This window comes from Bos mutus, chromosome 17 (genome assembly GCF_027580195.1).
Source record: "Bos mutus isolate GX-2022 chromosome 17, NWIPB_WYAK_1.1, whole genome shotgun sequence".
In the NCBI taxonomy this organism is placed as follows: Eukaryota; Metazoa; Chordata; class Mammalia; order Artiodactyla; family Bovidae; genus Bos; species Bos mutus.
The window spans coordinates 15534141-15822498 of record NC_091633.1 but is presented as its reverse complement, the minus strand read 5'-3'; the positions used below and the strand labels follow the sequence as shown (position 1 = coordinate 15822498).

Here is a 288358-nt window from a genome sequence, read left to right as displayed (position 1 = left end):
TCTGAGTTACACAAACTGACTTCTTCCCAACATCACCACAGTGAAGACAAAAAGCTCATGTGAACATATTCAGTACACGCACTCCAACTAAGTGGTGAATTCTACAGACAGAGATGAAGAAAATGTAATCTAAAGCCTCCAAGAAGCCAGGCTTAAACAATACTGTTCAGTAGAAAAATAGCCAAAAAAGCCACATTTGTAATGTGGGGGTTTCTAGTAACTATATTAAAATAAGTACAAAAAGGAAATTTCCTGGTGGTCCAATGGTTAAGCACCTTGCAAGCAGGGGATGCAAGTTCGATCCCTAGTCTGGGAACTAAGATCCCACATGCCATGGAGCAAGTAAGCCCCCATGCCACAACTAATGAGCCTATGTACCACAGCTAGAGAGTCCATGGGCCACAAGAAAAATCTCACATACTGCAACTAAGACCTGAGGCAGCCAAAAAAATGAGTGCAAAGAAACAGGTTCTTCCAGGCACTTCACATACATTATTTTCTAATTTAATCCTCACAGCAAGTGTAAAAACCATGAACTTTTATTCCCTCATTTTGCAGATGGTAACACTGAGGACCAGAGAGGTTGAAACTGCTCGGGATCTGACACTGGTAAATGGCATGAGGGGAACTTAAACCAGACAATTTAGTTGCAAACTCAATGTTCTTGGCACACTCGATTGTTATAGAAAAGTTGTTATTTAGAAAGGCCAAGCGGGTGGGTCCCTTCCAAAGCAAGAAGTCTTTTTTCTTTCATCCTTTAATCTATTTCTAACTTATAAATTTAGATTCAGAAAAATCTAGGATTCCCGCCCCCCACGGCAAACATGTCAAGCCAAGAGATTAAATTCTGACCTAACCAAATATGTTTTTTGTCAGTGCTATAAACTCTCTGCTGGTTTGGCCATGTCTGCAAATTACCTTCCTTCCTACTTTGTATCTGTTGCTGCCACCTAGCAAAGGCACAGAGAGGTTGAGTAACCAACTACGGGTCACAAAGATCATGGTAGGTCATAATTAGAGGCCCTTCTTGGGGTTCCCAGTCCATGTTGAATCGAAAGGAAACTCCTCTTGGATCTAAACAGCCTCCCAAAGAAGGAGATTCTCCTCAGAGAGACAAAGGATTAAAACAGACTGTCATCAGGCATGGCATTCATTTGTTGTCAGTCAGTCAGTCAGTTTAGTCGCTCAGTCATGTCCGACTTTGTGACCCCTTGGACTGCAGCACACCAGGCTTCCCAGTCCATCACCAACTCCCAGAGATTGTCCAAACTCATGTCCATTAAGTGGGTGCTGCCATCCAACCATCTCATCCTCTGTCATCACCTTCTCCTCCTGCCCTCAATCTTTCCCAGCATCAGTCTTTTCAAATGAGTCGGCTCGTCTCATCAGGTGGCCAAAGTATTGGAGTTTCAGCTTCAACATCAGTCCCTCCAATGAACACCCAGGACTGATCTCCTTTAGGATGGACTGCTTGGATCTCCTTGCAGTCCAAGGGACTCTCAAGAGTCTTCTCCAACACAACAGTTCAAAAGCATCAATTCCTCTGTGCTCAGCTTTCTTTATAGTCCAACTCTCACATCCATACATGACTACTGGAAAAACCATAGCTTTGACTAGACGGACCTTTGTTGGCAAAGTAATGTCTCTGCTTTTTAATATGCTGTCTAGGTTGGTCATAACTTTCCTTCCAAGGAGCAAGTGTCTTTTAATTTCATGGCTGCAGTCACTATCCACAGTGATTTAACCTCAATTACCTCTATAAGATGCTGTCTCAAGTACAGTCACATTCTGAGGTACTGGGTGTTAGAACTGCAACATACAGATTTGGGAGGAGACCTAATTCAGCCCCTGACACCCAAAGAATGCACAGTTGCACTCATCTCACACGCTAGCAAAGTAATGCTCAAAATTATCCAAGTCAAGCTTCAACAGTACATGAACTGAGAACTTCTAGATGTTCAAGGTGGATTTAGAAAAGGCAGAGGAACCAGAGATCAAATTGCCAACACCCATTGGATCATAGAAAAAGCAAGAGAGTTCCAGAAAAACATATACTTCTGGTTTATTGACTACACCAAAGCCTTTGACTGTGTACATCACAACAAACTGTGGAAAATTCTTAAAGAGGTGGGAATACCAGACCACCTGACCTACCTCCTGAGAAATCTGTATGCAAATCAAGAAACAACAGTTAGAACCAGACATGGAACAACAGAATGGTTCCAAATTTGGAAAGGAGTACATCAAGGCTGTATATTGTCACCCTGCTTATTTAACTTATATGCAGAGTACATCATGCAAAATGCTGGGCTGGATGAAGTACAAGCTGGCATCAAGACTGCTGAAAGAAATATCAATAACTTCAGATATGCAGATGATACCACCCTTAATGGCAGAAAGGGGAATTAAAGAGCCTCTTGATGAAAGTGAAAGAGGAGAGTGAAAAAGTTGGCTTAAAGCTCAGCATTCAGAAAACTAAGATCATGGCATCCGGTCCCATCTCTTCATGGCAAATAGATGGGGAAACAGTGGTAACAGTGACAGACTTTATTTTCTTGGGCTCCAAAATCACTGCAGATGGTGACTGCAGCTATGAAATTAAAAGATGCTTGCTCCTTGGAAGAAAAGCTATGACCAACCTAGACAGTATATTAAAAAGCAGAGACATTACTTTACCAACAAAGGTCCATCTAGTCAAAGCTATGGTTTTTCCAGTAGTCATGTATGGATGTGAGAGTTGGACTATCAGGAAACCTGAGCACGGAAGAATTGATGCTTTTGAACTGTTGTGTTGGAGAAGACTCTTGAGAGTCCCTTGGACTGCAAGGAGGTCAAACCAGTCCATCCTAAAGGAAATCTATCCTGAATATTCAATGGAAGGACTTATGCTGAAGATGAAACTCCAATACTTTGGCCACCTGATACAAAGAACTGACTCACTGGAAGTGACCCTGATGCTGGGAAAGACTGAAGGCAGGAGGAGAAGGTGATGACAAAGGATGAGATGGTTGGATGGCATCACCCACTTGATGGACATGAGTTTGAGCAAGCTCTGGGAGTTGGTGATGGGCAGGGAAGCCTGGCGTGCTGCAGTCCATGGGGTCGCAAAGAGTCAGACATGACTGAGCAACTGAACTGAACTGAAGGTAATTTAAGAAGGGTAGTAGAGAAGTCTTACCTGTAGATGGACCTTACTTTAAGAGAGAACTCAACTTAAAAGAAAAAAAAAAATTTACCTGAGTAGAGAAATGAGAGGGCGATTATTTGAATGACAAATCTTTCCTTTTACAAAATGGCTCGCCACAGAGACCCTTTAGATTGAGAGCTCCCCTACTGAATAAGTGCCTAGTACAATCATTAACTACTTGACAGAGCACCTGGGGGTAGCTGGGGAGGAAGGAAGGGGTGGAGAGGAATCTTAAAGCCAAGTTCTAGCCCATTTAAGACCAATTTGAAATGAAGATTTCAGAAAGTCTGAAAGTATAATTTAAGTGAATGGGCTAAGTTGGCTTCCTTGAATAACTCTTCCACTTAGACTATGTTACTCAAGAACACACTACTCGGCAGCCATTAAAAAGTGTGTTTTAGGAGGACATTTAATGACATTGGAAACATCTCAAAAGCAGGTGGCAAATCAGCATGTACAGCATGATTCCAATTTCAGATTTAAAAAAGAAATTCTATACATGGGTTAAAAAAAAGACTAGGAGTCTACATTAAAATGTTAACAGTAGTTATATTTAGATGGTGGGATAGATGGATGATATATATTTTTTCTCTTATTCTTGTCTGAATTTACTCAAGTCTCTGATAATTTTTTGAGCAGAGAAGAGTGGTTTTTCAAGAAGAATTCAATGACAGTCTATTATAAATTATACTAATTTCTTATTGACTAAAAACATAAAATAGGAAAACTCTTAGCAGAAGGGCCGAATCTCATATTTCAAATATGATGATATAATGATAGATAACACTTGTAACCACTTATTACATTCGGAGCTCCGAAACATGTATAATTATGTCATTGACAATGATTCCATACAACCTCTCTATGAGATGGGTATTTTTATACCCCCCGACACACACAATTTTCCAAACAAAGAAACTGGGGCAGAGAGCAAAGACATAAGCCATTCAAGGTCACTAGCTAGCAGGTGACAGAGAATCCAGGTCTCCTTATTTCTAATTCAGGGCTCTTTCTCCTCCATAGCACTGGGTTTCTACAGATGCCCTAGTTTATGGGCTGAAAATATCCCATAATTACCCCATAAATAAGCCATCAAACTTATTTATTCCTTGCATTTAACTTATTATTTAGCATTTAAAGGACACATTACATTGAGCAAGAATCATCAATCTTTCACATAATGCTCTGGTTAATAACTTGGTAATTATAATCCGCAGTCACAAAGCTGAACACACTTGTTTCCATGGCACCAGAACCCCTTTTAAAGAAGAGAACTCATCAATTATTTCCGGCCTGCTCACTTGGTGAATTTATACCCTCCCAAACACCAGCACTTACCCTGGTGGTTGGAGAGTTCAACAGTAATTGCAGAGGCCCTAAACCTAAGGATTTGAAAGCTGGGTATCCATAATCCCCTTTAATATGGTATCAGAATATCATTTAGCAATGAAGAGCAGAGCAGCCAAAAAGAAAATAAATAAACTTTAAAAAAAAAAAAAAGAATATCATTTAGGCATTCTATTGAAAAGCATCCACTCTGTGTGTTCCAAGACTTAAAGTAACTGCTTTGTATACAGGAAAACAGTAGAACACATTGCTTATCAATCTTATCAGACTCAACATCTCTTTGTATCAGTCAGTTTCTGGTGCATAACAATCTCGAAATCTCAGTGACTCACAAGGAGAAGTGAAGTCATTCAGTCGTGTCCGACTCTTTGCGACCCCATGGACAGTAGGCTCTTCCATCCATGGGATTTTCCAGGCAAGAATACTGGAGTAGGTTGCCATTTGAAAAACCTTATTTTTATACTCATAAGTTTGTGGTTGGCTGTCATTCTGTTGAGCTCACTGCCGCACCATGATCTTGGCTCCAGGTGGGGCTCAGATCTGTTTCAAGTGTTTCTCCATTCTCCACAGAGCAGTGGACACACATTTTTCTTATAGCAAGTGTCAAAAGAACAAGAGGATGAGGGAAACCATGATGATGCCTTTTGCGGACCAGGTTCAAGACTGGCACATTTCCATTTCTTTCCAGGTATCACTGGCCAAAGAAAATTTCATATCTAAGCCCCAAATCAATGAGGCACATAAATACTCTCCACCTACTCTACTGAGAAGTACTACAAAGTCACATGACAAAATGTGATGATGTGCAATTCCATTATGGGAAAGAAGGAAGAAGTGGGAGCAATGATCCATTTTATCCACCCTTTTATAACAAACATATTGTAATGTGCTCTTTACATTATCGCAAACTGAAATTCAGAGATAATATAACCTGCATACATGTATATAATTTCCAAAAATCCATTTCATATGTAAATGCTAGAAGACATAGTTAGGTAGCCTGATGATGGCACACAAGCAAAGAGCCACTGTGTGTATAACAGATAAAATGCAAGCTAACTCGGGGGTGTGATGCTGGCCTCTCAAATACCTTGAACAATGTTGCCACTGGTGATGTGATTTTTTTTTTGGAAATGGTACACACAACGGATAACATTTTGAGCAAAATAAACTAAAACCATCCCTTGAGGCACACTGTAAGCTGCATTCCTAGAAAAATCAGAACCTGTAGTTTTAACTACACAAAATATACTCTGTATATAAGACAAGCTCAGACGATAATAAATGAGTTGTTTACCTACACGAAGGTCTGGCAGGGCACTAAAAGGTTAAGCAGGACACATAACAGATCTTCCCCACACATTGCTAAATGTTTAGCTTGCCTTGTCCCCTAAAGCAAATCACCCAATGCCATGATTTTGTAACTTCCCATCACCATCATCACCAAAACTGTCCCCACAAATTTCTGAAAAGAGCCCTAAGAGGCAGTATTATCTCAGTGAGAACTTCTGGAGTTGCATTAGAGTGAGATCTTTGATGTTCTATAGCTTGATTCTGAATCCAGGCTCTGCTGCCTACCTACTACCTCCTACCTACTGTGTGACTTTGGACAAGTTACAGAACTACTCTGAGTCTGCCTTACTCATAATGTTGCTTTAAGAATTAAATGAGAGCATGCAAATGGCAAAGCATTTAGCATAAGCCTTACACACACGAAGCACTCAATAAAAGTCAGCATACATGTTATTTTCTTGGGCTTGAAAAACACTGTAGATGTTGACTGCAACCATGAAATTAAAAGATGCTTGCTCCTTGGAAGAAAAGTTATGACCAACCTAGACAACATATTAAAAAGCAGAGACATTACTTTCCCAACAAAGGTCCATCTAGTCAAAGCTATGGTTTTTCCAGTGGTCATGGATGGATGTGAGAGTTGAACTATAAAGAGATGCTTTTGAACTATGGTGTTGGAGAAGACTCTTGAGGGTGCCTTGGACTGTAAGAAGATCCAACCAGTCCATCCTAAAGGAAATCAGTCCTGAATATTCATTGGAAGTACTCATGCTGAAGCTGAAACTCCAATACTTTGGCCACCTGATGTGAAGAACTGACTCATTTGAAAAGACCCTGATGCAGGGAAAGATTGAAGGCAGGAGGAGAAAGGGATGACAGAGGATGAGATGGTTGGATGGCATCACCAACTCAATGGACGTGAGTTTGAGTAAACTCTGGGAGTTGGCGATGGACAGGGAAGCCTGGCATGCTGCAGTCCATGGGGTTGCAGAGACTTGGACACACCTGAGCGAATGAACTGAACTGAACTGAACCGACATGTTACATTATTCAATTAACTTATTCCCATTTTGCAGATGAGGAAACTGGGGCTCAACTGAGATGTCTTTGGAGGTCATTCTTCCTCCTCTCCCTGCTGTCTTTTAGTCTGAAGATGGACATTCACTGATGTTCTGCTGAGGGTCAGTTTCAGAAGAAAGGTAAGACTAGAAAGGTTGTGGGATTGACAGGTGAGTCCATGAGTGGAGGGGATCCAGATTCAAATTCCATGCTAGGATGTGTAATTAGTGGTTTTACTCTGGAAAAATAAAAGCACTTACCAGACTTCCCTGATGGTCAAATGGTTAGAACTCCATGCTTTCACTGCTATGGGCCTATGTTCAATCCCTGCTTAGGGAACTAAGATCTTGCAAGCTGAGCAGCGTGGCCAAATATGCCTATGCATATAAGCAGACAGATAGATAGATAGACACGGAATGAAGAAAGCACTTCCCTTATAACCACATCAGTGTCACCACTTAGTACACTCAAGAGTTGTGGCAGGTTAGAAGCACCCAACAGTGGTCCAGAGAAGGATATGGTCTTCAGTAGTAACATCAGGAGAGGTTAGAGAGGCAGAATCAAAGACAGGCTCTGGATCCAGATGCCAGAGTGCAAATCCCAGCTCTCTCACTTACCATTCAGGCATCCACGTGACCTTTGGGTAAAAACACCCCCGTGCCTTAGTTTCCTCATCTGTATAAGGGGGAATATTAGTACATACTTCACTGGATTGTTGTGAAGACCAATGAGTTAACATATGTAAAGCACATAGGGCAATGTCGGCATTTGATAACCTCTATATAAGTGTGCACTACTGCACAACCGGTGTCCACTTGTAGGTTTAGTGCAGTCACACAGAGCCTGACCCATGGTGGATGATAAAAAGTGGTAAAAAGAAGAGATGAGTGGGTGGACATGGGTTGGAAATAACTGTGAACTTTGGAAGCATGTAATTTTCAGCATCCTATTTTGGCATCCTATCTGGGAAGCTGCAGCGGAGTATTTATGTTTATAGGCATGCTCTCAGCCACTAGACCGTATGGTCTTTCAAAAATGCAGAACAAAACTGAGGTGTGGCAAGTTGTGCTCACAGCAGTTAACATTGTAAATGAACTAAAACCATCAGCATCAATCTTATACAGACTTGCCCTAACAAGTAATTAGTTGTTTTGTTTTTTTTTTTAAACTCATACTTGTCCACATTCACAAAGGAGAACAAAGGAAGGAGGAGGTATTGATGAGAAGAAGAATGAGACAACAGGATGAAGGAACACAGACAGAAGCAGAATGCCGAGTGCAGTCCTGAAGCAAAGCGTGACCTCGGGCATTATTTGATTTTTTAAAAAATTTTACTTATTTATTTTTAGCTATGCTGCATCTTCATCGCTCTGTGTGGGCTTTCTCTAGTTGTGGTAACCAGGGGCTACTCTTCCTTGTGGTACACGGACTTCTCATTGTGGTGGCTTCTCTTGTTGAGGAGCACACTCTAGGGTGTGCGGGCTTCAGTAGTTGCAGCTCTTGGGCCTTAGAGCCCAGGCTCAGTGGTTGTGGCACATGAGTTTAGCTGTTCCTCAGCATGTGGGATCTTCCTGGACCAGGGATCGAACCCATGTCCCCTGCACTGGCAGGTTGATTCTTATCCACTGCGCCACCAGGAAGTCTGGTCATTATTTGTGGAATGAGTGGATAACTGAATGAAATGATGAATGGATGGATGCCTAATCTCCCCTTTTGTCCTCATTTCAAACCTCACACAAAGATAGAAGATTTCCAGAGATGAATGATCAACTCTATTCATTTTTTAAAGTCAACAGCTTCCTCAGGAAGAGATAATGAAAATACCATGCTTTCCTGTGTTAGACCAATCATAAATATCTCCAGTTCTGGTGAAGCTCTGCCACCTACTACCTATGTGACCTGCAGTGAGTCGATTTGATTCTCTGAGTATCATTTTTCTCACAAGGTGGTCTCTAAGAATCCACATAATGCAGACATTGTATCATATCATGAATGGTTTATGTACATGAATGTAGGCTCATATTATAGATTATAACCAGGGCCCAATTCATTAGTTTTATTCATGCCAACTCTCTTATCATTATTATTACACAGCATGTCATTGTATATTGATGACTCTTTACTTCTACACAGTATTCAAGCATTTATAAAGCACTGTGATGCCAAAGCCTTTGACTGTGTGGATCACAATAAACTGTGGAAAATTCTGAAAGAGATGGGAATACCAGACTACCTGACCTGCCTCTTGAGAAACCTATATGCAGGTCAGGAAGCAACAGTTAGAACTGGACATGGAACAACAGACTGGTTCCAAAAATACATCAAGGCTGTATATTGTCACCCTGCTTATTTAACTTATATGCAGAGTACATCATGAGAAATGCTGGTCTGGAGGAAGCACAAGCTGGAATCAAGATTGCCGGGAGAAACATCAATAACCTCAGACGACACCACTCTTATGGCAGAAAGTGAAGAAGAACTAAAGAGTCTCTTGATGAAAGTGAAAGAGGAGAGTGAAAAAGTTGGCTTAAAGCTCAACATTCAGAAAACTAAGATCATGGCATACGGTCCCATCACTTCATGGCAAATAGATGGGGAAACAGTGGACACAGTGGCTGAGTTTATTTTTCTGGGCTCCAAAATCACTGCAGATGGTGACTGCAGCCATGAAATTAAAAGACGCTTACTCCTTGGAAGGAAAGTTATGACCAACCTAGACAACATATTAAAAAGCAGAGACATTACTTTGCCAACAAAGGTCTGTCTAGTCAAGGCTATGGTTTTTCCAGTAGTCGTGTATGGATGTGAGAGTTGGACTATAAAGAAATCTTAGTGCCGAAGAATTGATGCTTTTGAACTGTGGTGTTGGAAAAGACTCTTGAGAGTCCCTTGGACTGCAAGATCAACCAGTCCATCCTAAAGGTGATCAGTCTTGGGTGTTCAGTGGAGTGACTGATGTTGAAGCTGAAACTCCAATATTTTGACCACCTGATGAGAAGAGCTGACTCATTTGAAAAGACCCTGATGCTGGGAAAGATTGAGGGCAGGAGGAGAAGGGGACGACAGAGGATGAGATGGTTGAATGGCATCACTGATTCGATGGACATGGGTTTGGGTGGACTCTGGGAGTTGGTGATAGACAGGGAGGCCTGGCGTGCTGCGGTTCATGGGGTCGCAAAGAGTCGGACATGACTGAGCAACTGAACTGAACTGTGATGCCATGGCCACCATTTATTTAACATTTATGTGCTCTCACACAGGTCCTCACAACTCAGGGAATGAATATTTCTAACCCCATATCAGTTACATATTTCCCCAGTGATGCTGAGTAACAAGCAAGCACAAAACCCCCAGAACATTTAGCAATAAACATGTGGGGTTCAGCCATCCCAGGCAAGGTTCATCTGATTTTGCTGCCTCCCTCACGAGCCTATGGGTAACTGCAAGTTATCTTCACAGCTCTGCTGATTTTGGCTGGACTCACTGACATATTTGATGTTGGTTGATTTAGGATAGCCTCTGCTGGGATGCCTGGGAAAACATGGGCCTCTCCTTCTCTAGCAGGCTTGCCTGGAAATTTTCGAATAGCAATAGTACAAACACTTTTGCAGACTTTTGCTTGCATCGCCTCTAACACTCCTTTGGCCAAAGCAAATCATGAGGCCAGCACAGATCATTTAAAAGATGGGAGGGGAGGGCTTCCCTGGTGGTGTAGTGGTTAAGTCTCCATGCTTCTTGGTCAGGGAACTAAGATCCCATATGCCATGCAGTATATTCAAAAAAAAATTTTAATAAATAAATACAAGATGGGAAATACACTCTAACTTTTTCATAAAATGAACTGCAAAGGTTGTGGGTACAGGAAGGGTGTTATCACTTGAACTGTATATCCTCAAAGTTCATTTATCAAAGTACTGACTTCAGAATGTGCTATTCAGTCCTATCTCAGAATGTGACATTATTTGGAGATAGGATCTTTACAGCGCTAATGTTTTATGATAGGCCCTACTCCAATATGACTAATGTCCCTATAAGAAAGAGAAGTTTAGGGACTTCCCTGGTGGCCCAGCAGTTAAGAATCTGCCTTCCAGTGCAGGAGACGCAGGTCCAATTCCTGGTCAGAGAACTAAGATTCCCACATTCTGTGGAGCAACTAAGCCTACATGCCACAGTGAAGACTCAGTGAAGCCAAAAAAAAAAAAAGAAAAAGAGAGAGAGAGAGAGAAAGAGAAATTTAAACACAGACAAACACACAGGGAAAGAAGTCTGGAAAATGCCATCTAGAAGCCAGGAAGAGAGGCCTGGAACAGATGCTTCCTCACAGCCCTCGTGGGTACATGCCCAGTCGCTCAGTCATGTCTGACTCTCTGGACCCTTTGGACTGCAGCACACCAGGCTCCTCCATCCATAGAATTTTCCAGGCAAGAATACTGGGGTGTATTTGCTGTATGACTCAGGGAACTCAAACCGGGGCTCTGTGGCAACCTAGAGGGAGGGGTGGGATGAGGTGGGAGGGAGGTTCAAGAAGGAGGGGACACATGTATACCTATGGCTGATTCATGTTGATGCATGGCAGAAATGAACACAATATTGTAAAGCAATTATGCTTCAATTAAAAATAAATAAAAACAAATCAAAGAAAAAATACTGGAATGGGTTGCCATTTCCTCCTCCAGGGGAGCTTCCCAACCCAGGGACCGAACCCAAGTCTCCTGTGTCTCCTGCATCGCAGGCGTATTCTTTACCTGCTGCACCATTGGGAAAGCCCCTCACAGCCCTCAGAAGGAACCGACTCTGCCAACACCTTGATCATGGACTTCTGGCCTCTAGATGTAAGATTATAAATGTCTGTTGTTTAAGCCACCTGGTCTGTGGTACTGTGTTAAAGCAGTCTTAGCAAACTAACACAAGAGGTAAAAAATCAGGGCATTAATGCAATCAATCCCCAATACCTTATTTAACAGTGGGGACACTGAGGCTCAGAGTCTGGTTAAGGTACCACCCAAGATGCACCAGAATTGTGAGTGGAACCCAGGTCTTCTTTGCCAGACCTAAATCCTTACACCTGCCGTAGAGACACTTCAGGTCCCAATCCTTCGTCATTTCCTAGGTGGTTTCCAACAGGGAGGCACTGGCACATGCAGGACACTGTTCATGCCCAACTAGGCAATGCTGTGCATGTTGCTTCAAAGCTTCTGTTTTACTATTCTTAATGATCTAGTAATTGTGTTTATGGCTTTCCAATGAAGTGTGCAGAGCTCTGATAGCCATCACTGGTTTCTTGAGGGCCTTTATTTGATCTGAGACTAAACAGAGCTTCTGATAGATTTAAAAAAAATGGTGTATGAGGCAAAGAGGAGAAAATTCTAGTCAAATATTTTTCAAAATGGTTTTTGACTGATCATTCTACACACCTAGGCCACCAACTATATCTGCATTGAATATAATACTCAATTATCTGAGATAACTCTGAAGCCATTGGAATTATTTCTTTGGACAGAATAAAATTAAACGAAAAGAATTGGGTTATTAATGCATGTGTCAGTCAGGTTTCTCCAGACAAAAAGAACCAATAAGGTGGGATGGGATGGGAGGTGGGAAGGAGATTTAAGAGGGAGGGGACATGTGTATGCCTATGGCTGATTCCTGTTGATGTATGGCTGCTGCAGCTGCTAAGTCACTTCAGTCGTGTCCAACTCTGTGCGACCTCATAGACAGCAGCCCACCAGGCTCCCCCATCCCTGGGATTCTCCAGGCAAGAACACTGGAGTGGGTTGCCATTTCCTTCTCCAATGCGTGAAAGTGAACTTGCTCAGTCATGTCCAACTCTTCGCAACCCCATGGACTGCAGCCTACCAGGCTCCTCCATCCATGGGAGTTTCCAGGCCAGAGTAGTAGAGTGGGGTGCCATTGCCTTCTCCGTGACGTATGGCAGAAACCAGTAAAACATTGTAAAGCAATTATCCTCCAATTAAAAATAAATTTAAAAAGAAATAGCTTTAACAAAGAAAGAACCAAAAGAAGAGAGAAAGATAGATAGGTAGATAGATATGATATGATATTTATTATGGGTATTGGTTCACATGATTATGGGAGGCTGAGAAGTCTGCCATCTGCAAGCTAAAAACCCAGGAAAGCCAGTGGTGTAGATCAAAGGCCCTGGAGCCAGATAGCTGATGGTACAGATTCCAGTTCAGGTCCAAAGGCCTGAGAACTAGGAGCACCAAGAGCAGAAGATCAATGTCCCAGTTCAAATAGTCAGAGTCAATCAACCTTCATCCACCTTCATATTCTATTCAAGTCCTCAATGAATTGATGAAGCTGCACCACATTGGGCTGTTTTCTTTACTCAGTTCGCCAATTTGAAAGCTAATCTCTTTCAGAAGCACCCCCATAGACACAATTGGAAATAATATTTAACCAGCAATCTAGGCATCCCATGGCCCAGTCAAGTTGACACATAAAACTGATATTTATTGGATACCTACTATGCACCAAGCACTATTACAGGTCTTAGAATACAGACATGAGTGAGGTACAATCCACACATACACAAGAAGCTTCACTGCCTCATTCAGTGTTCACTCATCAAATACTAACTATGAGCATCTACTGAGATGAACCAGATACACAGTCACTGCTCTCACAGGGATCCACAGGTGAGCTGGTGAGACAGGCACTAGATAACTCATGGCACAATTAAGCAATGACAATTGTGATGAGTGTCACAAAGAAGAAGCTGAAGTTGTTAATGACTGTGGAACAGGAAGGCCTGACCTATTTATTTTGTTGAGGACACAGTTGGCGGTGGGGAGGGATGGATGAGGAAAGACTATCATTAGGAAATGAGGTTTGAGCTGAGATCTTGAGATCTGAAGGATCAGTAGGGTTTATCCAGGCAAAGACAGTGAAAACTTCCTTCTGAGAAGGAGAAGAGAAACTGCCCCGACATCCACAAGCTGACACTTAGATCAGCTTGGCCCCAGTGCTGCTTTGAGCTGATCTGCTGGCAATCCTGGCTAGGGGTTGGTGTTCTCCTGCTGAAGATAAACAACTGCACAGAACATCAATATCAGACAAGGCTACTCTGATACCACAAAGGAGCAAGACAACAGAACACAGACCAAACAGGAACACTGTCTAAACCACAAAAATGACCCAAATTCCCTACCCTAATATGAGAGGCTGCTGCTTCTTTACCAATTTCCCCCAAATTAGCTCAATCTAATCTTTTCTCCCTTTGGATAAAATTTATTAAGATGCCCAATGATAGAATTATTTCCACTTCCTGCCAGTATCCAGTCTAGAGCAAAGCCCTAGTTCTTTAAACCCTCCCTGAATCACCCAACCTAAGCCCAAATCCCATACTAATCTCATCCTTTTTAATACCTTCCTACTGAGATGCCTCATGGCTCCTAGTGCATTTCCCCCCTCAGTGCAGTGAATACTAATCCCAACTCATTCCACTGCAAGTGTGTTCCTGGTGGTCTTTAGCTGAAGGGCACTGACATTTGATAAATGCTTTTAAGGTGTCTGAGGAATCCAAACCATGCTCCAAAGACACTTCTAAATGTAAAGAGATTTTTGAGGAAGATTATTATTTGGATGTTTAATTAATATTTATCATAGCAAATGTATTAGTTTTATGGTAAATTTAAGGTGGAATTATTTTTATGTGCTGTATATACACTTTCACAGTACATTGAGAACCTTTTTATAATTGATGTGTCTAATATATCTTTATTTAGATTTGAAGGTTAGTTTATTCTCTTACATCATTAGTTTATTATCTTAAATTGTGTGTGTTCAGTTGCTCAGTCATGCCTGACTCTTTGCAACCCCATGGACTGTATGCAGCCGGCCAGGCTCCTCTGTCCATGAGAATTTACCAAGCAAGAATACTGGAGTGGGCTGCCATTTCTAGGGTATCTTTCTGACCCAGGGATGGTCTCCTGCATTTGCAGGTGGATTCTTACCTCTAGCATCACCTGGGAAGCCCATTTTAAATCATAATGAAGGCTTACAATTCTCACAGCTCTGCTTTTGACAACCTTGAGGTGTCACTTTTTTTCAAGTCCTAGCCTGTGTCACTAATGATCAGAGGGGCATCCACAATAAGCTTTAGCCTTTGGCACCTTGTCTTAAGCTGACCAAATCAGAACTCATCAATCACTTCTAAAAACCTGGCTGTCTGGAAATTTAGAAGAACTATCCAATCTTTTTAATGTGTTTAACCTTTGACCCAGAAATTCTACTCTGAAAAATGTATCCCACAAATTCACTAGCACAAAAATCCAAAGACATACAAAGACATACATCGCTTTGTTGGTAACAAAAACAACAAAAAGACAAAAAAAGAAACCCTGAAAACAACCCACATTTCCATCAATACTCAGTTGGCTATCATGCACACCTCCACAGTGGAATATTATGTAGCCATTAATAATAACATTGTAAATATGCATTAACTGGTTTGAAAAGATGCACAGAACATACTGTGGGGAAAAAGTTGTATAACAGTATAAACTGAGATTAAAATACACACATTTTAAAATCATAGGTAAAAGTGGGTTACTTCTGGGGACTGGGATTGAAGACTTATACCATCTACATGTTCAAAAGTCATATTGCATTGCTTTTACTTTTTAAAAAATAAATTTTTTTCCTTATTTTTTTTTTTGACCTCTTCTCAGGTGGCTCATACAGTAAAGAGTCTGCCTGAAATTCAGTAGACCTGGGTTTGACCACTGGGTGAGGAAGATCCCTTGGAGAAGGAAATGGCAACTCAGTATTCTTGCATGGAAAATCCCATGGACAGAGGAGTCTGGTGGGCTACATTCCAAAGGACATAAAGAGTCAGACATGACTGAGCGACTCACACACACACACACACACACACACACACAGCATGCAGTATCTTCCCCAACCAGCAGTTGAACCTGTGACCCCTGCAGTGGAAACATAGAGTCTTAACCACTGGACCACCAGGGAAGTCCTAAAAATATATATTTTTTATTTGTCCTATTTGCTATATTCCTTGATCATTTTTACCAACCACCCAGTCCCCATCTAGGATCTCTTCATTTCCTGTTCCTAAACCTAGACATATGCTGAGCCAAACATTTCTACCTCTGAAACACTTCTCAAAGCTTCACCATGCCCTTCCCTCTGGTGTGTCCTCAGTCTGACCGGGCAGTTCTCCCTGCCTCTTGCTTCCTCACTGTCCCATCGCATGCTCTCTCTGCTGCTCCAAGGGACTCCTTCTAGCATACATAACCATAACCTTCATTCCTCTGCCCCAAAACCTTTGGCTCTCCTGGACCAACAGAATAAGCCTCAAACTTTCACTGTGGACTCTAAGACTCCACTTTAGCTCCACTTTGCCATTTCAGGCTTAGGTCAAGCATCCAAGGCATCCTTCACTCACATCCCAGTCACAGCAGCACTAATGGATCCCCTAAATTTGAATCTGCACTAACATACCTTCAAATCTTTGCACACATTGTTCCCTCTTTCCCCATGCCTCTTCTTTTACATTTGACACTGTAAATGATTCTTCTTGCTTGTACTAAGAGATAGCCTAGCATGACTGGGAAAAGGCACAGATTTTGAGTCAAACATCTGGGATGAAATCTCAGGGGTCATTTACTGCTCTGTGACATTTACTTTATGACTCTGTACTTTGGTTTCCTCATCTGTAAAACAGGGATAATAATAAAGTCAGTCTCCTAAGCCCATATTCACAAAGCACAGGAAGCACTGCATATAGTAAATACTTGAAAGTGGTAATTATTTTGATTATTGGATTCTAAAGTGATGTTATTTTCTGTTGCTCTTGAGGCATGTGGTTTTTTGCTCCTAAATTAAATTCTCCCAGGAATTCACTGGCAGTCTAGTGATTAGGAATCTGTGCTTTCACTGTGAGGGCCTGGGTTCTATCCCTGGTTGAGCAACTAAGATCCCACAAGCTGTGCCACAGCCAAAACTTAAAAAAAAAATTTTTTTTTTTAATTAAAAAATAAAAAACAAGGGCATCCCTGATGGTCCAGTGGTTAAGAATCTGTCCTTGCAACGCAGGGGCCACTGGTTCCATCCTTGGTCAGGGAACTAAGATCCCACATACCTTGGGGCAACTAAGCCTGTGGGCCACAACTACTGAAGCCTGCATGCCCTAGAGCCCACGCTCCGCAACAGGAGAAGCCATGGCAATCAGAAGACAGTGCATCACAACTAGAGTAGCCCCAGAGCAGCATCAAAGACCCAGTGCTGCAGGAAACAAATTTATAAATAAATAATTAAAAAAAATTAAATGCTCCCCTCCTAAAGCTACTGAGCCATTTGAGTTCTTATAATTGCTTTTTGTTTATAGCTTCTTTGGGCCCAAGTCTCTATACATAATTAGTTAAGAGCTTAAGATCTGAAACCAAACTTTCTGGATTCATGATCTCGACTGGAGATCAAATCCCTTCAGTACTGTCTGACTCTTTGCAGTACTATGGACTGCAGCCCACCAGTCTCCTCTGTCCATGGGATTCTCCATCCAAGAACTCTGAGGTGGGTTTCCATGCCCTCCTCCAGGGGACCTTGCTAACCCAGGTATCGAATCCATGTCTCATTATGTTTCCTGCATTGGCAGGCAGAGTAATGTCTCTGCTTTTTAGTATGCTGTCTAGGTTGGTCATAGCTTTTCTTCCAAGGAGCAAGCATCTTTTAATTTTATGGCTGAAGTTACTGTCCGTAGTGACAGAGTCGTTGAGGAGATGACAAAGACTAGTTAGAACCTGTTAGGTTCAAGATGGTGGAAGACTCAACTTCCACCATCTTGTGCTCAATTGTGTCCGACACTTTGTCACCCCATGGATCATAACCTGCCAGGCTCCTCTGTTCTTGAAATTTTCCAGGCAAGAATAATAGGATGGGTTGCCATTTCCTTCTCCATGACAATTCAAGGCTGACCATAAAAGGCCAAGTGTGCGGTACCCAATTCCTAGAAATCTCTGCCCCTTTCCCAAAATAGTTGGAATAATCCTCCCACTTGTTAGCCTATTAAATTATACAACCAATAAAAACTAATCACCCCGTATGTTGGGGCCTCTCACATTCTGAGATGGCCCACAATCTGTGGAGTCATTCCAAGGCCAATCTCGCATTTTGGGATGGACAGCATTCTGTCTATGGAATGTGCATCTCTCTTAATAAAACTACTTTTTACCTATCACTTGGTCTCTCACTGAATTTTTTCTGCAATAAGACATAAAGAACTTGAGCTTCATTAAGTCCTGAGACGAGATATGTGACCTCAATTAAAGGGCTGTGGGTTCCACACTTCCCTGGTGGTGCAGTGGATAAGAATCCACCTTCCAACGTGAGGGACACAGGTTTGAGCCCTAGTCTAGGAAGGTCCCACGGCCTCAGAGCAACTAAGCTCCTGCTTTACAACACCTGAGCCCGTGTGCTGTGCTGCCACTACTGAAGCCTGCACACCTAGAGCCCATGATCTACAAGAGAAGCCACGGCAATGAGAAGCCCTCACATCACAATGAAGAGTAGCCCCTGCTCAGCACAACTAGAGAAAGACTGAGTGCAATGAAGACCCAATGCAGCCAAAAATAAATACTTTTTTTTTTAAAAAAGATGGTAGGTTCAGGACTTCCCTGGTGGTCTGGTGGCTAAGATTCTGTGTTTCCATTGCAGAGGGCGCAGGTACAGTCCTTGTTTGGAGAACTAAGATCTCCCATGCTACATGCTACAGCTTAAAAAAAAAAAAAAAAAAAAACCTGGGTTCAAGTGCCAGTTGGGGTTTTGGCTGGGTTCACATCCTGGTCCACGGGTTCAAGTCTTAATGTCTTAATCTGAGTTGTGCAGTTTCACCATGATACCAATCCTGGCCCATGCACGCCCATGCCTTTAATCATGCCTTCTATTTCTCCTTATGTAGATTCTCAAGAAACAAAGACTCTGACTGGCTAATCTATACCCAAGTGTCTATCTTTAGTCCAATCAGCTGCAACCAGGTGAGGAAAAGCACCTGGAATCAATATGGGAGCCCTGGGTTCCACACTTTGCAGAGGGCCTATGGTGTGGGGGAACGGGGTGTGGCCACATCAGGAATCCCCAGATCAGTTCCCATCAGATCAGATCAGTTCCCATAACATCTATCTTTTCCATTTTCCTCAGATAGTTTTCAAATATGGCTCCCAATGCCAGATAGTTTTCAAATATGGCTCCCACTGCCAAGGAGTCAGCTACCATCCAAAAACTTCTATCAAGTTTTTGCTTCTGGTCAGTTACACAGGCTTTTTAGCACTGTTTGGCAGCTTCCTATGTAGCAAAGTGGTAAAGAATCCACCTGCCAATGCAGGATACATAGGAAATGCAGTAGTATCGCAAAGAATCATGACATGACTGCATCGACTTAGCATGCACACATATATGTATATATACATATATAGAGAGAGAGCTTCTTTGGTGGCCAGCGGGTAAAGAATTGACCAGCAATGCAAGAGAAAGGAAACATGGATTCGATCCCTGGGTCAAGGAAGATCCCCTGGGAAAGGAGATGGCAACCCACTCCAGTATTCTTGCCTAAAAACTCCCATGAACAAAGGAGCCTGGTGGGCTATAGTTCAAAGGGTGGAAAAGAATCAGACATGACTGAGCCACTAAACACACATATAGATATATCAGTTAAAACATATATTGTATCCAGGGTGTTTTCAATATGCACACATTTACCTTATTTGAATTCAATTATGAGAAAGAAAGAAAAATGTATCCTGCAGCTCTTAAAACAAATCACATTAGAATTTGGCCTCAGTGCTTCATAGACAGGAAGGTCACAAGCAAAACACAAAAAGAAACAAGTTCATTCTTGCCTTTTGCCCTTGTAAAGACCCAGGGCAGTTTAAGGTAATTTTTACCCTCACCATTAATACTACAGCCTATCCCTTCAGCCTCTCAATCAAGATGTCACTCTATAGGCTTCTCCTATCAATGTTTTCAAACTTCAGGCATCCACAAATAGGTGGTCATAAAAACAATTTATGACCAGTGGGTTATGACCTGCATGTTTTTTAACTAAACAGAACTAAACAGAAAATATCAGAGTGCAAAATTCACATTATGATTATTTCATAAAAACTTGGCTTCATTTTTATAGTGTGTGTATGTGTTTTTTACTCTATTCAAAAATGTTTGCAAGTCATTGTTTTATAGTCTGTTCTGTCCAATGCTGGTAGCCAGTAGGTGCATGTGGCTACTCAGCACCCAAAATGTGGTTAGCGGGAAGAGACACATGCTGTCAATGTAAAATACACATGGAATTTCAGACTAAATTAAAAAAAAAAAAAAAAAGACTGAAGCCTGGTCGCAATACTTACTCTTGAACAAGTCTCAGTAATTAATGACTTTTTAAAGTTTTTAAATATACTTATTCATATTATTTATTTGGCTGCACTAGATTTTAGTTGTGACAAGCGGGATTTTTAGTTGCAGCATGTGTGATCTAATTCCCTAACCAGAGATCAAACCTGGGCCCCCGGCATTGGGAGCTTAGCCACTGGACCATTACAGAAGTCCCCTTAATGACCTTAAGGGGACAAAAGAACGCAAAAACAAGTAACTGTTATCAGGCAAGAGATGTAATAACAGCCAAGATAACATACATCAATTGAAAGGACTCCTAGTTGTGTTTGAGTGGTAAAGATCAGCCTAAAGCACTCAACCACCAGATCAACTGGAACTTAAGGGATGATGGTGTCAACCTTTACTGACTCCTTTAGTGACTTCAATCAACTAAAACTTGGACTATGCGGACCACCCAAGCCCTTCATGAATATACATGTGCCCTTAGCTTAAAACATCCCCAATTTTGCTGTTCCAAAAGACACTGCTTTAGGAAAGATCCCCAATGTTCTTACTTGCTGCAAGAAATGATGAATCCTTCCTTCTCCCATTCTTTGGTTTGGTTGTATCTTTTGACTCTACACCTATCAAGAGGCAAACTCAGTTTGAGGGTAACAGAATTATTTTCACATAGTGTTTTTTTTTTTACTATTCTAATGTGGTTACTAGAAAAATTTTAATTACATATATGGTTGTCATTATATGCCTATTGGACAGCATTGCTCTATATGTTTTGGTTGTTGTTATTTTTCAGTCATTCAGTCGTGTCCGACTCTTTGCAACCCCATGAACCATAGTACACTAGGCTTCCCTGTCCTTCACCATCTCCCAGAGCTTTCTCAAACTTATGTCCATTGAGTCGGTGATGCCATTCAACCATCTCATCCTTGTCATCCCCTTTTCCTCCTGCCTTCAGTCTTTCCCAGTATCAGCATTCTAATGACTCGGCGCTTCCCATCAGGTGGCCAAAATACCGGAGCTTCAGTTTCAGCATCAGTCCTTCTAATGAATATTCAGGATTGATTTCCTTTAGTATTATTATGTATATACATATGTGTGCACATGATATATCTATAATCTGACTTATAATACATCATGTTTACATAACATCTATCACCGTATTACCAAACACTTTGATCTGTTCAATGTCAAAATGAATTCCATCCTTTCAAAATCAGCTAAAAGGGCTGCACCACTTGAAGCACCCACTTCTAAAACAGAGAGTACCTGTTGACTCACCCTGACTCATCTACCTGACTGACCTTAGTCCCTGGCAGAGTAGAACAGACCTCTTGGTAATGTTTTCCTTTCTTTCTCTCAACTTTATTAGTTCAGAAAGGATTATAACCATCCTGCCAATGGGTATGCACGCTGAATGACCACACACCCTGGATTGGTCAGGAAATGACTGGTTATCTATTGTATTTCCTATGCTCTTCCTATGGGCTCCAAAATCACTGCAGATGGTGACTGCAGCCATGAAGTTAAAAGACGTTTGCTCCTTGGAAGAAAAGCTATGACCAACCTAGACAACATACTAAAAAGCAGAGACATTACTTTGCCAACAAAGGTCTGTTTAGTCAAAGCTATGGTTTTTCCAGTAGTCATGTATGGATGTGAGAGTTGGACTATAAAGAAAGCTGAGTGACAAAGAACTGATGCTTTTGAATTGTGGTGTTGGAGAAGACTCTTGAGAGTCCCTTGGACAGCAAGCAGATCCAACCAGTCCATCCTAAAGGAAATCAGTCCTGAAGATTCATTGGAAGGACTGATGCTGAAGCTGAAACTCCAATACTTTGGCCACCTGATATGAAGAACTGACTCACAGAAAAAGACCCTGATGCTGGGAAAGATTGAAGGCAGGAGGAGAAGGGGGTGACAGAGGATGAGATGGTTGGATGGCATCACCAACTCAATGGACATGAGTTTGAGTAAAACTCCAGGAGGTGGTGATGGACCAGGAGGCCTGGCGAGCTGCAGTCCATGGGGTCGCAAAGAGTTGGTCAGAACTGAGCAACTGAACTGAACTGAACTGATGCTCTCTATAAATCTCTGTAGCATCAGTTTTGGAGAAGGCAATGGCAACCCACTCCAGTACTCTTGCCTGGAAACTCCCATGGACGGAGGAGCCTGGTGGGCTGCAGTCCATGGGGTCGCACAGAGTCGGACACGACTGAAGTGACTTAGCAGCAGCAGCAGCAGTTTTACCATACCTCATGTTCTCCTTCCCTCTCCTAGCCCACAGAGGGTCTTGTTATCTGTCCATCACAAGCTTGATCTTTCTATTTGTCAAAGTGTGTTATAATGACCCTCTCACCACACACACACACACACACACACACACACACACCTCTGCCACTCTTGAATAGTTCTAGTCTCTATGGAGCCACTCATTTTCCTCAAGCTTGACTCCTTACTTGACTCCAAGCTTGACTCCAATACTTCACATCATGTTGATCTTAGAAATTCTTCCTTCATGTTAATAACAGTGATAATAACAAGCTGTCTTTTATAGAGTAGTTATCTTCAGACATTATGCTAAGCACTTTCTCTCATGTAAACATCACAGTAATTTTGTTGTGTTGCGAATACTTCTGTCACTTCAAAAATAAGGAAACTTTGCCTTATGGGGTGACCTAAACTGTAATATCCATGATGTCTTGTTCACTATATACCCAATATATACAACAAGTGCCTGGCACATACGTGTGAGTGTTTAATAAATGTCTACTGAATAAATAAGTGATTGAATAAATGGTGGCATACACCACCTTCTACTTTAACTTATAGTTGTGTTCATGTGGTAACAACTTTATTAAGTTAAACTATGAGTTCCTTGAGGACAGGGCATAGTTTTGCATTTCCTGTGCTTGTAAGCACAATACCTTCCACAGAGTGGATACTCAGAGATGTGTTGAATAAACCAATAAAAAATGATTAAATGAATGTCACATTCCTACAACTTTGGAATATGACATTCCCTTGCTAAATATCATTCAATGGCTCCCTATTACCCTTGGGCTAAGGCCCAAGCTATTCTTCAAAGCCTATGAGGACTCCCACACCACTTGAACCACTCATTATCTCTTAAGAGCTCCAGTTACAAGCTCCTCAAACTTCTTTCAGCTCCGAGATTTTGCGTTAGGCAAAGGTCACAGTCTCTACTTCCCCTGTCAGGGCCTTTCACCTGGCCATCTCACCTGCACCTGACCCCCCTGCTACCGCCCTCACCTGGCCAGTTCCCCTCAGAGAGCTCTCATTGTACCCTGTGTTTTGGCTTTGTAGTACTTATTGCAAGGATAACTCAGAAATAACGTTTATGTTTCTTTTATCTAGTGTTCATTTCCTGAAACACCCCATGAAGTAAAGAGCATGTCTGTCCTGTACATCATAATGTATCTGTGTCTAACTACAAGATAGGAAACCACTGGCCTACGCACGTTTTTTGACCCACCCTCCCAATGTTTCATATATATACACAGGCTTCCCAGGTGACGTAGGGGCAGAGAATCCGCCTGCCAATGCAGGAGACGCAGGAGACTTGGGTTCGATCCCTGGGTCAGGAAGATCCCCTGGAGTAGGAAATGGCAACTGGCTCCAGTATTCTTGCCTGGAAAATTCCACAGACAGAGGAGCCTGGTGGGCTACAGTCCAGAGGGTCACAGAGTCGGACACAACTGAGCACGCACACACACATGCACACACATACACATACACACATACATACATATGTATGATTTGAATTCATTACAAACTTTTTAAAGTATTTCACAACAAAATCTGGATTTATAATGTGGGGAAAAAAATCCAAGTGGTACTGCACATAAGAGTCAGAATAGGAGAGCAGTAGTGCAGTAACAACCCCAGAGGACTGGTTTCTCACTCACACCGCAAGTCTGATGTGCGAGCTCCATCTGGAACACTGACAGTCATTTTGGCCAAAGGAAAAGGAGACCCGCAAACCACACTCATCACTCTCACCCTGAAGTGACACCTATCTCTTCCACCCACATTTCACTGGCCAAAGCCGGTCAACAGCATGGAGATACATAATCCCCCTGCAGGGAGGGCCTTGCCTCCCGAAGTGACAAGAGTCGCTTTGCTCTGCTGATGGAGTCAGGGATGTGGAAGGTAGATTTCCTATTTCCTTCATGCTTGCTTTCTCCACACTGTAAAGATATAAGCAACCCCGGTTTTTCTCTAAACTTTTATCTCTAAGAGATCTTAAGATGCCATGATAAGGCATCTATAATCATCTGCAAAACAGTCTCCTATCCCTATCTGCATCACTTCAACTAATTTCCTTTCACTAGGCTACTAGATTTCAGGCTATCTCTTCCTACCCACAAACACCAGTGATCCCATGTGGACACTTGACCTGACATCATTCCATTTTTAGCCACGTTCCAGATTATCCCCCTTTTCTGAGTCCCATCTGTTGACTCTTTCATGTGTGTATGTGAGTAAACAGACACACACATATGCATTTATGAATGCATAAATTTCATCACTTCTTCCAATAACGTTTAATACAACGCTAGACACTTGGGGTGAAATGATGAGCAAGATAAGTATGAACACTAGCCTTCTGGTATTCAGAGTCCTAATGGGAAGACACCAGCAATCACAGGAAATGGTTATGATGAGTTCTACTATAAAAGAAGTTCAAAGAGCTACAGGAAGCCTGAGCCCAGATCAGGAGAAATGACATTCAACCTAAGACCTGAAGGTCGGCAGTAATTAGCAAGGCAACTCCCAGCAGAGGGGACAACTCTGAGAAGACCCAGAGTCCAAAGAGAGCACAGGATTCATAAGGAACAAACAAGTTTATCTCAGCCAGGACATGGGTAGTAGAAGGCCTGATGGAAGCAGGTGGGGAGATAGAGAAGAAGCTAATGAGGGATGCAAGCGCCAGACCTTATAAGGTCCTAGGTGATCTGTGAGGCAGCTGGAATTTAATTCTGAGGGAAACAGGGAGCCAAGACAATGAAGGCTTTTAAGCAAGAGGGTGATGAGATCTGATTTACATTTACTCTACCAGGATATTTAGAACGGGCTTCGAGTCTTGGCACCATCCATCAGAATGGATTTAGAGGTTCCTGGAGGTACCCTGCTCTTCTCGGCATTCACCCATTGGCCTCTTGGAGATCTGAAGTGTCCTGGGGGAGAGGCTGGACTTCCTGGGGGACAGGGGACTCAGGACAGTGGCTTTTTATTACTATATAGTGTTAATTTACCACTGCATTAATTGTATTCATAAATATCTAAAAATACACATATGAGAAAGATGAAGAAAACAGACACCAGCCAAAGTTATCTTTTAGGATAACAGGATTAGCAGTCTAGTTCATAAGTATTTTAATATTTAAACAACCAGCATGGCCATCCTGAGGCATAACAGCTAAATACATGTGCTAATGTCGACACAGAACAAATAAGCTGGGATAATATTTAGAAAGATTAACTGATGTTCATTTCCTAAAGCACCAGTATGTCCTCCTATCCTATGGCCGTTCTCTGCTTAAGGGGTCAGACCATGGCTCGACCAGGAAAGCATTATAAAAGGCTTCTAAGTTTCAAAAGATTGAACCTTGAAGGGACTCATGCCAAAGGAAAACAAAGAAGCAGACCAGGGAGTTCTTGCCTTCAGAATGAGAAAACATAGGAAGGGAAGCTGAAAGAGCTTGGGCATTGGGGTGTACCTGTCCCCCGCCCCCACGAGGGGGCGCTATCAACAGAAACACTCGACTGGAATCTGAATGCTGGAAATCCGTGCTCTGAGCAGTTCACCCGAAAAGCCAGCAGAATCTGGCAAGACCCAAAAGGGGAAATAGGATCCAGGCATGGTGAAGCAGTCTTCCAGAGTCCTCCCATAAAGGACTCCACGCATCACTCTTACCCCACCCCCAACACTATTTAAGCCTCCAGGAACCTAAAAAAGAGGCTCTCAGAATCTAGCTATGAGAGATGTTTTGGGAACAATTGGGGAATTTTGAACATGTACTAGATTTTAGATTATATTATGAAATTATTGTGAATTTTCTTAACTGTGGTAATGGTATTGCAATTATGTAGCAGAAAGTCCTTTTACTTAGGAAAATAACACTGAACTATTAAGAGATTAAAATACCATAACTTCTGCAACTTCTCAAATAATTCAGTGGGGGGAACATACAGGTACATTTAGGAGAGACAGAGAAAGCAAATCCAGAAAGTTGTTAAGAACTAAAATAGAAGGGGCGGCATATAGGTGTTCACTGTACTAGTGTTTCAACTCTCATAGGTTTTAATTTTTCAACAATATACAAACTTCTAAAATAAAATTTTATAATAAAATTCACAACTGTATTATGAATGCCCAGAAGTCACAAGGAAAATATCGATCCAATAATATTAGTTTAAAATGTGTTAAGAAGCGTAAAGAATTGTGTTAAGTGTATTCATAAATCTGTAAAAAACTTATACACATGAAAAAGATAAAGAAGGTGCAAATAACAGTAGTTAAATTAGAATGGTGGGATTATCTATGGCATTTTTCTCTATTTCTCACTCTTCTGTGTTTTTATAACATTAAAAATTAATTTTAGATGTTAGTTTAAAAAAAGACTGGTGAGGAGATGAGATCCTGAGTTGACTGAGATGAAGTATCTACCACCCAACATAATGGGAGTTCAGAATATAAATTAAAAGGAATTCCCTGGTGGTCCAGTGGCTGGGACTCTGCATTCTCACTGCCAAGGGAGCTGGTTCATTTCTAGTCAGGGAACTAGGATCCCACAAGCCAGGGTGGTGCCAGCCCAAAAAAACCCACACCAGAGTCTAAGTTAAATTTAATCATGGAAAAGTAAGAAAGGCACTGGTATTCTGGGGTTGGTGAGCCAAGAGTTTACACAAATCAGGTGTCCCAGGTGCAAGCAACAGCAAACAGCCCTGGCTCCTTCAAGCATTCTGGGGCTTGAGGAGCTCAAGGAACCATCTGGAAGGTTGGAGAGCCAGGCCTGGCGAGTGGGCAGGCATAAAGGCCTCTGCCAAATTCAGGTGACAAGAAGAGTTCAGAGAGGACGAGAGTGCAGCAGCCAGTGAGCCAAGGTGTGCCGCAGCTCAGACCTCCGCCTCTGCTGGCCCTGGGCGATGGTGCTGCCTTTGGTACCAACACTGGCCTCCAGAAGCCTACTGCCGCTCATGCCATCCCCCAAACACATCCTCCACAGCCCTGGCTTCTGCATAATGTGGCTCCCTGGTAAAACTCTCATACACGTGCATTTAATTGGTCAAGTCTAGATCACAGGCTCACACCTGAGCTGCAAACAACCTGGGAAGGCAATTACTTTATCTCTGAAGCTCCTGAAGCACCAGGAGGGCCCTACCTCTCCCTAAGACACATATAATGGGAAAATTTCCAAAGATTGGATGAAGAGTCTAATACTGGGCACCAAAAAGTGACAAATGCCACCATACCTGCTACAAAAACTGGACCAGGCACTGTGTAAAGAAAAAACAAGACCGAGACATGGCCTTTGTCCTCAAGGAATGACTTTGAGAGTGGATATATCTTAGTATTGTTAGCCCTGATGTTTGAGAGAGTAAACATTCGGCAAATGTTTGCTAAATAAATAAAAACAAGTGAACAATCTGCCCTGGACAAATCAAATGACCCTTTGCAGGCAGGAGACTGGACAAAATAATACTCCAGGACCTTCAAGCAAGAGGATTCTTAGAACGGATGATCTTGCCTGAGAATCACTGAGAACCACAGTGGTCTTATAGAGACTATGAACCAGAAGCTAGAGTAAAACTGCACTGATGCACACAACCTTAACAAAAGCCAAATATTAGATTTTGTAAATGGCTCCACCTAGAAAACCAGTTCAAATCAACTCAAAATCCAAACATCTAAAACAAATGAACGGGAATGAAATTTGTTCTGAGTCCCTACTTACAGCTGAACTTTCTTATCTTTTAGGCCAAAAGCCCAATGTCATTAGTTTCGGTCATACACTGGCCTCTGGGGCCATGCTGGGCTCTGTCACAGCATACATCAGCAATAATTTTTTAAACGTGTTCTCCCCAGCTGCCTACCTCTGAGCTTGAATCAATTTCCAGTCACAGTTTGCACATTTCATGCCAAAAGACTGCAATGGGAGTACTGATGTTTAGTGTGAAATTATTTGTTCTGCAGATCTTTAAACATAGGTAAGAATCATCTCTCCTTTCAGTGGTTTTAGTCTTGGTTTTCCTAGATGCAAAGCTGCCAGTTCTATGCAGTGTCTGAACTTTTCATTAATCCATTCACTCAACAATTTGCATTCACTGCCTACTGTGGGTCAAGAAATGTGCTAGATGGTGGGGATATGACAGTGACCAGAGAAGATATGGTCCTTGAATTCATGTCATTTAAATTCCATGTGGAGACCCATAGATGAATATGTAATTACAAAATGCAAAAGGATTTGGAGGTGAAAAAGTGCTGTATGTAAGAATATAGGATTAGGAAGTGAAACAGCACAGCCAAAAAAAAAAAGAAGAAATTATATATTCATTTATAAGTTTCCTACTAGAATGTAGGGGCAACGAATTCAATGCTAAATCCATGTTGCTAAATCCAGTGAACTCTTTTGACTTTTATCTTGACCTGACTTCACCACAGAATTTGATACTGTGGATACCACTCTTTTCTCTCTCTTTTCTTCAACATTTGACTCCGAAACTTTTCTATAGAAGACGAAGTTATAAGAATAATACAATAAATGCCCACATCTTATTTCCAGAAATAGCTGACACTGGAAAATGGTAGCCATTTCTAATCAGACTCTCAGTGTCCTCATCTCTAAGGTAGAAATAATAATGGTAACCTCACAGGGGTTGGGTGAGCATCAAAGGAGATCATATATGAGCCAGTCCTTTGTAAACACTGTATCTATCCCCTGACTAACTCAAAACGTTCAGTAGCAGTAGCCTCACTTAGAAGTTTGTTAGTAATATGCATCTTGGGCCCCACTCCAGGATTCACACACCTGCTGAATCAGAATCTGCATTCATAAGATTCCCAGGTGATTTGTATACGCAGTAAAGTTTGAGAAGGACTGCTTAATCCCAAGAAAATTACAGACAGACACATTCATGGAATATATCATTTGTTAACCTTCAGGTCGTGGTCCTTCTCATACAAGAAGTCCTTCCTGATCAAATGAGAAAACGTGAGGTTCACATAAATGGCTCAGCATCATGGAAACAGGGCTTTCAAAGCCTGACTCTTGATGCTCGCTGTCAATTTGACCATGGGCAAATTGCTTCACCTCTGCAAACCTCAATTTCCTCGTCTCTAACACAGTTGTGAGAGTACCAACCTCCCCGACCGCTGTGATGACTGATGGAGATATTGCACATGAATGATCGAAGACAGAGCATGGCATGTGCTGAATACTCAGCTAATTATGCTTCTCTTTTTTTTTTTCAAGTAAAGAAACTCACATTCAGATGGCCCCCCATTTACCATGAATGTGTAAAACCTGAGCTTGTCTCTGGTTCTGCCTAGGAAAAGAATGGGAATTTCCTTGTTCCACATCTGGAACGAATTACCATTTCCCAGAGATCTGGACGGATGTGCTTTTTTAAGCTACCTTTTTCTTTTTTTAATTCCTACTATGTGTCAAACATGTTAAATCAAGTGAAACTGTGTGGTCTTTCCATTCCTCGTGGTGGTTCCAGGCCTGGAAAACAGAAGGTGGGCAGAAGCTCAAGCAGCTGAACAGAAGGAGGGGAAGGAGCTGGAAGGAGAAGGGACAGCCTGCTGGAGGCGCAGACAGCCATGCTCAGATTCATCCTGCCAGTTTATTTCTATCTGGCTGGAGTTTCTCAAGCTTCAAGCTTAACAAGCTCGAAATAATAACAATTCCCGTAGCTCAGCGCCTTACCTAGAGAAAGACGCTTCTCAAATATCAAGGACCTCTCATACCTAAGATGATTGTGGCTCTTCAAAGAGAAAGACGTGCCAGGTAACAGGCGTCATCAAATTACAGACTGATGTTCCCTAAAACCCTTTTGAGATTCTGATGAACACAGTATTGTGTGCCCTCCAAAAAAATAATCATGCCATAGACACACAGTTGTGCATACAATTTTGGGGAAGGGGAGATTGCAGTCCTTGAAAGGAGCCTGAAGACCTTTCCAGCTAAAACCCCTACCTAAGCCATGGTTGCTGCTCTTTGTGCAGATATTTGTGTATCAGCACACATGTGCAAGCACAAGAGTATGCACACACACACACACACTGCTTTGTCGATCATTTCATTTTCCTATCGAGATCCAAAAGCTGAATAAATTAACATTTTCCTGGCAGCAAAGTGGAGCCATGTTTTGTCTAGAGATTACACAGATTAAATCATCAAGTGCCATAATTCACTCCCCAATAAAGGTAGAAAGATAGACAAGAAAATTTGGATATAGCCATCTAAGCCCCCAACAGGAAATTGTAAATTCACAAATCAGGAGCATCCTGGCCCACGGAAATGCCCATGTGCTTCAGTCTCCCTCCTGGGAAAAGTGCTTCTCTGATCTAACTGACATTGTTCAGAGAAAAACACATCTTCCGTGGAATGAGACTTTAAAAAAAAACTGTACAGTCAGAATGACTAGAGCCGCTTGGGAACCACTAATGATTTCACTTCTCCTTATTACTGTTTAACTAAGTAAATACTCAAAACAGGCTTTGTAATCCAACAGTAAGCATTTTGGCCCCAAAGCTCAGCAAAAGAGAGTCCAATGGTTAAAAGCAGGGGGCCTGAATGGAACCCGACTACTTGGGTTGAATATGTGCTCTACCCCTTTCTCTGAGCCTCAGTTCAATCACAAATATAAGGGACAGGGACTTCCCTGGCACTCCAGTGGTTAAGACTCGGTGCTTCTAAGGCAGAGGGCACGGGTTTGATCCCTGCTGGGGGAACTAAGATCCCGCAAGCTGCATGGTGTGGCCAAAAAAATTTTTTTTAAATATAAGGGTCAATAGGAGCACCCAGGTTGTTTCCTGGGTTGTTTTTGTTTTTTAAAGACAAACTTCCCAATGGCTTTCAGGGAAGAGTTTTTGTTTTTTTCATAATTTTATTTTATATATTTTTGGCTGTTTTGGGTCTTCATACTCAGGCTTCTTTTGTTGCAGAGCACAGGTTCTAGAGCTGGAGGGCTTCAGTAGTTGCAGCCTGGGCTCTAGAGCACAGGCTCAATAGTTGTGGTGCATGGGATTATTTGCTCCAGGGCATGTGGGATCTTCCTGGATCAGGGATTGAACCCATGTCTCCTGCACTGGCAGGTGGATTCTTTACCACTGAGCTACCAGGGAAGACCCACCTGGGGTTGTTTTGAGTTAGATGAGGTGACTTGTGTGAAGACTTTAGCTTAGTACATGGAAAGTACACGATAGAACCACCACCTCTAACAGGGATGTCTTAGAACTCCACAGCCACTAACGCTAGTGGAGTCAGAACAGAGTCCCCAGATCGCATCTACTCCTTCCCCTCAGGTGTTCCATCATAGGCCACAGCATCTTGGTCACACATTGCACCAAGCACTACAGGACTTGGCAAAAGTCCACAACTTTAACTTGAAAGTGAGAGTGAAGTCCTGTCTGACTCTTTTCGACCCCATGGACTATAGCCTACCACACTTCTCCATCCATGGGATTTTCCAGGCAAGAGTAGTGGAATGGGTTCCCATTTCTTTCTCCAGAGGATCTTCCCGACCCGGGGATGGAACCTGGGTTTTTATTTTATTTGAAGTTTATTGTTTACTTTTTTACTTCAGTAAAAAATGTGTCCATAATGTAAAATTTGCTACTTTGACCAGGTTTAAGCTACAACTCAATGGCATTAGTTACATTTACAATGTTATACAATAATCACTGGTATCAAGTTCCAAGATTTTCATCACCCCAATGGAAACTCTGTATACATTATGCAGTAACTCTTTACTCTCCCCTCTCCTAGCCCCTGGTCACCTCTACTCTATTTTCTGTCTCTATGAATTTTCATATTCTAGGTATTTCATATAAGTGGAATCACATAACATTTGTCCTTCTGTGTCTAGCTTACTTCACTTACTTAGCATAATGTTGTAAAAGATCACCCATATTGTAGCATGTACCAGAATTTCATTCTTTTTATAGCTGAATAACATTCCTTTGTATGTAGAGACCACATTTTACTTATCCACTCATCTTCCAGTGAACACTTGAGTTGCTCCCATCTTTCAGTTATTGTGAACATTAGTGTACAAATATCTGCTTGAGTCCCTGCTTTCAATTCTTTGGGATATACATCTAGTAACAGGATTGCTGGATCATATGATAATTCTATACTCAACTTTTTAAAGAGACACCAAGTTGTTATCCACTGCACCATTTTACATTCCCAGCAGAAGTGCACAGGGGGTCCAATTTCTCCACATCCTCATCTCTCGTGTCATTTTTCTGCAGTTCATATGTTTATAATAATGCCTCAACTGTCTCACAAAACAGCAAACTTATTGTTCTAAAATAACTGAGAAGTGAATAATTCTACTTTAGCATTTCTCACCTAGGGACAATATTTTCCACTTAAGGAACCTCTGACAATGTCTGGAAACATTGTTAGCTGTCATGATCAGGAACAGGGTGTTACTGGCATCTGCTGGGTAGAGTCCTGGGACGCTGTTAAAACATCCTAGATGGACAGGACAGCCCCCGCAACAAAGAATTGTATCAACAGGGCCAAGGTTGGGAAATGTTGTTCTAGTTTAACAGTTAGACTGTAGGCCAGTCTTCAAACAAGAGGCCCAGGATTCCAGAGGATACATGGGGCCTGTCGTAAGGGAAAATATCAGGGTCCAAGTGATCAAGGCTTCAGTACTCCCTCCCCACTTCTTCTAGGGCAACTTCTCATATAATTATTTTACATAACGGTCTTCCTGTGAGATTCCATTCAAAGTTTTCACTTCTCTTTTCTATTTAAAAATATATTTTAAAAAGCAGTTATTCTGGGACCTCCCTGGTGGTCCAGTGGTTGGGACTTGGAGCTTTCACTGCTGTAGCCCCAGGTTTGATTCCTGGTTGGGGAACTAAACCTCTGCAAGCCACAAGACATGGTCAAAAATAATTAATTTTTAAAAAACACCCATTATTCCAATCAAGTTGCTTTGGCTGCCAGTACTTTAGTGATACCACCGAGGACACAGGCTTTTTCCATTTTCCTGCTTTGCCACCCTTAACACTCTGGTTCCCATCCTCTGACTTATCTCCTCATGGCCTCAAGCTGATTGCTGCAGATCCAGTCATCACATCCTCACATAGCCATGTACAAAGTCAGGAAAGGGCAGGAGACGTTAGTTCAATCCCTGGCTCAGGAAGATCCCCTGGAGAAGGAAATGGCAACCCACTTCGGCATTCTGCTTGGGAAATCCCATGGACGGAGTAGCCTGGGGGGCTACAGTCCATGGGGTCATAAGAGAGCTGGACACGACTTAACAACTAAAACAACAACCCAAGAGGAAAATCTATCCCAGAATTCAGGCAAGCAATTTCCCTCTCTTCACCACATTTGCATCACCTACTCATGCCTAAAGCAATCATTGGCAATGAGAATAAAACCACTACTTAAAGTCTAGGCTCCTGTAAATTTACCCCCTAAGGCTGGGCTTAGGGGGAAGGTGAAAATGCAAACAATAGGAGCTGCTGGAGGTACTAATCTGTAGATTGTTTCACTGGTGTTTTAAACTAGTTTACCTGTCATTTGGTTTCAGATGCAAATAACAAAAACTTGATTTTTTTAAAAGAAGGGATTATCCAGTTCATATAATTGAAAAATCCAGGGACAGACCTTGACTTCATATACACAGATATTGGTGGTCAAAAGCCATCACCAAAACTCAGCAGTGCTTTCTCCAGCTCTTAGTTCTGCTTCCTTCTGTGTTGGCTTCATTCTCAGGCTGTCTCTCCCCTGCTGGTGAGAGCATGACCAAAACAAAGCCTCAGAACTGTGTCTGCATAAGCTGTGATTGGTCAGGCTGGAACCACGTGTTGATTGTTGAACAAACAAATCACTGTGGTTAGGGAAATGGAATAATCTGATTGGCCATCCTTGGATCACATGGCTCCCAGCAGCACTGGGGAAGGATGCACCACAAGTAGGAAGGGTAATGGATGCTGGGTTTGCAAAATCAATACACACACATTCCATACAGAGTGGATATGTATATATTTTTGGCCTGTAGGTAATCCAGATATTATAAAAATGCATCAATTCATTGCACAAACATCTACTGAATGCTGTGTACCAGACACAATGCACTGGAGAGGTAAATAAAACAAGGTCTCTTCCACAAAGAATCTAACCCTCTACCATCAGGCCACTGTGTAACCCTGAATGAGAGTCCTCAACATCTCCATTCTGCTATACACGTTGTGTAACAAGAAATGGCTGAAGTACTTAATTTCTTTTCTTTAATATTTATTTTTGTGACACACAGGATCTTTAGCTGTGGCATACAAGATCTTTTAGTTGCAACGTGTGGAATCTAGTTCCCTGCAGGGATGGAACCCAGGCCCTTGCATTGGGAGCACAGAGTCTTAACCACTGGACCACCAGAGAAGTCCTTGATTTCTGAGTTAATTTCCAATTCTGTACTCAATTAATTCCATCACTACCTCCCTGGAAACTGCATTGAATCTTTTTTTTTTCCTAGATGCTATCCATCAGGCCAGTTCCATTCTACTTGCATGGCTTGTTGCCACCACAGAGGAACAAATCAACTCAATCAACTATGACTGACAGAGTGACCTTAGGAATCCAGAGTTCACTAAGTCTTGCAGCCAGTGAGCCACTTTATGGGTGACTGAGGTGAGGAAGCCCAGTAGAGCAAGAGGGGTCTGGGCAAGCAGGAGCAGGGAAGCCTAGCCCCAGGGAGGCAGCTCTGAGCCACAGATGGTGTTCTTTCCCGGCTTCCAGCCCCAGCCTGGATGAGCCACTTCCAGGCCACATCTATTAACGGTGCTTGGCAAAAAATAGACTCATCGGTACCCTCTGCAGATTGCAAACTAAAATTAGCAGTGGGAGTAAAGCTGACTGCTTCAGAGTGATTGCAGGGCCCTGGAGGTGCAGTCTTCTGCCCATTACTCATGATGCTGGCTTGCAGGGAAACGGTGTCAGGTGCTTGAAATGTTTAGTGACCCTTAAAAGACAGAATATTGTAGCTGAGCCCAAGTGAATGTGCCTGCTCTAACAATCCTTTATTCTTTCTCCAAAGGGATGAGCATAGCAATAATCAAGAGGTAAGAGGCTGACAGCCCTCACATGAGGTGTTGTGCAGGTTGGGCACTGCACAACTTGAGGGGCGCCAGGTACACTGCCAGCTATGGAAGCCTGGCTGAGTGTTGCCCCCTAGAGTAATGCAGTGCTCAACCTGTGTAACCACACAAGTCAGTCCGTAATGCTGACACCAAAATCAGGGAAAAAAGGCTGGTGTGGCAGGAATACAGAGATTTTTAATCAGTCAACACATAATTTTTATATACTGAAGTGATATGTTAGATACATTGGGTTTGGGACTTCCCTGGCAGTCCAGTGGTAAGGATTCTGTGTTCTCACTGCAAGAGGCACAGGTATGATCCCTGGTCGGTGAACCAAGATCCCACACAGTGAGGCAAAAAAACAGATAGAGAGAGAGAGAGATAACAGGCTAAATAAAATATGTTAATTTCATCTGTTCCTCTTTATGTGGCTACTAGAAAACTTTAAATCACACATGTGGCTTGTATTTGTCTTGGTACAGGGAACTGTACTAATCTCTACCTTTCCTTATATCCAGTTTGTATATAACCAGGCAGAGATAAAGAAACCAACACAGGAAAGGTTAAACACCAGATTTAAATAACAGAACAAGAGATGTGCATGATGACCTGCCTAGCGAGGGATACAGAGAGGAGTGCTAACAGCCTGAAGGAAAAATGATATTAATATGGAATAATGTGATGAGGAAGGAAATTTCTTCTTGGCTGCAAAAGAGCTAAGTGCTGTCCGGTTTGCTGCCAAGAATGGGTTGTGAAATATGAAGTATGAACAAGGATCTAGACTTGGAATGACTTTGGTGCTGTGTGTTTTGTGGAGAGTTCACTTTGAAATGCATTGTGTATGCATGAGTATGTGTATATGGGTGCTCAGGGAGCGTGCTAGGTCTGATTCTCTTATTTTTACTCACTTCCCGCCTCTTGAGAAATTTGTATGCAGGTCAGGAAGCATATTTGTATGCAGGTCAGTTCTAACTGGACATGGGGAAAAAAAAAAGAACTGGACATGGAACAACAGGCTGGTTCCATATAGGAAAAGGAGTTCATCGAGGCTGTATATTGTCACCCTGTTTATTTAACTTATATGCAGAGTACATCATGAGAAATGCTGGACTGGAAGAAACACAAGCTGGAATCAAGATTGCCGGGAGAAATATCAATAATCTCAGATATGCAGATGACACCACCCTTATGGCAGAAAGTGAAGAGGAACTAAAAAGCCTCTTGATGAAAGTGAAAGTGGAGAGTGAAAAAGTTGGCTTAAAGCTCAACATTCAGAAAACAAAGATCATGGCATCTGGTCCCACCACTTCATGGGAAATAGATGGGGAAACAGTGGAAACAGTGTCAGACTTTATTTTTCTAGGCTCCAAAATCCCTACAGATGGTGACTGCAGCCATGAAATTAAAAGATGCTTACTCCTTGGAAGAAAAGTTATGACCAACCTAGATAGCATATTCAAAAGCAGAGACATTACTTTGCCAACAAAGGTTCGTCTGGTCAAGGCTACGGTTTTTCCTGTGGTCATGTATGGATGTGAGAGTTGGACTGTGAAGAAGGCTGAGTGCCAAAGAATTGATGCTTTTGAACTGTAGTGTTGGAGAAAACTCTTGAGAGTCCCTTGGACTGCAAGGAGATCCAACCAGTCCATTCTGAAGGAGATCAGCCCTGGGATTTCTTTGGAAGGAATGATGCTAAAGCCAGTACTTTGGCCACCTGATGCAAAGAGTTGACTCATTGGAAAAGACTCTGATGCTGGGAGGGATTGGGGGCAAGAGGAGAAGGGGACGACAGAGGATGAGATGGCTGGATGGCATCGCTGACTCAATGGATGTGAGTCTGAGTGAACTCCGGGAGTTGGTGATGGACAGGGAGGCCTGGCATGCTGCAATTCATGGGGTTGCAGAGAGTCGGAGACAACTGAGCGACTGATCTGATCTTGTGAACAAAGTTGTCAAGGGGATGTAGCCTATTACAGAAAGCCCAAACAAAACATACTTTCCAGAAAAGATCAAATGTTCTAACCCTTCCCCATTAGCACCTTGCTTTTTGCGACCGAGGTGAGCAAATATAAGTGTCACTGGAGGAGGGGCAAGTTTTCACTCTATGAGCATTACTGACTGTTAACTGTGTACAGACACTGTTGAAAGAGCAGTGAAGAAAGCAAAAAGCAAATGCTTTGTAGCTTTCAGGAAGAATAAACAAACCCCTGCCACCAATTAGGCCTTAAAATAGCAGTTAGATAAACACCCTGAGAGTACAAAAAAGAAATAATTAAAATGTTGTGAAGACTAGATATTTGAGTAGCTACCCATTCTCTTATTTGCTGTTCTCCTTTATAGGAGTTACAACCATCAAAAAAATAAGAGTTCACACCAAAGAATTGGCAGCGGGCAGGTGTGTGTGCGGGGGGGGAGGGTGGGGGGTGCTGCTGTCCAAGGTACCAGTTGGTGACTCCATGAGCCTAGCTGGGATTTGAACGTAATCATGAGTTCCCCTATAACTTTTCAGAGGTAACATTTTGCCCTCAATATGTAAATGAACATCACAATATACAATTATGTGTGTGTGTACCAAAAACAACTGTTCTTTCATGTATTTTTTAATGTTTTATTTTTCTGCTTTCTGATTCATTGATTTATGCTTTTATCTCAATTTCTGTTGTACTATCTCAGTTTTTTATTTTTATTTATTTTTTGGCTGCACTGGCATGGCATGTGGGATCTTAGTTCCTCAACCAAGGACTGAACCCATGCCCCCTGCATTGGAAGGAAAGTGTCTTAACCACTGGACCACCAGGAAGTCCCTCTTTCGTGTATTGTTACTTTAAATGTCCTGTCCCCATTGAAAGATAACTTCCATTAAAATGCAAAGAATTAAGAAGTTTTTCTATCAATTCAGTTCAAATGGTTGTAAAGTGCACTTCATCTTATAGATGATATTCTTCCTTAGACCCAGTTGAAAATCTCTCCTGCTTAGATATGTAAGTTGCAGATTCAACTGTCTACAAGGTTAGTTGTTGTTATTTAGTTGCTAAGTCGTATCTGACTCTTTCAGCTCCTGGACTATAGCCCATCAGGCTCCTCTGTCCATGGGATTTCCCAGGCAAGACTACTACAGTGGGTTGCCATTTCCTTCTCCAAGGGATCTTCCCAACCCAGAGATCCAACCCATGTCTCCTGCATTGTTAGGCAGATTCTTTACCACGGAGCCACCAGGGCAAAGTAAATAACTGAAATGGGGCATTTAAATAGTAACTGACATGGCTTCCAAGTTGGGGAGATAACTGGCATGGTGGGACTGGTTACCAGGAAAGTGTGTGCTGTCTAAAGGGAGATGCCTCTACTCAATGCCAGACATTGTGTTCATGTAAGACAACAAACTCAGTCTTACTAAGTTAGCTAGTTATTCAGGAGATGTTCAAAAATCTCTCAATTAAAAAAAAAAAAAGTCCAGTTAATTCAATTTACTGTTCATTGTGTAAGCCAAAGAGAACACCTGTGGGTTGGATCTTACAGGCTTCCGCTTTGCAATCTGTTCAAGGCTGGTTCTCTTACTTGAAATCTCGTTTACATGAAAGTCTGGAAGATGGAAAAACAGGTATTTTCTTCCCCATTTCAAAGATGGAAAAATTGAGGTACAAAACATCTTAGAATAATTGACAGGAGCCAGCACCTCCAGGGCCCAGCCACCACCCTGAAGGAGTCAGCTCCATGTTCACTGCTAATTTTAGCCTACAACTGCAGAGAGTACCAATGAGTGTTTTTGCCAAGTATTTTTGACTTTGTGGGCCAGACAGTCTTTTTCATAACTACTCAGCTCTGCCCTTTTAGTGTGAAAGCAATCATGGACAATGTGCAAAGTTATGGGTGTGGCTGTGTTCCAATAAGACAACTCACCAGAGCAGGTCACAGGCTGAATTTGTTCTGTGGGTCGTGGTTTGCTGACCCCTGGTTCAGAATCAGAATACGATGATGTGGACTTCCCTAGTGGTCCAGTGGCTGGGACTCCATACTTCTAATGCAAGGGGCACAGGTTTGATCCCCTGCCTGCATGGTTCCTTGGGAACTACGATCCCACATGCTGTGCAGCATAGCCAAAAAGAAAGAAAGATGTGTAATAGGGTAAAGCATACTATTCAGTTCAAGAAGTCGACTGCATAAACACTTAAATCCTTGGAATTTTAATCAAAATCCAGAGTAATCATGGGAGATGAGATACCAAAAACAAAATTGCTAAAGTGATTTTAGGCCACAAAAAGCCAAAATTCTACCCTAGTGTGTTCAGTATGGACCATGCCTAGATCAGTTCTGGATAAAGTAACGTGAACAGGAGCATGTTCAACAGAGATTAGTGATAAAAGACTCAACCAGAAAAGGCTTTATGTTTCATCTGGTGGGTGTGCCTGCCACCCCACTCCACCCTACCCCTAAACCACTGCTGGTGGCCACTGCATGGAAAAGGATCATGAAACGTCACATTGCAGGACTGAGAGAGAATGAGGGCCATGATTGATTAGTAATGTCTGTCAAGGGTATAAAGGAGAATACTGATGAGTGTGCCACGTAACTGCCATCTTTAAAACCATACCACATGGGGAAAGACAGGGAGTCAACAAATGGAGTTTGCTATCCCAAGTTGTATAACCCAAAATATAATTTTCTTCAAACTGGCAAAATAGTATTATACTTTTTAAATATTAATCTTATCTTGCTAATAATGAACATGACATGCAGGCAGTAGGGGGTCAGGCTAGGTCATCTCTGAATATTCTCAGCCCTGCACAGGACTCTGTGATTTTTCAAGACACCTCATTGTACTATCCCAGCTGTGTTTGGGTGGCTTAGTCTTCCCAACAGCTTTGCTTTGAAGATGTCATGAATATTTAAATACTCCTTAGGCTAAACATTTTTCACGCTTCTCATTTCACCCACAGTCCAAAGGTGGGTTTTGTTTCACAAGAAAGCTCATTTTTGAGATGTGTGTATGTACATATATATGCATATAAACCCACTGGCATTGTTTTATATAACATACTCAGACCTCCAAGGTGTGTGTATGTAAATTCCTCCTCTTAAATTTTGACACTTGGCTCCGAAGTCAAAGTCTGTAGGTCAAGGCCACTGACGTGTCTTCAGGCATGAACCAGCAGGTGTGCTTAGTATTGATGGACTGATTATTCAGAAACAACTTGTGAGTGCTCCCACTGCAGTTATTCATTTGCTGTGACCTCAGAACCACAGTGACAGTGAGAAAGCCAATGTCCTCTTATTGGTGTTGATTAGGAAGAGGTTGAATGAGTCACAGAAGGTCCCAGAGAGAGATGGGGACAGTTAAGGCATGAAGGGTTGGTTAAGTATACATAAAGTGTTTTGTTTTTGTTGTTGTTTTAGGTTTTATACCCATCAGAGTGGAGAGAATAGGCAGAGGAAAAAAAAAAAAAAACAACTGTAGAAGCTGAATGTAGATGAAAAAAACAAAACACAACAGTGGATAAAGCAGAGGAACATGGAATACCAGCACCTAATCAGGAAGGAAGATGCCTCTAGAAACAAAAGTGAAGGCAGTGGGAATGACTGAAATTCAGCTTAAGAAGCTGTAAGTTCCCCAGATCTGTCTCCCTATTTCCTGTAGCAAGACTGCCAAGATCCCAACCTGGAAAGAGACTGGAGATTTCTCCTCTAGAAAAGGTAAAACTAAAGGTCTTTGGACTAAAGGACTCCAGAACTGGGTCCCACATTTTTTTTTTTTTTTTAAGAGAGAGAATGAAAACTTACAGAATAAAAATTTTTTTAAAAAATTGTTTTAATGAAAGAGCAAAAGTTAAACTCCATAGAAAGTTTAGAAAATAAAGTTAAGAAAATCACCCAAAACAGAAAGGAAAAAGACAAAGAAAAATAGGAAATAAATGAAAATTTAAAGACTGCTATAGGAAGTCTTAGAGAAGGAAATGGCAACCCACTCCAGTATTCTTGCCTGGAAAATCCCATGGATGGAGAAGCCTGGTAGGCTACAGTCCATGGGGTAGCAGAGAGTCGGACACGACTGAGCGACTTCACTTTCACTTTCACCCTGGCTGAGATCTTCCCTGTAGCTCAGATGGCAAAGAATCTGCCTGCAATGCAGGAAACCTGGGTTCGATCCCTGGGTCAGGAAGATCCTCTGGAGAAGGGACTGGCAATCCACTCCAGTATTCTTGCCTGGAGAATCCCACGGATAGAGGAGCCTGACGGGCTACAGGTCGTGGGGTCGCAAAGAGTGTCAAAGAGACACAACTAAGTGATTAACCCACCCACCCACATAGGAAGTCTACTGTCCAATAGGAATCCTTGAATGCAAGAACAGAAAAAATGGAGGGGAGGAAACTATCCATTATATAATTTATCTATCGCTGCATAAGAGAAAAGTCACCCCAGGGCTTCCCTGGTGGCTCAGTGGTAGAGCCATGTCCAGGAGACATGGGTTCGATCCCTGGTTCAGAAAGATCCACATGCCACAGGGCAACTAAACCTGTGCACCACAACTATTGAGCCTGTACTCTGCAACAAGATAAGCCACTGCCATAAGAAGCCCATGCACCAGAGAGCAGCCCCCACTCTATGAAACTAGAGAAAAACCCATGCAATAATGAAGACCTGGTGCAGTCAATAAATATATACATAAACTATTTTTTTTTAAATCACCCCAACCACACAGAAAACTTATAACAAACATTTATTCTCTTACCTTGTTTCTGAAGGACAAGATCTGCGAGCAGTTTAATGGCATAGTTCTGGCTCAGAGCCCTCCAAGAGGCTTCAAGCAAGGTGCCAGCAAAGGTTGCTGTCTCATTGGAGGCTGGACTTGGGCTTAGAGGAGTTTCTCCAGCGTGACTCACTCACATGGCTACTGGAAGAAGCCTCAGTTGCTACCTGGCTATTGGCAGGAGGCCTCGCCATAAGGCTTCTGCACATGGTAGCTGGCTTCCCCCAAAGCAAGTGATCCAGGAGAACGAAAGAACATGGCCAAATGGAAGGTACAGTGCCTTTTATACCCCAATCTCAGCAGGGAGTTACTATCACTTCACTGTATGCTGTTGGTCACAGAGACAGACCCTGGTCCAATAATGAGAACTGTACAAGGGTATGATTATCAGGAGGTGAGGATCATTGGGACCATCTTGGAGGCTGACTACCACATCCACGAAATATGTAGGTGTGTGTATATTTATTTATGTGTGTGTGTACAATATATATATATAAAATCCTGAAATTCTGAGAATTAAAATATTTATATTATATAATATTTAAGATTATATACAATATTTTAATGTATTAATATTAAACATTTAATATATTAAACATATATATTTAAATATTTCAACTCTTAGAATTTGAGGATCTAAGTTTCCAGAATTGAAAAAGCCCACTAACCACTCAGCACTATGGGTCCATGCCACAGCCCACTGTCATGGGCTTTCAAAACACCAAGGATCATATGAGCTTCCAGAGATGTTAAAAACTCAGATCACTGAAGAAGACACACAGATGACCCACAGGTACATGAAAAGGTGCTCAGAGAAATGAAAATCAAAGCCATGATGAGATGTTACTTCACACCTGTAAAATGGTTATCATCAAAAAGACAAGAGTTAACAAGTGCTGGCCAGGATACGGAGAAAAGGAAACTCTTATGCAGTGTTGGTGGGAATGTAAATTTGGACAGCTATTATGGAAAAAGTATGGAGCTTCCTCAAGAAGTTAAAAATAGAACTACCAGATGATCCAGCCATCCCACTCTTGGGTATATATCCAAAGAAGATGAAATCATCATCTCAAAGAAATATCTGCACCAACTTGTCACCAAAGAATTATTCACAATAGCCAAGACATGAGAAAAACCTGTGATAGAGGAATGGATAAAGAAAATGTGGTACAGGGAATTCTTTGGCAGTCCAGCAGTTAGGACTCAGTGCTTTCACTGCTATGGGACCAGGTTCAATCCCTGGTCAGGAAACTAAGATCTTGCTGAAATAAGAAAACCACAAGCACACACACACAAAAGAAAATCCTATCATTTGCAACAATATCAATGAACCTTGAGGGCATTATGCTAAGTGAAATAAACAGAATAAAAATGCTGCATATAACTTATATGTGGAAGCTAAAAAAAAAGAACTCATAGAAACAGTAGATTGGTGGTTGCCAAAGGCGGAGCATAGGAGCTAGAGGAAATGGGTGAAGGTGTTCAGTGGTACAAACTTCCAGTTATAAAATAAATAGAGTCTGAGGATGTAATGGTCAGCATGGTGACTAGTTAACAATACTGTAGTGTGTGCTTGCAAGTTACGAAGACAGTAGATCTTAAAAGTTCTTACCACACACAAACATAACTAATGAGGTGGTGGATATGTTTAACTAGCCTTATTGATAATCATAACACACATGTATCAAATTATGTTGTACACCTCAAACTTGCACACAATGTCATAAACCAAGTATATAGTGATGAATTAGCTGGAGAAAAAGGTCAGATCAAAAAATCAGTAGTCAGAATGGCTTCAGACTTCTCAAAGACAACATTGGAAGCTAGACAGCAATAAACACTGCCTTCAAAATCTTACAGAAAAACAATCTCCAAGTCAGAATTAAACCCTCCAAAATGGAGAAACACTGGAGAAGAAACAACCAAATTTTAGAAGCTGGGAAGTAAACTGAAAAAGAAAAAAAAAAAAAAACCTGAATTTTAAAACCTGACAATGAAGAACTTGAAAATAATGAATTAGCAGCACAAAGAATTTCTAGAAATGGACGTCCAGGGAGGGAGGGGCTGTTTGAAATACCATTAAGAGCTAAGTACTTAAGAGGCCTTTTAAGTTCTGGATATGTAAGGGACTAAATTCTGGGCATGAAAAACTTAAGTTATACCAGCCAAAGCATCAACAGAAGTACAAGAATAGAAGTGTTTTGAATCACGCTTGGTAAGTTACTGCAAGATGCGTTTTACCCAAATTGGGGAGGAAGCAGAGAAACAAGACAAGAGAAACAAGAGATGGGAGAGCCAAACACAGAGAGATATAGGGGATCTCCAGGATGGTGGTGAGGAGGGGAACCCCAGAGGGACAGCTATGTGTCAGGCTGCAGGGCAACCGGTTCAGAGTGGAGGTCAGAGGCCCTCAGGCAGGAAGCTTCTCAGGGCGATGGAACGTATGGAATACCTGATGCATCTCAATGTCTTATTGGGAATTGAGACACTCATTGAAGTCTTTGAGGTCAAATTTATAAGAGTACATAGAAAACCAAGAAAACAAAAATGAGGGCAAAACGCAAGGTAATTATTAACTCCTGGGGGAAACATTGTCCAGGAAAGAAAAGGCAACCACAGTTTACAACATGATTCAGCTGCAACTATTCACAGCTCCAGTGTTCTCCAGCCATAAGGATGTAAACACTGAATACTGAGCTAATCAAAATTACTAAAGATCTATTTTGGGGGAGTACAGAATGGCTTCCACAGGAGGAATTTAATAGAGAATGCCTAGGATGGATATGTCCAGCATTAGTAACAAGGAGATATAGAAGTTAAATACCAAAATAATCAGCTTAAGGAGGTGAGGTAGTTGATTCTGGGAGGGGAAATGAAGGAGAAAACAGAGGACTACTGTATTTTGTGGCCACTTGATAAAATCCTTTGACTTTCTAAACTGCATGTGCATTACTTTGATCTTAGAGAGAGATTAATAAGCTGCAATCAGAAATCAGGCAACAGTCACCTATCGATTTGTTCAATAAGCATTTAATGTGTGCCTACTGTATACCAGTCCCTGGGAATTTGGAGGAAAAACAAAGTTCCTTGATCCAGGCCCTTTCTTCACTGGCTCACAGTCCATTAGGTTTCTCAGCACAACCAGAGGGGTAGTGGTTCAAACTATTCTCTAGAGAGGCGTTAATATGGTGAAGAGGAGAGGCCTGGACACCTGCTTGGTCTTGAATTTCAAGCCCTGTCGCTAGTGGTTTCTGTTGGCTTACTGTGGGCAAGGGAGCAGTGAGTTTAGCCTCAAGTCATGATGGGACACAAGCAGGTAGGAAAGATGACAACTAAGATAACAACGGTCTCTAACAGGGGCAGTGAGCGATGTGGGATACATTCTCTGAAGTGCGGAGAGCAACCTAAAGGCTTGTTTCAAGCATGAGGGCCATTGTTCTGGCTGCTTGCTTTCCATGACCTCATTTAATCCTCACAGTGAACTTCGGAGGTGGCTTACCAGGTGTGAAAATGGAAGGGGTTGACTCCAGTGATATCTCAGCATTCTCTGGACCTGGCCAGTCTGTTAGGGACAGGAGAAACCAGTGGGGAAAGGAGACACATGAAGGGGATGCAGAGGTGAACACATTTTTACTCCTCTGAGCCTCCATTTCTTCATCTGGAAAACTGTTGTTTAGTTGCTAAGTTGTGTCCAACTCTTTTGCAACCCCATGGACTGTAGCCTGCCAGACTCCTCTGTCCATGAGATTTCCCAGGCAAGAACACTGGAATGGGGGCTTCTTTGGTGACTCAGTGGTAAAGAATCCAGGAGACAAGGGTTTGATCCCTGATCCGGGAAGATTCCACATGCCGCAGAGCAACTAAGCCCAGGAGCCACAACTACTGAGCCCACATGCTACAACCACGGAAGCTTGTGCATGCCTAGAACCTGTGCTCCACAACAAGAGAAGCCACCGCAGTGAGAAGCCTCTGCACCCGTACTAGAGGTTAGCCCTGCTCACCACAACTAGAGAAAGCCTGAGCAGCTACGAAGACCCAGCACAACCAAAAACAAATTAATAAAAAAAAAAACAATACTGGAGTGGATTGCCATTTCCTTCTCCAGGGGATCAAACCTGTGTCTGCCGCACTGTAGGCAGATTCTTTACCACTAAGCCACCAGGGAAGCCCCCTTCTAGAAACTTAGGGAATCATTAAGACATATCTCTCATGCTTGCTGAGTGCATTAGATAAGATGATGTATGGAAAAGTTCTTAGCACTCGCCTGGGCACAGAGTAAGTGCTCAATTAACACAAGCCCTTATTCCTTCCTAGTCCTCGTATGCTTCCAGGGTTCTCCCACACTTGGACTTCTGAAAGCTCCTCCTTCTGGTAAGGGCAGTGCACCATGCTTGTGGGAAGAAGCGGGATCAAAGCAGAAGAAAAGGGAGTCAAACAGAATTACTGTCTAACAGGGATGTGTGCTGTTGCCCTTTATTGGTTTTACATACGAGTTAGTTTACGAATACTTTCAGGAGCATGTAAGTGTGAAATTGGAAAGCGTCACTGCAGGACCGCCACGAGCCGCTGCACTGGCAATATAAAAGGCGAGGAGGGCGGGGGACATGGTGGGCCGAGGAGAGCGAGAAAAGGAGCGAGGCGGGGAACTACAGAAGGTGAGCCCCAGAAGGTATGGAAGGACAAAAAGATACGGGGCTGGGGAGCAAACTGGCTTTGAAGTTCAAAGCACAGTCATGCAGGCTGATGGCTGAACACACACTTCTCTGACTTTTTCAGCACGGCCCCCACTCTCCCACCTCGTGCTTTCACTCCAGCTATCTCCTCCATGTGATTTCCCGTTCCCCGCCACAGACACTGCTCGAGACTGGCCCAGCTTTCAGGCCAAGCTCAAATTTTATTTTCTTTCAGGAGAAATTATAAAGTGCTCCATGGCTAATAAGAATACAGACTCTGGGTCAGCAAGACCTGCTTTGGAATTGAGTTTGGTTGAACTTGAGGCAAGTTCTTCACCTCTAGAAACCTTAGCTTTCTAATCTGTGAAATGTAGATCTGTAGTCACAACCTCATAGGGTTACAATCAATAATAAATGATAATGTACACAAAGGCTAAACCCTTTGCTCAATAAATGTCAGCTGCTATTATTTTCTCAATCACCCACATTCCAGTCCCACTTCCTCCACATCTATTATACTGAACCAGAATTACTGACAACCATGGAACTATGCTTTTATCTCTAAATCCTCAAAAAGAGCCTCATCTACTACATAACATAAAATAGATGTGGCATAAATATCATGTGAATTGAATGCAATGACTATCACAGTCTCTAATTATGGACTGTTTCAAGAAGAAAAAACATCCCAAGCAACTGGGTACAGGTGACCAGATGACTGTAGGTAGGTTCCCAATCTTGTCTGGGATGAGAGTGAGGCTCTCCAGGAAACCATTCTGTGGCAGAGACACGTCAGCTCTCATAATAATAAGAGCAAGAAACAACCAACAGGTACTGAGATCTTACTACATCCTAAATAAGCACTTACTACTTCTAAGTGCTTTACCCCAAATAAATCAGCTAATCCTCAAAACAACTCCATGGAAAAGGGGCAATTCTCACCATTTCACAAAGGAGAAAACTTAAAATGACCAGCTGTCCTGGTTTGCCAGGATCTGAGGGGGTTCCTGGGATGTAAGATTTTCAGTGCAAAACCCAGAAAAGTCCCAGGCACGCTGGGGTGAGTGCCTAACACTGAAGCACACAGATGTTATGCAAATGTCCCAAGGTCAATGAGTGGCCAAACCAGGATGACAAACCCAGGACCCCCATCACCTCTACTGCAGACACAAAGGCAAAAATGAATCCACTGAGGCAACAAATTAGCCAGGTCATAAAGTGGACTCTCCACCAGGCTTCCCAGCACAGAGTCTGACACAAGTAATTCAAATGACTGGCCCAATTGTGTTCTAGCCATGCATTGCCCAGAGCTAGCCATGTGACTCTCAGGCAAATTGTTATCATCCCTGGGCCTCAGATGCTTTCAGCTTCAAGATGAAGGAAGGGGTCTAACTCAGGGATGGCAAATAACAGGCTCCCCTTGCCCACTACTCTTTCGCACTCCACCTAAACTTGGGCCACAGAATCCTTCTCAACCCAACAGAGTGGGTATTCACAACCCATTTGTAGCTGATTTTTAGCATGATTTCCTAAGCCAACATCTTTATCTTCAATGTCTATTGACACTCAACCAGTAAGCTTCCCAGGAGTCACTCTGGTCTCTTAGAATTCGGCTCTCAGACTGACACTTAAGGACGGCAGACAGATGACCATAGGATGACAATGGAAGGGACAGACTCCGTAGACTGGGCACTCCCTGTTCAGCCCTGTGTTATGGACACCACCATGGACAAGGGCAGGGACTCAGGAGAGACCACCTGGCCTTGGCATCCTGGCTCACTCACTACATACAAGCAGTGTGACCTTGTGCAAGTTACCTAAGCTGATTCTCCATTTCCTCAACTACATAATAAGGATTATAAGACTACCTACCTCCTAGGATTATAAGGATTCAATTAGTTAATATATGTAAAATGCCTAGCACACAGTAAGCAGTAGATGTGTTAGTATTATTAGAATCCTCAAAATCACCCTCCAAGGTAGATATTATTATTTAACAGATGAGGGAACTGAGGTTCAGAGGGATTACATTGCCCAAGGTCACACGGCTAGTTAAGCAGCAAAGCCGGATTCAAAGGCTGATTTCTAAGCTTTGCTCTGCCACACTGCATCTCTGTAAACACTTGATGGTGAAGTAAGTGATTCTTGACTGTCGGCAGGGCCTTGCCTGGATTCCTAGGGCTGCACGCCGCATTCCGCCCCCCCCCCCCCGCCCCCCACCACCCCAGCACCTGCTTGTTCTCTCCTGGCTGGCTCTGGAACACTCCTGCTTTTACCCTGGCCCATCTACACCACTGGCAAAGGGAGCACTGATGCCAACAGATCCGAGCATCGGCCTACAGAAAACCAGAACCCAGACTGCTGAGTCTCCAGCTCCTGGGAAACAGGGGAGAGAAGCTTTACCATTTTGATTACTGGTCTTCCCCAATCTGTTAAGCAAATTCTGCCATCTTATAGATCTCTATCTTTCAGGGAATTGAGCAGACACAAATTAGAGAAAATGGGTTAAAGGGATTAAGCACCTAGGTACCTATGCTGTGTCTTATCTATCTCACTCCCCTGGGGAGCCTCCTAAACATACATATCTCTTTGTCTTAATAATCACACCTATTCACAAAAATATCAATTCCAGTTAGCATGAAAAAAGTTGCTATGGCTAACGTATTTCTGGCCATGCAATTACGTCCAATAGGGTGAGCTGGTGGTGCCGTATTTCTAGTTCATTCCATCTAGTGCTTTTTTGGTTTTTTGGCCAAGCCATGCAGCTCACAGAATCTTAGTTCCCTAACCAGGGATCAAACCCACACCCCCTGCAATGAAGTGCAGTGTCTTAACCACTGGACTTCCAAGGAAGTCCCAGTGCGCCTTGCTGGGAAAGTACTTACCCAAAAATGGGGCTTGTGGAGTCTCTAACACTAGTGAGACACCAGAAATTCGTTCTGTTCCTGCTTCTGCCCAGGTTGCTGGTGGGTGCTGAGCTTGCAGCAAGTAATGTGGAACCCTGCGGCTCTCTCTTCCAGCTGGTGACTCCACAGGATGCAACATGCAGAGTACAGCACCATGTCAGATATTTAGCTCTCTGCCCACATTTTAGAACCAGGTCAATGGCTCCTAACCCTCCTCCTCACTTTATACACAGGAAAGGCAAGAAGAAAGTGGGTTGGAAAACCAGATCCGTGTTTGCCTCTGAAGCCTTGCTCTCACTGCTCATGAGACCAAGTCAGCTCCATTCAAATGGAAGACTCTTTTGTGTTCTCAACGGTTCCTTCTCTTGCAGAACTGGCACACTCATGCCTTTTCAAAGGCAGGCAACCTCCTGGCCAGGAGTTCAGCTCTCGGGAGCTGCTCTCCTACCAAGGGAGAGTGCCAGAGTCATCTGGCAAGGTGAAAGGTCCGACCAAGTGTTTTCACCTCTAAAATTTTCTCTGGATGTGTGTCCAAGAGATGAGAGCAGATAAAAGCAAACAGCTAGGGAAGCACTGAAGGAGAAAGGTGAGAATGCTGAATCTGATTTTAACAGAAGAGGTCGGGAAAGGACAGCAAAAGGTAGTAGGTAGGAAAGCTGGCTTAGAATCCAAAAGATCTGGACTCAGCCCCTCAGTATGTGACCTTGGAGAAGTTACTGAACCATTTTCTGTGACTAATGGAACCTGCTTCCTCCTCCATAAACTGGTGATAACAATGATGTGCTCCCTCCAAGACTGTTACAAGGCTTCAACGAGAGGATGCAGGTGAAGGGCACAGCGCCGGGTCTGCCTCACTCTACCCATCATTTTACACTAACGCTGCTCGACAGCTACCATTCACGGAGCACTTACCAGGCATGGTGCTGATCTCTGGGTTTCCAAGAAGCCTTGGACTGATTTTGTATCAGTACTCTTCAACAGATTACTGCCACAATTAAGTGAGAAAACACCTCCTACAGAGGGTTTAGTCTAGAGCCTGATATATAGAGTACTCAGCTAAAAGGCAGATACTAACATCAAGGGCAAGCCACATTTGCCTTGGTAACAAATAGGAGTGAGCTCATTGACCTAAGTCTGAACCACACCCTCTGCTGCCAGCTCTCATATCCCCGATCCACAGCCCCTAGCCTACACCAGAAACTTGGCTCTTCTACAACTATGGAAGGACCCACAGACTTGAAAAGCTTGAAGGCTAAGGTGATTAGAACAGAGGAAACTTGTCAGGCAAGCAGTTACCGGGGCAAGGAATGATAACTGAAGGTCTATGGAGCTCATGGACGCTGTCTCTCGGTCTAGATGCTGGTTACACGTACGTACTCACACTGAGAAAACTTGTACAATTAAGATTTGTGCACTTTTCTATATGACTGTTGTGGTGGTTCAGTTGCTAAGTCATGTCTGACTCTGCATCCCCATGGACTGCAGCACGTCAGGTTTCTCTGTGCTCTACTATCACTTGGAGTTCCAATTCATGTCCATTGAGTCGGTGATGCTATCTAACCATCTCTTCCTCTGGTGCCCCCTTCTCCTTCAGCCTTCAATCTTTCCCAACATCGGGGTCATTTCCAATGAGTTGTATGAATAACAATAAATAACTCATTTCCAGTGAGTTGTTACAATAACAATAAAGAATTATGCAGATTGTGACTGCCCTTCTCCATTATCCAGAGTGTGGAGCAGCCCTTCCCAATGGGTGTTACAAGCACAACTGGGCTGTGAGCACAAGATGTCGTTGGCCCCCAGGGGCAGAAAGTGGCCTCACCACTTCACCCCCCCGGGGGAGCTGTGGAAACACCATGTTTTTTGGTGAGACTGGCAAGTACTGCTCTTGAGTTCTCAATGAACAGCATCCTCTTCATCAGACCAGTTTACCTTAAGGCCTTTCCTACCTTAGGTCAACCGTATTTACTTCATTTTTAATCACGTTCTTCTATCCTTTCTGACCAGAAGACAGCTTAGCTGGCTACACTTAAGGGTTGACAACCATAGACTGGCTCTTTACAGACCTGGGAGTTCATCTTGGACATCACACATATCTCACTCTTCACAGCAAGCTAAATGTCTAGGAAGTCCCTCCCTCTTCTCCAACTTCCTTCCTCCATGACCACTGAAGGGAAAACCTAAAATAAATTTTAATCATTTAGGCAATCAATGGATGTCACACAGATTACATGCTGGTTTTCTCTTTGAAAGTTTATTGTCATTTAAAGAAAAAAAATAAAACCCTCTACTTGTTACATTCACCTCTCAGAACATTTAATGTACCAGTTAATGATGTTATTGTATAAAAAAAAAAAGCCCACCAACTGCTTGAAATGGCTGTATGTTGTTATTATTTTTTGCCATGTTCTGGTATTAAAGTGTTTTAAACTCTTTGGAAAAAACGGTGTAACATTAAGTACCGAGATTTCAAATTCCCAGATTAGAAACAAGATTTTTTTATCAGGAGGAATTTTAGTAGAAATTCAAGGGTAAAAGGAAATGGTAATAGAAAATAAAAAACAAAAATATTGTAAAAAATAGGATCCCCCTCCCCTCCCCCCAGCCAGTCAAGTTAGGTTAAAAAAAAAAAAAAAAACATTGCAACCAAACCCATTCCATCCCACCCCCTGTATTTCTCTTAGAAAAGTCACCCAATCCTAAACATAGGGTCTCACACACCAATACAAGTAGCTTGATTTGCAGATCAGCTTCTGGGATCTTCTACTGGCCCCAGTTAGAATTTCTTTAAAAAAAAAAACTTAAAGTTAGGTAGTTAGTTAGACTTCTATAAATACTGGTATCCAAATCAAGGAAAATATCCTGGCTTTGGTATGGCTGCAGAAATCTGGAAACTGTTCAAGAGGACACCGGCTTAGAGAGGGAGACACAACTCCTAGGTGGAGGTAAAATAAATATTAGGGCACACCCGCAGCAAACACTGCGGGCAACACTTGAGGCTGATGCCTCGAACGAAACACGTGGACAGGTTCTTGATCAGGATCACACACATACAGCTTCTTGAATAACATACATACAGGTTCTTGATCAGATTAACATATGTATAGGTTATTGATTGGAATTGTCTGGACCAAACTTTATCCAAGTACCACTTTCAGGAAATAGTTTGAATCTGGGAATTTATCTCATGCCCTGACGAGATAAAGGCCTTTTGGAAGAACAATAACCACCTGGGTTAAAGCCAGGCCCCTCTTATTCTAGGAAGCTCAGAATCTGTTTTTTCCTTGTCTTGTTTGACTTGGCCCATCATAAAAGCACCTCTATCTCCTAACAAGGGGGCTCTTCCCTCCCTGGTCACCAACCACAGGGGTCTAACTGAGGGGCAGAACTGCTGACTCTTCACCTCTGGAGTGACTCAATAAAAAGCAAATATACCAGGATCAGGAATATAATTTACTGTGCCATATCGCAAGTGGACCACATGGTCTCCCCCATTCTCACCACATCATGACTGTGAAGGGCTGTGAGGATACTGAGAAGGTAGTGGTGTGGCAGAGTCCACGCTGAAGCGTGGCCTCAAACATTCTCCAAATTTACAGAAGAGAAAAGGCTAAAGTGCCTGGTCTTCAAATCACTATTCTTTTCATGAAAGCACAAAGGAACCACCAGGCAAGGCCAGAAAACAAGGCGAGTTGCTGCTGCTTCAATGCTGAAAAGTTGTTATCAATACAATTCTTACCACCACCACTCCCCCAAAGAAACTCTAGAGCAGTGGTAGGAAGATAAGACAATCATTAAAAAAAAAAAAAAATTTTTTTTAAACCATCTTTGATGGCAACACACACAAAATACATCTAAATAAATTTCCAGCACAGTGTGCAAGGGGATAACAAAGAGCTCCCTGATATTATGGGAGGTGACACACACCACAGCGAAAATTCAGCCAAGAGAGGGCTGCCCTTACAGCAAAGGCTGCCAAGAAAAAATAAAAGGTGAAGGCCCTGTTTAGTGCAGATCCGGTTCACTATTGTAAAAATCATCACCGTGGGAGGCTGGAAGGCAGTAAAGAAACTCAGAACGCCCGGGCAACTTCTGATAAATGACGTCATTTATCCTGTTTTCTAAATGAGACTCCAACACCAGAAGAAAATGAGAGAAAAACTGGATTATAAATTAAAACTCAAATGTACCTGTACAAGCCTTTACTCTGGGTCACTAAGGTTTGGTCTCTGTTGAAGCCAGGACTCTGGAGAAGATAATCTACTTGTCCTCACAAGTAGCTCCACAACCTACTTTGGGACATGTGTATCAAGAGATAATACGAAGACAATCACTTGAGACCAAGGGAATTGCTTACAAAGGTTTCCTAGGACACATAACGTCTACTGATTGCTCAGAGATGCTAACACTTGACCCAAATACTTTAACATCTTAAGATGGCAACAAGAATATTAAAGCAAACAATCAGCCAGTAAGTCATCTGTCCAATCTGGAGAGCGAAGGAACGTGAGCAGGGCAGGCTGTTTCATCCGGATTCATTTAGGGAGAGAGTGGGTTTAATGGTGGTCACAGCCTTCTTTGTCTCCAACCTGGGCCAGAGCTCCTGGGAGCTGACAAGGTTTCATGGGTTTGGAAGGGCCAAGGTGAAACACAGGCATCAGCAACAAGAGTGCGATCTGAGTTAAAGTGTACAGATCACTGATGACTCCACCATCCACCTCACTTCCCCACAGACCACAGACAACCCAGATCATCAGCTGGCAGCAGGGACCACCTCATCTACTTGGGAGCAGGAGACAGCAGTGAACTACACACTAACATTTCTGAAATGATCACTTCGTGTTCCAGACTGAGCTAGAATAAATCTGTGTGAACAAACCACTTGTCTAAACAACATTTGAAATCAGTACCTTCAGCACTTTATGAATATGAAACACTCTCCCTGCCCCAGCTCTGTTTACTGCAGTGCACGTTGTCTCTCATGCAAACTTTTCTGTCTTTCAGCCGGTGGAATGGATGGAACACACCAGACGTAACACAAGACATTCGTTTCTCCAAGAAGGCTTAGAGTCCGGAGAATGACTCTTCTTCTGCTAGGACCTCTGCCCCAAGCTTCTGGGGAAGCAGCGAACTGCGCTCGACAAGGAAGGGACCTATGTGATCCACTGATTGGATTCAAAAGGTGAAAACGCATTGCAGAGGGTACCCCTTCCTGCTCCTCGCCATGGAAGAAAGACCTACAGATAATAGAGAGAGCTGTCTCTTCAGAGGAGGCTTTAAAAGAGAAAAAAAAAAAAAGACAAAGCATAAGCAAAAAAAAAAAATTGGTAAAGCCAACTCCCAATGCTCCAGAGAGTACAACAGTTTCAGGGTGACGGACGACCGGAAGAAGTTGGCGCAGGGAAAGAATGATGCAAGGCGGGATGGGGCTGGCCACGAGAGTGCCTTGCAGAATCCACCACAGTGTTCTCCATCTGCCAAGGCCAAGGAGCCATTCCCAAGTTAAAAATTTTCTATTAAGAAAACAAGACAAAACCAAAAACCATTCCAGAAAAAGGGTCGAGGGAAGAAGAATACTGGAGAACATCAAGCCGCTGACCTCCGGCGGATCACAAAGAGCCCACGCTGAAGCTGGCCCAAGTAAATCCTCATCTTGGTGCTGTCGCTTGTCTTCCTCACCCAGATCTGTGGGAGAGAAGGAAAAGGAACAGGATGAGAAGGCAGTACTGAGGGACACATGTTTCAGAGCACAGGGATGTCTGCATCAACTAGGTGCCGGCAGACAGCGGGCAACCTCATCCTGTCAACCCAAGAGGCCTTCATAGGCACCTCCTTGACCTCTGGCCTCCACTACAGACAGCAGGCATCCGCACTTGAACTCATTTCTTCCAGTCACCTTTTTTACAACTTTGAGTACAAAAATGGAAAGCACAGTGATCCTGAGTTTCTTTTTCATTTCTGCCTCCATCTTAAGGACTCTTTCTTGTTTGGTTTGATTACAGCATTAGCAACATTAAGACACACATATTGATAAACAAACTTCCAAATAGGAAAATATTTTCCTTGACCCAAGGGACTTTCATGGTACAGCCTTCTAGAACTCTAGTTTCCTGGCAATTAAGGCTAATGGTCATAACAAGAAATGATAGAAAAATTAACAACAAAAAATGCCTGTGAGTGAGTGAAAGTCCAATTAGGATGCTGAGAAGGCAAAATTAGCTTAAGACAGTCCTTCCCTCCTGACAGTATCATTCTCCCACAGATGCGATCAGATGTCTGGCACTGGACAGGGCACGTATATTCTTCCACAGAACTGAGACAGAACTCTTCCAGCGGGGGCCTGCCAGAGCTGCCAGGGGCACTCAATACACAGCATCCTGCAGACAGGGAGGGGAAGGAGGGCTACCCCTCCATCACCCACCCAACCTGAGGGAGGAATTCCTGGGGGCCAGGCACTGTGATGACCAAGCTGAGCTCCTTCATTCTCAGGAAAACCATCAGAAGTACTGGCATCATCCCCATGCTACAGAAGAGCAAGGCTGAGTCCACTTGTCTGATGGAAGCCCTGGCACACGACGTCAAGGCCCCTTGCTCTTCCTCACTCAACCACAGCGCCTCACTCTTGTTCTCACCTGTTCTCTCAACCATGTACCTAACATGCAATCAGATGGAGATAAAAGTGTAATGTAAGTCTTTTAAAGATCTGCATCTCACCATATATGCAAGTGCAAGTTCACAGATCTCTCTCCTCTTTCCCCCATTCATTTTTCAGGCTTTAAAAAAGCTTATTCAAAAAAGTCGCTCAGTCACTTCTAACTCCTTGTAACGCTACAGACTGTAGCCGGCCAGGCTCCTCAGTCCATGGAATTTTCCAGGCAAGAATACTGGAGTGGGTAGCCATTCCCTTCTCCAGGGGATCTTCCTGATTGCATTGCAGATAGATTCTTTACCATCTGACCCACTGGGGGGTGGGGGGACACACATAGAATATTTTCAGTTTCATCTCAATTTCCTTACTGTGATTATTTAACAAGACAAAGACTTTAGTCAAGTACACTGGTTTAAACATAAAGACCTCACATGAAGCCAAGCTTCTAAAGGACCTTGTAGAACCATTTTAAACTGAAAACTGACTCCAAGGAGGGCTGAACAAGCAGGCAGTCACCAACATGCTCAGACCCACGACCCATGCACCAAGTCTGCCCACGGTCAAATTATGCAGCGGCCAAGTAGCTTCAGTGTTGCTTAGGATTTGAAATTAAAAAAATGAGCTGAAATATTTCTAAGAATTGAGAAAAGTTTCCCCATTGCCAGAGTTGCAAGGCTCCAATGCACTGAGGCTTCTCCCCTCCAGGAGACATGTCTCAGTCTCACTGTTCCCTTGTCAGATCTCGCTGATACTCTGTCAAAGGGAGACAATCTTCAAAAGAAAAAAAAAAAAAAAAAAAACCCCCACCTAACTTGCATTTCTATTTTCCTGAAAGTCCTGAGGTGTCACAGCACAGGTTCTGAAGTTAGGTTCAGGTACCAGGAAGCCACATGCACCTTGTACAGTGGCCCACAGGGCCAGGCACATGTGCTCTGCTGTGAAATTGCAAAGCCTACTGCCAGGGAACAGCAGGCTTCTGAGATGCCCTGTTCTGACTTGGCTTGGGATGACACACAGATCCCAAGCCTACAGAAAAATAACATTCATTTATCTGGTAGGCTCTCCGTAACTACTAAGTAAACAATCATTCTGCAAACTAGTCACACTGGAGGGCATTTTCAATTCAGGAAGCTGGGAGAATAGAATAGGCTTACTTTATTTTATAATCCAGCTTCATTAGATTTACTGTGCACTGGCATGAGTAAGTTGGAGGGTAGACACATAAAAATCAATTTCTTTACAGACATTTGTGGACTGATAAAAGATCAAGCCAAAACAGCTATTAAAGTTTTAAACTGTTTTTTGACTACTAACAATACCCAGTTACACACTGCTGACAGCCTGCTAATGAAGGGCCAGCAGGAGAACGCACAGACCAGTCCCATCGTCCTCGGCCTCAAGACCCTCTGAGCTGACTTTCAACCAGCCCCCATCCCACAAGAGTAACTGGAGGACACCAGTCCCTGAAGATATGAGCCTAGCATCTCCTTGCTCAGAAGCACAACAGGACATACAGGATGAGAGAGACAGCAGGCGAGAAGTGGCATGTGGGTCAGAAGAGACCACCACCCATTTATTGAGCACTTACTGTGTGCCAGGTGCCTTGCTAGATCCTCAGAGCGAGAAACAAATCTGAGTACCCATGAGAGCTCGAGAGAGAGAACAACAAAGACAAGCTGGCTCCACAGGCAAGTCCCATCCTCAGTGGACTGTTTCCTTAAAAAGTGGCATGATTTCAATGTGCAGACGGCAAACCGACTTGCCTTGTGTTCCTTCGTGCAGTCTATCTCAGTGGTGCCTGACTCAACTACTCTGTAGGGAGTTCACAATCACAAGGAATATACAAACCCACATATACTGTAATCATGCAAAGAGATTTTCAAGAGCAATATGTGCAATTTCTGCCTGAAAGTGCTACCTTTCGAATCTAACCCACATACAATATAGTGGGTACAGTGATTCCACTGCACTTCCGTGGTGGTGCTTGCATTGCAGGTTTGTCCCACTTTGCATTCCTAAAGGGTGAGGGAGTTCAGTCCTTACTTCATTGGCTCCAACGGAGCTGATCACACAGCTCAGTTTCTGGTTGTCCTTCGATTCCAGATAGATGGCTTGGCTCTTATGGTACCTGCCAGAAACAAGACATACACTTATTTTTTTAACCACCTTTTTGAGATATGATTGACATCTGAAATGTGGTACATATTTAATGTACACAAATAAGTGAGTTTGAGAATAAGTACATGCCCATGAAATCATCACCACCAGTCATAAACATCTGTCTCCTCCCAAAGTCTTTCCCATCCTCTTTATTATAACTATAGTTTTGTAGCTTTTTTTTTTCTTTTTTTGGTAAGAATATTTAACATAAGGGCTTTCCTTGTGGCTCAGCTGGTAAAGAATCCACCTGCAATGTGGGAGACCTGGGTTCGATCCCTGGGTTGGGAAGATCCCCTGGAGAAGAGAAAGGCTACTCACTCTAGTATTCTGAGCTGGAGAATTCCATGGACTGTATAGTCCATGGGGTTGCAAAGAGTCAGACATGACTGAGCAACTTTCACTTCACTTTCACTTAACCCTCTTAAAAATTTTAAGTATGTAAGTACTGGCACAAATTTAAGAAAGTAATAAAGAAATGAAGAAAAGGAGGGGAGAAAAAAAATACCACCACAACAAAAAATATAATTAAAGGAGTCTTAATTTATATTTGAGGAACAGCCTGGATTTCAAGTTTAATTTCAATGCTTCCATTCCTTGGATTAGACAATCTCCTAATCTTCTAAGTCTAAAATCTACATTCTTGGTCTCACTGCAGAGTGGAAAAGGGGGCCAAAGAAAGGGCTGGAAAACCAACTCTGTATTTGGTTTTTTATTTAAGACTATGTGACCCAGTTCACTAGTGGAGCTGATGGAATTCCAGCTGAGCTATTTCAAATCCCAAAAGATGATGCTGTGAATGTGCTGCACTCAATATGTCAGCAAATTTGGAAACTCAGCAGTGGCCACAGGACTGGAATAAGTCAGTTTTCATTCCAATCCCAAAGAAAGGCAATGACAAAGAATATTCAAACTGCCACACAATTGCACTCATCTCACATGCTAGTAAAGTAATGCTCAAAATTCTCCAAGCCAGGCTTCAGCAATACATGAACCGTGAACTTCCAGATGTTTAAGCTGGTTTTAGAAAACACAAAGGAACCAGAGATCAAATTGTCAACATCCGCTGGATCATCAAAAAACCAAGAGAGTTCCAGAAAAATATCTATTTCTGCTTTATTGACTATGCCAAAGCCTCTGACCGTGTGGATCACAATAAACTGTGGAAAATTCTGAAAGAGATAGGAATACCTGTCCACCTGACTTGCCTCTTGAGAAACCTATATGCAGGTCAGGAAGCAACAGTTAGAACTGGACATGGAACAACAGACTGGTTCCAAATAAGAAAAGGAGTACGTCAAGCCTGTATACTGTCACCCTGCTTATTTAACTTATATGCAGAGTACATCATGAGAAACGCTGGGCTGGAAGAAGCACAAGCTGGAATCAAGATTGCCGGGAGAAATATCAATAAGCTCAGGTATGCAGATGACACCACCCTTATGGTAGAAAGTGAAGAAGAACTAAAGAGCCTCTTGATGAAATTGAAAGAGGAGAGTGAAAAAGTTGGCTTAAAGCTCAACATTCAGAAAACTAAGATCATGGCATCTGGTCCCATCACTTCATGGCAAATAGATGGGGAAACAGTGGAAACAGTGTCAGACTTTATTTTGGGGGGCTCCAAAATCACTGCAGATGGTGATTGCAGCCATGAAATTAAAAGATGCTTACTCCTTAGAAGGAAAGCTATGACCAACCTAGACAGCTTATTAAAAAGCAGAGATATTACTTTGCCAATAAAGGTCCATCTAGTCAAGGCTATGGTTTTTCCAGTAGTCATGTATAGATGTGAGAGTTGGACTATGAAGAAAGCTGAGCGCCAAAGAATTGATGCTTTTGAGCTTTGGTGTTGGAGAAGACTCTCGAGAGTCCCTTGCACTGCAAGGAGATCCAACCAGTCCATGCTAAAGGAGATCAGTCCTGGGTGTTCATTGGAAGGACTGATGCTGAAGCTGAAACTCCAGTACTTTGGCCACCTGATGCGAAGAGCTGACTCATTTGAATAACACCCTGATGCTGGGAAAGACTGAGGGCAGGAGGAGAAGGGGACGACAGAGGATGAGATGGTTGGATGGCATCACCAACTCAATGGACATGAGTTTGGGTAGGCTCCGGGAGTTGGTGATGGACAGGGAGGCCTGGTGTGCTGCGGTTCATGGGGTGGCAAAGAGTTGGACATGACTGAGCGACTGAACTGAACTGACCCAGTTCAAAAAGTAAAATATAATTTTTCAAGTAAAACCTGTTCCCACTCTCTATCTCCACCCCTAAAACACTGAGACGGGAGGATGGACAAAATTAATAGATGGGCTTGAACACACTGTTCCATTATTTTCTATTTGTTCAGATAACACATAGAAAATAAGTAAATTTGGCCTGACTTTTTCAACAAGACAACAGGTCAAATTCAGCCCTTGTTCTGACTGCTCATTCAACAAATACTCATTAGCCACTCACTATTTCACTGGCCACCCTAGAGGGTGGAGGCAGACAGCCAACAAGGCCATAGGGTCTCTGCTGTCAGGAGCTTTGAATATAGTGGCAGTGACTATTAAATACTCATACTTGCCAAGTCTAACTAGGCGAAGTTCAGAGCATTAGACTTGGACCAAAAGGTACCTAACTTTGCCCTGGTCAGTTGGGAGAACTGACCAGGAGAAAAGACAAGACTCTCCCCCTTTCAGTCTCTGCATCTATTCCCTTGGCCTGTAGTGCAGGACCATCTTCACTTTCTTTTACAAGTTCAGCGACAAGGCCAAGGATGAAAGTGAGGAAACCAGGGCCAAAGCACAAATGAGTCAGTAACAGCTGCCACATGGGGAATGAGTAGCTGCTGTGTGACCAGAGCTGGAAACATCAGCAGAGGTGCTGCTGGCAACTCTGGCCTGGGCCAGTCCAGTCCAGTCAAACGTAACCTTTGATTCATTCTGGCTGCACAGAGTTGACTTAACAGACCCACCAACTCATGTAGCTTCCACCAAAATGCATCTCCCAGCAAAGCATCGCCATCTTACCACGATTTCTGTTGGGGAAGAAGACAGACTCTGTTTTGCTGGTACAATGAAATAATCCACCGCAAAGAAATCACAGTTAAGGATGCACTTCACGCCTACAAGGGCTTCCCTGTGGCTCAGCTGGTAAAGAATCTACCTGCAGTGTGGGAGACCTGGGTTTGATCCCTGGGTTGGGACGATCCCCTGGAGAAGGGAATGGCTACCCACTCCAGTATTCTGGCCTGGAGAATTCCATTGACTGTATAGCCCATGGGGTTGCAAAGAGCTGGACACAACTGAGCGACTTTCACTTTCACTTCATGCCCAAATGGGCTTTTTTCAATTAAGGTTCATAGCAAGAAGAGATAAGAAAGCCTTCCTCAGCGATCAATGCAAAGAAATAGAGGAAAACAACAGAATGGGAAAGACTAGAGATCTCTTCAAGAAAATTAGAGATACCAAGGGAACATTTCATGCAAAGATGGGCTCGATAAAGGACAGAAATGGTATGGACCTAACAGAAGCAGAAGATATTAAGAAGAGGTGGTGAGAATACACAGAAGAACTGCACAAAAAAGATCTTCACGACCCAGATAATCATGATAGTGTGATCACTCACCTAGAGCCAGACATCCTGGAATGTGAAGTCAAGTGGGCCTTAGAAAGCATCATTAGGAACAAAGCTAGTGGAGGTGATCGAATTCCAGTTGAGCTATTTCAAATCCTGAAAGATGATGCTGTGAAAGTGCTGCACTCAATATGCCAGCAAATTTGGAAAACTCAGCAGTGGCCACAGGACTGGAAAAGGTCAGTTTCCATTCCAATCCCAAAGAAAGGCAATGACAAAGAATGCTCAAACTACCGCACAATTGCACTCATCTCACATGCTAGTAAAGTAATGCTCAAAATTCTCCAAGCCAGGCTTCAGCAATACATGAACCGTGAACTTCCAGATGTTCAAGCTGGTTTTAGAAAAGGCAGAGGAACCAGAGATCAAATTGCCAACATCTGCTGGATTATGGAAAAAGCAAGAGAATTCCAGAAAAATATCTATTTCTGCTTTATTGACTATGCCAAAGCCTTTGACTGTGTGGATCACAATAAACTGTGGAAAATTCTGAAAGAGATGGGAATACCAGACCACCTGACCTGCCTCTTGAGAAATCTGTATGCAGGTCAGGAAGCAACAGTTAGAACTGGACATGGAACAACAGACTGGTTCCAAATAGGAAAAGGAGTTCGTCAAGGCTGTATATTGTCACCCTGTTTATTTAACTTATACGCAGAGTACATCATGAGAAACGCTGGGCTGGAAGAAGCACAAGCTGGAATCAAGACTGCCGGGAGAAATATCAATAACCTCAGATATGCAGATGACACCACCCTTATGGCAGAAAGTGAAGAGGAACTCAAAAGCCTCTTGATGAAAGTCAAAGTGGAGAGTGAAAAAGTTGGCTTAAAGCTCAACATTCAGAAAATGAAGATCATGGCATCCAGTCCCATCACTTCATGGGAAACAGATGGGGAAACAGTAGAAACAGTGTTAGACTTTATTTTTTGGGACTCCAAAATCACTGCAGATGGTGACTGCAGCCATGAAATTAAAAGATGCTTACTCCTTGGAAGAAAAGTTATGACCAAGCTAGATAGCATATTGAAAAGCAGAGACATTACTTTGCCAACAAAGGTCCATCTAGTCAAGGCTATGGTTTTCCCAGTGGTCATGTATGGATGCGAGAGTTGGACTGTGAAGAAAGCTGAGTGCCGAAGAATTGATGCTTTTGAACTGTGGTGTTGGAGAAGACTCTTGAGAGTCCCTTGGACTGCAAGGAGATCCAACCAGTCCATTCTGAAGGAGATCAGCCGTGGGATTTCTTTGGAAGGAATGATGCTAAAGCTGAAACTCCAGTACTTTGGCCACCTCATGCGAAGGGTTGACTTATTGGAAAAGACTGTGATGCTGGGAGGGATTGGGGGCAGGAGGAGAAGGGGACGACAGAGGATGAGATGGCTGGATGGCATCACTGACTCGATGGACATGAGTCTAAGTGAACTCTGGGAGTTGGTGACGGACATGGAGGCCTGGCGTGCTGTGATTCATGGGGTCGCAAAGAGTCGGACATGACTGAGCGACTGAACTGAACTGAAGCATTCTTTAACATGCTACTTAGAGCTGAAAACTCAAGCTTACAAGTCAATTTATTTCCTGAGAACACTATGAAAAGAAATAGAATCATAGAGTCATTTAGAACAGCAACACTGGTTGAGACTCAGCTTTAAAGTTGCCTTTGGCCAGGGATTAGTTGGTAAACTGGGTCAGGGGACCTCCAGAACTCTAAATATGTTAATATCACAGCACATAAGCAAAGGGTGAACTGGTTCACGGCAAAACTCAAACTTGAGTTTCCCTCCCACATCTAAGCCAACCATCCCATGTAAATGGTAAAGTTGTGAGTAATGGTTAGAATAAAAACAGAACGGGAGACTATTCACAGCTACTCTATGGGGATTATGAGTTATTAAAGAGATAAAAAACACAAAACAACATGCAACTAGCCTCAAGTCACCCTGATACTACTTTCTAAGTACTTTAATAAAGAAAGGTCATGGGTGGGTGTGGTATAGAAGTACATAACTAGTGTGAAATGTGCTCAATATACTGCTAAGTCAAGAAAAAGGCTACATCCATTATGTCCCTGGGCACATAACACAACATAATATGTGTTATGTGTGTATCATATACACAGAAAAAAAACAGGTAAGCTTATATATTAAAATGTCTATTAAATATATAAAAATTTCACCAAAATATAAAATAAAAACCTCAGAAAAGAATGATATTTCTTTCATTGTGTGGTTTTCTTCTTTTCAGAATAAATAGGTACAAAAGTGTGAAAGCATTAGTCACTGAGTCATATCTGACTCTTTGCAACCCCATGGACTGTAGGCCACCAGGCTCCTCTGTCCACGGAATTCTCCAGGCAAGAATACTAGAGTGGATTGCCATTTCCTTCTCCAGGGGATCTTCCCGACCCAGGTATCAAACCTGGGTCTTTTGCATTGCAGGCAGACTCTTCACTGTCTGAACCACCAGGGAAGCCCCATTACTTGTATTAAAAAGTATACTGTACTTTCTTATAAGCCACAATACTGGAAAATACCAAAATAACCAAAAAATGGTAAGAAGAAAACTTAATGTTACAAATTATGTCTTAATATCTGTTAAAGGCAATTCTGGGAGATAGTCAGAACAGCTGTCCTGGGATGCACTGTATCTTCCTTCCGATACACTCAGCATTCAAATGCCAACACACCAGCCTGGCTTTAAAGTAGATATCAGGAGTAAATGCAATCTGGTCTGGTAAGCCTGGGAAGCGGTCTAGGACTAACATAACCGGCCACCTCTCAAAGCTGCCTGCTCTGGGGTCACTGAACCTTGGTGGCTTGAATGCCCACCACTGCTCACATGCTCTTGTGCCCACTGTGTGCTCCACAGAAGAGCTGGCCAGCACTGTTTGCCCAACGAGCTGACTCCCAAGTCCTTCTGAAGCAGAGGCTCTGGGACCTCTGGGGGGTTCTCTTCCGTCACAAAGTGGTCTTGGGGAACCATTATCCCTGGATATCAAATCTACTAATTACCCAAATTCTCTGGGAAAAAACAAGTCCTCAGAAATTAAAGTGCTCATACATAGTGGGTGATAGGAGGGGTAAGTTTCCAAGAAGAAACCATAAAGTATATAGCAACCTTACCACACAAATTTACTTGCTAATTCTAAATACTAATTTTAAAAATAGCAGAAAATTCAAAATATGTTCAAAAAATGTTTAAAAAAAAAAGCAACAAAAATTGAGTTAAATTAGTAAAAATGTATCCTTTTTTTTTTTAAACCAATTAACTTATTTGATAAGCTACAACTCATCTCCGCTGAAAAAATATTTTAAATAGCCTCAGAGAAGAAGCCCCAAACATCAAATTGACTCTATTACTAATGGAAATTCTGACCTGGGGGAATTTCTACAATTAAGCCCTTAAAGTTTTGCCTCTACTATTAAACCCAATGAACTAGAACCACAACTACTATTATTGAAGAAAGCAATTTCTTTAGAAGGTGGGTCAAAAAGTGGGGCAGAGAAGGGGTAGAATTAATTTAATTTTGTATCCTCCTGGGAATCCTGATATTAATGTTTTATTTCCCCCCAAAAACGAATGCCATGTTACAACCACAGGAGTGCAAGAAGTCCCAATTCCAGCTGTAAAGAGGCACTGCTGGGGAGGTGGGGGTGGGTGGGAGGCTCAAGAGGGAGGGGATATACGTACACTTATAGCTGATTCAAGGTGCTGTACAGCAGAAATCAACACAACACTGTAAAGCAATTATCCTCCAATTAAAAATGAAAAAAGAGTCACTGCTTTCAGTTATTAATAACAGCCAGGCCGGAGGGTTAAATCCACCTGTGCAAGTGGTTGATTTCACTGGATTCACTTTAGCAGCCCCAGATTTAAAGTGAGGGGAGAAAATACAGTCCACCGGCACAGGCAGCATCAGTGAGTCACCTTAAAATCTCAGCTACTTTCACAGTGCTTTCTAAGGAGGGTCATTAGTACAAATCAAAATGTGAGGAAAACCTCCAGCAGGACATAAAATATCTTAAAAGCAGTGTACCCAGAGGCAAGGGCAGATGCTCATCTTCCCAAGTGAAACGTAGCCTGATAAATAAGCATTCAAGCCAAGATGGGCAGCCCAAATCACACTCATTGTGCTGAGGTCATTTAAAACTCAATGAAATGTGTTTTAAAAAAATAAAAATAAAAAAAATAAAACTCAATGAAATGTGTTTTGCCAGAAATACTGTTTCATAAAAATACTTCATGCCACCGGCAAGAGCAGAAAGCAATTCAGATGACCTCTCGGCCACAGGCTAGGACTACTGAGAAAGAAGGAAGAATGAGAGCCTCCAAACTGACAAGGACACAGAGCCAAACATCAGAAGCCTGGTCAGATGTGAGAGGCCAGTCCTGCACTGGGAGTGTACCAGCCAGGATTCTGGCAAACACACTTTCCAGATCCAGCGGAAAGGGAGGGGCCCTCTCTCAGCAGATGTGATGTGAACTCTGACTGGCAAGGCCACAGAAGAGGAACACAAAGAATGCAGAAAACAACAGTCATCATACTTAACAACAGAGTAAGCAACCTGAAAGTCACTGAAATTATCAGATGCTTCCAGACACTTGAAAGATCTCTGCTGCCACTGGGAGAAAGACAGTGAAATTCCTTCCAAATGCTTAGGTGATTGGACACATCCCACCTGACCACGGTCTACACTGTGAAACCCCCGTCACTGTGGATTCTTTAGAAAAACAGAATTTTATTTTACTGCCTTTTCATATCTCGTAAATCTGAGGACTAAGCCTTAGGAGAAGGAAGACAGAAAGCGACACAATGACAAAATGAACATCATCTGAAATATCACAGGGCTTTAGGACTCACAGATTCGTAAAGATGTTAGTGATAAATCTCATCATCTTTGAAGATGGTTCTTATGTGTGGGCTTGATCTTTAAAGGTTATTTGGTTTTCATTATTAGAAACATTTTTCATCTTATTTTGCCCCTTGATGTGTTGAGTTGTCGGGGCCTGCCATCTAGTGGTGCTGTGTTCTAATAAGCAACCCTAGAAAACAAGACAACTGGCCTTTTAGAAGGACACCGAAGAATCAAATGACAGGGGCAGAAGTCACCAAGATCAGGCTCACAGACAGATCCAGCCTTCATCCTCTACTGGGTTATTAACTCACTGTAACCTCAAGGGTGAACTGATTTACTTCAGGCACCACTAGGTCTCTGGGCATTTTTACCAACTTCAGACATTTAATGTTGGGCTTCTTTTTTTTTTTTTTAAAGAAACCTCAAAACATTCAAAATAATCATAACTAATTTTTGAATTTTGGTTTAAATACTGAAACTCAAAACATTATATAACCATTATAAATGGCAATTACAGAGACCCTACAATAACCCAGAGAAACATTCTCCATACAAACAAGTAGAAAGGCAGCATGAAAACGTGTCCACCATGACTTACCCTGAGCAACAGTATACCTACACGTGGGCAATGAATAAAAGGAGGAATTGAGAATTTAAAGAAAAGGTGGCAGGGTCTAGGTGACTTGACACCTAGCAGATGCCCAGTCACAGAGCAAACAGTAGGAAACCTTTACAAAAAGAGCAAATGCATGAATAAGGTTTTTCATATTGTTTTGCTATTTCCTTCCCAATGACCTCAATGGTGGCCTGAAGGTTTCAAACCATCTTCAATCTAAACTCGTAATGTTTTAGGCTACACCTCTCCCAGGCACTTTCCCTGGAACACTTGTGCTGCAGGATGTGGTGTGTAAAAGGGTGCACGCATGCTCAGTCACTCACTCATGTCCTACTCTTTGCGACCCCACCAGGCTCCTCTGTCCATAGGACTTCCCAGGCAAGAATACTAGAATGGGTCACCATTTCCTCCTCCAGGGTATCTTCCCAACCCAGGGATTGAACCCACATCTCCTGCACTGGCAGGCAGATTCTTTACCACTGAGCCACCAGGACGGCCTGTGTAAACGGTACCGTGTAAAAGGGTACCTTGGTCAGATAAACAGTACTGAGTAACATCTCATAAATTCACAGTGTACATTAGCGTATCAGAAGACCCAGAGTGCTACAATGATGAAACCCATTGATCTTAGTTAACACAGCCACTGCCCACACTCACCTGACCACAGAATCTTTTCTTCCACAGAACCCCTATTAATTTCAGCACACAGAGGCCACAGTTAAGGGGAGGCAGAGGGGCACATAAACCCTGACCCCAGTCTACAGGGGCACCACAAAAGATGTAAGCCTGCAGGATCTAGTATGGTGGCAGCAGCATGATCAGAAGAACATGTTTTGGGGAACACTGCCTTCAGAGATCTAACAAGCAGCATCAATCCAAGACTCTTGACACACTTCTTAATGTCCCTCCACCGTTAGTTAAGCAGCAGCCATGCTCTGAAATAATAACTAGAGACAGCCCTGGCCCTCTTTCCAAACGGTTCTTTTGAGATACTAATGAATAACCTATGTTCACACAGAACTTACCATCTTTTATCGTAGTACAGTTTGCCGTCTTCTATCCGAGCTTCAAATCTCTGCGCTGGAGACTCTGCAGGGGTGGTGGGCAAGTGTTCGGGAGAGGATGGGGATGCTGGAGGAACCAAAGAGATATTCCCATGACTACGCGTGTCACAAGCATGCGAGTCTATCCACTAACATGCTTTAAGTGAAATGCTATTTAAAAGGGGGTAAGGATCCTCATGATCTCAAGTTCTTACCACTGTAATAAATGGAAATTCAACAAAATTCTTGTACATCACATCTTCAAAGCAACTCTGTGAGCAGGCAAGGCAAAGATTAACCTCCCCACGGAAGAGAAACTGAAACCTGAGGCTCAGGCAGGCTAAGGATGTGCCCAAGGTGACTGAGAGTAGGACTAAAACACCACTGACAATCAGAAGCTCCAATGGGCAAGAACTAGAAAAATATCTTTAAATTTATAAAAATTAAATCATGCCTAGAAATATTTATTAAGAGATAGAGCAGGTTATTGGGGTATGTATCGAATCAAGCTAATAGCGCTGATAACTAAAATGGGTTCAAATCATCTAAATTCACACACTTACTCACAAACCTGCCCCACCAGGCCTTCAGACACTCAGGACTTCTCTCCAGACCATGGTGGCTTTCAGGAGGGAATTATTTAGAGTGGGAAGAATCTTGTTTCCTTTAGCAAGACTCGCCTCATAGAGGGATGTGTAAGCAATCGCCATGTTTAAAAACAACAACAAAAAAAAGCCTTGCCAGTCCAGAGTTCTATTTTGCAGCCTAGCAAAGACCCTTGAGTGCTGCTCTGAATGAAGCACCCTAGACACTGGGCCTGTCTCTTCTGTAAGTTGGGACTGGGAGTAGCCCGAAAGGCCCTTAGGAGAACCAGCCTGTGAAAAGCCACCGGATAAGACGCCTCGTGCTGAACTCTACCAAGCGACTACCACTGAAGCACTCTCTGATTTCATTTTCAGAAATGGATCTGTGCTGACATCTTATGCCTAATGCCTACAAAGGATAGGAAAAGATCATATATCTTTTTTACAATAAATCCTAAGAAAAAGACAAAGGTACCTTTAACATAGCAAGGTTAAAAATAAAAATCAGGGGAGGATGAGCTTAAAGGTCCCCTTTGGTTATCATGATGACTGCTCTTAGGTAAATGATGAATGTTTTATTTTTGAAAACCATGACAACTCCTTGTCAGGCATTCACGTGCTTTTCCAAAAATACAAAAACGCTGCACAAATGCCTGTAACATCGTGCACTTACCTGGTCTCTTGGGTGACTTCAGCTGTAGGAAGAACAACAAAAAAATCTTAGAGAAAATCATTTCAGGTGCAACTTAAGGTGTCAAAGGTATCACAGTGATTTCACAAGCAACATGTGAACAAAATAAAGCCCGAGCTTTCAAATAAATTAAAAAAAAAATCACACCGTACCTTATTTAACGTTCTCAGATCCTCCATGATCTGCTCATCTGTTAACAAATAGTTCAGCTGGGGTGTTGAGAGTTAAAGGAACGTGTCTAAAAATGACAATTTCCAAGCAAACAGAATTCAACAAAATGGTGTCAGCCTTTGAGAATCTACCAAGTGAGAGGAAGTTCCACTATGTTCCTACAGTTTGCCTCTTGGAACTTTCTGATCCTCCTACTCAATGTGGTGGAGTCAGGTATGTACAAGAATCCACAACCCCCCATCTAACAAATGTCGATGGTTAAGAAGGTGAAATGAGACTCCACAGGTAACTAGAGTAACAGTGAGAGCCCAGGACACAGGAAAAAACTTCACCTGCCACTTGTGAAGTGCTTTTGTCCCGAAGATCTGAGACTTCCACACACATACATAATCTTGCCTAGCAGCTTCAATTCTCGGCTGGGAAGATGAAGGGACCTGAAGTCATGCCCTGTCTTCCTGGCAGATAAATAAGAAAACCATTCTGTACAAATGGCTATTTATTATCTCCTCGAGAAGATAAACAACGCCCCCCTCCCCCCGCCACGTATCCCCTTCCCATTCTTATGATGAGAGAGGTTTCTTGACGTCTAACTAAACTCTTTTTTGTTTCAATTGAACAGCAGTTTGCAATCCACGGTTTGGGGGATATAGCTGACTGAAGTACAAGAGGCAGTTACTGTTCTCATTTGCTAAGTAGAAAAATCAAGGGCACATGAAATTTTCAGCTGTCCCGAATCTCCGAGTGAGTGTAAGAGGAGCCCAGAGTCCCTTTCCAAATGACTGCTCTCTGCAACTTCCTCCCACTCAAAGCAGAAATGACTGAGGACTCCAATCATAAAATGGCCACCCTCTATCTCATGGACAAATATATGTGCTTTCCAACCTAATATGACAATTCCTGTAGCACAATGGCCATGTTCAGTCTATCAAAAGGAAAAGCAAAGGATTCTGTGGTCTAAAGGAAAAGGCGTGATGAAGGCTTGATGCGAGTGGATATCAGGAGCAGGTTTCCTCCTCTTGTCTGGGATGGGGACAGGATCATTCGGTCGCCTCCGCAACTTTCTGGTCATGATGGGTTTCACTTCCATGGAATCTGTGGCAAGAATGGAACGGGTAAAGCTATCCAACTGCCACCTGAAGTCTGCAAGAATCCACAGTAGGACTATCAGCCCCAGAGCCACCCCATCAGAGTTGTTTCATGGGGGACGTCCAATCCATGCGTGACCTGAGTCAGATGCCGGATGACTTCCGAGAGGCCTGTGCTCAAGAGACATGGAAGGCTGACCCAAGCGCACACCCTACTCAGAAACGGCAGCCCCCCTGCAACTTCCCACTGCAGCTGTTGCGGCTTCGCTCCGACTCCCTGGAAACCAGGCGTTTTTCCTCTTCCTCCTCTTTCAAATCAAAAAGCCACAGAGCAGTAGGCACTTAGGATTGGAAGGAACTTCTGGGTTGTCTCAGCTAATTCCCGCCCTTCCCACAGACAGTGAGTAAACCAAAGCCCAGTGGTGTAATAGACTCTTGAGAGGCCTCTAGCCTCAGTCTCAACATTTTTACATGAGATTTACAAGTCTGAACTCTTATTATTTTATTTTACAACCTTTTTTAACTACTCAACTATCCAGACTGATACCCAAAAGTCTAGTTTCCTCCTCCTTGACTTCTCTCGACTGGCTGTCACCGTGGCCACCTCCCCTCATACACAACCTCTCCTCGAGGTCCCTCCTTCTCTCCTGGTTTCCATCCTTGGGCTCCGTTTTACTGGTCTGCTCCTTAGATGCAGGTGAACTCTGAGGTCTTGTCAGTTCTCGCTCCAGCTCCACCCACCCTGTCGCATAGCACCCTACACCGCCACACATTCTTCTTCAGGTTCTGAGTGAACCACTTCTTCCCTGTGATTCACCCCCAAGACCATCTCCTCCACCACCCACCCTCCCCAGTCAGAGCCAACTGTCATCTGTAACTTTCTTCACCTACACATCAGATCCCTCAGATAATGGCAGTTCTGCCTTTTCACTGGGCTTCCCAGGGGGCACTAGTGGTAAAGAATCTACCTGCCAATGCAGGAGACTTTAGAGATGTGGGTTCGATCCCTAGGTTGGGAAGATCCCCTGGAGGAGGGTATGGCAATCCACTCCACTATTCTCACCTGGAGAATCCCATGGACAGAGGAGCCTGGCGGGCTAAAGTCCGTGGGGTCGCAGAGTCGGACACGACTAAAGCAACTTAGCACTCATGCATGCTGCCTTTTCACTACCTCTCAACTCCATCCTCTCGTCATACCCTCGCCTCTGTCAATGGGCTCTTCCTCAGACACAAATCAGATCTTTCATCACATCACTCTTCTCAGGAAACACATCAATGCCTTGCTTTGGCTACAGAATAAAGGCCATGCCGGCTTCCCTGGTGGCTCAGACGGTAAAACATCTGCCTGCAGTGCAAGAGACCGGGGTTCGATCCCTGGGTGGGGAAGATTCCCTGGAGCAGGAAATGGCAACCGACTCTAGTACTCTTGCCTGAAAAATTCCATGAACTGAGGAGCCTGGTAGGCTACAGTCCACGGGGTCACAAAGAGTCGGACGTGACTGAGCAACTTCACTTCACTTCTCCCTTCTGGTCTCCATCCCTTCTCCTCCCTGCACACAGAGTCTCTTGCGAGCTTTTCAACTCTTCTGTCACCCACAGGCACCTTACTGTTTATGTCTTCAGCCTCTGCGTGCTTTCCCTTGCCCAGCCTCCTCTTTTCTGCCAGGAAACTCCTACACATGACAACCTCTGAGCGCCAGCTCAACACTCCCCCTGCTGTTATGGCTTCTGAGAAGTCCCGCCTTCTTCCTAGCAACCAGAGCATCTGTACGAGCCCTTCCACCAAGCTCCTGGTCGCTCCCCCAGCAGACACACCAACTCCACCCCAAGGCCGAGCACACTTCCGGCACACAGCAGGGGCTGGCTGCACAGGATTTCCCACAGAACTAGATGAAGTCAAGCCTGATACTGAGGGCCAGTTCATTTGTGACTGTTACCTACATGGACAGCTGACAGGATAGCCTGACAGAATTCGACGTGGCCTGTCTACCACAGCAACGCACAAGGGCTGAGAGGATATAACGGGGGAGAATGAGAGGCTGTCTCCCTATCCTGTGCTGAGATGCCACCCTCCTCAGTTTCTTACTGGTTGGGTGGGTGGGAATCCCCGTGGTAGTGTGTGACGTGTGAGGCAGGCTGAGTACATGCTCTTGCATCTCAACTTTCCTCGTCTATAAAATGTACATACCGGTAACACTTGCCTCACAGGGTGCTGTGAAGATTACATGATGACAGGTATAAAGCCCTCAACATGATGCCTGGCGTAACTAGAGTTCAGTCAATGCCAGTTTTTATCATCAAGCTCTCGGCCAGGAAAAAACCATAACAGAGATCTTTCTGACAAGTCATGGCACAAACAGCTGCAACAGAAGTTACAAACTTGAAGGCAACTGCTGTCAACCCTGAGGCTTTGCAACATTTAGACCTAATCTGGAAGATGAAAGAACACCAGAGATAAGGCACCAAGACTCCAGCCAAGTGTGCCCTGCCCTCCAGGGGTAGGAGATACATGATGGAAACAAGCAGGGAGAGGGAGATATGAGATGATCTGGGAATAAGCTGGTCCATTCAAAGCCAAAAAACTCAGAAAAAAATAACTGCACCCAATCACTCACAGATAAGAAAACATAATAGAATTCTCCTCTGCAATGGTAAAAATCAATCTATTTCACTGGCCTAGTCATGGCATTAGCCTAATCAATTTACCCAAAAGACCCATAAGGAAGGTGCTCTAAGGAAATCTCTAAAATTAATTCGCATGTCCCCACCACTGTCTAGGAGAGTGAGTGAGCAGGAAGTTGTCCTGGCCCAGGGTCCAGATGGAGGATGTAACTCAAGGGGAAGGGCAACGTGTGTAAGCGTCACAGTCCCAAATGACACAGTAAGACTGTTTACTTAACTCGCTTTGCTCCAGTCCCAGCAAGGTTTGCATGGTTGGCTTCCACAGACGATTTTTCATAGAAAGATGAGAGGTGCTGACCACCTGGGTCTGAGCTGATCTGGAAATTGTATTTCTCACCAGAATCAACAGGCTGGGTTTACATCAGTCTCCTGGGTTTAACCAGGGGTCCCAAGTGCTCTGACAAAAGACAAACTTCTGGGACTGAAACTCAGACTTCAAGAGTGTGGCCACCCTGGAGAAGTCACTCGAGCAGGAAACAGCGTCATCTCCGACTGAAAAGCCACAGCAGGGTCAACACTGTGGCAGATGGGCAGTTACCCCCAAACCAAAGGCTGGACTGAAGGCCCAAGGCAAACCCCAGGCACCCCTTTCTACTGGCAACGTCACAAACCAAGGCTGCATTGCGACTACAAATGGGTGCCTGTAAGAGACGGGCGAGAGGGATGAAAATCAAGGTCATGTCTTCGTAGTCAAACTGGTAGGAATGAAGGGACTGATGTCCATTAGGCCAGCAGCCCACAATGCAGAGGTTGCATTTCAAGGGTGAACCGATCAAGCCCCCACAACGCTTGGACTCCACAATGGCAGCATCAGAAAAGAAAGTCTAGGGGACGAGCCCGCCCCACCCCAAATCCAGGTTCCCTCTTCCATCCTCTCTCCCATGCCGTTTGTTTGGAGCCTCTTCTGACTTCCAAGGGTCCCGGCTCACTGGCATCTGATTTGTGTTGTGTGAACCCCCTCCTGCATCACTACAACCACACGTGTCTTGTAAAGTTTCCTTGCCACTAGAAACCACCCTGACACATCTTTACCTGCATTTATTTAGGACACTCCTCTGTCGGAACCACCTCACACTGAGGAAGGCACGGAACCACGTCAGTCTTGTAACTATGAGAACACGGGCTCCTTGAGGACACAGGCCTTCCAGGCAGCCATTCTGTGGCACACCCAGTGCCACAGGAGTTCAGAGGGTTTCTGGAGTCAGCATCACGTGGTGGTTAACAGAACGTGCCTGAGTCGGAGAATCATCTCACTGGGACGCTTGGAGCAGAGGGCTCCATTCCCACGTGCCTGCCCTGCTAAGTCAAGTTGAAGGAGTTGCAGGGGCTGAATGAGGTTCCAGTTTCACTGGCCCTCAGTGCCTGCTCTGTGTGCCAGCCCCCCAGGGGCACATCGCACCATCTCCACATCAGACCTCCACAGCGGGTTCTATCAGCTCCCTGCCAAACAACAGAACCCCCACCACAGAAGCAAGTTCAAGGCAGACTGGGGTTCATCCACTCCTGTCAGCCTTCAGCGGCAGCTCTCATGTTTTCATATAACACCTAGCTCGAGGTAAGTACTCAGAGCTCCTATTTGATGTCATCATCACTCATGGCTCTTGCCATGAATCCAGTATCTTCTAAGGAACCTCACAGGCTTTACTGAGGTCATGAACAGCTTCCACAGGGGCCTGCAGGTTGGTTGGAAGACGCCCCAGGTGAGGCACACACTTAAAGTGGTGGTGGTTAGTGGGCTGTCAGCAGGCAGGAGAAAAGATGGCTGGCCTAAGGTAGGAAGGGGACACACAAACGAAGAAAGATAAAGCACCCACATGTTTTCAAGCTCATGAAGGTCTCATTAATTATCGCAGTTACTTATAACTTTGGTCTCAATTGCAGAGAAAACTCACACTTAGGTGATTCAATCTATAATCTCATCCTCCAAGTGTGGTCTGACCAATAGCATCATAGGCCCTGAAGAGGTGGTCAGAAATGCTGATCACTGGCTCCACCACAGAACCCCTGAATCAGAATCTGCATTTTATCAAGACCACAGGTGACTCACATCCATACTCAAGGTGAGGGAATTGCTGCTCACATCCCAGTTTCTTTACGACAGTACGCCTTCCTGCCTGAACAACCCAGCTGTCCCAAGGTCTCCACCAGTGGTTCACACCCTAGAAAATGTCCCACCATTTCCCACGGAGGGCTGTAAAGGCTGAAGTCCTGCTCAGATAGAGCACTTCACCAGGAACACCCGTTTTCCAACGGGTTATTTGGTTTGAGTTTCTCATCGGAGCCACACTCCATTTTGTTTTTCAAGAGATCTTCATGTTGAATCAGAAAAGGAAATTTTAAGAAGCATCTTTTCTGGGCAGAGCTAGGCAGCACTGATGCTGGGCATCAATCCAGAGGTGAAATCAGTCACTCAGCAAGAGGGAGGCAGCGGGCCTTTGAGCCGACACCATCGCAGCACCATCTGTGGAAGCGTTCATCACCCTTCTAGCTCCACTGCCTTCTCTTCAGACGGTCCATCATTACCTCGGCCGTGTTTTCCATGCCAAGGGTACCACACGGCTCGCGGAAGGACATTGGCACCTTTAATGCCCATGGCAGGCTGTAAGCACTCCTGTAGTCGATTTTACTGCGTCACAAATGATTTCCCTGCATTTATTTGTCTTTTCTACCCTGGCAGGCTCGGCCTCTTAAGTCACCGAGGATGCCTCCTGTCCCTGTTAAAATTCCGGCTGTAAAACAGCCTGGCTCAACAATGACTATTGCTTGTCAATATTTAGGATGCCAAATCACAGGTGAGGGGCTGACAGCCTTCCCCACAGATGGAAAGGGAGCGGCTGTAAACTGACAATGTTTCCCACCAGCCTAATGAAGGATCTGAGCATCTGGTGGCTCTAGCAGGGATCGATGAGGCGTCAATGCCGCCAGAGCCACGTGGGAGAAGAGGGTGTGCAGGTCAGAACACAGCCACACAGACTGGGACCGGACAAGGCACCAATGTGCTCTCAGTTTAATCAAAAAAGCGCCTCAACAAGAACAAGACAGTGCCGTTCTGAAGATGCTGTTGTATATAGCATCCATTCTCACCAAGACATATTTCTGAGTTGCAGTCAGTGGTCTTCAAGGAATTCATTCCTTTTGCCAAGTCTTTCAATGAGGAAGGTATCAGAACAGAGATTTTTCAAGAGCCAGACCCCTACTTTAGACACAACCACAATATCATTGGTGTGTCGTGGGGACTGGCGCTAGAAGTCCATGTCAGGGGGAGGGCCGTGTTGGCTAACAGCACCAGAAATACCAAAGGGGAAACAGAGCTCTAAACTGTTACTTTTAGCTTCAAAGTCAGCCCCGAGGACTTCCATAAAACAAGGTCTTTCTAGAGCACTCGACAAAAATGAGACGTGCCAGAGCCCCAGGACCTTCTGAAGATGATTATAAGAGTAAATCTGGGGGTGTGCAGAAGGCATGCCATTTACATATCCAAGTGACAAACTCACCACTGACGTGCCTTCAGTATTTGCTGATGGAAATTTTGCCAAGTTCCAAAACAGCTAGTTCAAGCCAATTCCCATCCTGTATCCTTCTCAGAGTCACTGGTCCGCATATGGCAACAGAAAAAGCAGCCCATATTGCTTCTCCCTCAAACCTGCCGAGTTCCCATATGCAGATGACTGAATCCTAGAAGGCCAGGGAGCAACTGGCTCCAAGTTTAACATAACTTTACTAGCTTCACAGGAGAACAGCTCAGTTTAGCTACCCCTGCTGAAATGTTCACAGTAACACTGGGGGCGAAGGGATCTGACAGCACAGATGATATAGCCAAAGCCTCCGTTCTCACAGTCAGGTCAAAGTTAAGACAATGCTTTTTCCATAACGAAGGTAGACCCACCCCCGCCCCCACCCCCCGCCCACCCAAAAAAAAAACCAAAGAGAGGGGTTTCCACCAGCACAGAGGAACTTGGCCAAGTAATTCGTGAAGATAAGCAAGACTGGAATGACAGCTGACCCACAAATTTTGTTAAATAAAGCAGAAGCCTGATGCTGCAGTCACTGTTAAAGGTCTACCATTTAACTTACCCAACACGTTATGTACAGGGCCTTGTACTAGGCACTCATATTTCTAATCAGTTTTGTGGGATAAGGTATGATCAGGCTCATTTTACAGAGGGGAAAACAGGCTCAGAGAGGTTAAGTGGCTTGACTAAAGTCACACAGCCAATACAACAGAGCTCTAACTCTGACCTGTCATGTCAAAGACTGCCCCTCCACCCCTCTTTCAGCTCACTGCTCTGATGATAAGGAACTGACAGGAGTCAGCACTGGAGTGCCTCCTCCCTCAAAGATCCCCTCAAATTTCCCTGGATCCTGTTCTGTGGTGCTTTCGTACCTCCAGTCAGTTCCATCGTTAGCTTTTCATTTTCAATCATTTTCTTCTTTTCCTCTAGCTCAGCAATTAAGTTCTCTTTCAACTCAACCTTCTTGTCTTCAAATTCTTTCACTGCCGCCTTCTTTTCTTTGATGTAATTTCTTTCCACTTGTTCAGTCTGAGCAAAAGAGAAACATAGATTGTAGCTATATAACCCTGGGAGCCAGGGTCTGAACACAAAGCCTTGTTCTGTGTGCAAGCACCAAGAAAATACCTTTTCTAGAAATAAGAGAGACAGCAGCAGTCACACACCAGCGAGCACTAACAAGGTGTCTGGGAGCAAGGTTTCCAATGCATGCATGAAACTGAACTACACAACTTCTCATTTTTATGTGAATCCCTCACTTGTAATCAGGTATTTCCTCTCTTCCACATCTTATACTTTGTGGCTTGTACGTGAAAACAAAATATAAGATTCTCAAAAACAATAAATAAACCCTTCTGAAGACACAACTTCGAAGGAAAATAGTATACTCCAAATAAAATACCTATATTCAAGATGAGTTATAAGATACCAAGACAGCCTGAGTTACCCTATTTTTTGATGCTTACAGTGAGGTTAGATCTAACAGTAAGATAAAGACCAACAAGAGGACAAGATCACTTATTAGGTGACTGAACCCCGAGAGACACTCAAACAGTGAAATTATACTAAGTAAAAAAAAATTAATAAGCATCCATTTTCCAAATCTCATCACTGCCTGAGGTGAAGAACAAGGGGACTCCTGGTGGGTATGGCTGTGGGTCATGTGACCCTCTGGGCTGTGACTATGTGTGCTGACTTCAGTCTCCAATAACGTAGCTCTGAGAAACCATGACCACCCACCCACCCTCCTGCTTCGCCACACACACACTGGCCCCTTAGGAGCAAGCACATCACCCAAGATTTGGCCCTCATCACTGCCTGTAGCTCTGCACCTCACACGGAACCAGCACTCAGACATCTGCTGAGTCAAAGATCTTAATCAGTCTTTCCCTCCCATCCAGAGTTTCAAGGGATGAACCTGAGCTGATTCAGAGACCTGGCTGCTTTGAGGACCAATATAACCAACTATGAGGCCATTATAATTCAGTGCGTGCATGTGTGCTAATTTGCTTCAGCCATGTCCGACTCTTTACTACCCCATGGACCACAGCCCACCAGGCTTCTCTGTCCATGGGATTCTCCAGGCAAGAATACTAGAGTGGGTTGCCATGCCCTCCTCCAGGGGATCTTCCTGACCCAGGGATCAAATCTGCATCTCTTATATGTCTTCTGCATTGGCAAGTGAGTTTTTTACCATGTACCCCCAAACGGCTATAATGTGAGATGAGAGTCAACAAGAAAGCAGTGAGGGGTGAGTATCCATCTGTCAAACCCCTGGGATAAGCACAGGCTGCCCGACCAACAAACAGAATTTCTGAGCTGAGACCAAACGTCCTTTAGTCAAACAGAACCCTAATCGAGGCTTCCAGCGGGGATTCCCTATGTCTATGTGGTGATGAAGGAAAGGCCCACTGGGTTGGGAAAGCAAGATCCCACCCTGACAAAGATCCTGCAAGCCCAGAAGACCCGTGGTACTTACTTCCAGCTGGAGGAAGAGCTCTGAAAGAGAGAAAACATGCAATTAGATTCGTGAAGCTGTGCCACCTTTCTAGACAGTGACGTTAGGATTCATTTAGAAGCAGTAATTGCCTTCTGAGAGCACCGTTACACAGAGCAAATGTTTCCATCAATAAAGTGTGGCTACATGAAGAGGCAGGACTAGTTAAAATCTGGCCCTGAACAGAATCCGCTCTGGCAGCTCTGCCCAAGGGCAAAAGGGGGCAGCAGGAACCAAGCTACCCCGGCAAAATAAAAGTAAAGTTAGCCCTTCTTTCACTGAGCACACGCCCTCAACAGTCTTAAGGGACAGAAGAAACAACTCAGTCCAGAAGCAGAGGCAATGTGGATGTTTTTAAAGCCTCGTGCACAGGGCTCTCTGTGGTGAGGAAGAACATTCCCCCAGCAGACAGAGGGCAGAGGCCCCAGGCCTCCTGGGGCTATGGTCACAGGCCACCCAGCCTCTGGTCACACCCAGGCCTCCACCCACAACACCCTCCAGGCTCTGACCACAACTGCAAATTTTAGATCTACTGCAGCCTCCTCAGCAAGGACTTTTCTGAGGCCGTCACCCACCAAGCCCCTCTCAGAGCATCTACTCATAGGATCACCGGCTATTTAGCACCCACTGTGTGCCAGGAGAGTAGTGCCTGTTAATCCAGCAGCTCCCCCACCCCTAGACTACAAGGCCCCTACAAACCCAGCACCTGGAACAAAATAAGTCCATGGCTTCTGATCTTCTCTGGGTGACAGCAGAGCTGCTGCAAATGGTCCACAAAGATTGTTGGGGGAGTAACAACTCCAAGGGATGCGGATACCATTTGACAGGGTCTCCTGTGCAACCCTAATCAGTCCCACCAATTCACCCACTCACAGAGGAGCACATATGCACAGTCATACAAAACTGACAGCTTCAGTAACTTGAGATGAAGACTCCAACGTCAGCCAACAATTGCTGAATGAGAAAATTAACTGAGGAAACAGACAAGCCGTCGCAATTTTCTAACCCTTAGAAGCTGCCATCCCGGCGGCACTGGGAAGCATGGCGCACACAAGCCTGAGTGCACCCAGCCCCACATACTCACTCCTATGACTGCTGCACTCGCACCGTGTGAACGGGCCAGACGTGTGAGGTCTGCGCCATTCTGAGACATCACACCTGCACCAACAAGTCAAGTGACAATGAGCACTCAGAGCTGGTGGTGGATGTTTCAAAGCAGCCAGACACCAGACACAACAAAAACAGGTGGATTAGTGTTGCAGGAAATGTGCTTTTTAGAGCTCAAGATGCAACTGATTCAGGAGCTCTTCTACATTTTTACCTGGGGACGGGTGTGGGGGTGGGGGGTGCTTATGAAAGAACACAGAAGATTGAGAGTACAATTAAGTAAAACTTCCTTGGTGGCAGTGAATAACAACATGCCTGCCAAGGCAGGCGACACGGGTTCAGTCCCTGGTCCAGGAAGATTCCACATGCCATGGAGCAACTAGGCCCGTGCGCCACAACCAGTGAGCCTGAGTGCTGCAACTCCTGCAGCCCGTGCACCTCAGAGCCTGAGCTGAACTACGAGAGAAGCCACCACAGTGAGGAGCCCGAGCACCACAATGAAGAGGAGCTCCGACTCACAGCAACTACAGAAAGCCCGAGCAAAGCAACAAGACCCAGTGCAGCCAAAAAAAAAAGAGATAAAAATATAAATAAATTAAAAAATTTAAACTAGTAACCTAAAAAAAAAGAGAGAAACAAATCAACACTCAGCCTCGAGTCCTCACTTAAGAGAAGAGACTCACATCAATTTTCTTTCCCTCCTTGCATCTCAAACCAATTCCATGAGACGTTAGTATTCCTCTCTCCAGATGGGGAAACGGAGGCTCCAAGGGTAAACAGCCACTTAGAGGTTTAGGCCCTTAAGTGCTGGGAGGAAGCCCTCAACCTGGGACCTCGGCCTCTGACATGCCACCTCCTTTCCCTGCTAAAAGGGGACTCCAGGAAAAATGCCCTGAGGAGACACCTCAGGAATTTAGAACGAGGGGGTGCCAGTGGAGTGGGAGCGGAGCCGGGTCACCACGAAGGCTCTGTCCCCCACTCTTCCTGCATCCCCCATGCCTCAGGAATTTAGAATGAGGGGGTGCCAGTGGAGTGGGAGTGGAGCTGGGTCACCTGAGGAGACGCCTCAGGAATTCAGAACGAGGGGTGCCAGTGGAGTGGGAGTGGAGCCGGGTCACCACGGAGGCTCTGTCCCCCACTCTTCCTGCATCCCCCACGCCCCGCAGCTCCTGTGCTGTGCCTTGGTGGACATGGACACCTGCTCACTGAAGGAAAGAAGGCCTCCATCCATAGAAAGCTGGAAAGTCAATGGCTCAGACAGCAAGAGAACAGCAACTCGAGGAGCGGGGTCCAGACCTCCTTTTGGAACCAGGCGCGAGTTTCACCTCTGCAGGAACAAGCACTGTACTGGCCCAGAAAATGCTGGCCAAGGAGCTTCAAGATTCACAACTTATAGAAGATTTCCAATAAGCACTGTGTTTACACACTATTTCAACATTGATCACATCTTACTTTTCGTGTGACTCTGAGTCACAATGTTCCTTAACCTGGATATGTTTTTGAAGATCTTCTACCAAAGAAACGGTGAGTTTCCTAAAGTCAAGGACAAGGCATTTCACGGCTGTATGTCCTCAAAGAGCAGGGATGCAGCATAGGCTCAACACGTGTGTTGAAGGAATACAGTTCCTATGCACAACAGACCAAAACAAAGGCACACAATCTCTCCCTCTAAATGCTTCTGATACCATACTTGAGGGGAATGACATGAGGGCACCCTATCTTCTTGGAAGAAAAGACCAGAAGAAGCAAACTTAAAAATGGAGTGAAGTGGCCAACAACCGTTTTCCACGTCAGCTCCTGTGTCATCTGCTGAGCCAACTACACAGATGTATGAAAAACTGTGCACGACTACTCTGGGGGCATCACGGAGGGAGCCTGACCTCAAGGCACCTCCGAAAACAACCTTGACCACAGGCCACTCACTGGCAAAGAAGAACGGTTCTACGTAAGTGCAGCTTTGGAGTTTCCCAAAACTCGCCCCACAATGGGATATCTCAAACACATTTTGGAGAATGGCTCTTCTGGCCACAGTACGTCCAAATTGCTGAAAATCTGGATTAACTGGGTTTACTTCCAGTTAAGAGAGCCTCACCTGCATTTCGTATCCTCTCTTTGTACTGCTGATCTAATTTCTTCATCCTCTTCTGATATTCTTGTAATGTACCTGATGGAGATTCATAAAATAGTTACTGTGAAGATAAAACTGCTCTACACACTGGTTCCTAAAATTATTTTCTAGCACCAGCAGTAAATGTTTTAAATAACATTAGAGGAAAACACACACTGTGAATAGGCACCCACGAACAGAACCATCTCGGTTCCCAGCCAAGGGGCACAGCAGCCATGGTTTTAAGACTCTCAAGCAAGTGAGGAGTCGAAGAAAGGAGCAGCCACCCACCAGGGACCCTCATCATTCGATGTTGCAGCTTTGGCCCATGGGCCTCCCTCTGCTGAAGAAGCTCCTTCCCCCACAGTAAGGTCTAGGTCAAGGTCGTCCAGTAGAACTTGCTGTGCATCGGCGCAAACAGGCCATATGGGACCACTAGTCACATGGGGCAGTTGAACATGGGACCACTAGTCACATACGGCAGTTGAACATGGGGCTAGTAGCAGCAAAGAGCCGAATTATTAATTTGATCTAGTCAAATGTAGGCAGCCACACATGGCTAGTGACACTCCAGCAGAGCTTGATCAAGTGGCTCTTCCCTGAAGCAGCTAATGATGAGGGTCCCAATTCATGTGGGAAGTTGCTTTCTGACGACTGCTTCGGTGGGATACATTAATGGCACCTTTTTCACAATTCCTCACTCAACCCTGCCAAGCACACCTTACAGACCTGCTAGAGGGGGCCATATTTCTTTCTTTGGCAACACCTCCTTTCCCACTGGAAGGAAAACTAAAACAGAGACACACGATTGCAAGTCACAGGAGTATGTTTCACTCTGCAGGGGAAATCAAGGTTTGCAACCACCGGCCCTGAGCTGTCACAGGGTACCCAGACGTGCTGGTTGCTCCTCACACAATCTCACTTGCCTCCATTTTCTTCATTTCACAGAACAGAAGATAAATTAAGGAGGAGACAGTGATGTGCCCAAGGTCAAATTTCTAGAAAGTAGCGAAGGTGGGATTCAAACTCATGACAGGACTTGAGAGCCTGTGCTCTTCACCAGGTGCTGAACTGCCCCTAGCAGCAAAAAGCCTTCAAGAAGGCACAGCCCACCCGTCATTAACGAAACAAAGAGAGCAAACAGGGGATGACCCACAACTCATTAGCATCTAGTTTAGAAAGAACAGCACAATTATATTTATTCTTGGTAAAAGCATCTCTCCTAAAATCAACCAGCTTTTGGCATGGTGGTATTCAGTTCTTGCTCTGCAGAAGGCTTTCAGTGAGATTTCAAGAGTCTGAAAATGGCCACTTTAATGACAGCTAAGATCAATCAAACCAAATTTTAAATCATGCCCGCTGAGAAGTGAAATACACAGATTTCAAAGGTGTGTAATATTAGGAAGGATGTTTAGAAAAGGATGAAATCCCACACCAACCTTCCTGCAGTTGTTGCAACTGTCTCTTGAGAGAAGCCAGTTTATCCTGATACATCCTGTTTAAAAGAAAAAAAAAAAAAAAAGCCACACTCAGAGATAAAAACAACCAATACCCAAGTCCACAATAATCTGCACACAGAAACTGCCTGGGTTTTTATGGGAATGTCATTAATGTCCTTTAGTGAGAGAGAAAATGAAAGCCTGGTGCTTTAAAATATGCCCATAGCTAAAGGGATCAGAAAGAGAGAAGGCTTCTGTGTTCTTGAAAGGCAGGTACTCCTGTGTTCTCTTTAGAGAATCAACCTAAAATCCACAAATATGAAGACACACAAATTTTAATAAATAAATGGCAATAATAATGTGTTAGGCAAGAATATAAAGAAAAATTAAAAGTGTAACGCCATTTTCTTCAAGATTCAGAAGGGTAACATACACACAAAAACATAAAAAGCATTAAACACGGCTCTTATATCAACTCTGAAATTAGATTATAAACTGAAAGGAGTAAGATTATGCCTCCAACCACATTTTTCTGTATAGATAGCACAGCTGTGTAAGCACTAAGTTAATAAATCCTCATGTCGTTTTTAAAAACACTACTCTTTCTGTGATCTGAGAAATAACAGCAATTCAGTGACAAAAGTAAAAATGCAGGATTTACTTGCAGCCCCAGAAGGGTAAGAACACAGCACACATGAAGCAAAAGAACTCGGCATGTTACCTTTGCCCCCTCGCACTGAATGGATCATAGGCAACTGTGCACCCTGGTCAATCTGTTCAAACTGTGAATGCCACACATAAATTACATTTCAGCCATATTTTTGCTTCTACCTGAAAAACACACTCAATTTCACGAGGACGAAAAAGACTTGCAACCCAAAAGAACACCGTCCAACAGGTAACAGGAAGGATAGCCTTAGGATGATTGCTCAAGTAAGAGATGCAAATACAATCCATCTGTCTATAGGCTGAGGAAGAATAAGAATCTGAGAATTACACGGAAGCCCAGATTCTTTTAGGGAGAACTCTGATGTACTTTCAGTGCTTTAAATTTAATTAAAATTACTTTCACCATCATCAAATATTAGGGGGTATGTTCACTTAAACATGCCAAGTATAGAAGAGAGAAGAGATAGGTAAACTGCACACAAAAAGCCAGTATTTGGAACTCAGTGTTTTAAATTGTCCACCACAGAGTGTGACAGATGATGCCTTTGAATCCTTAGTGTGTCTTTAAAAGAAAATATTAATAGATTTAAGAGGTAAACAATAAGAAAATTCAGATTAGGGAAGAAAACAGGTATGGAAAAATACATCTCAAATGGGTCCAGGTAAATCAGTAAGAAGTCTGGAGAGAGAGCAAGTGAAAGAAAAAAAAAAAAAAAAAAAACCAGCAGCACAGTTTCACGGCTAAAGTTGTGAGAAAAATCACATCGATTATTAAAGCAGTCCTCCATTCGGCCCTGTACAGATTTAGCTGAGTTTCCCCTTTATATTCCAAAGCTTGAAAAGGTTAACAGAAAGCAGAGGATGGTCACAAAACATTTGCATATGAAAACATTCCATAAGGAAAAGAATGTGGATCGTCTAGTTTAAAGGTAAAGAATTTGAGGGCTTCCCTGATAGCTCAGTTAGTAAAGAATCTGCCTGCAGTTTAGGAGATTTTGTTTCGATTCCTGGGTCGGGAAGATCCCCTGGAGAAGGGATAGCCTATACACTCCAGTATTCTTGGGCTTCCCTGGTGGCTCAGCTGCTGAAGAATCTGCCTGCAATGCAGGAGACCTGGGTTCGATCCGTGGGTTGGGAAGATTCCCCTGGAGAAGAAGGGAAAAGCTACCCACTCCAGCATTCTGGCCTGGAGAATTCCACAGACTGTTTAGTCTACAGGGTCACAAAGAGTCAAAAAGACACGACTGAGAAACTTTCACTTCACTTCAAAGAATTTGAAAAGCCAAGGCTAGATTCTCAAAATACATTCCACAAATATTTATCAGATCTGTGTTATGCTCTCTTGAGTGTTGGATAAGAGGGAGTGCTTTCAGTTGCTCTGAGGTGTGGTTCCACTGAGGCTTAGGTGTGGGCGCAGAGTGAACTGGAGCAGGAGTCAGGGGCCTGGCCTTGCTCTCCAAGCCTGGTCTCCTGAGCTCTCCTGGCATCTACACGCAGCCCTGCCTTGGTCAGTGCTCAGTGCAGTCACACCCACCTGAGAACCAAGGGGCTGCGAAACATCATTTCCCCTCTCCAAGCAACGCTTTCACTTAGAAAAGGGGTTGGGGGGAGGGACCAATGGGTCCCCCCCTCCCTCCTCCATGGTCTTCTTCCTCTGGGAAAGTTTACTCCAGGTTCTTTCTAGCCTAACCCTCAAAAGATTCTTATCACAGGAAGACTGGTTAAATGTGACAAATTTAAAGGGGGGAAATTGCACCCACATGCATGGTCTTTGGAAGCACTATGTGAAAACCATACACACCAGGCCAGGCCACCATTAAAGATGCCCTTGTCAATTCTGTATTCCAAAGAAGAAACGTAAAATAATCATACTCACTGTTCCTTCATTTCTACATAGTCTTCTTCATCATGCTTTGCCAGGTCAGTTTCACTAGCATCCTCAGTGTCTGAGCAAAATTAGGGAATAAGGGTTTGTTAAAATCATAATTCACAGAGTTTGTATCACTTGATACAGTGACACTTGACAGACTTCTGAAAAATGAATTTCTACTCAATGCAGACCTGCGTGAAGCCATCAAAGAAACAAGAAAGCGCCATTTCCAACTTGTATACAGACAGATTTATAAAAAGAGCCTGCCTTTATCTGAACTGCAGCCAGAGAACAGGGTGCATCAGACACAATTGGTCACAGTCAAGGCTGTAACTTTGGCAGAAACAAAACACTGGCAGTTCAGGAAAAGGAGATGTGGGTGTAAGACTGGAAAACTACAAGCAGCAAGCTTTGCTCCTACTCCAAACAACCTAATACACGCATCCTCTTTGGGTATATGCCCAATTTGAATCCCTACGAGATTTTACATTATATATTCCAGGGGGCGCAGTGGTAAAGAATCTGCCTGCCAATGCAGGAGACTCAAGAGACGGAGGTTCGATCCCTGGGTCAGGAAGATCCCCTGGAGAATCCACTCCAGTATTGTTACCTGGGAAATCCCATGGACAGAGGAGCCTGGTGGACTACAGTCCATGGGGCTGTAAAGAATCAGACAGAACTGAGCAAGCACATATACAAAAGGAGAATCCAAACCAACTAAAGGAACTCTAACTACAGAAATATTTTCAAAGGGAGAAGGAAGGGGACAAGAAGATTAAACAGAAACTGTTTCAGAATACTTTAAACACTGTTTTTAGAGTAAGCAAACGGCTGGAGTGTCTACCTAATTTCAACAGTCCTATTTGAGGGGGAAACGAAAATCAACTTTTGCTTCACTGCTCCCCCTTGTGGGCATTAGAAGCAATACAAGGGATTCACCTTCAAATTCTCTGGTTAAGCCTTGCCTTCAAAGGTAGTTCAACCAGAATTGTAGCAAGTTCCTTCAACTTTGTATCTGCACACACAGCTGCCTTTTTAAAGCCTGCTGCAGACACGACTGAGCGACTTTACTTTCACTTTTCACTTTCATGCACTGGAGAAGGAAACGGCAACCCACTCCTGTGTTCTTGCCTGGAGAATCCCAGGGGCGGGGGAGCCTGGTGGGCTGCCGTCTATGGGGTCGCACAGAGTCGGACACTACTGAAGCGACTTAGCAGCAGCAGCAGATCCAATCCTCCATCCCCCCTTTCCTCCCTCCTTCAGTGAAGGAGCCTACCCTGAGTGGTCACCTGTCTGCCACTCACAGTGAGATGATTAATAAAACATACTCCTGATTCCAGACAGCTGCTCTAGCTTTTGCTCCACCGCGCTATTTTGAGCCAGACCAGTCCACCCAAATGTTTCTCTTTATCTCTTTCTTCTCTCTTGTCCTTTGAAAACTTCACCTTTCTCCTCCTGTGGCCAGCTCCTTAGTTCCTCAAAAAGTGTTCCTCACACTTGCCAAACTTCAGTAATGATAATATAGACTGTGGAACTGAAAAAATAACACCTGAGTATCATTAAGCAAATCCCTACCTCCTGTTCCCTGAGCGTGTTTCCCCAATGGTAAACACTGAGTATTTTTATCAAGGACCAGTTCACATGCTTTAAGCCAGTGTATGTGCTCAGTTGCTAAATCCTCGCTGGCTCTTTTTGCGACCCCATGGACTGTAGTCCACCAGGCTCCTCTGTCCATGGGATTTCCCAGGCAAGCAAAATGGAGCAGGTTGCCATTTCCTTCTCCAGGGGATCATCCCCACCCAGGGATCGAACCCGTGTCTCCTCCTGTATTGGCAGGCGTATTCTTTACAACTGAGCCACTAGGGAAGATCTGCTTTAGGCCTGAAGCTCATTTAATCCTGGCACCTACGCTAGGAAGCAGGTACTACTGCAAGCCCCACTGCTGTTAAAGAAACTGAGACTCAGAAGCTTAAGTAAATTGCCTGATACCATTAAGCTGGGTTCACTAAGCCAAATTTAGATCTAATTCGATGTGGCCGATCTCAGGACTCCTTCTTTTAACCAACCTGTGAGCGGGGCTGACTTAAGCATTTCCCGGGGATGGGGGGGGCGGGGGGACGACGCGGGGGGACACTTTGGTAACTAGGAAGCTAAACTGGGCTTTTGCTTAGATCCTCTCAGGAACTAAAAAGCGAGGAGTGCTCAGTAGACCCAATGAATGGCGGCTTTCACTCCAACCCGTGAAAAGCTGAAGTTCAAACGGAGACAGCTGGGAGGAGACGAGCAGAACCTTAGAGACCTACATGCTCTGACAACAGCTCCTTAAGACCCTTCTCCGCGTTAACTGTCTGCAACAAAGTCCTCAGAGGTTCCCCCTTCCCGAACACAGGTCGGGGGAACCTCCGGGAGCCGCTCTCCTCCGGGCGGCCCCTCCAGCCGACCCCCAAGGCCCAGAAGTTGCCCCGCCCCGCACCCAGACAGCCCCACCCCTTCCCGCAGCCGTCCCACCCCCGCCTGGGGCTGCACAGCCGGCGGGAAGACGGACCTTCGTCCGACTCGCGGCCACGGCAGCTGCGCTCGTCATCCTCGGCGCTCTCCAGTTCTTCGTCCTCCTCTGGGTAGTACTCCGGGGCCGGCGGCGCTCCAGCCGGGGCCGGAGCAGGCGCCAAAAGCGCCGCAGCACTCATGTCGCCTCCGCCCGAAGCTGAGCGTGCCCCCCGGGAACCACAGCCACCACCCGCCCTGCAGGCTCTACGTCCTCGTCGCAGCGCCTGAGGGAGCCGCCGACTCCAAGAGCCGGAGCGCCGGCGACCCCGTCCCCGTCTTCGCCAGGCTCCGCCCCGCGCGCCCGCTCTCGGCAACGGGGGCCTCGCGCCTGCCGCAACTTCCGGGTCGCGAGCTGCCTGACGACCGCCTGACTCCGCCATCCTAGAGGGAGTGACGAGGCCGCCGGTCTCCCTCTTCGCCTTAACGCCATCTCCTTCATCGCCGTCTTTAAAACCCTCGACGGGTAGAGGGGAGGGGCACAGACAGGCTCTCAAGTTAGGCAAATTCTTGGGCAGGCCCGACCGCGGCTAGGACCCTATAGCTCAGAGCCACTTACGGAAACAGCCACCAGGCGGCGCCTGGAGCCAAAACCAGAGATGCTTTTTTAGGGACTTGGGAGCCAAAGGGTTCCCAGGGCTCTACTACGTAGATGGAGGTGGGTCTCTAACTTAAACAGGTGAATGGCATGAACCATCCCGTTTATAGGTCGGGAAACCTAGACATTTAGAGTTTGCGTCATCATCCGGAAGATGATGACGGTTTGTCCAGAGTAACACTATTCTTTATGTTGCACCCAAATCTCCATAGGGCTGCCTTGGTGGCTCAGTAGTAAAGAAACCATCTGCCAATGCAGGAGGCTAGAGTTAGACCCTTGGGTCAGGAAGATTTCCTGGCGAAGGATATGGCAGCCCACTCCAGTATTCTTGCCTAGGAAATCACATGGTCAGAGGAGCCTGGCAGGCTACAGTCTAGGGGGTCTCAAATCAGTCAGATACAACTGAGCAACTAAACAAGTCTCCATAGGAAATAATAATGTACAAGCAGTAAAGTTGAACACAGATGTAAAAGCCAGGATGGAACCCAATATCAAATCCTTTGTGACCAAATTTATCTCTAAATTGGTCCCCACAGAGACTTTTCAAAAAGAAAATTTTATTTCTCATCCCATTTAACATTTCTTATTTTATGCTTTGTTGTAAATAAAATCTTGGCTCTACTTCTGACAGATTCTTCCTCCCAACAAAACTCAAAAATTTTCAGAATGGAATGCTGTAATGTCTTCCCAGAAGTTCAGAGATCTTCTGAAGCTCCTAAATAAGAGACATTCGCATGGCTCCTGTAGGTCCACCATCTATTTTAAAACTAAAACTTCAAAACTGTCTCTTGTCCAAAGGATGAAGTCATTTTCTTTTTTTATGCTGTTGGGTCACGTCTAAATTATTTGTAATCAACTATATTGAGCAACTAGTTTCCATCAGTAGCAATAACACCAAACAAAGCACCAACATTTTAGAAATCAGAGTTCACTGATACAATGATATAATGATTTTTTTTAAAGTGTTGATATCATTGCTAATTGGTTTCCTTTCAAGACACTGGCATGTCTATGTTGCTTACTTTTGTCTACTTAATTGAAAATAGTATCTGTTAATGATCATGCATTTCTTTTTTATGTAACTAGACAGAACTGAACACTTGCATAGTGAACTTAACCCATTTTTTCCCATCCATATTGCAATTAGTAGGATGAGCTCTTGGGCTTCCCTGGTGGCTCAGCTGGTAAAGAATCTGCCTGCAATGCAGGAGACCTGGGTTCAATCCCTGGGTCAGAAAGAGCCCCTGGAGAAGGAAATGGCTATCCACTCCAGTATTCTTGCCTGGAGAACCCCTTGGACAGAAGAGCCGGCAGGGAGGGGGTGGGGGTTGCTACAGTCCCAGGGGTTGCAAGGAGTGGGACACAACTGAGCAACTAACACTTTCACATTTTCAGGATGAGCTCTTAACTAATAAATACTTTATAAAGAAAGGGGACCTAGTCAAAAAAATTCTCCCATGACTTTAGTCTTACCCAACAAGTATAGTTGTCTAATATGATTTTGGACAGTCTTTCCCTAGGCCTCTAAAAATCAAGTTCCCTTAAAACCAAGTTTTACCACCTTGAAATCTCTGCATCCCTTCCCAAAAAGGCACTCAGTCACACGGCTCAGGTGCTATCTACAGTACGATCTTAGATCAGTATGATCTTAATTGGAATGAGCATTACTTTAAATAATGATTTTAAATCATACTGTGCCATCCTTCCCCACTGGCACAGTGGTAAAGAATCCACCTGCCAATCCAGGAGACTCAAGAGATGCAGGTTTGATCCCTGGGTCGGGAAGATACCCTGGAGAAAGAAATGGCAACCCATTCCAGTATTCTTGCCCAGAGAATTCCATGGATTGAGGACCATGGTGGGCTACAGAGGACCTCCATGGGGTTGCAAAGAGTCGGACACGACGAGCGACTAACAACACACAACAATGATTTTAAAAATACTAGGAAAAACCTGAATAGTTTAGAAAATTTTTGTTAGCAGGAGTTAAAAAAGAGTTAATGATGGAGACTTTTGTAAGAGCAAAGTCCTGTATACATCTGACAAGGCTTAGGAACAAACTGTGTTCCTAAAATGAAACAATGTCTTCACAAAAGGCTGAATTGTCAAAGTCCATAAACTTTAGGGTTTTGGGGTGCGGTAGGAGTTTTAGGTTTAATTTAATTGATTTAATCAACATAGCCAGTTTCACAAAAATATAAAGAATGACTCTGAGTTAATAGGATGCACTTTCACCCCTGGCAAGTATCCTCTTGCTGCTTGGGTCAAGATGGGTCTCTCTGGTTATCACGGGTTGCTTTTGGGTCAAAGTTCATTATACTTCGGCCATTAATTCCCACAAAATCATTAAAATCATTTCATGTTGCCCTGAAAAAGAGTATGTTGAAGCCTTGCTAAAGCTAGCAAGGGTTCCCCTAGCACACAGTTCCTGTTCCTACTTGTCAAAATGATTATCATAACCCACAAACTAAGTATTTCTTAAGCTTTGTCTTTGTACCTATCAAAATGTGCCCCGTCAGTGTTGACTGCCAAGTTGTGCAGAGTATGCACGTAGTATATAGACTCTTTTCCCCCAGCAGCATCAAACTGACGTCTGTAGAATGCAATGCAAGGAAGGGCAACTCCCTAGACAAAGATATTAGAGAGTTTAAATTCAGGAAACAGTTACAAGTCGTTAGTGAATAAATGCCATTATCAATTTATGTCAGAATTACTTAGAAAGGTGTGCCAGGTATAAAGGGGGAATGGGGACCCCAAAGACTCTTAACAAGGTGGTCCCAGGGAGCCCCAGGGGGCCTCAGCCTTTGGGAGTCTCCCAAGAAAACTCAGACAGGAGTGCCATGAACTTTGACCCCCAACGCAGCACAAACAAGCCAGACCCCACCCCAGGCGGGCCAGTGTGTATCTGAAGTTGCGAGGTCTTCCGCGTCTGAGGAAACCCCGCCCCTCCCTATCCCGCCCACATTCAACTCCGCCAATCCTCGGGAGCCATCGACCGCTCGGCTTCCCAGGCACCTCCAATCAAGTACCTATATCCGGCCACGGGTCTGTGCCCCACGATCAGGGAAGGTCAGTAGAGAGCCTATCGGAGCCTGACTAGGGGCGTGGCCGGGGGCAGGGGGCGGGCAGACTGGGACGATTGGGCGGAGCGCGCTCGGCGCAGTCGGGTGCGATTGGCCACCCCTGGCAGGAGCCGCACCTCGGACAGCAGCAGCGGCTGCCGCGGGAGGGTCCGTGAGGCGCCCAGTTGCGACGGCGGCGTTGGGGTCCTGCTTGCGAGAGTGGGACCCGACACGGAGACCGCGGGCGGACGCTCTGCGCTGCTGGACCGGACATTCAGTGACTGGACCCAGGTATTCACCGGGGAACAGCGGCAGAAGAGCGACTCCGGAGCAAGTGTGAGAGAGGAAGCGGCGGCGGCGGCGACGCGGGCCCCGGGGTGGTGACAGCAGATCTGAGGTGAGAGCACCGGGGCGCGAGGAGTTGACAGAGTGAGTCGAGACGAGCCGACCCAGGGCGGAGTGGGGTCGGCGAGTACTCGAGGGAGAGGAGTTCCGGGAGTGGTTTTGACAGTCCTCTCTGTGGAGAGGAGACCCCTCAGAGGGGCCGGCCCCGCGGGCCTGAGAGGGAAACCTCGAGAGGGCTTGGGACAGCGGGAGTGACGGGAGGGGGCCCTCAGAGGAGCTGGGACATTGGGTGTAAGGAGGGAACCCTGAGGAGCTGGGATAGGGGATCTGAGGGAGGGGGGAGACCTGAGAGGAGTTGGGACGGTGGATCTGAGGAGGGCGAGACCCTGAAAGGAGCTGGGACAGTGGGTCTGAGGGAAGACCCCGAGAGCGGCTGGGGAAGAGGGTCTCAAAGGAGGAGCCCCAGAAATGGACCAGGACAGAGAGTCTGAGCGGCAAAGTGGACTCCTTGAGGCTTGGGACAGCAGGTGTGTTGGGGGACACCGAGAGGAGCTGGGACAGCGGCTGTGACGGGGGACCCCTTGGGGGCTGAGGACCTGAGTCTGAGGGGTTCCCCAGGGGCTGCGGCGGAGGTGCGGCCCCGCCCCGCGTTGGCGAGAAGAGGGGGTCTGGGTCCGGGTCGCGGCGCTGGGCGAATCGCGACAGCCGGCCGCCGCTCCCGGGTGCAGTCAGCTGAGCTTTCTTAGGACGGAGTGGGAGACGGGGGACCGCGGGAGCCCCCAGGACTCCGTGGGTGACTCTGAGGAACGGGGATTATGTAATTAACATCTTCTGGGAGAACGCACGGACTGGAGGGTCCGGCTGAAGTGCGAGGATCCGGGAAAGGGCAGGAGCGAGGGGCTAGGGACCTCGGCTCACTGGCCGCCTGGCTTCCCATCTGTTTCTCCTAGTTGGGCGTGGATGCCTTGAAAGTGAGGGGCTTCCTGACTTCAGTGCTTCCTCAGAGCGTGAAAAGTTGAACCGGGCTTCTTTAACTCCCACAGACAAGTGGAAAGGGAAGGGCCCCTCTTGGAGATGCAGGTTTTTGATTCATTAGGCTGTTTAAATTTTGATAGACCCTGCTTCTTTTTTCACTTGGGCTCAGAGAGGAGCTCAGAAATTCTTTCAGGTTCGGCAGCACACCAGTATCAGTGTTTACAAGGCAGACTTAAAGGAACGAATATAGTAAGTTTGACTGTTTATCTTTGATGTGTTGGAAAGATAATTGAAAAGTCAAACTAAATTTTGAAAAGAAGTATTGGAGTCACTGAACTAACACCACTTTCCAGTTAGAATTCTTGTCGTAAAAGCTACCAGGACTGAACTTTAGGCGAAATTCCAGGACAAGCTAAGGAGAGAGAGAAGCCTATTTAAACCAGACACTACACTGGTGGAAAGCAAGTGTATGTCTAGTAAAATGCTAAAACAAATAGTGGAAAGCCATAGAGGGTAGGAAATGAGGGGCAGCCTCCTACTTTGACAGATGTGAAAATTAATGACCAGGCTAGTTGTTCAGAATACTTAGGATATGTTAATACTGTCCTGACTACCTTTCCAGTGTTCTCTTGAATGCACACGCTTTGTTATGATTGTTCCCAGCGGTTTTACATTTGAATTTTTTAACCTCTTTTTTGTGTGTGTGTTGCTTCTCCTCACCCTTGAGACAGGTTTCTTTTTGATAGAAGTAGACTTAGAAAATGATGGCTTGGGGGAAATACTGGGGGATGATCCCCTCCAATATTCTTGCCTGGAGAATCCTATGGACAGAAGAGCTATAATCCATAGAGTCCCAAGAGTCCAACAGGACTGAAGTGACTTATCTCACGTAATTACCCTATCATTTTGCAGTTATTTAGATATTGTCTTTATTTCAGGTTGAAAATAATGTCTTATTGGAAGCCTTTGCCTGTGTTCAGTAATGGGCAGCTAAGAAGAAGAAAGAAATGCTGTATTATTTCTCAAAGACATAATGTAGAAGGCTTACAGAGAACTGAATGTTTAAATCCAAGACAAAAATTACTGAAGATATCTTACATGAGGGTGATAATAAGTAGAGATAATGTATCATTTGAGGATTTTCATTTGATATTACCTGATACAGAACTGTTTTGTATCAGGTACAATGGTTTCAGAGAGTGTGGAGTTTGGTGTGGTTATGAAAATTCCACCAGAAAGAGAAAGGACTTCTCTTTCTGAGAAGTCCTCAGAAACAGAAGTTATGGTTATGAGAGGAACAAATACACAAATACAAATAGTAGATACACAAAAACAAATTTGAAATATGAGAGACTATGTTTAAGATGTATAAAGTATAACTTTTTTACATTAAATTTATTTTTCCAGAACCCTAGGTATAAGTAAAAGGAAGGTTAGTTAACTCCAGAGGGTTATTTACAAGGGGCATGCATGCTTAGTTGACTCTGACTCTTTGCGACCACCTGGACTGTAGCCCACCATGGTCCTCTGTCCATGGTATTCTCCAGGCAGGAATGCTGGTGTGGGTTGCCATTTCCTTTTCCAAGGCATCTTCCTGACCCAGGGATGGAACCCATATCTTCTACATTGGCAGGCAGATTCTTTACCACAGAACCACCTGGAAAGCCTAGGTTTATAAGGGGTATGTATTTATTATGTAGTGCATGCTGCTAAGCTGCTAAGTCACTTCAGTCGTGTCCGACTCTGTGCGACCCCATAGACAGCAGCCCACCAGGCTCCCCCGTCCCTGGGATTCTCCAGGAAATAACACTGAAGTGGGTTGCCATTTCCTTCTCCAATGCATGAAAGTGAAAAGTGAAAGTGAAGTCGCTCAGTCGTGTCCGACTCTTAGCGACCCCATGGACTGCAGCCTTCCAGGCTCCTCTATGGGATTTTCCAGGCAAGAGTACTGGAGTGGGGTGCCATTGCCTTCTCCATGTAGTGCATGTAATGTATAAAATAGTCTGTAGAAGGATTGAGAATCTCGGTAACAATAATCCTGCAAAGTAATAGAAATGTTTGAATAGATAAGCTCTTCCATCATCCTTGTTAGCTCATTTCTGTCTGGTACAAATTATGGTCTCTCAAGATGAAACTTTAGTTCCTTCTAAGAAAAGAAAATATTCTGATACTCCCCTGAGTGATTACTAAAGCAGTCATTTAAACCATGTTATGCTATGGTATTGACCCAGAGACGATGACAAGAAAACCCTTGTAATAGGATTTTTAATAATAGGCAGGGTCTATAATAACTTTTTATTTCTGGGGACATGGGGTGGAGGTAGGGGAGGTTGGTTAGGAGCGTAGCAATTCTGTGGGAGTTTATTTTCATTTGTTTCACAAAATAAAACTACACTTTGAGAAGCTGTTAATATGTAAAATACTGGTTTTCATTATACCTGTTACTTTTTGATTAAAAAAATATAATCAAAAGCAGAGATTAAGAAGGAGCCTCATCCTTCCATGGTTATAACCACCAAAGAATACATGCTTTTTTTGGTTTGGAGTTCTCAAATAATTCTTAGTTTAGCAGGATGCAAGTACTGCCCAGTAAATACAATAACCCATTTTATACTTTCTTTAGCACTTGAGTCATATACAGTCAAATCATTGTAATCTCAGAGTCTACCTTGATATCTAATTTGGCTTAATTTTTAAGCCAACCTGAAAAAAGTTCTCTTACTTGCCACTGTTCATACTTGTTGGTTTCAGTGATATGGGAGAATGAATGAAAAGTAACTATTGGTACTTTGACTTTAGGGTTTTTTTAGAGTTTATTTTATAGACATTAAAAGCATCTTTCCTTTATAATCTTTTCCTTCAGTCTGTTTTTTCCCTCCCCCTAAAAAGAAAGCAGGTGGACAGAGGGAAAGCTTCCATCAAACAGTGTTTTGTGACTGTTCTAAGAGAAGACTTCTTTTCAGTCTTCAATGAAAGAGTCCCACCATAGTTTTGGATTAGTAGTTTTGAGTTATGGGATATTGTACAATTGCATTTCTTCATGGAAAGTGTAGTTTGTGATTATTTAGCTTTAACATTCATTTAATTGGTTACTTTGTCATTTGTAAGGATACGTTAAAAATTTGTTACTATTTTCAAACTCGAATTCATTGTAGTAAAAAAAAAAATTTACTTACATCTAATAATGGATTAGATGCATTGAATTTATGGACCAAAATGTGATGTAACTAACTTACAGGCTATGGGCAACAAATTAAAAATAACAGGTATTCAGAAATTTTATGATGTAGGAATTAAGTTGATAAATTTTATCATTCCAGCTACATGTTTTTAAAGTTACCTAAAACTGAACTGAACTGAATGCATTTTTTTCTGTCTGACCTGGGATTTGTTAGAAATGAGTATATTTAAAGTCTTTGTAAATTATTTCTATTTTACATCAGAGTGGCATAGGGGTCAGTTTCATGATACGCAGATCAACTCCTAACCATTATCCCCTTTCTCAAAGATACACATTTATCATCCCTAGAGTGAGAAGAGGAACATGCCATGTAATAAACATCTTACACCTAGCAAAACCTACTTATAGGTGGCTCATGTCAGTTTAGCTCCTAACATTGGAACTGATATGTTGTAGCCTAGTGTTTGGGAACCTTTCACCTAACCCCTGGCCTCAGTAAAAATGATGGATAGCAAAATCAACCCCATATTTGTTATGCTTACTATTTTAGTCAGTTATCAAAGTACTCATTAGAAGATTTCAGTTTTACTTCCTCACACTATTTTTGATGGACAGGAGGATAACCTTTTATTTCCAAATCAAACTAGGACTCTGTGTAGTATTTATTTTTATATGTTTCATTTTCTGTCTAATGACAGTGGCTTTTGTCCATAGCAATCAAGGCTTATGACAATTCAAATACATTTTATTTACCCATTACAATAGATGGCACTAATCAAGACAGAATGCTTTCTTAAATAAACTAATAACCTAATTGGTCTTGGCAGTAGGCATACAAAACAGAATCGGAGTTCATGGCCAATTTTTCATTCTATTGCAAATATTAGCCTTTACTTCTTGAAGGCTTTCTGTGTAAATACACAAATATTTCCCCAAACCACATAAATAGAGTTTTTAACTCTTCTAGATCAAGATTTAATAGCAGGCACAGAGTATGAAGGGTGCTCATTACATGTCAGTTGAATGGATGTGAATGAATTAATGATGGAAAATTATTAGATTATGTTCACATTTAGTTTCATATTTTCACTGAGGGCTTTTAGTGCATCAAAAGAGTGTTAAAAGAATGATTCTGTTGCAACCCAAGAACAAATGTTAGCATTATTTATCTGCCATGTAGAAAACAGCATGATACATTGAAAAGAGAAAGGGCCTGAGACTCAGACCCAGGCACCTATTTTGGCTTTATCACTATGCCAGTTTGCTTATCCTGGTTAAGTTACTTAAGTGTTTAAAGCTCTCAGTTCTCTCATCTGTAAAACAAAAATATGGGCCTCACAAGATTCTTATAAGGAATAGTGAAGTGATAGTCGCTCAGTCATGTCCGACTCTTTGCGACCCCATGGACTATTCAGTCCATGGAATTCTCCAGGCCAGAATACTGGAGTAGGTTGCCTTTCCCTTCTCCAGGGGATCTTCCCAACCCAGGGATTGAACCCAGGTCTCACACATTGCAGGCAGATTCTTTACCAGCTGAGCCATAAGGGAAGCCCTTATGGCTTATAAGGAATAAATGATGTGATTTATGTAAAGCACCAAGTACAGTGATAAATGCATAGGAAGTGTTTAACAAGTGATAGCTGCTTGTTATTTTAATCACTTGAAACCATTTTTTAGTGCTGTGTTTGCTCTATCCTCAGTATCTAATCACTTGATGAATCCCGTGGCTCCTGGCTCCAAAAAGAATAATTAATAGGTCACACGTAGGGAAATTGAGACTCAGTATGAGTGACTTCCTGGAATTTCATCACATCCACTAGCTTTATTAACAGCGTACTTCTTAAGGCCCACTTGACTTTGCACTCTAGAATGTCTGGCTCTGGGTGACTAACCACACCATTGTAGTAATCCACTTCATTAAGATCTTTTTTATACTTCTGTGTTCTTTTGTGTTTTCTTTACATCTCTTCTTGATCTCTTCAGCGTCTACTAGGTCTTTGCCATTTTTATCCTTTATTGTATCCATCTTTGGGCAGAATGCTCCCTTGATGTTTCCAATTTCCCTGAAGAGCTCTCCAGTCTTTCTCCTTTTGTTGTTCTATTGTTAAGCGTTGTTCTTTGAAGAAGGCCTTCTTTTCTCTTCTAGCTATTTTTTGGAACTCTGCATTTAAATGGATGTACCTTTCCCTGTCTCCCTTGCTTTTTGCTTCTCTTCATTCTTCCACTATTTGTAAAGCCTCCTCAGATAACCTCTTTGCCCTCTTGCTTTTCTTTTTCTTTGGGATGGTTTTATTCGCCACCTTCTGTACAATATCACGGACCTCTGTCCCTAGTTCTTCAGGCTCACTGTTAACTAGATCTTGTCCTTTGAATCTATTCATTATCTCTACTGCAAATTCATACAGGATTTGATTTAAGTCATACCTGGCTGGCCTATTATTTTTCCCTGTTTTCTTTAGTTTAAGACTGAATTTTGCTTTGAGAAACTGATGATCTGAGCCACAGTCAGCTCCAGGTCTTGTTTTTGCTGACTGTATACAGCTTCTCCATCTTCAGCCTCAAAGAATGTAATCAATTTGATTCAAATCCTTAAAGGATGATGTCAGCAAGGTTTTGCATTCATTATGTCAGCAGATCTGGAAGACCCAGCAGTGCCCACAGGACTGGAAAAAATCAATTCTCACCCCACTCCCCAAGAAGGGTGGTACCAAAGAATATGCTAACCATTGGACAGTTGCACTCATCTCCCACGCTAGTAAGATCATGCTTAAAATCCTGCATGCTAGGCTTCAGCATTATGTGAACAAAGAACTTCCACATGTCCAAGCTGGGTTTAGAAAAGGAGGAGGAACTAGAGATCAAATTGCCAACATTTTCTGGATTACAGAGAAAGCAAGGAAATTTCAGAAAAACATCTATTTCTGTTTCATAGACTATGCTAAAGCCTTTGACTATGTGGATCATGACAATCTGTGGAAAGCTCTTAAAGAGATGGGAATACCAGACCATCTTACCTGTCTCCTGAGAAACCTGTATGCAGGTCAAGAAGCAACAGTTAGAACCTTGTACGAGACAACTGATTGGTTCAAAATCGAGAAAGTAGTACGACAGGGCTGTCTGCTGTCACCCTGTTTGTTTAACGTATATGCTGAGCACATCACAAGAATTGCCGGGCTAGATGAGTGACAAATTGGAATCAAGTCAACAACCTCAGATATGCAGATGTTACTGCCCTAATGGCAGTAAGTGCTGCTGCTGCTCCTAAGTCACTTAAGTCGTGTCCGACTCTGTGCAACCCCATAGACAGCCTCCCACCAGGCTCCCCCATCCCTGGGATTCTCCAGGCTAGAACACTGGAGTGGGGTGCCATTTCCTTCTCCAATACATGAAAGTGAAAAGTAAAGTGAAGTCACTCAGTGGTGTCCGACCCTCAGCGACCCCATGGACTACAGCCTTCCAGGCTCCTCCATCCATGGGATTTTCCAGGCAAGAGTACTGGAGTGGGGTGCCAGTGCCTTCTCCTAATGGCAGTAAGTGAAGAGGAACTAAAGAGCCTCTTGATGAAGGTGAAGGAGGAGAGTGAAAGAGCCAACTTAAGACTATTAAAAATACTAAGATCTTGGCATCTAGCCCCATTACTGCATGGCAAATAGAAGGGGAAAAGGTGGAAGTAGTGACAGATTTCCTCTTCTTGGGCTCTAAAATCACTGCAGATGGTGACTGCAGTCATGAAATCAGAAGACCATTGCCTCATGGCAGGAAAGCCATGACAAACCTAGACAGTGTGCCGAAAAGGAGAGACATTACTCTGCCAACAAAGGTCTGTATAATCAAGGCTATGGTCTTCCCAGCGGTCATGTATTGTTGTGAGAGCTGGACCATAAAGAAGGCAGAACACCAAAAAATTGATGCCTTCAAACTTTGGTGCTAGAAAAGACTCCTGAAAGTCCCTTGGACTGTAAGGAGAACAAACCAGTCAATCTTAAGGGAGATCAACCCTAAATACTCACTAGAAGGACTGATGCTGAAGCTGAAGCTCCAGTATTTTGGTCATCTGATGTGAATAGATGACTCATTGGAAAAGTCCCTGATGCCGGGAAAGATTGAAGGCAGAAGGAGAAGAGGACATCAGAGGATGAGATGGCTGGACGGCATCACCGATGCAATGAACACGAACTTGGGCAAACTCCTGGAGATGGTGAGGGATAGGGACGCCTGGTGTGCTGCAGTCCCTGGGGTTACAAAGAGTCAGACATGACTGGGCGACTCAACAACAACGTGAGTGACTTCCCAAGGCCATACCGACAGTGGCAAACTTGACCACTGTAACCTAGATCTGGTTTTTCAACTCAATACACGTTTTACTGTATATTTCTTAAAGGTTCAAGAAAAAGCTAATGAAAGCCCAAAATATGTGCTCAGGAAGGTCTACTGTGACAAGTTTCCAGTCTCCTCTTTTTTGTTCTTCCTGTATACACTATTGCTCTCTTATTCCCCCTAAAGTACAGCTCTGATTTTGTCACTTCTGTGTTAAAAACTTTTAATACCCTGTGGCCTACTAAATTCAGTACAGATTTATCAACCTGTTTTAGCATTCCTATAGCCCCATAATCCATCTATATCTATATCTGTATATATCTATATCTATCTCCTGTGTCCCAGAACAGCCTGCTTACAGCCAAGCACTTATACTGATTACACGTTCAGGCCTTTGTTCCTGCTGTTTCTTTTCCCTGGAATGCCTTTTCTATTCCTCCTATTTCAGAGTTCAGTTTGTGGGATCTTAGTTTCCCCAAGCAGTGATCAAACTCAGGTCCCCAGCAGTCAAAGCGCTGAGTCCTTACCACTGGGACTACCAGGGAATTCCCGCAGATCTAATTTTAATGCCATCTTTCCTGAGGCCTTCTCTGATCATCTTCTTGCTACTCTCTCCTCTAAATTCCTTAAGTGCTTACTTTGTACATTTTCTTTTTTTTATCCTTATCTTTCATATTGCATTCTTCTCTATACTGGAGAGAGGACACCATTCTGACACATCAGATATTTTATGTTTTTGTTTGCCTTATATCCCTCCACTAGAATTTAGACTCCATGAAAGCAGAGATTTTCTTATTCATTGCTTTTTCCCAACTCATGAAACAGTGCCTACCTAGCATGTAGTGGTGGTGGTTTAGCCACTAAGTTGTGTCTGACCCTTATAACCCCAAGAACTGCCTGCCAGGTTCCTTTGTCCATGGGATTTCCCAGACACAAATACTGGAGTGAGTCGCTATTTCCTTCTCCAGCGCATCTTCCCAACCCAGGGATCAAACTCCTGTCTCCTGCATTGCAGGAGGATTCTTTAGTGACTGAGGCACCAGGGAAACGTAGTAGTTGCTCAATAAAGATTTATTGACTCACTAAATGGATGAATTTGGCTCTGGGAATTTCTCCCATTTGTTGTCAAAAAAGAAAGTTTGTTATTTGAAACATAATAAAATCCTAAGGAAGTGAAGCATAGCTGGGAAGAGTGGATTTTATCCATATATTTTATTCTCTGGGCTTTACATTTTTTTGAGCAGCCCTGAATTTATTGTGTTTTTGTTTTACTGAATACAAATAAAAGCCATTCCTACCATGACATCATATATCCAAGATGATTGTGTCCCAGTCTGGCTACAATCTAAGAAAACAACATTCCTTGTAATAAAATCTAATGGAAGCTTCTAACATGGCCCTTAGGCAGTAAAGACTTATAAGACCAAAATGATAACAAAATTCAGTACAGGGGCATTTTCGCATTAAAAGCACTTCATTTATTTTTCTTAGCTGCTAATATTAACCCTGAAAATTGGTCAAATCAAGCTCCTGATGTTAATTTGGGGTTATCAGTTTTCTGCATGTACAAGTAATTGGGTTTGAAATGTGTTTTAAGCCTGAATTAAAAGAACTTAGTCACTGGTGACTCATGGTGAGAAGTTTTTCCTTTTCCCTGCTGGAACATACGCCATTGCCTCCAACCTGGCCTTTTAGAAACACTGCAAACATAAAGAATCTTGTTTTTCTGTACTAGGTTCTGGAAAAGTTCTTTAAGGTTTAAGGTGGCATGGCCTTAATTACAGTGCTTTTTAGTTTTGTATAATAAGCACTACAATTGACTCTCCAAATTTCCATACAAATTTCTTTTATCTCTGCCTTTAGGGAAGTTTTCTCATTATATATGTGAAATAGTCAAAAGTCTACCAGACAGTGTATGAATGACCACAGGGATTTTGTTTTGTTCACTACTATATTCCTAGTGCCTAAATAGAGCTTTCCACAGAGAAAGCAATTAATACATATTTGTTGAGTAAAATCACAAATATTCTTTAATAACAGTGCGTCTTAGAAAAACCATAAACATCTACTAAAATAAATTTTCTCCAGCCGTTTTGAATTAGGTAATCATCAATTCACAATCAAGCTAGTTTGGGAGGCTCTTGGTATTAGCCCGGGGTAGTTCTGCCCCAATAGTTCCCAGCATTGATTATGCCAACCTGAAATCTCCTTTAGCGGTTCACTTACCAAAGGAAGGGTAAAGCGGCAACACCCATAGGCACTTGCACCTGTGGGAACCAATGGGCGTCGTAACAGGAAATACTTGAGCTTGCAATACAGATAGTCATGAGCAGCGCCCAGGTCACGCTGCTTTTATCTGCAGTTCCTTATTCGGATTGTACAAGGTTTCGTGGAGTTGGGTTTTTTTGCTTGTTTGTATATATGTGTATATATATATATATGTATATATATAAGTTTAAAAGAGAACTAACTTTAAATTTGAAAATTGAACTGTGAATGCTGACTGGCATCATCATTATCAAGGAATTGGTGAGTTGTCTTTCCTTTCTTTTCTTTCTAACGTTTCTTTTCCTTCTAATGTTGTGTACCCTGAAACTTCACTCCAGCGCACAGAGGGGATTAGACAGAGGGTGCGTAAATGTACAATAACTAAAACTTAAGCTGATATTATCAACAATAACAACCAGTTCTGATATTTACATGATACCATAACGGTAGACATTGGTAGGATTTCGTAGATTTTACCTTAAGGTTCGTTTAGCTTGAGCTGGTTTTCCTCTGTTGTGGGGACAGGAGGAAAAGAATCAGGAAAAGTTTTCAGAAAGCTCTTTTCAAAATGTCGAAATGTAAAGCTATATAAAATGCTGTTGACGTTAACTGTCTGACCAGGAAGTACTCTCTTAAAGCCTCATTTATAAAACTGTGACTATAATAACTTCCTTTCTCAGGATGAAGGTGCTGATAGCATGATCTTGTTCTTACAACTTAAGTGGAATTCAGTTTTATCTTTCCTAAGTGAATAAGAGGCTGCCTTTTAAAGAAAGCCATCTCTGGGGCAATCTTACTGATTGCTGTAGCTAAGTAAAGAATTTTTAAAGTCTTTAGTATGTCGAATGGGGAATGTAGGACATGCGTTTGAGAAGATCTACTTAGAGTAAGCTTGGTGTTTTGTTTTAAATGTAATGTTTTATTATAAATATAGTTTGTGTCTAAACATAGCTAATAAACCCTGTTGAGTTTCATGTGAATATTTATGGCCTTAACTCAAAAGTCCAGCTGAGAGCAATCAACCTAAAAATTCACTGGATTCATATGCTCTATTAATTTTAATTTGTAGTTTGATATTCTACAAATAACTATTAGTGGGGATTATTTTCAAAGTGTTTTATTTTTTCCTTTCTCCTGGATAAGTAAGGTAAATACTAAGCTGCAAATAAAACATCAAAATCTTGTCAGAAGAGTTTTTTAAACACAAATTTTAAATATACTGAAGGCCATTTTTATTAAATGGATGCAGTTTTTGATAATGAATGATATTATTACTATAAGACAACAGTTCAAAATTAGGCTACTTAAAACAGCACACTTGTTTATCCCAGAGATCTTAAAAAATAACAAGCCACTTCCCATTTTTCTTCTTTCACAGAAAGGGATAAAAGGAGAGAAAACAGAGCAGTTGTTTTTTTTTTTTTTTAATGTAGTATCACATTTAGAGGCAGAAAAGTCAGAAGATTTGATCACATTTACTTTGTTTTGTAATTTTTTTTCTTTAGTAGTAAGGGTAGTTTACTTATTAAAGTATAAAAATAAAATATCTTAGGCATGAGGTAATAATTTATGGGACTACTCCAGTCCATGAGGTGAAATTACATGAAGTAGGCAAGTGGATACTTTTTAAATATCTCATATTTGTATGTCATTCATAATATTTTATAAACCAGGAAAGCTACCTTAACAGTTTTTCCCAAATTTACTAGACTCTTGGAACATGGTTTAAATGAAATGTGTATAACCCTGACTTCTAAACTCCTGGTATTTTATGTAAAGTCTTTATCTGTAAAGTCTTATGATGGTACATAGGATTGTTGTTGTTCTGTCGCTAAGTTGTTTCCAGCTCTTTGTGACCCTGTCGACTGAAGGCATGCCAGGTTTCCCTGTCCTTCACTGTCTCCCAGAGTTTGCTCAAATCCATGTCCATTGAGTCAATGATGCCATCCAACCATCTCATCCTCTGCTGCCCTCTTCTCTTTTTGCCTATAGTCTTTCCCAGCATCAGGGTCAAGAAGCATTGCAGTGGATATTACTGATTTGGGGACACTATTCTTTCTAACATATAAAAAGGAAATCAAAACCTTCAAATAATCTTTGAAATATTATCATATTGCATTTTTTCTTAATATTTATGAATGTTAAAAACCTAAAAGAGCAAATTAGGTAAATTTCAGTGTTCACTGATAAAGAGGACTTTTGTGATTATCTGAGCATTCTTTTAGCAGTCCAAAAGTATCCCAGTCGGAGGTTAGATGAGGGTGGGGCAGAGGAAGTTGCTGGGGCTTCACAGTAGTGACCGATTATTGCAGATTGTATGGCTGCCTGCCCAGACACCACTCATTGGAGGGAAAAGTGGTAGTTACTAATTACATCCTACTAATTTGTCCATGTTTATTTAACCAGTTATAACTGTTTGCTGGTTTCACACACAGGTGACAAGTTTTAAACTTCTGAATTACTTGACATGTGCTTAATCTTCTTGAGTTTACCACAGTCATATCTGTTATCTTCAGTCGGCAGAGATCACACTGACTCTTTTGTGAAAGACCATGTGTTAGCAGAAAAAAAAAGAGAGGGGTGAGGGGAAACAGAACTTGAAACTTTAACTGCTTTACCCTCTAGTGAAGAGTATTGCAGAGTTAAAACGTAAAGTTTTAGACAATTTATATAAAAACTATTAAAAATAATCATCTCCTGTGAAGGAGTTTGCAGTTCTCAGTTGTTCTAGTTCAGCCTAAAATTGAGATTCTTAGTGTTGCAACATAAAAGGAAGCTTTGTGGAGGAAATATGACATCTCTGCCCAGATGCATAAGGAGAGTTATTTTTAAAAATGTTTTCTTATGAATATATATGTTGTACTGAGAAGTAGCTTTAAAAAGCTAGTTTCTATTTCAGGGTCATTGGTAGGAGTTACATAGGTTTCTCAGGTCACTGGAATTCTATTAAGAAAATATTTTTTTTAAAGCATTTTGATGTCACCAATCAGCCTAATTCGTCTTGACCTGGCCTATCTAAGTAACATTTTTTTTAATGTGAATCAAATTAAGATGTTGAGATCCTGTCAATACCATGAAATAGTCGTGTAATATGTGTCCTCCTACAAGAGGAGACAGTTCACTCCCATTTCATAGCAGTGGCTCACTCTCCTCCAGGAATTGTGTAAGGAAAGGTTAGAGACGAGTCCAGAAATCTCTCCATTTGTATCTTTGATGCTCCTCTCAAACCCTTGGACTCTGTGAATAGCACGCCACCCTTCCTTATCTCTCACTTTTGGTTTCACTCACATGTCTGTAGGATTGGCAGTGTATTCTAACGATTCACAAGAGCATGTCAGATGAACATATCTGCCACTTACTAGGTCACTAGGTTTGTGACCTTGTATAATTCCCTGAACTCCCAAAGCCTTGGTTTCTTCACTGGTTAAATGGGCATAATCATAGTACCTACCTTGCAAGATTGCTATGAGGATTAAACGAGGTTGTGTATTAAAGCACAAGTTTGGTTACACATTGTAAAGGAAGAGTTCAGTGAATGATAGCAGATAGAGTTATTTTTCGAGAATGTTTCGAGTCTTATTCGCAGGTCTACCAGAAAATGATCTTGAGAGAAGGTATGAAACAGTGCGTGCAGCTGTGTATAGATAGCAGGGTCAGGCCCATCACATTGCCACTAAGAAACACTCTGTGTGCACTTATCACACTCATACCCCTACCACCTCATTACTGGATTACTACAATTGCCTTCCTTCGCTTCCCTCTTTTTTCCAGCTCATCTTGATTAACCTTCTGTAAATGCTACTGCTTTTAGCACATCTCTCCCCTTACTGGAAAGTTTCATTGGTTCCCTGTTATCTACCACACTAAGTCTAACCTCTTCTGCCTGACTTTTGACACCCTGTCTAATCTGTCCCATACTACTCATCCATCTTCATTTCCTGTGTTCCTTGGCCTGTTCTTTCTGCCATTGAAGTCTGTCTTGAACGTTGTGCTGATTCAAGTGTTGAGCCTCTGTTACTATTTATTTTGCTCAAAAAACCCTCCTCCCTTCTTTCTGCCTTGTCAGATTTTACCTTTTCTTCAAGACCCTGTGTAAAATTTACTTCCTGTTTGAAACTTTTCCTATTCAGTTCTTACTGTTTTTCTGCAAACTCCCAGGTGATTTTTTAAAATTGAAGCATAGGTGATTTACAGTGTTGTATTGGTTTCAGGTGTATAGCAAATTGATTCCATCATACAAACATATATATCTGTTTCTTTAGATTTTTTTCCCTCAGATTATTATAAAATATTGAGTATAGTTCCCTGTGCCATATAGTAGGTCCTTGTTGGTTATTTATATTATATGTAGTAGTGTGTATATTTTAATCCCAAACTCCTGATCTATCCCTCCCTGTTCCCTTTCCCCTGTGGTAACAGTACATTTGTTTTCTATGTCTGTTGGTCTATTTCTGTTTTGTGTATAAGTTCATTAGTATCATTCTTTTCTTTTTTAGGTTCCACATATAAGTGAAACCATATGATATTTGTCTTTCCCAGGTGATTTTTAAATTAGCAATGCAGTGAACGAAAATGTGCATACCATTTTACATTGTCTGTTGTCTTATCTTCACTAATGATGTCAGTATTTTGAGTACAAGGACAATATCTTACAATTAAATCTTTAACAGTTTCTAGCATAATGCTGAGATACCTTACTATGACTTGAGGGGAAAAAAAAACAACGTAGTATATCTGTTTCATTATACCGGTCTAAAGTCAAGTCAGCAATCCTAGTAATATTGAGGGGACCCGAATATTTTTCCAGCTTGGTGCAGATCTGTCACTTCATTTATAGAAATATGCAGGGCAAATGAAGACAGTTTTATAAACTGGTTATAGTTTGACATATTTGCATTTCTTTATGAGAAACTGTGTGTATGTATGTGTGTATCTGTATGATTTTATTTTCTTAAAATGATATAGCCAGCCACACATGGAGAGTTTTAGTTCTGATATTAACCTTCAGTGTTTTGCAGAATAGGTTAAATATGATCAATACATTTTATATAGCCAAGAAATATTCTTACCCAGCTGTTTAAATATATTGTAATTAAGTGCCTGCTATGTGTAAGGTTCAGAGAAGGCGATGGCACCCCACTCCAGTACTTTTGCCTGGAAAATCCTATGGACAGAGGAGCCTGGTAGGTTGCAGTCCAGGGGGTCGCTAAGAGTCGGACAAGACTGAGCAACTTCCCTTTCACTTTTCACTTCCATGCATTGAAGATGGAAATGGCAACCCACTCCAGTGTTTCTGCCTGGAGAATCCCAGGGACGGGGGAGCCTGGTGGGCTGCCGTCTATGGGGTCGCACAGAGTCGGACACGACTGAAGTGACTTAGCAGCAGCATGTGTAAGGTTAGGCTCTGTAAAGGTAAACTGAAATTAATTAATTGCATATGATTCCTGCTCTTAGGAAACTATCAGAATTCTGTTAGGGAAGACAAACTATATATTCAGAATCTGAAACATAAGAATACTTGTTGAATATCTTTCTTTCATTCTCAGTCTCCTGTTGTTTGAAATAGTAAATGCTTTCCTTTGTATCAATGCCAGAGAGCATTTAGGAGCCCCCAAATGAAAACTTTTTGTTTTCCCCTTTATATTTTTCCAATTTTTTTGAGACTTAATTGACATACAACAGTGTATTAGTCTAAAGTATACACTGTAATGATTTGATATATGTATATATTGTGAAGTGACTACCATTGTAAATTTAGTTAACATCAATCAAGGGATGTAATGTAACATGATAAATATAATCAACATTGCTATATGTTGTACATGATAGTTTCTAAGACAATAAATCCTAAAGAGTTCTCATTATATGCATGCACACACACACACACACACACACACACTCACTTTTCAGTTATAATTTTTTTTCCATTGGGAGAGAGATTTTAAGATCTACTCTTTTAGCAACTTTCAAATATAAAGTAAAGTATTGTTAACTGTAATCACCATGCTGCACATACATCTCCAGAACTTATGTATCTTTTAATTGTAAGTTTTTACCTTTTGACCACCTTCACCCATTACCCCCACCTCTGGAAACCACCAGTCTGTTCCTTATATGCTTGAATTACCTTTTTTGTTTTTTAGATTCCATGCATAAATGAGATCATATAGTATTTATTTTTCTCTGTCTGACTTATTTCACTTACCATAGTGTCCTCAAGGTCCATCCATGTTGTTACAAGTGGCAAGATTTATTTCTTTTTATGGATGAATAAAATTGTATTTTATACTTTCCTTTGGATATATACCCAGAAGTAGAATGGCTGGATTATTTGGTAATTCTGTCTTTAACTTTTTTTAATTTATTTATTTATTTGGGTCCTCCACGTCTTAGTTGCAGCATGGTGGGATCTTCGTTTCAGCATTCGATCTTTTAGTTGTGGCATGTAGAATCTTTAGTTGTGGCATACAGGATTCTTAGCAGTGGCATGTGGCATTTAGTTCCCTGACCAGGGATTGAACCCAGGCCCCCTGCACTGGGAGCCTGGAGTCCCAGCAATTGGGACAGAGAAGTCCCTGTCTTTAAATTTTTGAGGAATCTCTACACTGTTTTCCACAGTGGCTGCATCAGTTTACATTCCTACTTAAAAAAAAAAAAATATGTGCCTTCCTTTGTATTAATGCCAAAGAACAGATAGGACACTGAAATGAGAACTTTCAAAATACAAATGAGAACTTTGAAAACCCAAAATGTTTTATATATGTAAAAGTACAGGTATTTGGAAATGTCTTTGGATTTTGTGTTGATGTTTGGTTGTACATATAGCCAATAATAACACTCTTTATTCATTTGTTTATTCAGTAAATATTTACTGAGTATTTATTTGTGTCAGACCTTGTGCTAGTGCTGAATAGGATTATGTCTTTTCTTTAACTGATGAGCAAAAAGTTAAGCTATTTGGCTAATGCAGTACTAGAGTGCTCTATATGATGCTGTTTAACACATAGGAAACATACTGAATCATCCCCTATCCTGATCACCTGACGTAGTGTGAGCAAAATATCTATTTTTTCTTCCTGGTTATGCTTCAGACTTGTTAACTTAGACCGGTTATTTAAACCTCTTACTCCATAAAATGGAAATAATAATAACAACTACTGATTATTGATTGCTTGCTAGGTACCAGATACTGCAATATGTGCCTTATATATCAAATATCTTAATGAATCCTATAACTCCTTTACTAAGTAGGTCTCTCTCACACACACACACACACACACATGCACACTCACACAGACACATACTTTATAGTACACTGATGGTCAGAGAAGTTAGGTCTTTGCTCAAAGTCAATGGAAGAACCTGGACTGAAACTCAGTTCTGTGCCTCTGGTCATAACCATCATTCTATGTTACCTTTCACCGTGAAGATTAGAATTAAATAACTTTGTAACATGCTGTACTACTAGTGCCCACAGGATAACTGCTGCAAGTCCAGGATGCCATTCATATTTGACAATAAAAGCTGGTTAGATAATATGCCAGTGGTAAAAGTTGAAGTTATGGACTATTCAATACAGCTTACGATTTTAAAAAATCATTTTAAGTATAAGTGTACAAAATGATAGTAAGGTTTTTCAGTTTATATGAAAGGCTTTATTTATATGAAAGTTTTTTCAGTTTATATGAAAGTTTTTTCAGTTTATATGAAAGGCTTTATGGTTGATATGATTTCATGAGTCTCACAGCTTTGTGAGGCGTTAATTATTCTCACTTTATAGATGAGGCTGTGAGGCTTAGAGATGTTAAGTAATGTCCTTAAGATCACACAGCTGGTTAGTGGCAGAAATAAGTTAAACCTAGATTTGCTGACTCAAAGGTCAGACTTCTTTTCAGTTATACCACAAATACAAATCAAGTTATTCAGGAGACCAAACTCACAACTATTTTTTCTTTTCTTTTTAGTTAAGCTAAAATTCACATAAAATTCATCATTTTAAAGTGTACAATTCAGGGGTTTAGTATATTCACAATATTGTGCAACCATCACCACTGTCTAAATTCCAGAACATTTTCATCACCTCAAAAAGAAACCCTGTACCTGTCAGCAGTTACTCTGAATTACCTCCATCCCCTGGCAACCACTAACTTACCTTCTGTATCTATGGGTTTACCAGTTCTAGACATTTCATATAAATGGAATTATATAGTATATGGCCTTTTGGGTCTGGCTTCTCCAGCATAATGTTTTCAGGGGTCATCCATGTTGCATATATCAGTACTTATTCCTTTTTATGGCTTAATTCTATTCCATTGTGTGGGCATTCCACTTTTTGTTTATTCATTCTTCAGTTGATAGACATTTAAGTTGTTTCCACTTTTTGGCTTTATGAATAATGCTGCTATGAATATTCATGTACAAATTTTTGTGTGAACTTAGTTTTCAATTCTCTTGGGTATAGGTCTAGGAGTAGAGTTGCTTATTTTTGTAAAATAATTCAAATTAAATCATTTTAAGTCCTTTATTAAATACCAGCCCCACAAGACACACACACACACACACACACACACACACACTCTCACACACACCATTGTTTATTTAGCTTATTTGTTTCCCAGGTCTTTTCTTCAGAAATAAGTCAGAGGCAAACTTTAGCTCAGATCCTGGAGTAGTCTCTCATTCTAAATGAATATAATCTGCACTGCCTACTACATTCAAGACACTAAAGAGGACAAATAAGTAAATAAGATTCCCACTGCTGGTCATATTCAATTAATGAAATTAAGAAATGTCCATGTCCTTTCATATCAAGACAGAATGACTTCAGTGCTACAAAAAGTTGTCAAGTACTTTCTACACATAAAGAATGAAGAGATCATTTCTATACCAGGAGATGGGGTAATTTGGAGATAGAATTTGAGCTGAGTTTAAATACTTAGTAACTTCTTCAGCAGGTGTGGTAGGATATAATCAATGTATTTTTTTTAGCCCAGTTCAGACATTGTGAATAAAGTATAGAATACTTAAGAATAGTATTCTGTCCCTCAGATCAAAGGGCTTCGAATCACATACCAAGAGTTTTGAATTTTAAATACTAGATGTTGGAGAGCCATTTACAGTGTTTGATTAGAGACTGATACAATCAGAGCCTTTGAAAGACTATTCCACCAAGAGTTCCTAGAATGCTTTAACAGAAGAAAGAGATTGGGAATGAGAACTTGGACTGGGAATGAGGTTCTGGAATTAGGACAGCCTCCAGGGAAAGAAGAAAATCAGTCTGTAAAGAGATTGATTAAGGGCATCCACAGCTTGGGGGAGAGAGCTGAAAGCATATCAGATAAATAAGAGAAAGTGTAGAGAGAAGAGAGGCCCAGTACAGATGCTGTGTTAAAAGGTAAGAGGAGGACAATTAAGCAGAGATGTTGGAAAGAAACCACTAGAGCAAAATGCCATATGTACCAAGAAACGAGAGCCTTGTAGGGAGATGCTGCATGAATGTCATGGAAGGATCCACCTGAGAAGGATCCTGTTGGGTTTGGAGATGAGGAGGTTAGGACCTGGTGAGTTTGTTAGCCCCAGGGCGTCTTCCTGTCAGGGCAAGTTCCCTCCTCTCCCCTCAATAAATGATACCTTGAGCATATTGTAGTCCAAAAAGAGTATATGAAGAGCAATGAAAGATTTAAGAAAATGGAGAAAAGTGAATTAATGAAATGAGAAGGTAGTAGGCTACAAAATTATGAGGCCATTTCTTGGGCAGTGATGGGAAGAGATAGTTTAACCTGAAAAAGGAAGGCTGAAGGGTGAAGAGAAATTTTAAACTGAAATGGAGAAAAACTGAGGAAGCAAGTGTACATTGAATGGCCTCAGTGTAGAATTTTTAATATTAATGCTTATTCAGTGCAGTTCAGTTCAGTCGCTTAGTCATTTCCGACTCTTTGCGACCCCATGAATCGTAGCACGCCAGGCCTCCCTGTCCATCATCAACTCCTGGAGCTCACCCAAACTTATGTCCATTGAGTCAGTGATGCCATCCAGCCATCTCATCCTCTGTCGTCCCCTTTTCCTCCTGCCCCCAATCCCTCCCAGCATCAGAGTCTTTTCCAATGGGTCAACTCTTCGCATGAGGTGGCCAAAGTACTGGAGTTTCAGCTTTAGCATCATTCCTTCCAAAGAAATCCCAGGGCTGATCTCCTTTAGAATGGACTGGTTGGACCTCCTTGCAGTCCAAGGGACTCTCAAGAGTCTTCTCCAACACCACAGTTCTAAAGCATCAATTCTTCGGCGCTCAGCTTTCTTCACAGTCCAACTCTCACATCCATACATGACCACTGGAAAAACCATAGCCTTGACTAGATGGACCTTTGTTGACAAAGTAATGTCTCTGCTTTTCAATATGCTATCTAGCTTGGTCATAACTTTTCTTCCAAGGAGTAAGCGTCTTTTAATTTCATGGCTGCAGTCACCATCTGCAGTGATTTTGGAGCCCCCAAAAATAAAGTCTGACACTGTTTCAATTGTTTCACCATCTATTTCCCATGAAGTGATGGGACCAGATGCCATGATCTTCGTTTTCTGAATGTTGAGCTTTAAGCCAACTTTTTCACTCTCCTCTTTCACTTTCATCAAGAGGCTTTTTAGTTCCTCTTCACTGTCTGCCATAAAGGTGGTGTCATCTGCATATCTGAGGTTATTGATATTTCCCCCAGCAATCTTGATTCCAGCTTGTGCTTCTTCCAGCCCAGTGTTTCTCATGATGTACTCTGCATATAAGTTAAATAAGCAGGGTGACAATATACAGCCTTGATGTACTCCTTTTCCTATTTGGAACCAATCTGTTGTTCCATGTCCAGTTCTGACTGTTCCTTCCTGACCTGCATACAGATTTCTCAAGAGGCAAGTCAGGTGGTCTGGTATTCCCATTTCTTTCAGAATTTTCCACAGTTTATCGTGATCCACACAGTCAAAGGCTTTGGCATAGTCAATAAAGCAGAAATAGATGTTTTTCTGGAACTTTCTTGCTTTTTCGATGATCCAGCGGATGTTGGCATTTTGATCTCTGGTTCCTCTGCCTTTTCTAAAAAACCAGTTTGAACATCTGGAAGCTCACAGTTCAGGTATTGCTGAAGCCTGGCTTGGAGAATTTTGAGCATTACTTTACTAGCGTGTGAGATGAGTGCAATTGTGTGGTAGTTTGAGCATTCTTTGGCATTGCCTTTCTTTGGGATTGGAATGAAAACTGACCTTTTCCAGTCCTATGGCCACTGCTGAGTTTCCAAATTTGCTGGCGTATTGAGTGCAGCACTTTCACAGCATCATCTTTCAGGATTTGCTTATTAGTAGTAGTTAAAATTAGAAAATACCTTGAATTATTATATAGAAAGATTGGATTCTGAATTTCTACCCTATATAAATGTTTTTTGAGCATTCCTTTGCCTGTGTATTGAGCATGCCTTTGCCTGTGATTTTAAATAGATTTTTGTTCCTGAAGCATAGTTACATGATGTAATAGAATATATAGATTACCAGTTAGGCCTGTGGAGTACATTTTTCTGATAATTATTCAAACTGTATATTTTAAGCGCTAGTAATAGTTGGAACCCAAATAAGGTATTTGGTTTAAAGGTTAGATCATAATCCTTGGTTTGAATTCTTTTTATATAAATGTTTTATTTTCTCTGAAAGATACCTAAAACCAGTATTATTGTTATGTTCCATAGGCTAGAAATTTGTTACTTCCATTCTGTAGTGTAGCAGGTACTGTGGAAACATTTTAATCTGTGTAATTATTTATTAATATTTAGTTAAATATAAATATTTCCTTGAATATTTAATAATGATTTAGTAATGATTATTACATAAGTAAATTTAGTGAATTTAGTTAAATAATAATGATGAATTTATATCACTCTGAAAGTATAAATTCCCTGTAATGTTATAAAATCAGTTCCTTATTACTCCTGAATTTCAGAGTTCCCAGCAAGAAGACTTGTTGGTAAATGTGTGGATATGGAAACTAGGATCTCCTTTATTCTCAGCTTTTTCTCCTTTTCCACACAAAATGATGGGAAATCTTTGACCCAGTATAACTTTTCTTATATAAGTTTTAACAACTAAGTTATATATGCTTTTTATTTTAATAAATAGAAAACACAGATGAGTAATCAGAAGAAAATAAGTTATCTTCCAGAGAAGGCAATGGCACCCCACTCCAGTACTCTTGCTTGGAAAATCCCATGGATGGAGGAGCCTGGTAGGCTACAGTCCATGGGGTTGCTAAGAGTCGGACACGACTGAGCAACTTCACTTTCACTTTTCACTTTCATGCATTGGAGGAGGAAATGGCAACCCACTCCAGTGTTCTTGCCTGGAGAATCCCAGGGACGGGGGAGCCTGGCGGGCTGCCATCTATGGGGTCGCGCAGAGTCGGACACGACTGAAGCGACTTAGCAGCAGCAGCAGCAGCAAGTTATCTTCTATACCCAAATATTTTTTACATATAACCTCTCATACTTTTTTCAGTTATTTAAAAATAGTAATTTGGAGGATTATACTCTATGTATTATTTTAAGGCTGCTTTAAAAAAACAAAGGCTTTAACAGTGTATCTCTATACCATATTAACAAATACTCATCTTTCTGTGTCTAAATATAGTTCTTCTACCTCATTTTCAAACCATCCTTATTAGATGGCTATTCATGGTGGGTTATTTCTTTTTAGTTTTAATTCTTCAAATTGTTCTGGATGGTTCCTCAGTTATTCTATCTCCAATACAACTCTAGGTTTTTTTCCAATGATAGGAAATTCTACAGCAGATAAGAAATTACTTTTCAAAATATGATTTACTTTTTTTTCAGATAGGAAGAGTGAATAGCATTATCATACTATATGTCTCAACCAAGCCTACTGTAGTTTAAGAATGTTTCCCATTTTCTCCATCCAGAAACATGAGCTAGTAGTGTTCTGACAGTTCTACCAGTCATCAAGGACTTCAAGGGACACATACTTATCTCCCTAAACACATGGCTCTTTCCTTTGCCTTCATCTGTTCCAAAGGAACTCTAGCTCCCCTTCTTCCCTTAGACTGTCACCAGCCTTCCTTCCTGTCATATTCCCTCCTATTCTGGATGTTTTGTTCAAGTTTTACATTTAAACTTCTTGGTTATGGGTCCTTTAGGAGTATCATTAAGAGGGGAGAGAATCTGGATTTATTCAAAAGAACCAATTACTGTAGTCCTTTGATTAATGATTATATCTTGTCCATTATTGTAAAGGCTGTATTTCAGCCTCCTCAATTTAATCTTTTCTCTTTGTATTATTTTAAATTTTTTTCATGGTCTGACCCTTTTATAAAACAGATATCTTCATTCTTATCTTAAAATTTTACTTCAAATTTATATCACGATAGTAAATCTGAATACAATTTAGAAGCTCCTTCCAAAAAGTAGATATGATTCAGTAAGCCTGGTTGCTTTTTTTTTTTTGATTAATAATTAATTTATTTGGCTGCTTTTGGTCTTAGTTGCAGCATGTAGGATCTAGTTTTCTGACCAGGGATTGAACCCAGGCCCCTTGCATTGGGAATGTGGAGTCTTAGCCACTGGACCACTAGGGAAGTCCTTGATTTTTAACATTGTATTTAATGACTAGGTGTTTGAGTAGACTAAACTTACAAAATTTAAGTGATGTTCAAGCTGGTTTTAGAAAAGGCAGAGGAACCAGAAATCAAATTGCTAACATCCACTGGATCATCAAAAAAGCAAGAGTTCCAGAAAAACATCTATTTCTGCTTTATTGACTATGACAAAGCCTTTGACTTTGTGGATCACAATAAACTGTGGAAAATTCTGAAAGAGATGGGAATACCAGACCATCTGACTTGCCTCTTGAGAAATTATATGCAGGTCAGGAAGGAACAGTTAGAACTGGACATAGAACAACAGACTGGTTTCAAATAGGAAAAGGAGTATGTTAAGGCTGTATATTGTCACCCTGCTTATTTAACTTATATGCAGAGTACATCATGAGAAACGCTGGGCTGGAGGAAGCACAAACTGGAATCAAGATTGCCGGGAGAAACATCAATAACCTCAGATATGCAGATGACACCACCCTTATGGCAGACAGTGAAGAGGAACTAAAGAGCCTCTTGATGAAAGTGAAAGAGGAGAGTGGAAAAGTTGGCTTAAAGCTCAACATTCAGAAAACGAAGATCATGGCATCTGGTCCCATCACTTCATGGGAAATAGATGGGAAAACAGTGTCAAACTGTATTTTTTTGGGCTCCAAAATCACTGCAGATGGTGACTGCAGCCATGAAATTAAAAGACGCTTACTCCTTGGAAGGAAAATTATGACCAAGCTAGATAGCATATTGAAAAGCAGAGACATTACTTTGCCAACAAAGGTCCGTCTAGTCAAGGCTGTGGTTTTTCCAGTGGTCATGTATGGATGTGAGAGTTGGACTGTGAAGAAAGCTGAGCACCAAAGAATTGATGCTTTAGAACTGTGGTGTTGGAGAAGACTCTTGAGAGTCCCTTGGACTGTAAGGAGATCGAACCAGTCCATTCTGAAGGAGATCAGCCCTGGGATTTCTTTGGAAGGAATGATGCTAAAGCTGAAACTCCAGTACTTTGGCCACCTCATGCGAAGGGTTGACTCATTGTAAAGACCCTGATGCTGGGAGGGATTGGGGGCAGGAGGAAAAGGGGACGACAGAGGATGAGATGTCTGGATGGCATGACCAACTTGATGGACGTAAGTTTGGGTGAGCTCCAGGAGTTGATGATGGACAGGGAGGCCTGGCGTGCTGCGATTCATGGGGTCGCAAAGAGTTGGACACGACTGAGCGACTGAACTGAACTGAAAACTGGATTTGTTCTTCTTAGAAGAACAAATTGAATTCTAACTATCTCTGACAAGGTGAAGGGGTGCATGGGTATTAACAGCAGGAGAAAGTTAAGTAGAGGACATATGATTCATTGAATTAAAAACTGAAGTGTAAATACAGCATTGGGCTCCAGACTAAAAAAGGCATGACAGAAAGAGAACTAGTGTTAAGTATGGGACAGTAAATTATTGTTATCATCATAAAGGCCATAAAACTATTCATAATATTAAGATGTTATTAACTGATCATGACTTATTTTACAGTTAAGAAGGAGCCTTATTAATAAATTTATTTTTGACTAAGCTTTCTCCATCATTTCCAATATGCATTAGGAGAATAGGAAAAGAGAAGAAAGAGGGAAAGAAAGAGAGGGAGAGACGTACACAAGTTGACAAAAACAAAACAAACAGGACTGTGGGATCGGAAAGTTCTAATTGCCACATATCTTTCATGTTATTGAACATATTGAAAAGTGATAGTGCTGATAGCACATTTCTTAGATATTTCCATCATTGTCAAAATGTGAATAGGTACTGTTGATGTGAACACTGCTTCTCCCTTGTGAGGCAGGTAAGATGGATGGTTAGGTTAGAATGTGGTATTCCATCTGTTCTGTACATTAACAGAGATTTACACCTGTACTTTTATATAATAACTGAACAGTTCGACTCTATAATTGCCTTACTGCAATCTAGTGAATTATATTTGCTTTTATACCTTCATTTACTTTGTTTTAAAAGAATCAAGAACTTGAATTTTTGTATTTTTGTAAGTCAGAAAATTTTGGAATGTACACAGAATAAAGTGCAACTAGTATATGAGGGTCTCTGGGAGAAAATGAGTGACATCAGGATAAACAGTAAAAATAAACAGAATTAGAAGTCAGTTCATTGTCAACATTCTAAATTTTCAAAGTCCATGCAGGGCTTTTCTTTTTATGTTGTAGAGCTTGAAACAGTTTAAATCCTGGAAATTTTTACAAGATTCTCTGAGTTTAAAAGAAAACATTAAATCTCAAATTTTTCCACCTCCAAATTACTTTCTCTAAGCACTTCTTTTAAAACAAAATGTATTAATGGTTTAATTTGGTATCATTCTGGCACTTGGTATCTAGTGCAGTTCCCTATATATATCAAGCACTCACCAAGTGCTGTTAATTACTTTACTGGGCATTCTAAGCCCTGGGCTTAATTTAAAGTGTCACATATATGGAGTGCACAGAACTCCTGAATTTCCATAACAAACTTTTGCTTTTTAATTTACTCCATAGTGAACTGCTCTCTAGAATTTACTAATGGATATTGGAAGAGACCATAGTATACTTTTTTTAAACCTAGGAATTACCATTAAAATTTGATATGCAAACTTCAGATGACCTAGTAATTTCTAATTACAGTATCACATAAACATCAAGTATTTTATGTTACATTTTAAATTTATTGATAGTATACAAGTTTATAACTTTTGTTGTAATACCATCTGATTAAAGAGTCTGTAGCATTTACTATGTTGATTTCTGTAAGCTTCTGTGAAATATAAGATACTAACCTTTATTATTTCAAATCTTGAGCTAAATGTGTTTCTTACTCGTATAACAAGATCTTTTCAACATGGAGAAATATTAATATTCTCCATAAAGAAATATTAACTTAGCTTTATAAAAGGATAAAATCCAAAGTCATTTCATGTTGTGCTAATAAAACTTTTACTAATTATGTTTACATAGCACTGTCAACAAATTGTAGTTGTCAGCAGATTATTTCTCACGCTAGCTTTCTTGCTGAAAACACAATATTATAATAATATTGAAGCTGCCTACTGTCTGAGATGAGGAAGCCACAATCCCTCCAAACTCTGAAATCCTATGATTTCAAGTTAATTTCAAATAAAGAAGGAAGTGTTTGGCCAAAGTAAAACAGGGAAAATGTTAAAACATGCAAGTAAAAGATTACAAAAGAGTTTTCTTAGCATGATTTAGTGAATTCCCTTATTAAAAATCTTACTAAGATCATTGTTATAGGCAGTTTTGTACTTAAAACTGACCGAAAAAGGAAGTGTTTTTAAAACAGGCGAAAATGAAATCAAACCTCCCCCCACCACCACTTTTTTTAAAGTTTTTGTAGCACACATATCAACATTGTCCTTCTAGGTTGACTTAAATCTGGTTATTTACTCATTTTATGAGATTTAATTATGTAAATTCATTAAAATTTCTAAGTTCCATTTCTAAAGAATATTGAATTATTGACATTAAAATAAAATTTTGACACATCAGTTAACCACAGTACGTGGACCTAAACTTTGTCTCGTGTAGAAGACAGTACAGCAGAAAAAAAATTATGAGGCAGTCTGGGAACTTCAAAAATTTGGCCTTATTTTTGATGACATTGAAGTTGATTGTTAAATTTTAGTTATAATGATGGTATAGTTACTATGTTTTTAAAAGTAGTTCTTTTAGAGAATCAGTTTGAACTGTTTAGGGATGAAATGGTGCATCTAGGTTATGTTTCAAAATAATGCGGAGTGGACAGTGAGTTGATAATTTAAAGCTGGGCCCCAGGTGGTTCATTATACCGTTCTGTCAACTTATCATTATATGTGACTTTTTCTATAATAAAAAAATAAAAAATAACTTTTAATACTCATCTGTGAGGCTTTATATATAAAACCATTTAAAAAGTCTTTATTCCTTGTAAAATGAAAGAAAAGTATTACCTACAATAAATTGCACACTTCACCATTCTCTTCTCTTCCCATAATCCATATTCCTCTCTTTGCTGTTAGAAAAGAACTGTTAAAATTGTCACACAGTGGAAAAAGAAAGCAAAGGGTATAAAGTCATCTCATTCTACCTGAAGGAATTGTATTTAACCCCTTTGCTCTTCCCTTTCCAACCTGGCAGAGAGTTTTCTTTTTTGCAGGGTGAGAAGGAGGGTGGGGTGGTTCAGCCATGTTGTTAACACATTAGAAAGATGCCATTCAGTTGTATTGACGTTTTATCATAAACAAGTACTACATGTATATACACACAGAAACGTGTGGAAAGTACTTACAGTTATTCTCTTTAATTCAGATTTATAATTAAGTCTCTCCAAAGATCAATATTTTATTTACTGAAGCTGTAACTTGCTGTTAAAATAGTCATTTTTGAGTTCAAAATACTAACATGCAAAATTTTGTTAAATATAAAAATAATTTATTATTTCAAATTTTTTAAAATTGGTAAGGAAATTTCAAAATAGAAACTAAAACAGCATGCTTCTATTGGAAGAATCTGCAGAAAAGACCAATTCAATAAATGTCTTTACTTCACAGCCTTGTGATATGATTCATTACATAGATTTAAAGATAACAATGTTATAACCCATTCAGGTCAGCAATTACAAACACTTCCATGAATGCAGGACTTCAGGGAATTGAGCTTTCTTGGAAATTGGTAATGAAGAATTGAGAATTTTCATTCATTTCAAGCATTTGTCTTGGTTTCTCACCTTCTCTCTCTCTCCTTCTCCCTCCTGTGCATCTCCCTCACTGCCATCAGAGTTAACTTTCTTAAAGATAAATCTGATCATCATTTGCAGGCTTCAAAAACTAGTATCACCACATCACTCATATGAAAGCACTATTTGCCTTAGTGTCGAATCCACAATTCTAGCTTCACCCACTGCCTTCCTCAGTAGAGAACTGTAAACTCACGTATACAACAAACTCTGCTGGCCCCAGGAAGTCCTGTGCTTTTCTTATACCACTGAGCTTTTGAATGCCCCATTCCCTCTGCTTGGAATGGTTTTTCTCCTCTTCCTCATCTCTTATAAAACTGTGCTAAAAGATTACATCTTTGAAGTTTTCCCCCAGAACCCCTAGACAATGCTAGTTATTCCTTCCTCTGCTTTCATCAGCACTTTTCAGCATATCACTATTGTTTATACTGTATTCTAACCATTTGATGGTGTTTAGCACCTTTTGTATTGTTTCATTCATTTAATCATTCTTTCATCAGGTGAATAGTTATTATATTCTGTTTTGACTGTTTTGACACTGGAGATAGAGTGGTAATTAAAACAGTCTCTGCCCTCTGCTAGTGGAGACACGTGTTTAAAAAAAATTACAATGAAAATATTTTTATATAATTACAATTGTGACATCAGTGAAGGTGGGGTCTCAATACCTCTATAGATTGCCCACCCTTCTTTTTCCCTACTTCCAGGCCATTGGCACTTAAGCTAATGCCTCACGTATATAAGCAACTCAATAAATGTTTTAGAAAGTCAGCAATGAATATATAACTATACATGAACTACATGGAACTTTTAAATTAAGCTTTATTTTGAGATTTTATAGATTCACACACGGTTCTAAGAAATAATACAGAGATACTTTATATACCCTTTAACTTAGTTTTCCCTAATGACAGCATCTTAAAAAGACCATAGTACAATAGCACAACTAAGATATTGATATTATTCAGATGTCTCCCAGTTTTCTTGCCCCTCTTCTGTGTGAGAGAGTGTGTGTTTGTGTATATTTAGACCTATGCAATTACTCACATGTGTGGGCTGCATATCTATCACCACAGTTGAGATGAAAAATAATTTCATCACCACACCTGCTCACATCGCCTTCTACCCAGTCTCTATCCTTAACCCATGGAAACCACTAATCTACTCTACATTTCTATAATTTTGTCATTTCAAGTAAGTTGTAAAATAGGATCATACAGTGTATACCTTTTGGGGGTTAGCCTTTTTTTCCTTTAAACTCATAATCTGGGGATTTTTCCAAGATATTTCATGTATCAATAGTTCATTCCTTTTTATTGCTAAGTAGTATCCCATGGTATGGATATACTACAACTTCTTCAATCATTTATCCATTGAAGGACATCTGAGTTGCTTTCCAGTTTTCGGCTATTACAAATAATGGCTGCTATGAACATTTGTGTATAGGTTTTTATGTGTACATAAATTTCCATTACTCTGGGATAAATGCCCAGAAATATAATTGCTGGGTCATGTGGTAATTGCATGTTTAGTGTTATAAGAAAGTGCCACACTGTTTGCCAGAGAGCTGTGCCATTTTATATATAGCAGAGCAGTAGAGCAGAGATCCAGTTTCTCCATATCCATACCAGCCTTTGGTTATATCATTATTTTTTATTTTAGCCATGTTGATAGGTTTGTAGTAATAGTTCATTGTGGTTTTCATTTGCATTTCCTAATGGCTAATGAGGTTGAACATCTTTTCATGTACTTATTTGCTATTTGTATATCTTCTTCAGTGAAATTACTATTTGTCTTTGCCTATTTTCTAATGAGGTTTTTTTTTTGGTGGGGGGCTAATTTTTGTTTTTTTACTGTTGAGTTTTGAGAGTTCTTGATATTTTTTACCTACTGGTATGTGGTTTGCAAATATTTCTTCTCGGTCTATATCTTGTCTTTTCATACTTTTAAGAGTTTTGAAGAGCAGAGGCTTTAAGTTTTGATTTACTACAGTTTATCAATTCTTCCTTTTATGGATCATGCTTTTGGTGTCAAGTCTAAGAACTCTTTGCTTTTGACTAGATCCTATTAGATTTTCCCTAGTGCTTTTTTCATAAACATTTTATGGTTTTATGTTTACATTTAAATTCATAATCTATTTGAGTTAATTTTTGTATAAGGTATGAGGTTTAGGTCAAGGTTTATTTTTAGCCTATGGATCTTCAGTTTCTCCAGCACCATTTGTTGAAAGGGTGTCCTTCCTCCACTGAACTACTTTGGCACTTTGTCAAAAATCAGTTGGGTCTATTTGTGAGTCTGTTTTCTAGGTGTTCCATTCTGCTCAGTTGATCTTTGTGTCTCTCTCTCCACCATTACCAAACTATCTTGGTTATTGTAGCTATATTCTAAGCAATATTACAATATTGGGTGATTGCTGATATTTACTCTTTTTCAAGATTGTTTAGCTATTCTAGCTCTTTTGCATTTCCATATAAATTGATGAGTTTTACTATATCCGCAAAAACTTTGCTGAAATTTTGTATTAAAACTATTAATCAGCATGGAGAAAATTGGCAGCTTTTTGAAATTGAGTTTTCTGATTATTGAACATGGTATATCTCTTTATTTACTTAAATCTGTGATTTCTTTCATCAGCAGTTTATAATTATCAGCATGCAGATTATGTATATGTTCTTTTAATTTATACCTAAGTATTTAATATTCTGTGGAATGATTATAAATGACACTGTTTTTAATGTTAGTATCTGCATGCATGTTTATTGTTAGTATGTAGAAATGATATTGATTTTTTGGGCTTCTCTCATATCTTTGTGACCTTGCTCAACTCACTTATTAGTTCTAGTTTTTAATAGATTGCTTGCGATTTTCTATGTAGACGATTATATCTCTGCAAGTAGGGACCATTTTATTTCTCAATCTTTATGTGTTTTTCTTGCCTGATTGTCCTGGCTAGAAATCTTCAGTACAGTGCTTAATAGAAGCAACAAGAGAGGAAATCCTTGTCTTGTTCCTGACCTTATAGAAAAACCATCATCTTTCACCATTAAGTATGATATTTGCTTTCGTTTGTTTGTTTTTTGGTCAGTGCCCTTTATCAAGTTGAAGTAGTTCACTGTTCCTAACTTGCTAAGAATTTTCATCATAAATTAGTGTTGGATTATGTCAGTTTTTTCTTGCATCAATTGATATGATTATATGACTTTTCTTCATTAGCCTGTTGATAACGTAGATTACATTCAAATATGGAACCACCCTCGCATACTTAAATAAATCTTTTTTGGTTATGGTGTATAATTCTTTTTATACATTGTTAGACTCAATTTGCTAATATTTTGTTGAGAATTTTTATGTATTACTTTTTTTTAAAATTTTACTGATCCTTTTTCAAAGAATCAGCTTTAAATAGCTTTACATTCCATTGATTTTGCTTATCCCCCCGCTTTCAATTTCATAGATTTCTGCTCTTATTTTGGTATATCCTCCCTTCTGCTTACTTTGGGTTTATGTTGCTAATCTTTTTCTAGATTCTTAAAAACTTGGATTATTGATTTGAAACCTTTCCTTTTTCTTAATATAAGCATTTAGTACTACAAATTCCCCTCTAAGCACTGCTTTAATTGCATCCCACATTTTGATGTTCCATGTTTTCATTTTCATTCAGATCAGTGTATTTTTTATTTCCTTGAAACAAGTTTTTTAACTCATGCAGTGTTCAGAAATGTTTAATTTTTAACCTAAGGATTTCCTTGTTCTGTTACTGATTTCTAGTTTGATTTCATTGTGGTCAGAAAACATAGCCTGCATGATTTTTAGTTTATTTAGATTTGTTGAAGTTTGTTTTTTGACCCAGGATATGGTGATGTTCCATAGGCACTTGAAAAGAATGTGTATTCTGCTGCTTTGGGTCAAGTATTTTATAAATGTCAATTAGATCATATTGGTTGATGGTGTTCTTCAACTCTTTTATATCTTTGCTTATTTTCTATTATTTAATAATTCTACCAATTACTAAGAGTTGTCTGTTAAAGCCCCCAACTGTAACTGTAGGCCTGTTTCTCCTTTTAGCTCTCTCAGATTTTGGGGGGTTTTTTTTGGGTAGTTTTTTTTTTTTTTTTTTAAAGCTGCTGTTTGGTATGTGCACATTTAGGATTGCTATGTCTTCTTGGTAGATTGATCCATTTGTCATTCTGAAATGTCCCTCTTTGTCCATCAGATCAGATCAGATCAGTCGCTCAGTCGTGTCCGACTCTTTGCGACCCCATGAATCGCAGCACGCCAGGCCTCCCTGTCCATCACCAACTCGATAGTAATTTTATATTCTTAGTCTACTTTATCTGATAGTAACATAGCTACTCCCTCTTTTTTATACAAATTAGCAAAATATATCTTTTTCCATGCTTTTATATTTTCATCCTACTTATGACATTATATTTGAATTGAGTTTCTTACAACCATCATATTGTTTGTTTATGGAATTTCATTCACTCTGTTAGTCTTTTATGATGGCCACTTTAACAGCTTTCTTAGTTCCAGTTTCTGATTCATCTTAGTATTGACATCAGTTGATTGTTTTTTCTCATTCAAGTTGTGATTTTTGGTATGACAAAACAACAAAAAGTTTTTGACTTTTTTGTTGTGTGCTAAAATAATGGATATTATGTTTTCAACCACTGGTCCTCTTTAAATCTATTTTTCCAGGCATTTGCCCTATTTAGGTTTAGCATGTAGGTTATACACTATTTTGTGGGTGGTAGCTTCAATGACAATTTAGTTTTGAGTCTTCTTTTCAATGCGACTTTGGTCTACTTCATTCTTCTGGCCCCACTTGAGCTCCCTGCTGGATCCCTGCTGATGCCACCTGTGGGCATGGATGGCACTCCCCTGGACCTCCTAACTTACCATCATTATTAGGTAGGGGGTGTGAGATGCTGAATTCCAGAATGGAGAGCATTTCCCCTAGTTAATATTTCCACTCTGTCTCTGATGGTGCTCCTGGAGAACACCCTTCTGCAGCCACTTTCTACTGCTAATGGAGGGCCAGGAGCTAAGGGTTCTGGGTGGCCTCTGCTACTGGGTAGAAGGCAGGAGACTCCGGGCTTGGTTCCTCTTCTGCTTTTAAGTGAAGGGCTGGGAGATGGCTAGGGGCCACCAGTTTTGGGTAGTTCTCTGCTGGATGAAAGCGGGGAGACACAGGCCTCCTTGGGTCACTGGGGTGAGTGGAGCGGCACACCTGCTGCCACCTGCTGTGGGACAAGAATTGGTCGGCCTGCTTGGGTTTTGCTGTGGCTGAAGGGATGCAGACCTCTGTCATGCACAGACTGAGATAAAAGGGAGTGAGACTCTGTCAAGAAATTCTTCAAATTCTGAGGTCACTCCCTCCTTCTTTTTACCTTTCTGAGTCCATTATGGTTATCTACTGAATTATTGACAGTTTGTATAGTTGTACTTGGAGGGGAGGAACAGGGAGAATTGAGCCATCTCATCCCCAACAAGAAACTTATGTGGATTTTTAAAGAGGAATGTTATACAGCTAACACTAAAGCAATATTGAACGTAACCGAATTTCTGATAATGTATCTGATAAGGTATTTGTTGCTTCAGGATTTTACATGATTCTGAGTCATCATTATGAAAATCTTTTAACCAGAAGAACTTTATTAAAATAAACTCATACAAAGGAAAATTTAAAGCATGGGTTTTTTTTTTTTTTACAATCAGTGTAGAAAATGGTAAATTTACCAAACTCATTTTTTTTATCCTGAGATAACCACCATTTCCCAGTTTTTGTTATAACAAACTTGAGGTTCTGCTTAGCCTCTCAGTTCTTTCTCTTTAAGCTGAACTGGAGCAGGCTGACCAGCATTGTGGGTGTCAAGGAAATTTGAGGTGTTCCCCAGTCCCATCACAGACATGGACCCCATGAATATAATTTTTAATATGTAGTATAGAGAAGGAGCTGTGGTTGAATTTGTGATGGTTAAGTGACGTAAATCTATAAGTTATAATATGGTTACTTAGTATGTGTTTCCGTTTTATAAAAACAGCATTTTTTTCTTTTTTTAATTTTGGGTTTTCTAGTCACATAAAATAGGACAAAAGAGACTTTAGATCACATTTAAATGATTTTAAAACTTTAATTTAAATAAAGAAACTGATTACATGATCTAATTCTACCACCTACCCATACCATTGTGTAATAGACTATGCATGCAGTTCTCTTTATGGAAAATTATATCATTGGGCAGTGGGGAATGACTAATTAATGACAGGACAACAGCATAGTTTTTTTCTCTGTGTATTGTAAGGAATGGATACAGAAAAAGAAGTGTTTAATGAAGACACTTTATTTATTCTTATCTAATTGTAGCCTTATACTAAAAGAGAAGTATAAAGTATAAGGTGCTACTGAGATGTCAGTTGACCTACAGATAGAGAAATTTTTCTGTAATGATACTCAATAAAGATGATTAATTTTAAAAAGAGAGAATTCTAAATGACAGGTATATTAACAATTTTTTTTAAATGGACATGAGTATCTTAGAAAAGATAGCTTTGTTTATAACCACAAGTATGAGAAAATAAAGTCATATAATAGAAAATGAAGACTGGATAGTATTAGGGTTGGAGGCAGGCCGGTGATAACAAGAAAATCCACAAATAAAGATGATCTTTAGTTTTAAAAAAATAAACAATTAGTATAAACAGTAGAGATTCTTCCTTATTTTCTCTCCTATTCATAGGTATCATAGGTGTTAAAAATAAATTTATTAATTTATAATGTGATAATCATACTTTACCTTAATAGGTTTCAAAATGCTTTTACTTACTAGTCATAGATTATATTTTATAGCAATTTCTAAGGCATCTTTATGTACATTATTTTATTTTATCCTTGAGACTATCATAAGGTCACATATTATTATCCTCATTTTAGGTAAACATCTGGCCCAAAGTCACAGGGTAGATGGAACAGAACCTAGCTTTTGGGTTCTGATTTTAGCATGGTAGAATCATTTTTTGGGACCCCCTGCTGTCTGCCTCTTACATCAACTCCCTGTGTACATCAATTCAATAATCAAAGGTAAAACAGTATAGACTTCCTTCTAAAAGAAATGCAACTGAATTCTGTATTACATTTCTCTTCTCTAGTAATTACTCCTCTTAAAAAATACCAATCATATATACATATATATATGTGTGTGTGTGTGTGTGTCTGTATAACTCCCCACAACATAAAATGAGACCACAGACCTGGCTACCTTATCTAGAATTTGGTATTGCTTCTTGGTCTGTTGATTGTTTTTAGTAGGTGGCAGTTAGTTAGGCATAGATCCGAGAAACCCAACAGTCTCATTCTTCACACCAAAGGAAGCAACCAACATTTTCACAAGGTCTATGGTAGTTTCAGACTTAGGAACCTCCTAAACATAAATGAGAATTGTCAAACCAAAGGATCATTGTTCACCAAGATTGCCTTCTGTACCTTTTTACACATTTCTGGCTTTCTTCTTCTCTTTTCCCCTTCTTTTTTTTCTTTTCCTTCTTTTTGTCCTCTCCTTTTCTCTGTTTGGCCTCTTTTCTTTCATGGTTTCTTTTCCTTATCTGCCAACACATTTAAAATTTAATGGCCAACTGTCTTCTTTTGTAATCCAAAGGGGTTGCTGTGCAGTATACTTCCTCTTTGCAAGAGTTTCCTCTTTGTTCTACTATCAGCTGGAACCAGATATACACAGACGTTATATCTTAACTATCTGGAGAGTCCCTCAGTTCAGTTCAGGTCAGTTCAGTTGCTCAGTAGTGTCCCACTCTTTGCAACCCCATGAATTGCAGCATGCCAGGCCTCCCTGTCCATCACCAACTCCCAGAGTTCACTCAAACTCCCGTCCGTCGAGTCTGTGATGCCATCCAGCCATCTTGTCCTCCATCGTCCCCTTCTCCTCCTGCCCCCAATCCCTCCCAGCATCAGAGTCTTTTCCAGTGAGTCAACTCTTCACATGAGGTGGCCAAAGTACTGGAGTTTCAGCTTTAGCATCATTTCTTCCAAAGAACACCCAGGACTGATCTCCTTTAGAATGGACTGGTTGGATCTCCTTGCAGTCCAAGGGACTCTCAAGAGTCTTCTCCAACACCACAGTTCTAAAGCATCAATTCTTCGGCACTCAGCTTTCTTCACAGTCCAACTCTCACATCCATACATGACCACTGGAAAAACCATAGCCTTGACTAGATGGACCTTTGTTGGCAAAGTAATGTCTCTGCTTTTCAATATGCTATCTAGCTTGGTCATAACTTTTCTTCCAAGGAGTAAGCATCTTTTAATTTCATGGCTGAAGTCACCATCTGCAGTGATTTTGGAGCCCAAAAAAATACAGTCTGACACTGTTTCCACTGTTTCCCCATCTATTTCCCATGAAGTGATGGGACCAGATGCCATGATCTTATTTTTCTGAATGTTGAGCTTTAAGCCAACTTTTTCACTCTCCTCTTTCACTTTCATCAAGAGGCTTTGTCAAGTGGGCCTTAGAAAACATCACTATGAACAAAGCTAGTGGAGGTGATGGAATTCCAGTTGAGCTATTTCAAATCCTGAAAGATGATGCTGTGAAAGTGCTGCATTCAATATGCCAGCAAATTTGGAAAACTCAGCAGTGACCACAGGACTAGAAAGGGTCAGTTTCCATTCCAATCCAAAGAAAGGCAATGCCAAAGCCAGGCTTCAGCAATACATGAACCGTGAACTTCCAGATGTTCAAACTGGTTTTAGAAAAGGCAGAGGAACCAGAGATCAAATTGCCAACATCCGCTGGATCATCGAAAAATCAAGAGAGTTCCAGAAAAACATCTATTTCTGCTTTATTGACTATGCCAAAGCCTTTGACTGTGTGGATCACAATAAACTGGAAAATTCTGAAAGAGATGGGAATACCAGACCACCTGACCTGTCTCTTGAGACACCTGTATGCAGGTCAGGAAGCAACAGTTAGAACTGGACATAGAACAACAGACTGGTTCCAAATAGGAAAAGGAGTACATCAAGGCTGTATATTGTCACCCTGCTTATTTAACTTATATGCAGAGTACATCATGAGAAACGCTGGGCTGGAAGAAGCACAAGTTGGAATCAAGATTGCCGGGAGAGTGCCTAGGGCCTGAGTCATGATAATAGAGTTTCAGTCAAGAATTTGAATACTACCTAAAAATACACAAAGCTGCTTTGGCATAGTTTAAAAATTCATTCAGAAGTGGGGAATTGTTTTTTATACCACCAGCAAATAGATTTATATTCAGTTCAGTCAGTCACTCAGTCGTGTCCGACTCTTTGCGACCTCCTAGATTGCAGCATGCCAGGTTTCCCTGCCCATCACCAACTCCCAGAGTTTACCCAAACTCATGTCCATTGAGTTGGTAAAGCCATCCAACTATCTCATCCTCTGTCATCCCCTTCTCCTCCTGCCTTCAGTCTTTCCCAGCATCAGGGTCTTTTCCAGTAAGTCAATTCTTCGCATCAGGTGGCCAAAGTATTGGAGTTTCGCTTCAGCATCAGTCCTTCCAATGAATATTCAGGACTGATTTCCTTTAGGATGGACTGGTTGGATCTCCTTGCAGTCCAAGGGACTCTCAAGAGTCTTCTCCAATACCACAGTTCAAAAACATCAATTCTTTGGCGTTCAGCTTTCTTTATGGTCCAACTCCCATTCATGACTACTGGAACAATCATAGCTTTGACTGTGTAGACTTTTGTTGGCAAAGTAATGTCTCTGCTTTTTAATATGCTTTCTAGGTTGGTCATAGCTTTTCTTCCAAAGAGCAAGTGTCTTTTAATTTCAAGGCTACAGTCACCATCAGCAGTGATTTTGGAGCCCAAGAAAATAAAGTTTCTCACTGTTTCCATGGTTTCCCCATCTATTTACCATGAAGTGATGAGACCAGATGCTGTGATCTTTGTTTTTTCAATGTTGAGTTTTAAGCCAGCTTTTCACTCTCTTCTTTCACCTTCATCAAGAGGCTCTTTAATTCCTCTTCACTTTCTGCCATTAGGGTAGTGTCATCTGCATACGTGAAGTATTGTTATTTCTCCTGGCAATCTTGATTCTAGCCTGTGCTTCATCTAGCCCAGCATGTCACATGATGTACTCTGCATATAACTTAAATAAGCCTTGCTGTTTATGATTCTGGCAAATATTTAACGTTTATCTTAGTACATTATTTCCTTTTTCCCTATTTTATTTTCCCTAAATATATTCTGAAATAAATGATAATTTTGATTGCTGAGTTTTTAAAGGTTGAGAATCAATGTGAATTGCTTTGGAATTCAAGTCTTTCAGGACGCAGAATCCTAGTGTGTTCCTATGTTAATTCTGGAGAAAATGATCCTAATCTCAGGAACTAAATCACTATTCCTAGTAGAAAGGAGTTGCACACTATTTCCTTCAGGAAGCATGACAAACTCTGTTATCTAGTCTGTTGATTGTGTTTGTTAGTTCTGCACTCTGTCATGCTCTCTTGCCTCTAGGCCAGTGTGTTAGTGCCCCCTGCCTTGAATACTTTTTGGTTTCTCTGGAACTGTCTTACTCTCTTTCCTCAAGAGAGTAGATTAGATAACCTTTATATGTGCTACACTGTCCTGTTTGGGCCTGCTTTCTTACTAAATATAAACTCCTTGAGGCTGCTGCTACTGTTGCTAAGTTGCTACAGTCGTGTCCGACTGTGCGATCCCATAGACGGCAGCCCACCAGGCTCCCCCGTCCCTGGGATTCTCCAGGCAAGAACACTGGAGTGGATTGCCATTTCCTTCTCCAATTCATGAAAGTGAAAAATGAAAGTGAAGTCGCTCAGTTGTGTTTGACTCGTAGTGACCCCATGGACTGCAGCCTACCAGGCTCCTCTGTCCATGACAGAAATCTTAATATATTCACAGTTATGTCCTTATCTGGCATGAAGCCTGGCACACAATAGATATTAAGTATTTGCTGAATATATGAATACAATTTATAGGAAAAATAATGTTGATTAATTTCATATTTCTTTAGAATTAAAAGCCATTATGGATCCCATATACCAAGATATATGTTACCTTGTTAACACTACATTTCTTCATACAAATGGAAAGTTTCAATAGTTTGGTTATATTTTAAATTTGGGACTGGCAAAATGGCTTCTTTAGTAAGAGATCTCCAGTTTCCTTTGAAGAAAAAAAAGGTGTAGCTCATCTACCCAGAGGAAATCATTAGTATAACATGTTACCCACTAATGTGAATTTTTGAAATAGCTGGGTTGTTTGTTTTTTTAATAGTAAGTTAGAGTTTGCTGTTCCCAGTGTAGAGCTTTGAGCTTGAATGGGAAGTAGAGTCTGGTTCTCCATTCCCATGAAAGTGATGGGTAGATCATTAAATTAATTGTTTCTCTGTAGACTACAAGCTTCCTGGAAGTAGGGTGTGGGGCTGTCACATTTCTGTCTAGTACCCAGCACAAACTGGTCATTTTAGGAACTCAGTTAAAATTTGTTGTATAAATTCATGAAAGAAGGGGAACCTTCCAGTGGCATTCTTAGTTTTTTATGTGAACTCTGTGTGGTAGAATGCATATATGGCCAATATCAAAAGTAGAACTTACTGTCTAAATATTATAGTATGATTTCTGGAAATAAGCAAAAAGGTTCTATTGGGATTAGGAAAACCACAACTTTGGCATCGGTTTTATACAGTATCGTTACTCTTTCAGGCCTGCTGCTGCTAAGTCACTTCAGTCGTGTCCGACTCTGTGCGACTCCATAGACAGCAGCCCACCAGGCTCCCCTGTCCCTGGGATTCTCCAGGTAAGAACACTGGAGTGGGTTGCCATTTCCTCCTCCAATGCATGAGAGTGAAAAATGAAAGTGAAGTCGCTCAGTCGTGTCCGACTCTTAGCGACCCCATGGACTGTGTAGCCCACCAGGCTCCTCCATCCATGGGATTTTCCAGGCAAGAGTACTGGAGTGGGGTGCCATTGCCTTCTCCGCTTTCAGGCCTAGTGAGTCTAAAATTAATCCATAAAGAGCAAATCGACCTTTCAAATTTTATCTACCAATAAAAATTGAAAAGGATAGTGTTTGTGGCCTCTAAGTAAATCTTTATTCAGGAAGACTTAAAATGGAAACTCTAAATGCCAATAATCCTGAGGCTTATTGTGAACATTAGATTTTAAGATTTTTATAAAAGTTCGTCTTCTGCCAAAAAGGAAACTTGAGTTTGAGAACCAGTCTCTAAGGACTTAATATTGAATGAACTTAACTCTTTGTCTAGCACTGGTTGGCTTCATTATTTTTGGCCCAAGATAAAAATAGCTTAGACATACCATTTATATGTATGTTTTGGGAATTTTCCTTTACTATTATTATTTCTTAATATAAATAAGTATGTTTCTTTCAGAGTGATATATTTTACATTATATAAAAAAATGGTTCAAACTTGTTTAGACTTTGGCTTTCATGCTATAATTAGAAAGTTAGCAAAATGAACTTCCACTAGTCCTGGTTCTTAACCTTTTCAGAATTTTAGCTTTTTCCTCCGGACAATGGGAATGAAAGTATCTATCTCTTAGGATTTGGGGAGAATTAATTGACATAATATATATAAATCCTCCAGCACCACAAAATAAGCATTTCACAGATAGGTAAGTGATAAGGTGGAATCAGTAGTCATTTTTGTTATTAAAACCATATACAGGAATTGAATTAGGTATTTTGCTTTGCTTATTTGTTTTTGATCATGTAGACCCAGATTAGTCTAAATATATCTTTTAAATAAGAAATACCACTAAGGAATACTTTGCAATAATCTTGTAGGTATCTCTTTAGGCTGATAGGTGAAGATGTAAGTCAGGAGGTTACAGATTAGTATTATAGTATGACTTCATTAATGTAAGAAAAAGGGGTCAGTCATTATACATATTGATAGAAAAATTCTGAAGAATACACAGTAGTTTCTTAGGAATTACCTTTGAAGAGTGAGAATAGAGATACTAAGGGGAGAGAGAAACCTTTTCTTTTCTCTGCACCCTTTTTTGAGCTGATGTTGTTCAACATATTACTTTTATTTTTTTAAAAAAATGAATGTTTTAGCAGCAATTGGTAGAGTGAAGATTGTAAATGAGAATAAACTGCCGAATAAATGTGCTAGTGAAATCTAAGAGTAAGTTATCTTTTTTTATAAAAGCATCAGAAGAATTAAACCCATGATCATAAAAATGAAATAGAAATGAATGATATAGAAATGTTGATGTTAAAATTACAATGAATTAATCCCAAATACCTGCCAAAATGCTAGGTACCTTAAAGATGCCATGCCATGAGGCTTATGGGTTCCTACTTCCCCAACCAAGGATTAACCCCAGACCCTCGTCAGTGAAAGCACAGAGTCCTAACCAGTGGACTGCCAAGGAATTCCCTGTCATAGTTTTTAATTCAGAGTACTTTCTTTTCTGTAAAAAATGTAAACAACATATAAGAGTTGAAAGTGGAGTTCTCTCTAGTAACACCATCACTGAAGTTTATTTACTGTTAACTACTTGATGTATATTTTTCTGGAATTTTTCCTTTGGGTATACATAAACCCACATAAAATTGTATACATACATTTCTTAAAATGAGATTTCATTATATGTGTTGTTCTTCAGCATGCCTTTTTTCACTCTGTGTATTTGTATAAGATCAGTATATATATACTTAACTCTCTTTTTAATCTCTAACCTTTTGTACCATAATTTATCTAATCAATGTTATTGATGAAAGTTAAAGCTTTTGCCTTGCCTTGCTGTGTCAAACACTCCTATCCCATTGTGCATTTTAGTAGAACAAATGGCCCGAAGTAGAATTGCCAGATGACAAGGTATCTCTATTTTCAAATTTGATAGACAGTGCCAGATTGTCTGCCAATGAAAATTCTATTATTATACAACTTGCACACCCACCCATCCACCCACAGGGCCCAATATTACTTGTTCCAACACTTGAATGTTTTGGCAGCAATTGGTAGAGCAGAGATTGTAAGTAGAATAAACCGCTGAATGTGCTGGTAAACTCTAAGAATAAGTTATTTTTTGCTGCTCTGGGGAGCGACCCTGATGCTGGGAAAGATTGAAGGCAAAAGGAGAAGAGGGTGTCAGAGGATGAGATGGTTGGATGGCATCACCGACTCAATGGACTTGAGTTTGAGCAAACTCTGGGAGATAGTGAAGGACAGGGAAGCCTGATGTATTGCAGTCTGTGAGGCTGCAAAAAGTCAGACATGACTTAATGACTGAGCAACAACAATAATAAAGAAATCAATATAGTTTAATTTACGTTTCTTTGCTACTGTGGTTAAAAATCTCTTCATATGTTCATTAGCCATTTATAGTTCTATAAATTGGCTATTCACCTTCTTTTGCTCATTGTGATACCTTACCTTTTTTTACTTTCTCTTTTTGAATTGTAAGTGCTCTTTATATATTTAGGATAATGACAGTCTTTGTAGTATATGAGACAGATATTTTCCCCATTTGTTGTTTTTCTATCTTTTAATAGTATTTCATGCCAAAGAAGCATTAATTTTTTATGTAATCACATGTTTATCAAAATTGTACATTTATGCAGTTTAAAAAGTAAGATTTTTCTTCAAAGTTGATAATGATAAACAGTTGTCTTCTGCCTCACATTTCTACTCCCACTCCCAAATCCTGTTTGCCGGAAGTAACCTCTAAAGTTTAGTAGGGGTTTTCTCTATTTTTTTTCCCTCTCTTTCTAAAGAACATATTTAGACTGCCATCTCAGTACTCAAGTCTTAGATAAAAGGTGAAAATTTAGCTTTTACACATACCTACATATATACACATTTGACCTCCATCTTCCAGATATAGTTATAATTTTTGGTTGGCTCAATAGACAATACTTCCATTGTTCTGAGTCTGTATATTATTTACAGCTGTGATTTTTAGTGTACGATGATTAAATTTGCTTTCTCTGTATAACAGTTCGTTTTCCCTAAACAATTGCTTCATTTTTCTTTTATTAGTATGTGTTAACTAATCACCATATTCTATGCCAGAATTATAAATATCCTCTAATATATCCATTTAGTATACTCAGATATGTTAATCTATCAGTTTCATCTTCTTAAAGACTTCCCTGTAGGATCTCTGTGTCCTTCTGCTCTGATCTGGACTGGTTGTCTCCATAATACTACTGCGCACTTACTCAGTTACTGTTCAGAGATTTCCCTTCAACATCATTCTGGAGGTTTATGTTTTTATTTAGCAAAATTAATGTCTTTAATTTTCTATATTTTGTATCATACTTAAACTCTGAGATTTTAAAAATATTTGTTCACATTGGTAATGGTTCAGTGTTATTTTTTTCTGCATAAATGTCTAAATTATTGTGGTGTAAAGAACAAAGTAGAAGTTTATTATATTTTTTACTTTGAATAGGTACTTATCTTTATATCATTTTAGTGAATAAATAATTCATCTTCCCACACTGATTGGAAGTGCCACCTATATCATATGTATTTGGTTGTTTTTGAGACCACCATTCTGCTTCATTGATCTTTTTGTCCTTTTCCAGTGCTAGATCTCAATATTTGATATGCTGTAGTTTTACAATTTGTTTCAGTACCTGATGGAAGAACTCCTTCTTTGTTATTCACTCCTCCCTCCCCTGACAGAGTTTCCCTGACTATTTCAGTTCAGTTCAGTTCAGTCACTCAATCGTGTCTGACTCTTCGCGACCCCATGAACCGCAGCACACCAGGCATCCCTGTCTATCACCAACTCCCAGAGTTCAACCAAACCCATGTCCATCAAGTCGGTCATGCCATCCAACTATCTCATCCTCTGTTGTCCTCTTCTCTTCCTGCCTTCAATTTTTCCCAGCATCAGGGTCTTTTCAGATGAGTCAGCTCTTCGCATCAGGTGGCCAAAGTATTGGAGTTTCAGCTTCAACATCAGTCCTTCCAATGAACACCCAGTACTCATCTCCTTTAGGATGGACTGGTTGGATCTCCTTGCAGTCCAAGGGACTCTCAAGAGTCTTCTCCAACACCACAGTTCAAAAGCATCAATTCTTCTGTGCTCAGCTTTCTTTATAGTCCAACTCTCACATCCATACATGACCACTGGAAAAACCATAGCCTTGACTAGATGGACCTTTGTTGGCAAAGGAATATCTCTGCTTTTTTTTTTTTTTAAACTTTACAATATTGTATTGGTTTTGCCATATATCAACATGAATCCGCCACAGGTATACACGTGTTCCCCATCCTGAAATGTGCTATCTAGGTTGGTCATAACTTTCCTTCCAAGGAGTAAGCGTCTTTTAATTTCATGGCTGCAGTCACCATCTGCAGTGATTTTGGAGCCCAGAAAAATAAAGTCAGCCACTGTTTCCACTGTTTCCCCATCTATTTGCCATGAAGTGATGGGACTGGATGCCATTAGATATTTATTCATCTAGATTAGAATTTGGCAAACTATAGCCCACAAACCAAATCTGTCTTGTGACCAGTTTTTGTGTAACCTGCAAACCAAGAATAGTTTTCAAGTTTTTTAATGATTGGGAGAAAAAATCAAAAGAAGAATAATATTTCTTGAAATTTATAAATTATATGATTCAAATCTCAATGTCTGTAAGTTTTTATTAGAGTGCACACTAATTTATTATCTATGGCTGCTTTCACACTACAAGATAGAATTCACCCTACAAGATAGAATTGAGTTGTTTTGGAGACCATATGACCAACAAAACCTAAAACTGTTACAGGTACTTTATAGAAAATGTTCTCCGAGCCTTGTACTAGGTTAAGTTTTTAATAATTAAAAAGGAAAATCTATTGGAATTTCATGTAATATATAGATTCAAGAGAAATAGTATCTTTTCAGTATTGAAAAGGACAAAAGATATTTCATTTATTTAGATTTTCTATTATATCTCTTAGCATTTTGTAGTATTTTCCCATCTAGTTCCTGTATATTACTTCTACTGAATTTATTCCTGAACTTTTGGGGGTTGTTTTTTTAAATACAGTTGTTAAAGGGATCTTTTCTTACACTTGGTTTTTTTTCTTATCTGTGTCTCTGTGTATATGCTTTGTTTTTTAAAAAAATGTTTAAAAATATATACTTAAAGAAATAATGAAGACGTATCATAAGAACTTCACTGATTAAAAATAAGATTTCTGCCTCAATCAAATAAGTGAAACAACAGATGTAGAAGTTGTTTACTTAAAACATAACTGAAGGCAATGGCACCCCACTCCAGTACTCTTGCCTGGAGAATCCCATGGACGGAGGAGCCTGGTAGGCTGCAGTCCATGGGGTCGCTGAGGGTCAGACACGACTGAGCGACTTCACTTTCACTTGTCACTTTGATGTATTGGAGAAGGAAATGGCAACCCACTCCAGTGTTCTTGCCTGGAGAATCCCAAGGACGGGGGAGCCTGGTGGGCTGCCGTCTATGGGGTCGCACAGAGTCGGACATGACTGAAGTGACTTAGCAGCAGTAGCAGCAAGAAATTATTTTCCTGGAATTTTACATATTTTTTTCTTGAAATATCTTAAAATCTAACTAACTGTGTTTGCACACATTTTAATTGATCAAAGGCAAAAGTATTAATTTTGTTGCTTAAAATTATTTTTAATTAAAGATACTTATATTTTAAATGATACAACAATACACAGTATAGAAAGTAGATGTCCCCAGTCAAATAAATTTACCTATTACATATTACACTAAACTTTTCTCCACCAGAAATAGTCACTACAGTTTGAAGCATATTCTTCTAAATTTTTCTTTTATATCTAACATTGTTCATATTATTGATGTTATTTTTAATTGGAATCATATCATGCCTATTACTGTTTACTCACAGTACATTAGTAGACATCTTTGCTATAGATCTGTCTCTGGTTCTGTTAGGTACACGGTCAAATGTAATTGTACCAGTTTCTTTTTGATGGACATTTGGGTTGTTTCCAAATGTTTTCTATTATAAACCATGCTATAATTATCATTATAAATAGCACTGTGACTCATTTTCAGTTCATCTACTCTGACTCTGAAGTATTACAGCTTGAGGACCCTATTTTTTCCTTGAACTTCATCAGTATGAAGGCCTCTTTACTGTAAAGCAGTTGCTAACACAAAGTCCTGTTTTGTTTGTTTCCTGAATAGTAAAAGGGCTCTGCCTGCCAGTGTGGGAGACCCAGGTTTGATCCCTGGATCAAGAAGATCCCCAAGAAAAGGAAATGGCAACCCACTCCACTATTCTTGCCTGGGGAATCCCACGGACAGAGGAGCCTGGCGGGCTACAATTGGACACATACATGTCCATGGGGTTGTAAAGAGTCGGACAGGACTTAGTGACTAAACAACAACAACAATAAAACAGTCCTTATATCAATGAGCTTACAGTTCAGTGTGGTTGACCATCATGTATCAAATCGATGATAATTACTATAAATTATAATTTGTAAAATGTTGGTCATGACTATGAGCTGATCACTTACTTGCCCTGAGCCTCCAACAGATTGCAGGGAGACAGGCTGATAATCAAGTATGTGAAACAAAGTGTATAGGAAATGGTAGCAAGATGCTGTTTACTGGTGGGCTTGTGCCAAAACAGATCTCTCATCTACTAGGCAAATATACGTATTTTAATGGGGGAAACAGTATAAAAAAGAGGATGTAATATCACCTGATGTGAAGAGCTGACTCATTTGAAAAGACCCTGATGTTAGGAAAGATTGAAGGCAGGAGGATAAGGGGATAACAGAGGATGAGATGGTTAGATGGCATCACCGACTCAATGGACATGAGTTTGGGTAAACTCCGGGAGTTGGTGATGGACAGGGAGGCCTGGCGTGCTGCAGTTTACGGAATCACAAAGAGTCGGACACGACTGAGCGACTGAACTGAACTGAATATCCTGTTGGGTATCCTGGCATAATCAATATACTTTCATGTTTCATTATTCATGTGCTGCCAGCATCAGTTTCAAGGAGTGATGGTTTAAACTTCTGTAAACTTAACTTTCAAAACATAAAAAAGTCATAAGCCTTTACAAGATCACTAAATTTCACTAGACCTATGATGCTAGACATATTTGACTAGACATGTGATTAAAAGAGATTACAAATAGTTTCTCATTAAGTGGGAAAATGTTAAACTTTATTAATAATCTGAAAATATAAATTAGAGTAAGACTAAATATTATAATTATTACAAATATCTTTTTATTTTTTAATTAATTTATTTTTTAATTGAAGAATAATTACTTTACAGAATTTTGTTGTTTTCTGTCAAATCTCAACATGAATCAGCCATAGGTATACATATATCCCCTTCCTCTTGAACCTCCCTCCCATCTCCCTCCCCATCTCACCCCTCTAGGTTGATACAGAGCCCCTGTTTGAGTTTCCTGAGACATAGATCAAATTCCCATTGGCTATCTATTTTACATACGGTAATGTAAGTTTCCATGTTACTCTCTGTGTATATCTCACCCTTTCCTCCCCTCTCCCCATGTCCATAAGTCTGTTCTCTATGTTTTTTTCTCCATTCAGTTTAGTTCAGTCGCTCAGTCATGTCCTACTCTTTGCCACCCCATGAACCGCAGCACGCCAGGCCTCCCTGTCCATCACCAACTCCTGCAGTTTACCCAAACTCATGTCCATTGAGTCAGTGATGCCATCCAACCATCTCATCCTCTGTCATCCCCTTCTCCTCCTGCCTTCAATCTTTCCCAGCATCAGGGTCTTTTCAAATGAGTCGGCTCTTCGCATCAGGTGGCCAAAGTATTGGAATTTCAACTTCAACATCAGTCCTTCTAATGAACACCCAGGACTGATCTCCTTTAGGATAGACTGGTTGGACCTCCTTGCAGTCCAAGGGACTCTCAAGAGTCTTCTCCAACACCACAGTTCTAAAGCATCAATTCTTCTGTGCTCAGCCTTCTTCACAGTCCCTCTCTCACATCCATACATGACCACAGGAAAAACCATAGCCTTGACTAGACGAACCTTTGTTGGCAAAGTAATGTCTCTGCTTTTGAATATGCTATCTAGGTTGGTCATAACTTTCCTTCCAAGGAGTAAGCGTCTTTTAATTTCATGGCTGCAGTCACCATCTGCAGTGATTTTGGAGCCCCCCAAAAATAAAGTCTGACACTGTTTCCACTGTTTCCCCGTCTATTTCCCATGAAGTGGTGCGACCGGATGCCATGATCTTATTTTTCTGAATGTTGAGCTTTAAGCCAACTTTTTCACTCTCCTCTTTCACTTTCATCAAGAGGCTTTTGAGTTCCTCTTCACTTTCTGCCATAAGGGTGGTGTCATCTGCATATCTGAGGTGATTGATGTTTCTCCCGGCAATCTTGATTCCAACTTGTGTTTCTTCCAGTCCAGCATTTCTCATGATGTACTCTGCATATAAGTTAAATAAACAGGGTGACAATATACAGCCTTGACGAACTCCTTTTCCTGTTTGGAACCAGTCTGCTGTTCCATGTCCAGTTCTAACTGTTGCTTCCTGACCTGCATACAAATTTCTCAAGAGGCAGATCAGGTGGTCTGGTATTCCCATCTCTTTCAGAATTTTCCACAGTTTATTGTGATCCACACAGTCAAAGGCTTTGGCGTAGTCAATAAAGCAGAAATAGATGCTTTTCTGGAACTCTCTTGCTTTTTCCATGATCCAGCGGATGTTGGCAATTTGATCTCTGGTTGCTCTGCCTTTTCTAAAACCAGCTTGAACATCAGGAAGTTCACGGTTCACATACTGCGGAAGCCTGGCTTGGAGAATTTTGAGCATTACTTTACTAGCGTGTGAGATGAGTGCAATTGTGCGGTAGTTTGAGCATTCTTTGGTATTGCCTTTGTACATTGCCATTGTACAGGAGACAGGGATCAAGACCATTCCCATAGAAAAGAAATGCAAAAAAACAAAATGACTGTCTGGGGAGGCCTTACAAATAGCTGTGAAAAGAAGAGAAACGAAAAGCAAAGGAGAAAAGGAAAGATATAAACATCTGAATGCAGAGTTCCAAAGAATAGCAAGAAGAGATAAGAAAGTCTTCTTCAGCAATCAATGCAAAGAAATAGAGGAAAACAACAGAATGGGAAAGACTAGGGATCTCTTCTAGAAAATCAGAGATACCAAAGGAACATTTCATGCAAAGATGAGCTCGATAAAGGACAGAAATGGTATGGACCTAACAGAAGCAGAAGATATTAAGAAGAGATGGCAAGAATACACAGAAGAACTGTACAAAAAAGATCTTCACGACCCAGATAATCACGATGGTGTGATCACTGACCTAGAGCCAGACATCCTGGAATGTGAAGTCAAGTGGGCCTTAGAAAGCATCACTACGAACAAAGCTAGTGGAGGTGATGGAATTCCAGTTGAGCTATTCCAAATCCTGAAAGATGATGCTGTGAAAGTGCTGCACTCAATATGCCAACAAATTTGAAAAACTCAGCAGTGGCCACAGGATTGGAAAAGGTGAGTTTTCATTCCAATCCCAAAGAAAGAGTTATATAGGAAATAGTTAAATCAAGTTCACTGATTTAAAATGCAGTATGGCAGTGACTTCCCTGGCGGTCCAGTAGCTAAGACTGTGCTTCCAGTGCAAGGGGTATGGGTTCTGATCTCTGGTTAAGGAACTAAGATCCTGCATGACATGTGGCACTGCCAAAAAATAATAATAAAAAAAAACTATAGTATGGCATTTATTGACACATCAGATGATTATGCCATAATTATTTTTCCCCTGTTGATAGATGTCTAAGTTGTTCTCATTTTTTACCATTACAAACAATGCCTTAATGAATTCGTGTGCCCATATTTCAGTCAATTGGTATACTCATCCCCAGCTTCACTAAATAATGCTAAATTATGCTGATAAAATGGTTATAGTAATTTTTTTCTTTTTACTGGCATTGATTATGACTGCTGCTGCTGCTGCTAAGTTGCCTCAGTCGTGTCCAACTCTGTGCTACCCCATAGACGACAGCCCACCAGGCTCCCCGTCCCTGGGATTCTCCAGGCAAGAACACTGGAGTGGGTTGCCATTTCCTTCTCCAATGCATGAAAGTGACAAGTGAAAGTGAAGTCTCTCAGTCGTGTCTGACTCTTAGCAACCCCATGGACTGCAGCCTAGTAAGCATTATTATAATGGAAAAGATATGTGTGTGTGTGTGTGCCCTCAGTCATGTCCAACTCCTTGTGACCCCATGAACCATAGCTCATCAGGCTCCTCTGTCCATGAGCTTTCCCAGGCAAGAATACTGGAGCCGGTTGCCATTTCCTACTCCAGGGGATCTTCCTGACCCCGGGATTGAACCAGCATTAGCAGGCATATTCTTTACCACTGCAGCACCTGGGGAGCCCCAATAATGGAAAAGATACTAGATGAAAATTAGGATGAGGTTTCAGTTCCAGAACTAATTGGTTGCATAACTTATATTAAGTTATTCTATCTGAATCTGTTTTCTCCACCTCTAAAGTAAGGTCAAATTGAATGTAATCTCTGAAGTCTTTTCTAACCTTGATTTTCTGTGGTTTCAGTGCTAATGATGTATCGTGTGTTGAGCGACAGAAGGGCCATACACTTTTAATGAAATGTGATTTAATACAAGGCTACTGTCAGCAGTCCCTAAAGTCTTTAAGTAATCAAAAAGTTCAGTTCACAATAGTCTCAAGTCTCTGCTTGCTATGTCATTTGTATGTACTCTATCTTAATTCAAGATAGAGCTTTGAAAGTATTACTCAATTCAGTATTTTCTGATTTGCATAATTAGTTGTATCTCAACTGTATTTTTTAAAGATATTTTAAAATGCAAAATAAAGTATTAGATTTGCATTATAGTTAATAAACTCTGTGAACTAACTTACATTTCTTATGAAACATTGATTTGTGGGTAAAAACAGATACTTAACTTGGAAGCAAACATTTGGAACCCAACACTTGCAAACGAATTTAACGTTAATTTCAGGAAATCCTAGACAAATATACAGTTATAACTCAAGATATATGGATGGTGTGTTCTGTGATGGAAAATTAAAATGTCACTGCGAAAAGATTTGCATTTTGTGGTCTTGGAAGGGCCTACGACTTCCTTCTTACGCTTTGTTTTCTCCACCAGCAGCACCATTCATTTTACTACTTCTAGAGAAAGGAAGATAAGATTAAAGTCATGGTGTGGAGAAAATTTTAGCAAATACTAAGCAGAAAAGCCAACAGAACTTCAAGAGCAATAATGGTAAATAACTACTCTGAGTCACCAAATTAGACAAGCCATTATTATTTACTCCAGTTCTTCAGAAGAGATTGTCTTTGTTTTCCTTTAAAGTAAAATGTTGAGTTTTCACTTCTTTAATTTTTTGACCTCAGATTACTGGACAGTTCAGTTCAGTCGCTCCGACATGTCCAACTCTGCAACCCCATGTACTGTGGACCACCAGGCTTCCCTGTCCATCACCAGCTCAGACATGTCCAACTCTGCAACCCCATGTACTGTAGCACACCAGGCTTCCCTGTCCATCACCAACTCCCGCAGCTTACCAAACTCACGTCCATCCAGTCGGTGATGCCATCCAACCATCTCATCTTCTGTCGTTCCCTTCTCCTCTTGCCTTCAGTCTTTCCCAGCATCAGGATCTTTTCCATCGAGTCAGTTCTTCACATCAGGTGGCCAAAGTACTGAAGCTTCAGCTTTAGCGTCAGTCCTTCCAATGAATATTCAATGTTGATTTCCTTTAGGATTAACTGGTTGGATCTTCTTGCAGTCCAAGGGACTCTCAAGAGTCTTCTCCAACACCACAGTTCAGAAGCATCAGTTCTTTGGTGCTCAGCTTTCTTTATGGTTCAACTCTCACTTCCATACATGAGTACAGGAAAAACCAAAGCTTTGACTAGACAGACCTTTGTCGGCAAAATAATGTCTCTGCTTTTTAATATGCTGTCTAGGTTGGTCATAGTTTTTCTTCCAAGGAGCAAGCATCTTTTAATTTCATGGCTGCAGTCACCATCTGCAGTGATTTTGGAGCCCAAGAAAATAAAGCTGGTCACTGTTTCCATGGTTTCTCCATCTATTTGCCATGAAGTGATGGGACCAGATGCCATGATATCCATTTTTTGAATGTTGAGTTTTAAGCCAGCTTTTTCACTTTTTGACTTTCATCAAGAGGCTCTTTAGTTCCTCTTCACTTTCTGCCATTAAGGGTGGTGTCATCTCCATGCTGCTGGTGCTGCTAAGTCGCTTCAGTCGTGTCCGACTCTGTGCGACCCCATAGACAACAGCCCACCAGGCTCCCCCATCCCTGGGATTCTCCAGGCAAGAACACTGGAGTGGGTTGCCATTTCCTTCTCCAATGCATGAAAGTGACAAGTGAAAGTGAAGTCGCTCAGTCATGTCCGACTCTTAGCGACCCCATGGACTGCAGCCTACCAGGCTCCTCCGTCCATGGGAGTTTCCAGGCAAGAGTACTGGAGTGGGGTGCCATTGCCTTCTCCAGTCATCTCCATAGCTGAGGTTATTGATATTTCTCCCAGCAATCTTGATTCCAGTTTGTGCTTCATCCAGCCCAGCATTTTGCATGATGTACTCTGCATGTAAGTTAAAAAGCAGGGTGACAGTATACAGCCTTGATGTACTTCTTTCCCAATTTGAAACCAGTCCGTTGTTCCATGTTGGGTTCTAACTATTGCTTCCTGACCTGCATACAGATTTCTCAGGAATCAAATTGTATGTTAGCAATTTGATCTCTGGTTCCTCTGCTTTTTCTATATCCAGCTTGAACATCTGGAAGTTCTTGGTTCATATACTGTTGGACCCTCACTTGGAGAATTTTGACCATTACTTTGCTAGCGTGTGAAAGTTAGTCACTCAGTCATGTCCAACTCTTTGTGACCCCATGGACTGTAGCCCACCAGACTCCTCTGTCCATGGAATTCTGCAAGGAAGAATACTGGATTAGATTGCCAATTCCTTCTCCAGGGGGAGAATTTTGAGCATTACTTTGCTAGCATGTGAGATGAGTGCAATTGTGTGGTAGTTTGAACATTCTTTGGGATTGGAAAACTGACCTTTTCCAGTCCTGTGGCCACTGCTGAGTTTTCCAAATTTGTTGGCATATTGAGTGCAGCACTTTCACAGCATCATCTTTTAAGATTTGAAATAGCTCAGCTGGAATTCCATCACCTCCACTAGCTTTGTTCATAGTGATGCTTCCTAAGGCCCACTTGACTTCACACTCCAGGATGTCCTGCTCTAGGTAAGTGATCATACCATCGTGGTTATCTGGGTCATGAAGATTTTTTTTGTATAGTTCTTTTGTGTATTCTTGCCACCTGTTCTTAATATCTTCTGCTTCTATTAGGTCCATATCGTTTCTGTCCTTTATTGTGCGCATCTTCACATGAAATTGTGCCTTGGTATCTCTAATTTTCTTAAAGAGATCTCTAGTTTACTGGACATCCAGTAATCTCTAGATTACTGGACAATTTAATAATTTCTCTTGTGTAAAAAATGACCATTAAAGTATCTAATACAGCCTTGTAAAGGTGTTACTATTGACAATAATCTTAGGTGTCCCAGTTAGGTGAAGTTATGAGATAGATGGTCTTTCTTTCTTTGTAATACAGCTGAAAACACCTTCCTCTGTAATGTGAGGCCTGACCATTGTACTAGGATCCACTATTTCCTCTAGGTGGTTGGCTCCCTATTATGTATGGGTTTTAAACTGTCATTTTTAGAAGATTTCATTTTGTTTTCTTTTAACTCTTTATTAGTTAGCTGTTCAGCATCTTTTCTGCATTTTCCCCCTCTTCAATAATAGGAATTTTTTTTTTTTGTCAAAACAAAAAAAACTCCAGTTTTTTATATAAGACTCAGCAGAATAGTCTTATCAGATAAGTGCTTTTTTGACGATGGAATTCTCATCTGTTGTGTTTCCCAAAATGTATTTCCCCCCCAGTCTTTCAGCATTCACCTCGTGATTTTGTTGTGCTAGATCATGATACTACAAGCTCTGTTTTAGATCAGTGTTATTCAGTAGCCAAAATAATATGAGTGCAAAGTTGTGACTGAAGCTGTTAGAGACAAAAAATTCATAGTAGAAGTGATACTTGTCTGTTTCCGTTGATTCAATATGCAACTTAGGCCAATTAGTTTCCTTTAGCTTTGCTTTCATTTCTTCATTTGTAAAATGAAGCTAACAAGCTATCTTTTGGATTTAGCAAATAATTGAATTATAAAACATTTGTAGCTTGTTATGTCCATTGAATTAGATGTTAGTCTTAAACCTATAATATTATAAATAAATAATTGTAAGAAGCTATTCTCTCACAACTATGTCCCTACCCCAAGAAAATTACCTTACTTTATTGCAGCTGTTTAAGACATGACTGGTTAACAGCAGAAAGTAACACAATACTGTAAATCAACTATACTCCAACAAAAATTTTTAGAAGAAAAAAAATTTCTTAACTGATTATAAGTTATAGAAACATGGGTAACTAATATATTCCGAAATTATGGCATTGTTGCTTATTTTAAAAATCACAATTGCTTATATGATTTAACTGTTTTTCTTCTATGAAGTTGTAACTAGTCTTAATAAATGTCAAACCATAAGGTAGTAGATTTTCTTTAAAAATTTAATCCTTAATACTAAGGAATCACTTAGGTTTTACAGTTTTATTCAGTTAATCTGTTTTAATTTTCTATAATTTTTATCTACGGTTTCTTTTATAAAATAAGTAATGCATTCGTGAAAAACTATTGTAATGATAAATGTTAATTTTTAAACCAGTAATTAAAGTGAATAAATATGGGATTTGTTGTAGTCTTTAGGTTGTAAATATTTTCCCAGTCTTATTCTTGAGCCTTTCTTGTCTGAATGCCTGAAGAATTTTTTTTCTTTAATCTTTGGCATTTAGTAACTTAATTAGGACATGTTTCAGTGTTTAATTATTCTGTGTTCCTTTTCCCTGGCATACTGTGGACCCCTTCAATCTGTATGTAGCTTTAAGTCTTATTCTTAGAAAGCTTTTTTCAAAAATTATCTTAATTTTAAAATTTTATTATATTTTCATCCTCTTCCCAGTTACTGATTATGGTATATTCATCGCTAAAAGCTCTAATTTTCTCTGATTTTTAAAACTTTGTTCAGGGCCGTCAGGTTAATTTTCTCAGTTCTATGCTGCATGTCCCTTACCACGCTCCTGCAGCAGTGCACATTTTCGTCTTGCCTCCCAGTGCAGGCTACATTTCAGTAGTGGTTTTATTTTATTCTCACATCTCTCTTGACTTTTGCCACCTCATTTTTCATTCCCTTTTTGGGTTGACTCTTATATCCCTGCCATGAGCCCTGGTTTTATATAGCAATTACTTCATTGAATACCTCTTTTTTTTTTTAATTCAGCTTCCATCTGATCTATGACAGCATTTTTTATTAGTATTCATTTCTAAATGAGATGAACTCTCCTTAGTCTTATGAGATTCCTATGAGGGGTGGCCCAGGACCGTGTTTTATTATAGTGCTAGTAAGAGTTTTTCCTGCTTACTGGTGGAGATCCTTTTGACAAGCTTATTGATGAATTATTTTAGCCTTTATTTTAACTGAGACAAATGTTATTAGAACAAACCTATTTCTGAGTCCTTTTAGTCCCTACTTTTACTGAAAGAACAGATTAGCAATTTTATTGTGTTAATTTTGAAGGAAAGACCAATACAGACCTTTTCTTGACATAATTCGTTAATTGTATTTAAAAAAGAAAAAAAATGGGGAATCCCCTAGCTGTCCAGTGGTTAGGACTATGAGTTTCACTGCCAAGAGCCCAGATTTGAGCCCTGGTCAGGAGAAGGCAATGGCACCCCACTCCAGTACTCTTGCCTGGAAAATCCCATGGATGGAGGAGCCTGGTAGGCTGCAGTCCATGGGGTCGCTAAGAGTCGGATACAACTGAGCAACTTCACTTTCACTTGTCACTTTCATGCATTGGAGAAGGAAATGGCAACCCACTCCAGTGTTCTTGCCTGGAGAATCCCAGGGACGGAGGAGCCTGGTGGGCTGCCGTCTATGGGGTCACACAGAGTCGGACATGACTGAAGTGGCTTAGCAGTAGCAGTAGCAGTAGGGAACTAAGATCCTAGAAGCTTTATGGTATGCTCAAAAAACAAAAACAAAACAAAATTGCATGAATATTCACAAAACATTAATAAGAACAAGTAGGAATTATAGACAATCTATGAATATATACACTAATTCTGTAGGTACAGCCAGTAGCTATTATTTATAGATTTATTGAGGAAATAATATAGTTGCAAAATGTCTTATGAATGTGATTAGTTTTCCAACAGTCCTGAAACTCTAAAACTAAGAACATTTTAACATCATCTTCACTATATGACTTACATATTCTTGACTTCTTTTTGTCCCATTCTTTAAATCCTTTCTCCATATTCTCACATAAGCAGAAAAGAGCTAGCAACATCATCAAGCAAATGTGGTAAACCTATTTATATGACTAGTAACAATATAATAGAAGGATGATTATAAGCATTTAACCAATTTTATCAGAGATCATATATTAAGTAGACAAATAATAGAAATCTTCCCAAGCAAAACTATGGATACTTTTCATAGTTCCCTTTTAAACCATTTTAGTACCAAGAAAAGAATGAAAAAGTTTCATGGACTAAATTTGAGAGCTCAGTTAATTAAACCCAAATATCATAAAGAAGTGGGTCATAGGTTTTTTCTACAGTGTCCACTTTTTCCCAGAGCCATTGTTGGGTTAGCACTTTTGCCATGTAGAAGGGTTGGTATACCAGAAAAATGTGAGAAACTGGGAATCAGATGCCACTCATAAAAAAGTCAGAATAATCATAACATCTTCCTATCTTACCAGGATGTTACAATAATTGAATGCATTTAGGTAAGTGAAGGTGCTTCCCTGGTGGCTCAGATGGTTGGGGGTCTGCCTGAAATGCAGGAGACCTGGGTTTGATCCCCGGGTAGGGAAGATCCCCTGGAGAAGGAAATGGCAACCTACTCCAGTATTCTTGCCTGGAGAATTTTGTGGGCAGAGGAGCCTGGAGGGCTACAGTTCACAGGGTCATAAAGAAACAGACATGACTGAGCGACTGACACACAGGTATGTGAAAGAAAGCATTTTATCCCAGTGTAAGCATTAATATTGTTATTTCTTAAAATGAGAAAAGAAACCAAGCTTAATTCTAGCAGTCTCTTTCAAGCAACCATTGAGAACAAGTAATAGTCTTTTACGGGAAGACTCCCTGAACTTCACTAACAATTCAGGGAGGAATTACTTTTAGCTAGCTGTGGGACTCTTCTGTCAAGTGCTTGAAAACATATCTAACAGGAAGAAGAAGGAAGGGATAGGTATAATTGCTCTCCTAGACCCTGTGAAAACACACATATACATGTACACTCTCACTGCTGTGTGATAACTAAATGCAACAGTTCCTGTTTCCCATTGTGGTTCTCTTTCATTCCTGCTTAAAACAAAGACAGCCTGGTCAAGAGTTAATTGAATGTGACTAGTCTGAGGAGAAGGTACGTTATACAGATGGCATTGGTGGCTATACCTCCAGCCTGGGGTCAGAGTTAGGCTACTGGTTAGATTTTTAGATCTTAGCTTTTTGTATCACAATTGATTTCAAAGAGAGAGTAGAGGCCACAAGTGATGGCGGGGAGGGAGAAAACAGTGGAAGGTTGATTTATAAAATGGTCAAACAGTACTGAAACCTGAGTACTTCTTGCACAAGTAGTCAAGATGCGTCAGCATTTCCTGAGGCAGTAATACAAGCTTTACAGTATAGTTATGAGAATCATTATTATTTATTTTCAATAATAATTACCAGTATTTTTTGAACTGTCTAAAATTGTACTGTCCAACTGGTTGCTGCTCGTCATGTAGCTATTTAAATTACAGTTTAATTGAAATTTAACAGAATTACGAATTCAGTTCCCCAGTCACACTAGCCACATTTCAAGTGCTCAGTAGCCACATGTGGTACAGGCTGATATATTGGACACTGCAAATATGGACTGTTTCCATCATCATGAAACATTCTAACTGAAAGTGCTGATCTAGAACAAACTCTGACAGCAAAAGTGTAATGTTAAATATATGTACTTTACAAACAAATGACTGAAGCCCAAAGTATAGTATGTAAAAAAAATTCCTTTTTTTTTCCCTTGATATAGCTATTTTATTGAAGTAGAGTTGACTTACAATTTTTCAGGTGCTCAGCAAAGTGATTCAGTTATACATATACATATATATTATTTTTCAGATTATTTTCCATTGTAGATTATTACAAGATATTGACTACAGTTCCTGTGCTATACATAAACCATCGTTGTTGCATACCTATTGTTTTTTTTTAATTTTATTATTATTTTTTTTACTTTACAATATAATATTGGTTTTACCATACATCAACATGCATCCGCCACAGGTGTACACTTGTTCCCATCCTGAACCCCCCTCCCACCTCCCTCCCCATACCATCCCTCTGGGTCATCCCAGTGCACCAGCCCCAAGCTTCCTGTATCCTGCATCAAACCTGGATTGGCGATTCGTTTCTTATATGATATTATACATGTTTTAATGCCATTCTACCAAATCATCGCGCCCCCCCCCCCACAGAGTCCAAAGGACTGTTTTATACATCTGTGTCTCTTTTGCTATCTCACATACAGGGTTGTCATTACCATCTTTCTAAATTCCATATATATGCGTTAGTATACTATATTGGTGTTTTTCTTTCTGGCTTACTTCACTCTGTATAATAGGCTCCAGTTTCATCCACCTCATTAGAACTGATTCAAATGTATTCTTTTTAATGGCTGAGTAATACTCCATTGTGTATATGTTCCACAGCTTTCTTATCCATTCATCTGCTGATGGACATCTAGGTTGCTTCCATGTCCTGGCTATTATAAACAGTGCTGCGATGAACATTGGGGTACACGTGTCTCTTTCAATTCTGATTTCCTTGGTGTGTATGCCCAGCAGTGGGATTGCTGGATCGAATGGCAGTTCTATTTCCAGTTTTTGAAGGAATCTCCACACTGTTCTCCATAGTGGCTGTACTAGTTTGCATTCCCACCAACAGTGTAAGAGGGTTCCCTTTTCTCCACACCCTCTCCAGCATTTATTGCTTGTAGACTTTTGGATTGCAGCCATTCTGACTGGTGTGAAATGGTACCTCATTGTGGTTTTGATTTGCATTTCTCTGATAATGAGTGATGTTGAGCATCTTTTCATGTGTTTGTTAGCCATCTGTATGTCTTCTTTGGAGAAATGTCTATTTAGTTCTTTGGCCCATTTTTTGATTGGGTCATTTATTTTTCTGGAATGGAGCTGCAGGAGTTGCTTGTATATTTTTGAGATTAGTTGTTTGTCAGTTGCTTCATTCGCTATTATTTTCTCCCATTCTGAAGGCTGTCTTTTCACCTTGCTTATAGTTTCTTTTGTTGTGCAGAAGCTTTTAATTTTAATTAGATCCCATTTGTTTATTTTTGCTTTTATTTCCAATATTCTGGGAGGAAATCTAGCATTCTGTTCATACTAAGTCAAATAAGTGGAATCAAAATGTCATAAATGTTTTAGCTAGGCAAAAATTCATAAGTATTCTAAAGTATATTTATTACATATACTATTTTTAAAGATGGAACTTAACCATTGTGGCTTGATTATTCTAGGCATAAATAATTTTTCTAAAATGAACAGTAGTGATCACTAAATACACCTGAAATACAGGTTGTATTCATGTGACTTTGAAAAAATCAAAAGCCTTCAATCAATAGAGGTGATATTTATCAGAGGCTTGTTTTAACATTGTCTTAATTTCCGTTTACATTCATTTTTTAGAGAATATTGCAGTCTTACAAACTTGTTAAGAAATATTTAGGGAATTCCTTATTTGTAAACATAAGTTATAGTTTTTCTAAACTGGATTATGAAGAAGTACTCAAATATCATACAAAGAAGTCTAGGAAGAGGCAATCAATAACTGAAGACCAAGTTGTGAAGGGCTCTTTGTGGTTAATATATTTTGTAGTTAACCTAGTCTAAACAATCTATGTCTATTCTGAGACCTTTGAGGGTTCAGGTACTCAGTCTAAGAAATCTCACCAAATGTGAAGTATCTGGAGAATAAAAATAAAAGTGATTTCTCTTCAGTTGTCTGTAGTGGAATTTCTCTGTAAGTGAATGAAACGTAATACAGCAAGTTGAATCACTGAACTATTTTATTGCATTGTAACTCATAAAAGAATTCCGTTTGAAAAACACTGCTTGCCATTTCAACAACTTAAAACCGTGGTCTATTCAATCACTTTATAACAAAGTAGTGTGGAGAATGACTTCGCTGAAACAGTGCCAAACCTTCTTCAGCGAAGTGGTGTTGGCATGAGGCAGCAAAAGGAGAAGGCAAGACCAGGAATGTAAAGAAGAGGTAACTAGACCTTATTTATTAGCTGGCATTTAGTACATGAGAGCAATAAGGAAATAATTAAAAATAATATGTGGAGCTATATTCCAGAAAGTCACAGTCGAATTGAAAGAAACCAATTCATATGAAATATTGTGAGATTTGCAAAATAACATTAACACAGGAAAAATGGTGCAAAAGTCCATGCAAAAGAAACTTTTCACAGCATTGTTTTTGTTATGATGGGATTGATTTTACTCAGTTTTTCATCAACTCTATTTTTCATGAGTACTGTCTGTCCAGCATTATATCTGGAGATGCAATTGTGAACAAAACAGACTAAAAAACCTCCCCTAAGAGGTTTACATTCTAGAAAGGGGAGAGAGAACACATACAAATTGAGCACATAGTGTATTTGAAGCTGATTAAAGCAGCAAGATGGACACTGGGGGAGGTTATAATTTTAAGAAGGGTAGGTAGGGTTTATAATATATCTTTTATTAAAATCATGTTAGTCTGTTGGAGCCAAAGTTGAAACAGGACCAAGCTCTTCTCTCTAGTGAAGAAATTGGTGAGAGGAAGTCAATGGAGGGATGAGACTGGTGTCAGGCACTTTGTTTACCCCTTTCCTGGTCCTGGTTGTATCCTTTTGTTTGGGTAGGTGTTTAGAAGTACATTTTGGGACTTCCCTGGTTAGGAATGGTTAAGAATCCACTTACCAATGCAGGGGACATGGGTTTGATGCAGTTAAGCCCATGTACCACCACTACTGAAGCCCACATGTCCTCAAACCCATGCTGTACAGCACTGCAACAAGAGGTAGCCCCCACTTGTCGCAACTAGAGATAGCTCATGCACAGCAACAAAGACCCAGTGAAGCCCCCCAAAAGAAGTCTGCAAAAAAAAAAAAAAAAAAAAGTAAATTTGGTGTTTTGATAGTGCTGATTCATTCTTGTGATAAAATGGGATAGAGAGCGTGGTATTCAAGATATTTTCACTGATAGTAGAGCACGGTTCCCTTCACCTTGCCCTGAGATCTTGGCGCACACTGTATGCAAGCATAAAGAACATGCCTACTGAGTAGTGTTCAGGAGAATGAGATTTTTCACTTGTAGAAAAAAATGTTTTGTCTATCCTCTTAAAATCTTGTGAAGTTATCGTAGTTAAGAAAAATCTGCATCTTCCATGTCTCTTTATCAAACTGAGCCTACCGAAGTGTTGATTAGTTGAGTTGTTCATTCATTGAGTGACTAATTTGTACAAAAAATATTTTCTTTTCCAAGTATATCTGAGTATTTCTTTTTCACAGTTTAAAAAATCAGTGAGTGAGTGAATGAAAGTTGCTCAGTTGTGTCCAACTCTTTGAGATCCCATGGACTACATTGTCCATGGAATTCTCCAGAATACTGGAGTGGGTAGCCTTTCCCTTCACTAGGGGATCTTCCCAACCCAAGGATCAAACCCAGGTCTCTTGCATTGCAGGCAGATTCTTTATCAGCTGAGCCACCAGGGAAGCCCAAGAATACTGGAGTGGGTAGCCTATCCCTTCTTCAGCAGATCTTCCCAGTCCAGGAATTGAACCGAGGTCTCCTGCATTGCAGTTGGATGCTTTACCAACTGAAGTATTAATTGTTCTTGTCTCTTCCTTTCCACTGACCCCTTCTCACTTTCTTTGAGGCAAGCACAATCTCTAATTCACCTACATAAACCAGTACTACTTTCTTGTTTTGTTCTAGTGTGCCTGTAAACCACCTAACCCCACCCCCGCCCCCCCCCACACTCCCCAGCCCACATTTCCTTCCCTTTTTGTCCACTCATCCCAACCCTGTTCTTGTAAACCAAAAAGATTTTCTCAAAGATCACCAGTAATTTCCATTTTACCCACATTAATCATCTTTTCTAAGTTCCTATCTAACTTATCCACCTGATCTCTTTGGAAAAGTCTCCCACCTTGTGTTATATCCCTTAAGTGAGATCAGTGAAAGCATATCATAATGTCTGACATAAGACAGTACTCAACAAATGTTGATTGAATTTGAACTGCAAATGACTTTACCATCTCTGGGTTCTTGTTCCAGCTCAGTGCCTTAAATATTGTAGATACTTGGTACATTGTGGTTTGTATGAATGAAAGCATGAACCTATCACTTCTTATCCGTCTCCTTTTATGGTCTTCCTCTTTCTGACCCATAACCTATTGCTTAAGAACATATATATTAGTCATTGTGCTGAAGGCTTTGTATTAATTATGTCATTTATTTCTCACAACCACTTGATAGGGTAGTTATTTTTCTTTTACAGATGAGGAAAATGATACTTAGAACTCTTCAGTGAATTAGCAGGCCCACATATTTAGCTAATACATGGTGGTGAAAGTAAAAGTTGCTCAGTCGTGTCTGACTCTGAGATCCCATGGACTAGACAGTCCATGGAATTCTCCAGGTCAGAATACTGGAGTGGGTAGCCTTTCCCTTCTCCAGGGGATCTTCCCAACCCAGAGATAGAACCCAGGTCTCCCGCATTGCAGGTGGATTCCTTAACAGTAGAGCCACAAGAGAAGCCCAAGAATACTGGAGTGGATAACCTATCCCTTCTCCAGAGGATGTTCCCAACCCAAGAATCGAACCAGGGTCTACTGCATTGCAGGTGGATTCTTTACCAACTGAGTTATATGGGAAGCCTTTGCGACCCCATGGACTATACAGTCCATGGAATTCTCTAGGTCAGAATACTGGAGTGGGTAGCCTTTTCCTTCTCCAGGGGATCTTCCCAACCCAGGGATTGAAGCCAGGTCTTCTGCATTGCAGGCAGATTCTTTACCAGCTGAGCCACAAGGGAAGCCCAGTACATAGTGGAGCCACCAATTAAACTAACTGAGCTTTTCTGGGACTTAGATATTAGTTCTCTGCCCATTCTTCACACTCTTCTCTCCCATGTAGAGTTCATTCTTGATTTCAATTGGCAGTTCTATGCTAGTGACATCAAAATCAACACTTTAAGAGTAGACATTATGAAGAGAGATAAATTAAGAGTTTAGGATTAACAAATACACATTACTGTATATAAAATAGACAAACAGTAAGGACCTAGTGTATAGCACAGGGAATTATAGTCAGTGTCTTTAACAACCTGTAATGGAAAAGAATCTGAAAAATTATATATGTGCATGTGTGTGTGTATAAAACAATCACTTTGCTGTATACCTGAAACATTTTAAATTAACTGTACTTCAGTTTAAAAGACATTGACATTGTATCCTGTTCCTCCAGCTGCTTGCTCTGAGTTATCTTGCTTTCATCATGTTGAACTCAACTTGTTTAAAGCAGACCTCATCAGAATTACCTCAGAATGTACTCCTTTTTAGTAATTTAGTTGTGACACTTTAATCATTCTAATCACTCAGACTTGAAACCATCTTTAATTTCTTTTCCATTTCTTTGTCTTACCTTACATCAGCTGATATAGTATTTTTCCCAAGGGATATACACATACATGCCTAATCCTTATACAAGTCTAACACAGGTAGAAAAGTCTATCTGATATGTGTTTTTGTTACTTCCCTATAGTTACTTATTGTCCCCCATCATTTTAGAAACATACTGTGAAAAATGAATGAGAGCTGTTGGAAATTTTATACTTATTTGAATTGTATCTATCTAGAATTGTACACACTGGATAAATAACAAATACTGCTAACTTACTAATTCTTCGTGCAGATGGGGAAAATTTTGTTTTTTTCTAGGTATTTATTCACTAGATACTTACTGACTAGGTCCTCATTTCACTTATTCACTAGGTGTTTATTTCACTAGGTACTCACACACACACAGGTTACTTATTCAGAACCCTCTAGCAGACATCCTCTCAGGTTCTGTTGGGCCAAACTGGAGCACATGCTTACCCCTAGATCAATCACTGGCGATGACAATTAAAATATTACCACAACTAGCTTATACCTACTGTGGCTTATCCTGTATCACCACAGGGCAGAAAATTGTTCTGTTAGCAGAATAATGAGAAGTGGTTGTTAGACAGGTAACCAACAGGCAGAGTCTGCCTTAGCATTATTTCTTCATTTTGGATTTATCCAGTGCAAAGCACTGACATCTTAGCAAGCCATCTTTCTGAAAGTAAATATTGTGATTATTGTCTTTAAACATGGACTACAACATACAGAATATTTAGTATAAAAGATACTTGGGGATTTAGAAAGACACCCTGTTCCTTTAAGAACATACTATTTATAGGAGAGGCTTCCCCAGGTACTCAACAGTAAAGAATCTGCCCACAATGCAGGAGACCAGGAGTTGCAGATTCTATCCCTAGGTAGAGAAGGTCCCCTGGAGGAGGAAATGGCAACCCACTCCAGTATTCTTGCCTGGGAAATTCCATGGACAGAGGAGCCTGGCGGGCTATAGTCTGTGGGGTCACAAAGAATAGGACATGACTGAGCCTGCATTTATAGGAGTATCAGTTTACATACAAAATAAGAACTGCCATTTATGGACTGTGCAGTCCATGGAATTCTCCAGGCCAGAATGCTGGAGTGGGTAGCCTTTCCCTTCACTAGGGGATCTTCCCAACCTAGGGCTTGAACCCAGGTCTCCCACATTGCAGGCAGATTCTTTACCAGCTGAGCCACCAGGGAAGCCCAAGAATACTGGAGTGGGTAGCCTATCCCTTCTTAAGCAGATCTTTCCCACCCAGGAAGCAAACCAGAGTCTTCTGTGTTGGAGGCAGATTCTTTACCAACTGAGCTATCAGGGAAGTTCCACTAGCAATATTGCTGATGAATTTATTAAGTGAGTCTTGATGTGTGACAGTTAGCCTTCTCCTTGAAAAATCTCATATAATCCTTATAAGAACCTATAAGTTACGGGTATTTTTAGTGTCCATGTTTACTCATGACAAATTGAGGCTTAGAGAAGTTGAGTTACTTCACCATACTGTAAGTCAGGCAGAAGCTCGCTTAGGACACAGGTAATCTCGTATCTGAGCTAATATTCTTAGCTAGCATCTAAACTGCCTTCAGTAATCGGCAGTAGAGTTGAGATAGCCAAAACCTGCACCATCATTTATTCTGAAACCTAGGGCTTGACCTATTTTTTCCTCTTACTAACCTTTTTGTTCTTCTCCTGACCCCTCCAGCAGAATGTAGATATGATCCATTTATTGAGAATGGCACAGGTTACTTTAATTTCCTTCCTTGATCTATGTGTCCAGAAAGTCATGCTATGTTTCGTTTTCCCCACTTAAAAATGAGTGAAATTGCCCAAAGAAAGGCAATGCCAAAGAATGCTCAAACTACTGCACAATTGCACTCACTCACATGCTAGTAAAGTAATGCTTAAAATTCTCCAAGCCAGGCTTCAGCAATACCTGAACCATGAACTTCCAGATGTTCAAGCTGGTTTTAGAAAAGGCAGAGGAACCAGAGATCAAATTGCCAACATATGCTGGATCATTTGAAAAAGCAAGAGAGTTCCAGAAAAACATCTATTTCTCCTTTATTGACTATGCCAAAGCCTTTAACTGTGTGGATCACAATAAACTGTGGAAAATTCTGAAAGAGATGGGAATACCAGACCACATGACCTGCCTCTTGAGAAATCTATTTGGAGGTCAGGAAGCAACAGTTAAAACTGGACATGGAACAACAGACTGGTTCCAAATAGGAAAAGGAGTATGTCAAGGCTGTATATTGTCACCCTGCTTATTTAACTTCTATGCAGAGTACATCATGAGAAACGCTGGGCTGGAAGAAGTACAAGCTGGAATCAAGATTGCCGGGAGAAATATCAATAACCTCAGATATGCAGATGACACCACCCTTATGGCAGAGAGTGAAGAGGAACTCAAAAGCCTCTTGATGAAAGTGAAAGAGGAGAGTGAAAAAGTTGGCTTAAAGCTCAACATTCAGAAAACGAAGATCATGGCATCTGGTCCCATCACTTCATGGGAAATAGATGGGAAACAGTGGAAACAGTGTCAGACTTTATTTTTGGGGGGCTCCAAAATCACTGCAGATGGTGACTGCAGCCATGAAATTAAAAGACGCTTACTCCTTGGAAGGAAAGTTATGACCAACTTAGATAGCATATTCAAAAGCAGAGACATTACTTTGCCAACAAAGGTCCGTCTAGTCAAGGCTATGGTTTTTGCAGTGGTCATGTATAGATGTGAAAGTTGGACTGTGAAGAAAGCTGAGCACCGAAGAATTGATGCTTTTGAACTGCGGTGTTGGAGAAGACTCTTGAGAGTCCCTTCGACTGCAAGGAGATCCAACCAGTCCGTTCTGAAGGAGATCAGTGCTAGGTGTTCTTTGGAAGGACTGATGCTAAAGCTGAAACTCCAGTACTTTGGCCACCTCATGCGAAGGGTTGACTCATTGGAAAAGACTCTGATGCTGGGAGGGATTGGGGGCAGGAGGAGAAGGGGACGACAGAGGATGAGATGGCTGGATGGCATCACCGACTCGATGGATGTGAGTCTGAGTGAACTCCGGGTGTTGGTGATGGACAGGGAGGCCTGGCGTGCTGTGGTTCATGGGGTCGCAAAGAGTCGGACATGACTGAGCGACTGAACTCAACTGAAAGATGAGTGAATGGAGACAGAGGATGACAAAAAATATCTATGAGCAAAATATCTGAAAGCATACCAAAATTCTAAAAGAGACTTTTTTAATTTTATTTTGTTCATAAGTCATGTAATTCTGTGGAAGTTGAAGAGGGATGATCTGAGAAGAAAAAAATATATATCATAATAGGATCATCTCCAGCCTTTTTTATTTTTAATGCACTCATTCTTGTCATGCTTTGAACTCGCACTTATCCTGACCACAACTTCAGATTTTAATACCTGCAAATTTAAATGAAAGAAAAAAAAAAAAACTCCTTGTTCAATCACCATTCATGAATTCTTCTAGCTTTGGGGAGGAGTCTAGCTTCAGAGTACAAGGTTGCTTGTGGTAAGAAAGGTCTTTAAAATTTCCACACAAACACTGAAGCAAACTTATTATTGAGTTCCCTCCATGTACCTCTTAGGCACTCAGCTAAGTGTGAGGATTTTTTTATTTTAAGTTTCCATTAGCTATTTTGCTTTGATGTTTTCACTTCTTTGCCACTGTAATCAAGCCTTCTTAAGTGACATTTCCCAGCTACTTGTGGCATCATACTAACATTTATCAAGCACCAAGGAAACCAGGGCAGTTGTGAATGAGTACTAATGGAGAAGGCACAAAAAATATGAATCTAACTAAAACATGAATACTGAAGGAGAACTGGATTTGCTCATTTCTGGCTGGATGAGGGAGATACGGAAAAAAAAAAAGTGGGAAGGGAGGGTCTTAAGAAAGGAGAGATGAGCAGAGAATGAGGAAATAATTAGACCATGGACACACATAATTATTGAGGAACAGAAAGAATAGCAGAATTCAGGAAGAAAAGAGTACTTTACAAAATATCCTTAAATGTACTGAAGCTTTTTCGGTGTGTGTGTATTTAACATGGCGAGATGATTTAGAAAACTTGCTCTGAGTTCATCTTTATTCAGCAGCTAAAGCTACTGAGTTTTAGTTTTATGAGCTTTCTTCACTCTGCTTAATGTTCACCTCTTTGGTACTCAACCCCTTCCCTCCACACACAACACACAGTTGCTCAGAATTATCTCTCTTGTTGCTTGATATTCAGCTCACACTTTTTTTCTCAGACTTTTGGAAGTTACCACTCAGACAGATGCAAATGTGGTATTATGCTTGCCAAAGTACTGAGCAGTAGAGAGACTTCTTTTACACCTTGCATGTTTTGAGTTTTTGGTTTTGCTCTTTCAATCTTTGCTAAATAGTAAATGCGGAGATTGTTATTGTTGAGATAAACACAAGGGCATTTGCATTACTGAACTGGCTGTTTCTACTCCTAAAGAGATTCTTTACAATTTCCTTATCAGCAAAGGAATTGCCTTGATTTCCTTTTGATGATGTTTCCCAGCTGATATTCTAGAACTAGCACAGAAGCAATTCATACCCTCCTGAAATGGCTCTTGCCCAGTAATCCTGCTCGATCTGTACATGTTAGGCTTTAATTACAGGACACGGTTAAGAGGATGGATAGAGAGGAAAGCAAAAAATACCCACTGGCCCTGATGTCAAATCAGCCTGACTCCCTCAACAGAGACTCGCAGGAGTGCATTTTTATTGTAACTGTTCTTTACCCCTAGTTGTCAGCCACAAAGAATAAAACACTTAATTAAAAAAAACAAGAAACAATCTTTAGTAGTTTAAACTGAACACAAATAGAACTCTGTTAATAATGGTTCACAAAATTGTGGGAAACCTTAAGTACCATAGACCCATTAAAAACATCTCAGAACACATTTGTGTCTTTTTTGATTTGTCATTATGAACTATTATCTTTTTCTAAAAAATGGGTGCTGTGTGCTGATCTCAAGATAGCTATAAAGGGTTATATGAGTCTGTTAAGTGTTAAGTGTGTTAAATTAAAAGAAGTTTACCTATGAAAGGAGGAAAAACAGTGCTGAAACAAGTGAATATTCTTCCAAGATTTGTGAAGATCATTGCTGCTTAACTTGGGTCCACTTGCCCATCGTGCAGCAAAGTCAATCTTCTCACAACTGGTTTTGGTGAAGAAAAGTACAGTGTTTATTGCAGGATGTCAAGCAAGAAGGATGAGCAGCTCACACTCAAAAAGACCCAACTTCCTGCTGGATTTCTGGGAAGAGTTTTTTAAGGCAGCCTTAGAGGTGAGGGTTGCAGGGTGCCTGAGCAACTCCTGGACATTCTTCTGTTTTGTTAGTGGTGAAATAACAGGGTCATGTTTCAGGAATCTCAGTCGTTAACCTTCTGGTTCAAACTGGTCTGGGGCCTATGTGCCTGTGGTCAGACAGTAGTCACTGTCCTCCACTAGAGCAATTCAAAGGTATGCAGGAGACTGTTATCTGTGTCCCTTCAGGAGGAACTAGAAGTCCTATGACTCTGCTGTTCTTATCATTAACTGCTTGTGTCTGTTATCTGGAACTCTGGGAAGGTCTCCAAGACTAAAGACATTTTTTTTCTGTGAACAAGAAACAGGTGACATGGAGGGGCTTTTGTACCTGGAAAGGTCCCAGAGGGTCCTACTCAGTTTCATTTTCATGTTTATATATTTGAGGGATTCTAATTTTTGGTTTAACTTTTTTGATATAGTTATCATTTCAATTTAATCTTATATAGTCTTTAGCTACTTGATGTTTTTAAAAAATCAAAGATATCACTTGAAAACTTATGTATTGGCTAATGATTTCCTGAGAGATGCCAAGAATTTAAAAGGAGGAAAAATATTTTTGACTAGTAAAGTTGTCCAGATATTACTACCAAAATTAGTGTTCTCTTTCTAACTGTAATGCTTCCATATATGCTGATTAAAATGAAATTATTTGGCTTATTGGGAGGTAGAAAACAGTAGTTAAATATAATAAATGGATTTTTCCTTTTTGTATTTAATTAAGTTTAAGTAGTTAATTCTGGGTAAAGGCATTGCCTTGAAAAAAAATCTGGTTTATAAATGTGAACTTGAATTTATCAGGGGACAAGGATGAATTATTAGTAAAAGCTTTATGAAAAGCTCCCATTCCCTTTGCAGCTTTCAGCTGCCTAGCACATTTTTTCCTTTCTAATGAACGTCAAAAGACAGTTTTTAATTATAAAAATAGAGCCTTGTTTACAATTTCATTTTGTGCCTTGCAATTCAAAGTGTAGTCCATAAACCAGCAGTACTGCCTGGGAGTTTGTTAGAAATACAGAGTCTCTGGCCCCAGACCTACTGTCATTCAGAATCTACTTTTTAACAGGATACCAGGTAATAGATGCACAGCAGAGTTTGAGAATTACTGGTCCAGAATTACTGGACAGTGACAGCCTTAAGAATAGTTAATTGCTAAACTTCCCTTTATTTTCAGGGACCTCTGTAAGCATCCAATTAATGTAGCATTAATTGGGTCATTTCAAAGCATATGTCTTCCCCAATAAATAATTTATGGTTCAAAAGAATTTGTGAGAGCGCCTTGGAATTTGAGAGACTTTGTAAGGAAGTGTTGAAATATGGATTGACTCCCTATTTGTGAGAAATGGTGTGTATGTGTGTGTGTTAGTCACTCAGTCGTGTTCGACTGTGTGTGTGTGTGTGTGTATGTGTGTGTGTGTGTGTGTGAATCGCTCAGTCATGTTTGATTCTTTATAACCTGACAGGATCCTCTGTCCATGGAATTCTCCAGGCAAGAGTACTAGGCTTCCCTGGTGCCTCGGGCTGTAAACAATCCACCTGCAATGCAGGAGACCTGGATTCAATCCCCAGATTAAGAAGATCCCCTGGAGGAGGGCATGGCAACCCTCTCCAGTATTCTTGCCTGGAAAATTCCCATGGAGAATCTCCCGAGAGGAGCCTGGCGGGCTACAGTCCATGGGGTCACAAAGAGTCAGACACAACTGAGTAATTAAGCACACAAGAATCCTGGAGTGGGTAGCCATTCCCTTCTCCAGGGCATCTTCCTGACCCAGGGATTGAACCCTGGTCTCCCTCATTGCAGGCAGATTCTTTATCATCTGAGCCACCAGGGAAGCCCAAGAAGTACAGTAGTTTGGATTAAAATGAAAAGCACCTTATATATAACCTGGCATTACCAACTGTGCTGTTCACATTCCTGAATATTATATTTTTGTTACACTTTAAACAGTGTGCTTTATCTGAGTAGACAGTAGGTAGTTATTTTTGAATTCTTAGTAGAATTTTGCAGATAACTTTTTACCATGTGATTGATCCCAGTAAAAGAACATAATTTGGGTATCTCCTTTATTCTTTCAACAACTACTTGTCAAATGCCTGTTATATAACAGGAAATAACAGAGGAGAAACAATAAAAATATAAACAAACATACATATAAAATAATTTCAGATAAGTTCAAGGGCTGTGATGTAAAGGAAAGCATAGTGATAGTCAATGAGAAGAAGAAAAAGTACTTTAGATAAGGGTGTTCCGGGAGGGGCTGTTTGAAGTGGTGACATTTGAGCAGAGATCTTCAAGTCCAGAAGGAACCAGCCCAGTCAAGCTGTGAGGTATGAAAAGAAGCCAGTGTGGCTGAGGTGTGGCAAAAAGGAGCAGAGAATGATGTGGAATACAGTCAGGCAATTAAGGAAAGGCAGATCACATAAAATTTAACCTTAAGACATTTGACTAATAGTTGTCATAATATGACCTCTCTTTCTTTAACCAATGACTGGTATCTGAGGTTTTAAAACTTACTCTTTAAGCCCTTTACCTTCCATTCTAGTTCTTTAGGGCAACTTTTTACCTTGTTCACTTCTGCTGTGACTGTGGCCAATATACATCATTTAAAAAATTCTTAATCACGAGAAAGAAGAAATCTTTCCAGGAGTAGGTAGCAAACTCAGGACTGGAGACATAAGGAAACATGTGAAGCTTTGTAGTGGAAGACATTGGAAATAACAGAAACTGGCATAGGAAATAGTGCCTTTCCTACCCAAAGACAGCCTCTTAAATACATAGTTGTCTGTTTTCTAAAACAGTTAGGTGCTAGCTAAATAGATGAGTGGCTTTATTTCATTAGTCAGTTTTGCTTCCCATATCCTAGTTGTTTAAAAATCCATATTCATATATAATAACTCAGTTTTCCCTATCTATATTAAATTTACTGTAGGTACTCAATAGCTAGATGCAGTAAGCTAAATGTGGTTTGAAATGTTCATTCTTTTTAAACTTTGAGGTGTAAATACTTGGGCATTTTCCAAGGTTTTAGAATGTATATATAGTAATGAAATGTAACATATTTTAACCATGGAGACAGTATAAATGTCACCCATTCTACAGAAAAATAAACTGAGGTACAGAGGTTAAATGGCTGGCCTAAGATGCTGTATTGTCAAAGTAACACACACGTATAAAATCTGGTCATTTGCCAGTATATCATACCAGGGCATTCTAGGAGATCTGAATCAATTAGAACCTGAAGATTATGTATTAGCTGTTGCCTACTCTAATCATATTATATCCATTCCTCCCACTTTTAATACTAGAACAATGATTCTTAACTCTGGAAGTGCAGTGTATTACTCAGAATGGGTGCAGGTGAGGTCTTTTGACATTTCAAATCATTTAAAAAGAGGACATGACATTTTAAAAATATTTATATATTTGATTGCACCACTCAGGATCCTCGATATTAGTTGAGGCATGCGAGATCTTTAGATGAGGGATGTGAACTGTTAATTGTGGCATAGAATCTTATCCCTCCTATATTGTGCAGTGAAAGTCGCTCAGTCGTGTCTGACTCTTTGCGACTCCAAGGCCTATCCATGGAATTCTCCAGGCCACAATACTGAAGTGGGTAGCCTTTTGTTTCTCCAAGGGATCTTCCCAATGCAGGGATCGAACCCAGGTCTCCCACATTGCAGGCTGATTCTTTATCAGCTGAGCCACCAGAGAAGCCCAAGAATACTGGAGTGGGTAGCCTATCCCTTCTCCAGTGGATCTTCCTCACCCAGGAATTGAACCAAGGTCTCCTGCATTGCAGGCGAATTTTTACCAACTGAGCTATCAGGGAAGCCAAAGATGGGCACAGTAAAGGACAGAAACGGTATGGACCTAACAGAAGCAGAAGGTATTAAGAAGAGGTGGCAAAAATACACAGAAGGGCTATACAAAAAAGATCATAATGACCCAGATAATCATGATGGTGTGATCACTCACCGAGAGCCAGATATCCTGGAGTCTGAAGTCAAGTGGGCCTTAGGAAGCATCACTACAAACAAAGCTGGTGGAGGTGATGGAATTCCAACTGAGCTATTTCAAGTCCTAAAAGATGATGCTGGTAAAGTGCTGCACTCAATATGCCAGCAAATTTGGAAAACTCAGCAGTGGCCACAGGACTGGAAAAAGTCGGTTTTCATTCCAATCCCAAAAAAAGGCAATGCCAAAGAATGTTCAAACTATCACACAATTAGACTCATCTCACACGCTAGCTCAAAATTCTCCAACTCAGGCTTCAACAGTACGTGAACCATGAACTTCCAGATGTTTAAGCTGGATTTAGAAAAGGCAGAGGAATCAAAGATCAAATTGCCAACATCCATTGGATCATAGTAAAAAGCAAGAGAGTTCCAGAAAAACATCTACTGCTTTACTGACTACACCAAAGCCTTTGACTCTGTGGATCACAACAAACTGGAAAATTCTTCAAGAGATGGGAATACCAGACCACCTTACCTGCCTCCTGAGAAATCTGTATGCAGCTCAAGAAGCAACAGTTAGAACCAGACATGGAACAACGGACTGGTTCCAAATTGGTAAAGGAGTACATCAAAACTGTATATTGTCACACTGTTTATTTAACTTATATGCAGAGTATGTCATGCAAAATCCTGGGCTGGATGAAGCACAAGCTGGAATCAAGATTGCCAGGAGAAATATCAATAACCTCAGATACGCAGATGACATCACCCTGTGCCATAAGCAGAAAGTGAAGAGGAACTAAAGAGCCTTTTGATGAAAGTCAAAGAGGAGAGTGAAAAAGAAAACTCAACATTCAAAAAACGAAGATATGGCATCCAGTCCCATCGCTTCATGGCACATAGATGGGGAAACCATGGAAACAGTGACAGACTTTATTTTCTTGGGCTCCAAAATCACTGTAGGTGGTGACTGCAGCTATGAAATTAAAAGATGCTTGCTCCTTGGAAGAAAAGTTATGACCAACCTAGACAGCATATTAAAACGCAGAGATATTACTTTGCTGACAAAGGTCCATCTAGTCAAAGCTATTGTTTTTCCTGTAGTCATGTATGGATGTGAGAGGTGGACTATAAAGAAAGCTGAGCACCGAAGAATTGATACTTTTGAACTGTGGTGTTGGAGAAGACTCTTGAGAATCCCTTGGACTGCAAGGTGATCAAACCAATCAATCCTAAAGGAATTCAGTCCTGAATATTCATTGGAAGGACGGATGCTGAGGCTGAAGCTCCAATATTTTGGCCATCTGATACGAAGAACTGACTCACTGGAAAAGATCCTGATGCTGGGAAAGATTGAAGGAGGGAGGAGAAGGGGACGACAGAGGATGAGATGGTTGGATGGCATCACCGACTTGATGGATATGAGTTTGAGCAAGCTGTGGGAGTTGGTGATGGACAGGGAAGCCTGGTGTGCTGCAATCCATGGGGTTGCAAATAGTCAGACACGACTTGAGTGACTGAACTGAACTGAATTGAGAGTCTTAGCCACAGGATCACCAGGGATGTCCTAAAATGGCATGGAATTTTTATATTTGTCAAAATTGGGCTAAGATTTTCTTAAAAATTGACAAACTGGACTAAAAATTGAAGGACTGAACAGATTTATCACATTATTGGCAATTCTTTTATATCCTAGAAAGTGTTTTCTTTCTACATCATTGAAATAAATTTAAGGAATAATTTATTGAGAAGCCTTGTTTCAGTCAGGGCTTCCTTGGTGGATCATGAGATGGAAAAGCATCTGTCTGCAATTCCAGAGACCTGGGTTGAAACCCTGGGTTGGGAAGATCCCCTGGAGAAGGAAATGGCAACCCACTCCAGTATTCTTGCCTGGAAAAATCACATGGATGGAGTACTGGTAGGCTACAGTCCATGGGGTCGCAAAAAGTCAGACAGAACTGAGTGTCTTCACTTTCTTTCTTCCTTCTTTCTTTCTTTCATCCTGTCTTTCATTCTTTCTTTCTTTCTTTCTTTACACCTAAGTAGAGCTAAATTTATTTAGCGGTTCACTAATTCCCCTCTTCTCTGGTCCATGAGATTGGAAGCAAGATTTATGTAGGAGGAGATTGAATTTACTATAAGTATCATTTGCTTGTGTGGTTTGTCTCTCCTTCTACATTTTAAATACATAAAGGATAAAACTTTTCCTTTGGATATTAAATTCAGTTGCTTTTATACTTTTTCTACTACTCAAAATTAATTTAACAATTTGAAGCTATCCCAGGTCAGTTGTTAGAAGACTGTTTACTTTTTAAAGGCATTTTAGTACTGCTATTTGTTTGCTTATATATTATCTATAATAGATGTAGGTTCATATATTTTTGAAAACAGCAGTTCCTGTGAGAGAGAATTGCTGAAACAGTGTAAGGCAACTTTCAACGGGATTAAACTGTTCCAACATGTATCCTGTCAGCATATATGGATGCTTGCCCTTCTGCCAGTGGCAAAGCAAAATTAAAAATGACTAAGAATGCTGAGTTATTCTTTCAACATTAGAAATTAGGCAAGAGTTAAAGTTTTAAATACTTTCTTGTTTATTAAGGCATCTCTGAAAGTCCCAAGACAGGATTACCTCCTGTACAGAAGATTTTGGAATACTTAGGCTTCCCTTGTCTTGAATTGGCACGTTACTATTTGCTGAACAGAAATTCTCAATGATGACTTTTTTTTTTTAAAGCACGAAGTGAAAAGAAAGTTTTAAACAGAGGGGCTTGATCTTCTGGTTTGGTAAAGAAAGTCAAAAAGATTAAATGGCTAGTATTCAGGAATATTGTCGGCTAAATGGAATCCTTTATAATTTATCCAGTCATTAATTTCTGAAATCTTTTATATAGCGATTTAACTGAAAACTATACCATAGTGGTTGAGAGAATGAGCTTGAGATTGAACAGTCTAGATTTAAATCCCAGCTCTACATTATACTAGCTCTGTGAAGCTGGGTCTCAGATTTTTATCTGTAAACTGACATCTATAATGGTAAGTCTTTCATAGTATTGTGTTAAAGTTTAAATGAGGTAATATATAATGCCTGGTACATAGTGAACTTTGAATAAATGTCAGTATGGTCATGACAGTGTTGATTACATTTAACTAGGCCCTACTAATGAAAGCAGCTTTTACTTCTTTCTTTCCTTAGTGCCTATAATAATCTAAAATAAATGCTTGTTGATTTTCTCTTTTATATTTGTTCTAAGCTCAGTTCATTTGTCAAAAGCAATAATGGAAATAAAAGATTGAAGTCCTGTAAACCAATATAAGTGAAATTTTTGCCTTGTTGATGGAAGGCAGGCCTAAGGAATGGATTCTAAATTACTTAATGCAAAGATGCCATGTATTATGACTGTCCATGTGGAAAAAATACAGTATAACGGGATTAAATTTTTGTTTAATATGTAATATAAATTTTATTTCACCTAAAAAAATAATAAATGCTAATTTCAACTCCCAGGGATGTTTCTCAATGTTTAAATGATGTATTACCAGATGCCAGTTTCTTTAAGACACCCATTAAAAATAGGCTCTTGAACAAGTAAGTTGAGAGTGCTGACAACTCTTAAATTATTGACATTTGGGTACCAGGTAGTTCAATAAAATTATAAATTTTCAAAATGAAGGTCAAGATCATTTTGAAGTAAAGCAGCCTGGAGAAATAGTAATTCAAAAACACTTGGAGGAGTGATGGTTATCGTTTAACAAAAAAAAAAATTTGCCATAATATTCCTTAAAATCATAAACAACTTAGTGTATTTGGTATCTGGGATAATTCAACATATTTTGGTCAAATGCAGTGTATCAACCAGTTTGCTCGGCACTGGTGATAGAAATATGATCCCTTGTTCTAGCAGTGTAGGGTCCAAATGGAGAAAGATTTACCTAAGACAACCTAAATCTGTGTTTATACCATTTATGTAAATGTTCACAGTGCCCTTCTGTGGAAACATAAAGGAAAAAACCCACCTCAGCCTGGAGGAGAACCAGAAAAGTTTCTCTGATGAGGTACTGTATAAGCAGATTGTTGAAGAAATTCTAGATATCTCGGAAAATAAGAGTTTGCCAACAAATGCTTCTTGATATCCCAGGGAAGTAGTATGAGGTAGCTGGGTGTCCAGGGTGAGGCCATGAAGTTACTAAGGACAGAGTTCAGGAGCAGACAAGGAGCAGATCACAGAGGGATTTTATTTGCCATCTACTTACAAGGAGCTTGGATTTTACATCCTATACATGGTGTGATTAAAGGGTTTTAAGCTGGAGAGTGGTGTGGTGAGTTTTTACTTTCAGGTTGATAATGTTGGCAGTAGTGTTGGGAATGGATTCCATTCATAAACAGCTTTACAGAGGTGTTTTTGTTTTTTTTTTTTTTAATCAAGTGGTATATAGAGAACTGATAGGGTTCATTCACTCTGAATTTCAAGTAAATCACTCAAGTATGAAGAAATTGCTTTAAATACTTGAACAGGAAAGTACTTGTAATCACTTATATCTTGTGGAATTTATACATTTGAGGTTTTTCATTCAGAGTAGCATTGTTGAAAGATCAAATAAATGCAAAGAGTTTTAGGAAACAGATTTTAGGTCAAGATTTTACACTTAATCAAGTATGTGTGCTCTAATTACCATATTTATTTATGTTTTTTAAGTTGTTTGGTAGAAACTAATGGAGTAATTGTAAATTTTTTCTTGTAGTTCAAAAAATAATATTTCCCTACCAAATGCTTTGAATTACGAAGATATATTTTTGAATGGGAAAGGATTATCCACTCAAAATCCAGCTAGTTTCTCTAGCTACCTGGAAAAAAAATACATTTTGACTATTCGTTTGGTAAACTGTTTGAACTCTTAGTCCAAAAATTGATTAAATAGGCGGTCTTAGTCTGCCTAGGCTGCTATAACAAAGGACTACAGACTAGGTGCTTTAAATAATAAAAATTTATTTTCTCACAGTTTTAGAATGTGGGAAGTCCAGGAACAATGTGCCAGCATTAAGTTTTCTGGTGACGTCTCTCTTCCTGTTCACCTTCTGGAGTTGTACCCATACGGCCTTTCCTCCTTACGTGTGTGAGGTATGTGTTGTGCAAAGAGATCTTTCTTCTCTTCCTCTTCTCCTAAGGTCACCAATCCTAACAGATATTCCCTATCCTTATGATTTCATTTAATCTAAATTACTCCCCAAAGGCTCTATCTTCAAATATAGTCACAGAGAACATTCAGTTCAGTTCAGTTACTCAGTCATGTCCAAGTCTTTATGACCCCATGAACTGCAGCATACCAGGCTTCCCTGTACATCACCAACTCCTGGAGTTTGGTCAAACTCATGACCATGGTGATGCCATCCAATCATCTCATCCTCATCCCTTCTTCTGCCTTCAGTCTTTCCCAGCATCAGGATCTTTTCCAATGAATCAGTTTTTCACATCAGGTGACCAAAGTATTGGAGTTTCAGCTTCAGCATCAGTCCTTCCAATGAATATTCAGGACTGATTTCCTCTAAGATTGACTGGTTTGATCTTCTTGCAGTCCAAGGGACTCTCAAGAGTCTTCTTCAACACCACAGTTCAAAAGCATCAATTCTTCGGCACTCAGCTCTCTTTATGGTCCAACTCTCACATCCATACATGACTACTGGAAAAACCATAGCTTTGACTAGACAGACCTTTGTTGGCGAAGTAATGTCTCTGCTTTTTAATATGCTGTCTAGATTAGTCATAACTTTTCTTCTAAGGAGTAAGCATCTTTTAATTTCATGGCCGCAATCAACATCCACAGTGATTTTTGGAGGCCCCCCCCCCAAATTAAAGTCTGTCACTGTTTCCACTGTTTCCCCATCTATGAGCCATGAAATGATGGGACTGGATGCCATGATCTTAGTTTTTGCATGTTGAGTTTTAAGCCAGTTTTTTCACTCTCTTCTTTGAACTTTCATCAAGAGGCTCTTTAATTCCTCTTCACTTTCTGCCATAAGGGTGATATCATCTGCATATCTAAGGTTATTGATATTTCTCCTGGCAATCTTGATCCCAGCTTGTGCTTCATCCAGCCTGCCATTTCACATGATGTACTCTTCATGTAAGATAAATAAGCAGGGTGACAATATACAGCCTTGCTGCTGCTGCTGCTGCTGCTGCTAAGTCGCTTCAGTCGTGTCCGATTCTTAGCGATCCCATGGACTGCAGCCTACCAGGATCCTCTGTCCATGGGATTTTCCAGGCAAGAGTACTGGAGTGGGGCGCCATTGCCTTCTCCATACAGCCTTGACGTACTCTTTTCCCAATTTGGAACTAATCTCTTGTTCCATGTCCAGTTCTAACTGTTGTTCCTTGAGCTGCATAAAGATTTCTCAGGAGCAGGTAAAGTGGTCTGGTATTCCCATCTCTTGAAGAATTTTCCACAGTTTGTTGTGATCCACACAGTCAAAGGCTTTGGTGTAGTCAGTAAAGCAGAAGTAGATATTTTCCTGGAATTCTCTTGCTTTTTCTATGATCCAACGCATGTTGGCAATTTGATCTCTGGTTCCTCTGCCTTTTCTAAATCCAGCTTAAACATCTGGAAGTTCATGGTTCAAGTACTACTGAAGCCTGGCTTGGAGAATTTTGAGCATTACTTTGCTAGTGTGTGAGATGAGCGCAATTGTGTGGTAGTTTGAACATTCTTTGGCATTACCCTTCTTTGGGATTGGAATGAAAACTGACCTTTTCCAGTCCTGTGGCCACTGCTGAGTTTCAAAATATGAATTTTGAGGGGTATATAATTCAATGCATAGCAGAGGCTAAGTAGGCCTTTTTCCATAAAAGTAAATATAAATTTAAGTATACGTTCTAGGTTGCTTAAGTCATGTCCAACTCTTTGTGACCCTGTGGACTGTAGCTCACCAGGCTCCTCTGTCCATGGGAGATTCTCCAGGCAAGATTAGTGGAGTGGGTTACCATACCCTCATGCAGAGGATCTTCCCAACCCAAGGACTGAACCTGTGTCTTCTGAGGCTCCTGCATTGCAGGCAAATCCTTTACCACTGAGCCACTGGGAAAGCCCCAAATTTAAGTATACACAATTTAATTTTGATGTTTTAGGATCCCTAAGTCTAGGTTTTTAAGGTCCCTAAAGCTTTCTGGGCAACAAAGTGGAGACAGGAAAGAAATTGTCCTAACAAACAAACGAGAAAAGAACGTGCTAATAGCTGTGGCATTTTAGAAAAATTGCATGCCAGATAATCCTTCATTAGCTCTAAGAAGGTTTATTTTCAGAGCACTTATTGCTGCATGTTCTTTTATCTCCAGTGCCTGGCATTGTAATCCTGTAGCAGAGAGTCGAAAGTTATCAATACAGGACTCTTGCAGTACCTTCATCAATGGCAGGTAAAATTCACAGTCTAAAAGTGTTTTTATCTTTAGCTTTTCTTTTATTTGAATTTGGAACAATTAAAGTGAAGATTGCTGAGAATTTCAGTTATATTGAACTCAGGACATTTTCTGTATGTGTGTGTATTTGAATAAGATTTTAAAACCAATCAACATGCCATAATCATACACATTTTTTTAAGTTTTGTTGATTTACAATGCTTGCTAATTTCTACTATACAGAAAAGTGATTCAGTTATACATATATATACATTTTTAAAAAATATTCTTTTCCATTATGGTTTATCATAGATACTGAGTCTAGCTGTTTATGCTATATAGTCAGTCAGTTCAGTCACAGTTGTGTCTGACTCTTGGCAACCCCATGGACTGCAGCACATGAGGCTTCCCCATCCATCACCAACTCCCACAGCTTACTCAAACTCATGTCCACCGAGTCAGTGATGCCATCCAACTGTCTCATCCTCATCCCTTCTCCTGCCTTCAGTCTTTCCCAGCATCAAGGTCTATTCCAATGAGTCAATTCTTCACATTGGTGGCCAAAGTATTGGAGCTTCAGTTTCAGCATCAGTCCTTCCAGTGAATATTCAGGACTTATTTCCTTTAGGATTGACTGGTTTGATCTCCTTGCAGTCCAAGGGACTCAAGAGTCTTCTCCAACACCACAGTTTAAAAGCATCAGTTCTTCAGCACTCACCTTTCTTTATAGTCCAACTCTCACATCCATACATGACTACTGGGAAAACCATAGCTTTGACTAGGTGGACCTTTGTTGGCAAAGTAAATCACATCTCTGCGTTTTAATATGCTGTCTAGATTGGTCATAGCTTTTCTTCCAAGGAGCAAGGATCTTTTAATTTCATGGCTGCAGTCACCATCTGCAGTAATTTTGGAGCCCAAGAAAATAAAGTCTGTCACTGTTTCCATGGTTTCCCCATCTATTTGCCATGAAGTGATGGGACTGGATGCCATGCTCTTTGTTTTTTGAATGTTGAGTTTTTAGTTCCTTTTCAATTTCTGCCATTAAGTATGATGTCCTCTGCATATCTGAGATAATTGATATTTCTCCCATCAGTCTTGATTCCAGCTTGTGCTTTATCCAGCCCAGTATTTTGCATGATGTATTTTGCATATAAGTTAAATAAGCAGGGTAACAATATATAGCCTTGACGTACTCCTTAGGACCTTGTTTATCTATTACACATGTAATACCTTACATCTGCTAGTCCCAACCTCTCACTCCATCCCTCCCCTAACTCCCTCCCCCTTGACAACCACAGATCTGTTCTCTATGTCCATGAATCTGTTTCTGTTTCTTAGGTTCATTTGTTTCATATTTTAGAATCCACATAAAGTGATATCATACATAATCATAGACTTTTAGAGTTGAATGAAACTTAGATTATCTGAGTTAGCCCCAAGACCAGGGAACTGAGGCTTTGAGAAATTAAGTAACTTAATTAATGCTAAAAAGCCATTTGGGGACCAATATGGGATTAGGACCAAAGACTTCTGTCTTTCACTCAGAATTCTTTCCACTGAATCAGGATGCTTGCAATCCACATGGCAAGTTTCTGATCATTAATTCAATTGAGACCATAATGACACCAATCCATTGCTGCTAAACTATTTAGAAACTACTTGAACCATGCTAGATCCATTCCAAACCTAAAATTCTGATTATAAAGAGAATGTAAAAAATATACAGGTTAACTTAGCAATTACCAGTCATTTGGTTCATTTTATTGCTGTACTGCACATATTTTCTTTTTTCAAAATAAATTTCCAAGGACAGAAAAACAGGGAACTTTATATATATATATATTGAAAATAACAATATACTATTTTTTTAATGTTTAATTTTTTAAAAATTTTATTTTATTTTTAAACTTTACAATATTGTATTAGTTTTGCCAAATATTGAAATGAATCTGCCACAGGTATGCCTGTGTTCCCCATCCTGAACCTTCCTCCCTCCTCCCTCCCCATACCCTCCCTCTGGGTCGTCCCAGTGCACCAGCCCCAAGCATCAAGTATCGTGCATCGAACCTGGACTGGCGACTCGTTTCATACATGATATTATACATGTTTCAATGCCATTCTCCCAAATCTCCCCACCCTCTCCCTCTCCCACAGAGTCCATAAGACTGATCTATACATCAGTGTCTCTTTTGCTATCTTGTACACAGGGTTATTGTTACCATCTTTCTAAATTCCATATATATGCGTTAGTATACTGTATTGGTGTTTTTCTTTCTGGCTTACTTCACTCTGTATAATAGGTTCCAGTTTCATCCATCTCATTAGAACTGATTCAAATGTATTCTTTTTAATGGCTGAGTAATACTCCATTGTGTATATGTACCACAGCTTTCTTATCCATTCATCTGCTGATGGGCATCTAGGTTGCTTCCATGTCCTGGCTATTATAAACAGTGCTGTGATGAACATTGGGGTACACGTGTCTCTTTCCCTTCTGGTTTCTTCAGTGTGTATGCCCAGCAGTGGGATTGCTGGATCATAAGGCAGTTCTATTTCCAGTTTTTTAAGGAATCTCCACACTGTTCTCCATAGTGGCTGTACTAGTTTGCATTCCCACCAACAGTGTAAGAGAGTTCCCTTTTCTCCACACCGTCTCCAGCATTTATTGCTAAACTAGAACACTTTCTAACACCATACACAAAAATAAACTCAAAATGGATTAAAGATCTCAACGTAAGACCAGAAACTATAAAACTCCTAGAGGAGAACATAGGCAAAACACTCTCCAACATACATCACAGCAGGATCCTCTATGACCCACCTCCCAGAATATTGGAAATAAAAGCAAAAATAAACAAATGGGACCTAATTAAACTTAAAAGCTTCTGCACAACAAAGGAAACTATTAGCAAGGTGAAAAGGCAGCCTTCAGAATGGGAGAAAATAATAGCAAATGAAGCAACTGACAAGCCAATTTATTCTAAAATTTGAATTTAATTTCTCTCTCTTTTTCTTTTTTTTTGGTCATGCCACATGGCTCATGGGATCTTAATTCCTTGACCAGGGATTGAACCAGGGCCGTCAGCAATGAAGATGCAGAGTCCTAACCACTGAACTGCCAGTTAATAACCTAAATTTTATTTCTGATACTATTCTTTTGACTATTCATCTTAATTTGTTAAACTCAGAGAAGTCATTTTTACCTTTTGATTATATATAGAATGGAATGAATGAATAATTATAGAAATACTGTATTTAGTACTTACATAATATCACTAAGGATTCAACTTTAAATATTTCTCCCAAATTTTATTCTCAGCCTTTCTGTCTGCAATTTTTGCCAAAGTTACCATCATTCCCTCTTGAGTTTCTTATCTACCTTACACAAATAATTCCACATCTGAATCTCTGATTCCATTGTTTCCCCTGAACTTCAGCCTGTATTTATTTCTCCTGCTGTATATTTCTACCTGGATGCCCATCTGGCACTTAAACATCATTTTGGCTGGGATACACTTACCATCTTTCTACTATTAAACTTGTGCCTTCTGCTGAATTCCCTATTTTTGTTTATAGAACAGTTATCTTCTCTTTCACTTGATCTTAAAGCCTCAGAGCTAACTTTGACTTCTGTATCCTTTTCATGCTCTGTAGCCCATCAATTGCTGGTTCTACGGCCATGTGATTGCTGTGTTATTCTTGAATCCAGAGACATGGTACCTGTCTTCTGGTTTCAATTTTATTCCCAATGTTATAGAAAAAGATTATCATTCTTTCTTCCTTGGTAGCCCTAACTTGACCTTCCTGCTCTAGTTTCCTATTCCAGTCCATTCTTTTAAAGATATTTTTAGCTTACTTTTTCTATTACAATGGAGAAAATATAGGGAATACAGAAAGGTAAAAAGAAAACAAAATGCCTGTATTCCCAATACCCAAAGATAATCACTGTTAACATTTTGGTCTATATTCTTCCAATTTTTTTCTATGATGTGTGCATAATGTTTTTAAATATACTACTTCAATTCTAACCTGTATATTACTCCCAAACAACTACAGTGTTATTCTTGAAGACTAATTTTAATATCAAATGATTTCATTATTTACAGTTAAAAAGCTTAAAATTCTTTGCATGGTATTCAGTCTTGACCTGGACAATCTAGATCCTTTAGACTCTTCCAGCTTTGTTTCCAAAGGATTCTATCCTGAACCTGCAAAACAACCCCTTTAGTTACTTGCCGGTACATGCTGCAAGCTCCAGTTATTTCCTGTTCATAGCATAGCATTCCAAATGCTATTTCTACCATGAAGCCATCAATCACCTGCCCATCCCCAACCTCTACTCCTTAGAGTTAGAAGTTCTCTCTCCCTCTTTTGAACTTCTGTAGTACTTGGAACATGCACTTATTCTAGATAATTATTTTCTGATGAACACATTTCAGGGTTATGTATTTTTAACACATAGCATGATGTCTTTAAGCATAGCAGGTATCCAGTAAATGCTGAATGAATAAATGAATGAATGAATAGTTGAACACTGCTTTGGGGTCATTATACCATTTATTAAACTCATAAGAAAACCAAGATTTTGTAGATGTAGAAAAAGCTTAAACAAATAGGACTTAGATTAGAAGGAATTGAGTAACGAGACAGAGTTAAAAACTGAAATGCTCTAAATCCAAGTTTGTTTCTTATCCTCTGGGCTATGAATGAGTTCAGTTCAGTTCAGTCAATCAGTCGTGTCTTGACTCTTTGCAACCCCATGGACTACAGCACATCAGGCTTCCCCATCCATCACCAACTCTCGGAGCTTGCGCAAACTTATGTCCATCGAGTCAATGATGCCATTCAACCATCTCATCCTTTGTCATCCTGTTCTCCTCCTGCCATCAGTCTTTCCCAGCATCAGGGTCTTTTCCAACGAGTCAGTTCTTTGCATCAGGTGGCCAAAGTATTGGAGTTTCAGCTTCAGCATCAGTCCTTCCAATGAATATTCAGGCCTGATTTCCTTTAGGATTGATTGGTTTGATCTCCTTGCAGTCCAAGGGACTCTCAAGAGTCTTCTCCAACACCACAGTTCAAAAGCATCGATTCTTCGGAACTCAGCTTTCTTTAGAGTCCAACTCTCACATCCCTACATGACTACTGGAAAAACCATACCTTTGACTAGATGGACCTTTGTTGGCAAAGTAATATCTATGCTTTTTAATATGCTGTCTAGATTGGTCATAGCTTTTCTTCCAAGGAGCAAGCATCTTTTAATTTCATAGCTGCAGTCACCATCTGCAGTGATTTTGGAGCCCAAGAAAATAAATTCTGTCACTGTTTCCATGGTTTCCCCATCTACGTGCCATGAAGCGATGGGACTGGATGCCATGATCTTCATTTTTTGAATGTTGAGTTTTAAGGCAGCTTTTTCACTTTCATCAAGAGGCTCTTTAGTTCGTCTTTGCTTTCTGCCATAAGGGTGATGTCATCTGCATATCTGAGGTTAGTGATATTTCTCCTGGCAGTCTTGATCCCAGCTTGTGCTTCATCCAGCCTGGCATTTTGCATGATGTATTTTGCATATAAGTTAAATAAGCAGGGTGACAATATACAGCCTTGATGTACCCTTTTCCCAATGTGAAATCAGTCCGTTGTTCCATGTCCGGTTCTAACTATTGCTTCTTGACCGGCATTCAGATTTCTCAGGAGGCAGTTAAAGTGGTCTGGTATTCCTATCTCTTGAAGAATTTTCCAGGTTATTGTAACCTACACAGTCAAAGGCTTTGGTGTAGTCAATAAAGCAGAAGTTGATATTTTTCTGTAATTCTCTTGCTTTTTCTGTGATCCAACGGATGTTGGCAATTTGATCTCTGGTTCCTCTGCCTTTTCTAAATCCAGCTTGAACATCTGGAAGTTCACAGTTCACATACTGTTGAACCCTGGCTTGGGAATTTTGGGCATTACTTTACTAGCGTGTGAGATGAGTGCAATTGTATGGTAGTTTGAGCATTCTTTGGCATTGCCTTTCTTTGGGATTGGAATGAAAACTGACCTTTTCCAGTCCTGTGGCCACTGCTGAGTTTTCCAAATTTGCTGGCAATATTGTGTGCAGCACTTTCACAGCATCATCTTTTAGGATTTGAAATAGCTCAACTGTTATTCCATCATTTCCTATGAGGAAATAGCTCAACTGTTATTCCATCATTTCCTATGAGTTGCCATCACTTGAACATAATCCCATCTTAGATTCAGGAGGGAGGCAGTGGTCTCCTGCTATGGATATGGAAGAAACACGAGCAGATATTCATTTCTTGATTGCCTGGCAGCTGGACATGGACCTGTGTCTTTGATCAGTCAGATACTCCCACCCAGGACTTTGAATCTTGAGAGCTTAGGGCATTACAGAGACAATTCTAGCAGTTGTGGTATTAAGAGTCTAGGAGAACAGTATACTTGAAACTAATACAACATTGTAAATCAACTATATTCCAATAAAAATTTTAAAAAAGAAGAATCTAAGAGAACAGAAACCAGTGGCAATGACATCAGCAGATGGTTACTATGTCATGATCTTGATTATGCCTTTTTTCTTCTAGGGCCTTCTCTGTTTTTTGAACATCCTGGTTTGTTCTGTGAGATAGGCTGTTCTGATGTGTGTTTTCTAACACCACCAAGGTATTAACTTAATTCTGACACTATCTACCTGAGAGTAGCATCAGATCTCCCAGGATTAGGAAGCAGTCTCACAAGGCTGCCCCTACTACCAACTTCAGTGCTTGTTGTGAGTCTAAGTTGTTACTTGTGCTTTTGACCAACCAGTTGTAGATTGGAGGTTCCTAAAAGCCTTCCTTGATTTTGTGGAGCAGGTTTTGCTAGAGTGGCTCATAGAACTCAGAGAAACAGTTACATTTACCAGTTTATTACAGTACTTAGTCCAATTCTTTGTGACCCCATGGACTGTCTCCCACCAACCTTCTCTGTCCATGGGGATTCTCCAGGCAAGAATACTGGAGTGGGTTGCCATGCCTTCCTTCAGGGGATCTTCCCAACCCAGGCTTTGAATGCAGGTCTCCCATATTGCAGGTGGATTCTTTACTGACTGAGGCACCAGGGAAGCCCAAGAATATTGTAGTGGGTAGCCTATCCCTTCTCCAGGGGGTCTTCCCGACCCACAGATTGAACCAGGGCCTCCTGCATTGCAGGTGGATTCTTTACCAGTCAAACTCCGAGGGAAGTACAATCAATCTTTGGTCACTCCAGTCCTTCCCTTTTCCCTTGAGGTCAGGGATTAGGGCTGAAAATTCCAATTCTATCAGGTTTGGTTCTCCTGGCTATCAGCCCCTATACTAAGGGGTTTTCTAAGTCACCATTTAACATAAACTCAGATCCCTGGGTCAGGAAGATTCCCCTGGAGAAGAGAATGACAACCCACTCTGGTATTCTTGTCTGGAGAATTCCATGGATAGAGGAGCCTGGTGAGAGCTACAGTCCATGGGATCACAAAGAGTCAGACACAGCTGAGCAGCTAATACACACACACCTAACACACACATACACACACACACACACAGGCATGGTTGGAAGGGACTTGTCATGGATGACAAAAGATACTCCTTTCACTTTCCTAAGTTACCAAAATATTAAAATATTAACTGATTCTACTTTATCTTATTTTCCTTCATGATATTTCTTAGTACCTGACATAGCAATATTTATGTGTCTCTCTCCACTAGAATGTAAGTTTTATAAGAGTAGGAAAGAGCCTAAAGCTTTGTCAGTTCTGGGCAGATAATAAGCACTTTATAAACATTTTTGGGACGAATGAACATATGAATAAAGAAATCACTAAAAATAATTTGAGAAAACATTAGAGATCTGAGTGTTTTTCTATAAGGAAGCTGAATATTAATCAGATTTGAAAAACCCTGTATTAGAGAGTAAATTATGTATATTATAATCATTACAATTTTTATACCACACATGTTTAAGTTGTGTAAAATGAAGACTTCAAAAGATTGGTTAAATCCATTCGAATAGTTCAGAATTTATGTAAATGTCAACCCACTCCAGTGTTCTTGCCTGGAGAATCCCAGGGACGGGGGAGCCTGGTGGGCTGCCATCTATGGGGTCGCACAGAGTCGGACACGACTGAAGTGACTTAGCAGACACCATTTTTATAGTGGTCTTAATTTTAAGAATGTACTGTTTTCCCCAAAATGAATGCATAATTTAAAGTTGCTCGCCACATATAAAACTATCAGGCAGAACAAAACCTTTTGGTATTAAATTTAAGAAATCTAAAGAAATGATTCCTTTCCCATTTGTCTCTCAACCTAAACCTGTTTTTGTTTTTCTTTTTCTTTTTGTAAGAGGGGGAGAAAGTAATATTTTTTAAGAAACCAAAATAATTGATATTTTTACTTTTTAAGCACACATAGTCTTAAATGATGACTATGATTGTTTTCATATAATTTAATGTCAGTTAGAAGTAGTCTACAGGTATGATGGTAAGTCCCAGATACTTCTGCATTATTTGCTTAAGTAGAAGTTAGATGATCACTAAAATCCCCTTCCAGTTCTCAAATTCTGTCACAATTGGCTGTGTGATCATTTGGCATAAAGAAAACACTTCATTTTCATACTGAAAGTACCATAAAAATGGTTTGTTACCTCAGCATAACAATTAAGTATTAGTGACAGACAGTGGTAAAAACTATTCAAAACCAGTTTTCTGTTATTTTCTTTAAAGATAGTTTTAAGTCTATATGGGAGGTTGTATTATAAGATCAGAGGATTAAATATATCAGAGTAGTCCTGACTTTGAAAAAGTCCAATCATCAATTTCTACTTTTTTCTTCATTGCTGTAAAATGAAGATTTTACCAGCCTCTGTGTATTTTCTGGGAACAAAATCATGAATACAGTAATAGAAATTTACACAGGCAGATTTACTGTGAAACTTACATTTCAGAGCTCCTTATTTATACCAGCTCCTAAGGTCCTATACCTTATTCTTGTATGGAAAGTTTGTAAAAAAATTTTTCTTAAAGAGATCTCCAAATTTGTATCCATAATAACTGAATCCACCACTATTTATTCAAGTATATTTGGAGAAATAGTGACAGAGAAGTTCAATCTTATATTAAATTAAACTTTTCTTATCACCCTCCAAAATAGAAAACTTTTTGGTGTTTTGAAGTCTGATTTAGGCAGCTTGATTCAGAAAAAAAGTTTTCTGGAGTGAGAAGTTAGAAGGAATTTTAATTTGGGATAACAGTACTGCATAAGTGTGCTTTAAAATTTTTTCACTGAAGGATAGATAACTTTACAGAATTTTGTGGTTTTCAGTCATACATCAACAAGAATAAGCCATAGGTACAGCCGTGTCCCCTCCCTCCCATTTCCCTCCACACCCCTCCCTTCAGCCTGTTACAAAGCCCCTGTTTGAGTTCCCTGAGTCATACAGCAAATTCCCACTGGCTATCTGTTTTACATATGGTATTGTAAATTTCTATGTTACTCTCTCCATACATCTCCCCTTTTCCCTACTCTCCTCCCCCATGTCCATAGATCTGTTCTCTACTTCTGTTTCTCCATTGCTACCCTGAAAATATATTCATCAGTGCCATCTCTTTAGATTCCATATATATGTCAGTATACAATATTTATATTTCTTTTTCTGACTTACTTCACTCTGTATAACAAGCTCTAGGTTCGTTCACCTCATTATGCCTGTCCTTTTCCATTATGGTTTATCACAAGATATTGAATATAGTTCCCAGTGCTATATAGTAGGACTTAGTTGTTTTTCCATTGCATCTGCTAATCCCAGACTCCCAAGCAATTTCTCCCCTACTCACCATCCTGCTTGACAACCACAGGTCTGTTCTCTGTGTCTGCGACTCTGTTTCTGTCTTGTAGATAAGTTCATTTGTGTCATATTTTTGATTTCCTCATATGTGTATGAGGAAATAGCATCCAATATGAAGCTTTCTTACTTCCTTTCTTAATGCTGAAATATTGTGGATTTTCAGTCTAGTTGGCTCCAGGTTTATTGTTGCAGAAGTGTGACTACAACATTGAAAAGCAACTAAGATCTTCTCTGAATCATCTTTCTGGAAAGTTTCTGGGAAAAGGGAAAACATGAAAAATATTTATATTTCTGCTCTCTATCAAGTGTATATTAAGTTAGAATGTCTGTGAAAAATAATTTACTTGATTATCACTGTTGGAGGATTTCCATTCCTCAGAATAAATGGATAAGGATTTCATGAGGATAAGTATTTCAGTTCCACATCTCTGATGCAATCTTTTCCTCTAAGCTAGCTGGATTGTTCAGTTGGCCCAAGAGCTTGAGACCTGAAATTCTACATTCTTGGCACAGTTCTGAGTTCTCACTATAAATGTAATACCTGAGGTTGCAGGAGGTCAAGGAAGAGGAGGAAAAATAATTTCATGCATATCACTTCATCTTCAGTTAATTCTTATAATGTTATCCTCTTGGAAGGAAAAATGTTCTAGTTCAGCTTTTGAGGGAAGGATGAATTTAAAGATCATTCCCAGTGCTGAGATTGGAGTGGAAAAGGGAAGGAGAGTCAGCAGATTTTTATAGACTATCTGTTGTATAAAGATGCCACAGGGCCCAGCAGTTCCAATTCTAGGAATATAATTAAGAGAAACCAAATATGTGTACACAAGTGATTATAACAGCAGTATTCATAACAGCCCCAAAGTGGAAACAACCCAAATATCTATCACCTTATAAATGGGTAAGCAGTGTGGTATATCTGTACAATGGAATTCTCATCAATGAAAAGAAATATTGAGTCATGCTACAACATGGGTGAATCTTAAAAGCATTATGCTAGGGAAAGAATCCAGTCACAAAAAAACCACATATTATATGATTCTATTCAGATGAAATGTTCAAAACAGGGAAATCTATAGAGACAGATTAGTGGTTGCTAAGGAATGGAGAGGTTGGATGGGAGAGATTAATATTTGAAGGAAATAAAACTTTTTTTGTGGTGATGAAAATGTTCTAAAACTGTCCATGGTGATGCTCTCACACATTGGTGAATATGCTAAGAACCGTTGTTCACTTTAAATAGATGAAATCATATGGTATGTGAATTCTATCTCAAAAAAATGGGGGAATATAGTGATTAATCAAAACATAGATTTACACATGTATCCTCCTCTGAAGAAAGCACTTGTCATCCAGTTATACTACTTATACCAATATTTAAGTTTTTAAAACTGAAAGCAAAAAGAGAAAACAGTCGGCCTTAGAAGAGAGGTGACATTTAGCTAGACTGTGAGAATAGTTGGGATGTGGATATTCTAGGTAGAGGGATTAGCGTAAGCAAAGACAAAGGTATGATGAGGCAACTGTAGTAATTCATTTTTTCATGAGGTTTGAGGCCAGCTCTGAATGTTATTTAGGTAAAGTTAATGTTTCTACTGGAGGCAGTATGGAAACATGGAAGTATTTTGAACAGAGCTGTGCTACTATCTTAACTGTGCTTCAGGAAGATGATTGTAATAGTAGTGTTTTAAAGATGAATTCCAGAAAAGATAGACTAGAAGCTGAAAGAGCAGAAACAAAGGAGAGAGATAATGAATGCTAACAGAAAGGGAAAGTGAAGAACAGATAAAAAGAAATATTGAAGCACACTTGTGATTTAATTGAATGTTAAGGAAAATGAGAAGGAAAGAGTCAGAAAGTTGATGTGAGCCATTTAGTAAAGGGGCTTCCCTAGTGGCTCAGCGATAAAGAATCTGCCTGCAAGGCAGGAGACACAGGTTCAATCCCTCAGTTGGAAAGATCCCCTGGAGAAGGAAATGGCAAGCCACTCCAGTACTCTTGCCTGGGAAATCCAATGGACAGAGGATCCTGGCAGACTACAGTCAATAGGGTTACAAAGAGTAGGACATGACTGAAGTGACTGAGCATGCATGCACATTTAGGGAAGAAGCCAAATGGATAGTTGAAAGAATGGGTCTGGGGTTTAAAACAGTGGCCAGAAGTTTCTATTGACAAAGTGTTACTTGAAACCATTAAGTGGACAGAAATTAGGATAGCAGCCTACATCACACAGAGGCCTTTAGGCAAATACCTGGAGGAATAACATTGATTTAGAGATCAGAGAGAAGAGGAACTACAGGAGGAATAATGTGGAAAAACAGGAGAGGACAGTTTCAGGGAACCCAAGGGACATTTATAAATAAAGAAGGAAGGTGGTTAAATGGGGGGAAAATCCAGAACATCTTAGGTGTAATGAATAAACTTTCAGTTCAGTTCAGTCGCTCAGTCATGTCCGACTGTGACCCCATGAATTGCAGCATTCCAGGCCTCCCTGTCTATCACCAACTCCCGGAGTTCACTCAGACTCACGTCCATCGAGTCAGTGATGCCATCCAGCCATCTCATCCTCTGTCGTCCCCTTCTCCTCCTGCCCCCAATCCCTCCCAGCATCAGAGTCTTTTCCAATGAGTCAACTCTTCGCATGAGGTGGCCAAAGAACTGGACTTTAGAAGTAAGGTTTTCAGCCGTAATGCTATGTGCAGTATTCTAGTGGGGGAGGGGGAATGATAAAACCAAGAAAGTTTAATTCCTAGAAATCTTAAAGAGTTTATTTTAAAACATTTATAGATCTGTGTAACTGCAGATGGAGAGAGTACCCATTTTAAGGAAAATTATGTAAAAATGAATAAGTATTTAGAGAGAAGAAAAATACTCAGCATGTGTGTCCATAGCATTAGAAAAATATTTTCTAGGAGTGAACACCTCCTGCATTTGAAACTAGTCAGGACATGAAGATATTAGTAAATGCCTTATTTTAAAACTACTTTCTCAGAAATTTCGCAACTAGTGTTCATATAACAAGGAATGTTTTAGTTCCTTGAAGCTATAGTCAGACTAGATTAGCAGGACATACATGCAGACATTGTAGTTTTTGACTGGGTGATGCTTAGGTAAAATGTGATGCTGAATTCAGGCAAGTTTTAGCTACCAGTTGATCTAAAGCATTCCACAGCCATAGAATTAGAGGAAATAACAAAATAATGAAAAATTAGTTTATAAGTATAGATGTAAGAGGAGATTAGGATATCCTCTACAGGAGAAATGTGCAAATGGGGGTCAGTGCCTTTTTTTAATAGTATTTTTCCCCCTGTAGGGATTTCATATCCAAAGCTAGTCAGGCATCCCCAAATTATTTCAATATACGTAAATTTTAAATTATTATATTCTTTGACCCAATAGTTCTACTTCTAGAAATACATTCCAAAAAAAACCCCAAAATGTAAATGGACAATAAGACAAAGGTCTTCAAAACACAGTAACTTTTAGTATTTGAACAAAGGATTGAATACAGCCTTGATTTCAAATTTTGGATAAACAGTTGTGAATGAATTGTGGCTTTTCCATAAGATAAACATTGAACAGCCTTTAAATGATCTTTGTGAATAGTTAGCCATGTTTGATAACATGGCAAAATGCTAATGATCTAGAGTTAGATAAAAGAGGTTGACTGGTGGAATCATGTGTATAATGTGATCTCAGAGGTATAACAAAAAAATATATGCATGAAGAAATAAATATGTTCATGAAGAAAACAATCCCAAATTGTTAATGAAGTTTTATCCTAGGTAGGATTATGGATTTTTTTTTCATGATGGTGCATATTTCCCACTGTACATTGGGCATGTATTTTTCTTTAATAGATAATAAAGAATTATCACTACCCCCCAAATCTGAGAGATGAGTTATAGAGAGACTAGGAAAGGGAAGATTGATGAGTCCATTTAAATCATCATGCCTTTCAGAAAAGCAATTCAAAATATAAACCTTTGTGACAGAGAATCAGTAGCATCACCATATGCTGTCAGATTAGTCTTGTCTACTAGTAGCCTCTATTGAGTTTCCTTAAGACTCAGACAGACCAGTGGAAGCCTTACTGTAGATTCTGAAATCTAAGGACTTATTTGTCCCCCTGGTGTTGTTTATGCCAGAGTAGCCTGGGTCTTTGTTGCGAAAATTTTACCTTTACATATGTCATCCACAAACTGATTAAGATAAAATTTTAACTTTGTAATACTACATTTGTAAATACTTAAAACTGTCATGTTATCAGTTACTGCTTCTTGAATTTTACCCCTATAATTACATATTTTATTCTTCTTTTTCCATAGGTGCACCATAAATACAAAAGACTGAAGTTATAAAAGAGAAAAAAAAAAGATTGCTGCTTTAATGACTCTGAACAATACAGTATATTTTGTGCCATATATGAAAAGGTATTGTCTATAGATTTATGACTTAGCTTTCTCCTACCAAATGGGAGCAAATGATATTTTCTGGGTTTTCTGCAGTGAACTTTTATTATATTTATACAAAAAAAAGGAATTAATAAAATTGGGACAAAATATTCTTTTATAAAAATTTTTTAGTTTCAAATTATTTCCTTATGAAAGTGAAAGTTGCTTAGTCATGTCCGACTCTTTGCGATCCCATGTACTATACAGTCCATGGAATTCTCCAGGCCAGAATACTGTCCAGAACAGCCACAAGCTGTTCGCTTCTCCAGGGGATCTTCCCAACCCATTTTCATTATTTTCGATGATGGCATAAAATATGGATAATTACCTGGCTAAAGTTATTTTATTCCTATTATTGTTATTTGCAGAAATATATATTGCTTTTTTTGTTGTATATATATTGCTTTTGCTTCATAATTCGACTTTGAAATAACAAATTTTTTTCATGTTAAAGTAACAGGCTTTGCAAAACATTTAGAAAGTACAAATAAGCAAAAAGAAGAAAATAAAAAATAACCTGAAATCCCAACTCCTACCTGAGCTAAAACACAAGCCTGCAAAGAAATTCAAATTTGTAGGTGAAAGAAGCCTTGTTTCCCATCTCCACTGTTGCATGTCTCTTGTACTGTACCTTATTTATTGTTGTTCTTGTTTAGTCAGTAAGTTGTGTCTGAGTCTTTTGCGATCTCTGTCTTTGGGACCCCTGGCTCCTCTGTCCTTGGGATTTCCCAGGCAAGAATACTGGAGTGAGTTACCATTTCCTTCTGCAATGTATCTTCCTGACCCAGGGATCGAACCCATGTCATCTGCATTGGCAGGCGGATTCTTTACCACTGAGCCAGATAGGAAGCCCACTCTACCTTATACCCTGGCTTATTTACTAAAATAAATCAAAGCAAAACAAGTAGAAACTGTCTTGTAGAAGAATAACACTTGGTCAGAGAATTCTATTTTATTCTTTCAGGAATGTATAAAGATGACTGTTTCCTTATGCTCTCACCATAAAATGTATCTTTTCTTTATTACTTTATCAATTTGGTGGGTAAAATTAGGTTTTTTGTTATTTTACTTTATACTTCTTTGATTACTATTGAAATTATATGTGCTTCATATCATTAATAGACACTGCTTTTTTTCTTCTTTAATTTCCTATTTATGTCGTTTGAGTGTGTGGGTTGGTATGTGTATGTATATGTTTACTTATCTGATGTTAAGAATAAATTAACTGGGACTTATTTTGCAAGAGCAATCTCTACTTGCTGTTCAATTTTATTTATTTCAACTTTTTAAAGCAATAATTATTGACATACCATAATCTGAACATATTAAGTCACAATGTTTTAACATGTGTGTGTGTGTATGTGTATCCATCATCATAATGAAGATAGTAAACATATTCATCACTCCCAAAAGCTTCTCACATCCTTTCTCTTCTCACCCTAGCCCTGTCCCCAGGCAACTACTGATGTGCTGTCACTCTAGGTTAGTTTGCATTTTCCAGAATTTTATGTAAGTGAAATCATAAAATATATTCTCTATTTTTGTTCTGACTTCTTTCACTCGGCATAATTATTTTGAGAATTATCCATGTTGTAGCATATATCAATAGTTCATTTTCTTTCTGAGGTACATTCCATTGTCTGAAAGTCCCACAAATTTTTTATCTATTTATCTGTTGATGGATATTTGGGTTGTTTCCAGTTTTAACTATTAAAAATAAAACTGTTATTAACTTTTGTGTGCTGTGCTTCTTTAGGACATTTGCTTTCATTTTTCTTGGGTAGATACCTAGGAGTGGAATAGTTAGGTCATATGGTAGATGTATGTTCAGTTTTTAAGAAACTGCCAAATAGTTTTCCAAAGTATTTCTACCACTTTTACATCCCGCCAGCAGCATCTGAGAGATATAGTTACCTCAAATCTTACCATCAGCTGGTATAGTCTGTCTTTTTAATGTCAATCTTTCTAATAAGATGTGTAGTAGTATCTTATTGTGGTCTTAATTTGTACCTGCCTAATCAATAATGATATTAAGCATCTTTTTTTTCCCCTTAGCTGCCATCCATTTATCTTTCTTGGTGAAGTGTGTGTGCTAGTCTTTTTCCCACTTTTATCTCTTCAAATATTTTCTTAGGTCCTTTCTCTCTCTCTCCTATTCTTGGACCCCTATAGTGCAAATGTTGGTGTGTTTAATATTGTCCCAGAGGTCTCTTAGGCTGTCTTCATTTCTTTTCATACTTTTTTCTGTATTCTGTTCTGCCACAGTGATTTCCACCATTCTATCCTCCAGGTCACTTATCCGTTCTTCTGCCTCAGTTATTCTGCTGTTGATTCCTTCTAGTGTATTATTCATCTCTTTGTTTGTTCTTTGGTTCTTATAGGTCTTTGGTAGACATTTCTTGCATCTTCTCCACTGTTTTCCCAAGATCCTGGATCATCTTCATTATCATTATTCTGAATTCTTTTTCTGGAAGCTTGCCTATCTCCCCTTCATTTAGTTGTTTTTCTGGGGTTTTATCTTGTCCCTTCATCTGGGATGTAACTTTCTGCTTTTTTCATCATATTTAACTTTCTGTAATATGGTTTTTGTTTTGGCCACTGTGGGACTGTGCTTCTTGCTTCTTCTGTCTGCGCTCTGATGGATGAGGCTAAGAGGCTTGTATAAGCTTCCTAATGGCAAGAACTGGTGATAGGGAAAACTAGGTCTTGCTCTAGTTGGCAGGGCTTTGCTCAGTAATGCTTTAATCCAATTATCTGCTGATGGTGAAGTTGTACTCCCTCCTGTTAATTGTTTGGTCTGAGACGACCCAGCCCTGGGGTCTACGGACTCTGTGGTAGGATTAATGGCTAACTCCGAGAGGGTTTACACCAAGGGGGACCTTCCCAGCTTAATGCCACTAGTGCCCCTGTCCCTGTGGTAAGCCCCTGTTGATACATGCCTCCACAGGAGACCATCCAACACTAGCATGTAGTTATGGTTCCATCACCTGCGGGGTCACTGCTCCTTTCCTCTGGGTCTTAATGTGTCCAAAATTTTGTTTGTGCCCTCCAAGATGGGAGTCTCTGTTTTCCCCAGTCCTATGGAAGTCCTATAATCAAATCCTGCTGGCAAGATTCCCTGGGGATTCCCAGTCCCTTTGTTGAATCCTCATGCTGGGAAGCCTAAAGTGGGGTTCAGAACCTTCACAACAGTGGGATAACTTCTTTGGTATTATTGTTCTCCAGTTTGTGGGTCACCTACCTAGCAGGTATGGGATTTGATTTTATTGTGATTGCACCCCTCTTACTGTCTTGCTGCAGCTTCTTCTTTGTCTTTGTCTTTGGATGTGGGGTATCATTTTTTGGTGGGTTTCAGCATCCTCCTGTCAATGGTTGTTCAACAGTTAGTTGCAATTTTGGTATTCTCACAGGAGGAGATGAGTGCACATCCTTCTACTCTACCATCTTGAATTGGAAGTCTCTCACCCTCTTTTTCTCATTTCTAAAATTGGGTTGTTCATGTTTTGAGGATTGTTTATATTTTCTGAATGCATATCCATCATGAGACATATGTTGCATAAAAAGGTAGCAGCTGAATTGTAATATATTTTAACACATGTTTTTCTCACCAGACTTTTCTCTCTGAATCTACGTAGTACTAACCACCCGCTACCCCAAATTAGATAGCAGTCTACAAACTCCAAAGTACGTTGCATGTCTTACCTCTATTGTCAGTCATGTATCTGGGATAAATATGTAGTCTCTCCCTAGGAAAAGCTTTCATCATAGAAGTCAAGGAAGATCCAGCTGGCATGCTGGCTAAGTGACATTTTCCAGTTGCCTATTGCAGTTGTCATTAACTAGAGAAAGTATCTATGTAGCTAATGGTCAGGAAGGATATATACTTGGCCTTGCAGTCTTACAGACTGTTTGATTAACTCATTAATGGGAGGATCAATTCAGAATAATAATGTTTATATTTCTTTAGTCCCCTTTTGGAAATTTTTTGAGTTTTCTTCCCCTTACATAATTGATAATTTACCTGTTCTTTCTCTTCTCAAAATCTGTCATTGATATTTTGATTTTCTTATCTTTACTTCCCATTTGTTTCAGTTATCTAAAACAGAAGTCTCTCTGTTTTATCTTATTTATTTTTGGGTTTTTTAGCTTTATATTTTTATTGGAGTATAGTTGATTAACAATGTTATGATAGTTTCAGGTGTACAGCAAAGTGAATCAGTTATACATGTATACATGTATCTATCCTTTTTCAAATTCTTTTCCAGTTTAGGTTGTTACATGATACTGAATTGAGTTCCCTGTGGTATATAGTAGGTCCTTGTTTATTATCCATTTTTAGGTATAGCAGTGTGTACATGTCAGTTCCCAACTCCCGAACTATCCCTTCCCTGCAGCCTTCCCCTCTGGTAACCACAAGTTCCTTTTCTATGTCTGTGAGTCTGTTTATGTTTTGTAAGTAAGTTCATTTATATCATTTCTTTTTAGATTCCACTTATAAGCGGTATCATATGATCTTTCACTTTATCTGTCTGTCTTACTTCACTCAATATGACAATCTTTAGGTCTGTCCATGTTGTCTCAAATGGCATTATCTGTTTCTTTTTAATGGCTGAGTAATATTCCATTCTATACATGTACCACATCTTCTTCTTCCATTCCTCTCTCTCTGCACATTTAAGTTACTTCCCTATCTTGGCTGTTGTAAACAGTGCTCCAGTGAACGCTGAGGTGCATATATCCTTTTGGGCCATGTTTTTCTCTGGTTATATCCCCTGTGGGATTGCAGGGTCATCTGGTAGTTCTTTTTTTAGTTTTTTAAGGAGCCTGCATAGTTCTCTATAATGGCTGTACCAATTGACATTTCCACCCTCTCCAGCATTTATTGTTTGTGAATTTTTTGATGATAGCCCTTTAGACTGGTGTGAGGTGATATCTCATTGTAGTTTTGATTTGCATTTCAGATATAACTCTGATACAGTATAATTCACCCATTTAAAGAGTACATTTCAGTAGTTTTTAGTATATAAACAATTTTACAATCATCACCACAATGAATTTCAGAACATTTCATTATACTAAAAAGAAAGCCTGTACCCTTTAGCTATCAACCCAACTCTTTCACCTCCTAGCCCTAGGCAACCAAAAGTCTACTTCCTGTCTCTATAATATAATTTACTTGTGATGGATGTATTATATAAATAGAATCATACAATACATAGTGTTTTGTGACTCGCTTCCTTCACTTAGTGTAATGTTTCATCTGTGTTGTGGTGTGTATCAGTACTGCATCTCTTTTTATCCCTGAATAATATTCCATGGTATTGATAAACCTTATTTTGTTTCACCAAGTATACTTTTGGTTTGTTGCTGAATAATGCTGCTATCAATATCCATGCAAGTTTTTGTATGGACATGTGTTTTTATTTCCCTTGGTATATACCAAGGAGTGAGAATTTCTGGATCAAGTGATAACTCTTATGTTAAGTTTTTGATGAGCTCCCAATCTTTTTCCCAAGATGACTGTACCATTTTACATTTCCACCAGCAGTTTTGGAAGGTCTGAATTTTCCCATATCCTTACCAGTACTTATTATTTGACTTTTTGATAATAGCCATCCTAGTGGGTATGAAAATGGTGTCTCATGTGTTTTTAATTTTTATTTGTCTTATGACTAATGGTGTAGAGCATCTTTTTATGTCTTAATGGCCACTTGTATGTCTTTGGATAAATATCTACTCAGATCCATTGCCCATTTTTCTTTTGGATTACCTGTCTTTTTATTATAATTTATAAGACCAAGATGCTTTTTAATATGAATTAATGAATTTAATTAATATGAATTTAATATGTAATTGCCACCAAACAAAATGTATAATCTAATGTCAAACCTTATTTTCCTACAGGTACTGAAATTTTACACCCTCCCCCCTCAAATATTTGTCAATGAGAGAGAAACCTGATTGGGATTTCAAAAGCAAAGTGCTTGCACATATTGGTCATCATGCGGAAAGGCGTGCCACGAGACCCAGAGATTGCTGATCTGTTCTATAAAGATGATCCTGAAGAACTTTTTATTGGTTTACATGAAATCGGACATGGAAGTTTTGGAGCAGTTTATTTTGTAAGTGATTAAAAATTGTTTGGATCAAATTACGAAAGTTTGATTTCTATACATTCCAACTATTACTTGTAAAATGCACATGTTTTTAATGTTTATTCTACAAATTAAATGATGTCTACAGTCCAGGCAAATAGTCTTTGCAGAAAAGCCAGTCCTAGAATTCTAGGCCTTATTCAAGTCAGTGGTATCTATATCAAATGACTCTGCTCTCAAAGTGAGGCCAAAACATTATAAGCTTGAATTTGAACCCTGTACATTTTCCTTACATGCCATGTTCTTTTCTGCCTCAGGGCATTTATATATGCTATTCCTCCTACCAGGAATTCTACATTCTACATTCCTGTCTACATTCTACATTCTACATTCCTGTCTAACTCTCGTTTTTCCTACAGATATCAGCTCAGGTGTTAAATCCACAAGAAAGCCATTTCTGTTCAACCCTGCATCACTGAATTAAGACTTCGTTTATGGTTTCATAGCCCCCTGTGCTTAGCCCACTTTGTTGCATTTGTCACAGTTACAATTGTATAATTATGTGTGAATTTTTTTGATTCCTCTATGTCTCACTAAATAATAAGCTCCATGAGGACAAGAGTTATATCTACTTGTTCATTGCTATATCCCCAGTAACTAGTATAATGTCTGAGTAGTAGGATGTAAATGACATCAGTAAATGATGGATAGATGGGTGGATGGCCAAATGGGTAACCACTTAGATGGACTGACAGATTTTTAGTAGCAATCATGTTAACCCAGTATCTTAGGTTAAGGGATACTTGGCCTAGCTCCATAGAGTCAATTTGAATTCCAAGACTTTAGCTTCTGATGAGAAGAGTGAGAAATGATCAGCTAAGTGTTAACATACCTCCTTCACCTAAAGTTCATTTCATAAAACATGTACTACTTTATTTCAATAACTGTAGAAGTTTGCATCATCAAATTAACACATACTTCCTTAAGAGTACTAGTTCATTAAAGCAAGTAATATTTAAGTATGACTTTACTACCTATTTCTCTTCCAAACCTGTTATCACATTTTTTTTTCTTAAATAGTATTTGACTTTTTTTTAAGTGGTCCTTTATGTCCTTCCATCTAGATAGGGCTTATCTTTAGTTGTCCTTCCAAACACGATTATATTAATTGCATCTTGAGCTCATCCTTTTGTTTCTAGCCAAATCTTAAGCCCGAGTTTTCTCTGAGTGCTCTCTCATTCCTTCATGTCTATACTCAGCACTACCACTACTCCTCTTCCCTCATCTAATACTTGGCTCCCACTCAAGTACATTTTATCATTAAGTACTACCTTCCAGGGCTGAAGAGAGTGCTAATTTTCTAGTTAATACACTCATGTTAATCTTTGAGGTTAGAGTAGTATTTACAGGCCAATCAAAGTCCTATCTTTCTCATTCACTGAGACACCATTTTTAAAAAGGATTCTTAAAATTACAATTATATCATATATACAGAGTGTACATGATACATACACACATATATTTTAATATATAATTTAAAGAATAATTAAAAGGTAAATCCCTTTGTAACCACCAGCCATGCTGAGAAATAAAATATTGCCAACACCCAAAAGCCCCTTTTTGGTTAGAAGAATACACTATGCTGAATTTTGTTACAATGACTTCCTTGTCTTTATATATAACCCACTTACTTCTCCACCCCCTAATAATGTAATTTGGTTTTGCCTCATTTTGAACTTTTTAACACGGAAGTATTCTGTATACATTTGGTTGTGACCTGTTTGTTTTGCTTAGAGATACTTTCTTCAGCCAGTCATCTTTCTTACTGTCCTTCTATTACTTTATGACTAATTCATTATCTCAGAATCTCCCTTGGTTAAAGAAAGAGAGTGGTTCCAATCTCTGTTTGACTCTTCAGATTTAAAAAGCAGCCAGACCCTTCTCAAAGTTCTCTTTTAGAATAAATACAATAAACCAAGAATGCTTTGAAACTTACTAACAGGCTGTTTGTGTTAGGAGTTAAATGAGACCTACTTTGCTATAGAAAACCCAGTACTTTTTGGACTAAGTCCTGTCTGATTAGCTAGAGTACACTAGTTCCTCTTATCCACAGTTTCAGTTATCAGTGGTCACCCTCAGTCCAAAAATACTAAATGGAAAAATCCAGAAATAAGCAATTCTTGAGTTTTAAATTGCTAGATGTTCTGAGTAACATGATGTATTGAAAAAAATTGTTATTTGTTGATAATGATAGACTAGAGAAATCACAAAGATACCTGGATGGCTTTGATACTGAAATGTAATCATTAACTATATATTGCCTGTATACAAAAGTATATAGTGCAGCCCCATATGAACCCATAAGGCACATTAAAAAAAAAAAAAAAACAGATTAAAGGGAAATTAACTGATACTTTACTATAAAACTTTAAAAAGCTTTAACCTTTTATCTACAGTGGTCTCATAGGCATAAAATGGATTTTCTCCTGTGCCAGTCCATGTTGCTCCTCCCTATTAATAGATTCTTCCTCTTGTCACTCATACCATTATAACCGAGAAGACTATCATCTCTTACAACTGCTGTAACCTCCAAACTGATATTTGTACATCCATTCTGGTCTCTCTCCAGTCTTTCGGCAACACCACAGAGAGCTTGAGGGTTGTTGGGGAGCAGAAACATGTTAATATGATCACATCACCTTTTCTCTATAAAGTCTTCAGGGGATCTCCTCCTCTGTCCTTAGGTTAAGTTCAAATTCCTTACTGCATTCAGCCTCTAAGGTCCTTTATGAGGTGATCCCTCTATACCTGAACTATTGTTGTTCTTCAGTCACTAAGTCGTGTCCAACTCTTTTGTGACCCCATGGGCTGCGGCATGACAGACTCCTCTCTCCTCCACTATCTCCAGGAGTTTGCTCAAATTCATGTTCATTGAGTCAGTGATGCTATCTAACTGTCTCATCCTCTGCCACCCCCTTCTCTTCTTGCCTTCTGTCTTTCCCAGCATCAAGGTCTTTTCCAGTTAGTTGGGTCTTTCCATCAGGTGGCCAAAGTATTGGAGCTTCAGCTTCAGCGTCAGTCCTCCAATGAATATTCAGAGTTGATTTCCTTTAGGATTCACTGGTTTGCTCTATATTCCCTCTTATTCTCATTGCTCTAGTTAATACATAAACGTTTTCTTTTAATCATCCATCATAGGATCTATACTAATTATGATTTTATTTTTGTTGCTGTCTATGCTACTAGAAGAGAGAGAGGTACTTGGCATACTTACTCACAATTCTATCCCTAACATTTAGCCCAATACCTGCCAAATTTTAAACACCTAATAAATACTTGAATTATGAAGAACTCAGAGAATTTGCCACTGCTTATTAGTACTTTTCTTGTGGCAGAGTCATATTAGCAAGCTGTAAAGACCAGAGTCTAGCAACCAACATTTTCAAAATTTTTACACTTCAGCACTATAATTCTGTTAGGTTTTTTATAGTTTATAACTTTTATGCAGAATGATGCCAGGGAATATGTTAAAAGTGAATTGTATGCTGGCACTGCTCTTATAGAATCAATCAGTTAAGAATATATATTATTTTCAGAGAAAATTGAAACTATTGATGAAATATCTCTGTGTATTTGGATTTACATAAGTAATTTAGAATTTAGTAGCAGTAAAAATGAAATAATGAAAAACTCTGTATTAAAGGAAAATAAGGGCAGAATGTGTTCATTTTTGTATTCACTTAAAGACAGTGTATTCACTAAAGACAGTTATAAAGTTTCTAGGGTTCTAGTGTTGCCTTGTTGAATTCAGTATATCATCCATAATCTACCTAAAGCAGATCATTTAGTTTTGTTTTTCTGGGTATAAATGCCTTTTAGTTTTAGTTGAGGCTTAATAACTAGGGCAAAAGGAAACGCTTATGTTTTAATTCTTATATTTCTCCATAAACTAGCAAAGAGTTGACAATAGTCTAAATGTAGCTGGAAATGGTTATGAAAATATTAGAAGCACATATGTAGTAAGTTCACAATAAATATATTTTGAATCAGTGATCTTGTTTAACATTACTGAGACCATTGAGACAATTGGAAATAATAATGAACATAAGTTTCAAGAATAAAACTTGAAATGTTTAGAAGTTGTAATCATTCATATTTCATGCAAAGATGGGCTCAACAAAGGACAGAAATGGTATGGACCTGACAGAAGCAGAATATATTAAGAAGAGGTGGCAAGAATACACAGAAGAACTGTACAAAAAAGATCTTCACGACCCAGATAATCATGAAGCTGTGATCACTCACACTCTCCTAGAACCGGACATCCTGGAATGTGAAGTCAGGTGGGCCTTAGGAAGCATCACTACGAACAAAGCTAGTGGAAGTGATGGAGTTCCAGTTGAGCTATTTCAAATCCTGAAAGATGATGCTGTGAAAGTGCTACACTCAGTGTGTCAGCAAATTTGGAAAACTCAACAGTGGCCCCAGGACTGGAAAAGGTCAGTTTTCATTCCAGTCCCAAAGAAAGGCAATGCCAAAGAATGCTCAAACTACCGCACAATTGCACTCATCTCACACGCTAGTAAAGTAATGCTCAAAATTCTCCAAGCCAGGCTTCAGCAATACATGAACCGTGAACTTCCAGATGTTCAAGCTGGTTTTAGAAAAGGCAGAGGAACCAGAGATCAAATTGCCAACATCCACTGGATCATCGAAAAAGCAAGAGAGTTCCAGAAAAATATCTGTTTCTGCTTTATTGACTATACCAAAGGCTTTGTGTGGATCACAATAAACTGTGGAAAATTCTGAAAGAGATGGGAATACCAGACCACCTGACCTGCCTCTTGAGAAACCTGTATGCAGGTCAGGAAGCAACAGTTAGAACTGGACATGGAACAACAAACAGACTGGTTCCAAATAGGAAAAGGAGTACGTCAAGGCTGTATATTGTCACCCTGCTTATTTAACTTATATGCAGACTACATTATGAGAAACGCTGGGCTGGATGAAGCACAAGCTGGAATCAAGATTGCCAGGAGAAACATCAATAACCTCAGATATGCAGATGACACCACCCTTATGGCAGAAAGTGAAGAGGAACTAAAAAGCCTCTTGATGAAAGTGAAAGAGGAAAGTGAAAAAGTTGGCTTAAAGCTCAACATTCAGAAAACGAAGATCATGGCATCTGGTCCCATCACTTCATGGCAAACAGATGGGGAAACAGTGTCAGACTTTATTTTTTTGGGCTCCGAAATCACTGCAGATGGTTATTGCAGCCATGACATTAAAAGACGCTTACTTCTTGGAAGGAAAGTGATGACCAATCTAGACAGCATATTAAAAAGCAGAGACATTACTTTGTCAAAAAGGTCCGTCTAGTCAAGGCTATGGTTTTTCTAGTGGTTGTGTATGGATGTGAGAGTTGGACTATAAAGAAAGCTGAGTGCCGAAGAATTGATGCTTTTGAACTGTGATGTTGGAGAAGACTCTTGAGAGTCCCTTGGACTGCAAGGAGATCCAACCAGTCCATCCTAAAGGAGATCAGTCCTGGGTATTCATTGGAAGAACTGATGTTGAAGCTGAAACTCCAATATTTTGGCTACCTGATGCGAAGGGCTGACTCATTTGAAAAGACCCTGACACTGGGAAAGATTGAGGGCAGGAAGAGAAGGGGCCGACAGAGGATGAGATGGTTGGATGGCATGACCGACACAATGGACATGGGTTTGGGTGGACTCCGGGAGTTAGTGATGGACAGAGAGGCCTGGCATGCTGGGGTTCATGGGGTTGCGGAGAGTCAGACACAACTGAGAGACTGAACTGAATGATTCATAAAGCAGTATGATGCATTGGAAAGCTGAAATCCCATTGATAGTTTCCTTTCTCTGTACTAAAACACTGATTTCTGTTTTTTTTTTTTTAAGTTTCAGTTCTGAATTTTAACTAGTGTAAAATGCATTAAAAATTTCCCATCTATAGATAAATGGAAATGTTTTTCAAATTTCAAGTCTTTGCCTAGCCAATAGGTTCTGTAAACAAGTATACATATCAAGTTGTAAGTGATGGTAACTCTGTAAATGTGAAGAAATACATTTTTATTGTAAGGTGACTCTTTTTTCGTTTCTCTTGTTCCAAATAAGTGTTGATAATAAATAACCTTAATAATATTGCAATTATATAATACTATTGGATTACATTTGTGTGGACCTTTTTTTTCCTTTCTATAAAGTGTAAGGATTTGTTTGTTATAAACCCCTACTATAAGTTAAAATTCAGCATTGTTTTAGCATTTTCTAAGCCTTTCCCAGACTCCTTAAGCTGCATAGTACATAGATTCATACCCCAAATACCTGCTTTACAGATACAGTCCCTCTACCTGTATTACTGAATTTACACCAACTTTTCTTTGTTGTTACACAAGCATAGTCTTAATATTGCATTTTAAAAACCAGCAAAATGTGAGAGGTTTTTGCTTTTAACAAAAGTCAATCTGTACCTTCTAAATGAATAAAATACTAAAAAATGCCTTTACACAGTCCTGCCAATTAAAAACTGTAACTAGTGGAGACCTTGTTTTTATAATAGGATACTTTTACCTGAGTGCTTGTACAAAAAAAATTTAGTAAGTTTCTATTTTCTCTGCATTTTGGAATAAGACTCTGTGGTTAAATTCTTTGTATACCATTATTATTTATTGTTGAAATTATTTTTTTTAATTAGAAAGAAACCATTGCTGTATCTGAGGAGCTTTTCTAATTGTACATAAGAAACTGATTAGGGATTTTTCTCTAAAATCGGTGACCTTGTTTTACCAGAGAGTGAATTCCAATCTTTTACTTCAGAAACACTGCTATAGCTTTATTAGTCCACAATAATAATATCACAGAACTAAAACAGCTTACTTAACATCAAGGATATGACATTGATATGGAACCCTGTTAATAAAGAAGGCTAAGATTAGATAATCTTTAATGTCTTGTGTTTATATTTTTCTGAAAATTTTTAGAAAATTACTTAGTTTTTAATTTCTTAAGTGAATTTGGAGGGAAAGATTATTACCTGAGGTATTTCTGGTTGTCATGCGTGCTTTCAATGAACTGTTATGTTTTCAGTTTGGAGAAGATTGTTGTTTTTAGTCACTCAGTCATGTCTGACTCATTTTGCAACTCTGTGGTCTGTAGCCTGCCAGGCTCCATGAGATTTCCATGGATTTCATGGATTTCCATGGATTTCTCACTGTCCATGATTTTTCCCAGGCAAGAATACTGGAGTGGGTTTCCATTTCCTTCTTTAGGGGATCTTCCCGACCCAGGGATCGAACCTGCGTCTCTTGCATTGACAGGCAGATTCTTTGCGACTGAGCCACCAGGAAAGCCCCATGGAGAAGATACATACAGATAATTATGAGACAAGGCAACGTTTATAAATGAATATACACATGTACACTTAAATATGTATATATATTTATATAATACCTTCTTATTATAAAGTATAAGTATCTTTGAAAGTCAAAGCCCCTCTTAAGTTTAATGTTATCCTTTGCTTCACTGTTTAATACTTTAACCACTATTTAAATTTTAAGTTAATTAAAATTAAAAATCCACTTCCTCAGTCACAAGAGCCACATTTGACATCCTACTATATACTATATACATCTACTATGTAGATGTAGATATAGAACATTTCCATCATCACAGAAAGTTCTATTAGATAATAATAAGAAGAACCATAATAATATAATTATTAATAATAATTATAATAATAATATATTAAATAATCCCAAGATTATCACTGATAAGTATCTCAGTATAAATTCTTTTATAATTTATTCTACAAATATACTCATTATTACAGTTTTGCAAAAATAAGATCATATTGAACATCAAGGGTATAACACTGATGCAGAGCCCAGTGATCATCTTAGTTTTTACTGTTATCACATATACATATTGATTACCTCATTTTTTTTTTTAACATTTCTTTTTTTGGCTGTACAGCCCTGCCTGCAGCATCTTAGGTCCCCGACCAGGGTCGAACCCATGATCCCTGCAGTGAGAGCGTGGAGTCTTAACCACTGCCGGGGTAGTCCTGATCACCTCATTCTTTTAATGTTTATTTCATTACATGACTCTACCATATTTAATTAACTGTTTCTCCAGTGGTAGACGTTCTACATGGTGAAGCCTGTAAGGATATTTTAGAAATACGACTTTTTTTGACTGGATATGTTTTGTTAAACCAAAATCAACCCTGAGTATTCATTGGAAGGAGGACTGTTGCTGATGCTCTAGTACTTTGGCCACCTGATACAAAGAGCCGACTCTTTGGAAAAGACCCTGATGCTAGGAAAGATTGAGGGTACGAGGAGAAGGGGACGACAGAGGATGAGATGGTTGGATGGCATCACTGATTCAACCACTGAGTCAAACTCAACACATGAGTTTGAGCAAACTCCAGAAGACAGTGAAGGACAGCGAAACCTGGCATGCTGCAGTTTATGGGGTCACAAAGAATGAAACATGACTTAGCAACTGAACAACAACAATCCATTTTTACATTATAGCCTTTGCATGTATTCAGAAGGGGATAAAGAGAAGTTGTGCCTTAAAGTGGGCTGGAAAGGTCTGTCTAGGCTGTCAAAAGTTGCAACATCTTTAAGCTGTGAGAATGAATGTGAAATGTTATAAAAGTCAAGTCAAATATTTAAATTAAACTGGCTGAAACACCGTTCATTCTTTTTAACTTTTTTTCTCTATTCTCTTAACACAGGCCACAAATGCTCACACCAATGAGGTGGTGGCAATTAAGAAAATGTCCTATAGTGGGAAGCAGGCACATGAGGTATGTTAAAGACATTGTGTCACTAAACTGACATATGCAAGTTAGTATGAAAGTGACAGTAGAAACAAAGTTTCCTGAGCATTTTTTCCCCTTATGTATAATTTAATAAACATTTACTAATATTCTACCTCAGTCAACTCTTTTGTGGAATAAAATATGAATTTAGTATGCTCAGTCACTTTAGTCATGTCTCTTTGCGACCCCACGGACTGTAGTCCTCCAGGCTCCTCTGTACATGGGATTCTCCAGGCAAGAACGCTGAAGCGGGTTGCCATTTCCTTCTCCGGGGGATCTTCCCGACCCAGGGATCAAACCACGTCTCTTACATCTCCTGCAGTGGCAGGCAGGTCCTTTACCACTAGCACCACTTGTGAAGCCGCAGGATTAGTATAATGGATTTGTTATAATATATTTGGTGATTGATTTAATTTACATGTACTAAAACAAGAAGTAACACAAGTTTAAATAGCTTCTTCATGTATTAAGCATTTTCTTTATCCACTTAAAATAATGAAAAGAATGTTATGTATGTATACTTGAAAATAAAACACTGTCTTCTGTTAAAAAATCATGATATTTCTTTTTGATTTCAATAGAAATGGCAAGATATTCTTAAGGAAGTCAAATTTTTACAACAATTGAGACATCCTAATACCATTGAATACAAAGGTTGTTACTTGAAAGAGCACACTGCTTGGGTAAGTCAAAGGACCTCTATTATCTTTTAATCTTTTCCTATAAAATTTTTTGTGTTTTCCTTTTTTTTCTATTACGTCTTTGGTTTATAAAATTATCAGCCCATTTCTGTCCCATTTGATTTTCGTTTTCAGTATTTAATATTTGTTACTCCAGTGTGTGTCATATGGTATACATTCTTAAGTTTAAATATGACATCTAAGAGTCTATAGGAAATTTATTGTTAAACATTCAATGAAAAGATAGTGGAAAGTTAATAACATCATTTTATAATGATTTATTTGCAAAAGTAAGGAGAAAGGCCTTTTATTCTCATCCTACAGTTTTTATCTTTGTCATTTCTCATCCCCTACTCCAGTTCCCCACAAATTCGGAATTGTGCTTGATATTACTATCACTGTCTAAGGTTTTTTGCTGGATTTTTTTTGCTAGGTTATGATTAAATGAAACAATCTTTTGTTCCACTCTGTCTTCTTGGTATGTTTTTATTTTTACATGATTTTGCTTCTGATTTTAATCTGACACATTAGACATTGTATAGAACCAGAAAATGCTATACTTTGTATTTTATGGGATTGCACATTCCAGTTTAAAGTATTCAATATCAGTATCATTTACTGAATACTCACCACTGTACAAGTGCTTTCCTATACATGATCTCCAGCTAGGGAATGGAATTTTTGTTCTCAGATAGACTAGCAAAGGTTAAACATAAAACCTTTCTGCTCAAGCAGTTCTTAAGATATGTAGAGCCACTGCGTCTGTCCTGAGTAGAAGAAATTAAGAGGAGTATCTCATTATGTGGAAATCCGTTCTCTGGCAATCTCAGCTATCTTAAAGGAGTCAAGAAAGGGATTTTGAGCAGGCAGAGTAAATGTTACAAAATCAAGTGCTAAATCTCATATGTTTCAGAACTTCAGAAAATTCTCTGAGCTCTTATTTGAAGCCTATTTACTCTTTGATTACATAGAGTGCTAATAAGTTTGGTTACTTAGTCTCTGTCTATAAGAATTTGTTAGGCTAATTAGAAGGAACCTCATAGAACTAAGCTGCCAGAGACATGCATACAAATAGGCACAACTAATTTGATCTTAAGGAAGAAGTTAGGGAATTTAGAGAGCAGACCTAATAATTTAAAAGCAGAACAACCAGAGCTGTTAAATGTCAGGGTCAAACATCTAGCCATGCTCAGGTGCCCTTGTGCTCTGTAGTAATTGCAAAAAGAATATTTGGGACAGAAATACAGAGTTAACATGTAATTTAAAAAATAGAAGCATAACTATAAACATTTACTCCATTCATTTTTAAAATTCTATGTTCATTTTCCTTATACTCAGTTTATGGAAGTTACATGCGCATATTAGTTTACACAATTTAAGAAAGCTGAGGGAATTCCCTGGTGATACAGTGGTTAGAATTCCATGCTTTCACTGCAGAGGGCCTAGGTTCCATCCCTGGTTTGGGAATGAAGATCTCGCAAGCTGTACAACTCCACCGAAAAAATAAAAAATTTAAAAAATTTTTTTAATTAAAAATAACTTAGAAAAGTAAGTAATACAGATGAGAAATGTTTCCATCAAAACTAAGAAGACAATAGTGTTTGTCAATTATACCTTAATAATGCAGAATAAAAAAGAAAAATAGTACACATAAAAGGTTGAAAGTGAAAATCACTCAGTCATGTCCAACTCTTTGTGACCCCATGGACTACACTGTCCATGGAATTCTCCAGGCCAGAACACTGGAGTGGGCAGCCATTCCCTTCACCAGGGAATCTTCCCAACCCAGGGATTGAACCTAGGTCTCCTGCATTGCAGGCAGATTCTTTCCCAGCTGAGCCACCAGGGAAGCCCATAAAAGGCTAATGTTCATTATAATATTCACTTATGTGGACTGTTTCATTTCACAATAAGAAATAAAATTAATATTTCTGAATCTCCTTACTTTTAATATAAAGCAGAAAGCTATAATAAAGTTTCTAAACTTTAAGCTTCTAAATTTCTCATACTTTTTAGAGTATTCTAGAAATACAATCTTTTTCATATAATATATATTTAATTACACCTATAAATATATAATAAATTTAATAATATAAATTTATATGTATATTATTATATATAATATATGTATGATATATAATATGTATTGTGTGCCTTGCTACTAGAATAATTAAGAATATGAGATATATATCATATTGTTATATTATGTACAATTATTTATTATATTATGACATATAATTGTAATATAATATATAATATTATATCTCATATCCTTCTAAAATACTCCAGTGATGCAGGGTAAATAATACACAAGTGTTTTCACATATACTTTTTTAAATGAAAGGAATTAATATGTTATTAGTAGTTGTGTCTATGTGATTATAGGAAATTTGTATTTCATAATAAACATATTATGTTTTTAAGAAATAATAATTTGTAGGAGTGTGCATGCTTGTGTATGTGTGTGTAGATTGGTCATTGAACACTCCACTTCTGACCTTGGCTACAAATCAGCAGTAGTCTGGGATGCATAAAATAATCTAAGATGAGAGTAAAGAGTTTTCTCATTTTTGCTTTTCAAAAGTCTTCCAAAGTTGCAAATCCCAAAACAATATATTATTTTAATTTTAATAATATTCTAGAAATATTTTAAGACATACATTGAACATCCCATCTCTCTTGGGAATTCAAGCTAATGTAATGACGCATAGAAGCCTACATTTTTAGATTGAGGTTCTAGTATTTTCTTGTTTAGAATTTTTTAAAATGTGAAAGTAGAGAATTTATAGCTTTTGACTTATTCTACTTAGTAATTCCTAGTGTAGATTTTACTGGGTCACTATTTGGTTACCACTTTTTTTTAAGTTACAAAATTTAAAGTTATACTGTAACCTAACCACCTTAAGTCCTTGAGTACAATCCCCATATTGTCTTAGACCAATTCCAATTTCAAATAGAAAATAGCAAAAGCAGATGATAAAAGTTATAAAAATCAATTACTAGTGCCAGATGACCAAGATTTAATCTAGGTTCAGGTATATCAGAGTATTTATTCTCTTAGTATTCTTAATTCTTGGTTAGTTGATTGGTATTAGCAATTTCTTATTCTTAGGTTAATAAGAATAATTTTTCTGGTTATTATTTCAATCTGTTACAGTTGGTGATGGAATATTGCTTAGGCTCAGCCTCTGATTTGTTAGAAGGTAAGGATAAAAGCACTTTCCCCTTCTTTCCTTTTTACCTTGACCAGAATGTTATCTGCTCCTATACTAAAGCACCCCTTGGGCAAACTAAATGGCTAATGCCACTTAGACTTAAGGGTTACGTGGATAAGCCATGCAGACTCCATCTCTGCACTGTCACTGATAATATCTGAGTAATGATTAATGATTAGCAGCCCTCTCAGTATTTTAGTTCATGGCCATCCACGGCAGATACTACTAAAATATTTGGGTAATGTCATGTAGTATGTGTAGTCAGAAACATCAAATTCATGTGTATTTTTGAAATATAGGCAGATTGTATCAAATTATATTGATATTTAACCCTATCACATCTTTTGACTGACCTAGTTCTCCTATGCAGGACACTGTTATAACCAGAGACTATGTTAAATTTTTACATTTTTAAAAAAGACTTTCTTATATTATCCTTGATCTCTGAATAGAAATTGCTTATTAGCTGCTTTCACCAATAATGAAAACTTGTAGTTAGAAGGAGTACTTACAGGTGGCTTGTGACAGGGGAAAATAATGCAATCTAAAACACTCTAGTACTCATGTATGGATGTGAGAGTTGGATCATAAAGAAGGCTGAATGCCAAAGAATCGATGCTTTTGAACTGTGGTGTTGGAGAAGACTCTTGAGAGTTACTTGGACTGCAAGGAGATCCAACCAGTCCATCCTAAAGGAAATCAGTCCTGAATATTCAATGGAAAGACTGATGCTGAAGCTGGAATGCCAATCCTTTGGCCACCTGATGCGAAGAAAAGACCCTGATGCTAGGAAAGACGGAAGGCGGGAGGAGAAGGGGATGACAGAGGATGAGATGGTTGGATGGCATCACCGACTGGATGGACAACTCCATCACAAACTGGATGGAGTTTGAGCAAGCTCCAGGAGTTGGTGATGGACAGGGAAGCCTGGCATGCTGCAGTCCATGGGGTTGCAGAAAGTTGGACAGGACTGAGCAACTGAACTGAACTGAAAACACTCTAGGCATTTAAAGTGTCAGCGGGACTGGTAAATTTGGACCTGGCCAAATTCCACATATTGGAATCAGTGTGGTTTTGACTTGCAACTGACAAGCAAATTAACAGTTACTCACAGTGAATATCTGGAGACAGAAATGGCAACCCATTCCAGTATTCTTGCCTGGAGAATCCCATGAATAGAGGAGCCTGGAGGGCTATAGTCCATAAGGTCGCAAAGAATCAGACACAACTGAGCACAGCACAGCACAGAGGCACAGTGACTATCAGGCTTTGTTTTATTTTGAAGGAGTTTGTTTTTATGCTTGAGTTTTCTGTTATCTGATTATTTATTGCTGTTCTATAGGAAATATATATTCTATGTATTTAAGTGAATGTGTTTCCAAATTGTCATTTAAGAAAGTACATAATTCAATCTGGTATTGCTATATAAGATAATAAAAATAGGAATGAAACTGATCATCCACTGGGCTTTTTTTTTTTTCCTTCCTCAGTTCATAAGAAACCACTTCAGGAAATGGAGATCGCTGCCATTACTCACGGTGCCTTGCAGGGGCTAGCCTACCTGCATTCTCATGCATTGATTCATAGGTAAGATTAGAGACCAGTTACATTTTCATTTCCGTTACAGGACTGTCTGTTCAAGGAACCTTGAAAACTAGTGCATGCTCAAATTTTTAGGGTGCCTGAGGATTTATGGGAAGCAAACAGATTGCTGCTCTTCTGAATGTAAAGAGTAAAGTTGCCAGAATTTAGCTCCTAACTCTTCGTCTCTCCCATATATCCATAAAGACTTATATCATCCCTGTTCTCTAGGTGATTGTTCTTCAGGCTTAATGCTGCAGCGAAATTTGAAGAGCCCAGCAACCTTTTGATACTGTGTCAATAAAAAAAAGAAAAGAAAATTAGCTTTCCTTGCATATGTTTATTTCCTAGCTGAGTTCTTCTTTTCCTGTTGCCAATAACAAGTCAGTCTCATGTGAATATATGCTATTCTATCAATTTAAAATTTTTTGCATTTCTTTAGTCCATATAGATATATAGGAAGGTATTATCATCTTCATTTTAGCAGATAATGAAACTGAGACTTAGAGCAATTTAAATAATTAGCCCATAGTTTCCTAGCATTTATGTAGTGAAGATTGAAACTCAGATTTTCTAATGCCTAACACAAGGCTTCCCTCTTAAGTTACATTTTTTTTTTGTCACAGCCCCACTCTCTTCTTTCCAACCTACTTCCCAGCACTAATTTCTAAACAAAGATGTCATTACCAGTTTTTCCTTATCTCAGTAAAGAACTTCTAGTACTGTTACTTTAATGAATAGTGGCCAAGTAGTGGTATATGAGGTAGGCATAAAGGATCTGAGATGGCTTAAAGTCATAAGAAAAAAATTTACATTTACCAGGAAGAAATGAAACTATTAAGTCATAGGTTCTCCTTTTGCTTCTTTTCTCATGCCCCTAGAGTAGCCATTGTCAGTTACTGGTACATACTTCAAAACAGAACTCCCTCAAGACAGACAGACCGAAATTCCTGCCATGAGTCTGGCTTATTTATAAGGATGAAGAATGACCCTAGCCATGGCTAATAAATATTGACAAAATTAATTTAACTATAATTTCTGAAGATTTGACAACTTTAAAATGAATGTATATAAGGTGCCATTACTGAATGTCAACTTGTTTCTGACAGTTTTGCTTGTTTCTGTTTATAAAAGTCACAGTTCAGTTTTTTGTGCCTTTGTTACCTTAATTTACACATTAATGTTTTGTTCTATATTACACTTTATCTTTTAATATGTAAAGGGAATTGAAAAGACAAAAAAACTTTTAAAGAATGCTCTTTAGTTAAAAATAAATTCAGATTCTTATTGTTTTGATTTAAAAGGCAAGTAAGTCAGTGTTAGAGAAAAGATATTTTTCTGTTGTATGAGAATTAAATAATGCTTCTTTTTTTTTTAGTTCTCTCTGCCAATGCCTAATGTCATCATGAGGAAAGAAACTGAATTTTCAAGGGAAGATTTTTGGAAAAGTTATTTTGGGAGCATTTGAACCTTTTATTTTCAACTTGACATAAGTTTTCCTCATTCCCTCTGCTTTATCTTTCCATTGCCCATCAATGTATAATTCTTAGTTCCTAGTACTCATTACACCTCATGCCTTTTTTAAAAATAATAAAGAGTACATCCACATCTTCTCATTCCAAATTTTCATACTAAAGATTGAATTTTTTAAATCATATTTTAAAAAATTTTTGCCACATAGAATTTCTAATAGCTTTAGTAGTAACCACTTGAGATTGAATTTTTTAAAATCATGTTTTTTTAACTTTTTGTTGCATAAAACTTCTAATAGCTTTAATAGTAACTAGTTGAGATGTAATAATACAATAGAAATGCAATTTCCTAACCCCTAATCCTTGTTTGTTTTGATCTTTCAGGGTCTTCTTTTTACTGTACAGTGTTATTTTTAAAATAACACCTTCTCTATAACATGTACCCTCAAATGCCTTAGAGTTGCAGTTACAATTAAAGGCAGAGAGAAAGGGTCACAGGCAAGAAAGAAAAGGTATGTCTGTAGTTGAGGTTTATTGGTAGGTAGTCAATTCAGAGTCATTAAAGGTTTGTTTAGACTCAAAAAATGTCATGAAATTTAGAAAAGAAAAAAAGTGTTACAAATGGCACCAGTTTTCCCAGCATGAAGAATACTGTTGATGACTGAATTTAGCAACTCATATGCTTTTGTAAGTGTAGGAACTGAGTAGGTTACCTCGTCTGCCATGTCTGCCTCTTTTCTCATTTCATTCCTCGCCTCTGAAGGAAGCTGTATCTTTTAATAATTACTATGACCTACCAGTAAGTACACCAAGGAATTTGGTCCCCTTTATAACTTGCAGTAATTACTAAATCCCCTTCTGGCTATCTGAGCAAGTTTTTTGTTTTTTTTTTTAATAAATTTTTTGTCTTATTAATTGCATGCTCTGACCTATTCCATAATCAAAATTGAAAAGTAATTTTCTAACCCTCTTATTTTTTCCTATAGGGATATTAAAGCAGGAAACATTCTTCTAACAGAGCCAGGTCAGGTGAAACTAGCAGATTTTGGATCTGCCTCAATGGCTTCTCCTGCCAACTCCTTCGTGGGCACACCTTACTGGTATGTGGAATTAGAAAACACAACATAGTTTTACAGTATGTGTGTGTAACCAAGATGGGCTCATAGCACTGGTTTTGTTTGTTTTTGTTTTTTTTTTAACACTGCCTCACCATGTGCCTCAAATGAGATTTCATTAGGAAGGATAGAAACTTCACTAGCAAAAAAGAAATACTTAGACTGAGTATAAAAGTTCCAGTGACTTTAAATTGTTCAAATAAGATTGATGTCACTGTGTGTAAACTGAGTAGGATTATCAACTCACTGACCAAGCTCAGGTTTTATATTTCATTTGAAGTTTCTTTTGAACTTTTCTCTTCAGGCAGAGTCCCTAGGCAAGAGCAAGTTAATTTCTTTAGCCTTTTCTAGCCAATGAGCATAAATTTTACCTTTCAATGAAAGAAATCCATGTTCTTATTTCTGTTGAATTCTCTGATACTTTATCTCACTTGTCATTCTGACTTAAAGTTTCATCTCACTCTATTCAAGACACCTTTCCTTTATTTCATAGACACATTGGAATTTCACTGTACCTTGGGGAATGACTTACACCCCTGGAAACTTAACTTGCCTACTAAAAAAAAATCAGTTACTATTTGAAATTTTTCCCACCATCATCAAATAACATATACTATGCAACTACCTACACACACTAATAGAGAATAGATCATCTTAATCTATATAACCCTTACCCTCCTAATGAAAATCCATTATGGACAAACAAAATAATATCCATTACTGTATCCAGTTTATTTGTTTTTTAGCTTATAACATCTTGGAAATATCTGATTATATATTGCTTTATGTAATTGCATGAAATATTTTTCATATTGTTTAAAGTAGTTTAAGTGTTTCATACATATTAATCCTTTACAAATATCTCTGAGGTAGCTAATAAAATTGTCTGCATATTACAGATGAGGAAACTGATACAAAGAAAGGTTAAGTAACTTAGCCAAGATCAAAGAATAGTAAAAGCCCTGTTGAAAATGATGTATTGTTTCATGTAAATCACTGGGTATATTTTTGTATTTTCAATAGTGTTTTTTCAAATTATTTGTGTAAAGAAATGGTATGGGGAGGGAGGAGGGAGGAGGGTTCAGGATGGGGAACACATGTATACCTGTGGCGGATTCATTTTGATATTTGGCAAAACTAATACAATTATGTAAAGTTTAAAAATAAAATAAAATAAAAAAAAAAAAAAAAAAAAAAAAAAAAAGAAATGATAACTTTATCAGATAAAACTTTAGAATATGCTCAAGAACAGCTATTTATATGAATATAGTAAGTGAATTTTATTTTTAATTTGCAACTTGAGTTTTGTGAATTATATTTGGCAGGATGGCTCCAGAGGTGATCTTAGCTATGGATGAAGGACAGTATGATGGGAAAGTTGATATTTGGTCACTTGGGATCACCTGCATTGAAATGGGTGAGCAAAGAGCTGTTTTCATTGTACTTTTGAGAATCACTCCTTATTACAATTACAAATTCACTTATCCAGCTATTATTAAATATTTAATGAGTTTCTGGTACATATGTGCTAGGTGGTGTGAGTTTAGTATATTTTTTCTATGCTTTGTTATAATAACCTCATAAGATTGCTTTTTCTCTCTGCTATATTTTCATGTTATTGTTTTAAGTAAAAGAGTTAGAGCAGATATGGCAGCTAACCAGTGTAAAAATATACAATAGTTGGTATTAATATTTGAAAAATATCCATTCTGCATACCACAAATGATGACATATGTTCTTCCTTCATGGTAATATCCATTACTTAATTTACATTTCAGCTTATATAAGGGAACTCTGGGAAAGTAATAACAGGCTTATCAAATCAGACTCTTAAAAACTCACCTACATAGAGAGCAGTTCCAGATAAAACTTCATATTAGGGAATATCTCCAGCAATAAGATCTTCGGAAAAACCCAAACTAACTTCTTGGCCAACCCAATGCTCTAAAATATAAAGCTATATAAAACACAAAAAATTTAAAAATTCAGTTCAGTTCTGTTCAGTTGCTCAGTTGTGTCCAACTCTTTGCAACCCCATGAACCACAGCCCGTCAGGCCTCCCTGTCCATCACCAACTCCCAGAGTTTACCCAAACGCACGTCCATTGAGTCGGTGATGCCATCTAACCGTCTCATCCTCTCGTCCCCTTCTCCTCCACCTTTAATCTTTCCCAGCATCAGGGTCTTTTCAAATGAGTCAGTTCTTCATATCAGGTGACCAAAGTATTGGAGTTTCAGCTTCAACATCAGTCCTTCCATTGAACACCCAGGACTGATCTCCTTTAGGATGGACTGGTTGGATCTCTTTGCAGTGCAAGGGACTCTCAAGAGTCTTCTCCAACACCACAGTTCAAAAGCATCAGTTCTTCTGCGCTCAGCTTTCTTTATAGTCTAACTCTCACATCCATACATGATACTGGAAAAACCATAGCCTTAACTAGACAGACCTTTTTGACAAAGTAATGTCTCAGCTTTTTAATATGCTGTCTAGGTTGGTCATAACTTTCCTTCCAAGGAGTAAGCATCTTTTAATTTCATGGCTGCAGTCACCATCTGCAGTGATTTTGGAGCCCAGAAAAATAGTCAGCCACTGTTTCCACTGTCTCCCCACCCATTTACCATGAAGTGATGGGACCAGATGCCATGATCTTCGTTTTCTGAATGTTGAGCTTTAAGCCAACTTTTTCACTCTCCTCTTTCACTTTCATCAAGAGGCTCTTTAGTTCTTCACTTCCTGCCATAAGGGTGGTGTCATCTGCATATCTGAGGTTATTGATATTTCTCCCAGCAATCTTGATTCCAGCTTGTGCTTCATCCAGCCCAGCATTTCTCATGATGTACTCTGCATATAATTTAAATAAGCAGGATGACATTATACAGCCTTGATGTCCTCCTTTTCCTATTTGGAACCAGTCTGTTGTTCCATGTCTAGTTCTAACTGTTGCTTCCTGACCTGCATACAGGTTTCTCAAGAGGCAGGTCAGGTGGTCTGGTATTCCCATCTCTTTCAGAATTTTCCACAGTTTATTGTGATCCACACAGTCAAAGCCTTTGGCATAGTCAATAAAGCAGAAATAGATGTTTTTCTGGACCTCACTTGCTTTTTCGATGATCCAGCGGATGTTGGCAATTTGATCTCTGGTTCCTCTGCCTTTTGTAAAACCATCTTGAACATCTGGAAGTTCACGATTCACGTATTGCTGAAGCCTGGCTTGGAGAATTTTGAGCATTACTTTACGTATAGACTAATGGAAAGTAGTTGAAACATAACTAACTGAGTATTTGCCCTGAATTTCTGAAGAACTCTCAAAATTTCTTTACAAAATTTCTTTATTAAAAAGAAAACAACAAACTGCCAGCAGAAAAATGGGCAATGAGTATGATCAAGGAGTTAGCACTGAAAAGAAAGCATAAATGGACAACAAACATCAGAAGATACTCCATCTCATTAATATTCAGTGAAATGCAAAGTAAAACTATTTCATATTTATTAGATTGGTATAATTTTTTTAAGTCAGAGGGGAAGCTGCTAAAGAAACAGGAACTCCCAAACACTATTGATAGGAGTGTAAATTGGTATAACCGTGTTGGAGAGCAAGTTGGCAACATCTGGTAAGGATGATGAGTGTCAGTGACTCAACACTTCTAAGTATACACTTTAGAAATTTTATACATGTACACTAGAAAATGTGGAAGGCTTCAACCTTGTTTGTAGAAGCAAGAATAGGTGGAAACAACCTAAATTCTTATCCTAAGAATGACTAAATTAAGTATGGATTACTATATCACAGTTAAGGATGAACTAGATCTACATGTGTCATCATGGATAAATCTCAAATCACAACATTGAATGAACAAAAAAGTCAGAAGAGTATACAGTATGATACCAATTATGAAAGTTTTATAAGCAACTTTATATGTTGTTTATGAGCATACATATATACTAATAGATGTAAGAGATACCATTTCAGAATAGTAAATTTTGGAGAATAGAAGAGGAAGTTATATCTACTTATTTTTTAGAAGAAAGGATTATTCCTATTTTGTCATTTATATTCTAAAATGAATCAAAATTTTACTTGTAACACTGAAACTATAGTAGCACCTCCTCACTTACAGCACTTTACAAGAATGTCCCCTGAGTTGAACATTACAGCTAATTAGTGCCCACCCATTGTTTTAACAAGTTTTTTCTTACCTAAATGTATTTAAACTATAACATGGGTTTGGCACATACCCTTTTATGATGATTCAAGATCATCATCACATCAGTTTTTATACTATGTAGATATGTTGTTGTTCAGTCAGTCAATCATGTCTGACTCTTTGCGACCCCATGGACTGCACCATGCCAGACTTCCCTATTCGTCACCATCTCCCAGAGTTTGCTCAAACCTTGTCCATTGAGTTGATGATGCCATCCAACCATCTCATCCTCTGTCATCCCCTTCTCCTCCTGCCTTCTTCAGTCTTTCCCAGCATCAGGGTTTTTTCCAATGAGTTGGCTTTTCATGTCAGGTGGCCAAAGTATTGGAGCTTCAGCATCAGTCCTTCCAGTGAATATTCAGGGTTGATTTCCTTTAGAATTGACTGGTTGAATCTCCTTGCAATCCAAGGGACTCTCGAGAGTCTTCTCCAGCATCACAGTTCGAAGATATCAGTTTTTCGGCGCTCAGCCTTTTTTATCGTCCAGCTCTCACATCTGTATATGACAAGTGGAAAAACCATAGCTTTGACTATTCAGGCCTTTGTAGGCAAAGTAATGTCTCTGCTTTTTAATACGCTGTAGATGTAATAACGACTAGAGTTTCAAACAGCAGTGGATATTGGCAAAATAGGTACAGGTTCCAGGAGATACCTTGGTATTTCCTCTCTTGAGAGTCCCTTGTATGTGTTTAATTTCTGATTTTACCTTTTTAAATTGAAATATATATAACAACATGCTCTCTGTATCAACCTGACTTTTATTGCCTTTTATAAAGTGATTTACAGCCAACAAAGGTCTGTCTAGTCAAGGCTATGGTTTTTCCAGTATCATGTATGGATGTGAGAGTTGGACGATAAAGAAAGCTGAGTGCCGAAGAATTGATGCTTTTGAACTGTGGTGTTGGAGAAGACTCTTGAGATTCCCTTGGACTGCAAGGAGATCCAACCAGTCCATCCTAAAGGAGATCAGTCCTGAGTGTTCAATGGAAGGACTGATGTTGAAGCTGAAACTCCAATACTTTGGCCACCTGATGCGAAGAGCTGACTCATTGAAAAAGACCCTGATGCTGGGAAAGATGGAGGGCAGGAGGAGAAGGGGACGACAGAGGATGAGATGGTTGGATGGCATCACTGACTCAATGGACATGGGTTTGGGTGGACTCTGAGAGTTGGTGATGGACAGAGAGGCCTGGCGTGCTGCAGTTCATGGGGTCACAAAGAGTCGGACACGACTGAGTGACTGAACTGAACTTACTGAATCAAAGAACAAAGTAACTTTCTCTCAAATTGTCTTATCCTCCACAACAGCTATTCCTTCAAATTGATAGATGACAGTATCACATTATTCCTAAGAACACCCAGGCTCTGTTGTCAGATAAACCTGAGTTCTAATGCCAGCTCTGCCATTTCTTAGTTGTATGACTTTGTTCAAGATATTTTAACTCTCTATGAAATTTGCCTAATAAGATCCCCTACCTTATGCAGATTGTCAGGATTAAATGAAAATATGGATTTAATGTGCTTATTATTAAATCTTGTGTATAGTATGTGTTCAGTAAATGTTAGGCATCGTCAGCACAATCCTAGTAATATATGTCATATTTCATCAAATTTTTAATTACATTTTAACATCTCTTATTTAAACAGGAAGGTATTTTACAGGCAACAGCACTTCATGATTATAATTGGCAGATTTTATTCTAAGTTAGAATAGTGGTGCATCTTAAATTGCAATGCAGCTTATTGTCAATGACAGATTCAGAGAAGGATGATAGTACATGCTCAGTTAATATTCATAAAATAAAATTGCTACCAAGGATATTAAAGTTCTCAGTAGTTATTCAAAACATTATATTGGTAATGTAATAAATCATACAAGTATCTTTTTGACAACTTTACCATAACATCTCTATTTCCTTGGCATTAGTCTTATTGTTGTTGTTTAGTCTCTCAGTCATGCCTGACTCTTTGCGACCCCATGGACTGTAAACCACCAGGCTCCTGTGTCCATGAGATTCTCTAGGCAAGAATACTGAAGTGGGTTGCCGTTTCCTTCTCCATTAGTCTTGTTAATGGACACATAAAAGAAGTTTTTTTTTTTTACATGAAAGATGATTAAACTGCTGTGTATATAATCCTAAGCAATAATTTTTCTAAGTTTTCTGTGTATTTTGGGTTTAATGAAATTTCACATACAGACAGTATACTCTAAATTGTGCTTTTAATATTGAAATTACAGTACAAGTTGTAGTGACTGAATAATATGTTGTCCCCTTTTTTTATAATACCTCTTCTGTAGAATTGCATATTCTTAAGAAGCCCCTAATCTGTACATTGAATCACTGAGGTATTATCAGAAAGCAAGAAGATGATACTTTTACTGGCACCATCCCTCTTTCCTGGATCAAGCTCCAAGATTCCTGAGTAGTTAAACCTGTTTTACAAATTATCTTTGCTAACTTGATCTTCCACTGAAAAAAAAAAACTAGTTAAATTCATGCATCCTTGGAAAATTCTTGGACATTAAAATTATCCAGTCACCAGATACTTTATTTTTTGAGATTATTTCAAGAATAGGTTCATCTGATGCTTTTCTGTTTAATCTACAGACACTTAGTTCACCAGCACAGATCATGGTAGAAGCTGGCAAATGGTTCATCAGCATTGACAGGGAATTGACTTTTCAGAAATGAATTCTCCAAGGAATGGGGGCAGGAGGACATAAATGTTGTTACATAGTTTCTCTGCCTGGAATTTTCTTCTTCCATTCACTTTCTTATTGCCACTCACTGTTTGGGTTAATAAATGAATATTGTAATGTATGTTGAGGGGATAGGGATATATTTAGTCTTACAGAGCTTCTTCCTTTTTTAAATCTTTTTAAAATTGAAATACCAGTACTATCTTTATAAAATGCACAGGATTATTGAAGAGACACTGAGGTCTATTTGAACAGACAGATCTTGGAACCTTATCATAATTGAATTGGATTTTGTTGTTCCTTCATCCTCCTCTTTCTAAATTTCTACTTTCTTCTTTCTTTATTTCCCTTCCTTACTGTTTCTCCTGTGCAATTTCATGTTCTGAGCAGTTTGAATTGTGTTTCTTTGGCCGATGAGAGGGTTCCTACTATTCTAATAGTGAATGAAGCCACCATATAGTATCTGATGTAAGCCCCAAGAGTTAGTCACTTCTCAGTCATCTTTGTGACTTCTTGCTGCACAAAGATTCTTTGTTGACAAAGTTTCTTCTTTGTCTTAATTTGATTAACCTTTATTTATTTATTTTAGAGGTATTTTGGGGCCACCAAAAATATATACCAGATGTTATACTCAGCAGTGAGAATGCAGAGATGAACATAATAGACATTGTCCCTAATGAAATTTAGCAAGGAAGATATACATCAAGGAAAGAATTACATAATCAGTTATGGTTGTGATAGGTAGTAAAAAGTTAAAATGTAATTTGCAGTGACAAAATCTAGTGGGACAACTAGTCTTCAGAGGTTCCCTAAGGAAGAGATTGCGAGCATATAAAAAGCCTTGGATAAATATGTATTAAACTAATACAGAAATGCAACTTTATTTAAGGTGAAACCTGAAGGATTTGGAAGAATTAACCAGGTAAAGTCTAAGGAACAAAAGTGAAAAGGGAGACCAGACAGAGAAAGCAACATGTGTGAAAGGCTCTGACCTTGGTTCTTTCAGTGAAGCAACAGATGCATGAGAACGTGGTGGGGGGGGGAAATTGCTTCTCAGAAAGATGTGCTGGAAGTAGCCAGGGTCATGTTAGTAAAGGCCAGGAGACTTTGTTTAAGAATCTAGACTTTGTCCTAAGAACAGTGGGAATCCATTGATGGTTACATGATGAGTTCCTGCTTCCACATGGCTTCAAATACTTGAAGTTTTCAGAAGGCCAAGCTCTAAAAACTTTCTCAGATCTACCTCCTGATAAATAAAATAAACCTGAGACTTTTTTTTGCCTTCCATGCTTGAAACAGGTATAAAATCCTTTTGTCCACACTGCAACTTTCAAATTTCCACTTGTTAACCGTCCATGTCCCTATAATACTGATATCTGGTAAGTGTAAAGTATCCTATTGAGAAAGTTAAGAATATAAGAGGCCCCTCCGGAGGATCACTGATAAATATAGTTGGCTTCTACTGGAACTCTGCCAATAGCTTAAAGTTCACTATCTCAACATTATTCATTCTGGGTTTCGTGGGGTTTTTTGGTTTTGTTTTACCATTCTGGTTTTTCAGAAGTTCTTCCTTCTATGAGTAAAAATGTCTTACCTGTAACTTCTTGTTCCCTGCCCTTACTTCTTGTTCTGTTTCTTAGAATTGCATAGAATAAGCTGGAATCACTTTTTTTAAAGTGGTTAAATCTTTACTTAAAAACCAAGATGCTCTGATGAAACCTGAGATCAGATTATGAATTACAGAGTGGAACTACATCAAGAATCCATTAGGATAAGCACGGTGGAACAAGATAGTGATTTATCTTCTGTGACATAACTAGTAAATAGCGTAAAATTAACTGTACTAAGAACTAGAACCTTGTTTCTTTCCTTTGGTCAACAAGTAGAACACCTAATATGTGAATAGCATCTTATTACATATGCTAGAGAATAAATAAAAGAACAAGAGTATTAAGGTTATAAGATCTTGCTCTTAAGAGTTTATGATTTGTGTTGAGAGGAAAGAGTTGTATGTTTATGTAAATGCAATAGGAGAGTGCATGCCAAGTGAGCACTCTACTAAAAGAGTAATAGAAATTCCAAAGAGGAGTTCACAATGGGCTGAGGTGGAGTATGTATTTTATAAAGAAGTAACTGACTCAGTGAGTTTCTCCTTAGAAAGTGGATGGGCCAAACCTTGCTTACATTTATCCTCCTTTTTCCCCTCCACCCCTACTTGTACCACTTCGTTAGTCTGGATGAGCCCTCAAATGGTGTTTATTGGATTGATTTACTCTATCTTCCATACTCTGTTGGTGATGATTAAGATGTTCCATAATCTTTTTTTTTTTTAATTCGACTGCTCTGCTTTCTGATTTTTTTTCAATGAATATGCATTTTTATTTGAAATAAAACAATACACAAAGATGTTCATACCCATTGTAGGAAAACAAAGTTCAACTTTTTGAAGATACATAGGAAAAATTTTTTTACTTTCTTGAAATGGATTCTGTTTGGAGCTTTTCCAGTGTACTTTAAGATGACCAGCAGCTTCTTTTGAATGGCTATCCTGAGCAACCTTAGAGATTACAATAAGTGGATTATACAGCATGATGATAATAGCAAGCTAGTGGCCAAGCTTTGCTCACAGTTCCTTATTTCTCCATCTGCCTAATGTCTTTCAAGAACTGCTTTATTGTGTTTCTCTTCTTTCAGCGGAACGGAAGCCCCCACTTTTCAACATGAATGCCATGAGTGCCTTATATCACATTGCCCAGAATGACTCCCCCACGTTACAGTCTAATGAATGGTAAGGCTGAGCTGTCGTTTTAAATCTGTAAGAAAATCACCATATGTTTTTGGCACTTTCACTAAATTACGTTTTAAATATCTGACCTAGAAAGCATTTCATTCCTTCGTTTATGCTATGATAATGGACACTGATGCTTTATAAGCCTGAACTTTTTACACATACACATAGTATTTCTGCCCTTACTATGGTTTGTGTTATTAATATGTGTAGTAACTGAAATTCTAACAGGTACATATATCTCCTGCTACCTTCCTAACAAGTCTAATCTCTAAGTCATGATTGGTCTTATATTGATCATCTCAGTCTTATCATTTGTCAGCAAGGATAAAGTACCCTCTCTGAAAATTATAACATTTTAATAACTGTTAGAATCACAGAGCTACTGTAAAAGGGCAATGTCCAAGAAGAGTACACAGAATGAAATTTTCTAGAGAGAAGGCTTTTTCATCCAGAGAGCATACTCCTAGGTTCTCTGTCCCTTATGCTTCAAGTTTTACTTCCTGGTTATAGGTTGTGGGTGATGAAAGAGTTACCAATTTGTCATGAAGAATATAGGCTTTAGACTTAGGAGAGCTGTTATCTTTGGAGAGAAAAATGTATACAAAATTGTTTTATATAAATATAGTATTTTTCATTTTCTGAGATATATTACAATTTGACTTTGTTTATATCATAAGATACCTTTATGTGTTGACTGACTTGAAACTGTCCACATTCATTATCCTAAAGAATTAATTTTAGATACCTCAGACTTGAAAATGGGCCACTTCTCCTGATATTCCAAAGTATTTTAATAAAAATCTCCCAAATCAAAAAGTTTTCCCTTGGATAAAAATTATTTAAAGTGATCAGTATGTTCTACAGATTCTGATGTTATTTTCTTTCATTGTATTTGCACACACAGGACAGATTCCTTCAGGAGATTTGTTGATTACTGCTTGCAGAAAATGCCTCAGGAAAGGCCAACATCAGCAGAACTGTTACGGGTAATTTTTCAAATTTATATTTGAGGGGGGGAATTTAAAGTCATGTGGAGAAACAGTGGAAACAGTGTCAGACTTTATTTTTGGGGGCTCCAAAATCACTGCAGTTGGTGACTGCAGCCATGAAATTAAAAGACGCTTACTCCTTGGAAGGAAAGTTATGACCAACCTAGATAGCATATTGAAAAGCAGAGACGTTACTTTGCCAGCAAAGGTCCGTCTAGTCAAGGCTATGGTTTTTCCAGTGGTCATGTATGGATGTGAGAGTTGGACTGTGAAGAAAGCTGAGCACCAAAGAATTGATGCTTCTGAACTGTGGTGTTGGAGAAGACTCTTGAGAGTCCCTTGCACTGTAAGGAGATCCAACCAGTCCATTCTAAAGGAGATCAGTCCTGGGTGTTCTTTGGAAGGACTGATGCTAAAGCTAAAACTCCAATACTTCGGCCACCTCATGCAAAGAGTTGACTCATTGGAAAAGACTCTGATGCTGGGAGGGATTGGGGACAGGAGGAGAAGGGGACAACAGGATGAGATGGCTGGATGGCATCACCAACTCGATGAACGTGAGTTTGAGTGAACTCCGGGAGTTAGTGATGGACAGGGAGGCCTGGCGTGCTGCAGTTCATGGGGTCGCAAAGAGTCAGACACAACTGAGCAACTGAACTGAACTGAACTGTAATGAAATATAATAAATCATTCCTGTGGCAGCTCATCATGACAAAGTGGATTAGAACATACACCTTGTCATTTAAAGTCCAGAGACAGTAGCTAGGCATAGAAGTAGCAAGATTAACACAATATGTTCAAGCTGGATTTAGAAAAGGCAGAGGAAACAGAACAAATTGGCAACATCCACTGGATCATCAAAAAAGCAAGACAGTTCCAGAAAAACATCTGCTTTATTGACTATGCCAAAGCCTTTGATTGTGTGGATCACAACAAACTGTGGAAAATTCTTCAAGAGATGAGAATACCAGACCCCCTGACCTGCCTCCTGAGAAACCTGTATGCAGGTCAAGAAGCAACAGTTAGAACTGGACATGGAACGAAAGACTGGTTCCAAATAGGGAAAGGAGTACGTGGAGGCTGTATATTGTCACCCTGCTTATTTAACTTCTATGCAGAGTATGTCATGAGAAATGCTGGACTGGATGAAGCACAAGCTGGAATCAAGATTGCCAGGAGAAATATCAATAACCTCAGATATGCAGATGACACCACCCTTATGGCAGAAAGTGAAGAAGAACTAAAGAGCCTCTTGGTGAAGGTGAAAGAGGAGAGTGAAAAAGTTGGCTTAAAGATCAACATTCAAAAAACTAAGATCATGGCCTCTGGTCCCATCACGTCATGGCAAATAGATGGGGAAACAGTGAAAATAGTGACAGATTTTATTTGGGGGTGCTGTAAAATCACTTCAGATGGTGATTGCATCCATGAAATTAAAAGACACTTGCTCCTTGGAAGAAAAGCTATGACTAACCTAGACAACATATTAAAAAGCAGAGACATTACTTTGCCAACAGTGGTCCATCTAGTCAAAGCTGTGGTTTTTCCAGTAGTCATGTATGGATGTGAGAGTTGGACTGTAAGGAAAGCTGAGCACCAAAGAATTGATGTTTTTGAACTGTGATGTTGGTAAAGACTCTTGAGAGTCACTTGCACAGCAATGAGATCCAACCTAAAGTTGGATCCTAAAGGAAATCCGTCTGAATATTCATTGGAAGGACTGATGCTGAAGCTGAAACTCCAATACTTTGGCCACCTGATGCGAAGAGCTGACTCATTTGAAAAGACCCTGATGCTGGGAAAGATTGAAGGTGGGAGGAGAAGGGGACGACAGAGGATGAGATGCTTGGATGGCATCACCAACTCAATGGACATGAGTTTGAGTAAACTCCAGGAGTTGGTGATGGACAGAGAGGCCTGGCGTGCTGCAATCCATGGGGTCACAAAGAGTTGGACATGACTGAGCAACTGAACTGAACTGAACTGATACACTGTATATTCCTCATGAATACTTTTCCCTCCAACTTTTCCCTTTTTCTGCCCCCCACCCCACCCACCTTTTTTGCCTTATGACAAAGAACATTTCTCCTTGCTCTGGTCATCACTCTGATGTTCCAGTGACTAATATCTGCCTGAACTTTAACTCAAAGTTTTCAGGACAGAGTCTGCCAATGGTTCAAATACCAACTCTAGGATTTCAGTTAGGTTGTTGCCAAATCATCAGGCAGTGAAGATATGTGATAAATATATAAGACAGATATTTACATAGTGTTACATCATACATGTTGGTGACAAAATTATTGTGTGTTAACTGCATTCATTTGATTTAAATATAGCATTTTTGAGCATCTGTTTTCATGTAACTTTGTATTATAGGCTCTGTGTACATAGGCAGTGTTCCATTAATATCAGTGAAGTATGTGGGAGTTGTTTTTACAATATAAATGTATTTTATTGGCCACAGAATAATCCAGGTTTCTTTAATCTTTTTCTGCATGTGTGTTTTCCAGTCTTTTTTTGTTTCTTTCTTTGGTTTAAGAAAACCTCAGAATTGTATTGCCTAAATTTGTGAAGCTTAAACATGTCAGCTGCCTTTATAATTGCACCTTGGCTAAGTGTCACAGATTCTTGGTTTATATTTTCTTTTTCTCAAAAATCTTATTCTGTTATTTTCTGGCTTTGAGTATCCTGAAGAGGTAGGTCTGAAGCTGACGAGCTTTTCTACCCAAAATTAAGTTTTTCCTTCTTGTGAGTAACAGGTCACAGGAATATGGTGACAGAAGCAACAAGACAATGGGCTTTACCTTATTCTCTTTTGGTGTAGAAGCATCACATGTTCTAAACATAAACTATAGACAATAGAATACCAGAAGCACAAGACAGTGTCTTTATTACTTTGAAGTAGGCAAAGATTTATAAATACAGGACACAAACAGCAGTTTAGAGAAAGAAAAGAAGAGGAAAAAAAATTAAAAGTTTGCTTTAAAAATAATAAAGCAAAAAACATGCCTCGAAGAAGATACTACAAGCCTTCAAAGATGATAGGGCAACAGACAACAAAAGGATATAAAAAACAAATGGGCAGAGGTAGAAAAAGAAAATGAAAGAGAAAAATTTAAAGATATATCATATCAAATCATATCATAAACAACAAACTAATATGATAAACACACCCATGTAGGGTATTTCCAATGATGGATAGCCCGAGGGAAATAAAATTAAATGAAGAAGAAAAATTTCTAAAAATGATTATAGAAAAGATGACATGTGGAAGGCAGAGGAGATATATATTTCAACCTATTATTCCTAAAAGAGAAAGCAAAACACATGGAGTAGAAGATATTTAAAGATATACTTGAAGATATACTTTTTGAAAGTTAATGTTAGGACCTTTATTTTATTTGATTTACTTAAGTGTATATACACACATGCGTGCGCATGTATACAAACACACATATATACTTGTCCATGCGTATCTTAGTTGCGATATGCAGGATCTAGTTCCCTGACAAGAAATTAAACCCATGCCCCCTGCCTTGGGAGCACAGAGTCTTAGCTGCTGGACCACCTGGGAAATCCCCTGATTTACCCTTATTTGATTTGGTGGACCAAATCAAGTAAGCCTAACATTTAGTCAATGATGTTTACTGATTATCTACCTGGTGCCAAGCACTGTTCTAAACACTGAAAATCATACAGTGGTACAAAGAAAAAGATAGTCCCTGCCTTCCTGGAACTTATATTCTAATGCAGGAGTGAGAAAACAAACAAATAATTTGATATAATGTCAGAAAAATAAAGCAAGGACTGGGATAAAGAGTGACAGGAGCTGCTCTTTAATACAAGGCATTTCTAGGGAGGTGAAACTGAACTTCAGTGATCAACAAATCCTACCTGTATCTAGTTTCTAAACTCAAAGGATAAAGAAAAATTCATAGTAGGCTGAAAAAAATTTATTTGGGGCTAAAAAAACCATTTGACTTCAGATCTGCCTCTTCAGGAACACTCAAAGCCAGAAAACTATATAACAATATTTACAAAGTTCTAAGAAAAAGAAAATGTAAACCAAAGATTTGTGACCCAGCTAAGGTGCTCCTCAATTATAAATGCAGCTGGACATTTTCCAGCCTCACAAATTTTAAGCAGTTTTCCTTTCTTAAAAGCTTTTTCTCAATTGCTTGATAAGGAAATCCAGCCAGTCTATCAATGAAACAAAAAGTGAGAGAGGGAGGGAGGGAAGAAGGAAGAAAAAGTAAATTAGGGACTGGAGAAACTTGTGAAAGAACTGGTGGTGATCATTGAATTTAAGTTTGCTCTCAAATATTCATTTATTTATTCATTCACTACTAGTTTGTGTGTTTGTTTAGCATGGTAAAGAGACTACATTCCTCATTTTGAATAACCAATACAAATTTCAAAAGATAAAAATACAGTAGAAGAGAGAATAAAAAGTGAGAAAACCTTCCCATTCAAGGCCCTTCTCTAGAGTTAGCAACCACTGTCGCCAATTTTGTACATGTCCTTCTAGAAATATTCTATGCATATGGAAGTAAATATCCTTTTAAATTTTTGAACCAATGGTAGCAAACTGTTCTACCCTGAATATTTTAAGTTTTAGTGTGTTTTGTGTATTGTTCCATGTTACTAGATGCAGAACTATCTCAACGTCTCTAAGGACTCCATTATATAGTCAGATGGATGGTTGTTTTTATAACCAACTCATTATGGTGTTGACAGTCTTTTGCTGTTACAAACTGTTCTACAATAAATATCCTTACACATGTGTCATTTTGTATCTGTATATACAGATATCCAAAGAATAAATTCCTAGAAGTGAAATTGCTAATCAAATGGAATGTGAATTTTAAATTTAAAAAGGTGTTGCAAATTTTCCTCCAAAGAGGATGCCCCAGTTTATGGTCCTGTTAGCAAAGTATGAATACCAAAACTTTTTGACCTTCTAATCAGTTCAGTGGAAAACTTTTCTCACTGTCATTTTAGGTTGTATTTCTCATTATGAATTAGATTGTCTTTCTTATGTTGATAAGCCATTTCTATTTCCTCTTCTGTGAACTCTCTGTTGATCTTTCTCATTTGTCTGAGGGCTTTTCCCTTGTTAATTTGTAGTAAATCTTATAGATACTATTTTCTTATTTCACTTTTGACATTCTTTTTTCTGGGATTTTGGGGGGAGGTGCAGAAATTTGTTATAAGGAATTTAACTTTTTTTTTCCTCCAGTTGGCTTTCTAATTATTCCCAAATATTTTTAAAATAATCCATCTTTTCCAAACATTTTCTTCCTGGTGTTAAAATGTCACCTTCACAAAGAATTAAAACTACAGAGAGAGAACTACAGTAAAATCATTGCTGTGATTAAAAGGCAGAATGTAAATGTTATACACATTGACAGTATATGTATTAACAATGTGAAAATAATAATGTGCCTAGAAAGAAGTAGGGGTAGGAAAGAAATGTAAATGTACTGATTTTCCTGTTTTTCAGGGTAGATAGTCAATAACAGTTCTTAAACTGAAAGTCTTTTTTAAGTAACTCTAATCTCTTAAAGCTTTACATGATCTTTTTTTTTCCCCCTTAACTTTAGAGGGCCTTTTAGGAACTGGTAACTCTTGGTGAAGAAATTTTAACTAACATTAAGCAGTCATCTTACTTTAAACTCCTCTAATTCTATGAAATTCAAATATACCTTATTTTAATAGATTATTTTTTAAATTACCATGTGTAATAAGTTTCTCATGTAAAATTATTTCTGGATATCCATCATTCTGAGAGAGAGAGAGAGAGAGAGAGAGGGGAGAGAGGGAAGGAAAGTGTCTAAAATAATATTTCATTTATTTCTGGATGGCAGAATTTTGATTTTCTTTTACTATCTTTTATTGATTTCTCTGTATTATTTAAATGTTTAAAGTAAACATATTTCTAAGAACAATGAAAGCATTCTTTGAAAATGATCTGAGAACCTTTCAACTGTATGGGTTTGGAGAACAGTGAAGAGATGGGATTTCAGGCAGAGAGAACAACAGGGAAAAAGACATGCAGGTGTGAAACCCATGGCAGAGACAAGAATGATCTACAAGTATGCTGCACTGGGTGGAACAGGGAATAGGAATGACTAGAGTGGAGCCTAGAAATTCAAGCAGGAACCGACTGTTCAGGCCAGACTTTACAATGGAGGCCATGAGATGTTTTTAAGACATTGGGTGTATCAGTTTTGAAATATTTTAAGGTTTAATTACCTCCCACAATAAGAAGTCCAGGATTTAGGAAAGGAGGTGTTAGAAGCAGTCCAGACCTGTAAGCAGCTCAATAGCTCCTCCTGTCTTCTACTTTACCATTCTTTGCACTTGACTTTTGTCTTCTTGGTCACAAAATGGCTCCTGTGTTTCCGGGACTCAGACTTTATTCCAGGCAGGAGAAAGGAGGCAGGACAAAGAGTAAAACACCTTCTCTTCCTGTGCCTTGCTTTTTATCCTGGAAAACAAAGCCTTCCTCTGGGGTTTCTGCCTATATCTCAGAATTTGGCCAGAACTTGGTCACATTGCTAATTATACCTGCAAAGAAAGGTAGAGTCCAGGTCTTATACTTTTTACTACTTTCAAGAAAGAAAGGCAAGGAAAAGAGATTGGAATGAAGGATAAATAGGTGTCTGTCACAGTTAATACCATGATCATCTCTGTGGTAGACCACCAGAAAACAAACTCCCAAATAAAGAAACCCGGGTGTCCATTCTAGCTCTTCCATTGTTTAGCTGGGTAAATCACTTAACCTCTCTGGGCCTAAAATTCCTCACCTTGGAAATAAAAGAATTACTAAGAGCTACTTCTCTAAAATTCAGTATCCTAGATTATATCTTGAAGTTTACTAAAGACTGATTTATTCTTGTCTAATTGCAAGCACTGAAGTAGCCAAATAATTTTGCTTTCTCCCTTAAATTCTCCTCTTCAAATATGCAAGCTACTGTTCCTTCCAGGAATGGTGTTTCATTTTCAGAAGGGATTCTTTGCAGAGAAAGAGATATTTTATTAAAATAGGAGCAAAAGCCACAATTCCCTGGACAGCAAAGTCAGAGTGAAGAACTGCAAGACATACAGATTTTTTTTCCTCACAGTGGTCCTGCTCCTCTTTTATATCTGTTTAACTTATAAAGAAATTAAATCCATTCCATCATCTGAGGCCTACCACATTAATACCTCATTTTCCCAATATATTCAAATTATAATTTCACATAAGCGAATTTTCCACATAACTGAAACTTTTCCTTTAAAAAACAAAACTTCCTCCTCCTCCTTTTGATCATTTTGTGTGGTGATCTTATCAAAATATGTGATATGCTTCTCTGCCTTCCTCAAGAAAGCATAATGAATATAATGCCACTTCTTGATTACTCAGAGATAATAGCATTTCATGAGATCTTGGGAGTATAAAAAAAGTGTATGAAGGACAGTTGCCCATTTACAAAATAGTCCACAAACCCTAGTTCATTTTTATTTGGTTGGTTGGTTGCTTGGTGTGTTAATCATGGAATTTCCTTCTCTTTACTGTCAGGTGGTCAGATACCTTTTCAACAGACTCTTTTTTTGGCAACAAGTAACTCTCTAACAGTCCTCAGTCCTCTATTCTCCTACTTTTGTTCCCTCTTTCTAAACTGCTGTGGCTGAGAAACCAGGAAACCAGAATATGTGTTAAAGATCATTGATAATATTGAAAGTGAAGCTTGTTTACATCAAGAAAAGCTTGTGGACTTGGGGTGAATATTTTAACCCCTTGGAGACCCTTTTGCCTTATTTCTCATTGTACAGCTCTGTAAAGGGAAGATGAAGTTGCCAAAATTCTGACCTCTGAGATAAATGGAATAACTGCCACATTTTCAAGCATACACTATATATGACCATAGAAATAGAAAACAAAATATTCAGAAGTCTGTCTTTAAAACGGTAGTGTAGGGTGAGAAAGAGGATTGAGGCAGATTATAACAAGAATATTCTATACTCTGCCTTGCTTTTGCTTATTACATAGTTTCAGGTTTGAAAGGCACAAGCTCTCAGCTACTATTTAAAGTTCTAGTCATTGTTATTACTTGCATGGCAAAGTAAACCTCAAGAATTCTCAAGTAAATTCTAGAACAAGTCCACAAAACGTGGCTTGAGGAAGAAGAGAAAAAACATGATTATGACTTTATGAGATTTATACAAGGTATGAGGCTACATGAGATGAAAATTGTATCTTCAAAATCCACAGAACTGTTTTACGTTGATTTATCTTTACATCTTAATCTTGCACCTAAAAATATGTCTCCTCATTATCAGTTTCTGTTTTTTTCTCTTCCCTTAATCAGCATGACTTCGTTCGACGAGACCGTCCACTTCGTGTCCTTATTGACCTTATACAGAGGACAAAAGATGCCGTTCGTGAGCTAGATAACCTACAATACCGGAAAATGAAAAAAATCCTTTTCCAAGAGACACGAAATGGACCCTTGAATGAGTCACAGGAAGATGAAGAAGTAGGTTGAGTTTCTTTTAGCGAACACTCATTGGGTACCTACTATGTGTAAAAGTTCTGGACTAGGATGCTATGAAAAACACTTTGGGAAATAACAATGTATTCAATTGATGTTCTCTGCCTTAAGAGACATGCACAGTTGCAAAAGAGATATTGAAAAAAATAATAAGATAAAATATGAACAGTGTTACAGAGGTAGAGCACACAGTAGGGGTCCATAGTGGGGACAGAATAAGTCATCTGCTGGTGGGATTAGTGAAGAGGTGGGTCACTTTTGACCGGCAGTTACAGGGCACTTTCATGCTGTGCTTTAGGAAGATTATCCTGGCATCAGAATGTAAGATGGATTTGAATGGATAACTTTCTGGGTAATAGTACATGCAAGAGGCAGTAAGGGCAATATTCATGGGAATTGGGGAGAAGGAACACTGAGAAACACTAGAGAGATGAACTTGATAATACTGTGCTTCTCACTGACAGTGACAGATGAAGGGGAGCTTATGGTGACTCTGAGCATTTGTGCTTCAGTGACTAGAGTGTGTCAGTACCAAGAACAGAGAAGAACCAAGAAAGAAGAGTTGGTTTAGGATGATTTCAGTTTGATGCCTGCTGAGTAAGGTCTTGGCATCATCTGCTATTGACACAGTGTACAGGTGGAGTTTTTTCAGAAAGATGACTTTAGTTTAAGTTATTCAAATAGTTTAAGAAGGATTAGTCGAAGAGGCCTAAATAGAGATGTCTAGCATTTGATTGGAAAATACAAATCCAGAACATAGGAAAGAGGTCTGGGTAAAGGGTAGTTGGTTGGGGGTCAAGGACATTAAAATGATGATGAATCAGGAGTTGAATGTAGAATGAGAAGAGAGTCCATGCCACCTAAGAAAAGGGAAACCGGGGAGATAAAGGCATCATAGATGTTACAAGTATACACAGCTTCAAGGAGGGAGCTACAAATACCATCAGATGCCACAGAGAAGTCAGGTTAAACAAGGACCAAAAACAGTGTTAACTGGGTTTTTCAAGTAGGATCTTCTTGATGACCTTAGTAAAAGCAGTTTTACAGGAATAGTTAGGATGAATAGTCGTTTACTGTGGGTTATAGAATAAGTGGGAAGTGAGAAAGTAAAGATAGTGAAAGTTGGTCATTTTAAGATTCATAAACTGGGTCAAGAAGGAAAAATGACAAAGGGCAGTATGTAGAAAGGTACATACATATAAGGCAAGTCTCTTCATACTATGCAGAAGGAAAGGAGCCAGGACAGAGGCGTTGAAAATAGAGGAAGGAGACACAATTAAGGAATTAGGATCTCAGAAAGTGCATAGGAGTAAGAGCATTAGTGCAGGGATTAGCCTTGAACAAAAGAAAGGACTCTTCTAAAAATAGATTAAAAAGGGGGAAAGAATGAAGAATGAATTTTAGTTTAACTTTTTAATATAGAAGAAAATAAAATTGTTTTATCAATAATTATAAAAATAAAATTCAGAAAGCTGAACTGGAATATAAAAATCTCTTGATTGCATATATACAAATGGGCCCCTTTAATTGGGGAAATAAATCTATTTAAAATATAATGTATTATCTATCATCTTAAATTGCTCAAATTACCTTTGTCAGTGATTCCTTATATTGCCATGGCTAAATAGCAATTCATTAAAGTTATGTAGGTACAGAGTATGCTTCTTTGAAAACAGGGTTTATTTGGAACTAAGTTGCTTTAATTATATTACTTAATCTTGTATCAAAAGATACCCACTGTGATGGATAAATTATATGTTCCAATTATTTTAGCATTTCTCAAATAGTAGTCTTTGGACTAGTAGTGATGAATACCAGTATTATTTAACAGATATATTTAATAAGATTACAGAGGTAAGCTTGATAGAATTGCTTGAGGGAGGCAGAATTTAATTACCTGTCCAGGACAGTAGAATTAATATCCCTGCTCAGATATGAAGTTTCTCAATAATGACTTGCAAAAAGAGCATATTGCTTGTCAAATCTCTGAAAACTCTTTTTATCCTCTTTGAGCTTCAAGTGCCCACTGCTGTGTTTGTAGCTTTCCTAGAGATCCCCTGTTCAGTAGCCTGCAGTCTTTCCCTAGCACCTTGAGTTCCTGAAAGTCTCTTAGAAAACTGACCTGGCTAGTTCTGCTTACCAAGTAGCGATACAGTGTGATAGTTGCATATGATGGGGGAAAGCCCTCGGGTAGCAGCACTTGGAGCCTTATGACCCATGTCCAGAATAGGCCTTTGGGACAGCATCAGAGTGAATTGGAGATGTCTGAAAATGGTGGTGGAGTAGTGGAGCCACTACATTAAAAGTTTCATCTTGCAGATTTGGCAGAAAAGCAACTTGGCACTGCAAAATTGAATGTACTTAATAGCTTAGTCAATGGATTGGTGCTTTATCTCCAGTCATTTTTTTTTTTAACCCAAGTGCCCCATTTTTATAGGACAGCGAACATGGAACCAGCCTGAGCAGGGAATTGGACAGCCTGGGCAGCAACCATTCCATCCCAAGCATGTCTGTGAGTACAGGCAGCCAGGGCAGCAGCGTGAACAGCATGCAAGAGGTCATGGACGATAGCAGCTCTGAACTTGTCATGATGCATGATGATGAAAGCCCAGTAAATTCCACTCCCTCTGTTGTGCACAAGAAAGTAAGTTTCATGATCCCCTTCACAGTGCTAGGCTTTGCCCATCATTATGAAGCCAACTCAGGTCACTTAGCATTCAGATATTTTAGTTCCCTCTTTACAGCTGAAATTATGGAACTCAGCTGAGCACATGATAGTTCTTTTCGGTAAAAAAGATAATGAAGGACTAGGCAAGCTGTATTTGTGCCTGTTTCTTCATCTTCCTCTCTTGATACTCTGATGTCCACCACCATCAAATAAACAAAAACAAATCTATAAATCTCCACGTCAAAGAAACCAGTTAAGTTCCTTTCTAAACCAATAACCTTAATACTGTTGACCTTAAAAGCTTTCTTTTAAGTAAAACCTATTGGTTTTACTTTTAAAGTAAAACCTGTTGGTTGTGACCTTATAGAAGTATTTCAGATGTATGTTTCTTCCTGAGTAGTCTTAAAATACTCTTTGTTTTAGAAAAAGTTTCCACTCTTTTTTGTTGTTTCTTGGATTTGTCATTTCTAATTCTTCTAAGACCAGCTCTGTGTCAGCTTAAATAGTCTGACTTTTGAGTTAATGATTGTTTTTTGTTTTGACTTTACTTTTCCAATGGAGGATCATTCATTTCATACAAAGCCTATCGTGATTTATAATTTGATATGCTTTATTTTAAAATGAAAAATTATTTTTAAGCTTCTTTCAAAGCAATAAGATGAGTATTGCACAGAATTATCAATGATTTTTTGGAGGAATTCCCAAAAGTGTTTTAAGTACCTTAGGTAAGCAGTTCATAATATGGGACTATAGAAAAGAATCCTTTATAACTTTTTCCATATTAGGTATATGTGAGTTGTGTATGTACTGCTGCTGCTGCTGCTGGTGCTAAGTCGCTTCAGTCGTGTCTGACTCTGTGGTACCCCGTAGACGGCAGCCCACCAGGCTCCGCCGTCCCTGGGATTCTCCAGGCAAGAACACTGGAGTGGGTTGCCATTTCCTTCTCCAATGCATGAAAGTGAAAAGTGAAAGTAAAGTCGCTCAGTCATGTCCGACTCTTAGCGACCCCATGGACTGCAGCCTACCAGGCTCCTCCATCCATGGGATTTTCCAGGCAAGAGTACTGGAGTGGGTTGCCATTGCCTTCTCTGGTATATGTACTCATTTTAATAAATATGAGTGATTACATTCTAACTCCAAGTAGGAGAGCAGGTTTAAGAATTTTTTCACTTAGATGTCTGCTGGTTGTATATTATTATTGGGAGAAAAAGAAAATTAAACAGGTAGGATGAAGAACATGTGAAAATATATTGGTGCCTAGTCATGAATAGTGGAGGGATCACGTTTATTTTCTGAACTGATTAACTTACTCATTTATTCAACAAACATTGGTGGGGACCCCTATTATCTGCAAGGAGCTGTAGCAGGTCCTTTGGATACAGACAAAACAGACATGATGCCTTCATAGAGCTTATTATCTGTGGGGGAGATTAAGCAGATAATCACACAAGTAAATTGATTGTGTAATTATAAAACGTGTTCTGGGTAAAAGGAGGACTTATTCTATTGGGGAGTAGAGGAAAATCTCCCCAGTGAAGTGACATTTAAGCTCAAACTTCAGAGACAAACAGAGGTTAGCTAATTTGGGGTGAAAGATGGGGGTGACTCAGGAAGCAATATGTGCAAAGGCCCTGAGATAAGAAATTCTGTACGTTCAAGAAAAAGGGAAAATCTGAGAAATTAGAGCTTGGAGGACTGTGTGGAGAGTGAATTGGGACCAGAGTGACAGCAAGGACCCAGATTATTAGAAAGCCATAAAAGCATTTTGAGGAAACCAGTGATACCATGCAGATGAAGAAATCTGCTAAGAGTTCAGCATTGTCAGTCAGCCGTATTTAAACATGGGCAAATGGTCATGTATTTGAAGGGTGGAAAAGGTTTTGCTGGGCTGTCTTTTTAGAAGGAGTTATCATGGATGCTGAGAGATATTGACTTTTTCCGTTCTTTTAGCTCTAGGGCTTTGTGGGGATAGAGAGCAAAAAAAAAAAAAAAAAAAAAAAAGGAATTCTGTTGGATCTTTTTACTCTAGGACATCTCAAATGAGCACCCAAAATTAGAAGAGAGATAATTAGATTAGATTACTGGAATAATCAGCAAAATTAGATTACTGGCATAATCAACAAGAAAGAAGACCCTGGTCTTGAACTCATTGGAGGTTTTAATTTTAATTTTTGCAGGCTGGTATAGAGCTTTCTTGTAATAATATGAGCCTTTCAGTGCCTTTTTCTCCTTGGTATAATTTTAAGAAGATAAGATTTTAATTTATAATCCAAAATAGAAGGTAGTTGTGTTTGATATACAGAAAATATTTGTCAGGAAAATTTTTTCCAAAATGTATTTCTATTTAATTATTAAATATAGAGGTAATGTGATGAAAAATATTGAAAAACATCTGAAAATAAAACTATGAATTAGTTAATTTTAAAATATAAGCAAGGAAGTAAGATAGTAGAAACAATCAACTGAGTGAAAGGGAAACCCACGGAATGGGAGAAAATACCTGCAAATCATCTATCTTTAAAGGATTAATATCCAGAATATATGGAGAACTCCTAAAACGCAACAGCAACAATGAAAGAGGAAAAAAAAAAGAAAACAACTGGAATCAAAAGTGAGTAAGGACTTGAATCACCATTTCTCCAAAGAAGATATGAAAATGATCAATAAGCATATGAAAAGATCTCCAACATTATCAATCATTAGGGAAATTCTAATCAAAACTACAGTAAGATACCACCCATGTGTGTAGCCATCACACACATTAGAGTGACCACTGTTTAATAAAACAGAATGTAACAAGTGTTGCTGAGGATATGGAAAAATTAGAACCCTGTTCATTACTGGTAGGGATTGAAAAGGGTACAACCACTGTGGAAAATGGTGGTTCCTTGAAAAATTAAAACTAGAATTACCATATAACCTAGCAATTCCACTTCTCAGTATATATCCAAAAGCATTGAAAGAAGGATTTCAAAGAGATTTTTGTATACCCATATTCATTGCAGCCTTATTCACAAAAACAGCAGAGAGGTGGAAGCCATGTAAATGATGAATGAATAAACAAAATGTGTTATATACAAACAATGGAGTATTATTCACCTTCAAAAGGAAGGAAATTCTGCCAGATTCCATTAATACAATGTGGTTGAACCATGAAGACATTATGCTAAGTGGAACAAATGTACCTGTCACAAAAAGGCAATTGCTGTATGATTCCACATATATGAGGCTCTTAGCATAATCAAAATCATGGAAAGTACAATGATAGTTACTAGGGATTTGGGGAGAGGATTAATCAGTTCAGTTCAGTCGTTCAGTCCTGTCCGACTCTTTGCGACCCCATGAATTGCAGCACACCAGGCCTCCCTGTCCATCACCAACTCCCAGAGTTCACTGAGACTCACGTCCATCGAGTCAGTGATGCCATCCAGCCATCTCATCCTCTGTCATCCCCTTCTCCTCTTGCCCCCAATCCCTCCCAGCATCAGAGTCTTTTCCAATGAGTCAACTCTTCGCATGAGGTGGCCAAAGGACTGGAGTTTCAGCTTTAGCATCATTCCTTCCAAAGAAATCCCAGGGCTGATCTCTTTCAGAATGGACTGGTTGGATCTCCTTGCAGTCCAAGGGACTCTCAAGAGTCTTCTCCAGCACCACAGTTCAAAAGCATCAATTCTTCAGTGCTCAGCCTTCTTCACAGTCCAACTCTCACATCCATACATGACCACTGGAAAAACCATAGCCTTGACTAGATGGACCTTTGTTGGCAAAGTAATGTCTCTGCTTTTCAATATGCTATCTAGGTTGGTCATAACTTTCCTTCCAAGGAGTAAGCGTCTTTTAATTTCATGGCTGCAGTCACCATCTGCAGTGATTTTGGAGCCCAGAAAAATAAAATCTGACACTGTTTCCACTGTTTCCCCATCTATTTCCCATGAAGTGATGGGACTGGATGCCATGATCTTCGTTTTCTGAATGTTGAGCTTTAAGCCAACTTTTTCACTCTCTACTTTCACCTTCATCAAGAGGCTTTTGAGTTCCTCTTCACTTTCTGCCATAAGGGTGGTGTCATCTGCATATCTGAGGTTATTGATATTTCTCCCGGCAATCTTGATTCCAGCTTGTGTTTCTTCCAGTCCAGCACTGAACCATACACTTAAAAATAATCAAGATGGTAACTTTATTTTACCACAATTTAAAAAAGGAAAACATAGAAGCAGGCTAAAAAAATAGAGCATGTTATATATATGTGCTTAGTCATTCAGTCATGTCCGACTCTTTGCAACCCCATGAACTGTAGCCCCCCAGACTCCTCTGTTCATGGAATTCTCCAGGCAAGAATACTGGAGTGGGTTGCCATTCCCTTCTCCAGGGCATCTTCCCAACCCAGGGGTAGAACCCAGGTCTCCTTCATTGAAGGTAGATTTTTTGTCACCTGAGCCATCAGGGAAGCCCATTGCATATAAAAACTTAATATTAAATAATGGTATCTCTTCATGAAACCCATTTAGCCTTATACTTGGGCTTCATGTCTTTAAACATAATAGAAATAAATTTTTCATAAGTTTCATATTTGTTTTTTTACTTGAATTCAAAGTTTTTCACTTGGGAACATAAAGTGGGATTTTTTTTTTTTTTTTTTTTTTAAAAAAGTAACTTATTTATTTCCTACATAACATATGTTTTCAGTAATAAATAATACATTTTTCAAAATCAATAAGACACTGTGAAGAAAGTAGGATCTTAAACTCTCAACAGAAAGTTAGGTGTGGACTCTAGGAATGAGAAAATTAGTTTTAAGTTCTGTCTGCCACTGTTAGTTTTATTTTACTTTGGACAAGTCACAAACCTCTCCAAACCTCAGTTTTTCCATCTGTAAAATAAGGAGTTGTTCTGTATGATTTCCAACATTGTTTCTAGCTCTAAAATGTTGTGCTTCTATTCCTGTAAATTTTAAAAGAGTAAATGTCTAATGTGACTTTCAAGTTGTTTGGTAAAGAGATACCTTGATATAGAAAAGCCTATGTATCACTGAATTATCATTTTATAAACAATGTTCTACCATTATCTCATTATCCTATTTTGTTGTCTTTTTTATACTTGTCACTATCTAAAATTATACTATGTACTAATTCATTATTTCATGATTTGGGTATAAATGTCATCATAGCCAAAATTATGCTTACCTTGTTCTGTGCTGTATCTCAACACCTTAGAACAGTACCTGGCACAGCATAGGCACTCAGTAAATATCTAAGGAATGAGTGAATTAACAAACAAAAAATACACAATGAATAAATTGCTTACCAGATACTAAACACCGTGCTATTTTGAACATAATGGTTTAAAAGGCTTGAATAATATTAAGTATTATTTTTATGGTTTGAAAGATTTAAACAATAGATTGTCTCCAATAACAGTATTCTTGACAATAAGAACTGGCTTAATAAATATTAAAATGTAAGAATAAGGATAGGGAATTGTTTTGTTCCCCGCTCTTGACTGTCACAATTAAGATTGCAGACATATGCTAAATTAGTCAAATCATATATATGAACAGAATGCCCATTTTGTATAGGAAGTAAACTTACTTTTAAGGGCCATGTATAACTATTAAGAGCGTGATTTGCAACTAACTGTTCTGCATCCAGAATAAAGATAACCTAATTTTAGGAGGACAGACCTATCATAGATCAAGCCCAAAAAATGCAAAGTGGCACACTGAAAATTTTCCTTTAACACCAGATTTTCAAGTTACTTCCCTCTCTACAATCTTTGCCTCTACTCTGGTCTTTCCCTGGCCCTGAAGAAATCCTAATCCAATCTTCCTTTTGAACAAGAATGGTTTGATAAGTCTAAAGGTATATTCTGACAAAATAAACTTTAGGCACGCACTTCTTTCCTCCGTTGTAGTGTTGCCACACTGCTTTTTCCAATAATATGACTAACACTACATCTCTAGACTCTTTGCTTCTCCAGGACGCCTCTCTTCAAATACCACCTAGCTGGGTGTCTTAGCACATTGTGCATGTATGCATGCTAAGTTGCTCAGTTGTGTATGATTTTGTGCAACCCTTTGGATTGCAGCCTGCCAGGCTCCTCTGTCTATGAGATTCTCTAGGCAAGAATACTGCAGTGGGTTGCTGTGCCCTCCTCCAGGGGATCATCCTGACACAGGGATCAAACCTGTGTCTCTTAGTCTACCTCCATTGGCAAGCAGGTTCTTTACCACTAGTGCCACCTGGGAAATCCCTATCACATAGTAAGCACCCAATAAATGTTTTGTGAACTAACATGAAGATGAACTTTTATGGGACACAACTCTACACCTCAGTTCTTGATTATTCACAAGTGAGTCCAGGGTAAACTCTTAATCCAGATTGGGTTTTTTGCTGTAGCCTAGGCTGCCTCTGAGCCTCCACCCTACACCTTAACCATTGGGTGTACAGCAGTAGCAAGCAGATTTTAATTTTGTTCTAAGCAACAAAAGTCTATTGTTTTTAATTTGTCAATTGAAAGGTATATTTTTATTTTGTTAAAGTCTACAATCAATTATTTTTGCTTGCTGCTGCCTTCTGTTAATATAGATCATGAGACTTATGTATTAAAATTCTTTGTTCACTAATCAATTTGTTGTTTCTAGTATGCCTAATGAACTGTAGTCATCATGGCCCCTGTTTAGAGATCAGTTTTTTAAAAACTTGTTCTCTTCTAACTCCTAAAGCTTTCCTTGACCCTTTCCATTAATCAGTATTAGTGAGGGTTTTCTTTTCCCCTTATTTAAAAAAAGAACAGCTTTCCCCATTTTCGTGAGAGGAAAGAAAGAAATGTCCTTGAGGGGATAGGATGTTCTAGTTTAATTTTCACTTGCTTCAGTGGCCTTTCCTATTATTTTTGCTGAAGAGCGGGGCAGTTTCTTTGACTCTTCAACTTGCATTTGGCCAAGTAAAAGTAAATTAATATATGAAGATAATGTTTCTTGAACAGAGCAGTCGTACAAACCACCCCTCCATGGTACCTTCTTTCAGTGTTCTGCCAGTCATTTTTTTCCTAACAGCTATCTTTCCAGGTGAAGACACCCTTTTCCATCTTCTCCCCTTCCTCTAGCCCCAGCTTTTGATAGTTGCACCTGCTTAGGCAATTATTTAATCATTTTGAAGTGAACAAAACAAAAAAGATGGTGAGTTTGCTGATCCCTTCTCCACAGTGTGAAAGGTATGGGAATCTATAAAAAGACTTCTCATCACCAGAAAAAAGAGCCATTCTTAGATCCCCTCCAATCCCCCCATGTAAAGATGTGCTTGTGTGTGTGTCACTGTTTTGCAACTGCCTTAAAGTACAAAGTGACAGGTTTTTATGAAATATGAATTAGGATTCTATTAAATAATAAAAAAGTCACTTTCTCAGAATCTTCTCAGACCTATATTCTTGAGCTTATTTATTCAGCAAACATTTTTTGAATGCCCACAAAGTATCAAGCACCATGATAGGTGCTGCAAAGACTGAGGTTTTTTGAACCGCATTTACTCTGCCTTCAGAAAGCTCACAGTCTCATGCACAGATGAGTATAAGTATGATGAGGAGTGTGATAAAGATATACTGAAAGCATAACAGAGTCCAGTGGAGTGGTTTCCAAGGTTAATTTCAAGTTAATCTAGAAACTCTGAGCGAGTGATCACACCATATCACTTCAGAAGCATAAATAGTCAGACATTTAGGGGAAAACTTCTACATAAAAGTAAAGCCCTTTGTCCAGGGAATAAGAGTAAAGTTTTTAAATCTGAAGAAATTTTATTTCTTTTTATAATGAAAGGACACTATAAATTTGCTTAAAACTGGTCCCAAAACCGTATATTTCAGAGAGCTATTTTGCTCGCTTCTGGATAAGATTTTAAGGATAAACTATAAGCAAGTCATATATATTGTCTTGGTAAAGTAAAACATGATATTTGTTCTAAAAATCATTCTTCAGCATCAGAGAAGATGTTGGTCTTCTCATCTTCATTTGTAAATCATATGCAGTGGTGCTTAACTGCATAAAATAGCAAATTGACCCTCTCCAGTATTGATCTTAAAATGTGTTCAGGTCGGAAACTCTGGGAGGCAGGTACAGTCATTCTCAAAGGGGCTATTGCTTGAAGGGGTGATATAACCAACAGAATACATACCCAATAAAGCTGATAGTTTAATAAGTTCTTACTTGCTTTTCAAGTCACATTGCCCTAATTTTAAAATTGCATTATTATTTAAGTTGTCTGTAGAATTTTGAACTTTAAGCAGTGGTGTTGAATATTTTAAAATTTATCCCTGTGTTCTTGAAGTGGATATCCACTGTTAGATGAAAATACTGCCTCATCCTGTGGTCTCTCATCTATTTGGAGACTTTTAATGTTTGTGATCTCTGTAACGAAGCTACTACAGGAACTAAGAATTCTTTTATAAAATTTTAAAAAAAAATGAGGAAGAACACAAGGGATTATACTTTTAATATTATTTATTATACTTAAAGTAGATTAAAATTTTGGACCTATTCTCTCAGACTAAGTTCTAAAATAGCATTATTTTTAAAATATGCCATAGTTGGTCATTTAATTTGCTTCATGTCAACTAAAATCACTATGATTTCAGATTTTAATTTTTCCAGTGTATTTCAGTATCCTTGAGTTTAAAAACTTAGCTAATATGATGTGACTTTTAATTTGATAAGCAGAGTCCTAACCTATAAGTGTTAATTTTTATCTGAGAGAAAATTATTAGAAAATTATAGAAAACTAATATTAGAGTTATACTTATTTACACATGAATGTGTTCTGTTTTATTCTGTTATGTGAATAGCGTGGATTCTAATGTCACTGGTTAACTTTGTAAACCAAGTTATTAAAATTTGAAATTTAGCTGCTGCCACAGCATTGAAGAGTTCCCTCTCAGTAAGTGTACTTAGCTAACTAATACCAAAACTCTGACCTGTAAAACCACAGGCCTCTGCTGAGCCTCTCTCTTCTGATTGTTGGCATTTAGAAGCTTATTGCTTTTCTGGGATTATAATATTAAGTAAGGTTGATTTTGGAGTTAATATTCAGAATAAATATTTATTAATAAATAATCTGAATGGCAGTAGATCTCAGGGCCTTCATCTTTAGAACCATAAATCTAGGTGCATATATCCTGCACCTAATCTCTCTTTGCCCAGTGAAATAAGAGTTTAGATTTCCAAGGAGATGATAAGAAAATTTTAAGTTGACCTATCAAGTATTTTTTTTTACATATTTCAAAAATATGGGTTAAGATGCATTCTTAATCTATAGCACCATCTAATAGAATTTTCTGCAATGATAGAAATTATTTATGTCTGCAGTGTTCAATATGGTAGCCATAGTTAGTGGCTAGCTTGAAACATAGCTGGAATGACTTAGAAACTGAATTTTACATTTTATTTAATTAAAATATCCATGTGAGAAACTGAATTTTACGTTTTATTTAATTAAAATATTCATGTGACTAAAGCCTATCTTATTGGACAGCACAGAGATAGAGCACCCCTCAAATTTGATATATATGTCTTCAGTGGCATTAAAGGTACTTTAATTATTTGAAAGCAAAATAGGCCACAATATAGTAATTCTGAAAAAAAAATCTAAATATAGATGTAACGGTAGATACCCTCACAACATTCTGAAGCATTCTAACTTTATAAAAGGGAAAAGAAAATTAGCCCAGTGATAAATTTAATCATGGCTCTTCTCTTTTACTTAGAAACCTGGGTGTAAAATTTAATTTTCCTCAAGGAGTTTATATGTTTTGACTTGTCAACATTTTACACTATATAATAAAATTTTGTTTTTTAAACCTCTTTATAATTTTATTTCCTGAAGAAAGAAAGAGCAATTATAAGATATTCCAAATAGCCAGAGACAGAATGCAAAACTGACTTCTCACAATGGTTTCTCCTAAAACCCCAGGGCAATAAGAGAATTAATTTTTCTTTCCCCATCCTGAACATGTACTATTTGAAAATCCCCCATGGTTGTACATGTTTCTGAGTTATTACTTATTATAGTATTTTTTTTTCTGAAAGGTTAGTGCTACTTACTGACTGACCACTTCATCTTTTATAGAGCAAAGCATCGCCCTTTGAAAGCATTTTCCCCTTTAAAAGTCATTTCAATGGCATTTAAGAAACATCCATTATTATCCTTCCAGGGAATGTTATTTTTCACTGGGCACTACAATAAGATTAATCATCTTTGCCCATCAAGAAGCACAGACTTGATTAAATCAGTCAAGGGCATTAAATTCCAGCTATACTCTCTCTTGTGACCATACCGACACAGAGTTGAGGAAGAATTTGTGAAAGTATCATTTGGTTAAAATTGTATGCCTGTCTCTTTAAATCTAAAAAAAAAAATCCTTTCAGAAGCTGTAGAGAGAAGGTGCTAGAACTGTGTACGATCATGACTGGAAAGCAGGATCCCTCAGTGACTGCCGAATCTTCCCAGCACAAGATAGAGAGGCAGTTCAGCACAAGCCTACACTGGTTCTAGGCAGAACGATGATCCTACCGAACAGATTTCAAATAAAATTAAATTGAGAAAGCAGATCTTTCAAGGGAATGAGGCGGAGGCTCGCTTTTATGTTAAAAGCCACCAGCATCCTCCTTGCTAGACATGGACATGACATTTTTAAAGGAATTATTTGGTTACAGCGTTTTAAGCAAACTGTTCTAAGGAGTCTGTACATTGCCTTGTTTTTTCTATTCTTTTTTTCTTTTGCATATATGTAATTCTGGAGGTAAAGAAAAAGCCTGCCAGGGATTCAGAAGGCATCCCACTAGCGATCAGCTGACATTCCTAACTGAAGGCTGCAATGTGTTGCTTATTCATTTTGTACCGTGGGAGCTGCGGGGACTAGCAGAGAGCTAAACTATGCATTTCAAACAGCAGTGCTTGTGCAGAAAGAGGGGTGAGAGAGAGGCAGCCGGCGAGGAAAGAGCACAGCTGGACTTTCTCCTTGTTTTTATCCATTTCTGCAGGATCATGTATTCATAAGGGATGAGGCGGGCCACGGCGATCCCAGGCCTGAGCCGCGGCCTACCCAGTCAGTTCAGAGCCAGGCCCTCCACTACCGGAACAGAGAGCGCTTTGCCACGATCAAATCAGCATCTTTGGTAAGCAAACACCCCTCTACCCACCTTCCCTTCCTTCCCCTCCTCCCCATCTGGCAGCCTCTCGCCCTCCCTGAGCCTCTCTCGGCTTCATGGATGGGAGGAAAGGAGTCAAGAATGTTTTCTCCCTCCTAATAATTTTTTTCATTTTAGAAAAAATCTGTTGGCATAGCAACCTGATCTCAGATATTTTAGCATTGTCTACGGCATGGAAAAAAAAAACCCTTTGTGTGTGTGTGTGTGTGTGTGTGTATTTATATATGCTGTGTGTGCAAAATAAAAGGCCTTTGAGATGAAGTTGCTAATGTATCTAATTTTGTAAAAGCTGTTTGTCTTTTCATTGAAATAATAATGCTAAAAAAATATTTTAAAGGTATTGGATGTGTGTGTATGCAGGGCACTATGCTCCTTTTTGTATAGATGCATGTGTGTCTGTAATGTGTACACACACATCAAAAGATAAAACACAATTTAAAAAAATATATATATATATGGTTGCTGGCTAACGTATATAATTGTAGGAAATAAGATACTTGGTTCCCAGGGATGGATTGCCGGTTCGTTCTGGTTCATTCATTTATTTATTGCAACAATGGTAGTGGCTGCACTTCCCCATTTAACCCCTGAAGAATTTCCTGGCACCCGTAGAACAAGAAGGGCTTTGTAAGAGAGGGTGGGGATGGTTGTGGGCGCAAAGATACTGTAGGATCCTTCAGCATTTTTACTATTGCAAATGTGATTGCTGGATGCCCTTGTAGTAGCAAAAGGGGTGTGTGCTGGAAGAGTTAGTTTTCATGCCTCCTCCCCTTGGCCCCCCACGCGTGCGCGTGCGCACTCATAGTCTCACACACACACACACACACACACACACACACACACACTCACATCATTTCATCCTTGGCACTCTAAACTCTCTTTAATCTTTTGTTTCCAAATCTCACTTCTCAGCCAAAAAAATTATTGAAATATTAGTTGTTTTGCCTGAATTGATGTTAGAGGTCACATGGGCAGGAAGAGTTAGTGTACACTGCCCAGCTATTACATTTAGAACCTATGATGACATCATCCAAGGCCGACCCAGAAATGATGATTTTTTTCTTGTCCTATTTTTAAAATCTGATTTCCACTTGTAATTCTCAAGTGTTTTAAAAGGCTTCATTTATCTTTGGGATTGATAATGGATTGTAATTTTGAAAAACCCAAAATATAAGGAAAATGGAAGTTAAAGCACCTACATATTGCTATGCCTGCTGCTGTCTAAAAGCAAGCAATTTAATTTAGGCTGCTTATAAATAAGCCTGCCTTTAAGTTCCTTTGTATAGAAGTTTCTTGTATTCTCTTCAATGAACAATTTTTCATTTTAAATGCATGCCGTACTGTGTAATGGAGATCTTAAAATGTCCACTCTGTATTTGCTAATGATTGTTTAAGCCAACTATAAAACATGCTTTGAGTCTAAATAAAGTATCATGAAATTATTAAAGAATAAATACCTTCATACCATGATACCTGATAAAAGAAGAAATATGGTGTGTTTGGAATATGACTACTTACCACTGACTCTTCTGAGACTTGTACCTTTATCCAGACTCATGCATGTTGAAATGAGAGAAATCAACAGCCCTTGAGATTCAGGGCTCCATAAGCAGGTTTCGAATATTTGAAGCAGACATTGTACCAAGTGGGTTTTCCCTCTCTGGGACAGGTTCTCTTCTTCTGTCAACTTGCCACACCCTCATTCCCACATCATATATTCATGACCTCTCCTGCCGCCCAGGAAGATCACTACTGCCATGCCAGAATGATCTCACGCTTGCATTTGTGGACTCACCCAGGGCTACTCTGTGTGTACATCAGCCGTCAGTCTCCCTCTCTGTGGATGATGAAAGCTGCTTCCCTACTAGGCCATCTCAGGGCCACAGGCAGAGTCCTTAGGAGCCCTTCTGAATCCTGCAGACTTCCTAGTGCCCATTCAGAGAACAGCTGGGATCAGTCTATCTGATGGACTTTTGATTTGCTAGAAGGCCCTTGCACCTGCATTAAGTTAAAAACAGAGTGGCTGATAGGCTGTTTCTGTAATCACAGAATAAGTTGGTTTATGTGTAAAATTTTCTGCAAATGTGATCATTTGGGAGTCAGGGTGGGATTGATGTAAGTTTATTAGAGTTCAGCAGTATTTGTATCGAATGGTTTTTAGGGAGAAAAAAAATAATGAAGGAAAAAGTAGTGTGGTGTTGAGTTGTTCCATGTCCCATTTTGGACAATCTAACTGTTGGTATGGATATTTTAATGTGTATTATCGATTACTACAGTTCCGCTATCCATTATGTTATTTTAAAGGCTAATTCCAATAGGAATATATAAATCAGAATACTGGAACATCAAAAGGAAGTATCTAATTTTTAAAAACTTATCTCACACCTTATTATTTTTTGTGTATCCCTACTCAAGTGAGAAAGTCTAAAATTCCTTAAAATGACATAAAAGTAAGAACAAGATCACAGAAAAATGAAAGACTGGGGTTTAAATAATCAAGTCACTGTTGAAACTTCACGTCTCATAGTTAGTAGAAATACTATACTGATTTATTTATTTTGGTCCTACTCTTTCTTTATAACATTCTAGCAGAAGTGTTAGCAAGCCACAGAGTGATCTAAAAGTGAACAACAAGAAGAAAAAGAATTTAGAAATTAGTTTTTCAGTTACTAGATAAATGAGTGATGTCTGTTTTAAACAGGCTTGCAAACTGATAAAAAAAAATAATTACAATTCCTCAAATTTCTTGTATCAGCCTACCTCTTCTACATAAACTGGTAAGAGGCCTAGCTCTGCTATTTTTCCCCTTAGCATTTCTTTCTACATTGTGCTTTTGAATGGGGCTGCTGACAAATATATTAAGCCAGGGATCTACAGGCTTTTACTACTAGATATTTTTATTATTTTGGCACCTTAAAACTGAGATTTTTTTTTTTTTTTACACATTATCATGGACTGTTGCACAATTATGTTTGTAACAAAGGACCTTGATGCCAGAGTAAACTCTAAGGAAACTTTACAGATATATATATGTATATAATTTAAGAGCAGAAGTTATTGACCTTATTTTGAAAAATTAGAAGGAATGTCATTTCATAGAATCTCTTTTATTTTATCCTTTCTTTTTCTTTTTCTGTAAGAAAGTTCATACTGGGCTGATTTGTTGTCTGAAGAAAAGAATTATTTATATAGTTCTTCAGAATTACTCATCTGACTTCTTAGACTCTTGAGATGTGCTTTCCTTGAGTTTTTATTATTGGTGAATGGAGACCATAATATTTTAATTAAATTAGTGACCCATAAGTGTGTTTTCAGCTGTTGTTACATCTGATGTCATTTCTTAAAATTTCATAGTGTCCTGGGTCCCTGGCAGTTCCCAAGTAGATGTTACTATAGAGAGCACCAAGGCCATTCTATAAGATAGTTCAGCCTCTGTATGGCCTTGTAAAGGAATTCTAACTAGAATGCAGTGGTCTTGCTACATGTGTGGATTTATGTTAGAATACACATTAGGGAGAGGGGCATGAAACTCTTAATTTCTAGTCTCCAGGAAAGCATGTGAGAGAAAGATGATTATTGTTCTATCCATTCAAATATAGATTCTTTGACTTTGGTTTTACCAGATTCAATAGAAAAGTTCATATAAAAATGAAATCTTCAATTGATTTTTTAAAATGCGACCTAATCATTGAGCTGACTGTGAAATTGTGTACCTGAGTTTGATAGACAAGCATAAAAATACTAGAACCTCAGCATAAATACACCAGAGGCTGCTTATCAAAATATTGCACATCTCCTCTTTTCCTTTTTCTTGGTTTTTTAATCTCACTAAGATCATTGCTGATAGTATTTTTCACTTGTGCTACCGCCCAACTCACATGACCATAGTCTCTCAATAAAAGTGTTGAATGAATGAATAAATGAAGTATCTTCCAGTCCTCTTATCACAGGAGAATTTGGATTTATAAGTGTGCATTTCAAAGCTCCTTATGTCAGTTTTTCTGTATAAGGCAGAATTGCCTGTGATCAGTCATTACTTTAGTATGAATTTGAAACATTTTTTTTCCCTAGGTGTTATAAAGAGTGGAATGACAAATTTCTGATGCCAGTATGTGACTCGTTCTATTCTTTTTAAGAACTTGCTATAAAGTTCATTTGTTCTAAGGGCTGAGGTAGCCAGTTTTATGTTATTTTTATTCTTCCACATAATTAGTCTTGTAAGTTGGCTTTGATCTCTTAAGAGGGTAACATTATCAGCCACCATACTCCTCTTTTATCTTTAGTAAGTTGTTTATTAGCCTCCTAGTGCAATGTTCTGTACTTGGGATAGGCACAAAGTACACTTAGAATGAAGTGGTTTGTTTTAGGACCAAATTTTGCTGGAATAAGTAGGGTAGAATTCAATGGCTACAGAAACTTCCTAAAAAAAGTTCAGTCTTCATTTATGGTTTTTTTATTTTTATATATTATTCCAGATATATGAAATAGCTAATTCAGAGTCCGAAATTATATATACTTATAATCCACAACCTGGATACAGGTACAGTTTTATTGTTAAATTTGTCCTTTCTCTTGGATCCACTTCTTTTTTTAAATTTTTTATTGGAAGATAATTGCTTTACATTATTGTGCTGGTTTCTGCCATGCATCAACATGCATCATCCACAAGTATACATATTTCCCCTCCCTCCTGAACCTTCCTGCCACCCCCCACCCTATCCCACCCCTCTGGTTGTCAAAGAGACTGGGTTGAGCTCTCTGTGTCACACAGCAAATTTGGATCCACTTCTATACTATGTCTCCATCACCAGAAATGCTGAGGGGAAAAAAATTAATTAAAAAAAATTAATAAAAAAAAAAAATTCTGTTAGTTTGGCAGAAGAAGGAAACCAACATATATTCAACATCTCCTATGTGTCAGACACCTTGCTAGGCACAAGTGTTATTTCATCATCGCAGTAGTTCCCCTTTACAAATGAAGATATTGTTAGACTTCAAGAAATTATGTAATTTGCCCAAGATCAGTTATTTAGGGAGGGATGGAATGAGATTTATCTCCCAGAAACCTATTTAGTGTAGTAAGATGATACTACCCATTTTTCGCTGATCACATTTTTGAGGCTATCGTTGTAAAAACCAGTCAATTACATTTTGATAACTTTTTCAGATCTTCAGAGTTATTCAGTTTGTAGTTTAGACTTACCATTCTCTCCAGCTCTCACTCTCCGGGGTGTTTGGTTCCTTCCATTACTTCATAACAGAAAGTTTCCTTTCTTCTCTGCCTTGGTGTTATGAATTTCCTTAATCAATTCAAGAGCCTAGGACCTTAGTTCAAATCCCAGGCTTTATTAAAATTAAAGAAATAAATTACATGTGAAAGCACATTGTGTAAACCGTAAAGCATGATTAAAATTATGAGCAATTTTTCATTGTTGACCAGATAGTATATTCATAAAACACAAACTATAAACTTAAAACATACTGAATACATAACTATAATAATTTAATGTATTTCATGTTAGACTTGATAAATGAAATATCATTATACTTTTATTTAAATTCATCTATCTAACTTGAGCATGGAACTCTAAAACTCAGTAACTCTAAATGTACCTGAAAAGACAATTACTTTGAAATTTAGAAATTATGGTTGTAACAAATGAAAGGTGATATTAGGAGTTTAAGAAAGTGATTATCCAAATTACGGGATGCATTCGCATTTACAAGTAAAATGTCTCCCCTAACATTCAGTGATGTACAGTGATAATATGGTGAGCTTGTAATTTGTCTCTGCCACATGCTTATATGATCTGGTATGTGATAGGACCAACCCTCTTCACAGGGACTCACCCACCAATTAGGATAGAAAATGTTCTTGATACAACTCATTTCCATTTTATCTTGAGGCTACCTGGTTTAGGGAAGTGGCTATCCTGAGACTATTTTATTGACCACAAGCCAAACAATATGCTGGCAAGTTTTAAATGTGTCATGATGGCTGTATGTAGAGTGTGCCATGCCTCAACTTTGAGACTCTGATTAAGAAAGGGATGATCAAATAAGAAAAAAATAAATTTATATGTGAAACATGTCTCAAACTCATTACCCCAAAACAGACACTTTACTGCCATATTTGTTTGAAAAAGAAGTGAATGTGAAAAGAACTAAATGGTATCCTTTCAGTTGATTGGAATTTTTTTCCTCTATAATTGAACTTCAGAAAGACACAAGAAAGTAAAACATATACATATATTTCAAACTAATTCTTCCTTTTATCATGAAATAAATACATGTTAAAAAAATAATGATGGCAAAACAGATTATTTTCTTTTAAAGTGTCAGGTGCCTCTTTGGTGATGCTATCCTGTTTTTTGTTTGTTCTTTGGTCTTGAAACATCTTCCGCTCTTATTCTTTATTCTTAAAGAGTGTTGTCCTTTAGAAAAGAAACATGAATATGAGAAACCTAGTGTTAGATTCAACTGGAAAGATTTCAAGAGTTCGCCTTCTGTTTAATGGTGTACTTTGATAATGCTATCCAGTTACAGAACAGCACTCTCTTGATAGTAAGGACTCAGTCAAGAATGCAGGGACACCTTCTAAAAAGAGCAAAGAAACAAACTGTCCTTTGTACAAAATGTACTTTGACCCATTAAATGAAAACAGTAGAGAGAATTAAGAGCAGCTTGAAAATTTCCAGTAAAACTTGTCTGAGGGTTAGGCTGGGGAGAAGTGTCTTATAGTAGTAGATTGGAATGACTGAATTATATAGTGTAAAACAAAATTAAAGTTATAATTATGTAATTAAGACTTTCTACTAAACTAGGGAAGATTAGAAGGAAGTGACCAGAGACTCTTAACAAGACAATAATGAGGGGTTGTAAATTGAAGAAAGGACTGGAAAACCAGAAAAGGTTTAATAGAAACAAGAGATGCTGAAATTTACACTTGGAATCTTCAGTTTGTTGGATAGTCACTTGAGAATGGGTTAAGGAAAAATTACTAAGAAAAGTAACCATCCCAAAATTACAGGAATCTTTTCTCCTCAGAGAGCAAGTGAGTGTTTGTAATTGTTAATATCTCTTTTGTGGGGAAGGGGAGGAAGGAGATAGATGATTTAAAAGGAAAGAGCTTGTTCTCACTCTCACTCAGTTCATACTAAGAATCAGAAATAAATCTCATTCAAACTATGTTAAAAGGATATTTAAGATTCCTATAACTGTTAGAGATGTGATCTTTAAAAAGAAACAAATAAGCAGTATGCTATAGTGCAGTGCCTCCCAACCAGAGAGAGATGCCCACCAGGGGACATTCGGGAATGTCTACAGACTTTTAATATCGTCTTAACTTGGGACGTGCTACTGGCATCTGTTGGGTCAGCCAGGGATGTTGCTAAACATCCTACAACACACAAGGTAGCCTCTCAAAACCAAGAATTATCTGGCTCATTGTCAGTAGTGCTGAGGTTGAAAGATCCTGGTGTAGTGGAAATAGCATGTGCTGTTTCTGAAATCAGATAGAAATGGGTCTGCATCCCAGCTCTAATCTTTATTAGCTATATGACCATGAGGATATATATTGTGATATATCAAAAATATGTGAATATTTTTGGCTGAATGGATACATTAATTTCCTTAAGTCTCAATTTCTTCATCTATAAAATGGTGATGGTAACAATACTTCATGAGTGAATAGAATGAACAAGTGAATGAGATTGTTTGTAGGATTAGAGATGACCCTACTCACAGTGCCTGGAACATGTGAGTGTTCAGGAAATAGTAACTGAACTGATGCTGATGATGATAAATAAAATTCTACCAGAGGGTTCTTCTGCTTCGCCTGAACGTTCCTCTTCCATGAATCTGGTAACCTGAGTTCTGTTCCCCAACCCAAATCAGGTTACACGACAGATCCATGAGCATGAGCAGGAGAACGAGTTGCGGGAACAGATGTCAGGTTATAAGCGGATGCGGCGCCAGCACCAGAAGCAGCTGATCGCCCTGGAGAACAAGTTGAAGGCTGAGATGGACGAGCACCGCCTCAAGCTACAGAAAGAGGTGGAGACGCATGCCAACAACTCGTCCATCGAGCTGGAGAAGCTGGCCAAGAAGCAAGTGGCTATCATAGAAAAGGAGGTCAGTATACACACTCATGCCCTTGTACCACAGCCAAGCCAAGCCTGTCCCAGTCAGCCACATCCTGTGAGCAGGAGGCAGGTGTATTGTGCTTTTTAGTGATGGAGGAACAGGGTTGCTTTGGGGAAGAGGGGTCCAGGTTTTATGAGGCTACTTAAATTTGTCATTATAAGTTCAAATAGTAAATGAAAGTATATATTGCATCCTTGTCTTTTCAATTGTATTCTGAGCATCAGTTCCCTGATGGAGGTATGATACAAATGAAAAGAAACAAGATGCTTCTATCCTATGGAAACTTGCACCTTTCAGGTCTGTTACTGTGTGCCTGCCTCATACAGTCCTCTTCAAAAGAAAACTGCTCTACAAATAGTCCCTTTTAGTGGTGACTGGCCTACGAACGGGCACCTTACCTTGGTAAATGGTAGCAAATAGTTGATCTGGCTACTGTTGGGTCTTCTAGGAACATCTTTCTTCCCCATCCAGGTTCTAAACTAATTTTAAAAACAGACAGGATGGGGGACTACCCTGGTGGTCCAGTGACTAAGACTCCATGCTCCCAGTGCAACAGACCCAGGTTCAATCCCTGGTCAGAGAACTAGATCCCACGTGCTGTAACTAAAGGGCCCACATGCCACAACTAAGACCTTGCACAGCCAAATAAATAAAAAAAAATTTTTTTTAAGACAGAAGGGTAATGCAGATAGTCAAAATATCTCTTTATTACCAATAAATGTTAGAGAAGTGATTTATATCTGAAGGGAAATGGGCCTAACAATCCCAAACAAAATTAAACAGACTCACCCACCCAGGCACTGGCAGTACTAAACCAGTTGCCTTTCCCACCCCGATAAGACTTATATAGTTACATAGTGTGGGAAAGCAGGAATGAATTTGTGCTCCCTGGGGATGGAGTGACTGGGGACAGGGTGTCAGGGGTGCTTCAGTAATCAGGCTCACTAGCTCTCTCTCTCTCTCTACATGGGAGGAAACATCAGAATTGTAGGATCATTCCCCCAAACAGCCACCAATCTAGAGGCAGTGTGTCATGAAAACCTCTGCCCAAACAGGGGTAATATTGATTAAATAAGCCAGTCTTTCTTGGGAATTAGATTTGGTAAATATGTGGAAAAAATTGTTCATAATGGAAAAACTGTTAATAATAGAAGATAAAAGTGAAAAGATTCATAGAAAGAACCAAGACACATACTTCCCCCCTCTATTCTCTAAGTATATCATCTTACACATGTACTTCACCTATGGTTCCGTTAAGCTTAGATTTGGTCACTTTCAGGAGCCAGTATTGGTTGGGTTATCTTTTATTTGGTCTATTTTTTCCCTTCCAAGTACTAACCAGGCCCGACCCTGTTTAGCTTCTGAGATCAGATGAGATTGGATGCATTCAGCCTTATATGGCCAAAGACTAGTCTATTTTCTATCCATCTAGGAGTCCTCAAAATGTCCTGATACCCAACTATTGTGGATTATAGCAGATCCTTCAGAAAACAAAAAGTCATTAATTTTTGCCTGTTAATACTAAAGATGACCTCATTCAGATACTGATGGTTGAAGTAACCAATTAGAGAGTTAAATTCTTGGGGGGAAAGAAAGAAACTGGCCAGTCATGGTTATTTATCTATTTTATACTTTAGCCTTTCGGCCACCAACAATATAATGAAGAGTTTTTATTATAATCCTTGGTCCACCTTTCATCCCATTTATTTTATGTATGTGTCCAATAAAACACATTTACAGTTTACCTTCATGTTTTTCCCATAATTGGGAATATATTTTTTGATGGTATAAGTTTTAAAAATTTTTTGTTTGTTTAAGATACAAGAGAATCAAAACAGGTATTTCCTTTTCTGTGTTTTATGAATTATGTGTTCAAAAAAATTATGCTGTTCGGTACTTTTGGACTCTTTGAATGCATTGGAGAATAGACAGCTGAATTCTGTGTTAAAAACAATTCATCCTATATTATATTTGTTATTTTATCAGGCAAAGGTAGCTGCAGCAGATGAGAAGAAGTTCCAGCAACAGATCTTGGCCCAGCAAAAGAAAGACTTGACAACTTTCTTAGAAAGTCAGAAGAAGCAGTATAAGATTTGTAAGGAAAAAATAAAAGAGGTAAGCATACCATTATTTTGCAGTCATCAAGTTGCCATTAGAATGGCTAGAACTTAATTCATCTTACATTGTGAACAATATCGTAACCCATTAATGCTCAAACTTTCTAATATCATCACCTGAAGTGATTATTAAAACAGATTGCTAACCCACTACTAGATGTTCTGATTCAGTGAATCTGGGGTGAAGTTTGAGATGTTCATTCCTAACAAATTCCCACATGATGCTCATGGTGCTTGTCCAGGAACACTTCAGGAACCCTCTAAACCATTCTTGCCTATTTCTGGTTTATTCTTCACATGTCAGCCAGTGATCTTTTCAAACCATAAGTTTTCAAACCATCATATCACTTCATGAGTATAATATTTATTGACTTTTCATTGCTCTTTCATTTGTATTTGCTCAGTGATCAAAATACTAGAAGTCCCTATGTGGTCAGCTACCAGCCTCCCTTCTTACCTCATACCAACTTTCCCTTCACCTCTTACCCATCCCAGCTCAGCACTACTCCTGCCACAGTTGTCACCTTTGGGTCCTTTAGCTCTGCCCATCTCCACAGTCTTCACTCACACTCTTTCTTCCACCAAGGTGCTCTCTGCATCCCCATCCCTACTCCCAATCCCTTTCCAGCCTCCTTGTAAGACTAAGGATTGTTTATTAGTACCATAACTTAAATTTCACTTCCCCAGGAAAACCTTCCCTTGACTGCCTTGACCAAGATAGGTTCCTCTGGTATTATAACACTAATTTTCTATTTTATATGTATCTATATATAGATATATGATTATTTGAGCTATTTTACCCTACTAGCCAGTAAGCAGTAAGAGCAAAGACCATATGTCTTTTTACTTTGTGTCATTACTTCCCTGTGCCTGGTACATGTGAAATATTTGATCAGTGAGTGAGTGATTCTTTAGTATTAGGTTGAAGACCTCTAGTGGACTTAGTTCCTCTGAGGAACTGCAGTTTGAACTGGAAGCTCGAGTGACTTCACTTCTTCTTTTACCAGGACTTACAGCTGAATTGCTTGCAGGTCCATAGACATTCCTTCTCATAAGACTTAGAGTTTCTCACTTGTGGACTACTAGTGTATTAAGGCTTAACAGAAGTCAGATGGGACTTGATTTAGTATATGAAATCAGTCACTTGGGCACATATTCCAAGTTAACAGTATGAGAGTTAGCTAGGTTCCTTTTCAGTTTTTTTTTTTAAACAGTTATTTTTAAATCAATAACTAAAAGCAAGTGCCTTGGGGTTTGCTCTGCCCAGATGGGTCACTGGTAGTTGTTGGAACTGACAGAAATTTCTATCTAACCTGCACTGCCAGAATGAGAATCATCTCTGTCTGACACTGTAAGGTCTGGAAAACCAGGCTATGGAGAGAAATAGCCCAACTAAGAAGGTTTACATGCTCTCTGTTTTCTCTTACTTATTTCTTGATCTGGATTATTATATCCTAATAGATGTTACTAGATCACAGAGATAAACCTGATTTTTCACTAACAAATTTTGGAATTTTCTCAACTGCAGATAGATTTTTACTTACAGCTCCATGTGTTTTCTCATGTTCTGGAAGCCGTATTTATGGCTGCAGCCACCATTTTGAGCATTTGTACCACTAAGGTATTTGGAGCTTTGTATGAACTCCATCTTTAGAAGATGCTCCCACAGAACAGCGTTCGAGAGTCCCCACTCAGTCCTCAGGCATAGAGCTATTTTGGGTTTGCCATACTCAGATTTAGGAGTGCTAGAGACCACGGGCCTAAGCGTACAAGTCTTTCACATTCTCATGAAGAAAAACAAACCTACACTCAATTTAAGACAGCCTCTATAATACTTTCTCTATGCAAAGCTAGTATTACTCCTTATGAAGTAAAGCTTAGTTCAGACTGTTGACTTCCCTGGTGGTCCAGTGGCTAAGACTTTGCCTTTTAGTGTAGGGGGTTCTATCCCTGGTAGGGAAGCTAAGATCCCACATACCTCTGTGTCAAAAACCAAAACATTAAAAAAAAAAGAAGCAATATTGTAACAGATTCAATAAAGACTCTAAAAATGGTCCACATCAAAAAAAAAAAATCTTTAGAAAAAGAAAATGTCATGTGTGCTTAAATATTGATATAAAAGGTATCATCCTAAAAAAAATAAAATAAAAGGTATAATCCTTGAGATGACAGAACAATCTCCATTATCCCTATTGTTGATAGATAACTGGGGTCTGGGTAATCCAGAATGATGGATGATCCAGAAATAATTTATTTTTGATTTTGAAATGAATTTTTATGATCATATTTCAGTTTGGATGTCCAATATAGTGGTTAATGCCAAACCTAGTAGTGAAGTCACAGCATCTAGATCCCAGCTTACTCCATAATGGAAATAGCTCTTGTTCTTGTTGATTCTAATATTTCACTTGAGATTTCACTGGAACAGGAAAATTGAAAGTTGATTTACAAATACTTCTTAGCTAAGTGCCAAAACAATCTAAACAGTGTGTGACATCCACATTACAAAACATAAGTAAAATAGGTATAAATAAAAGATTTCAACTGAATAGTTAACCAGATATTAAAGGTCCAGCTTGTAGGTGGACCTTTATGAACAGTATGAACAAAGGATGCCCAATACTTTCTCTAAAAGTGATCTTCTTACTTTCCCCATAGACTAACATCTTCTTAACTGCTCTGATTTACTGCTTTCTTCCCTTCACTCATATGATCTAAAACAATTATGTATTTTGTTCTTTTGGAAATATCAGATCAGATCAGTCACTCAGTCGTGTCCGACTCTTTGCGACTCCATGAATCGCAGCACGCCAGGCCTCCCTGTCCATCACCAACTCCTGGAGTTCACTGAGACTCACGTCCACCGATTCAGTGATGCCATCCAGCCATTTCATCCTCTGTCGTCCCCTTCTCTTCTTGCCCCCAATCCCTCCCAGCATCAGAGTCTTTTCCAGTGAGTCAACTCTTCGCATGAGGTGGCCAAAGGACTGGAGTTTCAGCTTTAGCATCATTCCTTCCAAAGAAATCCCAGGGCTGATCTCCTTCAGAATGGACTGGTTGGATCTCCTTGCAGTCCAAGGGACTCTCAAGAGTCTTCTCCAACACCACAGTTCAAAAGCATCAATTCTTCGGCGCTCAGCCTTCTTCACAGTCCAACTCTCACATCCATACATGACCACAGGAAAAACCATAGCCTTGACTAGACGGACCTTTGTTGGCAAAGTAATGTCTCTGACTTTTGAGTATGCTATCTAGGTTGGTCTTAACTTTCCTTCCAAGGAGTAAGCATCTTTTAATTTCATGGCTGCAGTCACCATCTGTAGTGATTTTGGAGCCCAGAAAAATAAAGTCTGACACTGTTTCCACTGTTTCCCCATCTATTTCCCATGAAATGATGGGACCGGATGCCATGATCTTCGTTTTCTGAATGTTGAGCTTTAAGCCAACTTTTTCACTCTCCACTTTCACCTTCATCAAGAGGCTTTTGAGTTCCTCTTCACTTTCTGCCATAAGGGTGGTGTCATCTGCATATCTGAGGTGATTGATATTTCTCCCAGCAATCTTGATTCCAGCTTGTGTTTCTTCCAGCCCAGCATTTCTCAGGATGTACTCTGCATATAAGTTAAATAAACAAGGTGACAATATACAGCCTTGATGAACTCCTTTTCCTATTTGGAACCAGTCTGTTGTTCCATGTCCAGTTCTAATTGTTGCTTCCTGACCTGCATACAAATATCTCAAGAGGCAGATCAAGTGGTCTAATACCAAATGAAGAATGCTTTTTCCTAAAATTCAAACTAGCGACATTTGCAGTATTACCTCCCGTCTGTGACATCTATGTACTTCTCTCCATCTTGTCACCACCTCCTTTGTCCAAGCTACAATTATATCTCATTTGGACTTTGTGATAGCTTCCTAGCTGTCTCCATGGACATGCTCTTGCCTCCTTCATTCTGTTTTCCACATGGCAGCCAGAGTCATCTTTTTTGAAATGCATCTCATTATGACACCCCCACGTATATATAAAATCCATTTCTCCTGTGCTAAGGCTCAGTATCCTTAACTTGGCCTGTAAGACTTCCAGTGGTCCTGCCTACCAGTCCAGCTTCATCTCATGTCACACTGTATCACCTGCCCTGACCTTCTCTCAGTTCCTGAACTGTACCATGTTTCAATTAACCTTCCCTAGCAATTTTGCACATGCTGTTTCCTCTGCCCAGAGTATTCTTCCCTGTCCTTTCTCGCTACAGATTTTTGAAATTTCAGCTTAGTTGTTACCAAGGTCAAATATATTTTATTAAACACTCTTCAAACCAAGTACTTCAACTACACAGTAGTTATTATCACAGTAATCTTCACTTAATTTCTGTGGTTCTTTGATTTATTTTTGATTCTAGACTGTAAAGCCCCATGATGGCAGATACTATGTTTGCTCACCGTTGTCTCCTTTGCCTTGCACAGCACCTGTTGCATGATAAGAACTCAGCAAGCATATATTGGTTAAATGAGTGAACCCATGATTTCTGAGCGTGAGAAGACAGAGACATGAACGCTAACATGTCTCCCTCTCAACGGATTTTAAAAAAAAAGGGAGAGGGACGTATGGCAGGGGAGTGTTTTTTGCAACACCAAGCCTTTCTGACCTTACATTCTCAATTGCTTTCAAAAATAATGTAATCTACATTGCAATAAGCTATTATAGTTCCTTTTGCCTGATGAGCTTGGCTTTCTTTTTTTTTTTTTTTTTGGTTTTTGGTTTTGTGAAGGAGATGAATGAGGACCATAGCACACCCAAGAAGGAAAAGCAAGAGCGGATATCTAAGCATAAAGAGAACTTGCAGCACACACAGGCTGAAGAGGAAGCCCACCTTCTCACTCAGCAGAGACTGTACTATGACAAAAACTGTCGTTTCTTCAAGCGGAAAATAATGATCAAGCGGCATGAAGTGGAGCAGCAGAATATTCGGGAGGTATGTATTTTGTCCATAACTATTGTCATTAACTTATGAAGACAGTAAGCTTTGTGAGGACCATGACTGTGTCTGTTTTGACCATACCTATATCCTTAACCTATACAGACTTCAGTGTGATGCCTGACACAAAGCAGATAGACAAAAGTGAAAGGGAATGAGTTTACCATTGATCAGAGAAAGCCCATTTACAGAACAAGGAATCAACTTTTTCCAAATAAAATTTTCTTGAACACCTATTATAAGCCAAATTCATGCAGTGGAGAATCAAAAGAAGTAGAATAGAGAATTTTTGCTTTTAGCCTGTTTGTCAAAGACTTGAGTTTTTGTGACTCTCTGTGAAGCACTTAAAAGAACAGAATGGTGCTCTACAGTTAAGGTAATTCATTCAGTCATCCAGCACTTACAGAGTGCCTTCTTACTTACTGGAGATGCCAGGGCTATTGAAATGCTATCCTCCCTACCTTCAGCTTTCTCTGAAGACACGAGAAATAGACACGTAACACGCTAATCACAGTGTAATATGTTGTCTACCATAGTAGACATAAATAAATTCTGACAGGCATATAGTCATGAAAGGGCTTGGAAGAGTCTGTGATTGAAGAGGAGTTGTGTGTTCTGAGTGTGTGGAGTGGAGTGTTAGAGCAGGAACAGTTGGAAGCAGAATGGAGGGCGGAGGGCCTTGATTCTGAAGGCAAGGCTTTTAGATTTCAGCCTGAAGTCAGTTGCATGGGTATGAGAGGTGTGTTTTTTTTTTTAATTGAAGGATAATTGCTCTACAATATTGAGTGAAGTAAGTCAAAATGAGAGAATTTTAAGCAGAGAAATGACAATGAGAGTTTTTCTTTGTTTTGAAGAATGAATGCCTCAGCGTTGAAGATAGCCTAGAGTGGTACAAGGCAAAATACAGTGAGGTCAGTAAGAATGCCTTTTCTCTAGTTCTACCTGGAAGAAGCAGTGAGGATATAGATTAGATCTGAGTGACATTTCTAAAGCAGAAATGACAGTAATTCAAACCAAATGCTGTGAGAATTTCAGAAATAAGAAGAGTCAAAAAATGAATGCAGAGTTTCTAAATTGGACGAATATGATGTTATTCGATGAGACGAGGAATACAGAATGTGAATTGGTTGCAGAGACAAAGTTCAGTAGGAAATCACTGTGACCTGGAGTAATACGAGAAGCCCTCAAGTGAGCTAGCACATTGGTAAAATTATCAAAGTCAGATTAAAAACCCAGTGTTAGGCTGCAGGAGGGAAACAAGCCCTTCGGCACATTTAATGAGAATGTGAATTGGTGTAAGCTTTTTGGAGAGCAGTATTCAAATGGGAAGAAAAAGAGCAAACTAAAATTTATTGAACACATAATCATGGGCCAGGCTCAGGCTGTTTATCTATGTTATCTCATCTTATTGGAAGAGGGAGAAACTGAACATTTTTGAGCCAGGCAGTGAGTGATATGGCTAACATTCTACTTTACAGAGATTAGCCCAGTTTGGTGGTGATGCACAGATTGATTAGAGCATGCATGGTGAGTGGGAGCAGTATAACCCCCTGGGGAGTAAAAAGGGAGTTCTTGTGGAGGAGGGGATATTATAGTGACTTGTGGCTCTCTGAAGGGCTACAGTACATAAAAAGCTATGCAGTACATGTTTGTTATTAGCATTTCAATGGTGATGATGATCAGGGAAGGGTGGAGGCTAAAAAGGCCCCTGATGGAAATAATGGGGGAGAAAAAAGGTTGAGAAACATTGAATTTAGAGGGAATAAACTAGAAGCAAAGAGATCTGGTGGTAGGAATAGGCTATAGACACAGATAGGGTGTTAGCTGGCAAAAGAGAGATGGGTTTGAAACATTTTGAAGTATAAAATAAGCTGGACTTGGCATACAGAAGGATATGAGAAAGAGATGAGGGTAGAGTCAAAGTTATTTCTAGGATTTAAGAGCTGGGGAAATGTAGATTTGGGCAGAAACAGAGAAGCTTAGAGAGAGATATTGGTAAGAAACTGGTTAATTCAATATTACATGTGTTGAGTTTGTTAGAAGGCTAAAAATTTCAAATCAAAAAGTCCAATAGCCAGTTACAAACAAGGTATTTGGGATTCTTTCCATCTGGCAGTTATTATTTTTGTTCCAGTGTCATGTATTTGGAAGAAGTCTGAGATTAAGGGGCAGTTAGTGCCAGTAAAAACTATAGAAGACAATTATTCCTCCAAATGATAAAAACTATATTCATTAGTATCAGGTTCTAACCTACTGGGTGAAGAATAACTCTACAAGGGTTTATTTCTGAAAAGTCTAGGTTTTCCTTTGTTTAGTCTTATCCTAGAGCCACCTCAGTGAAAATGTTCAGTTTTTTGTCTTCTATTTATAAAAGAACATTGAAAATGACAAATGCAGAAAAACACTGAGTTGTGAAAGTGCTTGATAATCCCATCCCACCCATTTTCTCCCCTGAGACAGTCACCATTAATTTGGCAGATATATTACCAGAGTTTTTTCAGATATGCATGTGTGTGTGTGTACAACTTATATATTATATATAACTTTAATCTTACAAAAATAAGATTATGTTAGTACCAGTGGGTTTATTTGATTTGCAAGCAATAGAAACAAACTGACTGACTTAGCGTGGAAAGTAATTAATTAGAAGGATATGGGGTAGATGACAGAGCTGAAGACCCAAGCTGGAAAAGATGAAGAATCAAGCTGGGAAAGCAACTTCGTGACCTAGAGGGCAAGAGCTAATTGACATTCCTCAAGACACTGCCATTTGGATGTACCTCCTCCAACCATGTTTCATCTTTGTATCATTTTTGCTTAAGACTCAAATTCCTAGGAGAGATAGCCCTTGATTGGGTAATGTGCTTATTCACTTACTCAGTAGTCTCTCTGATTTCCACATAGGGTGGAGTAGTTTCTGAAGCAAAAAGAGGAGCCTGTTAACAAAAAGAAGGGAAAATGGATACTGAACCTACAAAAATATCCAGTTTACTGTTTCATAACTCTCTTTCCGTTTGTATTATTTTTCATTTACTATCTAAAACCTATAACTCTGCTTCATTCTTTTTAATCATCAATAGTATTTTTTGGTATGGCTATAGAATAATTTATTTAATGAAGCACTTCTCTGGGTATTTTGTTGGAGTTGTGCAATATCACTTTTTACGTGTAAGCAAGTATTTTGTAGGATATAATATTCTCAGGAGGAGAATTTTTAGGTGCCCTCTAAGGATTTATAACTCCCACCAAGAAAAACTACTTGTTTTCCTCTACCTTTGCCAAAACTGAGAATTAGTAATCTTCCCCACCCCCCACTTTTTTTTTTTTGGTAGACTTTAAATTTTTTTTAGCCTTGCCACACAGCATGCAAGATCTTAGTTCCCCAATTAGAGATCAAACCCATGCGCCCTGCAGTGAAAGTATGGAGTCTTAACCACTGGACCTCCAGGGAAGTCCCCAGCATTCCTTTTTGTTAATGAAAACATTTAAAAAGATCACCTTAGGCTGAGTTGAGCCTCTTTTATCGTCACTACACGTCAGTGCTCATTGTTTCCTAACCAGTTATGCAGCTAAGAACTGAAGCTAAGAAAATATTAAATGTCATAGGCTAACAACATCCCCACTTATATTTTGAATTTTCATTCTTACTCACTGTCAGTGGGCATGAACACAAAAATTTTTGAGTCAGATCAGATACTTTTAAAGAAGTCAATAGTAAGTCCATTGAAACTTAAATAGAATGCTTGAATCATGATTGGGAAAGGTTTGTTTGGGGATACACCCTAGATCCACATCTCAGAGGAAGTAGGTTCAAATAATGTGTACAGAAATGTGTTTTGTGGCCATGGTGTACTGTCATGGCCATATGTTGTATGTATGTTTCACCCCTAAGCTCACATCCAGCCTGGTGTGATGCTCAATGTATGTGATGTGGGCTGGGGTAAAGGGAGCTGCCTTCTTATCTTATACTCCCTCCAAGGCATATATACCTGGAGTGCACAGAATCACCTTTACCATGAAATTTGTTTTTGTATTTTTGCTCAGCTAATTTTATTGAATTTATATAAGCTAGAATATGGCCCTACTATATATATTATATCATTTGTACAGACTAAGCAACCATTGCATCATGTCTAGCTAGAGCAGAGGGACTCTTCAGAATATTGTATTCCAGACTGAAACAGCATAAAACAAAAAACATAAGCCATTCTTTGGGACATTTTTAGTGGAAAATGTTGAAAAGCTAAAAACCTGAGTTTTAGCTTCAATTCTACTTTATAGAAATTATGTAACCTTATGTTAGCCCTCCCATTCCCAAATGCCTTACTATCATATATAAAAATGGTTAAATCCTAACAGTCTTACCACTGCATAAGGATTGCAGCTAGGATTGAGGAAGATATATAAAATCACTTTTAATAATTGAGAGCACACTACACATTATTATGTAGGTACAGCAATGGGCTCAAAATAAGCTGAATAATGGTTTTTTCCCATAGTGTAAAATGTTATAGGCAGCTTAACATCTCTGCAACTCAGACATATGAATTAAAGATAATTAATTAAAGGTAATTTCTATTACAATTGTAATAGAAAAAACATTTCAGTATTATTTTTCTCTCACCTTTTAAATAGTTTATAGTATCTAGATTTGTTATTGTATGCCAGATATTCACTTCTGAATGTAGAAAAATAGTAATGGCATGTTTATATATATTCTGAAGCATCTTCTTATGGTCTTTCCTTTCAACTTCACAAGACTGGTAGTTCACGATGGGTACTATTATCCTTACTTTACACTTGAGGAAACCAAAGTGTAGATTTGAAGTCTTACCAAATGCCATACATAATGAGTCAATGGAAAAGCTAAAACTGACTCACACCCTGAATTATTTTTCCACTGATACTCAAACTTTAGTACATATCAGAATTACCTGGGTGGCATGTTATCAAGTACAGGTGATTCTGATGCAGATATTCCAAGGACAACATCCTGAAGCATTCCGTTAAACAGAGAAGCAATTGTTTTCTTCTGAAAGTGCTGTTTGCTTTGTATCTTTTTCCCCCTGTGAATTTCTGAGCTCTGGACAGCTCAGACTCAGTTTGAACTTCTCCATTTAGGAAAATGTGTGAAATGTATAAATGCCCAATACTGGGGCTCCTGGTACTCAAAGACTGAAGATGATAGTGTTCTAGGAACAGAATCTTGAGCCATCCAAAAAGCTTTCCTTGGCTTTAGTCTCTGAGAGGCCCTCACCATCCTTTGGTGCCACCTAGGGGCCAGTTGCCTGGAAAATCCCATGGACGGAGGAGCCTGGTAGGCTACAGTCCAGGGGGTCGCGAAGAGTCGGACACGACTGAGCGAATTCACTTTCACTTTTCACTCTCATGCACTGGAGAGGGAAATGGCAACCCACTCCAGTGTTCTTGCCTGGAGAATCCCAGGGACGGGAGCCTGGTGGACTGCTGTCTGTGGGGTCACACAGAGTCGGACACAACTGATGTGACTTAGCAGCAGCAGCAGGGGCCAGTTAGTGATTTTTAAAAGACATTTGATGGTCCAGGTAAGGAAGGAAAATAAAGGAAAAGAAAAACGTGGGAGAGGATGTAGGGAGATACTCTGGAGATGATCTTTTATTGTTTGTAACAAATGTAAATGACATTTATACTCCAGGTATTTCCCCACTAGAAAATAAGCCCATGAGGGGATGTACTTGTTCACTGGACCCTTCTTCGTGCCTAAAACAGTGCCCAACATACAGGAAATGCTCAACAAATATCTGTTGAATAAGTAAATGAATGACTAGCAACTTTGCTCCAGTAACAGATACTGTGCTGTTTAAAGGACTTCTCTTCAAGTGAATGGAAGGCCCAAACACAGAAGGTATTTCTCAACCATGCCAGGGCACAAATATTAATGATATCTCTATGAAAATGATCTTGCATTTTCTCCATAGTGGATGCCATTGGAAAAGAGAGGCACCCTATTGTTCTGATACAAAGTTCAGCTCAAGGGCTTTCTCCTTTCCTTGCTCTTCTTAACTAGTAGTGATAACATTCTTTTTGGAAATCTTCTAGCAAATAATCTTCATCTCTTTTGTATCTCTTACCACTTCCAACCTTGCACTTTTGGGAAAAAAAAACATAAACATAAAATTTATGTCCCTGTATTAATCAAGCTTCTTTTGTTTGCGTCTTACTAAAATTTATTTGAGTTGGCTAAAACCAAAACCAAGGTATTTTCTACAGAAAGATAGGAATGTTTCATAAAGCCCAGTAGCAATAACATAGCTGGACCTAAAAGGAGAGCTTAGAACCACTTAGGAACTTGGGTAGCAGTATATTTCCTGCCCTTCTTTCTTCTCTCTTTATCATTCTTCTTGCTCTGAAGCTCAGCTTTATCTAATCCTTAGCCCTTATAGCAGCAGGTGGCTTCCACATATGTAGTTCTGAATATGCCCCTCAGTTCTAACCACACACACAGAGATTAACTGTCCCTGAATCCAAATTCCCAGGAGAGAAGATAGACTGATTCAGTGTGCTGTGAGCTGAGCATATACTTTCATAAGTGTCTATTACATTTCCCTGTCAGGGTGTTAGCAAGTTGGCCACCAAGTCATGGCTTAGTAAATATGTTTATGTACCCAAAGAACATGGTTCACAGCTTTGATACACTGCCATTCAGGAAATATTCTTGAATTGGTGAATAAAAAAGTTTCACCCAACTTCCTCCTCCCCTTTTTTTTTTAAATTCTAGTTTCCTTTCTTTCTCCCTTCAACAAAAGAGAAAGACATGAGTAAAACTGGGAGGAGCAGAATGATTAGCTCTAGAAATGACCAAACAGACTGTAATGGAAAAGATGAATGGGGAAAGATCTCATCTGCTTTTTCCCAGTGAGCGCTGACCTCTGAGATTTTGAAAAATAGATAATTGGCCTACTTTTGATACATGCAAAAGCAGAGTATTTCCCCCAAAACTAGGAACATTGCAGACATGATCAGTTTAATAGAGTGATTTTCAACTCTGACTGCATATTAGATCTACCTGTCACTTTTCACTTTCATGCATTGGATGAGGAAATGGCAACCCACTCCAGTATTCTTGCCTGGAGAATCCCAGGGACGGGGGAGCCTGGTGGGCTGCCGTCTATGGGGTCGCACAGAGTCGGAAACGACTGAAGCGACTTAGCAGCAGCAGCAGCAACAGAGAACTCTTAGGGCTTCCCTGTTGACTCAGTGGTAAAGAATCCACCTGCCAAGCCGACGTGGGTTCAGTCCCTGGGTCAGGAAGATCCCCTGAAGAAGGAAATAGCAACCCACTCCAGTATTCTTGCCTGTGAAATTTTATGGACAGAGGAGCCTGGCAGGCTATAGTCCCGTGGGGTCACAAAGTGTTGGACACAGCTTAGCAACGAAACAGTAGCAGAGAATTCTTAAAACTATTGATGTCAGGGTCACACTCCACTCAGTTTTCAGAATTTCAGGTTATGAGACTCAGACATCTTTTGGTTTAAAAGCTTCCTCACATGATTTTAATGGGCAGGCAGCCAGCCAGCCTAACTAAATAAATGTTTATTTAGACCCATGCATAACACATCACCTAATTAAGGCTCTCCGCAGCTCTGTGAGGTAAGAAGGGGTCAGGCAGAATTAATCCCATTTTACAGGTGGAGTGGTTGTGGTGGCTCTGAAGATGCCCAAGTTGTAAATGGTGGAACATACAGAATCTCAGTCTCCAGGGATTGTTCATCTAGTCTTATTAAGTCATGCTCCCAAACACTAATGGGCAATTAAGAGACAGTTAATAATGCTATTCCTTGCCATCCCTTACTGAGTGGTGACTTTCCTCCAGTTCATCTCCATTCATCTCTCTCCATGTACTTTTTGTTGCTAAATGCAGGAACTAAATAAAAAGAGGACACAGAAGGAGATGGAGCATGCCATGCTGATTCGGCACGACGAGTCCACCCGAGAGCTCGAGTACAGGCAGCTGCACACGTTACAGAAACTCCGCATGGATCTGATCCGGCTACAGCACCAGACTGAACTGGAAAACCAGCTGGAGTACAATAAGAGGCGAGAAAGGGAACTGCACAGAAAGCATGTCATGGAACTTCGGCAACAGCCAAAAAACTTAAAGGTGAGAAGAAATTCCCTGGTTTGTGTTCCAAAACACAGCTAGGCTATATCAGTGGTTCCTACACATGGATGACTGTCAGAGTCACCTGGGCAGCTCCATAAATTGCACTTTTCAGGGCCCCTCGGCTACTGAATCAGAAGCACAAGAGTCTAGGTATAACAGATTCCTAAAGGGATGTTTCTGGGCCATGTGATACCTCTGTTTTTTCTTTGTATCCATTATATACAACCTCTTTGACCCCCTTCATGACATTCTCTCTTTAAAATTATAACACATAAAATAAAAGCAGTCCATGGTTCTTATCCCAAGAAATGAGAAAGTTACCTGACAAAATATAGCAGATAAATTTTATCAGTCATGCCAGTCATATTATTGGTGTTAGTTACCTTGAGTGCTACTCTATTGAGAAAGACTCTAAGGCCATATCCACACTTAGTAACAAAGAGTATAATTTATTAGTGACATCTGTCCCGGGCATGGGAATCAGCAGTGACATACCAAGCATTTATTTTACCTACATTAGAAATAGAGAGCTCCTTTAGCCCTCACTAGCTCCAGAGAATTTTAGCCGACTGCTCATTAACAAGCTATGTAGACTAAGCCATTGCTATATGTCAAGGAAGTCATTGTCAGTATTTTCAAAGATACAAGGTCAACCTCAACCACACTGGCCATGCTTCTCTCTAGCTAGATGCCAACTTGTCTAATTAGTGATCCTTGTCTTCCAAATTCCTCCACATGTTCATGAAGTGTACATGTGACTATCAAGCAACATGATGGAATGCGTTTTGGACTAACAATTAAAAACCCCACCTTATCTTTGCCAAAATGCATATTTGATATTGCTATATGCAAGTAGTGGGAATGGGTTGTGGTGTGAAGTGTAATCCAGTGTTGTCCTTTATTGATTTATCAAGGAGACACAGAGCAGTGAGAGATGACTTATATGTTGCTGTCCCCTTTCTTACTTGGAAATGGGGGGAAACAATTAAAAAGAGGTGAGGCAACAAGCAATAGAAGACACTGAAATTTTTAATTAGGAAACCACTGAAATAATGAACAAGCTTTTAACAAATTAAGCTCCACAATATTCCACAATCTTCTTCGAGTTGTGATTTTGTAAAAATTCGTTTTTTAAATCTATTTGTAAATTCAAAACAACTTCTATTCAGACAATAAAACCAAAAGTATTGGTGGAGTTAACTCCTGTCTGTGACTTATGTATTATTTTCATTGTCATTGACTAGTAGTATCAGTCACTGCACCAAAAGACAGTTGGTCCCAGAACCTGTACTGTATGATAAGAATGGAAGACTTTCTGTGTTTACTGATGTGTCTTTATTTTCCTTTTGTCACTTTTTCTATACAGGCCATGGAAATGCAAATTAAAAAACAGTTTCAGGACACTTGCAAAGTACAGACCAAACAGTATAAAGCACTCAAGAATCACCAGTTGGAAGTTACTCCAAAGAATGAGCACAAAACAATCTTAAAGACACTGAAAGATGAGCAGACAAGAAAACTTGCCATTTTGGCAGAGCAGTATGAACAGAGTATAAATGAAATGATGGCCTCTCAAGCGGTAAGTGGTTTAGGTTCAGTGCCACAGCTTCAAGAGCTTTAGGAATCAAGAAAATTCAAGATCCAGCCTTTTGGTCCCAGGATGATTCTTGTGCACATTTAAGATATTGGTATTTTTCCACCCAAAGAACTGAAGGAAATGACGACGCTGAATAAAGCCAAGCCAGTGCGGATACTTGCTGGAGTGTGTTTTAAGAGATGGAATTCAAGGAATAATGCACTAAATGAGACCTGTGGCACATAGGTTCTTTGAGGGCACAGTGCGATAGATACTGCATTGTAATATCATAATTTCATTCACCAAAGATTTCACAGCTAATGTCAGGCACAAATGAATGAGACACACAGACACATTCATTTGGTAAAATCTTATTAAGCACCTATGCTCAGCACTCTGCTGGGCTCAGAGGTAAGAGTGATGAACTAGAGAGATGATAGTGGTCCCTGTCCTCACACATCTATCAGTCAAGTAAGAAGGTCAGATAATTAAGCAATGAAAATAAAACATAAAAGTGCTTTGAACTGGGAGTTGCCAGGATCTATGGGAGGGTAAGTAGGAACAACTAATCTGGTCGAGGAAAAGCTTCTCATCAGGAGCCAAAAAGCATGAAGGAATTTATTGATGCAAACAGGTTACGTGGAAAAGGGCCTACAAAGACAGAGGCTCAAAGATAGAAAGTGTGCATTTGGGGAGTGAAAGAACTTTGGTATGAGCCCAAAAGTTCAAGGAGGAGGATTGTGGGAGCCCAAAATGGAGAAGTCATAACTTAGTGAGCCAGGGATGGGAATTTGCCCAGTAATTCAGTGAAGCTTTCACAAGGAGATGAATCTTAAAAGAGTAATAGTTGGTCAAATGAGCAGAAATGGAAAAGTTACTCCTGGCAGACAATACAGTATATGTAAAGATTCCAGGGCCTGAAAGAGGATGGTGCATTTGAGAAACGATGAGTAGTTGGTGGTAGGAGGATGACAGGCAGCTGGTGGATAGTCAGGGGTCAGAGCCTCAAAAGCCAGGGGTGTGGACGTTGTTCTGTCAACAATGGAGAGCTGCTAAAAGGACTTGCCCAGTGGTCCAGTGATTAAGACTGCACTTCCAATGCAGGGGGCATGGTTAGGGGACCAAGATCCTACATGCGTGCAGTGTGGCCAAAAGAGAGAGAGAGAGCTGCTGAAACCTATCTAAAGAAGGAAAGTGACAGGATCCGATGTGGGCTGTAGAAAGATACTGGCCGTAAATGTGGCAAATGCAGGTAACGAGACCTGTTAGAAAGCTGTTGTAATAGTCCAGGGGGAAAAAATGAAGCCTTGAACTAAGAACATGATAATGGGGGTACTGAGGAGGGAGAGAAGGATTTGAGAAATATTTAGGAGGTAGAATAGAGAGAACTTAGGGACCAATTTGAGAGGTAGGTTTGATAACAGCAGAACGGGTCATCATTTTACCAAGGTAGAAAATCAGAAGGAGAAATGAGTTAGGGTGCCTTGAAGATTACTTGACCTGTTAGCTGTGTGGCTATCTAGGTAGAAAGGTACAGAGATGGGAATCTTCAGTTCAAAAGGGTGTCCGGATTAACATCAAAAAGTTAATCATTGTTGACTTCCCTGGTGGTCCAGCGGTTAAGATTCCGCATTTCAAATGCAGGGGGCTCAGGTTTGATCCCTGGTTGAGTTTGATACCTAGGTGAGGAACTAAGATGCCACATGCCATGTAGCATGGCCCCCCAGAATTTTTAATTTAAAGTTTTTTTAAATTTAAAAGACTTCCCTGGCCATCCAGTGGATAAGACTGTGCTTCTAATGCAGGGGGCACAGGTTCAATTCCTGATTGGGGAACTAAAATCGCTGATGTCATGAGACACAGCTTAAAAAAAAAAAAAAGTTAGTCATTATTATATGGGGGCAGTTGTAGCTGTTGGGAATACCTGAGACCTCCAAGGGATAGAAGATTGTGTTTAAAGAGGAAGAGGACTCAGAACAGAGTAGAGGGCACCAACATTTGAGGGCAAAGTAGAAGTTAGACCAAAGAAGATGAATAACCAGCATTGTGGAAGGGGAACCAAAGGGAGTGTCACAGAAACCAGAACAAAGGTTTCTAGTTGATGAATTCAAATGTTTCAGAGAGACCAGGTGGACCTAGCAGTGGCTTTTTCCATTGCTTGTCACAGACAGTGGAGTGCTGGAAATGGAAAAAAGGGATTATAGAATGAGATAAAAACTGTGAGACTGCTCTTCCCAGATTCTTGTCAGTGAAGGAAAGGCGAAATAGAGCTCTAGCTAAAGGAAGAAACAGTTAAAGGGGGACTTCTATTAATTGGAAAGGCTTAAATATGTCCTTAGTTGAGGATAGAAACCAGTGTAATTCATTCATCCTTTCATCTAATAAGTATTTATTGAATGCCTCTGCTCTGCCCCTGACATCCAGAAATAATGTGGTGAAAAAAACAGAGGTTGATAATGTCCTCATGGAATTTATGAAAGAGTGAAGAAAAAAGATGTTGGAAAAGTCTACATGTAACAGCAGAACAAGTGCAGTGTGCCCACAGAGCGAAGCTAGTCTAGAGGGTCAGGAAAGGGCTCTCAGACAAAATGATTATTTAAGCCGAGGGGTAGGGAGCACATTCTAGGCAAAAGAAACTATTATACATATGTAAAGATGGGAAAGACAGTGTCACTTTTAAAAAACTCAAAGTCCATTGTATTTGGAATATAGAGAACTAGGAGGCAACTAACACGAGAATAAGATGAGATCATGTATAGGCTAGTAAGCTTTCTTAAGAATTTTGATCTTATCCTAAAAGCATTGGGAAGCGATTAAAGAGCATTAAGGAGGAGACTGATGTCAGATTTACATTTTTAAATGATAACTCAGGTGAAATGTGGACAATGGCTTGGGAGATAGCAAGTGCAGGTATAAGGAGAGCGTGTATAAAGTTGCTGCCTTTAACTGGGTGTGAAGGAATGGTGGCCGGACTAGAGAGGGAACAGGATGAAGCAGAAAGTGACTCAGTTTGAGAGTGAGGCAGAAGGTGGAACTAGAAGCATTTAGTAACAGATTGAATGTGGAGAGTGAGATATTAAGAATGACACCCAGTCTGTGGTTTGAATAAAATGGTAGATGATGATACCATTTATCTATATGGTCAAAAAATGAATTGGAAATTGGGAAAGTGGGAAGGAAACAATGATTAGTTAGTATTATTAGGTTGGTGCAAAAGTAATTACAGTTTCAGATCCTAAATATTAAATCATTATAACCAGGCTCAAACACATCTTTATTAATCAAAATAGGAACCATTATAATCAACACATTTTTACCAATAAGAAATAAGTTTATTTATTCTTGTAGCAGAAAAATCTGTGATTCAGAATTCAACAAACTTTTGAAAAGCATTTTCTGCCTCATCCTGGTTGTGGAAGCATTTTCCCTACAAAAAGTTGTCTAGATGCTTGAAGAAGTGGAAGTTGGTTGGCGAGAGGTCAGGTGAATATGGCAGCTGAAGCAAAACTTCTAGCCCAGTTCATTGAACTTTTGAAACATTGGTTGTGCAGCGTGCACTTGAGCATTGTTGTGGAGAAGAACTGGACCCTTTCTGTTGACTGATGCTGGCTTCAGGAGTTGCAGTTTTTGGTACATCTCATCAATTTGCTGAGCATACTTCTCAGATGTAATGGTTTCACTGGGATTCAGAAAGTTGTAGTGGATCAAGTGACAGCAGACCACCACTCACTCACTTTGACCTTTTTTGGTATAAGTTTGGCTTTGAGAAGTGCTTTGGCGTCTCAGTCCATCCACTGACCTGGTCATTACTGGTTGTCGTATAAAATCCACTTTTCATTGCACATCTCAATTCAATCAAGAAATTGTCATCGCTTGCACAGAGTAAGAGAAGATGTCACTTCAAAACAATTATTTTTTTTATTTTTGGTCAGCTCACAAGGCACCCACTTACCAAGTTTTTCCACCTTTCCAATTTGCTTTAAATGCTGAACGACCATAGAACAGTCAACACTGAGTTTGGGGCAACTTCTCATGTGGTTGTAAGATCAGCTTTGATGATCCTCTTAGTTGGTCATTATCAGCTTCTGATGGCTGGCCTCTGCTTCTCATCTTCAAAGCTCTTGTTTCCTTTGCAAAACTTGAGTGACCACTGCACTATATGTTCATTAGCAGTTCCTGGGCCAAATACGTTGTTGATGTTGTGAGTTGTCTCCACTGTTTTATGACCCATTTTACACTCAAATAAGAAAATCACTTGAATTTGCTTTTTGTCTAACATCATTTCCATAGTCCAAAGTACGTGTAAAATAAACAGTAAGTAATAATTCATTAGCAAAAACCATAAATCAAGAAATGTGATTTAAAATGTATAACATAACCACATTTATTTAAGAAAGTATTTCGATATTAAATGCAATGCAAAACCACAGTTACTTTTGCACCAACATAATGAACTGAACTGAACTGAAGTCATGTTGAGGGACTTCTCTGGCAGTCCAGTGGTTAAGATTCTGCACTTCCACTGCAGAGGGCAAGGGTTCGATCCCTGGTCAGGGAACTAAGATCCTGCATGCTGCATAGTGCAACACACACACATATATGTATGTATGTGTGTGTGTGTGTGCATATATACACATATATATATAAATATTAGTCATGTTGAGCTTGAAGGCCTGGGAACCATCCAGATGAAGATATCTCATATAGAGTGGATAAGCTAGCCTGGATCTCAGAAACGAAGTCTGAAATAGAGGTGTGGTTATGGGAATCATTTGTAGAAAGATGGTAATTGAAACCTTTGAAATAGATGAGACTCCTTAGGAAGGGAGATTAGAGGAAGAAGACTAACAAAGCCCTAAGGAGCACCCACATTTAATGACCCAGTGAGGGGTAGAGAATAACTGGAAAAGGAGAGGAAGGAAGGAAAAACCAAGAGAGTTCAATGTCTCAGAAGACAGGATAGATTCCAGGAAAGAAGGAATAGCCCACAGTATCAAATGTTGCTGGGAGGACAGGTAAGATAAGCGCCCCTTCAGGATGGTCAGAGATGAGATGTAGAATCAGGACAAGGAGTGCATACAGGGGTTAAAGGTAAGGAGAGAATTAGCAGTGGGAACATAAAGATTGGTGGGATTCCAGTAAAGATTGGGTTTTGTTCCTATTTGTAATTCTCAGCATCTGCTACAATGCCTAGCATCCAACAAGTGCTCAGTGGATGTTTGTTACATAAGATGAGAGAGAACAGGGTCAGGAATATAGGTTCATGATTGCCCTTGAATAAAAGAAGAGAAATAACCCTTCCTTCTGTGGCAGGGAGGAGATAAAAGTACAGATGATAATTACAGCTTCCTTTACTACCCACTTACCATGTGCCAGGCACTGTTGTAAGTATTTTGTGTTATCTAATTTTTGTGAATCCCCTCTAACCTTTGAAGTAGTTACTTTTTTTAAACCCTGATTTACCTGAGGTTTATTGAAGTTGTTACTTGCTTAGGGTAAGGATTAACAAACTTTTTCTGTAAAGGGGCAGATGGTAAATGTTTTAGGCTTTTGTGGACCACAAAGTCTCTGTCACAACTACTCAACTCTGCCATTGTCATACAAAAGCAGTCATAGATAGTCCAGCCATGAATGAGTTTGTCTGTTCCAGGAAAACTTCATTTACAGAAATAGGCAGCAAGCCAAATTTGCCCTTTGGGCCATAGTGTACCCACTCTTGACTTAGAGGGTCATTTACTGATAAGTAGCTAATTAGTGATGGAACTGCGATTTGAACACGTTTGGGGGGACCCTGTAAACCTGTATGCCTGGCCACTACTACATTATGCTGCTTCTGTCACATCCCTTTCTTGAATTTAACCCAGTAGAGGGAACAAACCTGATATTTACCTATATTTTTATAAAACTTCTTAATGGATTTGGTATGTGCAACTTTGGGTTGATGAATATCAAATACTGGAATATCCTCTGATTTCTAGACTGACACTTTTTTAGAGTCAGAGCTGGTTAAGAGTAACATAGTTACTGATATTAATAATGGATTGCCAGAAAGAAAAGAAGACAGAGGTAATTCAGTGGTCTGAATTGTCCAGAGAATGAGCCTCTGGCCAGTACTCATGACAGTTAACCAAACCAGGTAGAAAATAATAGACTTCATTCCCTTTATTGGTAAGAAGCCTCCCATATCAAGAGGGAATCAAGAACAACCTCATTGGGAGCCGTTTGGGCTTTATCTGAGCTGTTGCTGCTACAGAGTGACCATTCTTTGTGTCTAGTATCTCTTCTCCCTTCACTTGTGATTGGGAAAATGAGAAGAGTGGTATCCTCTCTAGTGGGTTTGAGTGAAAACTGGTTAGGATTAATTATTAGAAAGTACTTTGGAAATAGGACTCCATTATTTATTTTGTGTTCCTTTGATAGAGTATACTTCTCCAAAAGTACAAAAGAAGACACTATAAAAATAGCTTTATAAAACTATTCTAATAACATTTCAAAAAGCCATAACTCAGTCAAGAGATTAAGAAATGTTGTTACTTGTCATAAATTATACAGAATAGGGAAGGCAGTTTAAGGTAGAAAGTAAATATCTTGGCTAAGCGGTCTGTATGGAAACATGCCAATATACTTAGGGTAGACAGAACTGTCTAATTCAAGGGTTCTAATCTTATAGTTCCCAGCTGAACTGAGGGCCTGCTAAATCTAGACCAAACTAAACCAGGTGGGGCAGGAGGGCCATCATCCCTAAACACAGTCCTGCTAATGGCCCTAAATTTTCGACTGTACTTATTGAAAGGTTGGTGTTTCTGCTGGTTGCCTTGGCCCATTCCCCACACAGGATCAGTATCCTGGTGAATAAATAATACAAAGTATGGGTGCTGCAGGGCGCAAGGAAAACTTTATCTATATTTCACTACTTCAAACTGGAATATGCCCCTTAAGATTATCTAGGCTACCTTCTATGGGGAGGAGATTTTGAACCAATTGAGTTTTTGATGGCTGGCCAGCAGGATAAAGTACAGCCAACATTATAGGGACCAACTTTACTTGCTAGGAACATAATGGTACTGTGGTATACTCCTCAAATGTTATAGAGATTGGACTCTTTTCTTCCTCTTCTTCTTAGAGCTAAGGATATCTAAATGTATGATGGTTTGGGGCTTAAAGATATCTAAATATGGAAATGGTTAGTCAAAATAATGATAGCAGCTGCTCTTTACTGATCCTTTGGTAGACATCAAGAACTATGCCTAGAATTTTATATGAATTTTTTCATTTAATCCTCATACAAATCTTAGAAAGCAAGAAATATTATTGTTACTTGCTTGAGATGGAAAAAAAAAAAGAGAGAGAGAGACTTGGAGAGGTTAAGTAACTTAGTAAGGTGACACACCTCAGTGAATAGTGAGGCTGGAATTCTAGCTCAGGAGTCTGCCTCGAGGAAAGCCCACAGGCTTAATCTCTGGAGTGTGGCACTTTCCTGGCTAGTGTAGTTTTAAGAAAGCCAGATTTCCTTAAGAAAAGAGTGTTTTTGCTTTCTTAAGAATGTTTTTTTTTTTTTTAAATGGAAGTGTTTTTAGAACTTGTAGCCCATCAGGCAGAATGTGCTATCTTTGATTTGTAACTCTGAATGTAACCAGGGCGTCTGTTTTCCTGAGGGGCCCAATTCAGTCCAGACAAGGAAGCATCCTCCCTTAGTCACCATGCACTGTAAGCTAGGAGCCAATCACAGTATTTGTCTTCTGTGCCCGCAGTTACGGCTAGATGAGGCTCAAGAAGCAGAATGCCAGGCCTTGAGGCTACAGCTCCAGCAGGAAATGGAGCTGCTCAATGCCTACCAGAGCAAAATCAAGATGCAAACAGAGGCACAACATGAACGTGAGCTCCAGAAGCTAGAGCAGAGGGTGTCTCTGCGCAGAGCACATCTTGAACAGAAGGTATGAGCGTGTTGCCAAGGGGTCCTGTACCACTGGACAGAGGTTGGGCGTGACCCTTGTTTGTGTAACGGGGGGTTAACAAGGTGCTGTTCCCTTTGTACCTGCTTTGACCCTCCTAGTGCCTGAGAGGTAGGCACAGTCCCCATTCCACAGGCAGGACGCTGAGGTTCAAAAGGCTTAGATTACATGCGTAAATCTGATCCCACAGCCTGAATTCTGTCTATTACTCTGCTCAGAAACCCTCCACCTTCACAGTCTGAGGGCTGACACAGATAACTAGGTAGCTGATTTGACATATAAAAGGTATTCTAAGTTGATAGTATGGCCACTGAATGGCCCAAGGAAGCCAAATGCAGATCTGGTTTTTGTTCTCAGCTGTTTCTAAACCAAAAGAAATCACCAGCAGAGCTGTTAAAAAAAAGTCAAAATGAAGAGAGACTGATATTGCTATACTTAATGTTATCAGATTTTTAAATATTTATTGCTTTTAGATGTTACGAGGAATATGAAGTAGAAAAGATGCCATAAGGCATCTCAAAGCCATTAAGTGTGTATTTGCTTAACCAGTTATTTGGGGTTTCTTCTGGTAGTTCCCAGAGGTCAACGAGAAAGACTATTTTCCCAGCTCCTGATCTAGAACTAAATTGCTAATGACCCAGGGGGCTTTTGACTCTCTCTGGGAAAGCTACATAATCTAATTGTGCATGAGTGTCTTTTAGCTTCTCCTGAACCATCTCCTGCTGAGACAGGACACTGACCTAGATCAGCCCAGCTGCTTGACTTGCTAGCAGGGCAGTGCCAGCCCTAGGTGGCCCCAGACATTTTTATTCTCGTGAGCAACTTTTAAATATGACGGATGAGACACACAGCATCTATTACAAGACTCTCCCAGCCTGCCCCAGACTAGTTTAATGCTTGGTTCCTGTGTGTTTGTGTGTCATCTGTGTGCATCTGTGTGTATATGTATGCCTGTTAGGAGCTGCTTTCCATTAAGAACTGCTCATTGTGCTTATTTCAGATTGAAGAAGAGCTGGCTGCCCTTCAGAAGGAACGCAGCGAGAGAATAAAGTACCTATTGGAAAGGCAAGAGCGAGAGATTGAAACTTTTGACATGGAGAGCCTCAGAATGGGATTTGGGAATTTGGTTACATTAGATTTTCCTAAGGAGGACTATAGATAAGATTAAATTTTTTTGCCATTTACAAAAAAAAAAGAAAACAGAAAAAAATTCAGACCCTACAAAACCACATTCCCCATTTTAACGGGCGTTGCTCTCACTCTCTCTCTCTCTTACTCTTACTGACATCGTGTCGGACTAGTGCCTGTTTATTCTTACTCCATCAGGGGCCCCCTTCCTCCCCCCGTGTCAACTTTCAGTGCTGGCCAGAACTTGGCCATCTCTTCTATTCATAGTACACGTCACAGTATTGATGTGATTCAAAGTGTTTCAGTGAAAACTTTGGAGACAGTTTTAACAAAACCAATAAACCAACAACAACAAAAAAAGTGGATGTATATTGCTTTAAGCAATCACTCATTACCACCAATCTGTGAAAGTAAAGCAAAAAATAATAATAATAATAAATGCCAAGGGGGAGAGAGACACAATATCCGCAGCCTTACACCTTAACTAGCTGCTGCATTATTTTATTTTATTTTATTTTTTGGTATTTATTCATCAGGAATTAAAAAAAAAACAAAGTTTTATTAAAGATTGAAAATTTGATACATTTTACAGAAACTAATTGTGATGTACATATCAGTGGTGACATATTATTACTTTTTTGGGGAATGGGGTGGGTGGGTGGGGTGAAGAGATCTTGTGATTTTTAAGAACCTGCTGGCAAGAGTTTAACTTGTCTTCAGCATATTCTGATTGTATCATAATCATTTTCTGCTGTTGCAGAGGATGTGAATACACTTAAGGAGCTCACAGAATCCCAGTAGCACAAATTGGGCTTTGGCAAATCGTGTATTTTGTGTATAGAAGGAATTTAAGGAGAGGTATTACTTATTTTCATATTGTATTTTAACTGTTTCTCTGATCAAATTTTTTTACTTCCTCCTCTAGTCCTCCCCACCTCCCTCCTTTTCCAATTCAGTATTTGGAGTTCAACACTGTCTCTCAATCAGATCATCTTGATCTTTTTTCTTTATTTCCCTGCCCCTCCCTAAATCCCATATCTTGGTCATAAATATTGCATTATTCACACTTTCAAACTGTGTATTTTCTTACAATAAAAAATGATGGAAAAAAAAAAGGCTTTACTTCTTTTGCATGCACTTTAAAAAAAAAAAAAACATTTTTCAGGTTCCAAGGAAGAGCATGATAACTGTCAGAGCTTTTAATTATATTTGTAAATAAAAGTGTTCATCACATTGCCTTGCTGTGTTCTTGTAGCAGGAAGTTTCCTTTCTAGGTTCGTCAGTTCCTAACGCAGAAGGAGAGCCGCCCTCCAGAAACCATTCTTCATGGCCCCTCAGGAAGAGCCATTCAAGATTTTCAGGTAAAGCTGTGTCTTCAAGTTCTTCTACAGACCTGAAGATGGTGTCACACTGTCTGAAGTTGTCAGTTCACCTTTTTACCCTTAAGAATAGAAGGTGAAAAAAAAAAAAAAAGGAAGGTGGCACATGTCACACACACACACACACTGTGCCATGGTAGGAGCGTGTATTGCTGAGAGGAAGTTCAGTTCAGTTCAGTAGCCCAGTCATGTGACCCCATGGACTGCAGCACGCCAGGCTTCCCTGTCCATCACCAACTCCTGGAGCTTGCTCAAACTCATATCCATTGAGTCAGTGATGCCATCCAACCATCTCATTCTCTGTCATCCCCTTCTCCTCCCAATTTCAGTCTTTTCCTAGCATCAGGGTCTTTTCAAATGAGTCAGTTCTTCGCATCAGGTGGCCAAAGTATTGGAGTTTCAGCTTCAGCATCAGTCCTTCCAGTGAATATTCAGGACTCATTTCTTTTAGGATGAACTGGTTGGATCTCCTTGGAGTCCAAGGGACTCTCAAGAGTCTTCTCTAACAACACAGTTCAAAAGCATCAATTCTTCAGCGCTCAGCTCTCTTTATGGTCCAACTCTCACATCCATACATGACTACTGGAAAAACCATAGCCTTGACTAGATGGACTTTTGTTGACAAAGTATTGTCTCTGCTTTTTAATATGCTGTCTAGGTTGGTCATAGCTTCTCTTCCAAGGAGTGTCTTAATTTCACAGCTGCAGTCACCATCTGCAGTGATTTTGGACCCCCCAAAATAAAGTCAGCCACTGTTTCCACTGTTTCCCCATCTATTTGTCATGAGGTGATGGGGCCAGATGCCATGATCTTAGTTTTCTGAATGTTGAGCTTTAAGCCAACTTTTTGACTCCTCTTTCACTTTCATCAAGAGGCTCTTTAGTTCTTTGCTTTCTGCCATAAGGGTGGTGTCATGTGCATATCTGAGGTTGTTGGTATTTCTCCCGGCAATCTTGATTCCAACTTGTGCTTCCTCCAGCCCAGCGTTTCTCATAATGTACTCTGCATAGAACGTAAATAAGCAGGGTGACAATATACAGCCTTGACGTACTCCTTGTCCTATTTGGAACTAGTCTGTTGTTCCATGTCCAGTTCTAACTGTTGCTCCCTGACCTGCATACAGATTTCTCAAGAGGCAGGTCAGGTGGTCTGGTATTCCCATCTCTTTCAGAATTTTCTACAGTTTGTTCTGATCCACACAGTCAAAGGCTTTGGCATAGTCAATAAAGCAGAAATAGATTATTTTCTGGAACTCTTGCTTTTTTGATGATCCAGCAGATGTTGGCAATTTGATCTCTGGTTCCTCTGCCTTTTCTAAAACCAGCTTGAACATCTGGAAGTTCACGGTTCACGTATTGCTAAAGCCTGGCTTGGAGAACTTTGAGCATTACTAGTGTGTGAGATGAGTGCAGTTGTGCGGTAGTTTGAGCATTCTTTGGCATTGCCTTTCTTTGGGATTGGAATGACAACTGACCTTTTCCAGTCCTGTGGCCACTGCTGAGTTTTCCAAATTTGCTGGCATATTGAGTGCAGCACTTTCACAGCATTATCTTTAAGGATTTGAAATAGCTCAACTGGAATTCCATCACCTCCACTAGCTTTGTTCATAGTGATGCTTTCTAAGGCCCACTTGACTTCACATTCCAGGATGTCTGGCTCTAGGTGAGTGATCACACCATCATGATTATCTGGGTCATGAAGATCTTTTTTGTACAGTTTTTCTGTGTATTCTCACCACCACCTCTTAATATCTTCTGCTTCTGTTAGGTCCATACCATTTCTGTCCTTTATTGTGCTCATCTTTGCATGAAATGTTCCCTTGGTATCTCTGATTTTCTTGAAGAGATCTCTAGTCTTCCCATTCTATTGTTTTTCTCTCTTTATTTGCACTGATCACTGAGGAAGGTTTTCTTATCTCTCCTTGCTATTCTTTGGAAGTCTGCATTCATATGGGTATATCTTCCCTTTTCTCCTTTGCTTTTCACTTCTCTTTTCACAGCTATTTGTAAGGCCTCCTCAGACAGCCATTATGCTTTTTTGCATTTCTTTTTCTTGGAGATGGTCTTGATCCCTGTCTCTCAGAGAAGTGAGGCACCTTAAAGCAGGCTATGAAGAAGACATTATAACCAAATTTTGAAATGATCCCACTGTAATAGTGGATACCCTGTCCCCTCATAGTCAGCTTTTATTAGAATAATTTTGTGCACATGACAATGAGGGAGTAAAATACTAATATATAACTTCTAGGGTATGGTTTTTTGGGGTCAAGACAGTCTCAGTAAGATTTCATATTCTTAGGGTTCTGAGCCCTGGTCATTGAGAACTGATCTCTAGCATGAAGACTTAATCAATTTATTTATTTTTGGCTGTGCTCGGTCTTTGTTGCTGCATGTGGGCTTTCTCTAGTTGCAGCAAGCAAGGGCTACTTTTGATTGCTGTACGGGGCTTCTTGCTGGGGTGGCTTTTCTTGTTGTGGAGCATGGGCTCTATCGTGCGCGGACTCAGTAGTTGTGACTCAGTCACTTAGTTGCTCACCTGGGATCGAACCCATATCCGTTGCATTGTCAGGCAGATTCTTAACCAGCAGGCCACCAGGGAAGTACATCCTTTAATAATTAACATCCAGTTTCCTAAGCAGCTTAGGTCTTTAAAATTCCCATATTAGGTACATCAGAAAGTAATACTGGAAAAGGCTGTACTGCATTATGCTTACCATGTGATAGAACTCTATAAACATTTTGTAGATGAGAAATTAAGCTCAGACCAGGGTAAATGGAGGCAATAGAGTCTGAATTGAGACCTGATTTCTGAACCCACACTCCTAAGTATAATCACACTGCCATGCAAAGGGACATTAAACTTCCTGTAGTTTATTTCATCCATTTCTGTCTGTAGTGAAAACTAGCTAGCTAGCTTATGTAAAGGCCTTATGTCTGTGAGATTATAGGTGCTGAGCTTTGTAAAAATTCCCTCTCCACAGTTTTATCAATGATATGTCCCAAGGTGGAGTTATCAGAAGGAATGTGGGTTTGTGATCCTAACATCTGGTACAGACTATCTTCCAAATCCTAGTACCTTAGGCAGTAAGAACAGACAGGGACCAGAATAGTAGCTAGAAGAGGTATAAAAGTACTGGGGACAGGAGCAGAGATCCAGTGTCTGGTATTATTCCAGCATATACTAAACTCCCCTGAGTTGATTATTATAGGTTTGTCATAATATAAGGGCTGCTTCCCTTTGGTTTGCAACTATTCACTGAATATTTACTGACTACCTTGTATGTCAGGTGCAGTGCCAGATGTTTAAGCTCTGTCAATGTATCTTAACCTTAAAGATCCTCACCCAAATGGAGCTTACATTAGGAGGAAAATGATGACACATAAGAATTACAATTTTAAATGATCTTAAATAGAAATAAGTGCTATAGATAAAAGAAAGAGTAAGGGGGGTCAGAAGTGCCAGGATCAGCATACGTTCAGCTCATTCATTCAAGAAATACTTATTGAGCATCTACTGTGTGCCTGGAGATGTAGCAATAAGTAAGATGGATGGGGTCTGCTCATGGTTTAAATCTCCACTGAAAAGTAAATAAGCATGGAGTAATTTAAATCAATAGTGGACAAGGACAGGTGTGACCAGGAGTTTAAAGGAAAAATTACAGTCATGGGGAATATCAGAGAATACTTACCATTGATGTCTAATTAACTGAGTAAAAATGTATTTATTGAACTTACCACCAACTGTAATTAGTTGATTAAATATCTACTGAAAAAAGTATTCCTGGGTAGCTGAAAACATGCACATGTAAGAATTACATATACCTCTGATTTTAATTTAGTGATATATTTGCCATAGAAATTATGAAACATAAAACATTTTTCTGTTGTTCTAGTTTGGCATAGCTGTGTGCTTTTCCTACAGCTAAAAAATAGACAAAAATGCAAAAACAACTATCTGAAGATACAGAGGAATAAAATCAGGTGGATTGTGGAGAAGCAGCCTAGACACAGGAATGAAGGCAAACTAAAACCAATACCAGACTCACTCTACAATAAACACTAAAGGAAGTTCCTCATACTGAAGGGAAATAATAACATGAAGGAAAACTGGATCTCTAGGAAGAAAGGAAAAGCAAGAAATGATAAATATCTAGATAAATATAGAAAAGGTTTTTTTCCCTGTAAGTCTTTAAAATATACAGATATATATATACTTATAAACAATAAATATAACATTGTCTGGGGAGGGTTTCACTGTATATAAATGCAATCCATATGAGAACCATAAATTAAAGGTTGGGGGTTATTTGACCCATATGGTTGCCATGCTTCTAGATTTTACATGAAGTGGTACAATTCTTATTTTAAGCAGACTATGAAAAATTAGTTATGTATGACTTCCTTGGCAGTCCAATGAATATTTAAGACTCTGAGCTTCCACTGCAGGGGACATGGGTTTGATCCCTGGGTGGGGAACTAAGATCCCACATGCTGAATGGCACAACCAAAAAGTTAAAAAAAAAAAAAAAAAAGTTATGTATATTTTAACTCCTGGAGTAACTTAACCAAAAACAAAACCCAAAAAAGTATTAGCCAAAAATCCAAGAGATGAATTAAGATACTCTAACAATATTAAAAATTTTTAAATTCAAATAATCCAAAAGAAGGCAGTAAAGGGAGAACAGAGATATAAAGAAAAAGGGCAAACAGAAAACATAAAATGGTATACATAAAAGGGCAAACAAAAAACAGAAAATTAAATATCTACTGAAAAAAGTATTCCTGGGTAGCTGAAAACATGCACATGTAAGAATTACATATACCTCTGATTTTAATTTAGTAATATATTTGCCATAGAAATGATGAAACATAAAACATTTTTCTGTTGTTTTATCATATCAATAAAACCTAAATCCCACCATATCAATAATTGTTGTTGTTCAGTCACTAATTCATGTCTGACTCTGCAACCCCCTGGACTGCAGAATGCCAGGCTTCCCTATCCTTTACAATCTCCCAGAGCTTGCTCAAACTCAAGAGCATTGAGTCAGTGATGCTATCCAACCATCTCATCCTCTGCACATGGGTAGGAAGACTCGATAGTATTAAGATATATATTCTCCCTAAATTCATCTGTAGTTTCAGTGCAATCCCAATAAAAATTCCAGCAAAGTTTCTTATAGGTATTGACAAACAGATCCTAAAATGTATGTGTATAACCAGAGCAAATTTTTAAAAGATGAAAATTGGATGACTTACTCCATTGATTTCAAGAATTGCTATAAAGCTACAGTAATCAAGACACTTTAATATGGGCAAAAAGATAAACACAGAACAATGGGACCATGCAGACAATTCAGAAATAGATTAATACATATGGTTAATTTACACATATTTTTATAAAGGTACAACTTAATGAAGAAAGGAAAATCTTTTCAGCAGATAGTATTGGATCAACTGGACATCCACATGGGAAACCTTGAACACCAATCCTTATTTCACTATCCACAAAAATTAATTCAAAATGGATGACAGATTCAAGTAAAGAATCAAACTATAAAATTTCTAGAAGAAAACAAAATTTTTGTGAGCTTGGACTAGATATGTATGGTCTTAGAGTCTGTGTTCACCAGGGATTGAGGGCCTCCAGAGTAACTGCCATGTTTTCTATAATTAAGTCAGTATGATGAGCAGCTCCCAAGGGTTTAGGTTTATTAGAAATACTGGGCTCTGCAGGGCTGCTAAGCTGCACCATGTTACAGAACAGACTCCTGTGTCTTTCTGTTCTAAAACCTACAGACACACTTTTGTGTAGCCTTTAGCAAAGTGAGCCATTTGTAGACACGATCCCTGTATGTCAGTCAGGTCAAGTTTATTCATCTGTATTAATCCATTTAATCTCAACAGATCATTTTTTGGTTCTCCAAAACCCTTTGAGGTAAATAAGGCAGATTAATGATTCCCTCCCGCCCATTTTTTCACATGAGGATGCTAAACCTCGCAAGGAATTTGTGTGCAAGTGGGTGAAGTGGTGATGAGCTGGCTCTGAAGCCAGAGCTGCATTCAGAACCAGAATCCCCTACTTCCTAGCTGGAAGTAGGGGATTCTGAGGGCAAATTCACTTCTTCCAATTTAATAGGTGAAGCAGGGTATCTCCTTGCTTCTAAGGTTATTAATATGTGCTTTCATATGTATTCTTTTTGTGTGAACTTCTTGTGCATACACTTCATAATTTTGGTTAGGCTGCTTACCTGTTTCTGAATCATTTTTGGGTCTGTACCTGTTTTAACAAGGAAACTAATAGATTACTATAATTCCTCATTACTCTTTAGATTCTATATCTAGAATCAAAAAAATACTGTGGGTTACCAGATTTTTAAAAACTCTCAAAGAAAACAGAACTTTAGATAAAAAGAATAAATGATTTTAAATATACATAAATATCAAACTGTTCAAACAGGTAGTTTGAGAAAACTGGTAAACAGACGAGAAAACTGGTGAGCAAACGGAAAAACAGGTGCTTTCATGTACCACTGACATGAATATAATCAGAGTGATATTTTTGGAGGGTGGTTTATCAGTATCAGAACTGAAAATGCTAAGGATTTACTCCCACTGAATTACTCACAAAAGCATTTTATACACATAGAAACGTATGCTGAAGCACTTTTTAAAACAGCAAATAACCAGAAATAATCTAACCACAGAAGGCACTAGACTGGTTAATTATGGAACATCTATAAAGTAGATAATTTGTTCAAAATAATGATATGAATTGTGGTGACCTTTTACCTTAAGACATATGACATGAAGGTACATTAGCTAGGGGGAACAGTACAGAACAATGTATACCAGTGTATAGAAGACTAAACAATACACATGCAGATATATGCTGATATGAATATTTACATTTGCTTCTGAAAGAAAACAAGTAACTGCTAACTGCCATGGAGGAGGCTAGGCATTTTCTTT

General features: G+C 39.5%; 2 protein-coding genes across 13 annotated transcripts in view; one reads left to right on the top strand and one right to left on the bottom strand.

Moving 5' to 3' along the window:
• The window catches only part of SUDS3 (SDS3 homolog, SIN3A corepressor complex component), a 129440-nt gene extending 39303 nt beyond the window's left edge, over positions 1 to 90137 (bottom strand). Inside the window, exons 1-13 of one of the 4 annotated variants that reach the window (XM_070386128.1) lie at positions 89823 to 90137; positions 87284 to 87353; positions 84739 to 84794; positions 83285 to 83356; positions 80068 to 80087; positions 78464 to 78620; positions 71309 to 71404; positions 70294 to 70355; positions 70124 to 70145; positions 68849 to 68954; positions 58617 to 58701; positions 55524 to 55609; positions 52160 to 55198 (exon numbers count right to left, since the gene is read on the bottom strand). In XM_070386128.1, coding sequence (XP_070242229.1) covers positions 55189 to 55198; positions 55524 to 55609; positions 58617 to 58701; positions 68849 to 68954; positions 70124 to 70145; positions 70294 to 70355; positions 71309 to 71404; positions 78464 to 78620; positions 80068 to 80087; positions 83285 to 83356; positions 84739 to 84794; positions 87284 to 87353; positions 89823 to 89964 — 984 coding nt within the window. In that variant the 5' untranslated portion in view covers positions 89965 to 90137 and the 3' untranslated portion in view covers positions 52160 to 55188. Of the gene's footprint in view, positions 1 to 52159; positions 55610 to 58616; positions 58702 to 68848; positions 68955 to 70123; positions 70146 to 70293; positions 70356 to 71308; positions 71405 to 78463; positions 78621 to 80067; positions 80088 to 83284; positions 83357 to 84738; positions 84795 to 87283; positions 87354 to 89822 lie in introns of those variants that run through there. The other 3 variants (XM_070386126.1, XM_070386129.1, XM_070386127.1) reach the window with 3 other exon arrangements.
• A 3454-nt stretch (positions 90138 to 93591) lies between these two features.
• On the top strand, positions 93592 to 280368 carry TAOK3 (TAO kinase 3). Of its 9 annotated transcripts, none has more exons than XM_070386123.1 (25): positions 93592 to 93878; positions 134676 to 134769; positions 173177 to 173295; positions 175507 to 175584; positions 189750 to 189854; positions 191319 to 191357; positions 195780 to 195997; positions 204740 to 204811; positions 205408 to 205509; positions 208664 to 208709; positions 210212 to 210308; positions 212761 to 212874; positions 214215 to 214306; positions 222490 to 222583; positions 223491 to 223572; positions 231930 to 232097; positions 234550 to 234756; positions 245807 to 245941; positions 253871 to 254107; positions 256106 to 256234; positions 261003 to 261206; positions 269110 to 269349; positions 270719 to 270931; positions 278680 to 278862; positions 279881 to 280368. In XM_070386123.1, the coding sequence occupies exons 7-25, from the start codon at positions 195878 to 195880 to the stop codon at positions 280040 to 280042; spliced, it is 2697 nt and encodes an 898-aa protein (XP_070242224.1). In that variant the 5' UTR covers positions 93592 to 93878; positions 134676 to 134769; positions 173177 to 173295; positions 175507 to 175584; positions 189750 to 189854; positions 191319 to 191357; positions 195780 to 195877; the 3' UTR covers positions 280043 to 280368. The 9 variants fall into 9 exon arrangements, with proteins under 9 accessions (XP_070242224.1, XP_070242223.1, XP_070242225.1 ...); XM_070386122.1 differs by having other exon boundaries at positions 191319 to 191384; XM_070386124.1 differs by lacking the exon at positions 175507 to 175584 and having other exon boundaries at positions 191319 to 191384.
• The last annotated feature ends 7990 nt before the right edge of the window (positions 280369 to 288358 follow it).

Coding starts and splice junctions, on each gene's coding strand:
- TAOK3 (XM_070386121.1), top strand. CDS start 195,878: ATGCGGAAAGGCGTGCCACGAGACCCAGAGATTGCTGATCTGTTCTAT. Junction 205,510..208,663: donor TGAAAGAGCACACTGCTTGG/GTAAGTCAAAGG, acceptor AATCTGTTACAG/TTGGTGATGGAATATTGCTT. Junction 210,309..212,760: donor TCTCATGCATTGATTCATAG/GTAAGATTAGAG, acceptor TTTTTCCTATAG/GGATATTAAAGCAGGAAACA.